General features: G+C 36.6%; 7 protein-coding genes and 2 long non-coding RNA genes across 12 annotated transcripts; 5 read left to right on the forward strand and 4 right to left on the reverse strand.

The window, feature by feature from the left end:
• The first annotated feature begins 11,104 nt into the window (after positions 1 to 11,104).
• Positions 11,105 to 14,201, forward strand: LOC106087773 (putative odorant receptor 85e). The gene is made up of 5 exons (XM_013252939.2): positions 11,105 to 11,683; positions 11,746 to 11,945; positions 13,153 to 13,435; positions 13,509 to 13,769; positions 13,860 to 14,201. The coding sequence occupies exons 1-5, from the start codon at positions 11,105 to 11,107 to the stop codon at positions 13,920 to 13,922; spliced, it is 1,386 nt and encodes a 461-aa protein (XP_013108393.2). The 3' UTR covers positions 13,923 to 14,201.
• A 12,881-nt stretch (positions 14,202 to 27,082) lies between these two features.
• On the reverse strand, positions 27,083 to 148,608 carry LOC106088029 (uncharacterized). Of its 2 annotated transcripts, none has more exons than XM_013253316.2 (8): positions 148,102 to 148,608; positions 101,705 to 102,600; positions 48,089 to 48,321; positions 47,387 to 47,609; positions 46,592 to 46,736; positions 46,062 to 46,529; positions 34,662 to 36,089; positions 27,083 to 30,243 (listed from the first exon to the last, which is right to left on the reverse strand). In XM_013253316.2, exons 2-7 carry the CDS (start codon positions 102,189 to 102,191, stop codon positions 34,826 to 34,828), a joined length of 2,820 nt encoding a protein of 939 aa, XP_013108770.2. In that variant the 5' UTR covers positions 102,192 to 102,600; positions 148,102 to 148,608; the 3' UTR covers positions 27,083 to 30,243; positions 34,662 to 34,825. The 2 variants fall into 2 exon arrangements, with proteins under 2 accessions (XP_013108770.2, XP_059219015.1); XM_059363032.1 differs by lacking the exon at positions 27,083 to 30,243 and adding an exon at positions 30,608 to 30,797.
• Positions 148,609 to 158,027: 9,419 nt separating this feature from the next.
• On the reverse strand, positions 158,028 to 168,982 carry LOC106088043 (uncharacterized). Its single transcript, XM_013253338.2, has 9 exons — positions 168,791 to 168,982; positions 168,132 to 168,666; positions 166,216 to 168,078; positions 166,102 to 166,152; positions 165,363 to 165,906; positions 158,703 to 159,425; positions 158,498 to 158,640; positions 158,344 to 158,434; positions 158,028 to 158,271 (listed from the first exon to the last, which is right to left on the reverse strand). The coding sequence occupies exons 1-9, from the start codon at positions 168,799 to 168,801 to the stop codon at positions 158,207 to 158,209; spliced, it is 4,026 nt and encodes a 1,341-aa protein (XP_013108792.2). The 5' UTR covers positions 168,802 to 168,982; the 3' UTR covers positions 158,028 to 158,206.
• A 20,676-nt stretch (positions 168,983 to 189,658) lies between these two features.
• On the forward strand, positions 189,659 to 208,946 carry LOC106087762 (glucose dehydrogenase [FAD, quinone]). The gene is made up of 4 exons (XM_013252918.2): positions 189,659 to 189,720; positions 200,338 to 201,710; positions 208,319 to 208,471; positions 208,536 to 208,946. The coding sequence occupies exons 2-4, from the start codon at positions 200,361 to 200,363 to the stop codon at positions 208,890 to 208,892; spliced, it is 1,860 nt and encodes a 619-aa protein (XP_013108372.1). The 5' UTR covers positions 189,659 to 189,720; positions 200,338 to 200,360; the 3' UTR covers positions 208,893 to 208,946.
• Positions 192,975 to 202,383, reverse strand: LOC131995128 (uncharacterized). Its single transcript, XR_009397173.1, has 2 exons — positions 201,957 to 202,383; positions 192,975 to 193,164 (listed from the first exon to the last, which is right to left on the reverse strand). It is a non-coding gene; the product is annotated as an uncharacterized LOC131995128 (long non-coding RNA).
• Positions 208,947 to 215,558: 6,612 nt separating the features above from the next.
• On the forward strand, positions 215,559 to 219,799 carry LOC106088065 (arginine/serine-rich protein PNISR). 2 transcript variants are annotated; one of them, XM_059363227.1, is made up of 8 exons: positions 215,559 to 216,225; positions 216,353 to 216,611; positions 216,691 to 216,973; positions 217,039 to 217,141; positions 217,326 to 217,382; positions 218,182 to 218,288; positions 218,350 to 218,653; positions 218,872 to 219,799. In XM_059363227.1, exons 1-8 carry the CDS (start codon positions 215,955 to 215,957, stop codon positions 219,585 to 219,587), a joined length of 2,100 nt encoding a protein of 699 aa, XP_059219210.1. In that variant the 5' UTR covers positions 215,559 to 215,954; the 3' UTR covers positions 219,588 to 219,799. The 2 variants fall into 2 exon arrangements, with proteins under 2 accessions (XP_059219210.1, XP_013108818.2); XM_013253364.2 differs by having other exon boundaries at positions 218,875 to 219,799.
• A 2,320-nt stretch (positions 219,800 to 222,119) lies between these two features.
• LOC106088129 (neugrin) lies at positions 222,120 to 223,424 on the reverse strand. 2 transcript variants are annotated; one of them, XM_013253458.2, is made up of 2 exons: positions 222,381 to 223,424; positions 222,120 to 222,318 (listed from the first exon to the last, which is right to left on the reverse strand). In XM_013253458.2, exons 1-2 carry the CDS (start codon positions 223,322 to 223,324, stop codon positions 222,201 to 222,203), a joined length of 1,062 nt encoding a protein of 353 aa, XP_013108912.2. In that variant the 5' UTR covers positions 223,325 to 223,424; the 3' UTR covers positions 222,120 to 222,200. The 2 variants fall into 2 exon arrangements, with proteins under 2 accessions (XP_013108912.2, XP_013108923.1); XM_013253469.2 differs by having other exon boundaries at positions 222,120 to 222,331.
• Positions 223,425 to 223,472: 48 nt separating this feature from the next.
• On the forward strand, positions 223,473 to 224,603 carry LOC106088133 (uncharacterized). Its single transcript, XR_001221388.2, has 3 exons — positions 223,473 to 223,707; positions 224,013 to 224,105; positions 224,166 to 224,603. It is a non-coding gene; the product is annotated as an uncharacterized LOC106088133 (long non-coding RNA).
• Positions 224,604 to 227,948: 3,345 nt separating this feature from the next.
• Positions 227,949 to 229,842, forward strand: LOC106087736 (uncharacterized). Its single transcript, XM_013252881.2, has one exon. The coding sequence runs from the start codon at positions 228,054 to 228,056 to the stop codon at positions 229,599 to 229,601; it is 1,548 nt and encodes a 515-aa protein (XP_013108335.2). The 5' UTR covers positions 227,949 to 228,053; the 3' UTR covers positions 229,602 to 229,842.
• Positions 229,843 to 236,911: the final 7,069 nt, after the last annotated feature.

Consider the following 236,911-nt stretch of genomic DNA (forward strand, 5'->3'; position numbering starts at 1 on the left):
TACACAAAAAACCATAAACTCAAATGGGAGATCTGGGCCTTGGAATTTAAGAACTCGGGGGATTTTTCCAATTTTTTAATAATATTTTTCAATATTTTTCAATAATGAATAAATTTTTTTTCAATAATCAATAAAAATACTTTTTACACACTTCTCACATTTTTTGACTTCCAAACTGTATTTCTTTTAACTGAACAATCAGATATGGACACTTCTTGTGGCAAAGTCGTTGCAAATTTTTTCACAAATCTAAATCATGCATAAAAATGGAAATCGAACCTCAATTGCTTTCGTAAATTATAAAAAAGGAAGCAGGTTTCGAACAATATTGAAAAAAAAAAAAAAAAATTAAAAGTCGAATATCCGCGAAGCAAGGCGAGGTATTGTAGCCGTAAGTGGATTTTTATGTAGGGATTTTTGAAATCGGACCACAAACGAAGGTAGCCCCAACAAATTTTCGAAGTACAGAGGTGACCAACTTAAGGGGCCTGCCAAATGGTGTCCGGACAACCTATTGAACATAGTTCTCGCTAACACTTCAACTTTAACTATTCAAAGAGATTTCTCTAACCGTTTTCACACAGCACATTTTTACTAGTCATTTTCGATTTTCACAAAAAAGTTAGGTCTTTTGGAGTAGAATATGTATCTAACAAACAAATATACGCGCAAAAATATAAAACTATTGGGACAAAATACTTTTATTACTTTTGCAGCTTCGGTTACGGAAAGAGGACCTTTGTTGTTTTGTAAAACCAAAAACTCCTTAACGATTATTCGTTTACCGGACCAACAATTATTATTCTCTTGTGTCTCTCTTATATTAGAGATTGTTTTGAGCGTACGATGATGGGGAAAAATACTTACACTATAGCACATTACTGTGTTCGTACACAAGAAACAAATGCCACATAACTCGGAAAGTAACAATTTTAAAGTTTCGTATTGGGGACAAAAATGCTGGTATGTCCAATGACAAAAATCATTAGAACAAAAATAAATGGCTGCCAGGTATAAGAATTTTAAAGGTCATATTTGCGCGACAAAGGAATACCCATCCGAAAGTAGGCATTTGAATGTGCGAAAACAACAACTTCCGTAAGTATTTTTTGTTTTATTTTAAACATAACAAATACAACAGATGATAATTCAAAACCATAATAGAATTGTGCGAAAATGGAAGGTTTTAAATATAATTGTGTATCGTATTGAGATCCCATTGCAGGACATTGTCCGGCTTTAGGTCACTGTTTAATGCTTTCTATTCAAAGAATATTATAGTAAAAATATTTAAAAGTCAGCAAAAGTGTGTTATTGCTAGAAGCATCATTATCGACCAAGATGTGTATCATTATATTGAAGTTAATCCAAATAATCTCTGAAAGAGTTTGTATTACTAACTGAGATCTGCTTGGTAAAAATTGGAGTTTGAATTATGTTACAACATTAAATTGAACTTGGCATCCTTTTCAATATGCACAATATCTTTTAAAATGATACTACATAAGCATGATACTAAACTAATTATAAGAGAAGAAAAACTAGTTGAAACCCCGAATAACATATTTTATATATTAAGAATAAATAGAGATGGGTTTCTACCGGCTAAGTACCCAACGCTTGGGTATTTATTGGGTCCAATAAATACCTTTCATGGGTATTTATAATTTTGCATATATCTTGGGTATAAAAACATTTACCAAACAATTTTTGATGGTTTCATATTCTTTGTATATAAACCTGATTTTCTGATATCACAAAATCGGATTTTAGTTATAGCTATATAGACCGATCTCCAGACTTAAAGTTTTGAGGCAATAAATTGGTAATTTTCATCTGATTTCGATGAAATTTGGCACAGTATAAATGTACAAGCTAACCGGGTCGGCTTCTCAAATTGCTGTAAGTTATATGACACCGAAATGTAATGAAAAGTAGATAATTAAGGCTCATAGTAAATTAAATGGAACGGATCGGAGAAGCTTCCATGACTCTGAATATGTTGAACCTCCCGGCATTAGCTTCAAAATATTTAAACCAAAATTTAAGTTCAAATTCCATTTGAGGGTGCAGTTAAACACAAACGAGGATTTCTGGTCGTTATATGGCGTCAATGATTGATGTGAATCTGATATAATTTGCGAATAGTCACCACCCGAGAAGAATAAAAAAACTCAGTGATTTGTGGATTGCTAACTTGGCCAACAAAAATGTTTGCAGGGACTTTGGGTGCAAATGGCAGTATACGAACGCAACAATTTTGCGTGTGTGGGAGAACGAACACGAACATTTCTATTGAACATACTTTTGTGTCTGAATACCACACTATGCACACACGTTTGGCAAACTACAATAATTCAATTATGTAGCCATCGCAATGAATTGGTTTACTTTGTGAGTACTTAACAACAACCCAGCGGGAAAGTTCGGGAGTGAAAGCTGCTTATCCAAATGCAAATTCACCCATGAACATTCCATTAAGGAACAGGGGCAAACTTCTCACATATCAATGAGTGCTGTCCGATTCAAGTTAAAGCTCAATGATAAGAGGCCTCCTTTTTATAGTCGAGTCCAAAAGGCTTGCGCAATGCGACACTCCTTTGAAGAGTAGTTTTTACATGGAGGGGATAACCACTGCTGAAATTATTTCCTGATGTTCTACCCAGGACTCGAACCCAGATGTTCAGCATCATAGGTGGACATGCTAACGTCTCCGCTTATAGAATCCCTTATTTTGGGGACAGAAGACATGACAGAGGGTTTCCATACTTCTTGCTATTTAATAAGGCATGTCCAAAAATATAAGGCCTTTCTTGATCATATCCAAAAGAAGGACTTACAGAAGGCTATGATAAGAGGCCTCCTTTTTATAGCCGAGTTCGAAAGGCTTGCGCAATGCGACACTTCTTTGAATAGTAGTTTTTATATAGAGGGGATAACCACTGCTGAAATTATTTCCTGATGTTCTACCCAGGACTCGAATCCAGATGTTCAGCATCATAGAATAGAATCCCTTATTTTGGGGACAGAAGACATGACAGAGGGTTTCCTTACTCCTTGCTATTTAATAAGGCATGTCCAAAAATATAAGGCCTTTCTTGATCATATCCAAAAGAAGGACTTACAGAAGACTATGCGCAATAACCCTCAATGAAATAACTTCCAATGACATAAGTCCTAAAGAACTATGTCCTAACTTAAAATTAAATAAGTCTCAACTTAAAACATGAAATGAAGCCCAAATAAGTTAAATAATTCCAAAGGCAAATACTAAGTACGTCGCAAGATTTGGGACTTATTTTTTACTTTAAAGTTAAAAACGAAATAAATCCTTGAAATTATGAAAATATTTCGAAAAAATTTTGCACTTTTTTCATTAAGCAATAAGTGTCAAAATCTATATTTTGGGGTTTATTTATCTTTTTCTTTCGGGGTTATTTTATTGGGGTTTCGAATAGCCTTGCGAACCGTATGTTGAAGAAGATGATTTGATTTTGTTGAAATTTATGTGAGAGAGCCAACTTATATTAAATTTTCTCTTTAGACCGGAACTCCGAAAATCTATTTTTAGCATGAGAATTTAATTTTTACATTTCGAAAACTTAATGTGCCTTCGCTTTTTGCTAAGCAGATGTGTTATCTACTGGGATATCGCACCTCAAAACATCACGTCGTCAAAAGCCTAATATGTGTTTGAAATCGGCTTGATTTTTGTTTCCATTTTCTTTTGTTTACATGTGCAAAGGCATGAGGAACTCATAGCTAAGAAATGCTCATATGGAAGGTGCTTCTGAACAAAATCCATTTGTAAAGTGAAAAAGATGCGATACCAAGTTCTTATATAATGGACAAAATTTGGAATGGCGTTTAGAGATTGTTTTACTTTGTTTTGAGTTTGAATTATAGGCACTATGGTAGGTTCCTTAAATGTGCGTCTTTCTCAAATTTCCCGCTGGGAATAGCAGCAATTAATCAAAAATGTGTGCTATTAATGCACACCAGTACACATAGCGCCCATGCACCACAAGTTGAAGAAGTGGAGAAAGTCGCGACTCCAGCCAGTCATTTTACTTGCGGCAATTCTTAGTCTGTAGAAGAGACATAAGTAAAGGCAATAGAAAGGGAAACCAAAAATAATCTCAAGTAAAAATTGGCCGCGGTAAATCGCCACAAAGAAAAGTTAGTTTTTTCAGGGTTCTTTAAGAACATATGGGCAAAAATTTTTCCAGCAATACTTCTTGCTATGATCGCCCTCATAATGTTTAGATGGGATACCGTAAGTGAGTCAATCACCATGTATCTTCCACACCACCAAGACAACACCAAAGCATACATTCGCCAAGCCAAGTTATTTCAACTCCAGAACTAAGGGACGAGGGACGTAAAAAAAAACAATGTGGAAATATGTTGCGTAAAGCCACTTAAGCATCTTAGTTGACAACAATGACCATGTTGTACTTAAACAAGTTAACTTAATTTGGGGCTAAATTGAAAAGTTTTGACAACCCATAGTCTGCGCCACAATAGAAGCTATAAATTTGCCACTATATACGTGCCGTCGACAAAGCGTCTTCCCGCTTATAGCTGCCGGCGCATCGCACAGAGCCGATGAGATAAAACTGTTAAAACTTTTTAAAATAATAAATTGCATGAGAACAAGAGCAGCAATTGTCTCCAACAACTCGTATGTGAACGACTCCAAATGCATTAATGCCTTAAGCCTCTGCTTTCTCCGCATTTGGTGAGGTGGAGTTCGTGCCAAAGGGTCGCAGTACGGACAAAAAGCAACAACAGCAGCATCAGCAATGGAAGACCATTCTGTTGCTTAAGGCCATTTTTGTCGTTGGCTATCAAATACTTGGCAACTTTTTTTTGGCTCACTTTTTGTATTTGGCAATTTTGTGCCATGACAATTGGCCACTTTTGTCATATTAACTGAATTAGAAGCAAAGAAGTGTTGAAACTAGACAAGTGGAGCAATCAAGGCGACCTCCCCCCTCGACCACCACTAGGCTAACAATGGATAATTGTTTGGGCCAGATGGTGTTCCATTCTTGCATGTCTTGCGTGAATGGTCTAAAGTGGCCAATTTGAGAACATATTCCATCTTAAATACATTGTTGAGGATGTCTGGTCCTTTGCCGGGTGGCGGTGGAGTCACTGGGATTCTAAATTTGAAATTAGCCTTGATTCAAAGCCAAAAGGCACTTGGGCTTTAAAAGGGGGTGAATGACATTTTTTATTGTATGTTGAACAAAATTGCGAACAATCGTTTTGGTAGACTTTATGCATTCTGAGTACATCCCAAATGTGTAAGTTTCGCCGATGCGACTATGAAAATCAAAAACATTGTACACTATGTTGTTGATCAACTTTAAAATATGATAAAATATGTAAAAATTTCATAATAGTTTTTTTGACTTATGGTTTGCTGGTTTACCGATAAAAGCCATGCAAATACCGAATTGTGTTAGGAATGCTTCTTTAATTTTTTCCAATAACGTTTTAACCGGAACTTTATGCATATAATAACAAGGAAAACGAGTTCAAAGAATGTTCAAAACAGAATAGCCATTTATCGGCTTTTGAAGGTTGGAGATTTATGTAAATATTCGGCTTAAGTATTGTAATTGACTGATAATAATGGTGGCGAATATTTTTGATACCACATTCCAATCTCCTTAAAAACGGGATTATAGCAGGTTAAAATATTTTGCAAACCGGAAATTTTAAATTTTTTACTGTATGTTACTAGGTCCCCACACTAACTAAAGTTAAGCTAAACTAAAATTTAAGTGGTGAAATATCCCACTTAAAAAAGTTCCCTTTTGTGAAATGTTTTTATACCCACCAGCATAGGATAGGGGGTATATTCATTAAGTCATTCGGACTGCTAGATATCGAAATATCAATTTCCCGCCCAACAAAGTATATACATATATTGCTGACTGTAGTATAATTCTAAGAAGATTTCACGATGTCCTTGTATCTGTCCCTCTTTTGCAATTTCGCTTCAGCCTTTAAAACTTGAGATATTGGGGTGATATTTAGCACCGATCCGATCTGCAGATTTAAGGTCTTCAGTCTATAACAGCCAGATTTATTGTCCAATTTCCTTGAAATTTAGAGCAGTGCGAGGTATTAGATCCATCGATATCACTGCCAATTACGGTAGAGATCGGGCATAGTTGCGTAGACCGATCTTACGATCTTAATTCCAGAAAAAGCGGATTTATTGCCAGGTTTCGCTAAAATTTGTCGATACCTGAATTAAATTTATTCAGATCAGATCCTGTTTGGATAAAACTATGGTATAGTGGAGTTGTAATTAATTAAGATTATAAATTTCCAATGTTTATACCAAGCCATTGCAAATATTTAGAAGAAGATATAAAATCCCTGGTTCCTAAATAAATTGTAAACAATCAACAATACAAACAAAAATGTTCATGGAATTTGCGGTATTGCTTAAGAATCATGTCATAATAATAATTTCAGCCCAGACCGGCAGCAAATCGTTCTTGTTCATCTTTTGTCGTCAAACTGATAGTTAAGGCTAAGTCCGCCAAGAAATAAATTCAACTTATCATTCAAATCCTAAATTGAGTGTTTGTTTTTCTTATTCTTCTTTCTTTCCATTTCTGCCCATCTGAAACACTCTGCTTAATATATTGAGTGCCTGGAGGCTATCCAGAGTTCGGCACGGCCGAACTTATGGCATTTTTGCTTGTTCTTACATGATATTATATATATTTTATGTCCTAAATGGTAATAAAAATAGATTATTAACTTTGGAAAATTTGTGTTATAGTTGAAGTAACAAAAAGCAATACAAATAGGCGCGTCTTTAAATATTTAAATAAAAAACCAGTAAGGAAGGGTGAAAGTCGGACGATGCCGCTGTATTATACCCTACACCTACATTTTAAATACAATGTGGGATCTATATCCAATTCTGAATTCAAATTTTAATGGACCTCGGCGAGCAAATATGTTCAAACTGTAAATACTACGGTTGACAAATGACAACATCATGGCAAATTACCCAAAATCTGACGAACATATATATGGGAGCTATATCTACTTCTGAACCGATTTGGAGAAAAACTTCTCAGATAATGTAGTAGTCGTCGAGGAAAGCGTTTTGTAAAATTTTGCCAAGATGGGCCAATAAATGCGCTTGCTGTGACTCTAGAAGTTTAGGGCGATATATATATATATATATATATATATATATATATATATATGAGAGCTATATCGAAATCTGAACCGATTTCCATGAAATTCACCAGTAGTATTGAGAGTCAAGAGAAAATCTCTCCTGCCGAATTTCGAGAAAATCGGTTTACAAATAACCATTTTATTGTATTATTACTGAAAATCGGACGAACATATATATGGGAGCTATATCTAAATCTGAACCGATTTTGACCACACTCTATGTATATTGTGGTAGTCGTCGAGGAAAGCGTTGTGCCATATTTTGGCAAGATTGGTCAATAAATGTGCTTGCAGTGGCTCTAGGAGTGAAAATCGGGCGATATATATATGAGAGCTATATCCAAATCTGAACCGATTTCCATTTCGACGTGTACTTTGTACACAAATTAACATGGACAGACGGACAGACATACGGACGGACAGACAGACAGACATAGCTAAATCGAATCAGAAAGTGATTCTGAGTCGATCGGTATGCCTATCAATGGGTCTAAAGGAAGAGCCTTTTGGCTGTTACAAACTAATTCACTAAGTTATAATACCCTGTACCACAGTAGTGGTGTAGGGTATAATAAAACATTTGGGAAATTTTTACAAGAAACAAAATATTTTTATCACAAAGTTTTGCTTTTATTGTAACCGTGTAACGTTTCGCTTCAATATATCAAGCTTAGTCATAAACGTAGTACTATCGAATGTAACTAACTTTGTTTATTGTAAACCCTTAAACAGCTTCGTCTACGGTAAAAGAACATTCCTTTTGTTGTAAAACCAAAAATTCTTTAATTGCAAAAGTGCTATGATAGCCGCAAGCAATTAATTCTGTACTGGATCAATATTTATTCTCTTGTGTCTCTCCTACTAGATGTAAAGTGTGAGTATTTAAGCGTATTCACATAATTACACACTACTTTGTACGTATACAAGAAAATATTCCCAAGCAGTCCCATAGGCTTCTAAATAATTGCAATTGTGTGCTCGTCACTAGTATAGACACATTCTCACACACAAATTTTTTTCTTTTTTGTTTTGACTGATCATAGAGCAGTCAGTATAGTGCGCATCACAGACGAGTGCGGAAGGTAAACTCGGAAAGTGACAATTTTTAATGTTTCGCCACAAGTCCAGCAATTCTGGTATGTCCAATGACAAAAAACATTAGAGCAACACATAGATGGCTGCCAAGTAAAAGAAAACATAACAAGAATTTATAAGGCACATACATTATTTGGTAACATTTACGCGATAAAGAAATATCCATCACAAAGTAGGTATTTAAAAGTGCGAAAACAACAACAAAAATTTCTGGTTTTATTTATAGCACAAAGAATTTTAAGATAACAAGCTAAGGCATGCTCTTTGGCTCAAAATCATTACCACAATTCTTCGGTCGAGGAAAAAATCTTTAATATCTAATTCATTATATACATTCCGGTATATGTTTTTCAGCCCATAGAATCCATTTGTTAGCCGATTTGCTTATTTCAAAACGATCCTTATATGAACTAAGCGTTAAAAGTATACATTGTTTGCGTTAAAAGTATACATTGTTTGCAGTCTGTAAGGAATTGTATTTCCATAGATTGAAATAAATAAATCCATTATCGATGGTATCCCACAATTGGCCCGGTGCACTATGGGCGGAAATGGGAAAAAATGGCCAAAATTCGATAAGACCTTCAAAAGTGTTCCTATTTTTATGAAATTTGAAACAGCTGCATTGTATTTTCATATTGTGACATGAAGGGTGTCTTGTATTGCACCCTGTACCACTTGTAAAGGGAGCAATACAAGGTGTCCAAAATATACCATATTGTTTTTTGTTATAGGACATAAAACTTTTGACGTACAAGACCAAATTGCATGATTTTTGTTTTGTTTTGAAAGTATACTCGCATTGAGCATTATATAGAAAAGTACTAGCTTCCATATATATGTCGCCCGATTTGGCCTAAAATTACTTTGTTTTGCGCATCCGTCAACCAACTTCACAAGATTTGGCACAGATTATTTTCTATAGGTACTTAATATTGACGTTGAATTTTACAGAAATCGGTTCAGATTTAGATATATCATACATATATGTATATACACGCCCGATTTTCACTTCAAAAACCATAGCATGCCAATTAATTAACAAATATTCCCGACATTTTGCAGAATGTTTTCTTTTGCATCTACTATTACGCGTGGTAATGGTAGAGATCGGTTCAGATTTGGATGTAGCTACCATATATACGGTAGCTTCTGCTCTTATATGTATGTTCAGAAGTAAGAAATCGGGCTAATCATTGATTTGAGTATGGGTGGGGTATTAACAACGAGCTGTATAAGAACTTTCGCAAGGATACATTGTAGTTTACGATGTGACGTAGCCATCATAAATGATGAAATAGCGGGGTGAGAAAGACGGAAAATGTCCACCTCAGAATGATTCGCAAAGACAAGATAGATCGCGATTTCACCGTAAAGATCAAGTAGAAGAAGGCATTCACATAACTTGGTGTAAGAAATAAGATAATAAATGCTTCGAATCTTCCCGACAAATTTCTTTTCAGATTTCAATTCAGACTACATATTCAACGATGACAATCAGTAACAAAAACGTACCATGGACCTAATCACGGCAATTCCTTTAGATGCTGGCGACGCTGTACAAAATGGTGATCCAAGTATGTTTTCGTATCGACAATTTGTTCCAAGTAAAAACGAATATGTTATCGAATGCGGTGATTAGGTCCCAGATCCCTTGAATTCGATTGTCAACTAGACTGTTACGCCCATGTGGTATTTGAGTGCAATGTTTTTTTTTTTATAAAATAACAACATTTTTGTACCGTCTCCTTACGTAATTTGATTAGAAAAAAATTTTTCCCAGAAAACTTTTTTCAATTCGAAATAGAAGAGCCGAGCCCCTTTTCATGCTGTTTACTAATCCTTCTGAGTGTTGATTGCAGCCGTTGGAGAAATAACATATCGAATCTTTTTGATAGTCTCAATAAACGGCAGTAAGCCACTTTAATGGTCCCCATTTCCTATTTCGACATTAAGAGTATTTAAATCAAGCCTTGAGTAAATTTATTCCTACTCAAGGCTGAAGTGCTGGAGGTGTTGCTATGTGTCCTGATTTTGTCCTGTTAACGAGACTTGTAGTGGCGCATAAATCGTACGCGCTTAAATCCACTCTGTGATGAGTGAGGGCAGAGCGTTGTCTTTGAATTAAAAATGCCCAAAGTGATATTTAATGACATTCGCAGACAAGTTTTGTGAATCTTTTGCAAATTATTCCCTCCGTTAAATTGTTAATGGGCGACTTAGGGCGATAGTTCACCTGGATGATGAGGCACGTAGACCAACGACCACTCTTTCTCTCTCCCTCTCTCATTGTTGCTTTCTTTCTTCTCTTTGTAGTTTTTGAAGTTGTTAATTGGCTTCCTCTAAATTAGAACAGGTTCATAATTACATTGGCTAGGTTTGTTGTTCGATGGGACGTGAGAGGGTGTGTGGAGTCACTGTTGTGGGTGTTGACAAAAAGTTTTCATTCATCAATTAAACTTTTTGGATGGCATCCCACTTCATGGGGAGGAGATTTTCGGATGAACTGCCACAAGTGAAGCGATTGAATGCGAGTGTAGCGTGTAGCAGTATGTGACAATTAAGCAATTATTTGGTTTTTCACATCTCCTGCACAACCTAATGAACCAAACTGCCACCGGGGGAGAGGTGATTTTTTTAATTAAAAATTTACTCAGTTAAGCGAGAGTTTACTAATTGATTGTCCACCAGGGGACATGTGTACGAATGTGTGCTGTGTGGTTGTATTTAAATGGTCCTCGGAGGACGCGCGTACCATCAGTGCAGCGTTTTCAGTCTAACTAATAAAATGTCCTCAGTGGATTTCCATGGCGGCGATTTCGATGTGTTGTACTCGGAGCATGATAGCAAAAGGGTGGACGATGTTTTTCGGCTGCAATTGTTTTTTATGAAATTCATGGGGCAGGTGCCCATAAAATTGGAGAATTACTTCCCCTCGCCATTGAAGGCATTATGTCGCCGCCTTGCCATGTGTTACTGTGTCTTTTGTGTGTTTTCAAATTTGCATCTCTCGCTTTTGTATATGAAAACTACGCTAGATATGCTGGAGAGCGGCGAACTGGAAGAGATCACCGACGCCCTGACCATGGCCATAATTTTCTCATTTTCCACCTTTGCCACCTGCTATTGGTTAATCAGATCGCAGACTCTGCTCAAGTTTATAAGCAAGGTCAACAGAGAGTATCGTCATCATTCCTTGGCAGGTTTAACATTTGTCAGCGCCAAGCAATCCATCCGTTTGGCTCATAAGGTCAGTCTATACTGGTTGATTTCCTGCACCGTGGGAGTGGTGAGTTGGGCCTTGGCTCCCTTGCTATTGGGATCGCATACTTTGCCGCTGAAGTGCTGGTATCCATTTGATCCGTTGGTTTGTAGTCCACATCTGAAGATTCTTTTGTTCTTCGATTCAGTTGAAAGTTCGCTTTTCAGAAACCAGGTCTGTACACATTCATTTATGCAACCCAAGTGTGGTGTCAATTTCTAATGGGCTGCATTTTCGGTAACGGCTCTGCGCTGTTTGTTTCTGTGGTCGTTATTATGTTGGGCCAATTCGATGTCCTTTATTGCAGTCTTAAGAATGTCACCCACCATGCGCAACTTTTAACGGGTGAGGATCTAAACATTTTGAGGTAAGTGGTCAGTGCCGTGGATATTTCGTGGATATTTCCAGTTAACCAATGGACAAAGTTTAAGAGCAGTAAAAGATTGAGATTCAAACTAAAAAAGGAGTAAATGCAAAACAAGTAAAATGGCATTAAGTTTGGCCGGTCCGAACTTTGGATACCCACCCCCTCGGGTGTATATGTAAACCCCCTTTTGCCACAATCTGGTGATAATTGTATAACTTATCGGGTAGTAAATAAAACTTGTATGGGCTTCAGATCCTTTATCGGGTGATCGGTCTATATGGCAGCTATATCTCAATATGGACCGATCTAATCCATATTTAGGTCAAATGTCGGGAGGCTTAAAATAACTCTCTGTTACAAATTTCAGCGAAATCGGGATATAAATAAAGTTTTTATGGTCTTCAGACCCATTATCGGCCGATCGGTCTATTTGGTAGCTATATCTGAGCAAAATCGGATTAAAAATATTATGGGCATTAGACCCTTTATGGGAAAATCGGACTATATAGCAGCTATATCCAAATATGGTCCGATGTGGCCCGTTCATGAACTTAATCAGCGTGCATCAAAAAAATGTATCTGTGCTAAATTTCGGCTCAATATCTCAACTTTTGAAGGCTGTAGAGTGATTACAACAGACGGACGGACAGACGGACAGACACTCGGACATCGTTAAATCGTCTTAGAATTTAGATCCGAAATATATATACTTTGTAGGGTCGTCAATTGATATTTCGATGTATTGCAAACGGAATGACAAAATGAATATACCCCCTATCCTACGGTGGTGGGTATAAAAATGGAGCCATCCATAGGCACATTCAGTCTTAATTATTTACTCGCTGAACTCCCTGGGTTCTTTATCTGGTGATTTTCAGATGACATCTAGCAATTCTCAAGCTAGACCAATTTCCTGCATTAAATTAATGCGAATTTATTAGCTTTTTTTCGAATTTCTTAAAAAAATATTTGAACTGGGGTTTTCTTATTCAAGCAAACCAGTTAAAAATGAAACAAGTCAAAAGTTTAAAATGTCTCCATTTTAATTTTTATGAAATATAGTTTAAGAAAAAAAATAATGAAATTGTTTTTGAATTGTTTATATCTGACGGGAAAACTTACTACTTAGAGAATAGTTTTGTTGAATGCAAAAACATGAGACACAAATAAGAAAGAACGTTTTATCCAATCCATCGTCTCTTAAAAGAAAAATTCAACAGGAGTTACCAAAGTCCCAAGATGATGAATTAAATCAGTATGCCCTTCTGATCGAGCATCCCACAAACCTGAAGGAGCTTTCCGTTTCAAAAATGACCCACAATGCGAATCTGGGGCAAGCTCTTCATGATTCCTTGGTCGAGTGTGTGCACATTCATCAGTTTATACTGCAGAGCTGTGACACTTTGGAGATGCTCTACAACCCATATTGCCTTGTCAAGTCTCTGCAGATTACCCTACAGCTGTGTCTCCTGGCATTTGTTGGGGTGGCGGTAAGCCAAAGTTCCAAGAACCATCGATGTCAAACAAATATTTAATGCAATTTCTACGATGCTACCATTATAGGGTGAACGCTCTGCCATGAGGGCAATCAACTTGGTGCAATATCTTATGCTGACGCTGTCCGAGTTACTGATGTTTACCTACTGTGGCGAGATGCTTAGCAGTCACAGCATTCGAGCTGGTGAAGCCTTTTGGCGTTCTCAGTGGTGGATCAATGGCCATCTTTATAAAAACGACATTTTAATGTTTCTGGTCAACACCAGACGAATGGTGAAACTAACAGCGGGCAAATTCTATCTCATGGATGTGCAACGACTGCGTTCGGTAAGTGCCATTGCTACAAACAAACAAATGCCACTACAGGCAACATTTCAATAAATTTCTCCGTTTCTGTTCTGATTTTTGCATTTCTAGGTCATAACCCAGGCATTTTCATTCCTCACCTTGCTGCAGAAGTTGGCAGAGAAAAATCAGTAACCACTTTCCACGTCGCTTATTTGAGTGTGCTTATTACCACCCCAGCCCCAGATAGCAGCCCTCAGTGTTGCGCTGGCACTGCTGTCTCGTTTCCGTTTGAGTTGCCATTTATGCACCCCGTTCCCGCCGCTGTTCATATTCGCTTTTGATGATTTTATGTAAATCACACCCTCGCTAGCTGCCTGTAGTCACCTTTCGATGCGTTTAATTTTTAATGTTTATTAACATAAAATTGCTTTTCGCTTCAATTTAATTACAACCAAATTCTGCAGATACAAATACCAATAAATTATTGAGGGCGGTTGTCGTGGTGTGCTCGAAGAGTTGGATGGTTGGTTAGTTGTTTGGCGGGCCGACTGATTGATGGCAGGTGTTGAAGTGTCTACTTGGCACTTTTGTTGTTGAACTATGCCTGTTATCTCGGCCACGACCATTGTAGGAATGCCAAGACAAGTTCCAATGTGAGTTTGAAGATTTTCACTAAAGTGAACGCAAAGCTTTGCGACATCGAGTATGAAATTTGGCATTTCTTCATTGAACTACAACTGTAAGAGGAACTGCTTCTTAAAAGTTTGCACAATGCTAATTTTTCGCTGACGAAATCCTATTTTGAACAGGATTTCAAGTACTTCAAGTGGTTTCTTTTTATAAGCAGAATCTAGAAATATATAATTGAAAGCTTGTCCACGTGTTGTATCCTACACCTACTCTGTAAAAGGTATTACAATATAGCGCATTAGTTTGCAATGCTAAGAAGGAGAAGAGCTGCGCCCATTGATAAGTATTTATATCGGTTATGTATCATTCCATGTCCTTCTGTCAACCTGGTTGTCGGTGGATGTATTCTTGTCATCATGGTACAGGTTGCATTTGATATTCTAACGCTACTGATTTTGGCAAAAATCAGTACAAATTTAGATATAGCTTCATATATATTTTTCGCCCGATATACGGTATAGCTTCCTTATATATATCTTTCATCTGATATAAGTGTTGAAATATTCATGAAAACATTTCACACGCATAAAATACAACTTTTGAGACATTTTTACGACAAACAAAAAAATGTTATGATGAAGCTTTTCCTGCATTGTTACTGTGTAACGCAGCACTATTGAACGGAAATCACTTTGATTGTTTTGTGAACCCTTTAGGATCTTCACCAACGGTAAATGTACTTTTCTCTTGTTGTAAAACCAAAAACTCCGAAAGTGACAATTTTTAAAGTTTCACCTAAGGTACAACAAATAAAAAGGTGTTAAGTTCAGCCGGGCCGAACTTTGGATACCCACCACCTCGGGTATATATGTAAACCATCTTTCATCAAAATTCGGTGAACATTTCATACCTTATGTCCCATATCAGTTATATCAAAATAAGTTCCGATTTGAACCATATACTAATAAGTACACTAGCTATATCTAAAAATAAACCGATCTGAACTATATAAGACACGGATGGCGAAAAGCCTAACATAAGTTACTGTGTCAAATTTCAGTGAAATCGGATTATAAATGCGCCTTTAATGGGGCCAAGACTTTAAAACGAGATATCGGTCTACATGGCAGCTATATCCAAATCTGGACCGATTTGGGCCAAGTTGCATAAAAATGTCGAAGAGCCTAACACAAAGCAATGTCCCAAATTTCGGCGAAATCGGACAATAAATGCCTTTTTTATGGTCCCAAAACCTTAAATCGAGAGACCGGTCTATATGGCAGCTATATTCAAATGTGGACCGATCTGTGCGATATTGTAGAAGTATGTCAAGGAGCTTAACTTAACTCGCTGTCCCAAAATTCGGCGACATCGGACAATAAATGAGCATTTTATGGGTCCAAAACCATAAATCAAGAAATCGGTCTATATGACAGCTATATCCAAATCTGAACCGATCTGGACCAAATTGAAGAAAGATGTCGAAGGGCCTAACACAACTCACTGTCCCCAATTTCAACCAATTTCATCAAAACCGGATAATAAATGTGGCTTTTGTGGGCCTAAGACCCTAAACCAGGGGATCGGTCTATATGGCAGCTATATCCAAATCTGGGTCAAATTAACGAAGAAAGTCGAAAGGAATAACACAACTCACAGTCCGAAGTTTCGGCGAAATCGGATAGTAAATGTGGCTTTTATGGGCCTTAGACCCTAAATTGGAGGATCGGTCTATATGGCAGCTATATCCAAATCTGGACCGATCTGGGCAAAACTGACGAAGGATGTCGAAGGATCTAACACAACTCACTGCCCATAATTTCAGCAAAATCGGATAATAAATGTGGCTTTTATTGGCCTAAGACCCTAAATCGGCGGATCGGTCTATATGGGGGCTATATCAAGATATAGTCCGATATAGCCCATCTTCGAACTTAACCTGCTTATGGACAAAAAAAGAATCTGTGCAAAATTTCAGCTCAATATTTGTATTTTTGAAGACTTAAAGTCTTAGATTTTTACGCTGATCAAGAATATATATACTTTATAGGGTCGGAAATGGATATTTCGATGTGTTGCAAACGGAATGACAAAATGAATATACCCCCCATCCTTCGGTGGTGGGTATAAAAATGCTGGTATGTCTAATGACAAAATTAAGTTAAGCAATATACAAATGGCTGTGAGGAACTAGAAAACACAACAACAATTTCCAAGACACATGCATTGCTTATATTTACGCGATAGAGAAATATCCATCGCAAAGTAGGTATTTAAATGTGTGAAAAAACAACAACAACAAAACAACAACAAAACCCTAATTGTGCGAAAATGGAAGGCTATATTAAAGGCGTGTAACATAACATCGAAATAAATACAAATAAACTATGAAAGAATGTAATTGCCAACCGAGGTCTGCTTAAAATTGGTAATGATTTGAGCTTGACATTAAATTAAACTTGGCATTCTTTTCAATATGCACAATCAATTTTAAAACTAACAACTTAAAGCGTGCTAAGTTTGGCCAGGCCGAATCTTATATACCCACCCCATCCACCATGGATCGGATTTGTCAAGATCTTTGCCCAGTATCTCTTTGTAGGCACCCAGGCCGAATCTTATATACCCACCCCATCCACCATGGATCGGATTTGTCAAGATCTTTGCCCAGTATCTCTTTGTAGGCACACAAAGGATAATGGATACAAATTGCCATGCAACCTTATCAGGTTATGGACCGATTAGGACTATCCTTTCAGCCAAATCCGATAAGATTTGCGTACAATTGGGAGGTCGATTTATATGGGAGCTATTATATCAGGTTATGAACCGATTTGGATCATACTTGCCATAGTTGTTGCTAATACACCTATAATTCAAGGTGTTAAACTAAAGCTAAGCTAAACTCGCTTAAACAGTATATGAATGGAAATATGTAGTGATCATGGCCACGGCCTTAGGGTGGTACTCTCATTGTGGAACTCTGCATAATATATCAAACAGCAACAAATTGTGTTAGACAAAGTACGATCGCCTTTTTCAATTATTTTAGAGTACATTTGAAATTCCTTTATTTCCATTGATTACTGTGGACAAAGATGAAATCCATATATTGCATTCTGTAAAAAATCCTCGTCACAAATATAAATATTAATTTTTACTGAAAATTTCCATTGCACTAACATTTTATTAACTTATGCTGTTCGATTCAAAGTTGAATGATGTTTTCCCTGAGTACAAGTAATTCTTGTTGATAGGGAGAAGGGCGCATTTATGAATTGTTTGTTTAGGTCGTATCTATACCTGTTAACAAATGTTTGGTTAAACCAAACAAATTTTATTGTCAATGCCATTTTTTCACATTATTGCCTTTGTTCGCTTGGCTTGAGAAGATGTTATCGATAAAGTTATAAATTCATTGGAAACATTATGGGGAAATATTTCAGAATGGATAAAAAGATAAATAAAAACTCGTTGGTGTTTATTTGAAGATACAATAAATACCAATAGACATGGTCGGACTAGGGTCAAGAGGGGATGAAGTTTTCCAGAGGTAATGACTTTAAATTTAAGTGAATACTACAAATATTGTTGTTACATAAAAATTATTAATATTTACAGAAAATAACCAACTAAATTAATATAATGTGTGCATATAGGGAGCAGCCCTTGTAGGTCTTGGGACTCCGAAGTTCTAGAATAAAATGTCAAACTTCTAGCATATCGAAGTAGTAGGGGTAAACCCTAGTAAAATGGTATTAATGCTCTTTACAAGAGTGTATGTTGAACAAAATTGTAGAAGCAATAGCCACCAAATAACATAAACTGAAACAAACCACTATTCTTCTATTGAAGCATATACCTGTTGGACTACGCTTGAAAATAGAATCAAACATTCATTTTATGATTACTAGAGTTCTAGGTAGCCACTTATGCAAAATCGGTGCGGGGCATGTGGGAAAGATGATGAGATGTTGGAGCATTTCCGGCTTTCGCGGCTTACAGTCACCGGCCTTTAGGAGAGGACATAATACCAGACATGAACCAACTTAGGGGTGTGGCATGAAAAACAATTAAGGATTTTGTCAGTTGCACGGAATTTCTAACTTAGATTTTCTTCTTCGAGGTTACTTTTTTAGTATTTAGAGCATACAACAAGCCGATTGCCGGCTTAGGTGTATGCCCATAGTGGCATGGACCGGATTAAAATCCGCACCCTCTTTTTAAACTAACCTAACCTAACGTTTATTGTGTATAGATACGACAAATGGTACAGTGTCCACTGATGAGATGAAGATAAGAGACCAAGACTGATCTAACGACAGTCCAATCGACTGTTTGTATTGAAGTATGTTGCAACCCATATATTTTTATTGGGAGGAAAATATATACCGATTTTTCGATTCCACTTTAGGAGCCTACAAAGAGTTAATTTTACTTTTACGCTCAATTTTGGATTGAATTGATTTTGTAGGGTGATCAGTAAACCGGCTTTTTCCTAAAACAGGTTTCCGGACTATTCGAAAAATGAATTTATTTCTGAAGTTTCCGAAGCAATATAAACCTAACGAAAAATATTTCGCTACTTTTTTTGCTGAAAAAAAATGTTAATGAATTTTTCTGAGAAGACGAAATTTTTAATGAAATTTGCTCCGTTTGCAGACCGTTCTCTGTTTCTATTCCAAAAAGAAAAACAAATAATCCTATTTTTAAAGTTAGGCAAAGAAAGGCTGAAACTATGCTCTTAAGAAACAGCAAGAAAGAAAACAACTCCACATTAAATTTTTTCTGCCAAATGAAGACATCCAACTATTACAACTAAACACACATGTCCAACTCCTACTCCAACAATCGTCGATTGTCATAAGTGTAGGTTTTCAATGTAAGCATATTGCAGCCTACACTATTTGCGGGGTGCCATTCTGTCCAAACGTAGATTAGCGTTTCAAGCGCCTCTTCTGCGCTCAATTTATAACCTCTGGCCCTAAGTTTCGAGGTGTCTCTTACCACTTGTCCTTCCATCGGGCTTTTGATCGTCCTGGTTTGCGGATACCATCATGGTCGCTCTCAAAAGGCTTCTTCGCTGGAGCTTGGTCATTCATTCTGAACACATGACCTAGCCAACGCAACCGTTGTATTTTGATACGTTCAGCTATGCTAACGTCGTCATACAGCTCATATGGTTAGTTTTATAAAGTCAAATTATAAAAAGAAATTTCCTTTTAATAAAAATTCTGAAGATGAAATATTTATTTAATTTACTTAAATTGTTTTATTCTTATTTTTCAAGGAAAAAATTTGTTGAAATTGTGCATACAATTTTGTTTTAAAAGACAAAATTTTTTCGAATCCTCGGTCAAATTTGTTTAGAACGCTATTAAAATTATTAACAGAATTCGAAAAGTAAATTGGGGCTGGGTTATAAAATAATGCTAATAATTTAATAGGCCAGTTTTTGAGTAGAAATTTCAAACAATGTATAGGGAGATTCATGTGGGTGCCTTATCGAAGTTCAGAGAATAACACCACTTTAACCTGTTCTTATTTTGTGTCGCAGAGGTTAGCATGTCGGTAACACTAAACGCCTATTTTCGAATGTAGGAAAGGGCATCAGAACGTGGTTATCAGAGGTGGTTATTCCTTCCTATTGCTGGCGACATTTGTGAGGTTTTAAGGTGCAAGGCGTCGCCCTGCGGAACGCCGTTCTGGTTCGGTTTGCCCTCCCGTTCCTTGGCATTCAGTTATGATAAGTTACGAAGCTACTTTCTAAGTAGAAAATTCAATTTTTTCATCACCCAAATTAATTCTATGTTCAAAGTAGCAATATATTCAAATGGAAGACTATTTTGATAATAAAATAAAGCAGATTAGAATTCCCCCTATGCCATGAAAACCTTAAGGGTCATCAAGTGAATTTGAGTCCATTCCTGTGCCACTTTTAACCCTTTTAACAACCTCCCACAGTAAATATCGATAACATTTAAAGACGTTTTTGCTCCGCACGACATGCAAAGCGAAGGCCAATAAACTAAACGCCTAGACCCTGCAGCTTGCATGGCGAGTTGGCCATGCTGGTTTGGGTGTCATTAAACTCACGGCTTTTCTAGTCACGTACAACGAAATGGAAACGGTTTTGTTGCTATGCTTGCTTCCGCCATACATTGTAGAGAGCACAACGTAAAGTTTTCCAACTCATTAAGTCTTGGGGCCATATTGTTGTTGCAGTCGGCCACACAGTACAATGTTTTGTCGAAGAGCCCATAATGGAAGCCACTTATAGTTTCATGGGCACATATGGGCCCTTTCCTTGATTATGATTCTATGATTGTGAAAAAAAAATCAGATAATGGTATCTACGTTAACTTTCCAAACTGAAAAGTGCAGAATGTATTGCTCGAAAGCAAACGACTTCCTTCCACATCCTCCAAATTTTATATGGATTCCGTCTGTCCAATCTACATTCGGCGTTGCTACCGTAGCGATTCTCATTAGCAAATTAGTATTATTGCTGATACCTTTACCAAAAGTTATTTTCTGCCGTTGTACTGCTAGTTATCTATGTGTGGTGGTGCGTATTTGTGTTAGTGTGTGTGTTGTGTGTCACCATAAACAGATGACCAAGAGATTCCTTTCTTCATTAACAACAACCAAATCAGAAATGATTTGAGCTTCCTTTGTGTAGGCAGGATGTCTTACTTTTCACATGATTTATTCACCCCACAGTTGATCCTTTATTCAGGTTATAGCGTCCGTACTTATTCTCCATCCACTCTCGCATGTACCACATGGAGATGTACGAGTTCATAAGTATATTAGGTTGTATTGGCTAAGTTTGAAGGTTTGTCAATTGGCTGCGAATTGATTAACTACCGGCGCCAATACAAAGGACTTCAATAAACTGCCATCTCTTCATTATCCACTTAAGCAAATTGGATTTGGGAATTGAGTTCGAGCAAACAAATTAAATACTAATTTAAGTGTAAATTTCATTCGCCATCCCAATGTAGCAGTCACTGGCGCTCACATGGAAACACATAAATTCCTAACAGACACTATGGAGCCACAAGTATCTTATTTCCTTAACAATGCAATTTGGTATTTGCCAAGGAACAGGACGTCATTTCTCCAAGGATAAATAATGCCATAAATTAACATTTCAACTCACTCACCCATTCGAACGTGGGTGCGTGTGTGTGTGTGTCTGTCTATGGCTGTGCCTGGGGCATCTTGGTCATGGGTGACATATGGGACGATGTGACGTATGATTAACGTAGGAGGAGTTTGAATGCTCATACGCAGGGATGTTCGTTGTTAACTAAGAGCCATCTGTGTCCGTATCCACTCTATGTGACTGCAGATAAAACAATCCTCGCTAGCTATGGCATTCACATGAATAAGATTTGGCTCTGTGGAGCTTTTTGGACACATCTTCTGGGAATATCTCTCTTTTGTGGAGCCCTAAATAGACATAAACAATTTGTCTAATTGCAAGTTATTCAACAAAATGAGCCACTCTTGATATGAATTTTTGCTTTTAAACATTTCGATATGCCCTACAGCAAAACGGAGTTGTGCACAAAATTAAAATAAAATATGTTGTCGCTTATAATGCATCCACACATTGGAATACCAAGCAGGTACGCTGGGTGCGATTTTAGAATTAAGGAAAGCCGTTGTTGTATTGCCAATGTGAGAGGGTCAGATGAATATCCCTCACTAGGGTCAAAGTTATGCCAGTGGAAGTGATTGGCAACTCAAAGTGGGCTCACAAAAGTGAGAGACAATTACAATTAAAATTTCGTCGTAAAATAAACATCTTTTGCATTAATGGATGCAACTAAATAGTGATAAATCGTTGACACATATTACCTCGGTTTATTTCTGGACTCCGTTTGAAGAAATCAAATGGGGAAATAATGGACTCTTTTTGGGGCCTCAAGAAGTCAAATCATGGCATCGATTTTCATGGGGGCCATATCTATTAATGGCCCTAAAAGGGCATGCCTCCACATACCAAATTTCAGCTAAATTTCTGGGAACTCAAGTACTCAAATCCCAGAATTGGTTAATAAAAGGGCTATGAATAATTAAAAATCAATATATCCGGGATTTTGTATTTGTGTTGAAATCACAAACGTTTCAAATACCAAATTTCAGCGAATATATGATAACATGATATTATCAAGAATATATGATAATTTTTTCGAAGTCGAAGTGAGAAGATTAGTGTAGTTTAACTTGTTTAACAAACTTTGTGCTTGTGTTGATGGAGTTGCAAGAATTCTTGGCTAATCACGGATGTTCATGAATACCGTCGAATAAATGAGGATTCTTAGGGCTCAAGAAGTCAAATAAATCAAATAGGTAGGGTGGATCGATGTAAAATGGAAATAATGTTGATAGCTAACTACTTCGAAATATTATACTGAGGTGGTGGGCGAAGAAACAAAGTTCCGAAAAAATTTCTTCTTTAACGGTAGCATGATTACAACAAATAGACGGACAATGAACATGGAGGCTACAATCCTTCTTTCGAACAAAGACGAATATTTTCGATTTGTAACAAAAGGAGTGACAAAATGAATAAAATCTCATCCCCAGTTGGTGCATATTAAAATTAGAAATGGTCTAAGGGTCTTTGCCCCAAAAACCGACTATCGGTTTCGTGAAATCAGAGGTGCCCCCTATAAAGTGCAGTTTATTCATACGTGGGTCGCAATCAAAAGAGGAAGCCCAAGTGGAGAAAGAAATCTCGAAACTAGGTCTGATTGTTGACATTCGCTAGTTGGTGGGCTTATTAAAGCGATCTGGGTGATTCAATCCCGCGCTGGGAAAACATTACAAGTCTTCCCATGGTGTTGGAATGGAACACAGTAGTCAAGTTGATACCATGCTCATTTTAGCAGTGTGTGTGTTATTGGTTCCATTCCCACCCGAGGCCTAGTCTGTCGCTACTGTGGTCTCACGATGTACTTACAGTTTTCTAAATGGTGAATACGATTGTCCAAAAAAGTGTAGCAGTTTTTCTCATGTCGCTCTGGTATCGAAATGTAACCCCACCGCTGCGTGTAGTTTTCGTTTGTGTTGCTGTTGTATACAGAGTGTGCAAAAATGTTGCAATTCTCACACCGTGCCAAGTCTACGGTCGACAGTGCAGTACTTCAAAACAGCTGCTATCATTTCATAGGCATCTTCACCTAAATAACGGAGTACGGTGAAAGTGCGTCATTTGCAAAATGTTGTATCGTATAAGTGTAACCTATTTTTCTAGAATCGAAATCACCACAAGTGAGACAATTAAGAAAAAAAGACTGTCTTTCTAACCTAATGTACATTAAATGCAAATATTTAAGAATTAATTTTCGTAATTTTCCCAAATTTGAATAGTCGATAGATTTTAATCCGCCAGCGGGAGTGGTAGTAAACAAATTGACTAAAAAAACTGGGGTTGCCGGCGCAAGTTTTTTTCTTCAAAACTCCAACCGCAAAAACCACTTCAAGCCAGGATTTGTGTTCAACACATTTCGACTTTCAAAGTCCATTCGAGCAAGAGGACGATGGTGCTCCAAGCTGGGAAACATTCAATAGCCCGCCTTATATAAGAATTCAATTTATCGACTAACCGACGACATGACAACGTATCTGAAATCCATGAAAATAAATTGTACGCTTTCATATTTGAATGTTTATGGCTTTAATTAAATTTAACGAATACTGAATGTAAAGTGCCTAATTTTCCATCTCTCCCCTCTGGTCGTCGCACGAAAGACGCCAGCCACGGTTTGCATTTTCCAAGCACAGGCCACCAACTTACGTACACCGTCAGGATGTGGCAGTGGGTTGGATGGATGTCTTTCATATTTGGTAGCGGCTCTTCTTGTATGGGACAAACCACAAAGGCGGTGAAAATTTTAATTTGAAACAATCAATAAAGTGTTGTTTTTCGTTTGAAATATTTAAGGAATTTGATTTACGGCAGCTTGCTTGTGATGGATGTGCGTGCGTCTATGGTGAATCCGACCATAACATTCCGCACCGAGTAGCGGCGCACAGAAATTTTAATTGGCAATGTTGCTGCTACCCTCTGAGCTTTGCCACTGCCACCGATGCAGTGGTTGGAGCGGCATTGGGGCGGGGGCGGTGGTGCAAAACTAGAAACCACTCAAACACGCCATTGCCCAAGAATTCCGACAGGCAGTTCAAATAATGTTGATCTTTACGTTCCAACAGCCGTTACAACAATAAATCCGCAACCATTTAGATATGTAAATGCGTGTGGGCACCGCGAAGTTGTTAAACATTTCCCCGACATTAAATAGCACGAGTTTCACACGCTTCGTTGGTCTATCTTGTAATTCTAACGAAAATCGTAAATTTGTATGCACTTATGTAAGCTGCATAGGGTTATAAAATGGAAACCAATTAATGGAACTTTCAGTAAAATGGGAACCCGCAAAGAAATACTCATGGTGTTTTGGCAAAAATTTATGAAGTGGAGTTTGATTTCTTTATTGCTGCGCTGCAAAAGGAAAATACTCATAAGAGCATAGTTTCAGCTTAGAAGACATACCTTTTTGACAGATCCTACCGATGAGTTTGGTGTGGTGCCAAACGAAATCACGATCTGGGAAACCAGTCAAATGCTATAACAAAGCAAAAACGCATTTTCTGCCTAACTTTAAGAAAGGTTTTTTCGTTTTACTATACATAATGGAAACAGATTACCCTATGCTCTGCAGCCGAAGAATATCCAATGGACAATATAATGTTACAAAGCCTACCTATAGTGTATGTTAGATATAATCTACTATAGCTACCCCAGACTAATAATTAAACTGCACTAAAAATTGCAAATATAAATTATTTTTTTTTTTTAATTTTTTTTTCTTTTTTGATTTTGTTTCTTTGCTTTTTTTAATATTATCATACATTTTTTTGATAGGAAAAAAAATTATTTCAAAATTTTTTGTCTTAAATTTAATATTTAGTACGAAATAATGACATTTGGGGGTATTCATGGTATAGGACCCACCCAATTTAGGGTTGCCATATCATGGCAATGGTTTTAGTTGCAGCACTCTTGTCGAAGGCACCAAGAATCCCTTCCAACATATGTGATGACCATCAATATCGAAATTAATGCGTCAAAAAATTATACAAATCGAATTCTTTCCCTCAAAATTTGTATTTTTCAGCAATAAAAATTCGCGTGTCTTTATAGCGCTGAGGTAGGGAAGTTTTGGAACTTTACTTTGCTAAAAAAGGCCAACATATTGCTTCAATATTGGTTGGATATGTTGTCTGGAAATAGATAGACATATAGATCCAATTCGTATCATATTTGTTTCCAACTCGTATTTTCATTAGCTACTAGTTGTTGAATATGCCTTTTTTTTGTCTATGGTTTGCGAACATCAATTTTTCTAAAAGCTGCTATAGTTGGCAGAGTGTTAACAAAAGCTACTGTATTGCCGTTTGGATTGACTGCAGCTGTAATTTTCACTATTCTTTTAGTAGCTAATTTCATTTCAACAATCATTCTGGTCCCCGTGCCCGAAAGTTTGTCTCCAAGTGGCATTTTTCTTTGTCGAAAAAAAATATTAATATTTCTCCAATTTTATCAAAAAGTAGGTCTAATCTCACAAGTAATCACCGAAAAAATTAGAAATTATTGTCTTTTTAGCTCCCAAAAGTTTAATTTTTACTAATGGACATATAAATATTTTCTATGGAAATTTTAACTTTCACAGAAATTAAGAAAAACTGTATTTTGGACGAAGTTGAAACAGAGAATTGGTTATGGAATGGCAAAGTGTTCAATGTAGTGAACATTTTGTCCTTTAATTGTTTTTTAATTACTGGTCTCATTTAGATGGAAAACAGGAAAATTTTGTTGATGCACCGATGTTGAATATAATCTGAATCGGTATATATATATGGCTGCCATACACACCGATTAGACAGGTTAAACTGATTGCATTGCAATTTTCATCCGATTTCGTTTTTTCGATACATTCACCAAATACGATCCAAGTTAGACATAACACTTATATAAACATTAAAGAACAGGGAATACTGTTATAATATAAATGAGTGCAGTCCGATTAAAGTTTTAGCTTAATGTTGACAGTTATTCAAACCGACATTTCGGTTTGAGCTTATGGAAAACGTTGCGGGAATCAAGCTGAAAATATTTGCGAATAGGGTACAGTAAACATCAAAATTGTATGCCTAGTATTTGTCACATACACATAAAACGATCAGGACAATGCGTTTTTCAAAGGTTCATACGGGGGAGTAGTGCATGAATATGTTATCCATATTCACCGGTCAGTGTTTAGAAGTAGAGAAGCAACTGAGTTTGGCGTCAAGTGTCTGTCTAACCCCAATCCAATGCCCATAAGTCATTTTTTATTTGATTTCTGCTTTGCAGTTTTTTCTTTCACCATTTTTCAATTTCTTTGATAAATTAGTTTCTGCTCTCTGTTCGTCCAATGCCAATGACTTGCCTTCGCTGCTCCACTCTTATTTTTATCATATTTTCTCAAATCTATTTATTCAAATTGAATAACCCTCTGCGCTTTTCTTTTGCGTCACTTTGATGGTGGCATTGCTGGCATGATAGCAGTTGAGCCGTCTTTGAAGCAAATGTTTAGTTTTCTGTTACGTATTTCCTCACTTACCTGGAATCCAAAGTAGACAGGAAGTGAAAAGGCGACAACTGGGTTTGCTATTTGGAGTTGATTCTATATTTCATTGCTATACATACATACATCCAAACATTTATCGTCGTATGGTACAAAGAGAGCTGTTTGATGTTATGTTCTTTTTGTTTTGTTTTTTTTTTTTCTTTTTAGATAGAAAACCCAATAACAATAAGAAACAAAAAACAAAAATAAAAGCTCCTACTTACATAAATACAATAACTTAGTGCACAAACAACCACACACCCATACGAAGCACACATCTGCGTTATCTAGGAACGTAGGTGTGCATGTGTGTATGTAAATACAAATCTATTTCATAAACAAGTAACTTCAAAAGAAATAGAAAAAAAGTATAAAACAAATTCAAAATCCTAAATGTTAAATGGCAAATTGCTAACAACAGGAACCACGAACAGATATTCACACAACGGGACAAAAGTATTCAAACAGATGAAAGTTTCAAACTGGTTAGAGGCTATTGCCACTATTGTTCTTAGATAACACACAGTTTTTTCGGCTCACTTACAGGCTCAGACGTACTTAAAATGCATCAATTGTTACTGCCCTAAAGGCAAAATTATGTAAAATACAAATTGAAGTTTCACTTATTTACAATGTGGAAAAAAATGGAAAAAGTCTTTACGAATAACGGCCGAATGGAAACGAATAGTTCTTAATAGCATCGAAGACTCTAACTAAATATAGAATCCCTCAATGTTTGCAGCAAAAATGTTTACCTGTGAGTCATTGTTAATTCGAAAAAATTAACTATTATTAAAAAGTTAAAAAAAAAACTATTTTACAGGTTATCTTAAAATTCTGCGAAATAGGCTAAAAACAAAATGTCAGTTTGAATCAAGTTAAGGCTAAATAGTAATATTTCTTTAGGTACTGTTGGCTATTGTAATGGAATCATCTTTGCATGAATGGACAGTTGAACTAAAGCAGCGATGCCCAGAATGAAAATGAGACTGCATGTGTGAAATACTTTCTTTGAGTATTTTTGATTCTCTCAATATGTAAACAATCATTTTTTGGACTGTATGATTGGTGTTTTGCAAACATAAACATTAGACAAGAAAACTGAAATCTTTTTTTTCTCCTTTTCAAGCGTTCATTCAATCAATTAAAATCATTGTTTTTGAAATAAAACCATAAAACTTATGGCAATACCTGTACCTATGTTCATTCGTTGCTGTTTCAAGAACGAATGACTTGTAATCAACGCTACAATTACAACGCAAGTTGTAATGCTACTTTATTTTGCACAAAAATGCGCATTATGCTCATTGGTTATGAGGAAATATTAACTTAATAATTAGGCAGTCATTAAAATTGCATTGCACTTTGATTTTCAATGTATAACTTGAACTTAGAAATCAACAACTGCCAAACAAATTGGGAAATCCGTTCTATGACCTGGTATAGCTGTATCACTGTATACTTTATACGGAGTAAAATATGCGGTGGAGTTCCAGCTCTTAAAATTTATCAGGCCTGTTCCGGTTTTCGAATTCGCAAAACGCAAAAAATTCCTTTTGCGTATATTTTCCAAACCTTACACTTTTGAGGCTTGAAATCACTTGAAGATCCTCGTAATGGATAGAACATTGATAATGGTTTGTATTCCAACTTTAATGTGGAAAGGTTTGCACAGAAAACCTTCCGCTTTGCGTTTTTGAAAATCGGAAGAGCCCTGTATAAATTATGCACTAAAATTTGGGTTGAATGGCAAAATTGATACAAATACACAAAGAATGTGACCTAAGGGTTAAATAGGTACCTTGTTTTTCAAGACTTTTTAAGTTTTTAAATAAAATCTCTCCATGTCTTATTGAGGCCGTAAATGTTACTGTGCGAATACTTTTGTCCACTAGTGTAAGTATTTATTTATGCATCGCATCTACTAAAACATTAGGATTGGATTGGTATGGGAAACAAAATGGGAAACGGATTTTCAATTACCCTTTCCACGCTTTCCACACATGAATGTTTACGTAATCACCGCATCCGCTCCCTAATGAAATCGAAAAGTTATCTTTGATCAAATTTTCAAAAGACCACACGAATCAAATTTAACATCTTCCATTATATCTTAAGCTGAAAGCTATTCAAAAGCTGCACCGCTCATCATGCATGTGTGGTAGTCAAGGCCTCTTACCAATAAGGCGGTGTTTAGTACAATTCTAAAATTATGTGGGATGTTTATTGTGGTGATAAGCATACACTGAAAAAAAAAAGTTGTCCCAAAATTTAAAATTTTTCCCTATAACGTAGGATTTTAGCAATGAAAACGAGGCAAACAATCAAAACTTAAAAATAAGCATGAGATTTTTAAATTTAATTTCCTATATACTAACTGACATGACCATCCGTTTTAAATTATGATCGATGATTGGTTCTTATTTTACTTTAATTATTCATTTTTGAAAATGTGTTTTTTAAACTTAGCATCTTTATTAAAAAAAAAAAAAATAACATTTAAAGATGCTAAGGTTATTTTGCGTATTTAAATACGGTTCACTGTCTTGTCGAAAGGCAAATTTCCTAACCATCAACGATATTTTGTCTTTCAGTTTAGATTTTTGCCCTTAATAACAATACCCAAAGTTAGGGATTTATTAACCTACCATTTAAAATAATCTTTTTTTTTTCACCGAAGGGAAAGTTGGAAAATTGATCATCTTTGGCTTGAATCTTTAAAATTAGGACAAACATTTTTTCAGTGTAGGCCGTAATTCCCAGAGGCTTCTTTTTTAATTTCGACAAAGCGTAATTCCGATGCATCACAGAGTTTATTCGAGGAGTTTAAGGTACTACTATTTGTGCAATGGGTTTTGGTACTGGTCCCACTGAAGTGTGTCAGGACCAATGGTCATCCGCACTTCGACGGTTTTCAGGGTCATAGGTAATGGGGAAGTATAAAATAGCTTAACAACAATAAAATCGTACATCTATATTCACATGTTCGCTAATAGTTTTTTTTTTCTCAGATATTTACAGTAGCCCCCAGAGTGCTTAACTTTATCACAATCTACTGCACTGTGGAGACCAGGACCACTGGCCTTTCAGTTAGACATTGGGTTGCCCAGTTCAATAGGCTCCTTTATCAATTATGATGTTTTGTCAGGCATCATCAATTTGTCTGGAACAACAGCAACTACAGCAAGGGGCCGCTGAAATGAAAAGAACACATGAAAACAGTTGCATTATTAAAGACGTTAAAACTTAATATAAGAGAAATTAATGAAAAAATCCCCTCTGAAACCCTGTTCGCGAAATTAAAAATCATATGTAAGAGAGGGGGTAAGCAATTTAAGGAACCACTGTCAATAAATACATCTTCTCAGAGCTCACACTCACTCACACGAAATTTGTAATTCAAAATAGCAAAAAAGTTAACTTAAACAGCAGATTTTTTTACAGCAAATAAATTGCTCTGCTGTAAGAGCGTACATTAATTTTTACATACAAAGAAAAAGAGGTGTACATTGTCTGTTTTTAAATAATGTTATTATTGATTTTTCACTCATTTTCAATAAACACGTTATTAGATTTATTTGTTATTAATATTATTTCGAATCACCAATTCCATAAGGGAGGTTGTAAATGTTGTTACCATATCTTCTTCTTCTTTCTCCTTCAATATGTGTTTGTTTGTTTGTTCCGTATAGACTTAAAAACGGCTGCACCGATTACTTTGAAATTTTCACAGATTGTGTATGTTGGTCTGGAAGGAAACATAAGCTATATAATTTTTCGATATCGGGAGGGGGAGCGGACCCTCCCCCTTACCCCAAAAGTACTACTCAAAAATAAAAGTGGACATATCGAGACAATATGGGATTCAAATGAATGGTATTCAAGAGTAGAGTACGAATTTCATAATAAAAGTTGGGTCCAAGTACCTGGAGGCCGCCCCAAAAATCCCTTAAAATAGGTTTATTTGACGATCATGACAAAAACACCACCCAAAATCTATGCTGGAGTAGATAACGAATCTGGCATACAAATCAATCACGGATATATGAGACTCGGTTTGTTTGTTCCGTATAGGCTGAGAAACGGCAGAACCGATTTTCTCGAAATTTTCGCATATTTTGTAGGTAGGTTTGGAAGGAAACATAGGATATATAATTTTTCTGTATCGGAAAGGGGACGGACCCTCCCCCTTTGCCAAAAACACAACCCAAAATCAAAAGTGGACCGATCGGGACAATATAGGTATCAAATAAAAAGTATTGAAGAGTAGAATACGAATATGGTATTAAAATTTGAGTCTAAGTATATTGGGCCGCCTAACACCCCCTAAACTGAACTTCATTTCCGTTGGGAATAAAGTACGAATTTGATATCTATTTTCAGTGCAAAGTGCCGGTGGCCGCCCCAGCCCCAAAACACCCTCCAAACGGTTCATATTGCATTGAACCTCGCAAATGTCGTCCACATTAAGAGCGATAAACACCGCTTTGCCCAATGTTTTCGCCAGGATTCGATTGCGTTCAGCGTCATAGGCTACAATGGCACGAATTCAATATCCGCATTCAGGGCGAAGATATTAGAGAGTTAAAGAAGGCGCAGCGGAGCGGGCCCGGTTCGGCTAGTTCATTATATTAACATAGATGTTCGGCAAACCATAATAAAAATATTCACAACTTCAGTTATTGAGTTTAAAATTTTCTCTTTTGACACCAAATCCATTATCATCATTATAATAGGATTTACAAAACCAGGCCATTGCCGGTAATTGAAAAATTAATGTCATTATCGGCAATGGGCTGGTTTTGTAAATCCAATTATAATGATAACTAATGGTGCCAAAAAAATTGGCTGATAATTCCCCCAAATTTTTATCAAATCGAAAATTACCTTGAACTCAGTGGCTAAATTTGTTTTCTTTACAAGAAAATGATAGCCAAACATAACGTCCTTAGCTTTCCTTTTTAATATCCCACCCGGGTGGGATTTTCCAAAATTTTTTGTGCCCCAACAAAAGAAAGTACTTTATTGAAAAGAGTGAACATAACATGCATTACTATCCATTAAACAATGTTTCTAATAGTTTAGACAAATTTCATTGTAGAACCAAAAATTCGTTTCGGCAGTTTCGACATGGGATATCGTTAACCGATCGCCATAATATTTCGTATTTTGCCTATTGGGATCAAAAGGAAAAAACATAGAGGGTATGCGTTTGAAAAAGAAAATTCGTTTGGTTTTTTGGGACACTCTAATATACATACTTTACTTGCTAGTCCATATTTTAATTTATCATTATTAGCTTAGTACAAAGGCCTCTATGTTATGGAGAAATTTTTCTACTAACTGGCACTCAGGACTTGTTGAATCGGTGTCCAAATGCGTGAATCACCCACAGCTGGTCATGAGTAAATTTATTTTTGAGTTCATCAGGAAGAGAAGAGGAAGCAATACAGCGATCAATACAAGCATAACAATTAAAGTATAAAATTCGTTTTTTTTTTGTTTTGTTGGGGGCCGGAGAAAAATATCATCATCATTGCTGTGGTTCGGAGCAATAGCTGGTGTACGAGTGTACCTTTGGTGTTTAATGAAAATATTGATTTATTGTTCAAAGATTTATGGGGCTATAAATTATTCGCTTTTGAATTTCCTTTCTGTTCTGTTTTGTTTTTGTTTTTCTTTTTTTCTTGTTATTCGTCGAAGAAACTTAAACAAACTTTTCCTATTACATATTTTCTTGATGTTTCTATGCGGCAGGGATTTTAAGGACAAAGGGAATTGGTCGAAGATTGTGGAGGATGGAGAAAGGGAGGCAGCGAGGGGTATATAAGAGGTGTTTTTGGAAGGTATTGCTGGTGCAGAAGAAAAAAGTTTCATTGTTCATGCCTAATTCCTTGGGCCCTTGTCCACAACACAGCCAATTCTCAAATGGCACACTGGCACACACACCCATGTATGTCAAATCACAGTCCATCCCCTCAGATAATCAAGTCTGCCGCATCGTCTATTCGAGTGGATAGCAAAACTCAATGGCTCAATGAGAGCAGCATCAAATATCAATCAAGCAAGATATGCGATGTATCTTTGGTTTCGTCCGACACTATCTACAATGAAGTGAACCTCTTGCCGTTGACCTCTGAGTAGGATGCTAGCGCAGTACCAAAAACAACAGGACCAACAACAAATGGCTTTCGCATTAAAAAGTTTTTGAGCATGTTTGGCAATAAGTCTACGAAATCTTGTGACCAGGAGTTGAATAGGCATGAAATAGGACGAAAAGTTTAAGCATTTTCGCCTAATGGTCATTCCTTGGTATATTCAAATTATACTGAACATAAAGTGAACGTAATTTCGTAATTTGGATCTACATAATAATAGATGTCTTTTTGTAAACAATAAGAGATTATGCTCGACCTTACGGCAGTTTACTGGAATTTGTAATTGTGGTTCGTCAGTCAAAAGGTATTCAATTTAATGAAATTTTCTTCATTTTCTTGCAAAGTGAAGATAGTTGAGCCAATATGAACATTAGAATGCATGAACCACCAGAAAGAAGGATTTTCTATTGATAACCGAAAAGCAAATGCTATGCAACATTGGATGGATTGGTCGCAGACAGGCGTTCCACAGCATTCAATGCTATTCTTGATTTGGTCAAGCCATAGCATTCTAATTTGGTAGCACTTCAAGTCTGGAAGACCCTGGAACTACGGGTTTCAATCTACTCTAGTTGTTGGTTTTAATATCAAAGTTAAAGATCCATAAAAAACGCCTCTGGAAATATGGCAATAGCATTGTAACTCTATATGACCGCTTTTTTGCAAGGCTTTGCTTTCCCATGGCTGCGTAAAACTGACAGCGTTAAACTTTACTTAACAGCATTTACATATATGAGGCTGTTAATTTGTTGAGCGTTATGCCCATTGAACTGATTCGATTTTGCTCAGTTCAATGGGCTAGCCGTTTTATGTCGATACAGCACTTGGTTATGGCTTTATTTCACTGAGGCTGGGGAGCACAATTACTTGAAATGGTTCATTATCCCTAGCAATGATTAATGTTATGTGTGCGTGAAAATGGTGGGTGAAGCTATAACCGCAGGTAATGATGATTCCGTTTTATTTGAATGTCTCACGTTTTCCAAGCGCATATTTCATAAAAGTGAATTGAATTGTATGTAATGAAGTGTTGGGTCTTTACAAACGAGACCGGTGATGTGCAAGTGAAGACACATGGAGGAACAGATGGAAGGTAAAACATCACACTTTATTGAACATAGCGGTGAACGGTAATAATGCCCAGGTGACATAATGCCCAAAACGTTATGTGGGCGTTATGACCTACCCTTAGGCGATCATAACGCCAATCCATTTTTGGAGTCTGTGACCGCCATAAACACAGTACAAACGCCCAATGGGCTTCATGGTCGTTTCAAGTTTTAAAATTATTAAAACCATGTTCTTTAGACTTCCTACGCGTTGCTGCATCCCATTTTTTGGGCAAGAAAATATTTGAACATTTAGATACTTGAGCGTTATTGGGTTTTTACTTGTTATATAATAAAATATTCACATGCATCGTAAAGATTATATCTGACCACATTTGCACTTACCTGACATCTCATCTGCCGCGACTGTTAAAGCTTTTTGCAAACGAACGCCATCGAAAGTTTTTTGTAAGGATATCTGTCTGACTGGGTTTGCCAGTAGCGGCTGTTGCAAGACTTGCCTCAATGGCCAAGACCTTATTTGAGGTGAGTGTTTGAGGTGGTGTGTGCTACCTGTGCGGTCGCCAACTGGAAGAGGAATTGGAATATCGGCAGAGTAGCACTTTTTTAAAGGCCTGGCGAAAAACTTTGTTGAATATGGTATAAAATATCGGATTGACCATGGAGCTGGCATAACCCAGCCACGTGACCACGTCGAAGACCCAGTGATCGATGTTTTCCTCGCAGTCACCGCACACCGTGGGCAGAAGGTTCAATACGAAAAACGGTGACCAGAGAATGACGAACGTGAAGAAGACCACACCCAAAACCTTGGTCGCCTTCTGCTCCAGTCTGATGATACGCCCATGGCGGGATGAATTTCTCGATATGACACTTGAATTGCGAGAGTGGTGCGAGCGTACAGTCTGATTGCGTTGCAACAAGCAGGGCGAAGAGTGTGGCGATTTGGACTTGATTTTCATGCCACTGGAGGTGGTCGTCATGTCGACTGCAGTGTAGTTCATGTTGTTGTGGCTTCTTAAGGTGGCTGATCTCCTCAAGGGCGTAGCCGAAGTCGAGGTAGTTAGACCACCGGTTTTAGTGGGAGTCAGTAGCAGGGAGGTGCGGGCACCACCAAAACTTGAACCCCTTCGACGATGCCTACCCGAATCCCAAGTGACAATCGAGGCTGTTTTTGATATGCTCAGTTTTCTCTTTGGCGTATGGGGCGCTGCCAAGTAGCAGCCATCATTACTCGACTCAACCGTCAGCGTGCTAGAGGAGTGGTTGCTGTTCAAAATGGACACTGTGTGCGGATTGAGACTGGAGGTTGTGTTGGTGGTAGCCAAAGCTAAATTGGACTCATCAAATGTACTGACGATAACATCACAAGGAGTGCTCGTGGTCAGCTTGAAAGTTGTCGGTATGATCTTCACCTCGGCCGGCTTAATGCAGTTCGACAGAGGTCGATTACCAAAATAGGGACACGTGCAAATTGGCGGCAGTTGCAGATACTCCGAATCACTTTCGTTGGCCGAGCAGATTTTGTGGTCTTCTCTGGATTCCATTTCCGTGTCTGAATGGCACTGCTTAGTGGGTGAGCCATTGGCCTTGGCCGTCAGCTTTTCCTCCGAACAATTGTGATGCAGCGACATTAACGACATCTGCCGTCCGAATAGGGTATCCTGGGGCAAACTATAAAAGCGATTCCTTCGCCACTCTGAGGGTGTCGTTGGCGTATTGGGTGGTTGAACACAGGCTGTCATCGATGCTCTACGCTTTTTCGCATAGCTACACATCAGTCCACGGCCTCCTTGCACTTCGGACAATGAGCTAAAATGGTTGAACAAAAATGTACGTAAAATATTAGTGGGCAACGGACAGACAGATTTTTTTTCTCGCTACGGCGTTGCCTGTATTACAGAAGACACAATAAAGTCCCCAATAAGCTCTGTCCCCCAAGGGAGACACATTTATTGGAATCTGTTCAACAGTCATCCGGCAATAAGACAGTGATATTCCTAATATCATGTAAAACAATATGGCCATGCATTACTTTGCTCTGTGATACAATCACACACTCTAAGAGTAGACGTAGGCGGGCAGGCAGGATCAACACAATCTACAGTATGTAGTTAGTTTGTTTGCATTATGTCTTTGCGTAAACGGATTAAATATACGAGCTAACAGCTTCCCTTTCTTGGACCCTTGCTCTCGGAATATCATATCACACACACACCCACACAACTTCACAATGAAATACTCGTAAAGGTCTTTTCAGTTTGCTGCCGTCGAATGAGTAAAAATGCTTCTCTTTATGAATGTCCCCGGCACGGATATCCCTCTAGCTCGACACGGTACATAAATAACAAACATTTCGAACAAAAAACCCCATTATGAATTTATTCTATTTGCAGCTGCAATGCAAATTTGCCTGCATTCCGGCATACTGTCTAGAAGCACAAACACACTCCTCTATGGTCCACACATGTAAGCACACACAAATGTATGCGTTATTAATGTGAGTACACATGTACACAGAGATTTGTGATAAAGGCCATATTACGGGAAACTTGGTATCGTTAAACTATAGCAGCCCAAACGTTCATGCCCAGGGAGTTGGCTAACACAAGGCTCAAGGTGGGCAAGGCCTTTGTTCGCCTTCCTCTCTAATAGAAGGTGAGATATACAGTAACGGACAAAGAAATTCAAAAAGGTGGTACAAAAGTGTTTATCACTGGAAGAAAGTTTCTATTGAGCGAAATATCTTAAACTGTGTACTCTACAGGATATATACGTACTGTTAATTAGACCGCTTGATTCCGAGTCAGTTGTCAATCTCAATCTCATTAAAATGAAATGTGGTAAATCTGACGTTTGAGGCCTACAGACGAAGCCATTTGAGTGTGACAGATATCGGTTCGGATTAAGGTATAGCACATACGTAAACATATTTACGCCCGATACATATAAGTAATCCCTTATGACTCTTAAACCTGCTGATGAATTATATGGAAATCGGTTGGTATTTAGATATATATTCCCACATGCGTATGTATGTGTACCTATATGTATATTCTGACTTTCACTTACAAGGCCATAGAAAGTCCATTTATCAATTGATCTGATAACATTTTGCCTAGAACATTCCTTAAAGACTACCAAATTGTTTACTTAAATTATTTGAAAGGGGCTCGAATGTAACTAAAGCTTCCATCTACAATACATACATATGTATGCATATCTTTTCGCTAATTTTCACTTGTAGAACCACGACAAGCAACTACAACTTCTACTACTAGTTCGATGAGTCTTCTATTTCTGCAAACTCCTGGCATCTAATTATTATATTCGATTATCTTTTTTTTGTAGAGTTGGTACTACTACCGATATTTTAATTTTTTGGCTGATTATCGATTGGGATTTTTCTATCGATACTATTGGTAAAAATAAAAAAAAAATTATATAATTGGCAAAAAGAAACAAGTAAAGTCGGACAAAGCCGACCTTCTGATACCTTACACCACATTGGGTATGCAGGCTAAGTTGTTAAAAATTGTTTAAATTCACAGAAAAAATATAGACCTAAATTTGACCGATTAAACATGGTATTGACTTATAAAAATCTCTTCAACGAAAGTGTTCATTGCTTTAATTATATATTCCAAAATTGTTAATTAATAATACAAATTGCTTTATAGGTCCAATTTCAGCAAATTTTTAATTGAATGTACACATTTCTTAATTGAACATAGTTTTTATTTTTTTTTTTTTTTTGTTTGAATTTGTAGATGAAAACTAACAGTACAAATTTGTTTCCTTTTAAAATCCAAGTTCTAGGAAACTAGCGATAGTATCGATACTATCGATATTTTTTTTAAACATATCGAAAATATCGAATGTTTCTATTATCGGTAGGTTGCCACCATTATTGTTTTGTTGCGTTATGTTGATACTCATATCCCTTATCCACGAGTATGATGAAAAGATAGGCCGTTTTGCATGTTCGGTTAATTTTTGACAGCTGTTTTGCTTGGACGCGTTTTGTTATCGGTTTTTGATTGTACCAGATCGCAACAATCCGACGGACTATATCTGTCGCTAGCACATAAACAAAAGTTAAACAACAACATGAAAACTAATAAAAATGAGACAAATCATGGTTGGTGTGGTGTATCTCGGATGTCGAAAAGCGCTACATTGGTCACTATGCCAAAGTTTAGCGCAATCGGATAATAAATGCGCTTTTTATGGGCCCAATACCTTAAATCGGGAGATCGGTTTATTTGTCAGCTACATCCAAATAGGACCTATATCCAAATTGGAGGCCACCGTAACGCAGAGGTTGGCATGTCCGACTATGACGCTGAACGCCTGGGCTGGAATCCTGGCGAGACCATCAGAAAAGTAATAATAACAATAATTTCATAAGTGGTTTTCCCCTTCTAATGCTGGCAACATTTGTGAGGTACTATGCCATGTGAAACTTCACTCCAAATAGGTGTCGCACTGCGGCACGCCGTTCGGACTCGGCTATAAAAAGGAGGCTCCTTTTCATAGAGCTTAAAACTTGAATCGGACTGCACTCATTGATATGTGAGAGGCTTGCCCCTGTTCTTTAGTGGAATGTTCATGGGCAAAATTTGCATTTGCATTTGCAGTTTGCTATATGCAAATATAGACCTATGGGGGCCGTATTGAGCGCGGATGTCAAAGGGTCTAACACAGCTTACGGTCCCAAATTTCAGGGACATCGGGAAATAAAACCTATTTTTATGGACCCAAGGGAAAAAATCGGGGGATCAGTGTATACGGTAACTTTATCCAAATATTCCAAAATTTCAGCGACATCGGGAAATAAACACTACGTTTATGGGCCCAAGGGCTAAAATCGGGAGATCGGTATATATGGCAACTTTATCCAAATATAAACCGATTGGAACCATATAAAGCACGGATGTCGAGAAGCCTCACATAGCTCATTGTGACAAATTTCAGCGAAATCGGGTAATAAATGTGGCTTTTATGGACCCAAGACCTAAAATTGAAGATCGGTAGATATGACAGCTATATCCAAATATAGACCGATCTGAACCATAAAGAGCACGAATATCGGTTAATAAATACGCTTTTTACGGGCCGATCGGGAAATCGGTCTGTATGGCTGCTATATCCAAATATAGCCCGATCTTGACCATACTCAGTGGGAATGTCTAGGAGCTTAATGCAACACTTTGTGTCTATTGTCAGCGAAATCGAAGAATAAATTAGGCTTTAATGCGCTTAAGACCTTAGGTTAGGTTCAGTAAGAATGACAGTCTATATCCAAACAGACTCACTTAGACAATCTTAGTCCATTATGATACCATAATAGCGACAGACCAGGCCCTGACGGCAATCGAAACCACGACCCCGCACAGGTATTCCGAGCACGCTACCAACTCAGCTACAGGGGCGACCATGGTCTAAGACCTTAAATCGGCATATTAGTCAATATGGCTATATCAAGATATACTCGTAGTCCTAAACAGCCCACCTTTCAACTAACCTGCCTACGGACAAAGAAAGAATCTGTGGAATATTTTAGCTTATTGTGTCCACTGTGTCTATAGCCTGTGGCGTGATTTCAACAGGCAGACGGACGGAAGGACCGAAGGAAATGGTTAGATCGTCTGCGATTTTACGACGATCAGAATATATTTATTTTAGAATACTTCGATGTGTTGCAAACGGAATGACAAGATCAATATAGCTCCATCCTATTGTGTTGGGTATGGAATGGCAACATAATTGAAACAAAGGTAATTGTGGCCCACCTCGTGAGATATCAATATTAAGGAATAATTATTTAATACGAAATCTATAATGATGATATAATCAGTACTACTTCGCATTATCTTTGCCACTGACTAACATATTCTCGCTTTGATATTGGCTCCATTTTAAAACTGATGATAACATAAAAACCAAAAACCATATGACATGGCAATGGTTATTGCCTGGCAAATTTTATTGGTATTCAAAGCACTAGAAGCTTCTGTTCTTGAGCCAAGAATTTAACCAAACAACATTCCCTAATGTGAGAGTATTTATCATCACTACTCTGCAGTGGATCTCAATAGTTTGGCTTAGTTTCGATGGTAAATCGTCTGCCTAAAGGCAATTTGGGTACGTGGAATAGACCCGAGCAATCCAAGCAACTGTGTGTTGGTGCATTTGGGAGTTCAAGAGCTTTCGGATTTACAGCAGAAAATAAATTGAATTGGGCATTAAATCAATTCCATTACGTTGCTCCGACGACGAATGGTTTATGAACGAGGAACTTTCGTCCGTGTAGCAAATCTCTGCTCTCGCTGGAATTGAATAATGTCACAATGCCACTCGAGGGATGTAGGGTTGAATGGAAAATTTTATTCGGACACAATTCAATGGATTAGAGAAGCTAAGCCATGAATAGTGAATTTGGACGGAAAACATGGCATAGGTTGAATTTCACAGAAAACTATTTTAATCTTTTCAATCTGCTGACTTTGTTTCGCTCTCCATTTGTACTTAATGGTAAATGATAGTGAGGGAATTTTCATATGGCCATGATGATGATGGTGATGATGACGACAACGATAAGAAGTTAATCCTCAGTACTCGAGTATTAACTGCGATGTAGTTTTCAATTTTATGGTATAAAGGGGGGCATATGAACTGGTAGATGAATTATAAAAATTTTGCAAATGATGTGGAATTTTTATTCTAGATTTGTAGAAGATTGAGGGTATGCAATCTTCGTCATTTCGTTTGTAACACATCGAAATATTGGTCTAAGACCACATAAAGTATATATATATATATATGTTCTTGGCAATCATGTCATTTTAAGACGATCTAGCCATGTCCGCCCGTCTGTCAGTCTTTCGAAAGAGTAAAGCTAGGCGCTTGCAATTTTGCACAAATACATCCTATTAGAATAAGTTGGTTGAGATTGTAAATGGGCCACATCGGACCAGCTTTTGATATAGCTCCCATATAAACCGATCTCGGATCTCAAATTCTTGATTCGCGCAATTCTTATCCAATATGGATTACGTTTCCTATGACTTTCAATAGATGTGCCAAGTATGGTTCAAATCGGTCTAAAACACCATATAGCTCCCATATAAACCGATCCCCCGATTTTACTTATTGAGCCCCTATAGGGAGTAACTCTTAGCCGATTTGGCTTAAATTTTGCATAATGACTTCTACAATGGTCTCCGACAACCAAACCAAGAATGCCTCGAATCGTTTTATTTATAACATGATATAGCTCACATTGCATAGCAATTCTTATTCACTATCCTTTGTTTGCTTATAAAGAGATACCGGTCAAAGAACTTGACAAATGTGATCCATGGCGGAGGGTTTACAAGATTCGGCTCGGCCGAAACCAAGGTGTGTACATTAGTATGTAAACAGAAGACATTGTCATGCTTAAACATGTAAAAATTAAGCGGCAGAGCCATGTATAAATGCAACGTGGAGGAATTTCATTGGAAAACCGAATATAAGAGGTAATAATTGTCTATAAGATTTCAAAAAGTGAATCCCTATTTTGAGCGCTTTAGCTCAATTCGTAAAGAAAGTACCATTAAGTTTGTTTTAGTGCCTAAATGTAGGATTTTGAAAAAAAATCTTCTGGTTCCCAACATTTACGGGTGTAGCTGCATCCAAATTTTTAGAGCTTAAGATTACTCTGTAAAGAAAGTACCATTTCGTATGTTTTAGTATCTAGATGCACGAATTAAAAAACAAATGTTCTAACCGCACAATATTTACTGTCAAGGTGTACTTTTGTCCTAATTTAGAGTGATCTAACTCAATTCGTGCAGAGTGTACCATTATGTACGTTGTAGTACCTAAATGTACGATTTTGAATAGTTTTCTGGTCGACCAATATATACTGCCAAGGTGTACATGTATCCCAATTTTGGGAGCTTTAGCTCACTCCATGTAGAAAGTACCAGCTGTTCTCATTGAATTGGAAAACGAATCGAGTGACAAAAAGAAAAAAAATTTAGTGGTCTAGGCAGTTAATTTTATCAGTCTCCGTTCCCTGTAAAAGTGACTAATTTTGTAATTTTGGTACCAAGATGTACGTTTCGTGCAAAAACCATTTAGTACCAACATGCCAAATTGCAGACCTCTAGCTCCATCTGTAAAGGAAGTACCAAATGGTAACAATTGCGGTACTAAACGTACGTTGTTTTGCAGCAGCTGTCTTTTAAGTCAAATTTCAAAATTCTAGCTCTTTCCAACCGCCCCGTACAAAGTTCACCCATTTTGTAAATTTATGGTATTTTTAGTACCTAAATTTACAAATTTCCAAAAAATTTTATAATCACTCAATATAGGTTGCTTTGGTGTACCCAACTTTCAAAATTCATAAAGTACAAATTTGTACCAATTGCGGCACTAAACGTACTTCCACTTACGGTACGATTTTAAACTTTTTTTACAAACCTTTTTTTTTCCAGACGTTCTTTAATTTGAGCCCAAGAACATAATTCTAGCCCTTTCCGGTAGCGCTGGTGAAATGTGTACCATTTCGTACTTTTTGTACTCTTTAATATTTAAAAGTACGAATATCACCAAATCCAGTATTGTCCCGTTCCTATGACCCAAGACCAACATTCGTGCAACACTTCTTTTAAGTCAAATATTTCTTTAAGTCAACATTTCATGATTCTAGCTTTAGCCGTTTGGGCTGGACGATGATCAGTCGGTCAGTCAGACAGCAATCAGTCAGTCACGCAACTCTTTTATATATGTAAATAGAGAAGATAGATATATGTAAATACGTATGCGCATCTATTTAAGTACTTTGTATCTCATAAACTTGCTCTTAAAATTATGGAGAAAAACATTGATTGGTGCAAAGACTTTTATCATCCATTAGCTTCACACAACATTGCGCAATGTAAATCTAAAACAAGTAAGAGCGTGCTAAGTTCGGCCAGGCCGAATCTTATACACGTTCTACCAAGGATAGCATTTATCGAGTTCTTTGCGCGGTATCTCTTTTTAGGCAAACAAAGAGTATTGAATAAGAACTGTTATAATATTGGAGCAATATCAAGTTGTCCGATTCGGACTATAAATAAATTGAATGCTATACATTGTAGAAACCATTGTATAATATTTTAGTCCAAGCTGAAGAATTCAAGACCCGATATCGGTTTATATGGCAGCTTAATCACTTACCACACTATATCACTTAGCACAGTTGTTGGAAGTGATACAAAAACACCACGTGCAAAATCTCAATCAAATCGGACGAAAATTGCACCCTCTAGCGGCTCAAGAAGTCAAGACCCAAGATCGGTTTATATGGCAGCTATATCAAAACATGGATCGATTTGGCCCATTTACAATCAGAACCGATCTACACTAATAAACAGTATTTGTGCAAAATTTCAAGCGTCTAGCTTTACACCTTCGAAAGTTGGCGTGCTTTCGATAGACGGACGGACATGGCTAGATGACGATCAAGAATATATATATTTTATGGGTTCCTAGACGCATATTTCGAGGTGTTACAAACAGAATCACGAAGCAAGTATACTCCCATCCTATGGTGGAAAGTATAAAACAATTCTTGATATGAAGCCAGTCAAATATTGATGGATGAAAAGAAAGCCAGAAACTACAATGAGCAAGTGAAATAAATCACAGAAAATCGAAAGACAGCTTCACATATATCTGGATAATAAAGGGAGATTTTTTAAGAGCTATAAGAAAAATTTTCAAAAATAAAACACATAAAATTCAGAAAAATGCATTAAATCTTTATTTGAATCGATAGTACGGTCAAATAATTTAATGCTTGAAAATTATTTTATGCAAATGTTGATCGTGACTGCGCCTCAAATGGTCCATCTGCTTAGTCCAATATACCCACTCAGCCAAAAATGAGCTTCGTCCATAAAATGGAAGAATCTTGTATTGATAATAAAATTCAATAATTTGCAAGCGTTGTTCGTTTGCAAGACAATTCATGGTTAAATTATAGACCAAACTGAAGATGTTCGACGGTAAAACAAAACATCAAACGTGCGTGAGCTGTTTTAACTAGTATTGCCAAAAAGACAATAGCTTAAAAATTACCCTATATAAGGGCCAATACATTGTAACGACATACATATGTAGCCAAACGCTAATATTGTATATTATGAGGGCCAAGGCTGAATGCTTATGCTAAATGGAAAGATGTAGCGATCCGAAACCGAAAAAAAGTGTTCATTTTGCATCTTAAATAAGAATGTTTTATTAAAATTTTGCGAAATTGTCACTTTGAATGGCGCTCAATGTGGTACACAAGTTTTAAGGTCCATTTTTGGGTCAAATGTCCGTGAGCACTCCTAAGACACAAAACATCTCCAAAAATTTTCGAATATTGGGAGGAGGTGTATTATGGGTCTTTAAAATGCCCTTTCAAAAATGCAAATTTTGAACATTCCATTAAGAGACAGGGCCTCATATTAGTGACTGCTTTCCGATTCAAGTTTTAACTCAATGATAAGGGAACTCCTCTTTAAAGCAAGGTACGAACGACCTGTCGCACGGCAAAATATCTCACAAAAAGTGGCCAGCATTGGGTAGCCGGGCATGGCATAGTAACTCGCAAGTGTCGCCAATATTAGGAGGGATATTCAGTATCATAGGCGGACAGGCTGTGGACTCCTGCCTCACGGAGGCATCCAACCGTAAAGCGAAGTGCACATATGTATGCCTTAAACTTTTTACAGCGTATGAATTTATCCACCACTCTATGGAGTTATTATCTACCAACTTAATGCCAGCAACATTCGGCCGATGCCGTTGCCATTGTGTAAGCAGGCAATTGGATCATGTTTTGAGGTAACATTTCCATTAAGTTAACAGTACCCGTTAGGCCATTGAGCGCGGTTGTACGTTAATAACTCTGCCGTTATAGAGCACTCAGTGGCTGCATGACCTTTGAATTTCTTTCATTGTGATTATTTGTCCATATTTTATGAACTCGAATACTCGCAATGTGAACCTCAATTGAAGTGTTGAGAGCAACATTGACTTAATTCACCGGCAGTTTCACGATTGACGAGAAGGGTACTTTGTGAGCACATTACGCCAAAAGAGTCAACAGAAATAATCAAAAAAGAACGGTATGAAGCCTAACAACGAATTCATGGGAAACAATTGAACAAACAGCAAAACTTGAATCCCCATTGCCCTCACACCATTGAGGGGTTAGGTCAATACTGTTGTCAGGACCACCATAGATGGATGGTGTAGTTAGGCTGACTTTTAACTGAACAATGTGCAGCCCTTTCAATGAAGTGAAGGAACGAAGGACGAACGAAAAGACTAGCAATGCTCTTTGACAAACCAACGTTGCCAAACAGAGACAAAATTAAATTTTAACCGGCCCGAGGCACCGAGGGCAGAGAGGAAGCAGAGGGAAATCATTTAAATAATTTAACGCATTACATAATGGAGTCCACTGGCGGGCGGCCTCTTTTGCCATCTACCGATGCTTCCCACTCCAGGTCGTTGGTTCGGAGTAGAGTTGGGAGCAGTATCTCTAATGAAATTGCCTTGCGGTTGGATTTACTTTTGGGCCAACAGAAATGTTCGGCTCCCTATTTAGTCACTTGGAGCTGCTGTTGTGTTTGCCATGGGTATGGGCATGGGCATGGGTATTGGTTTTGGGGTTTGCTTTGACCTTAGCGTTTCGTTTTTCCCATTTGTTCAAAGTCCCTTTTTAATATGTTTTCAGTGATATTGTGCACTTACCGCTTTCGTACCCTCAAATCCTGTGTTACACTCATGATGGGCAAAAACTGCTGGACATTCGCTAATGATGGCGAGTAGGTCTTAGCATAAAAATGCAGATCGAGTGGCTGTGGGTGGTAGGGATGTAAGGCATGCGAGTGGGCCTGCTGCTGATGGATGGCCGACTTAAGGTGATAGCTGCCGAGTGGTTGTTGCAAATTTACAGTCGCTTGCATGGGCAGCAGATGATGGTGGTGAAAGTTTTGCAGTTGTTGTTGATGGTGATGATGGTGGTGGTGACTTCCGGAGGACTGCAGTGATTGCTGCTTCTGCAGGGGGCTATGCAGAAAACCGGACGATAGCTCGGATTTGGTGGGCGAAGCCGTCGATGATGAGGAGACCACCGATTCCAATCCTCGAGAGAGCTTAAGCATTTCAGCGCCAAACTGATGCAGAGCAGTCATTGTGGTGGGTGTGGGTTCCGGTACGCTTTGTGTGAAGAGAAGACCGCATTGTAACTTCCTGCTAATGGCATGTTCACGAATACTCACCTTGACTCGGGCAACCACAACTCATGATTGTCCAGAGTCGACAACTCCGTGTCGGTGGAGTTGGCGGAGTGGGCATGCAGGGCAGCTGAAGCTGCATTGGAATTGTGGCCGGTCTTCAATAGGCGGCGCCAGGTACACCTACGTTCTGAGTGGACAAAATTATAGAAAGAATGAGCAACAAAACCAAAATGGAAGTGGAGATAGACTAACTTTTATAAAAATACACTCATAATCTTCCGCAAACTTAACCAAGTGGGAAAAGGCATTGTGCCGGAAGTATCTTGGCAATGCAATATGGTCAAGCCCAAAGACGATGAAACAAAAAAGAACAGAAAAAAATGACATGATAATACCCACTATAGATTGCCTTCCGCCTACATGTGGTGGGTGGAATGGCACGAAAAACGATTGAGGCTCTCGTACGGACAACAGCCATCAATACACATGTACGTGAAACATATTTGCAGATTTTTAAACCTGTTGGAAGATCCGACGGAAGTATCATGCCACTGTTTATCTAAGCATCCCAACACACTCTCAGCTATCAACACTACAAAAAACCAAAACGTCCTTCTAGGGCACATAGCCAACTGGTGGCCGTTGTACCTTAACCATATGTCCATGCTTGTTTGCACAATGCCAATATCATCTTTTGACAAGGGACGGACCAATGCAAATGTTTACCTCCCATGTCCATGCCACATTGTCATCCCACCTCCCACTTGCTACTTCCCACTTTCCAAATACCTGACAAGAGGACAATGCGTGTACGAGTTTGTGTAGGCGTAGACTTACCTAGTGCCGGTGTTTGACCCAACCATCCACTGGCCCAGCCCGGCGCTGGTGCTTGATTGTGACCACCGAGATTCTGCCGCTGCTGAGCCAACAACCTTACAGTGAGGCAATAAGTCAACAGCATGACGCCCAGCGGTATGTAGAAGCAGACTATCGATCCGACTAATTTGTACACGGGATCCGGTATCTGACATGTACCATTAACCAACACCGAGGCATGATTCTAGATACCCAAGAAAGAGAAGACATTAGAAAGCAGACAAATGAAACCAAAGCAAACACACTCCTACACAAAAGCACACACACACACACACACGCACACACTTGAACAACAACGCCCACAGTGACATTGTCTAAGACGGCACGCACAGTGGAGAATTGAATTGCATTACACATCCTACGCTCAGATGATGGTCGAGCCACTCAGGAAATATTCAACGAAATTTCCTACACATACGCATAAAAATTGCAGCCCGAAGAAGGAAAGAAGGCAGATTTTTATCAATTCCATAGAGAAATACAACCAAAAAGTGACTGGGGAGTATTATTTTCTTTCAACATGAATTATGAATAAATTTAAAGTCAGAAACACACTGTGAAGAGTATGAAAAGGCTGCGATTCACTAATGGCCTCTCCAGCACTTGCTGCAATTTCCCATTTTCCACTGTGCGTTGGTGGTTCGCTCTTTTAACGTATCTTACCTTGGAATACATCAAACTCAGGGGCAGACTCATGGCAATTGATAGCAGCCAAACAAAGACAATTTTCAGAGTTACACGTCGACGTGTCTTGTTGCGACCAAATCGCATAGGGTAGCGCAGCGATAAATAGCGATCCACCGAAATCGTACATAAATGCATTATGCTCGCCGTACAAAATAGCACATCCAAGCAAATCCAGGTGAGACAATGCTCCGAGCCCAAGGGAAAATAACCTGTAAAGAGAAAAAATGCCAACAACAAACGTAACATGATTTCCAAAAACAAATGAATTTTTAATTAAAACAAAAAAAGGGAAAAACATGCTAAGTTCGGCCGGGCCGAGTCTTGGATAGAGCACGCCACCATGGATTCCACTAATAATTTCCACAAATGAAATTAGTAGAAGTTTTTGCCCAACTAGCAGAAATTGCAGCATCTAGGGGCCGGGAGATCAACTTACATGGGAGCTACAACAGGTAATAGACTGGTTTTGACCATAACCAAATCGGACAACAATTGTGGCTTCCAGGGGCTCGAGAGATCGGTTTATTAGAGAGCTATACCAGATTATGCTGAGCCAAATTGAAGAAGGATGACGAAGAGCCTAACACAACTCACTGTCCCAAATTTTCGCAAAATCGGACAAAAAATGCGCCTTTTATCGGCCCAAGACCTTAAATAGAGAGATCGGTCTATATGGCAGCTATATCCAAATCTGGACAGATCTGGGCCAAATTTTAACAAAATCGGATAATAAATGTGGCTTTTATGGGCTTAAAACCCTAAATCAAGGGATCGGTCTATATGGGGATTATATCAAGATATAGTCCTATGTAGCTCATCTTCGAACTTAACCCGCTTAGGGACAATAAAAGAATCTGTGCAAAGTTTCGGCTCAATATCTCTATTTTTAAAGACTGTATCTTGATTTCAACAGACAGACGGACAGACGGTCGGACATGGCTTCGATTTTTACGGTGATCAAGAATATATATACTTTATAGGGTCGGAAATGGATATTTCGATGTGTTGCAAACGGAATGACAATTGAATATACCCCCATCCTTGGGGGGTGGGTATAAAAAGTGCATTAGCAGAGTTCTGCTCAGAAAAATTCCACAAATTAAGCTGCCATTAGACGATAAGACATGCCATATGGGCTGTCACTTTCTGCATTCATATTACTTATCTTATGTATGTCGAATACGAGTAGAGCGCGCTGTAATCGGCATGTATTCTCATATCTATTTGTATTTGAAATACTTGAAATATTTTTTTTGTAGACATGTATCTGCATGTATGTTTGATCCATTTGTCATATTAAATTTTTCGTACGTTCAGAGTTGCTGTTTTGGAAATTACATATGGCATGTCTTATCGTCTAATGGCAGCTTTAGCTCAGTTTATATGCTGCTTGTTTCGATGAAAATAAATCGGCGAATGAATTATGTTTGCTCAAGTACCCAAAAAGTCAACTCGTGGGATGGTCTTGTATATGGATTATATCAATTTAAAGGTATTTGTAGGTAGGTATTTCATATTCAAATTTTCAGGCTAACACGACCCTTTGGGGCTGAAGAAGTCATATTAGACATTCGCTTTATATGGAGGCCATTTCTATTTAGGAACAACTTTAGACAGTTGTTGTGTAGCAGTGTTTTGTACACTGAGGCGGCAGCCCTTGCCGATGAAGGAATTCATCGTGTCAATCCGGTACGTACAACTGGCTGCCATGGGATTGACTTTAGACAGTATATGGAATGTGTTTGGAAAGGTCTCTGCGAACTCAATTTCAGGCATATCGGATAAAAATTTTATACACATAAGAGCTTATGAAGTCAACAGCTCGATAGGTTGGTATAGGAACTATATCCGAATCTGAACCTTGCTCCATTCCCTAATGTAAGTGTGATTTCGCCGGTCGGACCGTGTAGACAGGGGACAAAGAGTGGTTTGCTCATAACGGTATCGTGTAAATGTTTCGCTTTCTCTCTCCTAAATGCTCTCCTTTGGGGTCTTTATGAAACTTTCAACTTAAAGTTTTTAGTTCTGTTTGAAATATTTTTGAAATTTGAGCTTCAGATAATTTCCTTTAGCGGTGGAATGCATTTCCCTGCACGAACACTAATACCGCCCCACAATAAAACCAACAGCAAACGTGGAAAGTTATTTCCGTTCATGGAATAGGCATGGCAATTTTTATTTCTTGTCGTTGGCGCCGAGCTCGACACTGCGGAAATGAAAATGAAAAATATTCATAAACACGCTTTCCTGTAGCATGAACACATCTGGGCATATGCAGGCGCGAATGGGTTAAGTTGAAAATGTTCACTGCTGTACATCCTTTTTTCTATCATGAGCCATGTCTATGACGTGGCCTACTCTAGGCTGTGGCATTATGAATAAAGAACAAGGCCGCAATTTAACCGCAGGTACTCTGGCCATCAAATAAATTTGGCTTTGGCAGGGGGTGGAAGGGTTTTGGGTTTTGGTAAATAGGTTTTGCCGCAATGTATACCAAATACACGGATGCCCAAACCAAAAGAGCCAACAAGCCTTTTTCTCTTCACTCTAAGCCACTAAATGAAAAGTTCTTTGCATAATATTAAAAAAAAAAAATAAAACCGCAATTGTTTTGCCCTGCCCAAACCGCTACGGAAATCTCAGTCATAATTAGATGAAAAATGAGCCAAGTAGGTCGAAAAGTTGGTCCGTATATAGCTATGTAAAATTTTGGTTCGATCCAGACCATATTTAGCAATGTCGTACTTTTTTGGCATATGTTCCAAAAAATCCCAGTTTGTTTTTTAATATGCATTTTTTTCTTATATACAAATTTATTTGATAGAGGAAAAAAGTTGCTTAAGCAGATACATTTTGGTATTTTGAAATGCATACCCTCCGTTTCCTCCCTTTTTCGTTTATCACTTGTCCGTCTGTCATATTATAGCCAACCTTGATAGCATTTCGCAAAGTTTTCCACATACCACGAAATCGTCTATTTATCGCTTTTTTAGACCGATGACAAACACGGCGAGAAATTCGGTATGGATTTTTGTATTACCCATCTGAAAGCCTCTGCTAAATTTCATCAAAATCGGTTCAGATAGGGATAAAGCTGCCACCACAATTTTCAATGGCCAAATACCTGATATCTAGGTGGTATCTTTATATTGGATTCCATCTAAATCTAAATTTTGATGAAAGGCGGACATGGCGTATATTTTATCACAGCCACAGTAGTGGCGCATGGTAATGTTTATTTTTAACCATAAATGGCGTATTAACTTGTACTTTATTTACAAATTTTATGCTAGGACTTTAAGTGCACAACTCGATCAATATTTGCAACATTGGAATCGCCAGCCTCTATATACTGTTTGAGAACAAATAACGGTAATGGTTATATGGGACTCAAATGAAAGGAATTAGGGAGTGGATTACGAATATGACATTATAATTTGCGTTCAAGTCTAGAAGGCACTTTTCCTCCTAAAGATACGTCAAATGGGTTATTTGACCCATTATGACAATATGGGACTCAAATGAAAGGTATTTGAGAGTAGAAAACGAATTTGATATCCAATTTTGAAGGCAAGTGTTTTGGGGTGCGCCCTAAAGCACCCCCTAAACTGAACTTCATTTCCGTTGCGAATAAAGTACGAATTTGATATCTATTTTCAGTGCAAAGTGACGGTGGCCGTCCCAGCCTCAAAAACACCCTCCAAACGGTTCATATTTACCGGCCATGGCAATATGGGGCTCAAATTAAAGGGATTTGGAAGTGCAGCACGAATATCCATATTTGAGTCGAAATGTCTGAGGGAAAATTTTTTAAATGACCATACATGGCATTGTACCTCGCAAATATCGCCAACATTAAGAGGGGATAAACACCGCTTTGTCCGATGTTCTCGCCAAGATTCAAACGCGTTCAGCGTCATAGGCTACTATGGCCTAAATTCGATATCCGCATTCATGGCGAAGTGTCCCACTCTAAAAAGATATTAGAGAGTAAAGAAGGCGCAGCGGAACGGGCCCGGTTCGGCTAGTAACATATAAAGCCTTTTTTGCTTGTAGAACATTTGGTAGGTTCTGGTCAGATTTGGTAGGATTTTTCTTAAATTATGGTAGAAAATAATTTTCTTGAGTGGCAACACTGAAAAGATCAGAAATGCATTTGAATAGCTTAACTGGCAGCATACTCTTTATTTTTTACTCTTTCGCTGTGGCTTGCCATAGTCAAACATTGGCATTAAAAGTATTTGCCAATGAAAGGTATTTAACTGAAGAGTACGATTTTGATACAAAAGTTACATCACAGAGCCCCCCCCTGCTGGACACTTTTACCGATTACCGCAGTATGGGTAGAAAATGTAAGGTATTTAAAGGGAAACTACGAATTTTTACCGATTGGGTAATATGGGTATTAAATGAAAGTGTATTAAACTGAAGAATAAGATCTTGATATACAACTTTGGTCCCAAGTATCAGTGGGGTCACACCACCCACAAAACAGCGCCAAAAAACACATTTTTTACCGTATGGCAAAATGGGTATCAAAAAAAGGTATTGTGAAGTAGTGTACGAAGGTGATATTAAAATTTAGCGGCAAGTGTCTGGCGGTCACCCTACCCCTAAAAAATCTACGCTTGATAGTTTTACCTACTGGGCAATATGGCTATCATATGAAATGTATTTAGTACGACATTTAAAAGTCAGCAAAAATCTTATATAAAATGTTGCCCCAGGTTGTGTGAGTGGCCGTCCCACACTTTAAATTTCAAAACGAACATATAACCGGATAATATCCTTCAATGGAGTCCAAATAAGATTTTACGAACATTTTTGGTTAACTACACAAATTGGGTCTCAAACCAAACTACGAACCTGGTACAAACATTTAAGACCAAGAGTCTGGGGCGGCCACCCTGTTACTTACTGGTTCCTAATTTTATTACCAGACTCGTACTCTGATACCAAATACCTTTCATGGGAGATCTACATACAAGTTTGGGGGTTTTTGTGAGTGTGGCGACCCCCAGACAACTCAAGTTAAATTTGTGTATGAAACTCCTACACTAATTGATAAAATTTTTTATTTGATACCCATATTACGCTAATCATTAAAAATGTTCTGCTGGGGGTGAATTGCGGGTGGGGCGACCCCCTGACTCTTGTGGCCAAAGTTGAATATCAAAATCGTACTCTTCATTTGATACCCATATTGCCCTTATCGATAAGAATGTATTTTTGGAGGTGGGGCCACGACCTGACTCTTGGAGACAAAGTTGTATATCAAAATCGTACCATTCAGTTAAATTCCTTTCATTTGACACCCATATAGGCCCATGGGTAAAAGTGCCTTTTGGGGTTGATGCGACCCCCAGGCGCTTAAGCTTAAATTTTCTATCACATGCTTACATTACTTTTAAATGCCTTTCATTTGCTCATTCCGCTGCTGTCGCCGCATACTCTCATCTCGCTGTGGTTGTTAATGCTTTCGCTTTGACATGCCATAGTCAATCAGGTCGAACGGAATTAGCAAAATTAAAGCAACAAAAATCAAACAACAACTGAATTCTGCTAGTTAAGCGATTCACATCGGCCTGTAGTACTTCGGCTTGATTTGATTGCTTTACCTGTTAACTTAAGCCGCTATTACACGGCATGTTGTTGCCTTATGACATGTCACCTTTTGTATTCACTTGTAATTTAAAATGTTTGTCAAAATTGCCAATTTACATACGATTCATCATTTTTTGCTATCACACCTCTATGTTATTTTCGCATGACATAACCCAAAAATGTGAGCAAATCTATTTTTTATGCGTAAAAACTTTAAAAGTTGTGAGAAAGGAAATTTGTGAAAACAATTTAATTTGCGGTTGCTACCATTTGACTGACAACAAAAACAGATGAAACGCCATAAACCAAAATATTGCATTGAAAAGTGATTTTCATAAGTTAGTTCCAATCGTATCACACGACATGCACGACACTACATGTGCTCAATTTGACATGTCATAAGACATCTTCATACCGTGTAATAGAGCATTTAGCAAGCCAAGCTCAAGTCATTCTGTTTGTTCTCAGTTCAGCGGCCAGTTTTCTTTTTTCATTTGACTAAAAAAAAAATCAAGCGAAGCAAATTTGTATGTGCTGTTGCTATTTTGAAGTCAGCAACTCGAACCCTGCTTATATCCGTTACAAACTGTATTAAAGTTTTGAATAAAGAAATCGAAAAAATGCAATAAATCACCATGCTTCGGTGTTGGGTATAAGAAGCCTACAGCATGGCTAATGAAGGAACAGGCTTGATTGAGTGAGACCTTCTACTGCTCCCACCTTGGTATCATTAGGTCACTTTAATCTCCGATAATAACAGCTCATTGGCATCAGTGACACCAGCCATTCAGTTGCTGCTAGCTGTAGTGGCATTCTATTGGCGTTACATCCTTATGTCGCCATAAAAATCCTTATGCCTGCCATAAAAAACCAATAAAGCCCCGGCATATCGTTGGAGGTTATACCTGCACAAACAAAGGCCATTCACAAGTTTGTTTCATAATTAAATTACGCCAACTTCTGCAAAAGCACTTGCCTGGAGCACTTGCGGTGTCTAAATGTTCCCCAGAGAAGGAGTGAAGAGCAGGAAGGCCAACCGAAGATGAACATGGTCACTAACATGGTCCCCAGACAAAAGTCATTTGGTGTATGTTCTGCAGGTAATTCCAGCTCACCTTACAAAGGCCACAAATCGAAATTGGCCCTAGAACAGTAAACAAATACCAGTGCACACAAAAAACTTCAACTTATTCTCATTCCGACAAAATTCTATTCATTGCCCCAGAAAGGCGCTGCGTTTGCCGGGAGGACAGATGAACAAACGCTCGGCCATACATCCTAGACAAACAAGGTGCTCAAGGCCACCACCGAGAGGGCGGGCAATGAAATGATGATGGATGCATCCAGCAGCTGCTGCAAAAGAAGTGTGCATCAAAACAAAAGTGGATAATACAATCGTAAAGTTTTCTTTTCATTTTTTCCCATTTAACTTTGTGATTACTTTTGCGAACATTCAATATCTTTTCATGTGGCTACAGGGTCCGGCCAGCCCCTACGAACTGGATGAGACGCCTCTTTAACATTTATCTCTTGTCCGAATGTCGCATGGAGTCGCTGTTGATATCTGCCACCGTGACTGCCTCGAATCTGGCAAAATTAAATAAAATCGGAGGAAAAACAAAATGCAGCAATCGTTGCAATTCATTCCATGGGGCGGTGGCAGGAAAATAAATATCATTTATGCATGCAATTATTGCAACAGCAATTGGAATTGCAACTGCTAGGATGACTTCCTAATGGAATTTGTGTGGTTGTGGTTGATTATCATACGTTTCATTTTTTTTTTGTTCATTATTTGCGAAGAGAAAGTAAATAAAAGGGTCGAAAGCCAAAACACAATCTATGTATCGATATAAAAGTCTGCAATAAAAAACTATCAAATTTGTAACGTCCGTATGGGAAATTCCGCAATAAAATTGAGGGACCGGAGTAACGTTGTTCATCACTTACCCAGCCACCAGAACCTAATCAAATCTTGCAAAAGCTGCGCTCTGTAGGTTATAAAGAAGCCAATTGGAAGATCAATTTGAGTGAAACCTACAGCAGTTTTAATAAAACCATATTTGATGAATTTACATTATAATAAACCAGTTGACCCGATAAGTGTTGCGGACCCCTTTTGGCATGGTTCAAGTTTGATAATTATTTATATCCGTATTTAAATCTCAATTAACTTTCAATTCAATAGAATTGACCCAACATTTTTATATAATTGTCGTATTCTACTCTCAAATACCTTTCGTTTTAATCCCATCTTGTCCCGTTCGGTGTACATATCCATTTGGTGCATAATTTTGGAATGGGGCGAACCGCCTGGGAATACATGCCAATATTTTATAAGTTTCGTATGCTACTCTCAAGTAAAGGGTGATTTTTTTGAGGTTAGGATTTTCATGCATTAGTATTTGACAGATCACGTGGGATTTCAGACATGGTGTCAAAGAGAAAGATGCTCAGTATGCTTTGACATTTCATCATGAATAGACTTACTAACGAGCAACGCTTGCAAATCATTGAATTTTATTACCAAAATCAGTGTTCGGTTCGAAATGTGTTCATTCACCGTAACGTTGCGTCCAACAGCATCTTTGAAAAAATACGGTCCAATGATTCCACCAGCGTACAAACCACACCAAACAGTGCATTTTTCGGGATGCATGGGCAGTTCTTGAACGGCTTCTGGTTGCTCTTCACTCCAAATGCGGCAATTTTGCTTATTTACGTAGCCATTCAACCAGAAATGAGCCTCATCGCTGAACAAAATTTGTCAAAATTTGAACACATTTCGAACCGAACACTGATTTTGGTAATAAAATTCAATGATTTGCAAGCGTTGCTCGTTAGTAAGTCTATTCATGATGAAATGTGAAAGCATACTGAGCATCTTTCTCTTTGACACTATGTCTGAAATCCCACGTGATCTGTCAAATACTAATGCATGAAAATCCTAACCTCAAAAAAATCACCCTTTACCTCTCGTCCTAATCCCACATTCCTACATTACCATTTGGTAGTAGTTTTTGGGATGGGGCGGCCCTCCTGACACGTGAGGTCGAATTGTTATATCAAGTTCGTACTCGACTCTTCAATGCCTTTCATTTGACATCCACATTGTCCCAATTGTAAACATGTCCGTTTGGGGTCTATTTTAAGGTAGGGCGTTCCCTACGGTTATTTTCCTAGAGTTTTATACTAATTTTGTGTTTATGGATTACCATAAGGTGACATAAAAAATATCACTTAAATCCGAGATCCATCGTTTTTGAAAATTGTGGTTAGGGGCAGGGTCCGGCCCCTAGCAGTGTCACAAAATGAAGTACCTGTGAAATTTTGATGAAAGAAGAAAAACATAGCATCAAACGAAAATCTCCTACAGTTTAAAAACTCACCGAAAAATACACATCAAGCTAACTGTACACGATAACATTGCCATGTAAGCATACACCCAGAGAGATTAGTCTGCTTCTGCCAGCAAATACTGTTGCTGACGTTAAATTAAATTTTATGAACCCAACTTCTCAACAACAATTGATGCTTATTAAAATATATGTTTCCCAATTTCAGGCGTACGTTTTTAGTTTTAAAGCCTAAATATGATTTTAGTAGTTATTTTGTCTGCTGTTAACCGTTGTAACCGTTAAAAAATTATCAAATTGTAGAAAATTAGAAAAATATTCACGCGGAGCATTAGATGATTTTATACTCCATGAGCCAAGACGTATACACCGTATTCTTGGCTAAGTTTTGGCAAGGCGGGGTTATCTGTCTGGGGGTACCGAATCTCGAAGCAAACCTTGCTTACGCGCAAAATACCATTTCGGACAATTGTTAGAAATGTGGCTCTAGCTCCTAACGGATAGTCGTAAGCAGTATTGCCACTCAAGAAAATTTCTTGCAATGAAAATGTAAGAAAAATCCTACCAAACCTGACCAAAACGTACCGAATGTTCTAATGCCAAAAATATGGTATATCTTTTTATACCCACCACAGAATAGTTCGCAATATTTACATAGTTGCTCGCCATAATATTAATATGCGATCTAGCCACGTCTCTCCGCCTGTCTGTTGATATTACTCTACGGCCTATAAAATGAACGGGCAAAGTTCAATGATGGTCTATGATATAGCACCCGTTTGCACCGATCTCCGGTTAAGAACGCTTGAGTTTATAAAAGTCGTATTTTTGCCCCGATCGCAACAATTTCGAACAAAAATGTGGAGTTTGAATAAAGCGATCTCTTGATTTAAGGTCTGGAGCCCGCTAATGCGCATTTTTTTTGCCGTTTTCACAGATACAGTGAATTGCATTGTAATCCTCACCATCCGAGAATGGACCAGATCTAACCATATTTCTAATCATATTTCTTGATCTTCCGATGGAATGCGTTGAACGCACAAAACCTGCATATTTCATCCAGAATTTACGAAATATGACACTCGTGCGAGTTATAGTCAATATGAGAATTGATACAGCGTTTGTCTTAAATTTGAAATCTGTATCATTAATAGAACCATCGACGTGCATGCCGAGTATGATTCAGATTGGTAAATATTTAAATTAAGCTGTCATCGTCACCCGATGTAATATTATGGGCTCATAAAAGGCGCATATTTTATTCATTTTTGCTGAACGGAGAGTTTTATTTGATCCCCGGCATACGTAAGAAATACAGTCTAGATAGAATATAATAATTATATAATCATTTTATGTTGCGACATAAGAACGATCTGAATTTTAGGACTCATTCAAGGCTTATAAATTATACCAGATGTTTATGATTGAAACGTCAAGCTAAAGGTGGTAACTTGATAAAAAAAAATGTTTTAATTTCCACTCTTACAGAATACATAATAAAAAAGATTAACCATAATGAAATTATCAAACGGATATCAAACGGAAACTCGTTCAGAGCTGCCTTTCTTGCACATACAAATAATACAAAAGGGAAAAACGTTAACCACAAACCAACTATAATCCTACGCAACCATACAACATGAAAATCAACACGGCCAAGAGCTTCATCCATAAAGTTTTATTATTATTAAGCGAAGAGCGATTCAAACCCAAGAAGGTTAATAAAATTTAATATATTTTGAAACAAAACAATTACTCGAGGACGATAATAAATAACTTGATATACAACGTCGCAAAATCGAAAAAAATTTCCAATGTACCATATATTCCAAAACTTACTGATCGTGAATCATTGAGAAATATTGTTAATGACGAAAACTTCACAACAGCATACAAATCAAACAGAACTCTCAACAGAATATTCATAAAGAGAACAACAACAACAACCAAAATAGACAAACTCAAACTAAACAACGTTGTATACGAAAGCACATGTGATGGGAATCAGCAACAAAAATGCAAAACGCGCTTCAGGCACGAGACTAGCAGAGCACGAAGCAGATGTAAGAAAAGGAAAAGACTCAATAGCAGCCTTGCCGTTCTGGGCCTTTTCTAACAAATTTGGTAGGATTTACTTTCAATTTTAAGGATTTGGTCGGATGGACGGCCCATTTCGATTTTGGTAGATTTTTTGTGAAATTGTATTTTTACACCCACTTCCATAGGATAGGGGGTATACTCATTAAATCATTTTGTTTGCAACACACCCTCATGAATATAGATGAAATAGTTAAAAACTCAGGTGGTGTTAGTAATTTTACTTAATTTTTTTTCTTTGGAATGAGCAAGCATACATGGGTAAAAGCATATTATCGCCAATCTCCAATCGGATGCTCCGAAGAGTTTGGAAATAGCTAATTTTTTAATTATTTTACCTTTCAGTTTCAATGCTCGTTAGTTCATCTTTTACCAGTGGGAAGTAAACAGTGAAGTAATAAAATGTAAAAATAATTTCGTAGCTGTTATGAAATTATTAATCTTTTAGCGTCATAGGAAATTCAATATTTCCCAAATTTAGTTCAATCTAACTAGTGTTGAGGTTAACTGCCTTAACAGCCTTCAAAAACTGAGATATTGAGGTAAATTTTGGGACAAATCCATATTTTTTCCACGTTTAGTTCTTAAATGGGCCCAATCAGACAATTTTTGGAAATAGCTTCCACATAGACCGATATGCCGCTTACTGTCCATAACAGCCGCATTTATTATCCGATTTTGCTGAAATGTGGATCAATGAGTTGGAATATGCCCTTCGATAGCTGTGCCGAGTATGGTCAATGTGGTATTAGACCCCAACTGTGTTGTATAAAAAGAATTGACAAAATTAAGAATAGTGAGTATATTTGATCCCCTTAAAAACCCTTAGAGACCTATATCTCGGAAAACAACTTCTTTTGTTCACAAATGTTAACAAAAAATGGGAGTATCCAACCTCGGCACAGAACTTAATGCATTTTTATATATATAATAGCTGTTACAAGAAGATTGCGTTTATTTTTATTTAGTTTAAAATTTAGATTGGCTGTGAGGAAACTTGGTAGGTTATTTGAAAAATGTTGGTCGGAATTTTTTTTTGTAGTGGCAACGCTGTTTGCCTCAAAGCTTAATATGGAGATATGTGAGAGTGACATTGAAAACATATACAAAATAAAAGGAAAAAAATACCAAAGTAATCGTTAAGTTTTGTTCTGTACAAAAAAAGAGAGATGTGATGGAGAAAACAAACAGGCACCGAATTAAAGCAGCGGCAATTACTGAAAATGTAATTGATGAAAGTAACAAATATCTGTATATTTACGATCAGCTGGCAACATACATGCGTCGTTTGTTATGGTTAGCAAAAAAAGGGCAAAAGATGTAAATTAGAAATTCGTCTGACCATGGGATAAAAAAAAAAAAAATCCCGAAATTGACAAAATTAAGAAAAGTGATTATATATGATCCCTCAAAATTCTTGCCCGATAGTGTTTTGATGAAAATGTAAAACAAATCGCCAGTCTAAATGAAAACACAGAAGAAAACAAAATACATACACACAAAAAACAGATTGGTTGCCTCACCCAATTTTTTTGCCAACCGAATGTTGATGGTTCCACATACTACGATGGTTCATAAACAGTTCGGTATCAACAACCAATGTTGAAATTGAGGTTCTTGCCCTATATTTGTTATTGGTACTAAATAGTACTGTATGGAAAAATTAAAAGAGCAGATTTTGGCATATTTTTTATTTAAGTTTCTTTATTTGAAGAATCCCAATATGTTAATATGCAACTGCTTTTCTGCAATAAACAAAAAATATGTTTTGAACTGTTATAACCAAATGGAATACGCCAACATTATGAAAAAGCTGCATCACGGTGAATACCATACAGCTGAACTATGCAGGCTTATCCAATAAACTCAGTAAGCTCCTCATAAATATGATGTGCGCGATTTGAAATACAAACTTCTAAAACTTTTATGTAGCATAGATATACTGGACATTTACTTTTGCACTAATAAATTGTACCATACTTAACACAGAGAAGAAACAACTTTATTGCCTTTCCCTATGTAAATGACAATAACACATTCAGTTAAAGTAACTGATTGGTTTCAGTACTAACTAAAACAGAAATTACATGCATATGATTGACATCGTAGTTGAGTTTACTCTTTGTGCTCCGTTAGGAATTTTCGAATAATAAGTGCAACAACTAGAGGCAAAACATATTTATCTTTTACGCTAATGATTGGCACAACCAATAGATTGATTTTGAACATCTTCATTTAAGCTTTCAATAGTATCGTAATCAAGTTTACTACTGAACTAAGAAAATGACTGATCTTTGGTGCTTACAATTAAAAATAATTTACCATTATCATCAATTCATACCTATAATCGAATTCCAACCAATGACTTCTCTGGGTGTACTTAACATATAAAATACTTTAAAACAGGTAATTCTGTTCTGATGAAGTTGGAAAAAATAACCAACGAAACGTCGAAATAAACAAAAGGAAACGACTTGTTTTATTTAAAAAAATTCTCATCCTGACCAAAAATAGCCCGTCAAAAAAACACAACGAAAAGTCCATTATGTCACAATTCATACCAATCCGCAAAATCCCAAGTTACCAAATATGAGTTTTTAAGTGTCTGCGTCAATAAAAGTTCACTGGTTCCCTCACCATAAAATACCGAGAATATCTTTTGAAATCACAACGAAATCAATCCAGCCGCATGAACAAATCCTTCAATTCCCCCAATACGCATCACATTAACACCCATCGGGAATGCGCCCTCGGGTATTATCAACCAAATCACATTTTTTCATTGCATCACCAGTGCTCCCCACCATCGATTAGCCGGCAAACACGCCCTTTTACGACACCATGTCGTGTGGCTAAGTGTCGGAGTTATGGTGTGGCGACTATGTGTGCGCCTATTTTTTGGATTTGAAAAGTGAAAGTGATTTGAATGGCTCGCAACATGTGGCTGCTTTAATGATGATTTTGTGGCACACCGGGAGCATGTGTAAACACTACATATGTTTGTGTAATTGTGACGTAAATTAGTCGAATTTACTCTCTCACACACAAAAAAACACAGTTGGCTATGCAACACTAGCGACATTTGTGTTTTTAGCTCAATGTACACAGAAAAAAATAAAAAATATATATTTAATTGGCAAAATTGTACATTCGATTAAAAAAAATCGCTGAAATCGGAACTAAAAAGAATTTGTATTATTGATTAACAGTTTAGCAATTTGAATTTATGATAAGCTCAAAACAAACAAATAATTAATATTTTTCACGAAACGGTAGGCTGCAATATGATTTGATTGAAATCTTGCTCCTTTAACAATCGACGATTGTTTCAGGAGAAGTTGGGAAAGTGTGTTTTGTTGTAATAATTGCATACCTTTTTTTGGCAGAAATAAAACAAAAAGTGGAGTTAGTTTTCCTTCTTGCTGCGCTCCAAAAGAAAAAACTTAAAAAAAAAAAAAAAAAAAAAAAATATATATATATATATATATATATATATATATATATATATATATATATATATATATATATATATATATATATATATATATATATATATACTGGACATTTACTTTTGCATTAATAAGATTAGATTAGATTAGATTATTTTCCTTATGTAGCGCAGCAAGAAGGAAAACTAACTCCACTTTTTGTTTTATTTATATATATATATATATATATATATATATATATATATATATATATATATATATATATATATATATATATATATATATATATATATATATATATATATATATATATATATAAATGGTTCCAGGCAAGCAAAGTACAAAAGTTTTTTATAAGGCAATACCATGTTTAATCGGTCTATATTTTTTTCGGTGTATTCGTAAGCGGAGCCACATAAACATTTGCGAACTTACATAAAGTGTGGCATGTATTAGCAACAATTACACAAGTGCCATTGAAAACAGCATTGTAACAAAACAAATCCCATAAAAGAATAATCGCTGGAATTGCAGTTTCTTGTATGCCTGCGTCAGACCTACTTGGCGGGACTGTCTAGAGGAGAAATGTACTTCGCATTTCAATGATTATAAAAGAAATTATAAGGGGGATATTCACAAATTGTGTTCAAGACATTCTGTACGGCCATAACGGCGGTTACCAAATTTGTCTTACCATTAATGGCTGTGAAATATAATTCCATCCTCCTCCCCTACTACCCCCACTCGTTAATATTTTATTAGGCTGAACAAATATGAAAAAGTTTGCTTAATGAAAAGTTCGTTTTTTGTGACACTTAATAGACGCTTGTCCAAAACATTTAATAATGAACCTTTGCAAACTAGAATATCTACAAAGGAACTTGTGTGTATTTTTTCGCAAAAGTAATAATAAGATAATTTTAAAACATGTACTTTACAACATATAGGCTATAAATTAAAAGAAAAATATTATAATGTACCACATAAGGCAAAATGCTAAAAATTTGCGCTTCAAACACGAATTTTCACCGATTTCAATTTAAGGTCAAAGCCATACGTAAAGAATCGACCCTAATCGGAGCAAGGAATTGTTTTTAGCCATCATCCAAACAAAATGTTATCCTTATAATCCCATAATTGGATATAGCTGCCTTATAGGCGGATCTCCAGATTAAAAATCTTAAGTCTATGAAGTGCAAAGTTTTTATCCGACTTTGTTAAGATTATAAATAGGGAGATCTTAGAGATGTATATATAAAACCAAAATAGAATTCGGTCGAAATTAGGTACAGGTTCCATAATAACGTAACCTTGATTTTAGATTTTACAGCTCAGAAGCCTATAGTTTTACTGATTTTACCATTCACTTGGAATTTATAGTAGATAGAGGAATGTGTTATACATTGGTGAAAAAGTATTTTAAAAATGGGGGTTAATTGCAAATTTACCACAAACATAACATTAAGAAACAGTGGAGAAACTTCTGTCCGATGTCCGTGTTATCCGATTGAAGTTTAAGCTTAATAATAAGCGCTATAAAAAGAAGACCCCTTATCATTGAGCTTAAACTTGAATCGGACAACACTTGTTGATATGTGAGAAGTTTGCTTATGTTCCTTAATGGATTGTTCATGGGAGAATTTGCATTTTATAAGGGACCTCCTTTTTATAGCCGAATCCGAACAGCGTGCAACAGTGCGACACATCTTTGGGGAAAGTTTTCACCCATTTTTATATGGGCAATATTGGTTTATATTTAGAAGTAGCTCCAATATAAAGATTTTCTTCGATTTGACTTCTTGTTCAATTTTGCACGGTGTGCTTTATTATAGCTTCCAACATTCGTAATCAGTAAGACTGAAATCGCTGTGTAACGTTATATGGCTTCAATATAAACCGATCTCCCGGTTTGATATCTTGAGCCCTGAAAATGGCAATTGTTATTCGATTTGGCTACAATTTTACACGTGGCGTTCTTACGACTTCCAACAACCGTGCTAAATACGATCCAAATCAGTTTATAAGCGTGGGTGATTGTGTGAACACGCGTTGTTGTTTCACATAGAACACAAATTTTTTGCATTTTTTGGCAAATCTGTGCACTGAACGTGGAAACAAGTGCTACCGATTTGGACCGTACTTAGCACAGTTGTTGAAAGCCATACCAAATCACTATGAGCTAAATTTTAGCCATATCAGGCAAAAATTGCGGCTTCCAGGGGCTCAAGAAGTCAAAACTGGAGATCGAATTATATGGGAGCTTTATCCAAATCTGAACCTATATGGCCCATTTGCAATCCCCAATGACAAAATTCTGTGCAAAATTTCAAGCTAGCTAGCTTTACGCGTTCGACCGCTATCGTGATTTCGACAGACGGAAGGACATGGCTAGATCGGCTCGGGATATCGAGATGATCAAGAATATATATACTTTATGGATTAATATTTCGAGGTGTTACAAACAGAATGACTAGGTTAGTATATCCCCATCCTATGGTGGTAGGTATAAAAATTGTTGGTGGTTTATCAAAATTTGTGATTGAATCTGGCAAGGTACCTCACAAATGTTGACTGCATTAGGAGGGGATAACCACTAAAGTTGGATTGTTCCAAATTGCAAAATTTCAGCCAATATTTCGATTAGTTACAAACAGAATGACGAAATTATTGTACCCCCATCCTATGGTGGACGGTATAAAAATAAAATACAATTTTAAATGTGTACCTCAGTGAATGTGTTTATAATCACCACTTAAAATATACTTCTAATAATCTTTTTTTTTTAATTTAGCAACAAAAGGACATGCCTGTCATGTATACATTAGTAGAGCAATAACAAAAATGGGAGCAAGCTCAGCCACATTTCGAAATGTATACCAGTTAGACGCAATTCTATTTTTTTTTTTACCAAAATATGCATATTAATGTTATAACGGCTTCTTTATCATTGGCCTAAATATAACATATTCTAGATAAATGTTTTCCTGTTCGGTTTATCCGTTGAATTTTTGGAGAAAACCCCGGAGGTGTTTTGTTTCTAAGGAGTGATCATGGACCCAAACATAAAACTCAAATTCGTGTTCCAATTCGGAATCAAGGATGCCCCCTATAGTGCGTTTTTTGCAAAAATTTTAATATAAAATTTGCATATTTTCAATAAAATGTTTAATGATTCAATTTAAAAAAAAAATGGGTATTTCGGAAATTTAAATCATTTCTTTAGTGAGATCAATTAAAAATGTAATTGGAAATTTCAAAAACTTTCAATCATTTTTTTAATTGAATATGCAATTTTTTTTAATGGAAATTTGTTTTAATCGCCTTTTTCAAAAACTTTGATTGATATTATCATTTTCGTGATTGAAGCAGTTTCAATTTAACAATCAATTGGATCAATTAATTTCGTGATTGAAACCGTTTTGTTTTTTTTTTTCTGTGTACATGTAAAGTTGCAAAGTAACAAGAAGGGATAGTTGTCTAAAATGGGTTAACTACGACGATAAACACAGAAAATTTGAAAATCCTTTGGCAAAATTCATTTCAATGGGAATTTTGAATGGTTTGAAATGAGTAAGTCAACAACTAATTTTCATTTAAATGTCCACAATAATTAAATTTTAATTTCTTTCGGAAAGTTGATTTAACATCGTTTTTCGTATAAGCACTTTAAGCATCCTATTTTGCCAGCCTAAGTCACAATTTATGGAGGTTTCTACTACAGCACATGCTCGTACAAACACTTTTAATTGCGCCATCAAAATATACTCGTGTTTTTATTGACATCCTGTGACGATCAAAAGAACTTGCCCCCAAGCTTGAGTCAATTAAATTTAATTGGTTGCTTTTAATAATTTGAAATTATGTTTCGTTGTTGTGTCGTCCTCATTTGTTTCTCTGCGTATGCCAAATTTAAACAATGAAGGAATGACGGGGATCGCAGATCGAAAGGAGTTATTCCATAGAGGAATTTATTGGCACGTAGTTCGTACAACAGGACTATGACGAGCCCGTAGATGGGGTATAACATTCATGTAGTGTGCTCACCTTATGCTCATGTCACTCTGAGCTATACTCATGCCCCAATGCGTGTCACCATTCTCAATGCGGAATGAATGCCATTGCCGGGATTGTACATGATGGCACCCAGTAGATTAAAGGACGCTCAACTTTGCTTGTTTGCACGGCATTCTGTATTCGCTCAACGACGACCCTGTGTATGTGTTGCTGCTGCTGCAACACGTTGAATGGATACCGAGCAAATGAATTGCGAATTACTCTCGGCAAATGGAACCAGAAGAGCCCGCAGAACAAAGGACAGAATGCGTAGTGGAACAACGGTATTCACAGGGACACGTCCGCTCACATCGGCAGGGCATGCGGGCGAGTACGCATTCGGCTCCACCGCGTGTGTGTGAACCATTGCACGTGCAGCCCAGCCCTCACATATTGTGTTTGTCCCAAATGAGTGTTTGCTTTTCGTTTTGACAAAATTAACTTACACACACATGTGGTCCGAGACATGAGTACTCACGCCAAGGAGCGCTTATGGGCAGTTTTAGGTCATGCAGTTAAAACGTAATTTCTTATTCTTATTATTCTTAAAGCGTAACTTGTGGAATATCCTACTAAGAGGAAACCATTCATCTTTAAATGTTTAAAGAAACAATTATTAATATCCTCCTTGTGGGGGCGCTGCAGGGAATGGCTGCAGGGTTATTTCGTCACTTGGACCAACCATCGGCGGGAAGTACCATGTGCTCCATTATAATGCATTACTCGCATACTGTTTCAATGGATATGTAAGTGTACGAAGAAGGAAAATGCTTTCAAATGAAATGGATGGAACGCCTGAATATCCTCATGCGGTTCAGAAGACCGAAACGAAAGCAAAAGCCTTCCATGCAACTGCCAATCTGGAACATTTTGTGGGTGTACCACCCACACATCCTTGTACTATACACATGCGTGTGTCTTATTGGTCGCACAATAAGAACAGTAGAGTGCTTCAAACAGAAATTCTGGTTGCTGTATGTGAATCTTCTTCCATGTCCTTTGAATATAATCTCCGCCGTAATGTTTTGCTATGTGCTGCACAGCCCAAATACCATGGCAACTTTGTGCAAGGATGAAGACGAATTTTTTCGTTTCAAACAAGGAGCACATTTTAATGAGCAGCCTTTTTTCTTTTAAATCAACACCGACAGCTTGGGCTCTTTAATGAAGTGACTTTTGTGTGAACGAGGCCAGTCATACATACAGCTGGATTTTCATTCAAAGCTTTCCATTGTTAAGGGGACTTTTAAGTGACATTTTCAAAAGTGAATGGCTTCTGAAATTTAGATTACTTCCACACAGTTTTATCATTTGAGTCATTAAAAAATATTTTCACACAAAAATTGATAACACTTTGTTTTAGCTACCACGTATGTTAGTTGCAGATATCGAAAGGGCCCATATAACTCAATGCTCCCAAATTAAAGAAATGTCCTTATACTCGCAAAAAGTAAAATCAGACTATACTTGACACAGATGGGGCTATCTATACAACTAACTATTTCTATTTGTAGGGGAGGAAGAAGATTAACGCAATTGTATTTGAATGGACACAACACACACCACTACAACACCAAAACATTCATTGGAAATGAGACAGCAAGTGTGACAAATGGAGTCGATCTTGGTTGAAGCCTTCACACCTAAGGTGATTTATAAGCCTCCACCAAGGGCGAAACGATTTTTACCAAGGTTGGTGTGTGTGTGTGTGTGTGTTTTTTGGCGACCTGCGGCTTTTCTTTTCTATTGAAAAAAACTTCTTTCATTGAACTTGTCTCGAAAGAGAAACAAACAAAAGCATGAAAAAACTAAATTCGCCCTTACAGGCGGAAACACTTAAAATGAACATGGCTTTTTTTTAGTTTCGTAAGTTTCTAGAGAAATTATTTTTAAAGTCTTCGCTTTATAGAATGGAAAGCTTTCCTACCCGAGTAAAAGTCCAATCTGATAGTGACACCTCTGTATAGAGCAGTTTCCCCTCACTCAATTGGTAATTTTCTCATTTTTTCGTCAGGGTTTGAACCCTGGCATGCAGCGTCGCAACCCATTTCGAACGAAGTCTGTGCATGTATATGAAACCTTCCTGTGCTCGGTTTCCCATGATGGTGGATAGAAAAGTGAAACACTAGGCCTTAAGTCTTGATGCAGCCTAATGTTGCGTTTAACGTTCATTTATCTTTAATCCTTTCGAATGAAGCAATGCTAGATCCATTTCAACACGTCGCATTCAAAGTTGGCTAAACTACGACTCCACACAAGGAATGCACTCGTCTCCCATTAAAATGGAATGTTTGGGTTTTCATTATACACATGCACACACACACACACACACACACACACACACTCTCTCTCTCTCTCTCTCTCTCTTTCTGGCAAACACACATGTGTATACACTTGTTGTCGTCCTGTAGGCAGATTTTAAAAATGTCGAAGGACTACATGATATTTTGAAAAAGTGTTTGTTTGGATAAATAAAACACTTTGAGATGGGTTGTGGCAATACGACAGCCCTGCTTGGATGGATGGGCTCCAGTGCCAGCACCAAGCAGTTGAACACACTTAACACCCTTCTGACGTCCTGCCATGCTGGTCGTTGGTAATTCCATTTGCAGACATACTGTAAACACCAACGCCTTTTTGTGATTGTAGGAATGTCTGTGTGTGTGTGTGTGTGTGTCTAGGTGTTGTTGTTGTGTTCGTGTATAATTGTTATTGACGCTATAACAATGTCCTTACCGTTTACAAGATAATCGCTTACCTTTCTCGCACATACAACGTGTTTAATGGAAAATAATGAAATTGATAAGGGACAAATCGACCAACTGACATACCAACCTACTGGCCATGATGAACTCGATTTGTGCCTGTGCACATTACCATGGGTGGGTGTGTGTGCGTATGGATGTGCAGAGATGTACGGTTGTGTGCGCTGTGTAAAGATGAGGAGAAACAGTGTTAGATACACTTGGCCATCGATAGGACTACTTTATATCCATAATGGGAAACAATGATGGACAATTTTATGCTAAATTGAAAGCACACACACACACGCACACTTATATATTAGCCAAGCGGATGGGAAAATGGGTATTTTCTATGTATCGATCAAATTCTGTGGGTGTTCCAGCAGTTGAATGGGGTGGGCCAAATATAATTCATAATGGGTTGTCATTCGTGAAATTTCCTTTAAATTATTGCCTTAAAAGAAAATGTCATGAATTTGAAGAAAAAAAATCATAAAATTTTGTGTTTGGAAAAATATCATGGGAACTTGTCTTTAAAGTGATTTCATTGAAAGAAACTGCATTGAAAACCACTTTCATCCTCTACTAAAGCTTAATTTCTTAATCCATACAATCGGATATGGTCCGGGTTTTCTATATCTATTACAAATAGAAGAAAACGTATTTTTAAAGTTAAGCTGCCATTAGACGATAAGGCATGGCATATGTGATTTCCATAATCAGCAACTCTGAAAATTGTACACATCGTGTGATACTAACGAAAAATTTCATATGATAAATGGATTTTGGAATACATATGAGAATACATGCCGATTAAAGCGCGCTCTATTCGTATTCGACGTACAAAAGAAAAGTATTTTCGTTTGGCACCACGCCAAACTCATCGGTATGATCGGTCAAAAAGGTATGTCTTCTAGGTTGAAACTATGCTCTTAAGAGTATTTTTATACTACAAATCGGTCTATAATCTGACATAGTTCCCATATAAACCGATTAACGATTTAACATCTTGAGCCTCCAGGAGTACAATTTCTTTTCCGATTGGGCTGACATTTTGCACAATTACTTCTGCTATGACTCTCAAGAACTCTGCCCTGGATGATATGATGATATGCTCCCATATAAACCAATCTCTTGATTTGAGTTTTATAACCATATAGATGGCGTTTACTTTAACTTTATGTTTTCGTTTCGTTCATTTCCGGCGTTTATGCTAAGTTTTGGGTTTCGGTGTATTCAGGGGACTTTAGAATTTTGTGTAGAATATTTTGATATTCTAAAATCACATTTGAAAGGAGTTTTTAAGCTTCTTTCTAAAAACGGCCGAAAAAAGACGTTTTTCAATATAACACGCAATACACAAATGGGGCAAATATGGGATGATGACATTTTGCTTTTGTTAATTTGGGACACTTCACTGAAGAATACTGAGAATTAGGGCGGCCCAAGTCGACTCTGCTGAAAATTTAAATTTTGGCAGTTGTTGCTTTATTTTTGCATCTTATTAAAAACTCTGGTACCTTTCGCTGACAAATGTACTTTTGGTTAAGTCCTTTTTAAAATCTTATTCTATTTTGATACCCCAGTCAAAAAAAATCCATTTTGCTTACATAAACCAAAACTTAAATTTTTGGAAAAATATGTAGCATTATATGCAGCATACAAGACTAATATATTGTATAATTGCATAATAATTTTCATTTTTATTTTTTGCATTTTTGTCCACCGGGGCAACACTGTGCTGCGATCCGTTCCGTTTATCCAAACGTTTTTTTTATTCGGTCTTGAAATAAATCATGCAATCGGATATTATCTGGCTGCAGACCGTAGAGGCAACTATGCTATTAAGAGCATAGTTTCAACCTAGAATTTGCGATTTCGAAAATCAGTCAAGTCCTTTGTTTTTTTTATACCCTACACCACCACTGTGGTACAGGGTTTTATAAGTTTGTGCATTTGTTTGCAACGCAAAGAAGGAGAAAAGCTAGACCCATTGATAAGTATACCGATCGGCTTAAAACAACTTCCTAATTCGTTTTAGCTTTGTCCGTCTGTCTGTTCATGTATTCTTGTGTGCCATGAAGTTTTGCTTATATTAATTTTTTGGCCCAAGGACGAACGCTATTGATTTTGAAAAAAATCGGTACAGATTTAGATATAGCTCCCATATATATCTTTCATCCGATATGGAATTTTCAGGCCGTAGCAGTCACAATTTTGGTCCGATATTTACAAAATTTAGCATGAGACATTTTTTGGCGTGCCAACATTCGCGCAAAATTTCATTAAAATCGGTCCTGATTTATACATACCTCCCGCATATATCTTTCATCAGATATGGACTTTCAAAAGAAATAGAAGAAACAATTTAAGTCCGATTTTAAAAAGATTTAGCACGATGTGTTTAATTTAAAGTCCCAATAAATTTGCAAAATTTCATGAAATTCGGTTTCTATTTAAATTTACTATTCCCATATATATATTTTTTATCCGATATGTCAATATTTCAATAGGTATGCAATATTAAATTCTGACTAGATTTGGAAAAGTTTTATACATTAAAAGAAGAAGCACGTATACTAGGGGTTGTAGGGGATTTTATAGTCGGCCCCGCCCGACTTTTGCCTTTCCTTGCTGTTTCAATGGTAAAATGGTTTCGTTGAATATTTTAAGAACTTAGTTAAAACCAGTACTCAAGTGTCAGCTAAGAAGCCAATTCTTTATTATCTCCTCTAAGCAAAACTTAAATGTAGACAATTTGTTATTCCATCGGTTATAGAAAAGGCAACAAATATTTTTGCTATATATTTGCTACTAAATGAAATTTTTTATTTAAAATAACAAAAAAAAATTGTGAAAAACCAACAGTTATTATCTGTGGAAATTGGAAAAGCAGCCATGACTGCTGTTTAAGCAAACTGAAAAGATAAACTACGGAGAATATAGGCGACGTATGAACCTCGAGCTGTATGAGCTGTATGACGACGATAGCATAGTTACACGCATCAAAATACAACGGCTGCGTTGGCTAGGTCATGTTGTCAGAATGGATGAAGAAGCTCCAGCAAAGAAGTCTTTTGAAGGCAAACACGGTGGTACACGCAAACCGGGAAGACCAAAAGCCCGAGGGAAAAATCAAGTTGTGGGAGACACCTTGAAACTTGCTCAGAGATTTTAGAATGAGCGTAGAAGATCGGGACGCTTGGAACGCTATTCTACGTTCGGCTAGTGGAACAAATATTCTGTCATAGCCATTAAAAAAAAAAAAAAAACTAAAGTCACCACAATGGCAAATTGTTCTGCTATGAAAGCAAGCGTACATTGTTTGTTGTTTCAACATGTTAATTGATTCATATCTTCGCTTAATGACAAAGCACACCACTCGCGGGCGCGTTTCAATGAGTGGTTATGTCATGTTCGTCATGCACCAACGTAATACATATTCGTCCGTTCGGCAGGCATACAATTTCACAGTCTGTTGTTCGTAGTAGTTATGCAGCAGTAGTTCTGCTTTCAAAGCAAAATGTTCGCAATTTCAGACTAGCAAGCTGACTGCTAAAAACGTTGTTGTTTGCTGAAATTCTCTGTTGTTCCATTTATAAAAGGGTTGTTAGGGGGAGAAAATTACAATTAATTGAAATAAACATTTTCGTTCCTTTGTTTTTCGTTGATCTGTGTTTTCTCACAGTTCTTTCTGTAGACTATGCGTTCAATATCACTTATTTTTGGCTGGCATTTACCACGGGGGTAACTGCCAAACCAATGGTTGTTCTACTTATCTTTTATTTAGTTGACAACCGTGGGTGATTATATTAATTTTAAATCAAAAATAATAGTATTACATGATCAATATTTTAACAGATTTTGTAGTTGAAACAGAAATATTTGCTTAAACAGCAGCCGTTTGCTTGCTGAACAGCAGTCATATCTGCTTTTCCATTTTCTGAGGGGCAAAAAACTGATGTTTCACCAAACATTTTTGCTATTTTGCGTTGAGTGTAGTCTAGTGGTAGAAATCGCCGAGAGTGAATGAATAGTTAAGTCGCAAATGCAAATAAAAATTCTAAATAAGTTGTCCCACAAATATTTTTAAACGTTGTGAACATACCCTCGCCCATCTCTCTATTTACATCTCGCAGCACAACAAGTTATTTTGTTGACATTACCCTTCACCGATATCGTCAATTGACAAATTTCTGCTGCCGGCTTAGCCATGTTTACAGAGAATTCAACTGTTTTTGTTTTTACTTTTTACGAACTTTACGTAGGAACGCCTACAATTATTTGATTTAAGGATAATTTCAATTTCCCTGCTCTGTTTGCATCAGTCTCTAACCAAATCATACTTAATCTCAGCCGCCGTGTAAACAAAACAGAATCATCATTTTCTGTGACTCATAGCGAGCTTCCTCGAAATCAAATCAAACTTTGACACACGACGACGGGCAGTTAAGAGCCGAACGCACAACCCATTACCAATTCGTCTCGAGTGAGCTGAATGTTCTCTGGAAGTACTCCATTCATTTTGACGGAATGGTAGACCCTCAAGCAAAGCGAAAGAACAACAAAATCCCATCCCTCCTCATTCCGCAAAAAAAAAAAAAAAAAAAAAAAAAAACACCAGCACATACATCACTCCGAGTTGTCTAAGAGATATTGTGCAGAGGAAAAACAAAAAAGAAAACATCAAACAATTGAAACCGGCTCTAGTAAAAGGACTTATGGAATTTCTCGAATGGTTTATGGATAGCACCAAGTTTATATTAAAATATAGAAGATGCTTCATTTGTTGTTCAAAAGTTCAAAAAATTTAGAATTATTTCCTTACAAAGTTGAAACATTTTCATTTAAATTAAGCAGACAGTGTTTGCTTCAACAAGCTCATTTCCCTGGATGTACTCGAAGTTCTAAATAAAATTAGCCAAACGTCCTTCTGTCTGCCAAAAGAACGATAACTTACGCAAAGAACTAATGCTGACTCTCAAAAATTTGTACATACGGTGGCTCAGAGGTTAACATGTCCACCAATGAAGCTGAACGCCTGGTTTCGAAGCAATTCGAGAACATCAGAGAAAGGTGTTTGTTTATCTCCTTCCAATGCTGGCCGCGTTTGTGAGGTAGTATTCTAATGATAAGAAGGTCCCTTATCGTTGGGCTTTAACTGAATCGGACAGCTCTCATTGATATGTAAGAGGTTTGCCCTCTGTTTCTTAACTGAATCCTCGCAGGCAAATTCGCACTTCTCATTAATGTAGGTTAGTTGGGATTGTAAATGAGCAACATCGCTCCATGCTTTTATATAGCTACCATTTAAATCGATCCCCCCGATATGATATCTTAATCAAATCAACGGTGGTTATATCTCCTAATGCTGGCAACATTTGTGAGGTACTATGACCCAAAGAGGTGTCTACGGCACGCCGTTCGGACTCGTCTATAAAGAGAAGACCCCTTATCATTGAGCTTAAACTTTAATCGGATAGCACTCATTGATACGCGAGAAGTTTGCCACGGCTCCTTAATAGAATGTGCATGAGCAAATTTGCAAGTACCCACGCATTAATCTCTAACCATGTAGGTTCATATTTGGATATAGCTCTTCGACTATACTTCTGAAAGCTTCCACGAAGTGTTCCGTTACGACTTCCAATAATCGTGCAGGTAATTGCCCAAATAAGTGTATAATTTGATATTGCTCCCATATAAACCGATCTGCCGATTTGACATCTTGAGCCCCTGGAAGCCAAAATTGTTATCCAATTCGACAGAAATTTTGAAAGTAGTGTACCTTTATGACTTCCAATAACTGAAATAATAACTGAAAGTATTGTAGCAATCAGTCTATAACCTGATATATATAGCTCCCATATAAACCGATCTGCCGATAAGGCTAACACTAGTTTCGATTCTACTCTTCAAATATTCAAATAAGTGTAAATTTTTGGCAGAATCCATGGTAGTCGGTTTCCAAGATTTGACACGGATGAACTGAACACGTTTTTACTTGTTCTTCGAATTTTCTTCATTCCCAATAATCGTTCACAATTATCTACGCTTGCCAAACTGCAGCCATATCGCAGGGAAAAGTGTAACAATGGTGTCAAAACTTTTATCGACCCAGCAATTGCTTGTGCTTCCTTCTCGCTTCAGTTGTTGGGTGTCATTGGCACTGCGTTTGAAAACTCCAAATTTATCCAAATCGTCAACAACACATTGGTGATAAAGAATAAAAAAAGAAACTACTTCCGCAAATGATGACTGGCTGCGATATCCTGCAAACTTTTCTCTCCCTACTTTTTTCACTCCGTCCAAGTGGTTTGTAGGAATTTTGCTAACTCGTAAGATGGGAGCCACAAACAAAGTTATAGGCCATGTCACCTGCCTGGCAATTGCTTTACGTTGAGCGCGTACATGACAATGAATTGCATGGACTCACGTCATAGCCCCCATGAAAAATTCCTTTGTGACACTCTCATAGCTCAATGAAGAATGTCCTCGTAATTCTATGCTTTTATTTTAATTTGTCGAAATTCAAAAATAAAAATGAAAGCAATTGCGTGACTTCCATCTGGAATTTCAACGTGTTGATGGGAGGAAAACGTTTCATCCCAGCTGGCCTGTTGTGACATCGAGCATTTGCAGGGGCGGGCAACCGCCTGACCGTAATAGAGATGGGCTGTTCAGTCAACATGGTCGCTAGCTAGCTGGCTCATTCCTTACTCTCAAGAGCAAACACTGCCCATTATAGATCGGGTATGGGGTGTCCGGTGTTTCGGGCAAACATCAGGCAGGAAATCGCCTGCCCAACCCCAGTCGCCTTTACACGTTCTTTGCACTTGTTTCCATTGGAGTGCCACCATCTAATGCTTTAGCATGCTGAATATTTACTGAGAATCCATTATCTACCCCAACCATGTCATCGAAAATGGAAATATGCAACTGCGGCATGCTGTCGGTTATTTAATGCGAACAAATGAATATCTAACGAAATCCTTTGCTGGGACAGCCACAGTCACTAGAGCCAAGTCACGGTGATGACCCGAAGTGATGTGTCTCAATGCCTTCCGCCCAGCCCCATCTCCTGGGCCTACGAACAATACAAAAGGCCATCGAGAATGGGCACACAGTTAGTGTGCGAGTGTGCAAGTGGTCCGGCATTAATTTAAAGTGCTGCTACTAAGCAACATCATAACTCACGTTCACAGCTGTCGGATGGATGACATGGCACTTGCCACCCGGCACTCGGAACACTATTGTTGCTGCTGTCTGCGTCTGTCCCAATGTGCGCATCCTATTGCAAATTGTCCAAAGCAATACATCTTTGAAATACAACGGCGGGCTAATCTTGTTTCGTTTATTTGAGTTGCTAAACTTTTATTTTAATTACACGCATGTATGTGTGTGCGAATATAAACATACACCCACATATGGATATGGAAGTGCGTGTGCCAGCATGTAGGAACATTTGAATACGTATTTGCTCTCATAATGAGTCTAAATCGTCCTTTGACAATGAAGTCTTTCCAGCACACCGGACTAATGTCTTCTCTGCCAAGAGTCTCCGCCACCCGTAGCCATGTTCGAATATTAAAAAAATAGGAGAGCAGACAGACGCAATGGCGCAATGAATGAAAATACCCAAACGTTTAAAATTTGATGTGTCATCAAAAGTATTGTAGATACCTACACTACATGCAGAAGTAAAATTGCGTTAGTGTGTGTGCCGCTCCATGAATTAAAGGTGATATATGGGAATAGGTACCAGTTATTTTGTCATTGCGTGTCGCCTCGTACACACGTGACGTATGATTAATTCCTTTCCAAATATTAATCATACGCAGTATGATGTCGTTCGTCAGAGAGTGATGTCGCATGAGTTTTTTGAGTGTGTAGCTATGTGGGATATATGTATGTATATGACAATTCTTATTTTGACAAGTCAATTCACTCGTGACTGACCGATTACAGGCATTCGGCCAGTCAACGCAAGAACGCCGAACATGGGATTAAAGAAATGCTAACAATAAAAACAATGTTGAAAAGAGCTTAATCAATATTTTTTTCAAGTTTGTGCAAAGCTTAAATTTAATACAGAGATTTCAGACAACATGAACGTTTTGTATGCGCATTACCATATAAAATGTTTCAAAACATCTGAATATTCGCCAAATTATTTTGTCTTACAACAGGAAGAAATATCAAAATTCGTCTTTTTCAAGTGAAGAGGATTAGGATACTAAACTATGGACCATTGGAAATTTTAAACATCCACTTTTCTGCAATATGACGCTATAGTGAATAGGACTTTTCATCGGGCTTTTGGTCGTCCCGGTTTGCGCGTACCACCAAGTTTGTCTTAAAAAGACTTCTTTGGGAGAGCTTCTTCAAACATTCTGCTAACGTGACCTAGCCAACGCAGCCGTTGTATTTTGATATATGTAAACTACGCCATCGTCGTCATACATCCCATACAGCTTGTGGTTCATACGACGCCTATATTCTCGCCTATATATTTTAAGAAGAATCTCTCTCTCAAACATTCCAAGCACTGCCTTGTCTGCTTTCACAAGTACCCATGCCTCAGAACAATATAATAACACGGGTAGTATCATTGTCTTGCATAGCGTAATCTTCGTTTGTCGAGCGATGGCCAAAGTTGCTTCTGTTTGCCAGTATTATTCTTCGCTTTATTTCAAAACTGGTGTCATTCGTTTCGGTTACGGCGGTGCCGAGGTAGATAACGTTACTGACTGCCTCAAAGTTGTGGGGCCTTACTCTCTCCATTTTCTTTATTTGCTCGGTTATGCAAGGCTTTTTGGGAGTTGAAAACATCCATTTCGTCTTATCTCCATTAACTGCCAGACCCATTTCCACTGACTCTCTTTCGATTCTTTCAAAGGCTGCAGTTTACTACTTCCGGTGATCGACCTATGATGTCGATGTCGTCGCCATAGGCGAGTAGCATGTGTTCTCTTGTGATTAGTGTGCCATATCTATTCACATCTTCATCTCGTATAACCTTCTCCAGAAGCATATTAAAGAGTTCACACGATAAGCTGTCTCCTTGAATGGTCCGTGGAGATTCTTTCCTATTATTACTGAGGAACGTGTATCAGCAATTGTCATCCTGCAGAGTATCATTAATTTTGCAGGGACACCAAATTCAGACATGACTTGAAAAACCGTTGAACGTATAGGGCTGTCGATTACTGACATATTAATATCTGCACCCTCTTTTCTAACCTTACCTATATGGCTGTCGAACGCGGTTTTGTAGTCAATAGAGATGGTAGGTGTTGATTTTTCCTTCTCAGGTCTTTTCTAGGATTTGCCACAGGTTGAATATTTAGTCTATCTTGGATTTACCAGTTCTAAAACCGCATTGATAGTGCCCAATTATCTCATTGACTTTAGGATTTAATCTTTCACACAGTACGCTCGAGAGTATCTTGTATGCGATGGGTAGGAGACTTATTCCTCTGTAGTTGGCACATTCCGTCTTGTATCCTTTCTTGTGTACGGGACATAGTATGCTAAGGTTCCAATCATCGGATATGGGTTCCTCTAGCCAGATTGCGCAGACAAGCTGATGCATACGCCTTATCAGTGTGTCGCCTGCGGTCTTAAATAGTTCAGCGGGCAAACCGTCGGCTCCTATTGCCTTGTTGTTCTTCTTCCTGACTAGAAGGTAAACATTCTATACCATTATCATGGATTGGTTCTTCGGTATCCTCTTCGCCGCCATCGTTGGACACTAGCAGCTTGGTAAAATGTTATTTCCATATCCTCAGCACATTATCTGTATCAGTTACCAGATTTCTTTCTTTGTCTCTGCAGGAGGATGTGCCTGTACCAAAGCCATCGGTTTGATGTTTGATTCTTTGGTAGAAATTCCGGACTACATTCTGGGACCTGTAAGTCTCAATTCGCTCACACTCACGTCTTTTCATTTCCGTTTCTTTCTGCAGAATACACGTTTCTCCTCTTTCCTTTGCCCCATAAAACTATATGTATGGCTTAAAACTTAAATTGTTAGCATAAAATTGCCAACAATGCATATTATCATATTGTAATTGCTTCAATAGTCATTTAGACATCAAAAAATAGTGTAATTTTCTTGGAAGATAAAAAATGCAATTTAAAATCAGCACACAGTGTTTGCTTAGCAGCAGCAATTTATTTTTCTGGGTGTTGATTAGTTACGATACAACTACCATATAAACCGATCTGCCGATTCAAGTTTTGCAGTAATGTTTTCAACCTTTTCATCCATCATCTAATAATTGATTTAACAATACTATTGTAGTTCAAAAACTACACTCTAACACCGGTAATCAAAAAATCTTAATGTAGATTTCAAATAGGTTTATTTGACAGATTTCCTTTGTAGAACTGTCAAATAAACCTGTTTTAAAGAGCTACATCAGGTTAAAGACTAATTTAGACCATACATGGCAAGGTTGTTAGGAGTCGTAGCGGAACACCAAGTGCAAAATATCAGCTAAATCGGGAGATCGGATTATATGGGAGTTATATCCAAATTTGAATTGAAATTGCCTATTTGCAACCCCCAACGATGTACATCAATAAGTAACTGTGCAAAATTTCAAGCGGATATCTTTATTCGTTCGACCGGTATAGGGATTCGATACGATCTTGATCAATAGAATTAAGAATATTTATAATTTATAGGGCCGCATATTAATATTTTCAGGTATTACAAAGGAGATGACTATGAATGAATGGGTGAAATATGAAAACGTTTAAAGAGAAAAATCTGAAAAAACGTACCGCAACCGTACCAAACTGAAAAACATGTGCAAAATACTGCCAGAAAAAATAATGTGTACTCGATTTTCAAATATATATCTTTGATTTTTATAATAAGAATTCATTTATAAATATGAATTGGGTAGTAGACTTGTAATTTATTCTCTGGTTTTACGTTATATGATTAACTTTTAATCATAATGAACCAGCATTTGCTAGGAACTTTCCTCTTATCTTCGGCGGGAGGCTAAGACATTCTAAGACAAACTTCGGTTGAACTCTCATGACAGACATTAGGGTATCATTTTGCTTCAGAGTTCATTAAAATGTTGATTTTAATCCATACAATTAGAGGCTAAAGCGCTTTCCGCATTGAAAATCTAATTTTTTCCCGATTTCTTAGTTAATAAAAAATTAGGGAACAAAAAAATGGTGATTTCATTCAGTGGGACATTTCCTTATCACTTACAATAAAGTTTTAATACGTGTATTATGCTTTCATTCAAATTTGTATAGTGTATCAAAAAGTCATCGCGAAGAATTAAGAGTTTCGAGTAATTACAAACGAAGGTTTCATTCCTACACCGCCGGCCCGCAGAGAAATTACGAAACTCTCCATCAAGCAACGGAGTAGATGGCAAAAACAGCTTTTTAATTCGCCCCTAATGTTTGGCCAGCATACACATGTCTACATATGTTACAAATGATGTTATGTGAACATTTCGCGTGAACTCGACATGTAGCTAATTAATCAAATGTGGTATGAGAAGCAATGTCCTATTTCATGCCAATGTGTATGAGCTTACGGCTGAATGGAAGCACGCCGTCTATTCAAATCATGACTAAAAATAAACCAAAACTCATATCGGCATAGACTGCTTCTCATGGCAACCGTCTTTAGCGTCACCACGGCAAGGCGCATTGGAATCGATTTAAATTAAAAGGAAATAAAGTGGATTTTCTTCTAAGCCACTGGCGGGAGATGTGGTGTCTGGATGAAAGTGGAGTTGAAAGAAAAAATATTTAAAATGAATGTTCTACACGCAGAAAAATAATTCATTAGCCATAAATGACAATTTCGACAAGTAAATATATTTTGTAAAAAACGTTGAGACTTTGTTTACAATCAAAATGCAAGACAGTATTTCGGGCAAATCCATGTAAAATTGCAATAACTACAGATCAATAAGTGTAAAATTTTGAGTAGATCGGTTGATAAATGCGCAAACAACGTCTCTAAAAGTGAAAATCGGTTGATACACTTATATAACTGAAATATAAATAAATCTGAACCGACTTCTCCCAGTTACAATTGGTTCCAGATAATCGGATGAAAATTGCGATCTATGCAAATAAACATAAATTATTATGGACGGACAGACAGTGCGTATACTATCTCTCTCAACGAATGGTCTAGGGCAAATGGCTTACTTTCGAATCCACCCAAATCGAAATTTTAAATCACATATAGAAATGGAATTGTTTCACAGCAAGACATCGATATACTTGTTAACAACCAGAAAGTAGAGCTCGTCTCCATCGCCAAGAATCTAGGTGTAATTTTTTTTTAATTTCTCTTAGCTGGACAAATCACCTTAACGCTGTCGTTGGACGAAACTTCGTGCCTTATGGCTAACGCATTCATTTGATGTCCGCTGGCAAAAACTTTGTTTGTGCCTGGTTTATTTTATGATTGCGAACTGTTTGCTAATTGCGATTCGTTGAGTAGCCGTAAAATGAACGTAGTATTTAACAGAATAACACATTATGGTTATGGTTTAAGGAGAAGACAGAACGTAGTTCTCCAAATACATTTAGGCTGACAGTTTAAAATAAGAGTCTTACAATTTCTTGAAAAGACTAATATCCAAGGGGAACCGAAATATCCTATTTGGCAATCTTATGTTCACGAGATCCAATAGAGGAAGTGGAATTTAAACTTTTGGGAGGAGGTGTTTGGTTTCTGAGAGACAATTTTTTAGGTACATTGTATTCATTGAAACGCCCTACCATTTGATTTGCAATGCATCAACAATGTATATACATTTAAAAAAAAAAAAAACTTGAAGACTATTTTTCATACCTGGGTGTAATTTTTGATATTATGAAATAATGAAATTATTAAATGATCATAGTTTTTTTTCCTCTTTACTGATCTTTACTTTTATTTCATTTTTTCTTTAATTATAAACCCTTTAGTGAAATTTGGAGTTTATTAAAATGTTTCTATTCTTATTGATTTATACTATATTGTTTTTTAGCTTTTATTTTTAATTTTTTAAATAATATTAATGTCTTTATTACAACAAATCATTTATATAATTTTTTTTTTATTTTTTGTTATTGTTATATGAGATAATCCCACATTTGTATGTCAATCACATATTTGCTCCTTATATTCAACCGGATATGTAATTGTATTTATCATCCTGCACTGTCATTTATAAGACTACCAACTGGACGGGGCCCGCTCCGCTGCGCCTTCTTTTACTTTATATGAAACAAAATTTTCATTGGAATATTTATTTTTGACAATTAAAGACCTTTTAGTGAAATACCATGCTACGAAAATAGTATATCGCTTGACTAAAAGTTTAACAATATAAATGCCTTTATCTGAATCCCATATGATATGTATTGGTCTACGAATTTATGTTTGGATGTAAGGTGTACTCCATTCCTAAAATACTTTATTTCAGCCCTATATTCTCATGATGTCTGATTTAGGGGTGTTTTCGGGGGTGAGATGGTCCCCCAGACACTTGGGCCTGAAAAAAAATCAACATCGTGCTCTTCTCTCAAATACCATTTTTTAAACCGCATATTGCAATTGGTTTAAGGGGAGTTTACAGGATGAAGCGTCCCCCAAAAACATGGCCTCAAGATTGGTTATCAAATTCGTTTACTGATCTAAGCCCTAAAAATATATCAGCAAAGTGCTCTATTCCCATATATTTGAACCCCATTTTACCATTGGCCTCAAAATTGGATATCAAACTCGTTTTCTAATCTCAAATACCATATATGACCGGTTTGCGTCTGTGCGGGGGGTTTTGGGGGATGGGACGGCCACTCAGTGACTTGACTTTGAAAATATATATCAAATGCGTGTTCTACTCTTATTTGAGCCTCTTATTCCAATGGTCAGCAAATACTTCCTATTCGGGTGGTGTTATGGGGTGGGGTGGCCCCATAGACACTTTTCCGAACACTGATATTAGATTCGTGCTTTACTTCCAAAGACCTCTCTTTTGAGTCCCACATGGGTATGTTCTTCCAAACACTTGCCCCCACATCTGGATATCAGACTCGTATTCTACACTCAAATACCTTTTATTTAAGCCCCATATTGCCATGGTCAGTAAATAAGTTCTGTTTGAGGGGTGTTTTGTGAAAGGGGTGGACCTCCAGAAACTTTGTCACAAATTTGGATATCAGATTCGTATTTTACTCGCAAATAGCTTTCATTTGAGTCTCATATTACCATGGTCACTAAATATGTCCTATTTAGAGGTGTTTTGGGGGTTGGGGGGTTCCTTAAACTCTTAGTCCGACAATTGGATATCAGATACGTTTTCTTATCTTAAATACCCTTCATTTGAGTCCCATATTGTCGTGATTGGTGAATATACATATTTGGTAGGTTTTGGGTTAGGGCGGTTAGGGCGGTTAGGGTGGGTTACTATAAGAGAGCACACAAAATTTCGCTTAAATCGCAACACTCATATCCGAGATCTGGCGTTTCTGAAAATTAGGGTAAGGGGGAGGGTCCGCTCCCCCTTCAGATATCAAAAAATGTGGTACCCTATTTTCACCACGGCGTCATTATGCATCATCAGTGAAGAGTTCAAGAAAATCGGTTCAGCCGTTTCTGAGTCTATAACAAACAACACACTCACACACACAAACAAACAAACCTTCAAACAAACACAAATTGATTTTTATATATAAAAAGAAGATTGCTATGTTGTGCAGGAGAGACAAAAAATAAAAATTTACTATGTTATAAAAACCATAAATTGTGAGGAGACACAATGGGTAAACAAATCAAACGAATCATCTTTTCGTGTAACAAAACCTGCTGTAAGAAACATCTTTGGCTTAAAATAATTTTAGAATTTTCGCGTAATAGAGTCATTCCTTACCAAGAGCAAAGATCCTAAAAGTTTTAGCATAACCAAAGTAATTTTTACATCAGAAAGTGGCAAATTCACGACTAATGGCTGGTACTATGTTCGTTTTCACCGTTGAGAACCCATGTTTTTCGCTATTTCTTTGAAACACCACACAAAGATCAATGATAAAATAATAATTTTATTAAAATTTGAACATTATTAATGAGGTGATGTCAGCGAGTGTTTTCGATTAAAAATCCATTATTTAAAAAAAGTTATCGGGCAAAAATATCGTGAAAAGCGAATGTAGTATCGACCTTAACGCTTAATAGTGTAGGGAAATATTACACAGTTACACTTAAATAGAGTAAAAATTGCAAATTTTGACCATGAACATTCCACTAAGGAACTGGGGCAAACTTCTCACATATCAATGAGTGCAGTCCGATCCAAGTTTTTAGCTCAATGATAAGGGGCCTCCTTTTTATAGCCGAGTCCGAACGGCGTGCCGATGTGCAAAACCTCTTTGGAGAGAAGTTTTACATGGCATAGTACTTCACAAATGTTGCCAGCATTAGGAGGGGAAAAACACCGTTGAAAGTTTTTTCTGATGGTCTCGCCAGGATTCGAACCCAGGCGTTCAGCGTCATAGGCGGACATGCTAACCTCTGCGCTACGGTGGCCTCCACTTAAATAGAGTACAACCACAATAAAACAGATTTGATAATCGCAAAGATATTCAAAACGTTATATATTTTTGCGTGTACTTAAGATCGTTATCAATAGCCGCAACTCATGGACTTGTTATTGTATGCAAAAATTACATTAGACTCGAAATGAAATTATTTACAAAATTCATAGAAAGCTGTAGAAATGAGTGCGGGTGGACAAAAGAGAAAGTAGTCGTCGAAATTGTAATAAACTCGCTGTAGTAAGCACGAGAAGGCCATAGGAATAAGAAGGGGACGGATTAAAGGGTGGGCAAAATAATAAAGACGAAGCAACGACATCAGAAGAACGAATATTTCGCGAATGTACATGAAGAGTGAGATAACTTTAAAAAAAAATTGATTTTTTCCAGAAAACATATTATAACTCCTAACTTCAATTAACTCTTGTGTTGCTCTTCTAGTACGCGTTTAGGCATATTCGGCACAGCATACAAATACAACTTGAGTTGTCAAGAAATTTGGCCCTTGTGTCGCCAGGAGGCAAAACTTTGCTCTGTGTCGCATACTCGTACCCTCATCATTGAATAATTCTTTGTTTATTGGCAGGCTGGAATGAAACGACTCTAGACCCATTATAAATTAATCATGCATACACAAACGTTGTACATATGTGCTGAATGTTGGATGTTTGCAGAATCCTTACAAATTCAAAACATGGCCAAAAAAGCCAAAGTGGTTCAATACATGCCATGAATATCATGCGCCATAACTCGTTATTCGAACATATGAATGGAATCTCTACCCGAAACATCTCAAGTGGCAGGCAACGTTGCACAACAGCCAGACGGACATGTAATTGTCTATTTTTAAAGTGATGTCACTCACAAAGCCATGGAATAATTGTGACAAATGCCAGGGCCATGGCTAAATATATATCGGAACAAATACGAAAAAACCGAGGGTAGATCAAAAAATAAACCGACTGAACTCTTTACCATTAACATACCTGCTGGCCTCTGCTAACGTTTTTCTGATTGCCACCGTTTAAATGTTGCCCTTTCAGCTCGACTTTAACAGCAGGTGCAACTGTTGCCATGCCCTGCATGTCCTGCATGTATCAAATTAAATCAACGAAAATGTTCGACAATTACCTTTAGCTCATGCCAAAAGCCACCTGCTTGGGCTCGTTTTGATAGAAAAAAGTTTAGCATTTTTGTTACGGGGATGCTCCACCGCCAAAAGTTTATGTAAATTTTCCCTTCGTCAGGCATATCTTCCGACGAGGGGGAGTTCGGTTGCAACAATAACTCATCGTGGGCTCTTAGGCTCTGCAGTAGATGGAATCACTTTAGCAGGCACAAAATGGATGCCAACAACAGGCTGGAATGGGCGATGATGTCCTGCGTTATTCCATCTTCGTCGTTATCATTTAATATCCTGTCACTTAAGCATTTTTTAAGGGTGAAATTCTTTCAACAACATAAAGAAGCCCCAAGAGTAGTACATCGAGGAGTGGTGCCCTAAAACGACCATATGCTGACGCTGTCGCAATCGCCCTCTCCTCTGGTATGGACAATGGGGGGAGACAATGGCAGCGCCCTTGCCATACTTGGTAGGGACTGACGAGTGGATGGCATTCCCAGTGGGGAGTTAAGATCGTAATTTTTGCTATTTGCAACCAAGCATGTACTCTTGTCTTTTTTCACCGTTCTGGTATATTTATTCTGGTTTATGAATGCCCACCCACAACCCAGCGCTTAGTTTCGGCCTAAAAACAAATACCAGACATTATTCAAATTTCATAGGAGAGCAGCGGCTTTATCCAGCATCCTATTTTATTCAACATTTACATGTATTTCGTCTCCTCTCCGTCAGGCTCTTTCAATTGAAGCAATGCGTCAGTATTTAATTCACTGTGTTCCGCTCCCAAACCACTCCCCCCACACCCATGTCTGCTTGGTAATGTGCTTTAACCAACCAGGGAACGAGCGAGTATCACATTAAATTGCTCCGACTCTATTTTCACGCTGTCGCGGATAAAGTGCTACTAACAACAGTTAAAAAATAATTTGTGTTCCCCCCAACACACGTCCTCATTATTTCCATAGTAGCTCATAGTGATGATGATGCTGGCAATGATGGCCAACGGGGAGAGCTTGAATACCATCCAACAGGTGGCCGTTTCATTCTTTTAAGAGGCAATACACGCCCAGACCAACATTTTTATGCTGTGTGAATCTCCTTTGGCATTGAATCTGATTGATAGCCAGTGGTGGTGTGTCAGAGCAGAGTAAAACAAGTTGTATTAGACTACACGGCAATTGGGGAGGCCCGTGTATTTGCGATAGATAGGTCATTGTCAATAGTAATCGTGAATTCGACACGTTACGGATGTCGGCCTACCGATTTCAGCCATTATCAGTTGTGAAACGCGTCACAGAATTTTACCAGCTGTTTGGTGTAACGAAAATAGCGGAGACTCCAACGCCACCTTTTCCACCAATATTGAAATATTGCCCTAATTTGAACAAATTGTAAAATATACAGTGGCGAACAGAACGTGGCGCAGTCAACACATTTATCTTCTATCTGATACTTGTACAAATAATATTGACTTTTCACTTCATTCCTTCGTAAACATATAATAACGAAAAGCAGATGGAAAGAAAATCTGCCATGAAGTATTGTTACCTGTACACAGCTTTGCACTTTTGCTTTTTAAGAAATTTAAGTAATATTAAGTCCCATTACCACAGGAAAGGAATATACCCCCATGTTAACTTTGAATCCGTTCACAACATATCGAAAAATCCATAAAGTCATTGAATTTAGAGAAAATGTACACATATCCGTCCGCCTATCTGTCTGTCCGTTCGTCCTACTAACCATCCGTCTCACAATTCCACTTAAACTAAACACTTTCTGCCTCGGTATAGCTGCAGTAGAAAGCAATATCCCGGATTGACTTCTGGGACTTATAAATTACGGGCCTTTTCTCTCTCTATTTAGCTTAAATGGGAGAAAGTGGTGCAACTCGATATACTATTATATAAATCTAGATAAGTGGTGGATAAAAAAGATAGAGATATTGATAGATATATATATATATATGTAAATATCAAATATCATAGATAAATGGATCGATTTAATTTTCGAACTTTATAGCAAAGTTCGATTAGGTTGAAGTGTGAAAAAAAATCTACATTTATGCCTTTGATAGGTCTCTGATAGGTCTATGACTTAGAAAGCCGCAGAGGCCTAGAAACCACGTAAACTAAATATTCATGTATAAATATGTCATAGTTTCAACAGGGTATCCAGAGTTCGTACCGGCTGAACTTATGCTAAAACGTTTAATTTCATATAACACTTCTATGGCGAAGTGTATTATAATCTACACTATTTTCAAGTGTCATTCAGAAAATATCAATAGAAATGATATATCTAAATCTGGACCGATTTTTTCAAAATCAATAGCGTTTGTTCCCTGGACCAAAAGAGACACTTATGCAAAATTTTGTGAAAATCTGACAACAAATGCGACCTGTACCTTGATTACAAGAATACATGGACAGACAGACAGACGGACAGTCGGACAGACGGACATAGCTAAATCGAATCAGGAGGTAATTCTTCCGATCCGTAAACTTATTGATGGGTCTAGCTCTTCTCCTTCTTAGCGTTGCAAACAAATGTACAAATCCGGAGGCCACCGTAGCGCAGAGGTTAGCATGTCCGCCTATGACGCAGAACGCCTGGCTTCGAATCTTGGCGAGACCATCAGAAACAATTGTCAGCGGTGGTTTTCCCCTCCTAATGCTGGCAACATTTGTGAGGTACTATGCCATGTAAAACTTCTCTCCAAAGAGGTTTTGCACTGCGGCACGCCGTTCGGACTCTGCAATAAAAAGGAGGACCCTTATCATTGAGCTTAAACTTGAATCGGACTGCACTCATGATATGTGAGAAGTTTGCCCCTGTACCTTAGTGGAATGTTCATGGGCAAAATTTGCATTTTTGTTTAGTTTGGTTTGGTTTGGATCGTTATGTTCTTCTGATGAAAAGAATTCGTCACAAGCAGCTCCAAATATTGGGTTGCCCAAAACGTAATTGCGGATTTTTCATATGGTCGGCGTTGACAAATTTTTTCACAGCTTGTGACTCTGTAATTACATTCTTTCTTCTGGCAGTTATCAGCTGTTACTTTTACACTTTTAAAAAAGTGTAAAAAAGTATATTTGATTAAAGTTCATTCTAAGTTTTATTAAAATGCATTTACTTTCTTTTAAAAAATCCGCAATTACTTTTTGGGCAACCCAATATATACGAATACTTTAAGAAGGCAGTTACCAAAACGACGCTGAAACGACTTAAATTATATAACAGCCAACATATTCGCCATCGGTCGGAAGGCCACCGTAGCGCAATGTCCGCCTATGACGCTGAACGCCAGGCTTCGAAATTTCATAATGGAATATTTTTTATCCGATTTTGGTAAAATTTAGAATCATGTCATATCTTTGCCATATAAACCGATCTTCCTGATGAGCTTTTACCCGAATTCTTTTTCATCCGAATCTGCTGATATTTGGATATGACTGCCTCCTTTGCAAGAATTTGACCACTATTTATTTATGTAAAACATGAACAAAGGCGTGCATTTTGTTATTTTCAAAGCAATGGGGTCAGCGGTACCATCTCAAGTCAACTTCTTACTTCAGTTTATGGTTTGTAGTATTCACCATGCTCTTTTTACAACCCGGTGTAATGGAAATTCCGATCCATTGATTTCGCCAAATTTAAAAGTCGAATTTGACTAACGTTACATTCAAAATGTAACCATAAAATCCTTTGTAAAAGTGACGACTACGCCTTTGACAACCTTGACTAAGGGCGAGTGTCTTTCTACTTGTTTAATATTCACGTGCATGTTTCAGTTTAACGCAGTATTGACCCAAAATCAATAAATTTATGTCAATAAAATTATTGAAAGATATTCGCTCCAATCGACAAGTCTATGCCAAAGTAAATATTTAGGTGAATTAAATAGGCTGTAAAAATTTCGAATCACAAACAATACTGAACTCTTCTGAGTGGCAATTAGTGTTTGGTAAGCGGATTCTTTTGATCTGATGATGTAAATTTCAAAGGTGTTAAGAGGCGCCTTCTTTGTCCGAGGTATTGCAATACTTGGCAAGCTTGAAATCTTAATTACAAAAATGTTTAGAGGCATATTGGAGACATGTGGTCACGCAACTACTCGTAGAGGTCTCTTACCAATACTTGTTGGGAGGCTTTCAAATACGTCATGCATACATATATACCACATGAAGGCCAAACGATTCAAGCGCGTGAAGAGCATAAATACATGACCTATCGCTCAATCTTAAACGCCAGTTATACTTGAATGGAAGTGCACAAGTCCATTATCAAGTTCATAAAGGATTAACGAAGAACGTCCTTGCCCATGGCGTCTGTGTGTGCACACAGTAAGGGCCAACCGCCTATCGGACAGTGGCCACAACACAGCATTTGCTGTGCAATCGATATTCAAATAATTGCAATGGCCTTGATTTTGTACTTGCATGCTTCGTCCTCCATCGAGTGTGCGAATACAAAGAACTTGTAATTTCACCCACAAGTAAGCGTTCAGCACTCATATCATCGTGCCAAGGAAATGACCATAGGAACTACGAAGCCACCCGCACTTTCAACTACGCTCACATCCAGGCTGATGGTGGCGCTAAACAATCAAACACTGTAGAGTCGCCTTCACCTTGGAATAGCAACCAACAAGCGATGGTAAATTACACCTTACAACACTGGAACATTTCGAACTGTACTGCCAACAACTTATCTACCTATCAGACGCCCACCTACGCCTGCCGCCAGCCCCCAACCAGGCATGGATGAAAGCAAAGGATAATAGCCTTACTCACATTGCTGCGTTTCACAACGATTTTGTTATTGTCGCTGGGCACATGCATACATTCATACGAAGACATAAGACATTTGTGTAAGTCGTACGTAAACATTTTCAAAAATAATAAACCATGGGGTCCTTTGTGACGGGGGAGGGGGAGAACCTTGGCATGCTTTCCCATTGAGGAGGCGAATGGGCGAAAACACTTTCAATTGTCGTCGACATTAGCATTGTATAGTCACCTGTATTTCTAGGCTCTGCCAAGTCACAGGCAGCTGTCGGTTGTTGTTGCTGTTTTCCCAATGTCTAATTCCGATCTCCATTAATCACACGCTTCCTAGATAAAGTCTATCACGATTAATTTTTAATATGGACAAAGGGAAAATTGACTATTTTATGCAAGAGCAAAAACTGTGAATAGCTCCAGACAAAACAACCATTCGAGGTGTAGCAGGACGCGTGTGTTTGTATAGCCGGTGGCATAACCTGGCAATACCTTCACACCTTATGGGTGGTATTTAAGCAACGCAGCGATAAACAATGGCATAAAAATAATGTTGTTGATGTATTTGTATGCCACGGTGACTAGTGAATGGATACATTTTAAAAACTTGATATTTGAGAGGTAAAACAAAAAAACAACAACAGAAAGTACATTAACCGCAATTTATTCTACCAAGCAAACTACACAATATGTCCTAACTATGGAATGGTATTTCGAAACTCAGGTTATTCTCACAGAAAGGCAGGTTGTGCCGCAACATTAGGTGTATGGAACAAAACAAGTACAAGCGTGCTTAGTTTGGCCGGGCCGAATCTTTTGTGCCCTCCACAATGGATGTCATTTGTAAGGGCCTTTGCCCGATATCTCTTTAAGGACAAACAAAGGATAACAAGTAAAAAGTCGTTAAGTTCGGCCGGACAAAAAAAGAACCTTAGCAAAATTTCAGCTCAATATCTCTATTTTGAAAGACTGTAGCGTGATTTCAACAGACAGACGGACAGACGGACGGACATGTCTGATCAAGAATATATATACTTTATAGGGTCGGAAATGGATATTTCGATGTGTTGCAAACGGAATGACAAAATGAATATTCCCCCATCCTTCAGTGGTTGGTATAAAAATAAGAATTGCTATGCTATTGGAGCTTTATCAGGTTATGAACCGATTCGGGCCATACTTTGTTTGGATAATGAAGACGATAGCGGAAGTCGTTATGCACAATTTCAGCACAATTGAATAAGAAGCTCAAGAAGTAAACTCGGGAGGTCGCTTTATATGGGAGCTGTATCAGGTTATGGACCGATTCAGATCATATTTGACACGTATGTTGAAGGTCCTAGAAGGAGTCGTTGTGCAAAATTTCGGACTAGTACACAGAGGGCTCTGTGGGCTTAAGAAGTGCAATAGGGCGATCGGTTTTTAAAGGAGACTAGCCGTACCAGGGCCGGTCAGCAGCGCCTTCTTTAACGCTCTTGTACCTTTTATTTGTTGCAATGGTCGATATATAAGTCCTGTTTTGGTATAGTTTTAAGATGGGGCATTTCGCCCCGAATGTGAATATCGAATTCGTGTCATTGAAGCGCATTGAAGTCCGCCAATGATGCTAAACGCTTGGGTTCAAATCCTGGCGAGAACATTGTAAAAAAGTTAAGTGGTGGTTATCCCCTTCTAATGTTGACTACATTTGTGAGGTACTATGCCATGCACAGAAGTCATTTAAAAACATCTCCCCATAGAGATGTCGCACTGCGGGACGCCGTTGGGACTCTATATCTGCTATAAAAAGAGGTCCTGTATCATTGAGCTTACACTTGAATCGGACAGCACTCATTGATATGTGAAAAGTTTGCCCCTGTTCTTCAATAAAGTGTGGGAATGTCAAATTTTTGCTCTACTCCCCTATACCTTACATCGGACGGTCATGGCTAAATCGACTTGGAATTTCAAGACGACCAAGATTTTATATACTTTATGTGGTCTCAGATCAATATTTCGATGTATTACAAACGGAATGACGATGTAAGCATACACCCATCCTATGTCGGAGAGAACAATATAATCAATGAGTGCCACCCTATTCAAGATTTAGATCAGTAACAAAATATCTCTTCTGTCCTTAAAGAGTTTTTGCATAGTTGAAAAAGAGCTAGCATTAGTAAAGAATAACCACCTCAAAAAAGAGGATTTTCTGTGTTTTCACCAGGATATAACCCAATCGTTCGATGCGATATACAAGCGTGCTTACCTGGGCGCACCCAGTTTACCTTCACTAGATGGAAAATTGTAAAATAGTATTTATAATTTGTGTTGTTTAAAAGGACGAAACAATTTAGTCAATTTAATATCTTTGTATACCCTCCACCATAGGACGGGTAAAGGGTTTACATTCCGTTTGTTACTCATCGAAATATTGATCTAAGAATCAATAAAGTACATATATTCTTTATCGTCTTGGAATTCTAAGTCGATTTAGCCATGACAGTCTGTTGGATTTAGCCGTGTCCGTCCGTCTGTCTATCTATCGAAACCCGCTAACTTTCGAACAAATGAAGCTAGGAATTTGCACAAATACTGAGATTGTAAGTGGGCAAAATCGGTCCATGTTTTGATATAGCTCCCATCATTTTAGTAACTAGACATTTTGTCTTGGGCGGGCGGCTACAACCCAATATAATTTTTTTTTTTTGGTTTTTATAAAAATGCAATAGTTCGTATACTTAGGGCCTGTTTCACTAAGCTGAGTGACAAGCTGTGAGAAAGAATGGTAGTCACTCACTCTCCGAATCGGACATAGCTGCCCCAGCAAAGAGTATTCAAGTTTTTTTTGGAACTGAATGGCGACAAGTAAGTGATTTTAAACCAGTAAGGAAGGGCAAAAGTCGGGCGGTGCCGACTGTATAATACACTACACCTAGCCCACAAGTACAATGTGGGAGCTATATCCAATTCTGAACTGGCGAGCAAACATGTTCAAACTGTAATAACTACGGTTGACAAATGACAACATTATTGGAAATTGCCAAAAATCAGACAAACATATATATATAGAAGCTATATCTAATTCTGAACTGAGCAAGGCGTTGTACAAAGTTTTAGGAAGATTGGTTAATAAATGCGATTGCAATGGTTTTAGGAATGAAAATCGGGCGATATATATAAATGAGAGCTATATCTAAATCTGGACCGATTTCAATGAAATTGACCAGTAATTTCGAGAGTCATAAGAAAATCCGACCCGCCAAATTTCAAGAGAATGGATTATGATAATGCATTATTACTGCAAATCGGACGAACATATATATGGGAGCTGTATCTAAATATGAACCGATTTCAAGCAAACTTCTCATATATTGTGGTAGTCTTTGAGGAAGGCGTTGTACAACATTTTGGAAAGATTGATCAATAAATGCGCTTTCAATGGCTCTTGGAGTGAAAATCGGGCTATATATATATATGAGAGCTATATCTAAATCTGAACCGATTTCTTTGAAATTCACCAGTAATGTTGAGAGTCATAAAAAATTTCGAGAGAATCGGTTAACAAATGACCATTTTATTGCATTATTTCTGCAAATCAGAGGAGCATATATATATCCAAATCTGAACCGATTTCAAGCAAACTTCTCAGAGCTATATCGAAATCTGAATCGATTTCTATGAAATTCACCAGTAATGTCGATAGTCATAAAAAATCCTTCTTACCAAATTTCTAGGGAATCGGTTAACAAATGCATTATTACTGAAAATTGGACGAACATATATATGGGAGCTATATCCAAATCTGATCCGATTTTTACAATTTCAACAGGCTTCGTGTCTAGGCCGAAAAGGGAGCGCGCCTTATGTAAGCTAATCTGTTTCATATTTGTAATAAATTGTTGTTGTTAAGATTTGTGCCCACCAGCCGTAGAAGTGCAAATATTGGTCCCGTTAATGTACCATTAATTTTAAGTTCGTTTTCCTTGCTTTTATTTGCCTGCCACGCTTGCACTTTTAGACGATTTTTCAAAATTTTCCATTTTTGTTAGTAAACAAGAATTTTTAAAGCCCTGTCCAGCTAGTTGTTTGTAAGCCTTCACTTTACATACTTGAAATTTACTCTCTAAAACCTTTCGTTTAGGTATCATAATGCAAATGAATTAAAGATTTCAGCCATTTTTCAATATACTTTTCAATATACAATATACTTCAATATACAATATACTTTCTATCAAGCCAGCTGTTTAACCGAAATCTTGCTACCTTTCCCACGACCATCCACTTAGACACAGGGGGCCAAACTGCTCACATTTAAGTTTAAGTCAACGATAGGAGGCCACCGTAACGCAGAGGATACCGCGTTCGCTTATGACGCTGAATGACTGAGTTCGAATCCCGTCGAGAACATCAGAAAAAATATTCTGCAGTGCGGCAATATGTCATGTTGACATGGCATAGCATACAAAACCATACAAATACAAAACCAAAACAAATACCATACAAAAACTTCTTCCCCAAAGAGCAGTCGCCCAGAGGGTCGGCGTTCGGGCTCGGACTATGAAAGAAGAGGTTCCTTTAGTTTGGCCGAATCATTGAGTTTAACCGAAATATAACAACCAAAAGTTGGAAGTGTACATTTTTCTTTCTCTACGTAATACGTAACTCCCTAATATCAGTATCATAATCCTTTTCTGACCTACAACATATTCCACATTGTTCCAATTGATCTATATCAAACACGTTTGAGCGGCTTATGTAAACGTAGCTTAAGTTTGCAAACTCTTGCCCTAGGGGTTGAGGTGATTGCAGCCTGCTGGGATATTACAATTCGATAACGATACCTGAACCACACTTTATCTGTCCATTTATCTTCATCTACTGTTACTGGCAGAAATGATTGACTATGGCCAATTCCAATTGACGTTTTTATTCACTGTAAAACGAACGACAACTCCAATGAATCGTTTCCTTGAGGAAGTCGTCGAAGGGGTGGACATTATGGATGAGACGACAATCACGCACTGGAAAGCGGCGGGGGAGTTCAGTTTGATGGCAGAGTGTTATTGAGGAATCGACTTAAGCAGCATAATTGATGACTTAGCCAAGATGAATGCGTTGTAGCGTTTCGCCCATGGAGACACTTAACCAAGCACATCGCTTCTTTTTGTCAATCGCACCAACTTGCGGCAGAGTGAAATGGGACCACAGCGTAAATCTCAATTTTTAACAAAAGGGTTTTTTATGCTGGCTTCCCTTTCAGCAGACGAAAAAACCGAGGAAAACAGAGGAATGCAAAGAATGGATATGTCTGCCACAACAATCGTCTCAATGATTTATGGAACTGTGAATGGAAGCGGCACAAAAAGGTACCTGCCTTGCCATTCATTCAAGCCATTCGTACACGAAAAGAGCCAAACATGTTAACAATTGAAGGCTTTTGAAGGACTTTTTTGGAAATTAAAGTGACGTATGAGTGATATTTGTATTGCTTATGTGTCTCTGAAGCGACACGTTGCCAAGCGCGTGCCCATGGCCTGTTCCATAGAAGATGCTTCTGAGCTCGCATGTTCCTTTGTTAATATTTGATGTATGGTTTGCTTTTGTTCGTTACCCACAACCGCAACGCACATCCATAGAATTCTTGTCTCCCATATCTGTGTCTTGCGCTTTTCATTTCAAACATCCCACAATCGAAGGAAGGAAGGAACTACACCAAAACGAACTTCAAACCTGTCAAATCTGCTGTGTATGCATGTGCCTTCACACACGTACATGTACTCACTCATTCACATTGATAATCCTTTCATTTAGCCAACAAATCCTTCTACAATGACCATTGTACTCGTCTCCCCTCGCAGGCAAGGGGGGCGTGCAGAGTGTTGTTGTAACAAATTGAGCCATGTCCAAATATTGACTTGCTTGTCTTAACTCGACTTGGCCCATTGAAGTCATTATTATTTGTCCTTTCAGTTGTAATTACTGCAAAGCAAACAAATTACAAAGCTACCCCCAAAAAAGAGAATGAGCCCAACAAGCTGCCCTGAGTATTCTTACCCTCACTCTCCCTCTCCGCCTCGTGGTTGCTCTTTTCGGGATCTTAAATGTGATGGCATCTTTGGCCCCAATCAGCGAAAGAGCAAGCAGAAATGGCAACAGAAACAGAAACAGCCACAACAACTTATGGTCCCTACATTGTCCATCTTTAACAGAGGATGAAAGAAAACACAACTAAAATGGCATGTGGAGTAGGCGAAAGCGAAAGCGAAGATGCTGCAAGAGTAAGGGCAAAACGATTATTTTTTGATACAATTCCACTATTGTTTCCTAGAAAGCAATTCGAGTTGTCCGACCATTTTTTTGTTTGTGCAAAGGGAAAACTCCATTTGTGTTGAGGAAATCAATTTAAAAAACCATTCACTAAAAGGAACCATTAAAAAATGGAAGTAACTATCTTAATGAGATATCTGAGACTGACGAAATGAAAATAATGGAGACCAATGATAGGTATGCCGATTTACAAATATGACTATCTTTCACAAATCTGATAACATTGCCTTTGGCCATGTAATTGTCACGAAGAACATAATCCTACCACCAACGACATACGAATCAGATTTGTTTTATGCTCAAAGATGCACATGATTATGATTACTATTCAAAATTCCACTCAAATCTGACCAATACCAAACAATGTTTCACATATGGTCGCATCTGGACTTAGTAACAATTCCAAATTTGAGCAAACCCGGAGAACAAATGCGCCTTTAATGGGGCCAATATCTCAAATCGGAAGATTTCCAAATATGGTCTGGTCTCGACCGTATTCGGCGCGGATGGCGAGATCTCTAAGTGGGTAGTTAGAAACTACTACCACAACTCGAAAGAAAATTTCACCATAGAACCTGATACCACCTGTGCTGTTATATGCTTCTGAAGAATGGGTTCTTCTCATAGTCATTCCGTTTGTAACACCTCGAAATATCTGGGAATGTATTCTTTACCGTCTAGACATTCTAAGTCGATCTAGAATTTCAAGATCGACATTCTAGATCTTCCCCCTGCTCGTTCATCTGTGGAAATTTCGATAGAGATCGTACGCGTAAAACTTAACCACATTTTTCATATTCATGTAGATCGTTGATATTTGCAAATACGCCATATCAGCTCGGACTTGCATCGCATATAAAGTGGTTCATCAAGGTGACGTCTTGAGCTCAAAGCATGAAGTATTCTGTTAGAACTTCCAAAAATCGCGCCAATTATGGACCAAATCGGTCTGTCATCTGATATAGCTCCCATATATACCGATTGGTCGTCTACGTAAATCTTCTGTGTAAATTTTTGAGTACGCGAACACTGATTGTTGCGTAATGTTGCCATATATTCCAAATTACCTTTAAAGTGCACGAGAAATCTAAATTTGTTAATAGCAGGTTGATTCCCACGATAAATTAATGTTCCTTAACGGAACATTAAACAAGCCCACCCACGCACAATCTGCTGTGTCCTTCTGCACAATACACAGAACAAACGTTTCTTTATTTTTCTAGTCTTACCTTCTAGGTTTGGTAGTTGCACATTGACTTCAATGGTTTCTGTACAATATTGCAACTAAATTACACTCAGAGAAATTTTTTAGTAAAAGTCTCATAGAAATTGGAAGGCAGTAATTTAAAACAAGTTAAAGTGTGTTGATTTCGGCCGGGCCGAATCTTATATACCCTGCACCATGGATTGCATTTTCCAAGTTCTTTGCCCAGTATCTCTTTGTAGGCAATCAACAGATGATGGATAAGAATTGCTATGTTATTGGAACTATGTCAGGTTAGAAAACTCGGCGGGCCTTACTTGGTTTGTATGTTAAAGACAATAGTAGATTTGATTGTGCAAAATTTCAACCAAATCGTATAAGAATTGCGCCCTAGAGAGACTATCATGTAAAATGGGGAGATAGGTTTGCATAGGAGCTATTTCAGGTTAAGGACCGATTCGGGCCATATTTGGCACGTTTATTAGAGGGCATAGAAGAAGTCGTTGTGCAAAATGGAATAAGAATTACGTCCCCTAGAAGCTCAAGAAGTCAACTCGGGAGATTGGTTTATATGGGAGCTATATCAGATTTAAGATCGATTCAAACCATACTTGGTACATCCTTTAAATGTTATAGAAGACGTCATAGAACAAAATGTCAGCCAAATCCGATAGGAATTGCCATATCAGGGTTTTAGCCGATTTCAACCACACTTGGCACATAAGTTGCAGATTGTTAGAGAAGTCATTGTGTAAAATTTCACCAAAATCGGAAACGAATTGCGCCCTTTAGACGTTCAAGAGTATAATTTAAAGATCGGTTTATATGGGTGCTATATCTAAATATGGACCAATATGGCCTGTTTACAATCCCAACCGACCTACACTAATAGGAAGTGTTTGTGTAAAATTTACTCTTTCGAAAGTTTCTACAGACAGATGGACGGACGGACATGGCTAGGTCGATCTTAAAATGTTAAGACGATTAAGAATATATATACTTTATAGGGTCCAAGGTCAATATTTCGAGGTGATACACACGGAATAGCGAAGGTAGTATGCCCCTATGGTGGAGAGTATAAAAAACGGCAATATTTTCGTGGCTTCATGAGTTCTTCTGGGCCTACATTCTTTCACCGTTCTATGACTTATCGTTTAATCACTGAATTCGTATTGCGTAACGTTATACTTCTATGTAAAGTTCGTAATCCACTCTTAATTATGTTTCATTTCATAAGGCTATACGTTATCCTGTAGCCGCATGTTTTTTTTTTTTTTTTTTTTTTGTTTTTTCTTGTTTTGTTTGAGCCGAACTGATACTTGGCCTAACAGGTTTATGTCCTCTCTTCTAAATGACTTTCATTTAAGACCAGTAAAGTTATGATAGGATTAAAGGTCCTTTTAAAAGAGAAATGGGCGCTCAGATAATTGTTGACCTTATATGGATAATGCCAGTTCGTTCTCTACTCTTAAAATCCTTTTATTTGATACACAGATTGGCGGCCAAATACTTGACCCAAAATATGGATATCAAATTCGTGCTCTACTCTCAAATATCTCGAATTTAAACCCAAAATTGTCATCATTAAGTTAGATGTCCGTTAAGGCGTTTTGGGGTCAAGACCCTCTGAAACTTGATTCCAAATTTTAATGCTAGGTTCGTACTCTACTTCTAAAACCCTAAGGCTTCCATCCGTATATCCCCTTTTTTCAACATAGAATCATTCTTCACTATAAACATTTCAAGACAATCGTTTATGTTGTTGGGTATATATGGACATAAAAACAAAGTGATATTTGTTTTAACATGATAGAGATATGAACCCAACATATAATGCAAAATACTGCTTTCCCTGCCTTACTTCTTCAAAGTGTCCACCAACGATTTCGTTCATTGACTTTTTCCTAGATAATAGGGCGCAAATAAAAGTTATATCTTAAATTTAGATGTACGTATTGGGTATATACATATGTGAATCATAAGAATGTGAAATCAACATTTACTTGTACTTGGTGGCGTAAGTTTGCTGATATTTTGTACCCATTAATGTTACTTATACGGGCACCGTAAGCTTAGGCTGACGAAAATATTCATGAAATGCCATTTAGGCTGTGTGTCGAATGGTAGCAAAGTTGTAGTAAAATAGTACAAATATGACGTTAAGTGTAATGAATAATTTTTGAGTAGCCCAGGGGCTAGTAAGATTTTTGACAGCACAGCATATTTTGACGTTTCATTGAGCAAAGACCGATGTCAGTAATTGTAAATTCATTTGCGTTTTGGTAACCAACTTGCGTGCGGCATAACTTAGCCGCCTACATTGTTTATTATCATTGGCAACGGGATTCCAAAAGGTTGTTACAAAACTTTCTAAAATTGGGAAATAATTAATACAGATGCCTTTAAAATAACATTACTTGTCCTACTCGCCGTGTTTTGGTCTTTGCCAAAGCAAGACCTACAATATCTCCATATTGCAAAGTTCGCATTTGCAATATAACTGCTAGCAGTAATGGAAAATATTAATATAATTATTATTTTCCAGCTTTTTCCTCCATTATAATATAGCGCGCAAATCTTTTTTACTTTCGGTTTTTGACAAATGTAAAAATTTGTCAGTGTTAGAAAAAATGGTCGATTGGCACAGCCAAATTAATTTTTTTTCTCACCAATGTAAAAAAACAACCCCCTACGTCGTTTTTACATCTCACCATAGCAGATTGCTATCATTCGACACACGCTCTTTGCATGAAAAAAAAATCAAATTTTTTTAAATCATTAAACAATAATATTAGAAATTATCCAAACATTTCTCTGTTTGTTTGCATTGAGTTATGAGTTACATAAATATTTTACTACATAAATAATTAGAAATGGCCATAATCGCCTCAAGTTCTCCATCTTCTGTGGAATCCCAAATCTTTTGGCATCAAAAGAAACTTTGAGAAGTACACACATAGTTCGCCTGAACTTGACATGGAAGAAGAAAATTCCAAATTGTTTTGAATACTCATTTGTATTCAGGAAAGGCATATTAACGTAAACAGATATCGAAACAACTTATCCATTGTGCTGCTGTTGGCAGCGAATTTCTACGAAATCCAATACCTTAGCAAATACTTATGCGTGACCGTTTAAGAGTTAATAGATGCCACATACTCATCCATACAGGGCACGAAATGAAAATGAGAAATATTTATGTAAGTGGTATAGAAAGAGCCGTGCATGAATGTACCTTTTCCATCGTTTCGGTTTACCATTGCAGAGATTGCATCATTTCAGGGAAATCTTACCTTTGACCAGGGTCAATATGCCTAGGGGCATTACCAGCACGGCCACCATGAGATCTGTTATGGCCAGTGACATGAGGAAGTAGTTGGTGACATTCTGCAGACGACGTTCCCAGGCAATGGCCAAACACACCAGAATATTTCCCGCCGCAGTTCCAATTACAAGTATCAGCGCCAAAAGAGCCCAATAATTATTCAGGTGGCTATTGACCGGCACATCACTGGTTGGACTTGCAGTTTCTACGCCTTCGCCAAAATCCGTCGTTGGGGGCTTGGAGGTGAGGAAGGCTCGAATTGGGTCGGTCTCCTTGTAGTAGGAGTCGTAGTCTAAATCAAAATAGGTGGAATTATTAGCATTTGGACTAAACAGATTGTCATCTGGCGTTGCTTCTTTGGAACCCACAGCCGTACTCGGTAGCCATAGGTTATTGGTAGTGTTGTAGATGAAAAAGACTTCTTGGCTTGCTTGGTATTTGAAGTGGTCTGCCATGTTACTTCTGGCCGCCAAGAGAGGACTCACAAAAGCAAATTTATATGTAGTTAGCAGCCCTCCCAAAGTGTGGTACGTGCATGAATAGCTCTTTCTCTACTGCTGCTGTTGGTGATTGTATCGTCATCATCGCCACCAATCGCCGCGGGGAGCTGCTTAAAGTCGTGAGCTCATGTTCCGGCTGTTGACTTGTAATTGCTCTGGCAATTTCGCCGTAATTAACCTTTTTGATTTCCTCTAACGGCATGAGCTCTGCGTCAGCAATAGTTTTTCTAGAGCTCTTATAATTCTCATTCAACAACATTTCATAGCCTGCATTGTGCGGGTTTGTGCGGTTGTGGCCACTCTTCAAACTTCAATCCAAGCAATGTTACCATCTCATTTAACCCCCACTTCAGCCGCATTCAACCTGAAATGGAAAAAGGGGAAAAAAGTTAAATGAAATTAAACATTTCCCGCAGCAGCAGCAACAGCAGGAAACACAAAAACACAAACTCTCAAAGCCACACACACACACACACACACAAACACCACCAGCAATGTAATCATTCATCGGTGTAAACAAAGAAAAAATCATATAAATTCAGCAGTGTTTAGAGAGTTTCTTTTGACCTTTTCCCCCTGAAAAAAACCAATTTCAAAGGAAATTAAAGCAAGAACGAAAAGAGTTGCCACCGACATGGCGGCTAGGTGCATTTTTTTTAATCCTAATGGATTGGTGATGAAAACCATGACACCGCGTGGCGAAATACTCCCCCGCTACTGCTCAACATTGGCCCGTGAACTAGCAAATATGCGCGACCTGGCGTTCTTCAGCCATGGCGAGTAAGGATTTTTATCTGCAAATAAACATTAAGATGAAGGAAAGCAATAACAATTCATTCATTGCCGATTATACACTCGTAAATGTGTACTTTGATTTTAATTTTTCATTAGCACACGGGTGTTTGCACTTCAGAGTTGCCTTGCCTTGCCATGCCGTCCCCGCCACCCATTGCCCATGTATCTCCGCCTCCGTTTAATGATGTTGACTTTCACCCGTTTATCTCGTTTGGCTGCAAAGACTCGGGGTTTTCCTTACGCTTTTAGGCCCGCCCAGGCACAGACCCTATCTGTCGGGATACATTGAGTGCTGCTGAGTTCATAGACATGGCAAAGGTTGATTTAACTTTGCTCCTGCTGCTGGCTGACTGGCTCTACCTTTGCCGATACCGTTGCATCGCCCGTACCGTTACCGTTACCGTTGCCGTTGCCTTTGTCTCCACCTTTATTCATATTTGTTATTTTACGACTTAATGACTCTGCTGGGATTAATATGACTAATGGCTTTTGTGAAGAATACAACATTTGGATTTGTTTCCATCATTACCTTTTCCATTCGGACTTTTCTTTCGTTATTCTTGAAGTTGAGCATTGCTCGAACAACCAAAGCCATTCTGGGGCATCCCTTACGTATGGCTCCATGCTGCTGCCCCTTTGAAGGCCTCACAAAGCATTAAACTAAAAACGATTCGTGATTTATGTAGGCACACAAGTTATAGTTACAAAGGCTCATTCATTCGTTCCTTCCTTCATTCATTCACATGCAAAGAAACACTTTGTGAGGCTGCAAGAAACATGAAGCAACAGGAGCAGTCGTCCTTTTGCATAAAGCTCGAGATCAAATATCATTACTGGCAAGTCCAGGCAAAGAAGTAAGGAAGTCCAGCTGGTATAGGTATACAAAGCGTTGAGCTTTCAGCCCATCTTTTTGTTATTATTCTAGTTAGATTGAATTTTAGATAATGAGTTGTTTTTCAATTTTCTAACAATCCAAAATATTTATATTTCCACAATGTTTGATGTTTATGTTCGACATATACCAGTAAGGTGAAAGTTTTCTAGAATTAGATCCATTCACTGCACCAATGGGATACCATTTAGACAAAAGTAAAAATTAATTATGCATGGTAAAGTTTTTTTTGTGGTTCACATGGGCTACAAGACTTTGCCACAGGCAAAAATAACCAACCTATTACATAATGACAACACCAAAAATAGCCACACCTTTTTGTCCCTTTGGTCAGTGATTTTCATCCATTTTGTGAGGTATGTGCTCAACCGGATTTTTGTTTATTCTCGAGCCATAAAACGTATCAGCCGATTTTCGCTCTTAAGGGAGCAATGAGGTATTTTTGACGCAATCTCAAATGAATTAGGAACAGGGTGACTGGGTCCTATGTGACGTGTCTTTTCATCAGATATCGTTGACTACTAGGAATATTAGAAGCAAACGGAATGCTTGAGGAGTTAAAGAACATGTATATTAATAATTTTCAATGCAGGCAATCTATCAAATACAGAATCCGGCTAAATCGTTGAAAGCTGTCGGATACCAGTTCGTTTTTGTTGGAAACGGCAGAAAAATTGCAACACGGAATGAGCAATCCAAGTTGGTTAAATACTATGGAAGCGATTGATGAATTGCTACGAAAATGCGTTGACTTTCCATAATCTTCTGACTTTCCATAATCTTTTTTCTTTAAATTTAGATACAAAATGCCATGCCAGTCATGTACACATTAGAAGAGCAAAAACAACAAATGCAACGAGCTCAGCCACATTTCCAAATGTATACCAATGGATGGATCAGGTAGTTTCCTTACAGTAATATTCCTCAAATTGCAATCATCTCTTCTAACAAAATTTCTAAAATAAATTTAAAAAAATTGCCTACAGTAATTGAAAGCAGTAAGGAAAGGCAAAAGTCGGGCAGTGCCGACTTTATAATACCCTACACCTACACTATAGGTACAAAGTGGGAGCTATATTTAATTCTGAACCTATTTTGATGAATCTCGGAGGATGTTTTCAGATGGGTTATTAAACAATCCCTATCAAATTTCGAGCAAATATGTTCAAACAGTAATAAATACGGTGGACAAATGACAACATTATTGCACTAGCCAAAACCTGACGAATATATATACGTGGGAGCTACATCTAAATCTGAACCGATTTTGACCAAACTTCTTAGATATTGTGCTATGCATCAAGGAAAGAGTTGTGGACAATTTTGGCAATATTGGCCAATAATGCGATTGCAGTGGCCCTAGAAGTGAAAATAGGGCGAAATACATATATGACAGCTATACATTAATCTGAACCGATTTCTATGAAATTTACCAGTTATATTTAAAGACAAGAAAATCCTTCCTGCCAAATTTGTAGAGAATCGGTTAACAAATGAGCACTTTATTGCAATATTATTCAAAATCTGACGAACATATATATGGGCAAACTTTTTAGATGTTATGGTAGTCGTCGGGGAAAGCGCTGTACAAAATTTTGGCAAGATTGATCAAAAATGCGCTTGCAGTGACCATAGAAGTGAAAATCGGGCGATATATATATATATGGCAGCTATATCTAAATCTGAGAATAATGAAATTCATCAGTAATCGGTTAACAAATGAGCACTTTATTGCAATAATTCTCAAAATCGAACGAACATGTACATGGAAGCTATATCTACATCTGATTGGTCAGTAATGCGCTTGCAGTGTCTCTAGGAATGAAAATCGGGTGATATATGTATATGAGAGGTATATCTAAATCTGAACCGATTAATTAAGTCGAGAGTCCTAAGAAAATCCTTCCTTCCAAATTTTGAGAGAATCGGTTAACAAATGATCATTTTATTGCATTATTACTGCAAATCGGACAAACTTATATATGGAAGCTATATCTAAATCTGAACCGTTTTTTTCCAATTTCAATAGGCTTCGTCTCTAGGCCAAAAAGCATGCCTGTAACAAATTTGAAGACGATCGAATGAAAACTGCGACTTGTAGCTTGCAAACAAATTTGCATGTACAGACGGACATAGCTAAATCGAAACAGAAAGAGATTCTGAGTCGATCAGTATACTTATCAATGGGTCTATCTCTCTTCCTTTTGGGTGTTACAAACAAATGCACTAAGTTATCATACCCTGTACCGCGGTAGTGGTGTAGGATATAACAAGTAACAGACAAACATAAAAAATAGTATAACATTTTTTTCACCAGATTTTTGTTCTAAAAACAACAGATTTTGTTCGCTGATTTTGCTGACCGTATGTTTGCTAATGCAGCAGTCATATGTTTGCTGAAACAGCAGTAATGTCTGCTTTCTCATTTTTAGCAGACAAAATCTGCTGTTTTAGCAAACATTTTTGCTGTTTTTAATAACAAATTTGTTGAGTGTAAGTGTCCATGTGATCTGGCTTGATGAGAAAAATTGAAATTTGTATTTTAAACCGGGATACAATGTTGCAGGGATGACAATTTTGAAGGAACATCCTCTTATGTTATTCCGTTTATGTTATTATATAAAAGAATTAAAGCTTTCTTGGACGTTGCTATGGTTTCGTTGGCATATTTTAAAATAAATAGGTCACATTGTCGAGTACCAACGTATTTCTAGCCACGAGGTCATCTATTCTGCCTTGCATTGTTTGTCTACTTATCAATGTTAATGACATACCGTCCGTTTATACTGTTCGCAATGATCGAACAGACCATAATATGGTGTTTTGTAATTTGGAAACTATTTTTAAATAAAGTAAAGATAGATTATAAGAAATTTGGAAAGCTTTTGGACGACAATTTGAACTTTTTAAGACGAATCTTCCAGTTTGTCGGAATTATGTGAACATTTTTTGAACGCACTTTTTGTAACAGCGGCACATAGCTCTTCTACAAATACAATTGTCGGAAATATAAAGTAGTCCATTAGTCCGTGGATATCTAACTCTTAAGATTGCACTTATTGAGCGCAAAAAGTGAATGTTAAGGTTAAGAAAAAAGAACTCAAGCATTGAAGATTTGGCTGAACGTTTAATAGGGATCAGTTAAGTCATTCAGGTGAGTAGTTTTTTTCTATCTCGAGGAAATGTAGAAAAATGGTCTTTTCTGTTAAAGCATCATGATAAAAAGACGGGGTAAAAATATGGATATTTCGACGGAGAACAGTGGCTGCACACTTAAACATAAACTTTTTCGATAATGTGACGAGATTTCGATCCGAAATGCTTCATTTTAGTAATGATGACATTAATTTTTATCGTACGATTCCTGGAACGAATTTTAGATTTGATACATTTGATATCGAAATCATTTAGAAAGTTTGGATGTGAATAATTCATTAGGATATGTTAGAATTACTGCTATAATTTTATTCACGATGAAGTGTGCAATGAGCTTAGATACTAACCAAGATTTTTAATAGAATGTTACTGGAGTCAAGGTACTCAGATATATTTGAGGTGGAAAGAGTTGTACCAGTCCAAAGTCTTAGGGTTTTGTCGGAATTAAGCACTTTAGACTGATTTCAATATCATCTGTGATTGATAAGATCTTAAGAAGATTAATTTTTAGCAACTTTCTGAATAAGTAGATGCTAATAATTCGCTGTTTAGCTGTTAATTTAGGGTCAGAAGAGGACAGGGACAGGGGAAACTGTAAAAAACGTTTGCAGTAGTTTAGAAACTGGGTACAACGGAATAGATGCTGTATTTTTGATCCGGCAAAGGCTTTCGACATGGTTGACCAAGCAATTATTTGAGAAAGTTCAAGTTACTTGGGAACTTCCCTTTGAAGTTGACATTTTTTTGCGGCGTAGAAGACATTTTGTGGAAATTGGAAAGGGTACAAGTGAGCTTCTTCCTGTGACATCGGGAGTTTCTCAAGGTAGCGGTCTTGTCTCGTTGTTATTTCATTAATACATAAATGATTTGGCTAATACAGGTTTTAAAGGGAAATTGTTTATATCTACATTGTCTATAATTATGCGGGAGGTTCAAACGACGATAGAATATGACGCAGCTATTTCGTGGGAGTTCTTGAAGATTGAATCGCTTTAAGCTCAAACCTAAAAAGACAACATTCTTTAGGTTCAGACGATCCGTACCCAAAGACAACTAAGTCATGAGCGTGCATATCGATGGTGAGGAGATTAAAGAGTCATAAAATGTTTACTTCCTCGGTGTGGAGTTGACATGCCATCACATTAATTTGTTCAAATCTAAGATTTCTTCTGGCAAAGGAATACTACTCATGCTCAAACGTTTGTTTGATACTTGCACAAACTTAATTTTATATACTTTGTTGATTCACTCTCACATTTACAACCTACTAAGGCTTTACGCTTTAAAATCAAGACTACCTTTAAAATCCTTACATTCCAAAATAAATCATTGAAAGTTAATTTTAGTCTATCTCAACGATAAACATATTCTACCGATAAAGGGTTTATATAGACAGCAACCTAACGTGCATGCATTTAAATTTTTAATAGATGTACGTTCGCGCGGGATACAGTTTTGCCGAATGATAGTGTATACTCGGTGATTTACACGACAAGCAATGCATTTCAATTCCGTCGGGTGTACGCTTGAAATGACGAAGCGACTGCCTTCAAGAATGAATTGAAAAAGTATTTATTAGCTGGTGTGAAACTTCTTCTAACAAACGGATTTTTATACCCTTCACCACCACTGTGCTACATGGTATTATAAGTTTGTTCTTTTGTTTGCAACGCTAAGAAGGAGAAGAGCTAGACCTTTTAATAGGTATACCGACCGACTCAGAATCACTTTCTGATTCGATTTAGCCATGTCCGTCTGTGCGTCTGTGAGTCCATGTATTCTTGTAATCAATGTGCAGGTCGTATTTGTTGTCCAATCATCACAAAAATTTGCCCATATCACTTTTTTGGCCCAACGACAAACGCTATTGATTTTGGTAAAAAAATCGGTTCAGATTTAGATATAGCTCCCATATATATGTATCGCCTGATTTGCACTTATACGGCCGTAGTAACAACAATTTCCAAAGTCGGTTCAGATTTAGATATGTATTGACCGAATTTATAATTGTAGGGTAGGTGTATAGTTGGCTCCACCCGACTTTTGCCTTTCCTTACTGGTTTTATATTGCAGACATTCAACATTTAAATATGTTCTCCATATAAATAACAGTTAATATAAATTAAGCCTTGTTTAAAACGCATTATTATTTATTAATCTCAATAAACCTATTACCGCGCTGAGGCATTTATTTCAGTATAATGAATTGTACGTTGTGAATGTTGTTATTATTAAAATAATTCAACTTTTTTTTGCAAAAGATCAATAATGGAGAATAAACTTGACACAGTTTTTCCTTTTTTTTAGTTAGGGGAACAAATACCGACACTATGACATGGATTTCACTATTTTATTCTATCTGTGTTTAACTTCACTTACTATTTAAGTTAACATGTTGTAAACGAATCTGAGGCTTTTATGTGGCGAGACGAACGAGACTATAGGTCAGAAATCTATAAATTCGATTCCAGAAGGTAATTTCATCAGTTCAACAAAAGCTGACCAAAATTTTCTGAAATTGGATCAATAGTTCCTCCTTACGTATGTTATAGCTTATTCCTTAAAAAACAGAATGCAAATACGTAACTAAATACGGAAGAATTAAACGTAATACCAAAGAAGATTTTATTCAAAAAGGATGTCAAACGAAATCAAACAGAAAACAATAAACTATAAAAAATACAACACATTATTTAAAAAAAAAAAAAATCATGAATTGAAATAATTTTAATAAGATTTTAATTTGATTAACATGATTTTTTTAATAAAGTTTTAAGAGATTAGTATACAATATTATAAACATTTATTGGCATAATGGGCTCATATATGAGCCCGACAGGTTTTTTTAAAGCGGTTTTTCCCTCCCTTGCCCCATTCGATTATTTTTGCATTGCCCATATTCTACACTTGCAAGTATTAACGCAATTGTTAAGCAATTTTACATCTTCAGTATCTCCCCAGTGAAAGAGCACTGCTGGCTTACCGCAAAGTCGTAAAAGCTATTCCCAAATCGAACATTAATGAAGACCGTAGTGGAAGGAACAAGACTATATTCAGTATATTTGCCAAGTTACCCAGCATGCCATGTCAACACTGGGTGTCCCAACAAACACTTAGGGGTTCACGACGTCCAGTTTAAAGTTTTTGTATGCCTTCCTATTTGGGTAGTTAATTCAATTGATTTATGAAAAAATGACAAAATTCAATTTGAAAGAGTGTAATTACCATTAAAGTGTACATATCCTCATGAGTGGAATTTCGCTCATATATATTATTGCATGTGACAAATGTGCACTAAATAGAGAAAATCAAATTTTATACAAACACCACTCCCTCTGAAACCGACTGGGAATATGAATCCGAAGTTTTTAAGGATCAAAAATTAACATTCTAGAGGTTCAAGATGTCAAATCACAACATGGATTTATATCGATATTATGAAATGTTAGATATCAGTGGTGGTAATATAAATTCCACAATCTTCACAAAAGGTACCACATCTATATTCTGAGCCGTTTCACATTTCCTGTAACAAACTCAAATTCATCCCAGTCAGTTGGCTGGGACAATAGAGATGATCATCAACGAAACTTTTCCCTTTGGAATCAGTATGACTTTGTGTTGCATAGGTCTCGACTTATGTTAACACTTGCAACCAATACGAGTATGTGTGTTGCATGGGTCTCGACTAATGTTAACCTATACAAGGCAAGTCATTGTCACTTGCCTTGTTGGCGAAGGTTCAGTAGGACGAAGGCAGACACAATCTGATGTTGATTGGCAGCTTTATTTGAAGGAATGCATGGTCCGTCCCATTCACCATGTCTCCGTATGTGTGCAGACTGAGGTTTCAACTGAGACATTATGAACACAATTGACCGCATGTTCATGAATGCCTTGCCACGACCAGGGCATTGTTCAAGAGACGGATGATGAACACTATTGGGATTGCATTTGAAAAAACAAAAACTTGGTAGACCGAAGACAGTCATAAATGCAAATAAACATGAACAACACCAAATTAATGTTTTGGTATTCTATTTCCTGATTGAACAGAGAACGAAATATTTTGGGAAACTTTAGAAAGGTTGTGTCCGTTATGGCTTTATGGCCTAAATGACATTATTGGGCTAAAAACCAGTATACCAAAAGATATTGCAATTTTATCGTAAACAAAATCCCAATTTTTTTTTTCCGAAAATTCTCATTACTAAATGACCTGGTTGGTAAGGTTATACAAAATCTAATAACTAATTATTCCTAGGCGTCATTCTTAAATACTTTTACATGTCGATGTCCCAGGAGAAAAGTACTTATGCCAAAGCATACAATTTGTCAAAAGTAGTACAATGTAGCTTATAAGACAAAAACTTAGACTCAAACAGTTTCGCGCCTTTTGCCACCACTACGCTCTCAATCGCTTAGCTGCTGTGAGGAAGACAAATTTTATATGAACTATTTCAATTATAAATTAAAATAAAACTTTTTTTTTCGTCGCAGTCGATAGTTGCACCAAAAACCTGCTGGTCTACAATTTCATCCACATTACTATTCTTTGAATGCGACACTATTTTCTCCTCTCAATATTTGCCAATAACACAAAACAAACGCTAATTCATTTTCATCCAAGAAGGCCGTGCGTTTGTTTTTGGGTTGGACATATTCTATTCATAGACACAATATTCTAACACATGGGAGTGATTAACACAAAGATCCTGAGTTTGAATCCGTACCAGTAAAGTGATTTTTAAATCGTTATTACAATGAGCGGATTTGTGGGGAGGCAAAAGAAATTAAAAGTATTTTTCAATCGGAGATTTTTTGCACTGGAAAAGGAAAGCCAGAGATCATAACACACCAACCAATATGGGGCGCGTTTAGTCATGGGTTAGAAGACTTTTCAACCATATTAGGTGTGGAGGCTTCAAGCGCCATACACATTGTGGTAGGTTGTACTTATATCGAATACACCGTGAAAACGTGTCTACGATGTAAGCTCAACACTAGCACAAGTTTGACAGCTATCACACTAGCGGTTCTCTTCCACCGCATGTGTTTCTTATAGTGATAGAATTATTTTCTATACGACTACCTTGCTTCCACGGCATACGATCCCTGTTGTGATTTCCGGCTTTCCTTAGCCATTGCAAAAATTCTTTGTTCATTAGTTCGTCTCGAAAGAGACACAAACAAAAAAATGTTGAAGTAAAAATGACCATCGTCCTAAAAGGCCAAAAAATACTTCAAAATAAATTTTAAACCAATAAGGAAAGGCAAAAGTCGGGCGGTGCCGACTATATAATACCCTACACCACCTATACTTTCTATATGTAGAACTCATCTCGAAATATAGTCAGACTTTAATTTGGATACCAATTGAAATAGCAATTTAGAAACTTGTAAGATTTTCCTGCCATAGGACAAAAGATTTGGATTTCCACATCTTTAAAAGGCCATATCGGATAAAACATTATATGGGAGTTATATCGAAACCTGAGCCAATATAAATGACACATACTGGGACATGAAATAGAACATCTCACGCCCTATATTGTAGAGATGTGACCAAAAATTGTGGATTTGACTGCCTTTAAAGTCCATATGGGATGAAATATACACATTAAAGCTATATCTAAATTAGAACTGACTTTAATGAAATTTTGCGCACGCATTCGAACATCAATTTAAACGTCTCATGCAAAATCGGACGAAAATTGTGGATTCTACAGTCTTAAAAGGCCACATCGGATGAACGATATATATGGGAGCTATATCTAAACTCGAACTCGATTTTTATGAAATCTTGCACACATATGAAGACATCAAATATACCACCTCGTGCAAAATTTTGTAAAGATCGGACCAAAATTGTGGCTTCCACAGCCTTAAAAGTCTATATCGGATGAAAGATATAAATGGGAGCTATATCTAAATCTGAACCGATTTTTATGAAATTTTGCTTTCATATGTAGACCTCAAATAAAATACCCAATGCCAAATTTTGTAAAGATCGGACGAAAATTGTGGCTTCTCCAGCCTTAAAAATCCATATCGGATGAAAGATATATATGGGAGCTATATCTAAATATCAACCGATTTTTTTTTCAAAATCAATAGCGTTTGTCCTTGGGCCAAAAAAGTGACATGTGCAAAATTTCGTGACAATGGACAACAAAAATGACCTGCACTTTGATTACAAGAATACATGGACTCACAGACGGACAGACAGACATGGCTAAATCGAATTAGAAAGTGATTCTGAGTCGATCGGTATACTTATCAATGGATCTAGCTCTTGTCCTTCTTAGCGTTGCAAAAAATGCATAAATCTATAATACCCTGTACCTAGTAGTGGTGTAGGGTATTAAAAGGTGTAGTCAAAGACAAATTAAATTTGTTCACATTAAGAAAATTGCTTCCAAATTGCCAAATTAAGGGACCACCGTAGCACAGAGGTTACCATGTCCGCCTTTGACGCTGAACGCCCGGGTCGAAGTCCCAATGTGAACATCAGAAAAAGTGGTGGTTATTCCCTCCTAGTGCTTCTTGTAGCAAGAATAAAATGGAGGTCCCTTATCATAGAGCTTAACTTTGTATTTGACAGCAATCTTTGATATAAGATCAGTTTCCCCGCTGTTCCTTAATAGAATGTTCATGTGTACACTTGAAATTTGCAAATAAATTGCTTTGTCGTTAAAGTAAAATTGCTCTCTATTTCATATAAGTTAGAAAGTTTTACTTTTATAAAGTAAATTTATTAACCCGTTGTGGATCTTTCATTATGTCATTAATTAATATTTATGAACTGCTGTTTCTGAGAGTAATACATTTTACGCCCGAATACCAAAGGTATGGTCATGCCGTTTTTCTATTGTTACCAACAATTGGTTATTCTTGAGCTTCATCGAAGGTTGGGTGTAATGACATTTGTATTGCCGGTTACGCGTGACATTCCTGTTGATAACTCGTTTAGGAATAATGAATTATTTCTATGGGCTGGTATACTTTCCCGCTTTCGGAATAGTTGTTGAAGACATAAACACAAATATCATTATTTGTTTAACTCATACAATCGGGTATTGTTTGGAAAATATCTTTCACCAAAAGGAATGTTTCCTTGGAAAATTTATCATCTTTAAATTAAGTTTCCTTATCTTTGGCTCAAATCTTTCAAATTAGGGCAAAAACTTTTCCAGTGTATGTATTGTTGTAATAGTTGGATGTCTTCTTTGTGGCGCAAAACATGTGAATTATTTGTTGCGCTTAATATATTTAGAGAAATTTGTTTGCACCAACACAATTCGGCATTCATATTGCACAAGGATTAAATGTTTTTTGTTCAAAATCCTCAGCATAAAAAGAGCTCATTAATATTTTACGCACTTTTCATTTGCCATGTTTATACCCTAATGTGTTACAGGGTATTAAAACTTAGTGTATTTGTTTGTAACACTAAAATGGAGAAGAGATTGCGCATTGATACACATACCGATCAAATCACAATCATTTGCTGATTTAACAATGTTAATCTGTTTGCAAAGTCAAATTTGGCATAGATGACATTCGGACTCTAAAAACTGAAGCCTACTCAAAGGGGGAGAAATCGGTTCAGATAAAGGTATAGCTCCCATGTGTTCATAAACGTTATCGGTGAAGTTTGCAACAGGGAATTATAACAGACCGCCAATAACCGTGGCGAGTTTGGATAGAACGATCTACCGATTTAAAGCAGTGAGTTGCATTGGACCTTCAACATTCGTACGTAGCTAGGAAATAGGCCGGTCTCCCGATAAAAGACTAATTTCAGAAATTTGGAACAGTAAATTTCTATGAGATCCATTGACACTCATACCAATTACAGTCGATATCGAAATTTATAAAATTTTGTAAAATTGTATTATACAAAAATTTAAAATTAAAATATAAGATATTTTTAAAGCATTTTCGACATTTTGAGGCTTCAAGCAACGTTTTACCATCTGAAAACATAAGAAAAAGTTTGCTGTTTTAACAAAAAATTACTGTTGTCCTATTTTCTGTAGACTTTTTGTTGTTTTAGCAAAAATCTTTGCTGTTTCCACTAACAATTTTCTCTGAGTGTAGAATATTATATTATAACTTTTTGTATTTTTAGTTTAGCAAGAATAATTTCGTAAATTTTTCGCACAATTTCCATTTTTAGCCCAACCTGGCAAAGGCGGCAGTCCTAATCTGACAACGCTCAAGGAGAAGTTTTCATGCAATGGGATGGGAAAATTTACATGAATTTCTTTCAGCGATGTCAATTAAAACCATTTGTGATTAATCATCAATTTCCCATAAAACTTTGTTACTTTAACATTCAATCAAAAGGGAACGATAAAGCGTATTGTTGTGGACAAACCCACGCATTTGCGGATTGTCTTGTTGCATTGAGGACTTGGGAAATTTCTTGTTGCTCCACTACAAACTCAATTCAAGTTATGATCATTCGGTTATATGTAAAATGGATACAGACCCATAAGCGCAAGGGGCAGGGAACGCTATTTTGCAAGTGGCCATCAACAGTTCGCGTGTCCCCTAAACCATTTTGGGGGAGGCTCAACCAACAACATGCAAACATTGCATTTGATCCATACGGAGGCGCCACATGCCAGTCTAAAAACAAACACTTTGCTTTGCAGCCCCGAGGCTATTCTGCTGCTGCCCATAGTGACACCATTAATTGAGATGCGGATCAAGGCATTTTAACATTTTTAATTTAATTAAAAATGACATGAAAACATAGTGTCCTGGAATAGGAATAGTGTCCATGGTGTCATTGAAAATGTTAACATTCAACAACGCCTCCGCACTCAGCAAGGCTACCCACTACGCCACAGCGAGGGGGAAGGGTTAATCTCCTTAAGCTGTGTGTTATGCCCCTGAAGCGGCATTGGTAATGAGACAGCAGAGAAATTTATGGTTCAACACAGCAAAGCTAATGAATTCATAATGGAACTAAGAATAAATTTCGCCTACCAGTGAACCAATTCCACTAGGGAACAGTGATTTTATTTTAGACACAATTAAATTTGTCTGGTAAATACGGCTAATATTTTATAAGAAATTTCCTCCCATCGCGCCAACGTCTATATTTGAATTGAGGAAAGAACATTTTTAGGAATTTTCAGCAACAGTTATTACCAAAATAATGTGGGTGTCATTTTGAAGAATTTTAGCTTCGTAAAACATTAGCACACCACCAGTGTCAATTATTAGGCAAAAAAAAAATATCTTAACCCTATGATTTTTCAAATTCGTTAATACGTACCCATAGAAAACTGCCTCACCAAAAATAATTCATAATTTTGTTAAGTACAAAACAATTAGGTATTGACAAATGTCGGTCGCAGCCAACCTTTATAGGCACTTAACGAAATTTTTTATTCCAAATAGCAAGAAAGTTTCCTAAAACACATGGTTAATTTAGAAATTTTTGGATCCGCTATATTTGCTACCAGAATCTCCTGTTTCAAATAAAAAATCTTCTACAATATTAAAAGCATTTTACTGTTGAACCAACAAACTAACATAGCAAACAAATTTGTGTACTGTTCGATCATATATCGTTTGGAGTCTCACCAAATAAAATTTTGACTTGAAAAGAGTAGTGCTTTGTACGTAAATTCTTTGTTTCAGTGTTTAATTCAACCATGAATATGTACATAACAAAAATGGAAATCAAAATGCTAGTATTTGCTGATATCAGGGCACAGAAAAATACTGACTTCCCATTTCTAGCAGATTTTCAGATTTTGTTACAATGAAAACATTTGGTATTTTTACTAAAAAATTTCTCTCGTTGTATGTGTACATGAATGTAAAGAATTCCGTTTGGTTAACCAGTCTCTTTCATTGCATATACAGAACATTGTACGTTTCGACATCCCAGAAATATCATAGACCTTCATAAGGTCATTAAATATATTTTGCTACCTTTTACAAAAGTCGGCTTATGAAAGACTCAAGAAAAATAACACTCATCGTGTGTTCATAAAAGAGAATGTCGGTGCTGTGTCAGCAGCAATCCCCATCCATTCCACTATGGACATACACCTAAGCCAGTAATCGGCTTGTTGTGAGCTATAAACAATAACAAGTAACCTCGAAAGAGAAAATCTTAGTCAGGAATTCCGTGCTACTTACAAAATCCCTAAATCACGCCCCCAAATTGGGTCATGTCTGGTATTGTGTCCCCACCTAAGTGACGGTGTTTGTTAGCAGGAATGCATTGACATAGGAATGCTCTAAGATCTCATCAACCTCCCTACATGCCATCACTAGCCGCCCCGATTTGTTATGATACCGAAAGCTATGCTGACCTCCTTCTTACTTTCTTTTAATAATAGCCTCGTCTTTTCACTATCTGGATCGTCCCATACGATTTTCGTCGTCCTACCGACCGTTTCGCTTTTTCGTTACACACGCCCTTAACTCGGATTGCGTCGCCCCCAAAGTCTGTCATTCAAAATGCGCATAAGTATGCTAGACTATTTTCATATTGCTTCCAAGGCAGGAACAATATTTAGCTGGACACTTATGTTAGGCTTTTTGACATCCGTGTCGTATATGGTTCATATCGGTCTAATCTGGATATGGCTACCAAAAATGACAATTTTTTATTCTCCAAAATTGAACAATGACTTGTACATATTAGACCACTCAATATCCGTGTCGAATTTGGTCCAAATCGGACCATATTTCCATATAGCTGCTATGAGGGCACAAACTAGGCATTTTTCACCGAATTATGACAAAAGGTGCTTTATGGGCCGAACTTAACGCCTTTTTACTTGTTTCCAATGCTTCAACACATATCTGAGGCCACCGTAGCGCGGCTACAAAAAGGAGGTCCTTTATTATTGAGCTTAAACTTTGATCAGACAGCACTCATTGATATGTGACTTTGACCCTGTTCCTTAATGGAATGTTCATGGGCAAATTTGCATTTGTTTCAACGCATTATGCATTTGCATATGTTTCCGATGTCTAGTAATGAGGCAATGTTTTATCAGCAATTTTTTGCTTCAAAATCTATTATCTTAAAAAAATAGTACCACCCTTTATATATTTATCTGTTCCCTACCACGATGACGCAAGCTGACCCTACGAGTACAATATAATTTTACTGAGAACAAATCATTTTTGCACTAAGGCATATCTACGTCCATGGTATTTAATACTGATTACACTTGCAATTTTAAGGCCACATTCATGATGAACAGAACAACAGCCAAAATAAAAAAACACAAACGGGCAATAAAACATTCGTTGCGCGCACTAATTCATAACCGGAAACATTGAACTGCCGCACTTCCGCCTATGACGTACGGACGTGATATGGTCACGCACACACACCCACCCACTTCAGATACACTTCATTCATAACGTCGTTGGGTTTGTACTAATGACGGAATCAGAGAAAAAACCCACCAAACACAATAAACTGCTTACCACAGGAAAAATTAAAACAATGCACCATAAAGATACTATGATACTCAATGGCAAAATAACCGCCAACCGGTTCATAGTTACATTGGGCAATCTGATTGTTGCGCACAAACTACACACTTACAGAAATGTTTTGGGATTGAATTGCTCGGTATCAGTATATGTAACTAGAGCTAGCAAACTATCGGTAAAATGTAATACCTTTACGAAATGTTCCCTTTTTTGTGAAAAAATTGCCCGTAATTCAAAATAAAAACAGTTGGAAATTCCCAAAACAAAATGCTTTAAAAAATTAATTTCAATTGTACTGTACAAATGTCACTTGACGTAAAAGTAATTAATTTACACTACATCACTACTGTAGTACAAAAGGAAGAGAGCTAGACCCATTGATAAGTTACCGATCGACTCAGAATCACTTTCTGATTCTATTTAGCTATGTCCGTCTGCCTGTCCGTCCGTTCGTCTGTCTGTCCATGTTAATTTGGCACGACATAGAGACGATGAATATTGCAATTATATTGTCATTTGTGAACCAATTCTCACGCAATTTGGCACAAAGGAGTCTCTTATAAGTCTCGATATTACTGTTGAATTAGATAGAAAACGGTTCAGTTTCAAATATAGCTCCCATATATATCAATCGCCCCATTTTCACTTCTACGGCCCTTGCCACCACATATATTAAACGGTCTTCTCAAATCATTGCTCTACCATTTCCTCTATGACTACCACAAAAGTTCGGATTTGGGTTGAAATCGGTTCATATATGGATATAGCTACCATATATATGTTAGTCCGATGTAGACTAATATTGAAATAATGTGGTCATTTGTTATCCGATTCACTTGAAATTCGGCACAAGGGATTCCCTTATGATTCCTGGCAATGCTATTGAATTTCACAGATATCGGTTCATATTCAGATATAGCTCCCATTTATATGTATCAACCGATTTTCACTTTTAGAGCCTTTGTCAGCGCATTTCTTAACTGATAAGATTTAAATATAACTCCCGTATATATTTTCGTTTGACTTTGACTAATAATTTGGTCATTTGTTAACCAATGCTCACAAAATTAGTCACTAAGTCACTTTCTCTTATGACTCTTCTGACCACGTTATTCACTTTAAAGGCCTTTGCTAATGCATTTATCCAAAATTGTACACAACGATTTCTTCTATGACTCACATATACACAACATATACGGATTTTGGTCGAAATGCTACATTTCGTATTTAATCAAATTTTATTTTCGACGACTTAGCCTCCATACCCAAAGTGGTGTAGGGTATCAAAAGGTCGGCATCGCCCGACTTTAGCCCGTCGTTACTTGTCTCATATAACATAGTTATGGAAAAGAACAAGGTCCCCTTTACCCAGATAATTCAGAATGCTGAGCTTATTTGTTTTTCTTCAAAAGGCGAAAATTTCTCTGTGTAAAAGCGAAGGAGTGCGACAACAATAAATAAAAAGCAAATCCTAATAAGCATGCCCTAATCGCTATTGGAGGGACAGGCGGACACTTAAATCACAACCCTGCTCATGATGTTGATGTGTGAATGAGGTGCCCGGACACTGGCATGTAGTCATTCTTAATTTGATATTGTAATCCCAGGGGTATAAGGACATTACAATGATGCCATGACACAGACGTACAACAGTGTCTGCAATGCTTGAAGGTGCCAGCATAAGAGCCAGTTTGGGTCGGTTTTTTCTTTTCGGGTAAAATACCTTATTGATTTATTTCACATTATGGCAAGAGCCGGTCTGCCATTTACATACAAGTTGGGAAATATTCTCAATATGTGCCCTTATTTATGATTATCATAATCATAATCTATAAAATGTTATTGTATGCCAGCCCATAAAATAAATAACACAAGTATTGCGGCACAGCGACATCTACACATTGAGAAAAAAATTGCTTTAAAAAATCGCTGTGTGTGAACTGATAAGGCTATCAAATTTATAAACAAAAGCGGAGTTAGGCACGGTAACATTGAAGTTTTTCGATCTCAAGCACATATCGCAAAAATTTCAAATAAAAGCAAATTTTCTCTGTGTATTCACCAAGGGCAAGGACGAAAGCCGAATTTTATTGTCACCATGCCCCAAGTGGGCCACCATCAATCACAATTCCTTTCAATGTCAGCAAAGGGGACTACCACGATTAGTTAATATTACAACCAAATTCCATTGTGTCCTTATTGGGGTTCCAATGAGTCAGCCCAGTGTTATGTGGCCCTTACTAGCAGCAAGAATAACAACAACGATACACACATATGCTAGCCAATTGCCGTGGCATAGGGTAAAGACTACGCAAGATACACTAGGATTGCCATAAAGCCGCTATTCGATTATCCTCAATACACTTATCATATGTCATGCTTTTTACAACAGGGTATTAAAGTAGATATGATACTTAGCCTACTTAGTCTACCTTTGGAATAAAGTGTTTTCCTTTTTTTCTGATTTGAACCAAAGAAAATTAGGAAACACATGGCAAATTTATTCCATCTGTATACACACGGCCATGGGATGGGTAATACTCTAATCTTGTCTATTCATTTTTGGCACGAAAATCCTATTAACGATCAGATGGATAACTTGTTTTTTTATCAAAGACTGCTGAAAACGTTCCATACCTCCTATTTATTTAAGAACGCAATGGTCGCAAAAGTCGCCCAAACTTGTGAGGGCGCAGGTTAGGTCTGGTAATAGTAGCAGTCCATTACAGACTAACTTAGACAATTTGTATTCCATTGACGAAAGACCAAAATTTTTGGTGAAAATCGATCCCACGACCGCCGCGCAGTTTGTCCGAGCACGCTACTAACAAGTCTTAAGGGGCACACTAGTGAGGGGCACACCGAGAATAAATTTGCAAATTTCAAAATTATGGCTACACTGATGGAAAAAGGACGGTACTTTCCCAATACCGGCTGGTGTTATTTTGTTCGCGGTATTAGAAAATATTTTTAATACCATTTGGTGTCAATTTAATAACAGACGAAAGAGGCTAAAAGGAATTGGCGGCGTCATACTTGTATTCTTGTCATAGCAGCAAATGTGTTGTTTAGCTTTGTAGCAATCGGCAACAAATCTAACCTGGACCTAAATCACAACAATGCATTGACAGACAGGCCGACGGCGGACGTTGCTATCGTTGCAAACAAACGAACAAAGTTAAAATACCCTGTACCACAGTTGCGGTGTAGGGTACAAATACCTGCCTAAATTAGATTTTTGTTATAGGCTAATGTTTCATATCTCCCAACAGAAGTTAGCACCTTAACTTTACAAAATGACTTTGGACGATCCACCAACTCATTGAATACCGTCAAAATAATAATGACAGTTTGTAATGACAGGACTGAAAGATTCCCCTAAACAATGTCCTAAACAAATAATATGTCCTTGAGATATTTCGGATAAGCCACTCATATGCAAATGGAATATTCTTTCTACTATCAACAACTTCCTCGCCATATTGTTTTCAGTCATACTCTATTCACTCATCGGAAAAAGAAAAATGACAAATATTCGGTGTCTTTGATGTCACTAAAACATGGATAAGACATTGTATTAAAGCAAGTTAGGAAAAGTATATGTCGAAAAATGTGCAACGGATATACCTGGGAACTTGGCTGTCAGTTGAAAAGGCATATTTCCATAGGAAATGTAAACACAATTATATCGATAAACAAGAGAACGTTCACACACACACACACACACCGAAAGAAAATGTCCGTAACTTTATTCAATCAAAAATATGTTGTAAAGAAACGCTTGTATCTAAAAATTTGTTGTTTTCTTCATTGACAATTCCATTTATCCATTGATGTTTAATATTGAAGTAAACTATTTGAAAACAAGTAAAAGCGCGCTAAGTTCGACCGGGCCGAATCTTATATACCCTCCTCCACGGATCGCATTTGTATTTCTCTGTAGGCAAACAAAGGATAATAGATGAGAATTGCTATCCTATTGGAGCTATATCAGGTTATGGACCGATTCGGATCATTCTGGGTTTGTATATTGGAGACCATAGTTAAGGTCTTTGTGATAAATTTCAGCCAAATCGAATAAGAATTGCGCCTTATAGGGGCAAAAGAAGTTAAATCATGATATCGGTTTCTTTGGGAGCTATATCAGGTTATAGACTGATTCAGACCATATTTGGCACGTATGTTGATGGTTGCAGGAAAAATCGTTGTACTTCAACCAAATCGGATAAGAATTGCGCCCTCTAGACGATCATGAAGAATAATCGGAAGGTCGGTTTATATGGGAGCTATAACAGGTTGTGAACCGATTTAGACCATACATAGCACAGTTGTTGGAAGCCGAAACAAAACACTTCATACAAAATTTCAGCCAATTCAGTTAAGAATTGCGCCGTCTAGAGGCTCAAGAAGTCAAAATCAAAGATCGGTTTGTAAGGCAGCCATATCAAAATATCGAACAGATGTGGCCCATTTACAATCCCAACCGACCTGTACTAATAAAAAGTATTTGTGCAAAATTTCAAGCATCTAGCTTTTTTCGTAGTACTTTCGACAGACGAAAATGGATAAATCGACTTAGACTGCTAGGACGATCAAGAATATATATACTTTGTTAGGTCTTAGGGCAATATATCGATGTGTTACAAACGGAGTGACGATCTTATGGTGGAGGGTGTAATTATGAAATATTGCTGAGAACTTGACTTTGTTTTTTTGAGCATAAATCGTATACGGATCATGGATCAAATTTTCTCCCTCATATTCACCGTTCCGTGATTTGCTTTGTTGTGTCTCTTGAAGAATCAACTTTCCCCATTTACAAACCACCTCATTTTTTGAGTTCCTAATTTACTTCCCAATTCGTTTTCTTTGAATAGACAGAGTTGCTCATTTGTGTAAAGAAATTTTTATAAATTTTATGGAGGCGCCCCTAGTTAGTGCTATTTTTCTTGTAGCTCTGGTCACTGGTTGTGGCCGCAATAGAAAATTTTCGTGAAATTCATCAAAAGCTACAATTTTTGTCTTCTGTCCAAAGAAATGAGAGGAAACTGGCAGTACGTGCGGCTAAATGTATTATTAGTTGATTCTCAAGCGTGACACATACATACATACATACATATACATGTACTTAACTATTACTCCATTTTTTTATTTTTCTTTTGGTATTGCAATCAAATGCACAAACTTATTTTACCCTTAACCTACCCCTAGGAAATAAGTTTGAAATTTGTATTTCACATCCTGTATTGCTGTCCTTGAATTGTTGACTTTGGTTCAATAGCCCAATTAAGTCGCAATTGCCTCGTACCTCGTTGTGATACTCATTTAGCTTATTAGAACTTTGTTGATAAGTTATTATAAGTTTGGACATTTGTATGATACGCCCAGGGCGTTTTCATCGTTTATATCAATCAAATCACTTTTGCATTGCCTCTCCCCCTCTCACTCTCCGTCTACTGCCTCGCCAAATAATCGCAGTGGGCAGCAAACCCCAATGTATTTATACTACGTAAATGAGAGCTTTAGACGAAATACTAATCAAATCTAAATTGGCCATAAAAGCAACTGAATTGTGCCCACTCTTTTGTATCAGTGTGTGCATAATAAAAATGGCTTATTTTGTATTCAAAGAATATGGGACAACATACATACAAACTCACATGTGGGTAAGGTGCAATGCAAGAGTAAAACTAGTACCAGCGCAATGTCAAACAAAGAACACTGAAATAAGATGCGGACGGAGAAATTGGCCTTGCGACAAAACAACATCGTTCAATGCAACGTGTATTCCGCCCTGAAGTAGCTCAAGGAGTGCCTTCTCAAGTGCTTTCGAGGCGCCCACCCGGTGAAATGATTCTGTTTCTCAACCACCACTCACAAATGATGCATTGGGCACATTTTTATTGTGCCCATTGCATTTGTCCACAAAGGATAACGCTGTTCTTTACACCTGAGTAAAGAACCAGTTAAGCAGTTCTTAGCATTTTGCTCTCCATTTACATTAAAATGTCGAAAACGAGTAAAGCACCGATGACATGAGGTGGTTAAAATTCAATTTAGCAGTAGATGCGGCAGTGGCGATTGCAAAGGAAACCAAAATCTAATAAAGCAATTTCGACGTAGCTATCTAATGATGGCCAAAGGGAACTACAACTTTGAGATAGTCAAAAAATTTATCCACCTCGGCACCGAAGTAACCGAAACAAATAATACCAGTTTTGAAATAAAACCAAGGATAATAGTGGCGAACAGATGCTACTTTAAATTAAACAAGCAGATGAAAAGCAAAGCCACCTCTTGACAGACGAAAATTACACTATAGCAGACGCTGATACTACCCGTGCTATTGTATGGATCCGAAGCATGGGTACTTGGAGTGTTTAGAGAAAAATCCTTCGTAAAATATATGGACCAGTGTCAGAGATTAGAAAAGAAGCGCAGAAGATCGAGGCGCTTAAAATCAATTTTATGTTCGGCAAGAGGAATAAATTTATGTAAAGTAACTAATGATGCCTTGTTGAGCAGCAGCAATTTTTTGCCTTTCCATATGGGTTTTAAGCTGGACAATGTCCTGTAGAAATCACAAAAATATTTTGAGACTACATAAAACGTAGCGCAACACCTCAAAAAAACCAATATGAGTATGAGGTTATATCCATTTTGTCCTCGTTGTATCGTTGCAGACCAAGTGAATATGTAACGATCTGCCACTAAAAAGTGGAAATTGTACGAAATGGGGCATCAAACATTTTTTGCCGTCGCAGCATAAATATTGGAAACCCCAAATATAAAGGTGCTCTTGGTACTATTGGCTTTTTTTTAAAGCCCTGAAGTTTTGCTTACTGATACACTATAGTCGCCCCAGTAGCCAAGTTGGTAGCATGCTCGAATTACCAGTGCAGAGAAAATGGATTGGATTCCTACCCGAGGACTAATATGTCGCTGGAAAAAAGACTGCCACTCTAACTTATGTGAAATTATAAATTTGATGACGGAATCAACGGAATTGGAACTATTAGAACTCTATCTTGGTTTTTACGACTTTATGATTTTATAAAATTTGGAGACTACATGATTTTGAGAACAGAGAGATCCAGTATATGCTGACAGCAAAAAAAGAAAGGCGAAGAAATTCGTCATGATGGATTAGGAATTTATAGCCATGTTCGTATAGTAAAGAACAGAGAGGGAAGAAGGAATATTTAGTTTCATATCCGATACTTTCTACACAAATTGAGTCAAAGACCACAAATTTAATAAATACCTGCTGTAGAAGAACAATAGATATTAAGTAACCAAACGTCGTTTAAAAAAAAACGAACATTTACATTTTAAAGTGCAACATTTTACAAAATACTGAACTCATTCACTATTACGAATGTGGTCTTCAGATATGCCAACCAACATCTATACCGAGTATGGTCTAAAGAGAAACTATCTTGGATTTCTATCGATACCAAAACTTCTACCATAAAATTTGGCAAACGCAATACATGTTATGCGTTCGACAAAGTAGGGTATGTAAAAGTTTGCCTCCGAATTTAAGGCATATTTTAATAAAAAAATTAAGGCATATTCTAATAAAAAATGTAATGCATATTCTAATAAAAAATCATGCACCAGTCGTTATTATTGTGTGGGTTCTTGTGAACGAGCCTTGTTAATATTGTGGTAACCGATCTTTTCAACATCATCACTACAAAATGTGTATGTATACCAATCTTAAGTTTGAATGACTTTTAAAACATTGTAAGTGCATTATTAGTGCAGTGCAATATGGTAAAGCGTTTGTTAGTACTAGGATGGATGGAAACAATCAGGTCCGTTTCGCCTATGTGCACACAATGTTTTATGAGTTATATAGACTTTAGGTTGGTATACACCAGAGATCCGGAGCGTGTACCTAAATTGACTGTTTTTCACAGCTTAATTTTGCTGCTATTATAGCAGTAGTTCTGATATTATAGCAGTAGTTCTGCTATTACAGCAATAGTTCTGCTATTACAGCAATAGTTCTGCTATTACAGCAGTAGTTGTGGCTGAGTGTATTCATATCGTAAAATATTTGCCCTTACGATTGCAACATCATGTATAATTCAACTCCTATTATATATATTCTTGATCGCCATCTATATCGGACTATATCTTTATAAAACCCCTATAAGCAATGATCTCCCGAATTGACTTCTTCAGCCTCTAGAGGGTGCGATTCTCATCTGATTTGATTAAAATTTTTTCGACTCTATTTTTGTTATGACATCCAATATTCTTGTTAAATATAGTCCCAATCGGCCTATTAACCGATCTACCGATTGCAGTTCTTGAGCCTCTTGAGGGCGCAATTCTCATCCAATTTGGCTGAGAATTTGCATAATTTCTCCTACGATCTTCAACATTTTTCCAAAGTATGGTCAGAACCAGTCTTTAACCTGATAAACTCACATATAATCCGACCTCCCGATTTTATTTCCAAAGCCCCTAAAGGACGGAATTTTAATTCGATTTGGCTGAAATTGCATCAAATCATGCATCATGATTTCTCCTATAACACCCAACATACATACCAAGTATAATCTGAATCCGTCTCTGACTTGATATTGCTCCCATATAAAAACGGATCATCAGGTTTCACTTCTTAAGCAATTCCAACCAAATTAAAAAAAAATCAACTAAGTTTGTTAGTTTCTCCCTATAAAGAGAAACAAAGAACTTGGCAAATGTGATGAAGATTCAGCCGACCCAACCGCCGTTTTTACTTGTTTTGACTTTTTTAACAAGTAGAAACGTATTAATTTCGGACGTGCCGAACTTTGAATGGCACAATCGTGGATAAATTTTATTATCCTATTTTATTTTAACTCCACTTTATCTAAATATGGACCGATTTGGACAATGTTCGGTTTAGATGCCAAGAGACTTTATACATATCCCAGTTTGAAATTTGAGCGAAATTGGGTTTTAATTGCGCCTGTTATGAGCTAAAGGCCCTAAATTAGTAGACCGGTCCAGATGGCAGCTACCATGTTCGGTTTGTCGGAAGGCTTTGTACAACTCACTGTTTCCAAGTTCAAAGAAATCGGATAATAAATGCGCCTGCTATGGCTATAAGACCAAATATCGAGACCATATTTGACGTGGATGTCAAAGATCTCTCGGTCCCAAGATTCAGTCAAATTTGCGATTGTTTACGATTGTGCTTTTTATGACCTAAAGACCCTAAATCGACAGTTCGACCTATATGGCAACTATGTAAAAATACCAATCTGTGCCAAATTGCAGGTCAAAGTCAAAGTTTTTGAACGCTGCAGCATGACTACAATAGATGCTTTATAATTTTACGACCAAGATCAAGAATATTTGAACTTTGAAAGTTCGGAAATTGATATTTCAATGTGTTTCAAACGGAATGTCTAAATTAATATATGTACCACCTAACCTATGATGTTGGGTATAAAGATGTGAATTTAAAAAAAATGATTTTGTCAAAGCGGATTTTGAGATTGGAAACCGCTCCGCTCCGGGTTAAAAAAATTTCACTCCCGCTCCGGCGAAAATAACTCTGCTCCGTTCCGCTCAACTCCGAATCCCTGGTATAAACACACACATATTGTTGGGATTATATTCGTAAAGGTCGATACATAAAATTGGCCAAATCATCCCACCACTTTGTCAATATTTTCGAGAAGGCCTGTTTATGATATTGGAGTTTGCAACGTTTTTTTTTCTTCCAGCGTATATATATGCAAAATCTTGTTGTACAATTTTAATAACATTCTAAATTATTTTTTTTCAAGATACTAGTAACATCGTTCTTCTTATATTTGTTTTTGATTTAGCGTAATTTGTCATTGAAAACTACTTTAATGTTAATGGTAGTTTCCGTGTCCATTTCCCGATCTTACTTCAACCCTCCGCACCAAAAATAAACGTGGCGAAAAAATGCAAGGTTCAATTTTGTACCCTTTTTTCGTACCTAAAAATTAATATTTCATTTGTGCAGAAATGTAAACCTTTGCGTTCGCCTAATACAAGTCGAACGGCATGAAGTACCTCTTAATTCACACTTCGTTTTTCCAAAACTCTACTAATTTCACACATTCACACTAGTAGTAACTTCCACGATTCTAGCTGCAACCGTTTGATCTGGACGATCGAAATTGAACGTTTTATTTTGATTTCAAATCCAAGAGGGTTTCTTTGGCATAACTTTCTGGAAATTACCATTTTGGTAATCATTTGGTAGAGAAAAGAATTACCCGTTCTAATCCTTAAACTTATCCCAAACAAATAAGCTTAGTTATAATACTTTGGGCCACAGTGGTGGTATATTGCGTCCTATCCCATTTTACATTGTTGGGTTTGCTTATTTAGTTGAGTTAAATTATTTCTTGTTTCGCGAATCCAATTGTCATGTGGCAGAGTCCTGCCTTTTAGTTGGTAATTAATGATTTGCCACTTTGAGAGGAGAGATTATTTTCACATTGCTTTTTTGGGTGAGGTAAATCTTTGGTTTGGATGATTCTATCCATAATGGGCCTAAGCACTCACACACACGCACTTCAAAGCTCGATTATAACAGCAAAAAGAGACCAATCAGAAAAACATTAACAGAGTTAATTTACTCAAATGACACAACAGTATTTCGAGACGATTACAATCGAAGATATGCCAGAGAATACACACACACACACATTCATTTATGTATGTATGTATGCCATAGTACGTGCAAAGGAAAAAAAAATAATCGTAAATCCTGCGGATGAACAAAAAGCAGGTTTATTCCAACACAGTCCCTTCGCAGCACACATTCCACGGATTCGACGATACAAACTCGCCCACAAATACGTAATACAAACGAATCGACATTTTTAGGATTTAAAATGGACAAACGATTTGTACCCTCGAAAAGAAACTAAATATCATCCATCGACAATTTAACGTAACAATTGTGTTATTCCTACTTTTTGATACTTTCACATGTACGCGCACACAGCAAAACAGCAACACAACTATTTACTCAATTGGTGGTACATTATTGGTAATTGACATTGGCATTGGAGAATTTATTTGAGTTTTCTCTCTAATGAATGGTTGAAGAAATCCAATTTCAACAACAATAGCAGAAACGATTTGAGATTGATGGGATCATTGAACTCACGTAAGCTCGACAGAAAATATATAGGATATCATGTTAAAGCGTGCTAAGTCTAGCCGGCCGAATTTTATGCATCGCGTGTGACAAGTTCCTTGAACGATATCAAGATATGGTCCGGTTTAAACCACAATTAAATTATATATTGGAGACCTGCGCAAAATGTCAGCCAATTCGAATATGAATTCCGCCCTTTGGGGACCCAAGAATTAAAATAGAGAGATCGATTTATATGGGAACTGTATCGGGCTCTAGACCGATTCAGACCATAATAAACACGTTTGTTGATGGTCATGAGAGAATACGTCGTACAAAATTTCAGGCAAATCGGATAATAATTGCGACCTCTACAGGCTCACTAAGTCAAGATCCCAGATAGGTTTATATGATAGCTATATCAGGTTATGAACCGATTTGAACCTTACTTGACACAGTAGTTGAATGTAAGAATAAAATACGTCATGAAAAATTTCAGCCAAATCGGATAGGAATTGTGCCCTCTAGAAGCTCAAGAAGTCAAGTCCCCATATCTGTTTATATGACAGCTATATCAGGTTATGAACCGATTTCAACCATACTTGGCACAGTTGTTAAGTATCATAACAAAATACTACGTGCCAAAATTCATTCAAATCGGATTAGAATTGTGTCCTCTCGAGGGCCAAGAAGTCAAGACGGTTTATATGACAGCTATATCAGGTTATGGACCGATTTCAACCATACTTGGCACAGTTGTTAAGTATCATAACAAAACACGTCGTGCAAAATTTCATCCCAATCGGATAAGAATTGCGCACTCTAGAGGCTCAAGAAGTCAAGACCCAAGATCGGTTTATATGGCAGCTATATCAAAACATGGACCGATATGGCCCATGTACAATACCAACCAACCTACACTAATAAGAAGTATTTATGCAAAATTTCAAGCGGCTAGCTTTACTCCTTCGGAAGTTAGCATGCTTTCGACAGACAGACGGACGGACATGGCTAGATCGACATAATATGTCACGACGATCAAGAATATATATACTTTATGGGGCCTCAGACGAATATTTCGAGTAGTTACAAACAGAATGACGAAATTACTATACCCCCCATCCTATGGTGGAGGGTATAAAAAAAACTCCAACGACACGCCCGGATATATGCGATAATATATATACCTTACCAGGATATAACATATTTAGAGCCGATAGGCAAAGTCATGGTGGCGGTGTTGCTATATTTTTGAAATCTGGACTACATGCGACTGTTAAATGTATGTCATCACAAGGTGACAGCATTGAATTCCTATTTCTAGAAATAAACTGTAATTCAAATGAGAAGATGCTGATTGGCTGTGTTTACAGGCCCCACAACAATATACCATATGACATGCTCCTATCTTGTATCGAAACAATCTCGTTTTCTTACAACAATATAGCTATAGCTGGTGACTTTAATAGCAATATATTGTCTGAATCTCATTTTTCCAGTTCGATGGAGCTGTTGGGCTTAGTACCAACTAACACTTCTGTGCCCACCCATTTTACGAGTCATTCATCCAGCCTTCTGGATATATTTTTTGTTAACAATGTTGCAAATGTTTTGTTTTATGACCAACTTGCTGCACCTGGTTTTTCTAAACATGACCTACTGTTTCTAACATATAACTACGTCATGACCTATCAAGACAACAGAATTACCTACCGCGATTTTAAGAAAATAAACTACAATTTACTGAATCACCTTACTGATGAAGTACCGTGGGACTCAATTTATCATTTTGACTCTGTGGATGAACAAATATCATTTGTTCAAAATCATATCTGTTCAATATACAATCGATGTGTTCCAGAGAAAACAATAACAATTAAATATTCACAACCACCTTGGTTTAACCAGCGAATAAAAACTTTGATTGATGAAAGAAACTTTTCATATAGACGTTGGAAACGTTTTAGAACCTCACAACTACATGAACATTTTAAAAATGCTAGAAGAGCTGTTGGAAAGTGTATAACTGAGGCAAAGACATTGTATTTTCATAATAAATTTCAGAATGCTGTTAATAGTCGCTCTAAATGGAATGAGATACGAAAAATTGGCGTTGGAGAAAAACGCAATACTCAGCTGGAACCCAACATGAACATAAATGAACTAAATGAGAATTTTGTTTCAATAAACACTGTCTATCCTACTGAAAATATATATGAAAATATGTGCATGGTAGCTGTTGAAAATCCTTTTTCCTTTCGCTGTGTAAATGAAACTGAGGTTCTACACAGCATTCTGTCCATTAAATCTAATGCGATCGGAACTGATGAAATAAATCCACGATTTATTAAAATAATTGTGCCAAAGATTCTGCCATATTTAACATATATATTTAACACTGTTCTAACTAAATCCACTTTTCCGCTTGAATGGAAACATGCAAAAATTGTACCTATTCGCAAATCAAAAAATGAGTACCGTCCCATCGCCATTTTACCATACCTGTCTAAAGCACTGGAACGCATAATGGCTAACCAAATTGAGCATTTTCTGAAATCTGAAAATTTGTTATCTAACTGGCAATCTGGATTTAGAAAGAAAAGAAGTTGTACCACTGTTCTGATTGATGTAATTGAAAACCTTCGTCAAAGTATGGATAACGGAATGATATCCTTTCTCCTTCTTTTGGATCACAGTAAGGCCTTTGACACTGTAAACCATAATATTCTTGTCCTAAAACTTATGAAATTATTTAATTTCTCCGAGACGTCTTGCAAGCTGATATCATCATATTTGACGCAAAGATCGCAGTCTGTTTTTTATAACAATAGTTGGTCTAACTCTCTGAATGTACTTAAAGGAGTACCTCAAGGTTCTATCCTAGGCCCTCTTTTATTTTCCGTGTATATAAATGATCTGCCTGATGTGCCTGCAACATCTAAAATCCAAATGTATGCTGACGATGTCCAACTTTACACATACTGCAAACTGAAAGATATCCAAACCTGTGTGTCTAACATAAATATTGATTTAGACTTAATACATTGTTGGGCTGTTAATAATGCATTATGTTTAAATCCATCCAAAACCAAACTGATTCTGATAAGTAAAAGAAATGTGACAATAACTGATGATCTCGTTGTGAAAATTGGTAACTCTGTAGTGAATCTTGTACAAGTAGCCACAAATTTAGGATTGACTTTTAATTCAACCCTAACGTGGACAAATCACATTAATGCAACAGTTGGCAAAGTACGTGGGATGCTGCGAAATTTATGGACTGTTCGCTTGTCAACTCCTTTTCACATCCGAATGTTACTTGCAAAAAGTTATTTAATTCCCACACTGTTATATGGATGCGAGATATTTGCGAATTGTGATGCAGACACCAGTAGAAAGCTTAATGTTGCTTACAATGATATTGCAAGATATGTGTTTAACAAAAGTCGACAAGCTCGTATATCACAATTTACATACCAAATATTTAACTTAACTTTTTCAAACTTACTGAATGTCAGATGTCTACTTCTTCTGCACAAGGTAATCTACACAAAAGAACCTGAATACCTACACAAACATCTGAAATTCGCCAGATCCAACCGTGGCCTAAAACTCATTCAACCACGATTTGCCACACAAACCTCTGAACGACAGTACATTGTACATAGTACGCGTCTCTGGAACAACCTACCTCCCAACATACAGAGCATAAGCAATGCAACTTCATTCAAAAATGAGCTATTTAAATTTTTTAAATGAACTACGAATTATTTTTCTTTAAATGTCCTTAATATTTACTACTATAATTTAAAATGTTAAGATTAGTTAATATCCTTTTAAAAAGAATAATCATTATTTTATATACTCTATTGCGAATCAGCACATTAACATATAAGATATAATCTTGTTGTGCTGGTGTTACACTCAATAAACAAACAAACAAACAAAACGTCCAGAAATCGTTCAGAACTGTCAAAAATCCCTCAGAAAACCAAGCAGAATTCGGAAAGATTTCGGTAATATCTTGTCGAAAAAGTTCAGAATTTGTACAGAAATGTCTGACATATAAAATTTGTTTCACTGGGTTTCGAATTAACACAATGGATTGCTCAAAAGAAAATTCTTAGTATTTTTACTACCAATTCGTTCATTATTTGTGTTAACTGAAAAAGTCGGTATTTTCTCATATTTTTTTCGAATAGTAGGGAGTCGGGATAGCCTAAGAAAGTGGGGAGACCACTTTCTTAGACTATTCCGACCAATACCGACCACCTGTTATGAACTGATTTTGATCATACTTAGCACAGTTGTTGATATTCAAAACTAAACACCTCAACTGAATTGGACAAGAATTGCACCATCAGGAGGCTCAAGAAGTTAAGAATCAAGATCGTTTAGTGGGGCTGCTATATCAAAATCAACACTAATAAGAGCTGGCAAAATATCGATGGCACTATCGGTATTTTATTGCTTGTCTGAATATCGATTGATATTTTTCCTATCGACACTATCGACAAAGTTCAATTTTTACAAAATTGAACGATCCAACACTGAATGTATCGTATAATACACATTGCGCCTATAGAGGGCGCAATTGGGCTAAAATTTTGTACAATTATTTCTTTCATTTTTTCTGACTTTATTAAATTCGGTTATATTCCGTCTGTGCATTGATATCGCTTCTATATGAATCGTCGATCTCTTGATTTTTACTTCTCCTTTTCGTTTGAAATATAGGTGATGGGAAATTAACGATAGTATCGATACTATCGATATTTATTATTAAAAATATAGAAAATATCGAATGTTGCGATTATCGATAGTTTGCCAGCTGTTACACTAACAGGAAGTATCTGGGCAAAATTTCAAACGCCTAATTTTGATCCCTCGAAAGTTACCGTGTTTCCCACAGATTGACAGACAGGCGGGCGGATATGGTTAAATCGACAAAGAATGTCAAGACAATAATGATTATATGTACTTTTTTGGGTCTCAGATCAACATTTCGATGCATTACAAACGAAAGGACGAAATTTGAAGGGTATAAAAATGGAACAAAGGATCCACACAGAGAAATTCTTTGTACAAACACCAAAAATGTTGGCTCCAACCACATAAAATCAGCCGAAACTTTAAAAACTTGTATATTATACATCATATTTTTATACCCTCCACCATAGAATGGGGGGTATACTAATTTCGTCATTCTGTTTGTAACTACTCGAAATATTCGTCTGAGACCCCATAAAGTATATATATTCTTGATCGTCATGCCATTTTACGTCGATCTAGCCGTGTCCGTCCGTCCGTCTGTCTGTCGAAAGCACGCTAACTTCCGAAGGAGTAAAGCTAGCCGCTTGAAATTTTGCATAAATACTTCTTGTTAGTGTAGGTCGGTTGGTATTGTACATGGGCCATATCGGTCCATGTTTTGATATAGCTGCCATATAAACCGATCTTGGGTCTTGACTTCTTGAGCCTCTAGAGTGCGCAATTCTTATCCGATTGGGATGAAATTTTGCACGACGTGTTTTGTTATGATACTTAACAACTGTGCCAAGTATGGTTGAAATCGGTCCATAACCTGATATAGCTGTCATATAAACCGTCTTGACTTCTTGGCCCTCGAGAGGACACAATTCTAATCCGATTTGAATGAATTTTGGCACGTAGTATTTTGTTATGATACTTAACAACTGTGCCAAGTATGGTTCAAATCGGTTCATAACCTGATATAGCTGTCATATAAACAGATATGGGGACTTGACTTCTTGAGCTTCTACAGGGCACAACTCCTATCCGATTTGGCTGGGATCTTGACTTCTTGAGCCTGTAGAGGTCGCAATTATTATCCGATTTGCCTGAAATTTTGTACGACGTATTCTCTCATGACCATCAACAAACGTGTTTATTATGGTCTGAATCGGTCTAGAGCCCGATACAGTTCCCATATAAATCGATCTCTCTATTTTAATTCTTGGGTCCCCAAAGGGCGGAATTCATATTCGAATTGGCTGACATTTTACACAGGTCTTCTATATATAATTTAATTGTGGTTTAAACCGGACCATATCTTGATATCGTTCTAATAGCATAGCAAATCTTTTCTTATATGCCTTTTTGCCTAAGAAGAGATGCCGAGAAAAGAACTCGACACATGCGATCCACGGTGGAGGGTATATAAGATTCGGCCAGGCCGAACTTAGCACGCTTTTACTTGTTTATTTTTAAGGGGGTATAGCGTAATTTTTTTTTTAAATTTTACAATAACGGCAGACAGAATACCTATACTAGGCGACATCAGACAAAAATGGTCAGCGTTGCTGGTGACATTTGTGAGCTATAAAGCCATAAAGATGTGTCGCCCTACGGCACGCCTTTCGAATTTGGCTTTAAGAAGGTCTCTTATATTTGAGTTTAAACTTGAATCGATCAGCCCTCATTGTTAAATGTGTGCCCTCTAATCCTAAGTGTTATTTGAATATATAGAAATTTATTAGACTTTTTAAAGGTTTCCTTCAAAAATTAAAAAAATTGTAGTAGAAATTAAATTTTATTTTGTACTTACTTTTAATTTTAGAGCCACTTGCATCTATTTGCAGAAACCATTTCCTTAGGTGAATGATTTGACCTTAATGTTTAATGATTTTTTTCTGAATTTGAAGTTTAATACATCCTTAGCTGTGCGTCTTGTTTTTAAAGCAAACATCTTTTAGTAAAGTTAAAAATGTGGTTGAATGTTTGAAAACTGACTCGGGGAAAAGGACAACATTGTGTTTAAGTTAAAGATACAAAAATCTTACAATATCGCTCCCACATAAAAAGTCATTCAATGTGAGTTCTGGTACGTAAAGTACACTTATGACGTTGATAAGACTCCATATAAATATATGCTCTGATTTGATATCTTGAATCCCTAGTAAATGATTCGTTCTATCCTGTTCTGATGAACTTTGGTACACTCAAAAAAAGTGAATTAACGAAAAATTAACTAAAAAATATTCCTTTCTCTTTTTCCCGTTTAGATTACTCAAACCATTATTTTAAGTATGTGCAAATGGACTCAAATCTAGTTAAATTTTTCAACAAGTTGGAAAATCTATACTTTAGGGAGGTAAAAGGATATTCAAATCCAGTAAGAATTTGTATACTTTATTGGTTCTTAGACAAATATTTCGATGTGTTACAAACGGAATGACAAAGTTAGTATACCCCATTAGTTAGACCGTGGAGGGTATGCGTTTAAAAAAAATGTTTTTTTTGGGACACTGTAACCCCCACCCTATGGTGGAGGATATAAAAAACTTTTCCATCAACGATTTTGGTCTTTAAATCACAATTTTATAATGGGTGCCGAATTACTTGGATTGAAACAATATCATTTCGAATTAGGCCAACAACAATAAAACTAATGAGGATGGAAATGGAGGGAGGAGGAATGTTATTTTCATAAATAAACACCTTCCCCCTATAAATTAATTTCAATTATTTTATAATAAAACTGTTAATGTCGACGTAACCCTTTTTGTGGTATTTCACTTCCATGTGCCACGTCCTCGGCCAAGTTAATTGATTGTCGTAAAGCCCATTCTACCTTAAGTTATGTATGAAACTCCATACCCTTTCTAATGCACGTTTTACGATCTACGTGCGCAATAGGAAATGTCGAAATTTTAAATTGTTGTTTTCGACATCTCAAGTAAAGGGTGATTTTTTTGAGGTTAGGATTTTCATGCATTAGTATTTGACAGATCACGTGGGATTTCAGACATGGTGTCAAAGAGAAAGATGCTCAGTATGCTTTGACATTTCATCATGAATAGACTTACTAACGAGCAACGCTTGCAAATCATTGAATTTTATTACCAAAATCAGTGTTCGGTTCGAAATGTGTTCATTCACCGTAACGTTGCGTCCAACAGCATCTTTGAAAAAATACGGTCCAATGATTCCACCAGCGTACAAACCACACCAAACAGTGCATTTTTCGGGATGCATGGGCAGTTCTTGAACGGCTTCTGGTTGCTCTTCACTCCAAATGCGGCAATTTTGCTTATTTACGTAGCCATTCAACCAGAAATGAGCCTCATCGCTGAACGGTGAATGAACACATTTCGAACCGAACACTGATTTTGGTAATAAAATTCAATGATTTGCAAGCGTTGCTCGTTAGTAAGTCTATTCATGATGAAATGTCAAAGCATACTGAGCATCTTTCTCTTTGACACCATGTCTGAAATCCCACGTGATCTGTCAAATACTAATGCATGAAAATCCTAACCTCAAAAAAATCACCCTTTATTAGAACATTCTGGAAATATTTTCTCTAATGATGATTTCGATTGTGCAAAAAAGTGTGACATTTTGCACTAAAATCGAAATTTCGTGTTCGTTTGTCCAAAAAAATTTAACCCCACTATCGGGTGTAGTGTTCGTTTGTAATGTTGTTACCTATAGAGAGTGGAAAAATTTTGAATTTCGTACACCGTGCCAAGTCTACGGTGGAAAATGTTGCTCTTTTAATAAGCGGCTCTCATTCAAGCAAATTTTGTTTGAACAGTAGAAGACAAAATTTGTTGGATGTTTGGAAAAATCCAAATGAAATTAACTCTTACCGGCGTCTCCATTTGCAGTCCATAGTCTGTAAGGAAACGATCGAAAAACTTTTCTTTTGAATATTAACTATTGTCGGCTATCCATTAGATAATAAGAAAATGTTAGTTTTGAATTTTGCTTTCACCCTATTACACATTTTAATGATTAAATGAAGAATTTCAGTTAGTTGAAGAAGTAGATTCCATCTTGCGTTGACCGCTCTTGGCAAGTGACGAATGTTACAAGTCATCAAATATAAAAGCAAAAACATCCTTAATTCGGATGGCACGTAGCAAGGGTTAGGATGCTACCAAATATACAATTAGGCCCATGAAATCGCCAAATCTCCCTCAATCTCTATCGTTAAATAAAACAATGCAAAGATGACGAGAGCATTAACAAGAAGCAACGCTCAAATGAATTATGGAGATACAGTAGGCACCTAGTAACGAAGAAACGACAACTTAGATAAAACATATAAAAACTGAGTTAAACCAAGCCCAACCGTATAAACACCAATTTGGCGTCGATATTTTTAGCTACATCGGTTACGCCAGTAAGAACTATATGCAACAAAACTTTATTCGGATAAGTTTGTTTCCTTAGAGACAATATCCTCATTTTGATAGACAACCGGATGAAAATTGGCCAATTTATTACCTCAAGTCTTTAAGTCTGGACATCGGTCTATATAGCGGCTATATATAACTAAAATCCGATTTTATGAGATCAGAAGATCCGGTTTATATAAAGAATACAAAGAATACGAAATCATCAAAAATTGTTTGGAAAAAGTTTTAAACCCAAGATATCTGCAAAATTATATGTACCCAGCATTTGGGTATAAATGGGTAAATACCCGGATATTTACCCAATTTAACCAATTTACCGGGTAAATACCTTTTGGTTATTTACCCATCTCCAAAAATTGTCTATGTGAGTCTGTAAAGGACTGCCACTCTTGCCTAACCCAACCTACGTATAAATCTGGACCGATTTTGATGAAATTTTGCACACATACTGGGACGTCAAATGAAACACCTCATGCTAAATTTTGTAAAGATTGGACCAAAATTGTGCCTTCTACAGCCACAGCAATAGGCCATATCGGATGAAAGATATATATGGGAGCTATATCTAAATCTGACGCGATTTTGATGAAAGTTTTCACAAGTATCATTAAAGATCGGACATATATGGGAGCTATATCCAAATCTGAACCGATTTTAATGAAAATTGTGGCTTCTACAGCTTTAAAAGGACATATCGGATGAAATATATATATGGGATATATATATATCAATAGCGTTCGTCCTTGGACCAAAAAAAATGACTTGTGCAAAATTTTATGACAGTCGGACAACAAATGCGACCTGTACCTTGATTACTAGAATACATTGGCAGACAGACAGACGGACATAACTAAATCGATTCAGAAAGTGATTCTTAGCCGATCGGTGGATCGAGCTCTTTTCCTTCTTAACGTTGCAAACAAATGCACATAGTTATAATACCCTGTACCACAGTGGTGGTGGTACAGGGTATTTAGATATTTCTTAGCTCCTAGAAATAGCTATTTCTATCCGGCGTTTTGCTTTGGCCTAGGAGGCTCGAAATATATATGTTGCCAAAGTTGAGCGCTTTCGGTCTGCTAAGCATTAAAGTTCACATAACTTCCGATAACTTGTTATTTTTTCCAATTAACTTTTTATTTCCTTTATAGTACTGTCGAATAAACCTACTTTAAAGCTGCGTTTTGGTAATACAGGCGCTAATTTAGGCCCGGGATGACAAAAAAGTTTGGCAAATTGTTAAATTGGCAAAGAAGTTAAAAATTTACTTGTTGTAGGCAAAAAGGTAAAATATTTTACTCAATACAGTCAAATAAAAAACACAAAAAAATAGCATAAACGGTTTTTCAAATCAAGTTGATTTGGACTGCATTTCTTTAAACAATTTTTTTTAGAAAAGGTAAAAAAATTAAATTTTGAACAAAACTTTGATCTAAAACCGCACTTATTGTTAAATGTAGAAGGCTTATCTCCATGAAAGTTTTATTTTTTAACATAGAAACCATCAAATGTAACATAACGCTTAAACGGTTTTAAGAATTATCACTCCCAAGAGTTTTCAGAAAATATTTGTTTGAATTTTCGTGGTATATGAAATTGCTGAATTTCTGCAGTCAATTTTCCCCTAAAGCATGACCTATTATGACGGGAACATTTTTATTTATCTAGTTTCATGCCGTGGATTGGCATCCAAACTGCATTGGGATACCTCTTACCTAACTCAAACTGAAATTTTTCTAAGACAGCTCTATTTTTGGGTATTTTTCTATTCACTCGGCGAAAAGAATTAAAAAACGCAGGGAATATTTCTCTCTTACCTATAAGTGCAGTCTGATTCAAGTTTGTAGTTCATTGAGATGGGATATCCTTGTCACAGCCGAATATTAATTCGGATTTTGCATCAGATAGGTCTTCAACTAGGAATAATATATCTCTTGGCACTTCCAAACATGGTCCCCATAGATCCACATTTCGACCACAGTACTAATATTAAAGAAATACTTTAGAACTCAATTAGAGAGTTCAAAATCTTTTGAGTCTTCAATATATAAATACATACATATATAATGAAAAATGGTTTTTCTCGAAAAAGTGCCAAATGACTCGCGGGGGTACCATGGTACTGTTGATATTTAAAAAGTATCAAACAAAGTATCAAAATATTCGCTATCTGCAGCCAACACCATTACGAACGAAAACTACACCCTGTGGTGGGTTTACATGTTTTGAACAAACGAACACAAAATTTCGATTTCATAGTGCCATATCGAAAAAAAAATGCTACAATTTCTTGGATAATCGAAATAACCATTAATTTGAGTCCCATATTGTTCCGATAGGGCTTCTTGTTCGTAAAAGGGGTTTTGTGGCGGCCCCATATATTTGTTCCCAAATTCGAATATCAAATTCGTATTTCACTCCCAAATTAATTTTATTCAAGTTCTACTTTGTCCCGGTCGTTCCGCATGAGAGTTTTGGGGATATGTGAAGGATCTCAGACACTTGTTATCTAATATTCGTACTCTACTTTCAAAGACATTTTATTTAAGTCCCATATTGTCCATATTGTTGACCTTCATTTCAGACACTTGGTGTCTAAATTAATATCAGGTTCGTATTCCACTGCCAATGACATTTCATATGAATCCCATATTGTCTGGATCGGCCCAAATGTTCTTTTAAGAGTTATTTAGCGGCTCACAAGCTTACCTCCGAATTTGGAATCCAAATATTTAGTATACACTTTAATAACTTCCAATTGAGTTCAATATGACCCCAATTATTTTCTTTTGACAGGCTTTAAGGAGAGGGAAGATTTTTGAGCAGTGATGGTCCCCTATGTTTTGGTCCAAATTTTGTATTAAAATTTTATAATTAAATCAGATTCGTAATCTTGTATCAAAGAATTTTCATTCCATTTTGTTTTTTTGGATTCATACGGTATTCGTCGTTTACTCTCAAGCCCTTTTGTTTGGAATTCATTTAATATCATTCGATATAGATACAGACATACCCGTTTTTGTAGTGAAACGCCGCGGCGCGCCGTCAGACACTTCAGGTAAAATTTTTTGTACCAGATTTGTATTGTACTTCCCCAATTGCTCCAATCCTTAAGCATGTCTTGGTTTGGGGTTGTTGGTGGATGGTGCGGCAAAAGGGGTGTTTTTAATTTATTGAAATCTTAAATTTGTTCACTCAACCTCAATCCTTCGTACCAAGAGTTTCCTTTATGCAATATTTTAAGTTTGTAGGTTCAACCATTTTTTTTTTTGTATGGTTCCATTCAAAAGTTGAACACTTTTATTTTAATATCCGCAAATAGTGTTTGCTGATATCAGCAGAATAATTTCTCTGGGTGTAGTTTCACGTGAGTTTTCTTCTGTACTCAGCGCCGTTTTTCACTTCAATATAATTTCCATACAGATAATAAATTATTAACGTAAGATATTATTTATAAATATCAAGTTTACGTTCTACAATGATACAAAAAAAAAGTGTTTCTATGACAAAATAATTTAAGGAATAACACCTTGATGGAAAAGTTTTTTATAAGCCCAGCCCATATTTAAACGGTAAAATTTTGGTCTATATTTTTTCTGCGTGCTTGAATATGTTTTTGAGATCATATATCAGTATGATCTCATAGACTCATCCACATGAAAAATTATCCACGTCAATACATGCTTGTAAGGACTCACTCTTTATACCAGAATTATTTACCCCATCTGTTATGAAGACAAAGTGTTTTGGTTGTGGCATAATTAAATCGCAGTGTGTATGACTCAGCCTCTTAGGCACTTCAACAACCGCAATGCATCGACCCAAATACCAGAGCTAGCCAGGGATGGATATGATGTCTTGTCAAGCCTTAGTAAAGTTCCTTTTAGCACACCCAAGGCATCTGCATCTGCTATTCCAAACCATTTTCTTCCACCAAATATCGTTGGCAAATAGGACCTCTCTTGCGATGAGATTTCTTACCATGCTAAAATTGGGCACTCCAGCTCCGCCTCTGCCTGTATTTTAGTGCTGCATGCATAACTACACCTGCAATATTCTTCATAAACCAAAAATCCTTTGTGGTTTTAAATGTGCCATAGTAAAATGTTTTCAAATTTTCAGCTTTTCCTTGGTTTGCGAAAACCAAAGAAAAACTTTTCTCTTTTCAATTTGTTGCTGGGATATATGAAGGTTGGTAGATACAAATGTGGGTAACTCCAATATGCGAACTATAAAGTCTATACCACTTCTTTTAGTTTGGGCACAATGTTTGCCTTAACGTACAATACAACACAATTCAAATGAACAGAAGGGGGGCAGGTTCGAATTGGCCAATAGTGCCAAAATTGTGCACAACTCTTTTCTCGATGCCTAGCACATTATCTAAGAAGTTTGGTCAAAATCAGTTCAGATTTAGCTCCCATATATATGTTCGTCAGGTTTTAGCTTATTTCAATAATGTTGTCGTTTGTCCAACGTATTTATTACAGTTTGAACATATTTGATCGAAATTTGATACGGATTATTTAATAACCCATCTGCAAAACATTCGCCAAAACCCTTAAAAATAGGTTCAGAATTAGATATAGCTCCCACTTCGCACTGCACTGCCCGACTTTCGCCTTTCCTTACAGATTTTTTTGTTTTTAGCCAACACGCATGGGTTGTCCCCTATAGATGCAGTGCATTACGTTGGCAGGAGGAAAGTTATGAATCGGAGGGGAATTAATGATATTTGCTTGCGTTTGCCGGAAGTCGATTCCACATACGAGTTTAGTGCATGGTCCGGTCAGATGGCCAATCAATTACAAAAGGGTATGAGTTCCTGGAAAGTCTTGTTTTTCTGGCGAGCACCCTTGCATTAGGAATGAGAAGAAGGATATCGGTGGAACACACAAACACCATGGAAGGATCTGTAGAACAACGTCACGCAGCCCACAATCCGACGATGCCCAACGGAAACAATAGAGTTAGATACACTACTGTCGCCAACTAACGCCATCGCTCTCCTTAAACTTGAATCGGAGAGCACTCGCTTATATTGCTAGTAGTTTGCCCCAGCTCCTTAAGGGAATGTTCATGAACAAATTTGCATTTTTGACGATTGACTTGTAACATGGGGCATTGGTGTCATTCTGCTCAATTGTAGGCAAACGCAGCATCCATTTTTAAGATAGCTTTATCATAGTCAAATGCTCGCGCATTATAAAACTTATACCTTCATTTGATATCTTTAGAGTGTTAGCTTACTCCTTCAACTTCACTTTTACGTTTTGCGAAACGATTTTAAGCACTTTTTTATGCTTTCCGGTGTGACCACATTTTTGGACAAACAGAGCGTGGTGTACAGTCTGTGTTCGTGCGGTTTTAAGTTCGTCCACAAGTGAACTTTTCCACAAAACGTTGTTTCACTTATATTTGAAATTCAGTATAGTCAACTTCCATATCTGGATTTTATCTCAAGAAAGTGCTGTTACAAACAAAAGGCATATTAGCCCTATCATTTGTTTAACCAGCAGCATTTATGTTGGAAAATTAAGTGGTTTGCAGAGCTAAATTAATAAGAAAAATAAAAACTCAAGAGCTTTATTTGCTGACAATTGTTTTCTAGTGAAAAACAGTGAACGAAAATAAGGCATAAACTTATTTTGAAAATGTTTTCACAGATTTTTCTATATGCAGGTTTTCTGCAAAATCTGAACTTCCTACCTTAACGTGTGAAGTAATGAACAGCTAACAAAATTTTACATGTACATATATGTGTACAGGCCACCGTAGCGCAGAGGTTATCATGTCCGCCTATAACGCTGAACGCCTTGGTACGAATCCTGGCGAGGCCATCAGAAAGAAAAATTCGGCAGTGGTTTCCCCTCCTAATGCTGGCAACATGAGGTACTATGCCATGTAAAACTTCTCTCCAAAGATGCCCCTTACCATTGAGCTTAAACTTGAAACGGACATCACTCATTGATATGAGAGAAGTTTGCCCCTGTTCTTTAATGGAATATTCATCGGCAAATTTGCAACTACTTTGTCCAGACCGAAACTGTTTTGAGCAAACGACTCGTTTTTCCTTTGCCTTTTTATGAGGACAAAACGACTCGTTTGCCACAAAACGAGTCGTTCAAAGCGTGTGAGCCCAAATAAATGCCTAATTGTGCTAAATAAACACAGCCCTGAATTTTGTAATTTAATATAAGTTGGAGTGTGAAAAATGACAATTTCCAAAACATCTCAACTAGTGTAAAAGGTTGAAATAAGCAAAACGAGTCAATGTAGACATAGCATTAATTAAATTCACAATTTTATTGTTGAAAGAAGTAATAACAAAGTTTGGATCCTATTTCCAAATATCAAAAACGTATTACTTTTACTTTACTTTAATTGTCTGTTACAGAACAGTGGGTTGTTTTAAGCCACCCAACATCCAATCCAAATATGGTTAAAATCGAACTATATTTAGATATAGCTGCCATATAGACCGATCTGTCTGTTAAGGGTCTAAGACCCATAAAAGCTTTTTGTATTACCCGATTTTCGTTGAGTTGTTTAAAGCCTCCCGACATCCGATCCAAATATGATCTATATCAGTCTATATAGGTATACCTGTCTTATAGACCGATGTTGCAATTCATAGTCTTAATCCCATAAAAAGCAGATTTATTTCTTGACTTCGCTGAAACTGTTTCTTGTATAAGAGTGCTCGGGACCTGAAAAAAATATGATCCAGACCAGCCCCTATTTAGATATAACTATGGGTATGGTAGTGGAGTTATAATTAAATAGAATGATTAATATATCCATGGTGGTTGGTATACAAAGATCGGCACGGCCGAACTTAACATGTTTTTACTAATTAATTTTCATTGATTATTATGAAAACGCGATAACTTAAAGGGCCTTAAACTAGTAAAAAGTTATTGAGTTATTTGGTCTATTTTTGGTTTATAATATTCGAAAGAAATGAAGAGAGTTAAACATACCCTCGGTTTTGCTTTCCACTTAAAATGGGAGCTATGTCTAAATCTGACCCAACTTAAATGGTCTTATATATATATATATATATATATATATATATATATATATATATATATATATATATATATATATATATATATATATATATATATATATATATATATATATATATATATATATATATATATATATATATATATATATATATATATATATGGAGCTAAGTCTACATCTGACCCAACTTCAATGCTCTTATATATATATATATGTATATATATATATATATATATCTTTTATCTATGTTTCGAGTTTAATCAAATTCGGCACAGGAAGGAAGACAGTTAAAATGATGATTTTTGGGGTTTTCAAAAAAAAATCTGTTCAGATTTGGATATATATGTTTTGACATTTTTTTTGCTATAACATCTACAAAGAATAACCGATTCGTATGAAATCAGATGTTGCCGATACCTGGAAAAACATTTACTGTGAGTTTCAAGAAAATCGGTTCAAATTTGCTTATTTTTCCGATATATATAGTTTTTTGGATATTCCTTTAAAGTGAAACAACATTAATATTTAACAATCGATTGGGCCAATATTTACTGAAAACGTTGTCGACGCATATGAGGAAATGTATGGAGAGTTTTACAAAAATCGTTTCAGATATATATAGTTTTAAAGATTTTCTTTGTAAATGCTTTTGTTTCACATTTATCAACCGATTGGACGTAAATATACAACAGATGTTGGTAAATGTGGCAAATATGTTATAAATTTTAAGTAGATCGGATCAGATTTCGATATAATAAATATGCATACCAAACTAGTAAAAATTAAATAACAACTCTATTCCCTTACACAGATCGTTGCACTTTTATGGTTGTCATCAGTATGTAACTTTGTTTCATTGATTTTATACAAATCGGAGATGACATGACCTACATTTTAAAAACCCTAGAATAACAAAGATTTTCGAAAAAATTTCAATCAAAATGTCCAGCATTTTATAGAGTGTTTAAAGATATTGCTGAATATGGATTTACATATATATCAACTAAGATTAAGAAAATACATCTGCAAAAAAAAATTCAGATCACTTATTCAAACTTTAATGATCTTAACATACAAGCAATACAAACAGCATAATTCACAAAATATGAGCCTTTTTTGATATCGGCTTATTTTAAAAAAGCTCCAAATATCCAAATGGGGCAAAAACGGGCAAAATTTATTTTTGAAGATATGTATAGTCGTGGATCCTCTGAACTAGAAACACTAAGATTCGAAGCTTGATGCGTTTGAATAGTCTACTATATCTGCATGTTTTTCTTAAAAAAATATAAAGTCGTCAGAAATTTATTATTTTACCATATGGAAATTTGTAGCAAAATTTGTAAAACTAGTTCAATGCCTAAAACAAATGGGTTTAAAGTTTCAAGTTCATATGACTTATAGTTTTTCCGAAAAAATTCGCACTAAAATTGTACGAAATCATGTTAAATTAAAAAATCAAAAAAAGTGCATGTTCATGAACCTACTACAACCAGGATAGATGGTCTAAGACCATATTTTCCGGAATATGAAACATAATTTTATACCCTTTCGAATGATTTTATTATAGCTTGAAATTTCAAGTTTGAATTAAACGACACTTTTGAGGTCGAATTCCCTATAGAGCGGCGTACCGCAGAGCAGCACCACGTCGATAAGTCAAATTTCGTTGATACCAGTGAATTTTTTTCTAGTGTTCTCACCAGGCGTTCAGCGTTATTTGCGGAAAAACTAATCTCAGCGCCACAGTTGCCACTGTCTACATCAACTGACCTACATCAACATGTAGTATTTGGGAGAAATTTCGAAACTCAAGCATTTTTCGTTTGAAAGTTAGCGTGACTTCGACATATAGTTAGACGGACGGACATAGCTAGACGACTTTAAATGTCACGGCTATCAGCAATGTAGTTAAAGGTTTCACAGACAAAATGACGAAATTAAAGGAATTGGAGGGTATAAAAAATGCACCACTTTTTGATGTATTTGATATGAAAGACGAATCTCTACTAAAAATCGAATCTCGAGTCCGATTTAAAATCGAATTTGTTTCGATCATTTTTGTTGTTCGAACCATGAACCAGCTTAATGTTTGTTTTATTTTTGCTTAATATTAAGAAGCAAGATGTTATACATGTTTAGGAAAATAAAGTAAATCCTTGTGGTTTTCAAAAATAATTCCTAATTCTACCCGATTTTCTTTGCACTTACCAATGCACACAACTTCAAAGTCCGTATAAATTCTATTTCTTAGTATGCAAGTGAATCCTCGTAAATCCTTTCCTCTGAGGCAAGAGCTGCGAATGTCACAACCGATCTATCGAGTTTATTCGTAAATTAATCCGTTTACCCCAGCGCAGACACACGTAGCAATTCACATCAAATATTCATTCAGAAATACAAAATAGTAGAAATTCACTGTCATGTGTGACGATGCGTTTTCTATGCAAAGCGTAGCACGAAAGGTTGCAAAACAAAATTGTAACTATTTAACCAACATTTTAGCAACCGCATCCAGATGGTTGATCCGACATAAACAAGAGTATGCACAGCACCTAACTTCCCGTCTCGCCGTACCGTTCGCCCGGGTTCAACTTTACGAGCTATTTTTTTTTTTGTTTTTTTTTTGTTTTTTTTGATATGGGGGCTTATTGTGTTGAGAATATCTGTCAGTGCGTATTTCAACAAGGGCGCGTGCTTGATTTTTTGAACCGTCTGCTTTCAATGTCAAAGAGGAACTGAATGCTTGGATGAAGTCCGGAAGAAGAATCAGTTCGTTTGTTGGCCCATAAGCACAGCTGGAATTTCCAGTCAAGTTCAGAGGTGATGCATTTGGACAATTGCTCCATGAGAAGGTGGTGGTAAGGATTGGGCGCCAATACGGCTGATAAGAGCTTACAACCACAAACAACCGTGCTCGTCGGTTAACATATGTTTTCTTTGCCCAGTTGCGGGGTTGTTCTCAATGAATTGCCATGGGGTGGCCAGGTTGCATCATCGTACAATACTCAGGCGACGGTCCAACATAGCACACTGTTAATTCACAACTTCATCGTATTTTCATTGAGTCTCAATTCATATGTCTTCGGCGATTATGCGCAGGTCCGTTGCAGAGAGCCAACTCATCTGGAAGGTTTCCAGTACAAACGAACTGTTGCTTTCAGTTGGCCAAAACAAAAATACCACAACAAGGCCTAATGCAAGCACCACTCGCTTCGGTACCGCCAACCTAAGTGCAAGGTGGTCAAAAATATTTAACTCTTAATTCAACATATGCGACACTGTGTCAGCGTCGTATAATCCCACTTGCCAGGTTTGACATAATTTCATGCGAAACCAGTAATGAAAGGCAAAATTCGGGCGGTGCCGACTGTATATTACCCTACAACTACCCTATAAGTACGAAGAGGGAGCTATATCTAATTCTGATGGACGTCGGCGAATGTTTTCCGATGGGTTGTTAAACAATCCGTATGAAATTTCAAGTAAATATGTTCAAACTGTAATAACTACGGTTGACTAATGACATTTTCGAATTCGACTAAACTTCTTAGATATTGTGGTAATCACCGTAGAAAACTTTGTACAAAATGTTGGCTAAATTGGTCAATAAATGCGCTTGCAGGGCTCCAGAAGTAAAAATATGGCGATGTACATATATGGCAGCAATATCTCAGAATCATAAGAATCTGACCTGCCAGACTTCGAGAGAACGAATCGAACGAACATATCAATGGGAGCTATATCTAAATCTGAACCTATTTCGATCAAACTCTATAGAAAATTGTAGTAGTCGTCGAGGAAATCGTTGTACAAAATTTTGGGATGATTGGTCAATAAATGCGCTTTCAGTGGCTCTAGAAGTGGAAATCGGGCGATATACATATATGACAGCTATATCTAAGTCTGAACCGATTTCTATGAAATTCACCAGCAATGTCGAGAGTCAAAAACAAATCCTCCCTGCCAAATTTCAAATTAACAAATGAGCACTTTATTGCAATATTTCTCAAAATCGGACGAACATATATATATGCAAAATGCTAATTTTGCCCATGAACATTCCATTAAGGAACAGGGGCAAACTCCTCACATATCAATGAGTGCAGTCCGATTCAAGTTTTTAAGCTCAATGAAAAGGAGGCCACTGTAGCGCAGAGGTTAGCATGTCCGCCTATGACGCTGAACACCTGGTTTCGAATCCTGGCGAGACCATCAGAAAAATTTTCAGCGGCGGTTTTCCCTTTCTAATGCTGACAACATTTGTGGGGTACTATGCCATGTAAAACTTCTCTCCAAAGAGGTGTCGCACTGAGGATTCGAATCCTGGCGAGATCATCAGAAAAATTTTCAGCGGCGGTTTCCCCCTCCTAATGCTGGCAACATTTGTGGGGTACTATGCCATGTAAAACTTCTCTCCAAAGAGGTGTCGCACTGAGGGTCGCCGTTCGGACTCGGCTGTAAAAAGGAAAATATATATGGGAAGTATAAATAAATCTAAACCGATTTCGAGCAAACTTCTTAGATGTTGTGGTAGTCGTCGTGGAAAGTGTTGTACAAAGTTCTGGGAAGATAGGTCAATAAATGCGCTTGCAGTAGCTCTAGGAGTGAAAATCGGGCGATATATATTTATATATGAGAACTACATCTAAAACTAAACCGATTTCTTCGAAATTCACTAGTAAAACTAAGAGTCATTAGAAAATCCTCACTGCCAAATTTCGATAGAATGGGTTAACAAATGACCGCATTATTGCAATATAAGTCCAAATCGGACGAACATATATATGGGAGCTATATCCAAATCTGAACCATTTCCAATTTCAATTGCTTCGTCTCTAGGCCAAAAAATATGCCCTACCAAATTTTAAGGCGATATGACGAAATTTGCGACCTGTACCTTGTGCACAAATCAAAAATGATAGACGGACATAGCTAAATCGAATTAGAAAATGATTCTGGGTCAATCGGTATACCTATCAATCGGTCTATCTCTCTTCCTTCTGGGTGTTACAAACAAATGTACTAAGTTATAACACCCTGGACCACAGTGGTAGGTAGGGTATAAAAATAAGACCAATGATCTAACTTCTGTTATAAATCCAATAAACTGGAAATATTTTAACTTCAAACCAAACTACAACTATTAGAGCCCTGGGAAGCCTTCCGTGCACTCAAGGAAATTTGTTCTTAAAATCAACATAACTATGTGTTACAACAGAAAATTAGCTAAAAAAATAACTTTATTTGTTTAAGTTTAAGTGGCAGTAGTGACTGCAGACTTAAGTTTAAGTGGCAGTCTGCAATTAGGCTCACTTAGATTTGTTTCGTCAACTTATTACTCGTTAGAATACCTAAGATGAATAAATAATGAGTTGCTTATAATGAGTTAATTAATTACTCGTTGGTAATAAAAGTTAATGAATGTCCTTAAATTAAGCAATAACAAACAAAAATTGAATACGAAAAATTCTGTTAAATCTTACAGTAATTACAAAACTCTCAGGAAGTCAATAATTATACCCTACACCACTACCGTGGTACAGGTTATTATAACTTAGTACATTTGTTTGTAACACCCAAAATGGAGAGAGATAGGCCCATTGATAAGTATACCGATCGACTCAGAATCACTTTCTGATTCGATTTAGCTATGTCCGTCTGTCTGGCCATGTTAATTTGTGTACAAACAACAGGTCGCAATTTTCATCCGATCGTCTTCAAATTTAGTTCAGGCATGTTTTTCGGCCTAGAGACAAAGCCTATTGAAATTGGAAAAATTGGTTCAGATTTGGACATAGCTCCCATATATATGTTCGTTCGATTTAACCAATTCTCTCGAAATTTGGCAGGAACTTTTTTTTTGTACCACTCTTAGCATTACTGGTGAATATTATAGAAATCGGTTCAGATTTAGATATACCAGTCATATATGTATATCAGCCGATTTTCACTTCTATAGTCACAGCAAGAAAAGTTTGCTAGAAATCAGTTCAGATTTAGATGTAGCTCCCATATATATGTTTGTTCGATTTTGAGAAATATTGCAATAAAGTGCTCATTTGGTACGACGTTTTCCTCGACGAGTACCACAACATGTAAGACTTTCCTTTCGAAGACATTTGGTTTTGATAAGAAACAATTCCAAGTTGTGTTAATGATATTCGTTAATTGATTTCTCTCTTGTATCTGCTTTCGGAGTGATGGTTTAGGTGTAAATGTCAATTCCAGATAAGAATATTCCAATGTAATTGGGATCACTGTACCATTATAAATTATTTTTTGAAAGAAAACCTCTAAAAACCAATATATTCGACCGGGACGTGCTTTGAGTGTTCACTACATGCATCGCCACCTGTACAAAGCCAATCAGTAATATTCGAAAGATTGATTGACCTGTCTTCGATCAAGTATATATTAAAAGCGACCTACAAATGTTTGGTCCGAGAACTGTAAACTCCTTGTAGGCTTTACCCTACTGAACTCAAAGTTGGAGTTTCGGCCGTAGCGTTATTTTGTCCAAAACGACCAAATGAATGTCGCAAAACCCAAATTTTGGATTAAAATATTTTGACATTTTAACATTCCAACGTGGCATAACACCAAAAGTAACTGTGTTAGAAAGCAACTGTTCTATAAATCCTCGTTCCCATATTATTTTATGTTTAAAGTTATTTCTTAATGTATTTTCGAATTATACCCAACTTCCTTATTGCATTTTGACAAAAAATATTTGCTCAAATTACATGTACACTTTTAAACAAAAAATTTATTTTTGGCTTTGGGCAATCAAAAACTTCAAAAAAAAGTTCAAAACTTTTATTTTCATATCAGCAAACAGCGAACTTATTTCTCTGGATGCAGCGCGAATTACGTCTGTATTGGTAACTTAAGGATAAAACATAAGCCGACACCACATATAAAAAGGCAGAATTTGCCAAACGTATCGAACTCCTGGTTCAAATCACTGGAAAAATTTTTCTGAAACTTTTTTTATTACACTTACATATGTCTTTTTCTGTTTTTGTGTTGCAGTAAACAGGTTAAAAAATATATACGATCTTCTCTTCTAAAATCCGAATACGGGGTTCTAATTTCTTGTAGTTTTCATCGTTAACACAGCAAACTTATTTTTGATCGAGTTTTTTCTTTTTATATCCTCCACCATACGATGGGGGTATACTAATTTCGTCATTCTGTTTGTAACACCTCGAAATATGCGTCTGAGACCCCATAAAGTTTATATATTCTTGGTCGGCATGTCATTTCAATTCGATCTAGCCATGTCCGTCCGTGTGTCCGTCTGTCTGTCGAAAGCACGCCACCTTTCGAAGGAGTAAAGCTAAGCGCTTGAAATTTTGCACAAATACTTTTTAGTTGTGTAGGTCGGTTGGGATTGTAAATGGGCCAAATCGATCCATGTTTTGATATAGCTGTCATATAAAATGACGAATGAATGGTCCGAACGGGACTATAACTTGATATAGCTCCAATAGCATAACAGTTCTTAATCAATATTCTTTGTTTGCCTAAAAAGAGATACCGCACATAGAACTCGACAAATGCGATCCATGGTGGAGAGTATATAAGATTCGACCCGACCGAACTTAGCACGCTCTTACTTGTTTTGAACTACTTTTGCTAAATTGAAGTTTGGCAAAATCATCCGCAGTCAAAGAGACGTCTGTTTTGCTCCCTCTATTAATGTGTAGTTTTGAGAAAATTTTGCACACAATTAAAAAAAACATTCACAATGGAATAATATTGTTTAAATAAGCATAGAATGTGGTTCCCTTAAATGGTGTTAAAAAAGGGTTGGTCCAAATTATAAAAATGGGATTCAAGGCATTGACTATGATTTGCCACAAAACAAAAATAAAAACCTTGATTTAATGAAAAAATTGTACATTCAATTAAAAATTTTGCTGAAATCTGTCCTATAAACAAGTTTGTATTATTAAGAAACAATTTGGCAATTTGCATTTGTGACAAGCTCAATAATTCAACTAAACCGGTTCTCAACTCAATAATTCAATTTATTGGAAAATTGTTCATTCTTTCAAAATCTCGCTTAACTGACCTTAAATAAACTATTTATACTTCTGTCGATTAATTGCAGATACAAAATTAAATTAAATTATATATATATATATATCAATTCATTTTTGAAGTCGCCTTATAAAAATATAAACTTTAAAATAAACATTTTATAAATAGATTTTTGTATTTGCTGCTGTTATGCTTCTTAAACTTAGGTTATTTTATCGTAGGCGTCTAACAACCTCAATCGCTATCAGCTTCACTCGGGGACCTGGGTTCATTGTGTCGCCTCCGAAAGAGATTCAAAAAGCGCTGAAGAACACAGACAAAAGAATGAAGAAAATAAGGAGCCAACATGCATAACAATAATTGGGGCCAGGCGGGCTGAAGAAGTTCCCTACAATCTGCCATTTCAAGTCCCTATTGTAGTCAAGAAGGGCGAAAGGACTATGTGCCTGAAAATAATTAAGACGGGAATAACGATGTTCGTTTAGCCATAATCCTGCACCTACACCCGCAATTTAAGGCAGCGCCACAATAGTTGCTCAACCGTCTATAGCGTAAATCCGCCATGAGTCCAACGCGACGTCAAGGTCCTGACAATGCAATGGCTTGCTAGAACCCCTTTCAGTAGTGTAAGCGGTAGCTCCACTCCATCTAGTAAAGATCCCCGGAACACACCAAATTACCTCAAATTGGTGAATAACACTAACTTTACCTTTCGGGGTTTACGTCAAACCCATTAACAAAACTTGGCAGCATACTATCTGCTCTGAACGGCCACACAACAGGATGAAAAAGTCAAAAGAACCTAAAAACCTAGTCACAATATTCCTATTTGAGCCCTTTGCTAGTGCAACGCTAATTATCCTGCCAATCAAAATCGTATGAACTCGATCCAGGAAGAATCCTCATGTTCACCAGAGAGTCATGCATTTGACACATGCGATGTGTGGTCCCTGGTTATAATCCCAGCCTAATTGGAATTAAGCCAGAATTGCCCTGGTCTACCGTGTAAGGTTAAAGGCATTCACTTGGTAGCTATTTTACCGCAACATTAACCTAGTCAAAACTATTTAAACATTAAGAATAAGGTGTATTTATAGCCTTATTCTCTTTGTTTCAGTCGTTATTGAGACACTACCCAGCAGTCTACTCGCCTATACCACAGATATGGCATTTTTGCGACGTGTCTTGCATGATATCTGTTATAAAATTTTATAGTCGACAAATTCACTAACCGTGTCCACAAAAAAGTCAGCAAAGCTTTTTTTCATTCCCTACAATTTTCATTCGTACAAAATTTGAACAATTTACTCTGTAGGGGACATCTAGGCAGACCGTGTCGCATAAACCGTCATCTGAGAAAAAACTTTGTTTTGTAGATTAAGAAAAAGATATCTAACTGTACCAAGTAGCAAAACAAAGAAGAATGTGATGGAACGTGACCAAGTCATTTGAGTATTAACTTCTGATGAGACCAGAACTTTTATTATATTATTTTACAAAATTGAAAACGAATCTTAAAACAAAAAAGTTTAAAAACACATGGCCATATTTAAATGATTGGTAAGTATCCTTTTATAGTAGGTATACTTTTATAGTAAGAGTAAATAAATGTTCATAAATGTAAATTTGTTTATTAGAAGCCATAAAAGACGATGCGTTGGATGTTGGAGTATGTGCGAAAACTGCATTTAATTATTCGGAAAACTAACACTAGCCATAAACAAAATTCCCGGAGAACCAAAATTAAATAATATCTTATAAAAATTTAATTTTTTGTGTACAATAAATGAATTCATCACTAACAACTTTGTAGATCCTTTTCTATTTTTTAATAACGAAGACAAATTTGCAGAAATATTGGAATAGATGAGGGATTCTGTCATCTATATATTCATTGATGACATGCTCGTTCACGCATAATTTTCGCGGCTGTCGACTATATGTCTTCAACGATTTAACAAGGTCATGGCCCCTTCTTTTAAGTCGTCTTGCTGGGTAACAAATGAACATGCGCGGGGGTATACGCATGTTTGTTCTGTTTTTGTTTTAGAAACACTGATTTTCATTGATCAAACGTTTGGAAGATATGTTTATTTTTGCAAAACACCAATCATTCAGTCCAAAAAAGAATTCTCTGCATATTGAGAGAAATAAAAATACTTAAAGAGAGTATTTCACACATACAGTCACATTTTCATTTTGGGCATCGCTGATTTAATTTCAAGGCTTCAAAATAACATGCTATGAACTGTTGGCCCGACAGATAGGAGGGAGGTTAGAGAGCAGCACTATTGTTGTCTAGCAATTTCTTTTCAGTAATCAATAAAAAAAAAAGTTCTTCATGTCTTCTGTTCATTTCGCTGGTCAATTAAGTTCGACTCTTTCCAAATTCATTGTTCCGCTATAACAGGCACACACAATAAATAAAAAAATTTGCCATATTTATGAAATTAGAAAGTAGATTTTTTTAGTATTTTCTTAATACCCCTGGAAGGGTAGTTCTCAACTTTATGGCAATTAGATTATCACATAAAATCAAAAAATAGATCGCATTTTAATCCGATTTGGCACATACAGAGAATGGTTGAAATCAATTCAGATTCAAATATGAGTCCCATCTATGTTTGTTTGATTTGGATCAATATTGCAATTTTATTGAAATCGTTCAGATTTAGATATAGCTCTCATATATATAAATGTTTCGGCCGATTTTCTCTTTTAGAGCTTTTGCATTTTCATGTCGTATTCTATGACATTTATTATGTGCAGGTAATTTGGTCGATTATGTGGCTTTACAACTTGGAGCTGTCTGCTACAAATACTTTGAATTTTCTGGTCAAACCGTATTTCAAATGAGGAATTGCAAATAAGAACAACCACTTCCCATGTCGATGTAGAAATCTGGAAGAGAAAATGGACTTGTTGGGATCATATCCTACGCCGACCGTGCGATGTATAACGAGAAATGTCCTAGACTGGAACCCGCTAGGACAGTGAAGGAGGGGACGCCTGTACGAAAAGAGAGTTGAAATTAACCCATGTATCGTGGAATCAGACCAAGGCTTTGGCCAACGATAGAGCTAGAAGGAGAGAGAGAGAGAGCTTACTGATGTCCTATGTTCATACTGAACGGTTTGGTAATATTTTATTGTATCATATTTAATATACTCCAATTGTAAATCAAGGACCTACATGTATATAAATTGGTAGAAATCAGTTAACATTTAAATATAGCCGCCATATATGCATATGTTTGTCCGATTTTAACTCATATGGCAATAATACGGTGATTTGTCCACCGACCCCACGAAATTAGCATTCTATGACTCTGTTATGAATTTAAATTTCTGCTGAATTTCATAGAAATCGGTTCGGATTTATGCATAGCATCCGAACATTGATCTTCACTAATTTATTTTTTATTCTAGTTTCGCAAAAAAACTTCTTTAAAGAGCTATTTATTTAAGGTGTATACTCCTAATATTCATCTAAAGGTATATTTCTGTTACTGTTTTGATCATCTGTGGATGTAAAAGGAGACAATCAGTAAAAGGAGATGCTGCACCAGCCATCCGACATGAAAATAATCTCATTAAGCAACATCAACGCGGACTGTTCAAACGTCAATCGCAGAAAACAAGAGCGTTGTTGTGAAATTCTTTGGAGCATAGACAGTGGACTGTGACAAACGAACGGTGGCAAATAATCGCAGCGGCAAAGCGGAAATTGATAATTGAAAACATCAAGGCAATTATAACTCTACACCGCAAGGTAGGAGGGGACATTAGTAAATTGTTTGCTAATCTAGTTGTAAATTATCATCTGAAGGAGAATTTCATCAGAAGCATTTAATGGAATTTGAATCAAACTGTATTGTGAGCTGTTTTCTCTTTTTATCATTCTAAAGAAGCGTTTCCTTTCGAATATGACGTTAGTTTCAGGACTCCTGATTTGTGCCAACATGAGTGGATACTTAAACAAAGATATTTGATACCAGAAATAGAAATACATGTGTACCCGTATCAAGACCAACTACTCTTGATCCAAACAAAACACACTTCTAATAATCAATGTACATATACATCGTATCAAGTTAAGGAGTTTATTCATCATCGATACATTCTTGAGAGACAATACATTTGGCGAAACATGTAATTTTACCATAAACACATACATATATATATAATTTGTTCAAAAAGAAAGAATAATAAAAAATAAATGAACATATTTTACACAAAACATCTACAAACATTTGCAAGCAAGCGTACTACTTTTTAACAACCATAAGAATACCGACATCATCGCATAAATTTTCAATGTCGTAGTAAACAGCTGAAATGGAAAGATTTTAATATGAACAAAATTGATCTCGAAAGTGAAACATTCATGGATAGATTTTCTTACATTTTTCTATGGCTACCATGTCTCCAGGACCAACCTGCCTCTCCTTGTCGTTGGCGGTTATTCGGAAATTACCCACCAACGTTATGAAATGCTAAAAGAAAAGAAGTTTGGTGCTTACAAAGGGGCTTTCGAATTAGATGCCGAGCGTACTTACTAAATGGTATTTCTTTGCCCTTTTCCTGGGTTTTATTTGCTTCGGCTTGAATCTTAAATAACCCAAACTGGCCTTTTCGTCTGTATCGTAGAAGGCATACTCGATGCCTTGCAACTCGCAAAAGCAAAGACTCGAAGCACTGGCTAAAATTGTGGTGAACATTAGATTTATACGCCCATTGACACCAATAAACACGTCTACTTACATATTCTCATTTCTTTGAAGATTTCATCCTTTCGTGGAACGCTTTCTGTTTCGGTTATATTCTTGAGCCATGATAATAGTTCGAAATTCGAGGTATTAGTGTCGGCACTTGATGAAACTGAGCTCGAAGCCATTGGTGTTTGGCTAATGTTACTCATGGCTGGCGACTTAGGCTCTGTCCTTTGCGAAGTCAACGGTGTTAGACCAGGTTTCAGATTTCTATTGTCGGCTACTTTTTGCTTTACGCGGGCCACGCGGATTTTTAATTTTTTCATCTTTGTTTGGTCTTTGTTGTCTTGTTTATTTTCCTTGTCGGACGGCAACTCAATGCTGGTATTTCGTAGATGATCGAAAATATTGTTGAAATGATCAAGTGGTGGAGGGTTTGGTAGCTTAATACGGCTGCATTCCAAAGACTCCTCATCTTGAGTTGTTCGCTTGTCCGAACTTTCTTGAGAGCCTTTATTTTTGTTTTTTTCTCTAGTTTTCTTTTTAGATGCTTTCGCAATATGGCCAAGATCCTTATCTTCCGAAATAGCTTCCAACGGCTTCTTTTTCCTCCCTCTAGATGTTGATTTGCCACCATTGACAGCAGAACTATTTTTCGATTTTGTGATCCTTGCCTCACTTGCTCTAAGGCTTTTGGTAAGCAATTGCTGGAACATGACCTGAAACATGGGTACTGGCGTCTTTTTTGGCTCACGCTTCGATCTACGAAGTGTATCTATATGCAAAAAAAAAGTAAAATAATGTTTTGGATATTAAAAAATATTTTGAGCAAGACCCCAGTAGCAGGTAGTCTGCAAACAGAGCCCAAATCAAGTGAAATCTACCAACTCCGAAATAAGAATGGGCAGAATGATATATTGAATTAATTGATGTAAGGATTTTTTTTGAATTGGGCCAACTCAGATTGTATCTGGATTACTTTAAAAAAAATCAAATCGCTTCTAGCACCTCATATAGTTAAAACGGTCGGATATTTTTTCGTGTTTTTCTTTTTTTTTTTTTTGGAATGTAACCCCAATCCTATGTGAGATATGGGTGAAAATGACATCTTAATGACAACGGGAACTCCAAGTTAAAAATTAAAATTGAAGACATTTAGCTGTTTTTTAAACACAAACTGATATATAATCGCTATATGTATTGCAAACAAGCATCGACTTTAAATTCTAAGTTTTCTAATGGATTTTTTTTTTAATTTCTTCATTTATTAGAAAGCTTCGCAATCTAAAGCTAGTAATGCCTATACAATGTGATTTCAATATTAAAACGGTTTAAAATAGAGTAACAAAGATGCTTTCAACATCTTTTATTTTTAATGCTGTGTTTTCTTGCATTCCCCCATCCTCAAATAATATTCAACAACAGAAAATTCAATTTATTTTCAATTGACGTAAGAGTCATTCGAAGCACTCAGAATTTTTGAACAAAGATCTAACAGGGGTAGTTTTAACATCCAAATCGGCTCTGTTTCACTACGCTTAACTTTCACTTTTCCTTTCGCATTAAGCATTGATGATCTTTATTTCATAAATATCGCAAGGATAGCCAACAAAATGCAACAGTTCTTCAGACCTCCCAATTGAACCACTTGCTTGGTTACATACCGTTTCCTGCAAATTGATCATTTAATTAGAATCAGACCGCCCATCCACAACGGTAGCGAGAGATAGATGGAATATCTTGCCGCTAGTATAAGTGCAACAATCTTAAATACATAGTATATTCGCAACCAAATCGTCCAACACATGTTTATCTACATGGTCGGCAAAAGTACTCCAGCAGTTAAATATGAGAGTTTATGGCGTAACGATTGCGACCACTAACTATGCGAAAAAATATGTGTCACGTTGGACAACCTTTACACATGCCCTTCATTAAGGCCCTCCAACCACTTGCCGGCTGCCAAAGAAACCTTGTTAACTAAAAAAAAGACAATTGGCCGGTCAATGGTATTATTTATACCTTGATTTTGTCCTATTTTGATTATAGTATGTTTTGGGTTTTGTATGTATTCTTTAAATATACTGTTCCATTTTATTGTCAGTCTGTTCGAGCAATTAAATCTTTCTTTTGTTATTACTTGCTTTATTTTATCGAAATTTTGATAGTTGGATATTCCGTTTGGACACCGTTTTGAATGAACATGAAATATTGGCTGTAATCTAGAAGGATGTTGATGACTTTGTATCTCAAGAAACAAGCGATACCAAAAAGAAAGAATCAAAGAAGAAAGACGAGAAAGCGAAATCTATTACCATCAGAAGAATTGCCAATTCGCATTTGGAATACTTGTCGAGTGTTTTTGCAAAGAAAAGTTTATCAAACCAAATATTTCTGAGAAAGAATTTGCTTACCATGAAATGTGATGAGACAGAAAATTTGAATAAATTCTTTCATCAGTTTGTAGTAAGGCAGTTGAAATCTTCAGGAGCAGGAAAAATTAGTCCCGCTTCTTTTTATGTTATACGTTAATGACATCCATAAATGGATTCAGAACTCAATGCTGAGTATATATGCCGATGATATTCAGCTATTTGCATCTAGCCACACCGAACCCATTGAGGTATGCCTTAACCAATTGAATGAGGACATTGGTCGAGTCAGTGAGTGGGCAACTTTAAATGGAATCTTCATGAATATCGAGAAAACTGAATGTTTGGTATTTTCTAATGACCGCAATATTCCTTTATATAAGCTGACAGTACAGAGTTCTGCTATTGACACAAACGATTCGGTTTCACTTCTTGATTTTGGTTTGGACTCATAGTTGAAATTCACATCACATATTTCACATGTTATTTTTAAAATAAATTTTATTCTAAGAAGATTGGATAATTTAAATTTAATTCTTCCAGTGCATATTAAACATTTCTTAGCGCATTCTCTTATAAGTCCACACCTTTTTTTATATGGCTTAGAAATTTATTCAGGAGCAAATTCCTGTTATCATAGAATTTTACGTTACGTGGTATGGTAATCACTGCCGCAGCGATTACCAACGTTTTACCATTGAATTTCTCGGATGCTCATTCGAGCATTACATAAACGTTAGGTGTCTATATTATCTCTTTTGCATTATTAAAAATGGACAGCCCTGTTATTTGTTTAACACTATCAACTTTCTAACTTGTAGCAGAAACTCCCACATACTTATTGAACGTTACAATAGTACTATTCTTGAAAGATCTTACCATAATCGGGTTCCGCGCCTGTGGAATTCTAACTGTTGCTGTATTTTATTGCCATAGATTTTATTGAGTCATATTGACAATTTGCTTTTTATAATTAATTTTTAGACCATAAAAGCCACATTTATTATCCGATTTTGCTGAAATTTGGGGCAGTGAGTTGTGTTAGGCCTCTCGGCATACTTCTGCAATATGGCACAGATCGGTCCAGATTTGGATATAGCAACCATATAGACCGGTCTCTCGATTTAAGGTTTTGGCGTATTTATTGTCCGATTTCTCCGAAATTTGGGACGGTGACTTGTGTTAGGGTCTTCTACATTTTTTTGCAACTTGGCACAAATCGGTCCAGATTTTAATATAGTTGCACATAGAACGATATCTCGTTTTAAAGTCTTGCGCCCATAAAAGGCGCATTTATAATCCGATTTCGCTGAAATTTGACACAGTGACTTCCGTGTCGTATATGGTTCAGATCGGTTTATTTTTAGATATAGCTATACAGAAGAGAAAACGGCCGTGCATAGAAAATGACTTTACTTCGGAAGAAAATATTGCAATGAAAACCACATTAAAAATTAAATGTCATTATTGCGGAAAAATTGGTCATAAAAACAATTCTTTTAAACTCGAGATGGACAAATTAAAAGGAAAGAACGATGACAAAAAGATGGACATTCAAAAAATGGTAATTTTGCAGGCCCAAATTTGTTTTGTGGCAAACGCTGGAAATTGTCATAAATCTTGTATTTCCATGAATTGGATTATAGACTCTGGAACAAGTGACCATATGGCTAACAATGATACCTGTTTTTATGAAATTCGAAGACTAAGGACTCCTGTTAAAATTGGTATAGCAGTTAAAAGCATTGACTTCATTGGTGTATTTAAAAGAAAGAAAAAAGAAAAGTATTTCCGAACACAGAGAAATATTAAAGCATGATATATTCTATTTTAAATATATGTATGTAAAATAAAGTCAGATGTTCCATATTTGAGTTCGACAACACCATTATTTATTTATCGCATATAAAATGGTACTTTTGAAATTATTAAACTGACAATTCTTTAGCCACTGTTACATCTAACATCATGAAGATTGAATCATACTTAACTACTGGACAAAGGTTTTCATCTATATCTATAGCACACTGCTCGGTCACACCTCTTCCTATCAATCCAGCTTTGTAACGGTCAATATAATTATCTGAAATTGACTTTACTGGGCGCAAATTTTCTTTGGGCGTTGATCCATTGCAATTGCACTCTTATATTAAATTATTTGCGAAAATGTTCAAACCAAATTGTACTCTGTGGACCTGTTTCTGTTAATATCTTCCACGTTTTCCATACTTTAAACTGCTTGGTGTGTTCCTAATTTTGATAAGACTGACTCTCTGGACTCTGTGCTTATAAAATGTCAACGTGTTTTCTTACATTAGAGCTGCATCCCTGCTCTTGCGAAATTTCGACATGGCTTCTGCATTTTTGTGTGTGTTTCAAAAGTTATTGTCAACTCATCAACAAGCTCTTTGGTTCTTTCTTATGCCACCAATAAACAATCCGCATAAATAACTTCTCCAGTAATATTAGAGTTGAATGCAAAATTGGTGCATTTATTCCGTACTACCTTGACATTTAACTCAAATAGATTACGCCTGCGATAAGCCAATGCCTCTATGCGGCTATCCCTAATAAATTTGCATACTTTGTTTGATCCTATTTTTTATCCTTTATCCATGGCTCTTGTCAGAGTTTTTGTCAAATTTTCTTTAAGGTTTGAACTTTCTCACCAATAACATTTCAAGTGGTTCTATCTCCAGTGCTCAGATGCACTAGAATCCACTATCCATTTTACATCAGAATTGATGAATTGATAGCGCGTTTTCCATCACTCATAAAAGCATTTGGTTTCATCATTCGGTCTGGCTTTCTCTTTTCAGATTTCTTCCACAATGGACAATCTTTTTTCCAACTATCTTCTAGATTTGAAACACTTGCCCGTAGCGCAGAGGTTAGCATGTCCGCCTATGACGCTGAACGCCTGGGTTCGAATCCTGGCAAGACCATCAGAAAAAATTTTCAGCGGTGGTTTTCCCCTCCTAATGCTGGCGACATTTGTGAGGTACTATGACATGTAAAACTTCTCTCCACAGAGGTGTCGCACTGCGGCTCGCCGTTCGAACTCGGCTATAAAAAGGAGGCCCCTTATCATTGAGCTTAAACTTGAATCGCACTGCACTCATTGATATGTGAGAAGTTTGCCCCTGTTCCTTAGTGGAATGTTCAATTTTGGAATTTGCAATTTTGCCCGTTTTTTGTCTTTTGGTTTGCCTTGTCATGTGTAGGGCATGTAGCGAAGATGATGAAACGTTGGAGTATTTCCAATGGCATTGCCCGGCTTTCGCGGCTAACAAACACTGATACTTAGGTGGGGACGCAATGGCAGACATGAACCAACTTAGGGGCGTGGTGTAGAAAACAATTTCATTTCATTTCATTTCATTTATTAACCAAATATGTAATATAAAGCCAATAAGGCCCATAAAATACAAACATTTCAGTAACCTGAGTATAACAGATAATTAAATTCATTTCTTAACATAATGAGGTACTTTATTATATTTACCTAATATTTGGCTCCCCAGCCATTAAAAATAAAGAATATAAAAGAAATCCAAATGGAAGAGAGCGATAAATAGAAAGGATTTGTAGATAGCAGGGAATTTCTAACTTAGATTTTCTCTTTCGAGGTCACTTTTTAGTAGTTAGAGCGCATAACAAGCCTACTACTGGCTTAAGTGTATGTCCATAGTGGCATGAGGAGGATTAATATCCGCACCCTCTTTTAAACCTAACCTTACCTAACTTACTGAGAACACTGCCTGATAGCATCTGAATATCGAGCGGAGAGTCTCAGTGAGAAGCTGGGAGGCACCAGCTCTTGCACAAAATTGAGTGCCTATGATGATCGATATGACAATGCGGGTTATTGGCTTCTTTAAATAACCAATGGCCACCCCGTTCCCGCGGCGATCGGTCCTTTGGACCGGAACGAGCTTGCTCACCTAACTGGGATCTTGACGAGAACCGCAATCTTCACACGAAAATGTGGCTACAACAAAAACGACATATGAATAAGTTAACCTCCCATCGGAAACCAGAGGATTTTCATCTCAACTACAACAATAGGAAGTGACGCTACCTTTTCATTGCGCTAAAATTGAGGGCCAGTCCTACTAGACTTACAATCAGATCACTCTGGACTCACCTCCACTAATTGCTGAGTTTCTAGATCTGGAAACTTATAATACAATAACTTTTTTGATTAAAAAGTTTTTCCATTAGCACTTGCAACAAATATTATTTGAGATTTTTAGGTCTCGAATTAAATTCAATCAAATAGAATTTTTAATCATATTTTTTGGGATGGAAACCGATATTACCAACTTGTATGTACTTACCACTGCTGTTTGCACCATCTGTTGTTTCTGATGATTCAGCATTAGATCCCTCTTCGCTTCTTGAAGCCACATTCGACTTAGTTGCATCATTTCTTTTTCGCCCTCTATTTTTTGGTGCTGGTTGCAAAGGCTTCTTAAATCCATCGTCTATAGTTACGCCAGATTCACTGGGTACAGCATTGGCAACTGAAGCATTAATTCCCCCATTAATAGCATTTGTATCAATTCCTGAATCGGAATCGACTTCGGAGTTTCTGAGCTGTTGGCCGACACTTTGACTTGCCACAAAAGGAGAGGGGGGTGGAACTATTTCAGGTGACATAAAACTAGTCGACTTCGGAGGAGAGGGCACATAAGGTATAGGTAAATGTGATTTATCTGATTTGTCCGACCTTCCCTGAGTGTTGTCAAATGCATTGTCCTCTGTATCAGATAGACCGCGAGAATATAGTGGACGTGGTTTTGATTTCTTTCCCGAAAGACTATCCGTTTTCTTCTGTCTGTATTTTTGCGATACCTCCAGATAATGTTGTAATGTTTCTGGCTGTAAATAGTGGAAAGAATTTTATATGCATTAAATGGCCAACAAACATTTTTTCCGCCCTTCAGTTTTGATGATTAATGACGAATCAAAACATCAATTGTCCAATTTGTTTAAATTAACATAAAGAAGAGGTAATAGCTAATTACAGTAGTTCGAAAATAGTGGTTTAATATTTTTTGACTTCACTTGACTTACTATTTGTTTCGTACTCCTATCTTTTTTCTTTTGTCCTGATTTCCTAGTTCTCTGCAATATAAAAATTTTTTATTTCCCACTTTTCTGCTGTTTTATTCAACAAAAACTACTTACAAATGATACTCGATCGCTGGACTTTTCATGGGCTAAAGAATCGGACAGGTTTCCCATAGGTATTGGTAAGGCGTCTCGAAATTCATCTGGCACGGGGGGGTACAACTCAATACCGACATTGTTAGTAGCATCCGATGTTTGCATGTCATCGTCGCTCCGTGTGGGCTCGGTGTTTCTTCTTAACAACTCTTGTTCAATTTCGTCACTTAGCTGCATCTGTTTCTTGATGGCTTGCTCCTTGGACCGCAAGGACTTACGACCATTTACAGCGAAGACACGACCCATGGAGTTGCGTTTTCGCAAATCTATGATTTCATAGTTGCTCATACGAGCCAATTCGAGGGCAAACTTCTCGCCATTCAAGGGAATACCTGGTGGCTTGTTCAAAGGTAATTGATTTTTTCTTAAAACGCGTTTTCGTTTCGCCGTTTGGTCATTCAAAGCTAGAGGAGCCATCTCCTCTATTTCCGTCTCGGTAGTCAAGGCTTGTGAGCGGTCCATGTCCAACCGACGTCGGGACAGAGACCTTTTTCGAAGACGTTTGGTGCGCCCCCTGTGGGAGTAAGCGGCAAGATTTAAGGGAGATTGGGTGTTATTTCCCGTGGATCTAATGGTGGCTGCGCTGGCCGAGGGCTCCTCATCGTCTGTTAGTATGTCAGTAAGTTTGAGATTATCCGCTTCATCAGAATAGCCTTTACTCGGTTGAACGTTTCCTGCTCCCCCACTTACCGCCACTGCCGGCCTGGAAGCAGTGCAAATTTCTTTAGTGTTATTTGTTAGCTTAGAACTGTTATTCGCCTCAGCAGACGAAGCGTTGTGAAACGTTTGATTGACTGGTATAACTACAACACTTTTCCCCCCCTGTATGGAGATGATTTTATCTGAGGTGGCATTAACATCTTGGGTTTCTGGAACAAATATTTCATCATCATATTGTGTGACGGGAATTTCTCCACACAACATAGTTGGAGGTTCGGACCGCCTGGAATTATTCAAAGTACGACAGGTCTCAATCGTAAGATTTCCGGATACATTATGTGCCAGGGTTTTATTGGTTTCTGTATTTTGCATTTGCGGATTTTCCAGCCGTATTGTAATCTGGGACTGATTCCTTGAGGGCAGTTTTTCATTTTGAAATGAAACGCTACGAACATGATCTGGACTTAAAGCATTATTGGCCCCAAGAGTAATGTTCATTACACTGGTGTTTGTCTGACGTTTTGCTTGTGCCCAATTCCTGTGGGGCGACAATGACTGGCTCCTGATTTCGGCACTATGGTTGTTGGTTCCTGTCAAAGTGATGTCCATTGCACTGTCATTTTCATTTTGTAAGTCATAAAAAACAGAATTTTGTCGAGTCGAATGCAGTCTGCTGCATTTGCTTATATCCATTGACACATTACCAAGTTTTGATAAAATTGCCGGTCTTCTTAAAGCCCGTGAAGATCCAGCAGCTAAACTAATGCCATCCAACGACTTGTCTCGAGTAAGTCTTTTTCTATTTGATACACCCAAGGACTCTGGTGTTAAAATGACTTGGCCCGGTTTATCACCTTTCTCTATAGTATATGTTCTTCTTGCTGAAGAAGTCTTTGACCTTGCGGGACTACATGGTAAATTGTCCTTTGACATTTGCTGTGTAGCCTCCAACATTTTTTGTGTAGCCTCCAGCATCTCTCTCAAGTTTTCATCTTTGCTGTGGACGCATTTATCGAATGTTTCAATCCGACTGCAACACGTTTTTTCATTTTGTGTGGAATTTTCTTTGTCTGGAGTTGGGCTAGCAACAATATTTTCATCTCCATTCGTCTCTCCTGTAACCTTAGCTTCCTGCGACAATGGGGTGCTGCAAACATTGGGGTTCTGAAAAGAAGATATGATTAGAACCAAATCAGTACAGGTTTACGGTAACTTACGAACGCCGAGTCCGAAACAGTACTGTCAAACTCATGCAACAAAGTCCTACGGTGGCCGGCACTAAGTCTCGATGCACATTTGAAACTGTACCGTCGCAGTCTATCTCCTGGAGAAATTCCTCCGCTTCTGCGTACCACGCCCAATCTTCGGGGGCTTATCTTCTTAAGTTGATTTAATGGCGACGAAGGACTCGCACGATCTGCGCTATCCCCTTCCCTCGCGTTTGCCGTGGGAGAATGCCTCTGTCGAGCATCGATTTCTGCACTGCAATTAGTAGGGCCCAAATTTTCATTTTGTTCATCTTGTAATGGTGCCGGAGTTTTTCCGCTCTCTGCTGTATTTATATTTTGCTTCTGAGGAGCCTTCTCAAACTGTACGTCCAAACTTAATCGAAGGGGCTCACAGTTCATAAAAAGATAATTTTGACGCGGTACACGCCCACGCCGTTTCTGTAGAAATTCAGCCAAGCGGTACCCATCGCTGTCTTCATTATCGAAAAACTCTGACAGTTCCAATTTATCACTCACTCTAGACCTAAACCGTTTCATAGAATTCATAAATTAAGATGATGCATTAAACTGACGCCGCCAAATTGAGGGACGGACATACTATGTCACAATGCTAATTGTCTTATTGTAAACAGACTAAAGCCACTTACTTGACGGCCATGCATTAGCTTTTCCTCAATTTCGGTTCCCCAGAATATTAAGTCCACTTACGGTAGTAATTATTTAAGTATTAACATAAAATGAAGTCTTTTGAAGTTTGTTTATATGCTACTACAGAGCAGGGAAAAATAAACAATTAAGAATTAATATTATCAAAGACGATAATGATGATGCGAAGGGGTATGAGCAACAGGGACAACAAGACTCAAATACTCTCTCTCACTCCCCCTAACGACGTCGTCGACTGCATTCATTTGACATTGATAACTTGGTCTGAGTTTCGATTTAGGTTATCAATTCATGTGAATGAATATCAAACCCGCATATAAGAGCAGTATGCACCTTTGGCGAAGTTTCCGTCGCCATAAGATATGCATTGACTTATCCCAAACTAAATTTTCGCTATACCATTAGGGTTGGTATTCCATTCGGCTTTTCACTGTCAAACTCCTTATAAAAAACCATATAAGCTAAAAACATGTGAAATAAATATATGCATTTTTTACGCTAATGGTTCAAAAACAATTAATCCTAGTGTAATATGAATGTAAAATTGAGTTATTACAAAAACTTTTATGTAATTATACTTAAAAAAACTATGATATTTTGTTTAAGTTTTTCGCAACAATTTCGAAAGCTGAACAGAATACTCTACTTTACGATAACATCGTTTTGAGATACGCAGCACAAATGAAAATTTCTCTGGATTACCAGTGCAGGGGTCGTGGGTTCGATTCCCACCAGAAGCCTTGGTCTGTCGCTACTGTGGTATCACAATGAACTTAAAATTGTCGAAGTGAGGCTGTAAAGGACACTCTTACCTAACCTAACCTAACAATTACGAACAAATATGTTTGTTTTAAGCGCTTTATGCTAAATGAAGTACATACATATGTGCTTTATTAGCCAAAAATTATTAAAAATAGGCCAAAATCATAAATTGATGCTCGTCGCTAACTTGTGATCTACACATCTATTTTCCAGTGGAGACATAAATGTCTTGGCTGCAACCATGATATAATTACCAGGGAGTGTACCGTAAACAGCTGAATAGAATTTTTTCTCGCGAAGTGCACTATCTGTCAACGAGTTTTGGTTGTGTGTGTGTGTATATAGTTAAGAACCATGCCATACACAAACAAAGAAAAATGGCGCGAACTAGTAATATACAAAAAATCAGAGTTGCATTAATCACTGATTTTGCACTCAATATTTTGTTGTGGGACTCATGCCACCACCTGTAAATGAATATGTCTTGACTGCAACCAAGATTGATTGGCATTTTATTTGTTTTTAAACTTTAAATTAGTTTTAAGAAACACTTTTCTTCTCTCTTAGGTGACTCATAAAAATGAAAAAGAAGAAAAGGTCAAATTTCTAATCGTTGTTCGTGGTTGCCATTTTTTGAGAGGGGGAAATTCTTCTATAGGTATTAACTGTCTGTGGTTGCAGCCAAGACATTTGTGTCAAAATAGTTGTGTAGACAACTAGATGGCGGAAAACATACATGTTTAATATTGTCCGATTTTTAATAATTTTTGGCTAATAAAGTGCATATGTACTAAATTAATTTTTTATTAAATATTTTGTTTGAAATTTCAGTCGTGTCAGCGTTTTACAAAGTCAAACCGCCCGCGTCAACCGGATTCATTCACTGGAATCAGTATGCTCGGAGTGGTGTAGCCTGGTATCAATCCCGAATGGATGATGGAAATATTAAGCAGAGTATTTTGTTCGATTTCAGAGAGCGGAATGCAGTCAAACTCCATATAAAAAAGGCGTCGGCCAAACGTTGTCGGAAAAGTAGTACTTTGCTTTTAGTGGCCACAAATCCGGATTTAGTGGCCAATGTAAACGTGTTTTTAAAATCAAACACGACTTGTCTGATGAGCGGAGTTTACACGATACATCTTTAAATGTTTATACTAGCATGTGCGTGTTCTTATTTTCTTCGGTTTTCTTTGCCATTCTTTTCTCATTTAAGGCCGATACGCACCTCAATTATGCAAATGCAAAGTTCTTTGCACTGTCTCTTTTGATTTCTTTGGATAGGCAGAAGTTAAAAAGAATCAACCAACAAATTCCATGGAATTTTATACCCATCACCATAGGATTGGGGGCATACTAATCTAGTCGTTCTGCTTGTAAAACCTCGAAATATTGATCTGCGATCCCATGACATATAGATATTCTTGATAGTCTTGACATTTTAAATCAATCAAGTCCGTCCGTGTGTCCGTTAGTTCTAACGACGCTGGAGTCGTTAAAAATTGAAATTTAAAACAGCGATTGAAAAGTGGCGGCACTTTACCAATACCGCCTGGTATTGGCAAAGTACCGAAGATTTGGCGAAGATTTTTAATACCACTTGGTATGAATTCAATACAAGACAAAGAAGGCTATTAAGTTGACGGCGTCACAATAATATTCTTGCCATCGCACCAGAAGTGTTGTTGAGCTTTGTACTTCAAATATTCTCGCCATTATAAAATATTATTTAAAGAAATGTTTGAATTTGAGTTCAAATACTCGAAAGCGCTGGAAATCGAAATTGTACAAATTCTAAGGACATTCTGCATCAAAAACATGATATTTCATTGTGTGGAAAACGATGCTGTGTTGGTGTATTCGTATGAAAACCACTACTGGGAATCGATGGATATGAAATAAATTGCTAAATACAAAGAATTGAGGTTAGTCAGGGTGTTAAATTCCTTTTTGTTATTATTAACATAAATAATCGAAATAAAGTTAGATTAAAATTATTATCAAGTTTTTTTTTGGTTCATTGGGGGTGGAATAATAAATAACGGTTTGGTACTGAAACCATAACGGTCTGGTGCTAAAACCAATAACAGATTGGTATTAAAACCAATACCAGATTGGTAATAAGGCTAGTACCAAATGGTACTAATCATTTTATGGCTCATCCATACCATCCGGCATTTTTTTGTACCATACGGTGTTGCTTTACTATCAATACTGTATCAACTTTTCTCTGGGTGTACTTTACATCCAAAAATTTTTGCCAAATCAGCAACAAATTAAAACTTCTTGCATATGTAGAAGACTAATAGGAAGATCTGTTTATAGGGGAACCATAGGAGTAGCTATGGAGTCCTGAAAGCGCCTAAGCCCCCACCGAAATGCCTCCACTTTGAAATGTTGATTCCAAAAATAAACAATAGTAAAGAAAGTCCAGTACTCACAAAGAGCGAAAAAATTGTAAAAGTTTGGCAAATAGAGCTGCAAAAGTCAAATTAAGGAAATTGTTTTTGAAAATGAGGACCAATTTTAAAATCATTTTTATTTGACTTCCTTAGGCCTCTGAAGACGCAATTTTTTCCCATTTAGCGAAAATTTAGCAGAAAGATATTTGTTGACTTGTCAAAAACCTGGGATGTTCAATTTTCATCTGATGTGAATAAAATTTTAGTTTAAGCTTATAAATATATGAAGTCCAAAGAACATTACATCAGATAATCTAGGAATCCGAGTTTGAAATTAAATGTTGGCATCAAAACTTGATCGTTTAGAATCGACTAAAGCTTTCGACTTGGCGAATATTTTTCATTTTAAGTCGTTTGACACAAACCTCTGATCTTCATACAATCAAAAAAGGTGCATGGGCAAAATTGCTTAAAGCCGGCGTTTTTTACTTAAAAAGCAATAATGCTTATATTGAAATAGTATTTTCTGTTGTACGAATTATTTAAATTAAATTAAAAAAAAAATTTTTTTATTTTTTTGAAGACTTTATTTTGGAAAACCCTGCTTGATTTGAGGGTGTTTTAAGACAGATGATTCGAAATTTGGGGACAAGATGCAAAAAGTCAACAATAGTTCAAAATTTCATGAAAAATGTACTTGAAAAGTACACAGAAAAATATAGAACTATATTTGACCGATTAAATATGGTATTGACTTAAAAATAACGTTTCAAACAAGGTTTTAATTACTTAAACAATTTTTGACATAGAAATTCGATTTTTTTTTGTATCACGGCAAGTGATTGGTAAACAAAGCATACATTGAACTTGTTTTTAATTGTACGAATTAAAGTGTTATTTAATAGCATAAATTGTGCATTGATCCAGATTATATTGTGTTCCCTTTTACTCATATCCATTGCGAAAAGAAGTGAGAATGGGCAAATATATGCCTCGCTTCTATCATATACAGCCACAAAGTGACGTTGGTAAATAAAAAATAGAAAGTGTAGTTTCTTTATCTCTCCACAAAATTTATTAAATTATAATATATAAATATCATTAATATTGTCTTATTTTAATTATTTATTATCTATATAGGGATTATATTGACTTGGAAAAGAACTCTGAGGATGGAAGATAACAAATGTGGATCGAGATTTCGTGGTACTGTACGAAAAATGCTAAGATTGGTATTTTTTAGTATTCATTTTAATTAATATGTTTATAATACTCTTTACAGACCATGTCCCCGTCTTTTCATTAAAATCGAGGTATTGGGAAAAATATTCGTGTAAGAAATATTCTTCGAAATATTCTTCGAAATATTCTTCGAAATATTCGTCTCAGACCCCATAAAGTATATATATCCTTGATCGCCATGACATTTTAAGTCGATCTAGCCATGTCCGTCCGTCTGTCTGTCGAAAGCACGCTAATTTTCGAAGGAGTAAAGCTATCCGCTTGAAATTTTGCAATAATACTTCTTATTAGTGTAGGTCGGTTGAGATTGAAAATGGGCCATATCGGTCCATGTTTTGATATAGCTGCTATATAAACCGATCTGGGATCTTGACTTCTTGAGCCACTAGAGGATGCAATTCTTATCCGATTTGGCTGAAATTTAGTGTGAGGTATTTTGTTATGATTTCCAACAACTGTGTTGAGTATAGTTCAAATCGGTCCATAACCTGATATAGCTGTCATATAAACCGATCTAGGGTCTTGACTTCTTGAGCCTCAAGAGGGCGCAATTCCTTTCCGATTTGGCTGAAATTTTGCATGACGTGTTTCGTTATGACTTCCAAATAAGGTTCAAATCGGTCTATAACCTGTCTTGATCCTCAAGAAGGCCTTATTATTATCCGATTTTGAAATTTTGTACAACGGCCTCTTCCATGACCTTTAACATACGTGTCAAATATGATCTGAATCGTTCTTTAGTCTGATACAGCTCCCCTATGCTCCCTTGAGCCCCTAAAAGGCCCAATTCTTATTCGATTTGGCTGAAATTGTACACATATACTTCTACTGTGGCCTCTAACATTCAATTCAATTAGCAAAGCAATTCTTTTCATTTATCCTTTGTTTATCTAAAAAGAGATACCTGGAGAGAACTCGACAAATGCGATCCATGGTGGAGGATATATAAGATTCGGCCCGGCCGAACTTAGCACGCTTTTACTAGTTATACCCTCCACCATAGGATGGGGGTATACTAATTTCGTCATTCTGTTTGTAACACCTTGATATATGCGTCAGAGACCCCATAAAGGATATGTATTCTTGATCGCAATGTCATTTTAAGTCCGTCCATCTGTCTGTCGAAAGCACGCTAACTTTCGAAGAAGTGAAGCTAGGCACTTCAAATTTTGCACAAATACTTTTTATTAGTGGAGGTCGGTTGGGATCGTAAATGGGCCAAATCGATCCATGTTTCGATATAGCTGCCATATAAACCAATCTTGGGTCTTGACTTCTTGAGCCTCTGGAGGGCGTAATTCTAATCCGATTTGGCTGAAATTTTGCACGACGTGTTTTGGTATTACTTCCAACAACTTCTTGACTTCTTGAGCCTCTAGAGGGCGCAATTCTCATCCGATTTAACTACAATTTTGCACGGAGTGTAAGTATGGCGCAAATCCGTTCATAACCTGATACAGCTGCCATATTAACCGATCTGGGATATTGATTTCTTGAGCCTCTAGAGGGCACAATTCTCATCCGATTTGGCAGAAAATTTGTAAAGCGGCTTCTCTCATGATGGTCTGCCTAATATGGTCTGAATCGACCAATAGCTTGATACTGCTCCCATATAAACCTATCTCCCGATTTTCTTTCTTAAGCCCCTACAAGGCGCAATTCTTATCCGAATGAACTGAAATATTACACAATGACTTCTACAATGTTCAGCATTCATTTATGGTCCGAATCGGACTATAACTTGATATAGCAATATTAGCATAACAGTTCTTATTCATTATTCTTTGTTTGCCTAAAAAGAGATACCGCACAAAGAACTCGACAAATTCGATACATGGTGGAGGGTATATAAGATTCGATCCGGCCGAACTTACTTGTTTTAATTTAGTTTTCTTTTTTTAATTTACCTGCCATGATTTTTTAGACGTTTTTTTTATATTTTCCATTTTCTTACTTAAATAAATTGTAGAATATCTGTATATTATGATATGTTCTAACTTTCTTTTTGTATAGTTTTACAAAATATTCATATAAATGAACCCGAATCGTAAGAAACAAAAACGACCGGTAAAAGGAACTCTATGCGCTAATGGGTTAAGCCGATAAACCGCGTTTATTGCCTGATTTCGCTGAAAACTTGAACAGTAAGTTAGACTAGGTCTCCCGCTATCCGGAACGTATATGGCCTAGATCGGTCCATAAGCCCATAAAGGTAGTTTTTACTAACATTTTATTGGGTTGCCTAAAAAGTAATTGCGGATTTTTTAAAAGAAAGTAAATGCATTTTTAATAAAACTTAGAATGAACTTTAATCAAATATATATTATTGCCATTTTGTTCGATAACCTTTTGCCTGGCAAATTTAGTATTCCACGCTCATAGAACTTCTGGCCTTTATCTGCAAAAAACTGAACTAAGTGCGATTTTATAGCCTCATCATTGCCGAAAGTTTTACCATTTAAGGAGTTCTGCAAAGATCGAAATAAATGGTAGTCTGATGATGCAAGGTCAGGGCTATATGGTGGATGCATCATAAGTTCCCAGCCAAGCTCACTCAGTTTTTGGCGAGTGACCAAAGATGTGTGCGGTCTTGCGTTGTCCTGGTGGAATATGACACCTTTACGATTGACCAATTCTGGTCGCTTCTCCTTGATGGCTGTATTCAATTTGTCCAATTGTTGACAGTAAACATCCGAATTAATCGTTTGGGTCCTTGCAAGCAGCTCAAAATATACCACACCCTTCCAATCCCACCAAACAGACAGCATAACCTTCTTTTGGTGGATATCAGCCTTTGAAGTGGTTTGAGCTGGTTCACCATGCTTGGACCATGACCGTTTTCGACTAACGTTGTTGTAAACAATCCATTTTTCATCTCCAGTTATGATTCGTTTTAAAAACGGATCAAATTCATTGCGTTTAAGGTGCATATGTATCACAAGCGTTGTTTCGGTTTGTTAAATGAATTTCTTTCAACACATGTGGTACCCATATTATATATAGTATCACACTTGTATGACATAACCTACAAATGTGGGCAAATCTGATTTTTGTATGGGTAAAAATTGTTAAATTTGTGAGAAAGCTAGTTAAATCATAAATTTGTGAAAACAATTTAATTTGGGTTTGCTTTCATTTGACTGACAACAAAAACAGATGATTTCTTTATGCTTTTGTCAGAAGGAATAGAGCACACTCTAAACCAAAAAGTTCATTTGTGTCACACGACATATACAACTCTACATGTGCTAAATTTGACATGTCACCTACATACCGTAAAAAGAAGTGAAATCGAATGATCGTTTTATATGAAAGCAATATCAGGTTAGAGATGGATTCGGACCATACTTGATATGAATGTTAGAGTTTATATGGGAAATTATTATGCAAAATTTCAGCCAGATCGGATCAGAATTGGGCCTCCTAGATAGTTAGGAACTAAAATCTGGAGGTCGGATTATATGGGAGCTATATAAGGTTATAGACCGATTCAGACCATATTTGACAAGAATGCTGGTTACTTTACTGGTTATAAAAGAAACCGTAAGGCAAAATTTCAGCCAAATGGGATAAGAATTGAGCCCTCTAGGCGCTAAAGAAATACAATCGGAAAATTGCTTAATGTGGGAGCTTTACAAAGATATAGACCGATATAGTAAATAAACAGTAAATTGCTGCTTTCTACTTCGATTTAGCCATATATTGTTTGCCCATTTATTGTTATAACCAAAGTACAAATCGCATTTTTAAACCTTGTTCACGAAATTTTTTCACATGATTTTTCCATCCTAAGATTTGATTTTGGTGAAAATTGATAAACTTTTAGATAAAGTTTCTATATGTATATGTAGTATATAAGGCCTGTTTTGTAACCGTTGTATCTCATCTTGGTACTAAATTTCTCATGAACATTTCACTAAGTGCAGTCCGATTAAAGTTTAAGCTCAATCAAAAGGGGTCCCATTTTATGCCGATTTCGAACGGCGTGCCGCATAGCGACAAACACCACTTGCTAGAGAAGTTTTAACATGGCAGGATACCTCACAAATGTAGCCAGCTTTAGTAAGGGGCTAACCACCGCTGAAAATTTTTCTGATGTTCACGCCGGGATTTGAACCCAGTTCCCAATGGGGTGTATACTTTTCTTTATTGGTCATATGTATTTTCAAAGATAGCAGCTCTGAAAGTTGTACACATCGTGTTATACATACGAAAAATTTAGTGTGGATAATGGATGTGCGAATAAATATGCAATTCTTTATATTAAAGCAAGTTCTTATTTCATCGAACAGGCATGTAGACACTAGGGTGATGAGTTTTTGGGTTATTTTCTCAAAAATTATGGGTTTTTTTTATCGAATCAGCTTTTATTGATGATTTTCTCTAAACTTCAATAAAAACTAAATGAAATATGTGACAGGGAAACTAAGTTGTATAAAGTCATCACTCAAATAAGTGTTCAACAAGTCAAGCAAGCCAATTTAGGACCTTGTTCTTTAGGGTGATGACTTTTTGATTTTTTTTTTTTCTCAAAAACTATTTTCTGTTGCGCAAATGAACAATTTTTTGTCTATTTAACACTAAATTAACACTAATTCCATTAAAATATTTTAAATTAAATTTTTGTTAAATTTCTTAAATCATTTTGTACGCAAGGTTTTTTACGAATCTCCTTACATGTTTATCTTATCTTAAATAAAAACTCATATCCTGAGGTTGTAAAAATGTCACCACCCTAGTAGACACATGTCTGTAAAAAAATACAATACATATGAGAATACATGCCGCTCTGTTTGTATTTGACGTACATAAGCAAAGTCTTATGAATACAGAAAGTGACAGCGCAAATGTAACGCACATATCGTGTGATAGCAGCTTAAGCCCAGCAACAAAAATGATAATGTTGATGATGATGATGTTTATTTGATTGCAATTTCATCATTAACAATGAGGGAAAATCCTAGCGCAGCTCACGACGTGTGTAAGCTATCTAAAACCGAAGGATTATCCCCTCGAATACTGCAAGAACATTTTCATCTGCTTTTGGAAGAACTCTCAAAAATTACAAATTAGAGGCTTCAGTGTTCTTTGTAGATGCTCGACTGTCCGAAATATAAACTGGCCAAACTTCAAAATATGCTAAAAACTATCAATCATTTGTTCAAGGTGGCATTTTGGTATTATTTAATTTGAGACAGGCAATATATAATTTATTTTGCAATATGTTCAATGGGTTTTGCAAGTCATGTCATAGATTGAAAGCACGCTATAAATATTGTACATTCCTCATTGATGTAAATAACGAATATACATAGATATTTGTACTGACGTCACGGTCGCCTGAGAGAGACTGGCTCTGCAATCGAATTTATTTATTTTTGGGTAGTGTACTAAGTATTTGCGTTTATTTATTTATATTAAGTTCAACTGTTCTTGATCAAATATACACCCAGAAAAATAGTTTGCTGTTTTTCGCAAACTATGACTGTTGAAATAAATTTAAAAAATTTAAGCTTTTTAACGTTTTAGAGCTGTTAAATGTATTAAATATGGATTTTAAATTGTTTGTGCATTTTTCCACACACATGGTTTTAATTAATTAAAGAAAATATTTATAAACAAGTAAGAGCGTGCTATGTTCGGCCGGGCCGAATCTTATATACCCTCCACCATGGATCTCATTTGTCAATTTCTTTGCGCGTTATCTCTATTTAGGCAAACAAAGAACAACATACAAGAATTGAATGCTGAACATTGTAGAAGTCATTGTGTAATATTTCAGTTCATTCGGATAAGAATTGAGCCTTGTAGGGGCTTAAGAAGCTAAATCGGGAGATCGGTTTATATGGGAACTGTATCAAGCTATAGATGGATTCAGACCATATTGCACACGTATGTTAAAGGTCATTGGAGAAGCCGTTGTAAAAAATGTCTACCAAATTGGATAAGAATTGCGCCCTCTAGACGCTCTGTATCGATTTGCGCCATACTTAGCACAGTTATTTGAAGTCATAACAAAACACCTCATGCAAAATTTAAGCCAAATCGGATGAGAATTGCGCCCTCAAGCGGCACAAGAAATCAATATCCAAGATCGGTTTATATGGCAGTTATACCAGGTTATAAACCGCTTTGAATCATACTAAGCACAGTCGTTGGAAGTGATACCAAAACACCACGTGCCAATTATAGCCAAATCACAAATCAGAAATTAATTTCTATACACATTTAAAATGAAATACCAAAAATACCAATCCTAACATTTTGCGTACAATATCACGAAATCTAGATCCACATATGTTATCTTCCGTCCTCAGCGCCGTTTTCCAAATAAATGTAATCTCTATATGGACAATGAACAATTAAAATAAGATAAATCTAATAATATAATTAATAATAAATTTTTTCCACTTTTCACTTTTCACCGTATGCTTTGTCTACCTATCACTTACTGTGATAGAAAAAAATCTAATTCTATTTCATTCTAATATTCATATTCTAATGTCTACGTCAAAAATAATTAAAACAATTAAGACCTTGTTTGAAAGTTGTTTATAAATTACCATACTTAAACGCCAGCCCACGTTGAAATGATTGGAAATGTGGGCACAACTTAGCCGCTAAATTTGCATGTAGAGCACCCCTTATTGCAAATGCTCTAATCGAAAAAATTTACCTAAAATTGCACATCACTGCTAAACTATATTCCCTTATTCTGAGAAATAAACAAAATTTGTACCATCCTCATTATAGCAATGTTAATCCAGATTACAAGGTACCATTATATCCTACCAATATTGACAAGACAAAAATTCGAATCTTTTCCCGTTTACGTATAGGCCAATTCAATGTGGAACATATTCTCCAATCCTGCAGTTACTTGTCTCACCGTAGAATGATCAACATGGAATTACTTAAATCACCAAATTAAGATAATATCAACACAATATATAGCTATACTTCTCTAATTTACCTGGCTGTATAAACATTAGTTTACTTTCTATTACTAGTTGATGGCCTTAGTAGCCAATGCTATTTTCATGCTATATTATGTTTTTATTTACTTTAAGTTTAGAAAATAAATAATACTTTACGGAGAGATATAAAAAACTACACTATCTACTTTTCTTGATAGTTTTTTGTCTAGCCACGCTACTTTGTGTCTGTTTATGATGGAAGCGAGACATATATTTGACTCACTCTCACTTCTTTTCGCATTATATATATGTGAAAGGGAACGCAATATAACCTAACCTAACCTAAATAACAATTCAATGCGTACAATTAAAAATATGTTAAACGCATGCCATGTTTCCCAATCACTTGGCGTGATACCAAAGAAAATCGAATTTCACGTATGTTTTATATTGTTTTTATATGGACAAATAACAATTATTTACTTGAATTAAATCTGTTATACATTTTTTGTAAAGAATAATCAATTTCCAAAAAATTGGTTTATTGCGTTGAGTTTAATTAAATTATTCAGCTTTTCATATGTAAATGCAAATTATAAAATTGTCTATTAACAATACTAACTTCTTTATAGGGCCGATTTCAGCATAATTATTAATAGAGTATACAAATTTCTAACCAATTAATTTTTTCTTTGTACATATGTTTGTCTCGTTGGCTCTATTATTCGGATTACTTGTGTGTGAAAGAGAAAATTGATCAAAACAGTTAATCACTTAGTTAAAAAGGTGTTTATTAATTAATACCAAGTTTAATTGATCAAATTTGGGGATTGCCTTTCATATTTCGGGATTGGACAATCTGCCAACTGACAGCTCTATCGTAAAGATTGATATTTTTGAGGTTATACGTACTCAGAACGTTTTGATATACGAGCGCTTTTTGTATTGTTTATAGTAACTTTCCATCTCGTCCAAAAAAATGTCGAAAAGCCTAACATAAGCCACTGTGTCAAATTTCATTTAAAACGGAATGCGCCTTTTATGGGGCTTTAAATCGGGATATCGGTCAATATGATTGCCATATCCAGATCTGGACCGTTTTTGGGCCAAGTTGCAGAAAAATATCGAAGAGCCTAACACAACTCACTGTACCAAATTAAATGCGCCTTTTGTGGGCTCAAAACCTTAAATCGAGATATCGGTCTATATGGCAGCTTTATCCAAATCTGAACCGATCTGAGTCAAATTAAAGAAGCATGTCAATGGGCCTAATACAACTCACTGTCCCAAATTTCGGCGACATCGCCAATAAATGTGGCTTTTATGGGCCCAAGACCTTAAATCGAGAGATCGGTCTATATGGCAACTATATCCAAATCTCAACCGATCTGGGCCGAATTACAAAAGTATGCCAAGGGGCCTAATGCAACTCACCGTCCTAAATTTTAGCAAAATCGGACAATAAGTGCGCTTTTTTGGGCCCAAAACCTTAAATCGAGGGATCGGTCTATATTGCAGCTATATCCAAATCTGAACTGATTTGAACCAAATTGAAGAACGATCTCGATGGGCCAAACACAACTCACTGTCCCAAATTTTGTCAAATGTCGCTTTTATGGGCTTAAGACCCTAAATCTGCTGATCGGTCTATATGGCAGCTATATTCAATTCTGGACCGATCTGGGCCAAATTAAAGGAGGATGTCGGAGGGCACAACACAACTCAAAATCGGACAATAAATGCGCCTTCTATGGGCGCAAGACCTTAAATCGAGAGATCGGTCTATATGGCAGCTATATCCAAATCTGGATCGATCTGGTCCAAATTGAAAAACGGTGTCGACGGGCCTAACACAACTCACTGTCCCAAATTTCAGCAAAATCTCTATTAAAGACTGTAGCGTGATTTCAACGGACAGACGGACGGACATCGCTAGATCGTCTTAGATTTTTACGCTGATCAAGAATATATATACCTTACGGGGTCGGAAATGAATATTTCGATGTGTTGCGGAATGAAAAAATTAATATAACCCCATCCTTCGGTGGTGGGTATAAAAATTTGTTCGCGTTGGATCCCACACAATTTGCCAATCGCTCAAAAAAGACTCGTGTCGATTGGTCAAAAGAAATGCTCTAAAAATACGAGACAACTGCATTTTCGAGCACTCAAAACATAGAATTGATGAGTCATCCGCCGTATAGTCCTGACTTGGCACCGAATGACTTCTTTTTATACTCGTGGTGTTTTTCGACAATCGCTTCTTCAGCGGTTGATGCGTTCAAAATGCATGTTTTGGAGATACCTCAATCAATTGACTTCGACAATTGGCTCAAACGCATGCAAAAGTGTATAGATCTTAATGGGGAATAGTTTGAAAAACAATAAAGCGATTTTCGATGATTAATATTGGTTTTTGTTTACTCTAATTCCTAAATACAAAAGGCAACCTTCGTATACATAATATTGGTGATTACAGTTTCACATAGTAAAAAAAAAGCGAACATCCCTTTATGGAGTGGCGAGAAATGTCTCATTTCAATTGCCTTATTCAACTTTTAGATCAATGGCAAGGATTCGAACCTAGATGTTCAAAGACATAGGCGGTCATTTAACCCATTCGCCACGGTGGTCCCATATAGGCATTCCAGATTTTTTTGGTTTTGAATAGCTTCGGCCTTGATCAACCCTGAAATAAGTAATTGTTTGCAGTTTTTGTTTTTTTTAATACCATGTGTCTCAAAATATTTTCCGGAATTCTAACAAGAAAAAAATCACACTTACGTGGTAATTACAATTCAAAATATTTTTTATTTCATTTGACTTATCACAGTTCTCACAAAAAAATATATATTATAGAAAAAAGCAATTGCTGTTAATAGAATTGTTCTGCGGAACTTTATGCTAAAGTAAAATGCCTTAGCAAAAAATACCATGTTCTTTACTGTTAATTAGTAATACTGACATACCATATCGTACGCGCTGACATACTGACATACCATATCGTACGCGCTCTCATACAAATTGCGAAATTTTAAAAATGTACATTTATAGCTTGCAAATATATAAATAGATTAGAATTCAGATCACATGATTGGACGATTTAATAGTTAATTTGAAAATGCTACTTCTACCATTTGGGTATGACTTCTTTGATACGGAACTCCCTAATTGATGGGAAAAGCCGAATTTCTAATACCCACCATGGCGAAGAGGTTAGCATATCCGTCTATGACTCTAAACTCCTGGGATCGAATTCATGCGAGAAAATCAGAAAAAAATTTCAGCGGTGGTTGGCGCCTCCTAATGCTGGCGAGTTATAAAGCCATGCGAAAACTTTTTCGTAAAGATGCCGTTAGGCATCGGCTATAAAACGGATGAGAAGTTTACACCCTGTTCCTTAATGGAATGTTAATGGGCATATTTGCATTGACACCACCGAAAATTTAAGTCCAAAGAAGCTTTAACAAGTAACTACACTGATAGAAAAAGGACGGTACTTTGCCAATACAGCTTGGTGTTTGTTTATTCGTGTTATTGGCAAATATTTTTAATACCATTTGGTATCAATTTAAAAAAAGACGGCGACACATTTGTTCAAATATTGAAGCGATTATAAAACATTTGTTTTAATTTAATAAAATGTTTTAACTATAAAATTTAAAAGTCGTGCGCAAATACTTGATATCGATGCAAATGGAATAGTACAAACTCTTAGGACGTTATCTACATACACAAGCAAAAGCGTGCTAAGTTCAGCCGGGCCGAATCTTATATACCCTCTACCATGGATCACATTTGTCGAGTTCTTTTCCCGGTATCTCTTTTTAGGCAAACAAAGGATAAAGGAAAATATTGGGTTGCCCAAAAAGTAATTGCGGATTTTTTAAAAGAAAGTAAATGCATTTTTAATAAAATTTAGAGTGAACTTTAATCAAATATACTTTTTTACACTTTTTTTCTAAAGCAAGCTAAAAGTAACAGCTGATAACTGACAGAAGAAAGAATACAATTACAGAGTCACAAGCTGTGAAAAAATTTGTCAACGCCGACTATATGAAAAATCCGCAATTACTTTTTGGGCAACCCAATAATTACTATGCTATTGGAGCTCTATCAAGTTAGGGCCCAGTTCGGACCATAATTGAATTGAATGATGGAGACCATAGTAGAAGTCATTATATAAAATTTCGGTCAAATCGAATAATAATTGCGCTCTTTAGGGGCTGAAGTAGTAAATAGGAAGATCGGTTGAAAGGAGAGCTGTATCAGGCTATAGATCGATTCAGAACATATTTGACGCGTATGTTGGAGATCATGGAGGAAGCCGTTGTAGAAAATTTCAGCCAAATCGGATAATAATTGCGCCCTCTAGCGGTTCAAGAAGTCAAGATCCAAGATCGGTTTATATGACAGCGATATCAGGTTACGGACCGATTTGACCCAAATTTGGCACAGTTGTTGGAAATGGTAACAAAACACCTCGTGCTAAATTTTAGAATTGTGCACTCTAGTGGCCCAAGAAGTCAAGATCCAAGATCGGTTTATATGGCAGCTATATCAAAACATGGACCGATTTGGCCCATTTACAATCCCAATTTATGCAAAATTTCAAGCGACTAGCTTTACTCCTTGGAAAGTTAGCGTGCTTTCGACAGACAAACGGACGGACAGACATGACTAGATCGACTTAAAATGTCATGACTATCAAGAATATATATACTTTACAGGGTCTTAGATGAATACTTTGAGGAGTTACAAACAGAATGACGAAATTAGTAAACGCCCATCATATGATGGAGGGAATAAACACATGCCGAAGTCTCTTGTGTGGCAAACGATTCTGTGTTGGTATATTCATATGAAAACCACTTCTGGGAATCAATAGATTTGAAATCAATTGCTGAATACAAATGATCGAGGTTGGTCACTGTATAACATTTTTTTTGTAGTTATTAAACTGCAATTACTAGCATAAATAATCGAAATAAAATATAATTAAAGTTATTTTCAATGGTTTCTTTTTTTGGTTCATTAGGGGCTGGAATATTCAAAAACGATTTGTTACTAAAACTAGTAACTGGTTGGTATTAAAACCACTACCAGTTCAATAATAAGACCAAACAGTAATTTTGTATTGCTTTGTTACCATATGCTTTACTTTCAATACAGTATGGTACTGTTCGGTTCGGTTTTAACTTTTCTCTGGGTGTATGGGTTTAGTTGCCATAACATTGATGTGTGATGTCATTATAAAAGTTATTGTATAAAATTGCAGCTAAATCGGATAAGCTTTGCGATACTACTTCTATTGGCTCAAGAGATAAAATCTCGAGATCGGTTTATATAGAAGCTATGTATATCTTAAGATGAACCAATTTGGCCATCTCTGATATATCGTAAAATATGTTTGACCTGAGAACCACAAACTTTACAATTATATAGAATTTCCCACCCGACACATTGCCAGTTTTACAGTGTTATTATTCCCACATGATATGCGCTTATTTTGACCGCTGGGTTGCTCTAACGTTGGCATTGTTTTCATTCGACGCAGCAAATGGTAGAACCATGGTGGGATCCATTTTTTTAGATTTTGCCCAATTATGTTTCGTTGTGTTTGTACATGTCAGGGGGAGATCAGGGAGAGAGATTTGAAGACAATGACATCGTTTACATGTGTTTTGTGTTTGTAATCGCATGAAAAGACGGGTATCTTATCGAGCATTCATTTTATTTTTGCCAAATTCATTATTCATGTCTGTTCATTAACTCTCGCAGCAGTCGAACAGATCTCCAGCTTTTCGATATGCTAATCCAATGCTCTATTGCTACGATGTGTTATAATAACTCATTAATTTATTTCTCTTAATGTGAAACAAAAGAAACATATGATACATATGAGTTGGGCCGTGGACGAAACAAGGCTTAAAATGTATCATATTAGTATGATTTGCCAAAATGTTGATCATGACCTGAACTTGAAGCTTTCTGGAATTTGGCCTTATTTCAGCGGAAAGTCACACAATATCTATTATGTACGTAAATCAGTCGCTGAAAAAAAAAACCAAAAATGTTGGGCTTACGTATTTTGGTTGGTATCTACTATAGGTGATAGGTCTAAACAGTCTTGCCCGATGATGAACTCACAAAGATTTTGACAAGGCCTATGATCTAATAACTAGGATTGCAAAAATTATAAAATATTCTTCGTCTGATCCACCCATTTGGCCTTAACGGCTTAACAGACTCAAATGATATTTAGGAGTGGAGTACGAAATAAATAGTTTTAAATTTTGCAGAAAAGCGTTTCAAACTTTCGAAAAAATTATTTTTTCCTTTAGTCGCATGTACATTTGATTAGTTGCGACCTCTTCCGAGGTTGGCAAATCTGTTTATACACTCTTGAGTTACATGAGTGTCCTTCTGTTGTAATCACGCCACACCCTTAAAAAACTGAAAGCCATAAAAGACGCATTTTTTATCCGATTTCGTTGAAATTGGTGGTAAAATGGTAAGTTTTACGAGACCCATCGATGTCGTTGCCAAATATGGTCCCGATCGGACAGCATTTAGGTGTAGGTGCTACTAAGACCAATCTGCCGATTTAGGGTCTTAAGCCAATACAGTCGCATTTATTACCCCAATTAGGGGTAAGTATATACTATATATACTTGTTATTGAGTGCATAGTTAAGGCTGGCGAGCCAATTGAATTTTCATAAATGAATTTGATTATGTATAAAGTCTGTATATACACATAGGTATAAGTTTTTCTATTTGGAAATGTATTCTTAGTGTTTCGTTTTTGGCCGTGAAGGCATTTGTATTACAATCATAAGTAAATACGCCAGTTTTGAAGGCCGTTGCACTTTCAATACTGGCAAAATCGATGACATTAATTGATGGTTCATTAAAGAGAAAAAATTGCACAAAAATTGCAAAAGTTCATATCAAGAAGCTTTAAAATAAATTTTATTAGTAAAAACGTAACACTCGTTACAATGGAAATCCCAACATACCAAACTAATCTAAACTAGAAAGTAAACAACAACTTTGTGAAATGGCAGTCTGATAACATAAGATAATTTTTGGGGTCTTTTCGTGGGACCGACTTATTATAAACAAGTAAGAGCATTCTAAGTTCGGCAGTGGCAAATCTCATATTCCCTCCACGGTATCTCTTTTTAGGCAAACAAAGAATAATGGATAAGAATTGTTATGCTATTGGAGATATATCAAAATATAGTCCAATTCGGACCATAAGTGAATTGAATGTTGAAGACCATAGTAGAAGTCATTGGGTAATATTTCAGTCCACTCGGATAAGAATTGCGCCTTGTATGGGCTCAAGAAGCATAATCGGGAGATCGGTTTATATGGGAGCTGTATCAGACTACAGATCAGATTAAGATTAAGACCATATTGTATGTTGAAGGTCATGGGAGAAGCCGTTGTACGAAATTTCAGCAAAATCGGATGAGAATTGCGCCCTCTAGTGGCTCAAAAAGTCAAGCCCCATGATCGGTTTTAATGGCAACTATATCAGGTTATGGACCGTTTTGGCCCATTTACAATCCCAACCGACCTACACTAATAAGATATATTTGTGCAAAATTTCAAGCGTCTAACTTTACTCCTTCGAAAGTAAGAGTGCTTTCGAAAGAAGGACGTACAGACGGACAGAAGGACGAAATTGGAATACCCCATTCTATGATTAAGGGTATAAAAAGAGTTCAATAAATTCAAATGGGACACAAATGGGGGAAACCTTGATCTTTTTAAAATACATATAGTGATCCCTTGATATAGCGAAAAAGTTCCGAAGTTTATTTAGTTTTATTTACTGTATCTCCATGGTTTTCTAAAAAACACAAACATTTTTAGCTCGTCAGTAATCAATTTTGATATAGTTCCTGCTGTAACAAAATTTATAAAATTAGTTCGACGCCTGAAATAGATAAGGCAAAAGTTTTAAGTCATATGGCTTAAGGCTTTTCCAAAATAATTCATACAAAAAGTTCTGGAGCTTACAACAACTGTGTAATATGTCCTAAAGGTCGATACTATGTTCGCTTTTCACGATAAAAATCAATATTTTTCGCGATTGATTTGATTATATATTTTAAAGCTAAAAATCTTACTGATTTTGGTGGCCGTTTATAACGCCCAACGGACATAATGGCCAATTTTTTTTGCCTTTTCGGAATAGAAGTATGAGAGTATGAAGCCTAACGGTTCCCTGGTCGTTATAAACGTTCACCGCTGACTCCATTCAGTAGGACATCCCTCCAACTAAAATATTAAAGTATAATGTTGTCATTGTATTTGTAGTATTTCAAAAAAGTAATAGGGAAAAACATGTGTTTTCCACTGTGAATCAGTAACATAGTACCCTGGCTTAAGGCCTTATTTTTTCGAACTAAGAAAGTCAATTTTTTAATCTTTCGGATGATATATAAGATTTTCGGAAAATGTTGCTACTATGGGTTAATGAGAGTAACTCAGCCTATTTCAACCACATTCCAAATACAATTTTGAAAACATCGGTAAATAAATGCACATACAAAGGCTCTTCATAGAAGTACAAATCAGTCGATATTAGTCAAAATTGGGCAAGTGGATATGCATATGCTATAACTAAATCTAAAAATGTGTACACAAAAAACGTGGGCAGACATGTAGACGGACATGACTAAATCTAATCATGAAATGGTTGTAAGTCGTATACCTAACAAAGGGTATTTCTCTTCTCTTTTAGGTGTTACAAACTAATTCACTAACTTATACTACCCTATATGCACCACAATAGTGGGGGGGTTTGGAAGGTTTTGAAGTGCCATTGCACAGGGAAAAAATCGATCCGAAATAACAAGATCAGGAAGAGCGCGAAATCACAAACAGCGGCACTCCCACAGCTTGCTGTTGCACGGCCAGGTCTTAATAGAAATGGCAAAACTGGTAATATTATGCGCTACTCCAGATAGCAGCGCTTTCGTTTACATTTTCGAACACTCGCTCGTCGGCACTCAATAGTCTTCGAATAGTCTCGGAAAACACACGCACGCATGCGCTTAACTTTTCTGCTATAAGTTTTTATTTTGGTTTCGCGGTAAATTGATTAAAAGCCAATAAAAACGAAAGCAAATACGAAGAACAAAACCAAGCATTAAAAAGTACGCCAGACCGTTTTTGGCATAAGAAATAGATTGCAGCCACTGCAAATTATATTAATACAAAATATAAGTGGAAAAAGTATTCTCGAACTCCATACGAGTTTCAAGTTCAATGATAATTTCGAAACATAAATTCGATTGCTTGATCGGTGCAGTACAAATTTTCAAGTGATGCCTCTTCAGATCTTGCAATTAGTCTTGATTTACTGTTAGATTGGAATAAGCTGAAAATGTCCAAACAAATATTTGGAAGAAAAAATCGGTGACAATCAAAACACATTTACAGCCGTGGTCATAAAGGATTAAAAGAGCTATATTAAATAAACGAGCGAGGAAAAGCATAGGTCGGCGCAAACGGCTATTTAATACCCTTCCTACCATACGCAGTGAACCTCTTATAATTTCCAGTTCGACAGGTAATAAAACCAACTCTAACATTTTTTTAATGTGAAAATCTTCGGGTATTTTGACCTCAATGTGAAGAGACACTGATGAATTATAGAACACCTATTCAGATAGAAATATAATTATCCGTGCACTCAAAAAAAGTTTAGGTTAGATTTAAGTGGCAGTCTAGTAGGCTTAAGTGGCAGACGTTTTCGTCCACTGTGATACCACAGGAACAGGAGAAGGAAGATGCCTTCTAGTTCCTACCGTTAAACCACCCAGATCGCTTTAAAAAGACCAACAACTTGCAAATGTTCACATCCGCTAAATCAGATAGGTTCTCGAAGAAATGAGATCCTAGGAAGGCGTTCTATAGTCTCTTCTTCTTCGATGTCCTCACAGCCTCGGCAAAAGTCGTTACTGGCAACCTTCAGTCTGTCAGCATATTTGACCTGTCATGAGGGACACAATGACTGAGACGTCTGTAGCCAGTGACAGCAAAACGGTAGACCTCTTCAAGTCTAGATTAGGCCATATAGTTTTGAAATGCTCACAGCCCCCTCCTTGTGACCAAAGCCGTCCGAAGGACAGGGAATGTCCTGGTCCTGAAAACTTAGCTTTCAAAACTCAAACTTAAAGATTTTGTCCTTAATTTTAGGATTTTGGTAATAATTTCGAGTCAAAGATATGCAACTTATAAAAAAGAATAGCGCCTTTGCATAAAACACGTACTGTGGATATAAACTAAGTACACGGGGTCTTAAAATAAAAAATTAATGAATCCTTAATACAATGAAATGAATGCTGCAATCAAGTTTTTCTCATGTGAAGTCCAAGGATATACAGAAAAGAAAAGGATACAGTATTTTTAAAGAATGTAAATCCATATCCATTTTGCCCTTGAACATTCCACTAAAGAACAGTGGCAAACTTCTCACATATCAATGAGTGCAGTCCGATTCAAGTAAAAGCTCAATGATAAGGGGCCTTCTTTTTATAGCCGAGTCCGAACGGCGTGCCACAGTGCGACACCTCTTTGCAGAGTAGTTTTCCATGGCATAATACCTCACAAATGTTTCCAGCATTGGGAGGAGAAAACCGCCGCTGAACATTTTTTCTAATAGTCTCGCCAGGATTCGACGTTATAGGTGGACATATTAACCTCTGCGCTACGGTGGCCTCCAATTACGATTATTACGAGTAATACCTACAAAATCAAACAAACAAAAATAATTATTTATGAAATAAAAAATATATAAAATTGAAAGAACTCATTCCAGTTTTGGGATGGATCTTTCCAAAAATGCCGTTGTTGGTTTTTAAGCCTGAAACATGCTTGATGTTTGTCGATAAAACGCGTTAGGAATAAAAGAAATAACATCCCGTCGATAATCCGGATAGTTCGGGGTTGAGGCATTAAGCCGATAATTAACTATGGTAGAATGTTTTATTATATTGTATTTAAGAATACACACGCAATGTTTTTTGTTTCATTTATTTTGTTGACTTTTTTCATTGTATGTTTGTTCAACTCGGAAGTATAAGAAATTTTTGTACACTCAAAAAAAAAAGTTTACTGAAACTTAAAGATTTTGTCCTTAATTTTAGGATTTTGGTAATAATTTCGAGCCAAAGATATGCAACTTATAAAAAAGAATAGCGCCTTTGCATAAAACACGTAGTGTGGATATAAACTAAGTACACGGGGTCTTAAAATAAAAAATTAATGAATCATTAATACAATGAAATGAATGCTGCAATCAAGTTTTTCTCATGTGAAGTCCAAGGATATACAGAAAAGAAAAGGATACAGTATTTTTAAAGAATGTAAATCCATATCCATTTTGCCCTTGAACATTCCACTAAAGAACAGTGACAAACTTCTCACATATCAATGAGTGCAGTCCGATTCAAGTAAAAGCTCAATGATAAGGGGCCTTCTTTTTATAGCCGAGTCCGAACGGCGTGCCACAGTGCGACACCTCTTTGCAGAGTAGTTTTCCATGGCATAATACCTCACAAATGTTTCCAGCATTGGGAGGAGAAAACCGCCGCTGAACATTTTTTCTAATAGTCTCGCCAGGATTCGACGTTATAGGTGGACATATTAACCTCTGCGCTACGGTGGCCTTCAATTACGATTATTACGAGTAATACCTACAAAATCAAACAAACAAAAATAATTATTTATGAAATAAAAAATATATAAAATTGAAAGAACTCATTCCAGTTTTGGGATGGATCTTTCCAAAAATGCCGTTGTTGGTTTTTAAGCCTGAAACATGCTTGATGTTTGTCGATAAAACGCGTTAGGAATAAAAGAAATAACATCCCGTCGATAATCCGGATAGTTCGGGGTTGAGGCATTAAGCCGATAATTAACTATGGTAGAATGTTTTATTCTATTGTATTTAAGAATACACACGCAATTTTTTGTTTCATTTATTTTGTTGACTTTTTTCATTGTATGTTTGTTTTATTATATTGTATTTAAGAATACACACGCAATGTTTTTTGTTTCATTTATTTTGTTGACTTTTTTCATTGTATGTTTGTTCAACTCGGAAGTATAAGAAATTTTTGTACACTCAAAAAAAAAAGTTTACTGAAACTTAAAGATTTTGTCCTTAATTTTAGGATTTTGGTAATAATTTCGAGCCAAAGATATGCAACATATAAACAAGGATTGCATCCTAGCATAAAATAAGTAGTGTGTATGGAAGCCAAGTACACGACGTTTTAAAATAAAAAAAGGTATGAATCCTTAAAAAAAAAAAATAAATATTAAAATCAAGGTTTTTAGCAATTGAAAACCAAGGACATGCACACTTAAATTAACGTTGTTAGTCCCTTAATTTAATACAAAAATAAAAATGGATGCAACTTAATAAAAGGATATTGTATTTTTAAAGAAAAGAAATCCACATCCATAAAAGAATAAAAGAAAACCACTCGGTTTGAAAATAAGGCTGCTAAGATTTCTAGGTAAAATTACTTAACCTCAACATTTAATGTGCCCTTTTCTGCTTCGATGAATGAGCTAATTTTATTTTATTAGACAGTTGTATATAATTTAAAAAAATATTAAACACAGCATATCTGTAGTCAAACTAAGAGAACAATGCTGTGCTTGCAATTCACTTTTTAACAGTATTAATACATTTATGTACTTATTTACATAAACATCTTGCTGTATGAAACTCATTTTAGCTAGTGAAATGAAAAGTTTTCACTTTGAGTTGTTCCGTGGCCCTTTTCTCCCTTGAAAAAAGTTAAGTTAGTATTTAGGGTGGGTTTTAAACAGCTGGTAATTACTTTAATTTATTTTTTTTATTATTTGAAAAAATGTCCACTGCTGCCATAAACATCAATTTTTTACATTTCAGTCTGCAAACCATATGACTTTGCCGAAAATATTTTGATTTTTTATGATTTTAAAAATCCATTGTTATTTCCGAGTCGAATTTCGTCACCTAGAATGATAACAAAAAAACAATTTTTGACATAACACTAGAGAGAGCAAATCTTTTTTTGTAAAAAAATTAATAGATAAAATAAAAATGTTATAAAATATAAAAGCTCTGATCAGTTTTTTTTTGTCTAATTTGGGTTTTCAAGTGCTAAATTATCACAACAAAATGGAACTCTATAAAATTCCATTTTCTTAGTTTGAAGCCTGAAAAAAGTTTGATGTTTCCCGATAACACGCGTTATGAATAATAGAAAAAACATCCATTTACATTTAAACACAGTTGAGAAACGACAATCCGGATAGTTCGAGAAGCGTTTAGGTTAATGTAAAATGTTTTACTCGTATTTACTGTACATGTCGTACATACGTATGTCGTTTAAGCTCAATGTTAAGGGACATCCTTTTTTATGCCGAATCGGAACGACGTGCCACTTCGTAAAGAAGTTTTAACATGTCAGGATATCTCATAAATGTTGCCAGCATTAGTAAGGGAATAACTACCGCTGAAAATTTTTGTGATGTTCACAAAAACCCCAGCTTGAACCGTCTGCGCCACGGTGGCCTCCATTAGGCAATACAAATGTTCGGACTCGACAATAAAAATTAGGTCTCTTATCATTGAGCTTAAACTTGTATCGGACAGAACTCTTTGATTTGTTTTTGTAAATAGCAAATTTTTCTTATAAACATCTCATAAGAGAACAAGAGATTTTTCTTGTTTCAGCAAATGCTCTCCAATTCCAGTTTCATACTCAACGGTAAGCGACCTCGTGTTTGTAATTTAGTCAGAATAGTGTGCCGCTGAGCGAAACCGAAATCAAAACCAAATCTCACGAATGTCGCCAGTATTAATGAGAACGTAAAAGCTAAAATTTTTTTTTTGGTTGAATCCCATGCTGTCAATTGCCTGCAAATACCAATTTTGTTTATTATTCGATTGAAACCATTTGAGTGAAATGAAAACAATTCAAAAATCCTTCCCTATCAAAGGCCTACAAATACCAATTTTGTTTATTATGCGATTAAAGCCATTTGTATATGAACATCTGCAATTGTAAAGGGTGATTTTTTTGAGGTTAGGATTTTCATGCATTAGTATTTGACAGATCACGTGGGATTTCAGACATGGTGTCAAAGAGAAAGATGCTCAGTATGCTTTGACATTTCATCATGAATAGACTTACTAACGAGCAACGCTTGCAAATCATTGAATTTTATTACCAAAATCAGTGTTCGGTTCGAAATGTGTTCATTCACCGTAACGTTGCGTCCAACAGCATCTTTGAAAAAATACGGTCCAATGATTCCACCAGCGTACAAACCACACCAAACAGTGCATTTTTCGGGATGCATGGGCAGTTCTTGAACGGCTTCTGGTTGCTCTTCACTCCAAATGCGGCAATTTTGCTTATTTACGTAGCCATTCAACCAGAAATGAGCCTCATCGCTGAACAAAATTTGTCAAAATTTGAACACATTTCGAACCGAACACTGATTTTGGTAATAAAATTCAATGATTTGCAAGCGTTGCTCGTTAGTAAGTCTATTCATGATGAAATGTCAAAGCATACTGAGCATCTTTCTCTTTGACACCATGTCTGAAATCCCACGTGATCTGTCAAATACTAATGCATGAAAATCCTAACCTCAAAAAAATCACCCTTTATATGAACATTTGAGGAAAATAAAAGAAAAAAAAGCCATAGGTGTCATAAAAATGCGGGTGCATCTTTAAAATTTTTGTACTCGTAAAACTTACATCACTTTTCCTTTAAATTTTTAGTTGTAAGAAAAATTATTTCTTTTTGAAATTGTTAATTCAGTTTTTAAATTTCATTTTTAAATTTCATTCGAGAAGAATAAAAGTAAAAAAATGCTTAAATAAATTTGTATAGAATAAAACTTTCGCAAAAAGTTAAATTTAAAACCTCGAAATATGCGTCTTCTTATCCGATTTGGCTGAAATTTTACACGTGGTATTTTGGTATCAGTTTCAACAACTGTGCCAAGTATAGTCTTAATCAGCTGATAACCTGATATAGCTGCCATATAAACCGATCTTAGGTCTTGACTTCTAGAGCTTATAGAGGGCGCAATTCTTATCCGATTTGGCTGACATTTTGCCGTGTTCTGGTATGACTCTCAACAACTGTGCCAAGTATATTCTAAATCAGTCCATAACCTGATATAGCCGCCAAAACCAATCTCCCGAGTAGACTTCTTGAGCCTCGATACGTGTTTAGTTATGACTTACAATAACTGTGCTAAGAATGGTTCAAATCGGCCCATAACTTGATGTAGCTGCCGATCTTGGATCTTAACTTCTTGAGATTCTGGAGGGAACAATTCTTATCCGATGTGGCCGAAACTTTGCATGAAGTGTTTTATTTTGACTTCCAAAAACTGTGTCAAGTGTGGTCTAAATCAGTCCATATCCTGATATAGCCGCCATGTAAACCCATCTCCCGATTAGACTTCTTGGGCGTCAAGAGGGGGCGAAATTAAAACACAAGACTTTATGCTTTCATACATTTCTCAGTGACTTCCGGATGTTACCAATTTGTCTTTTTTGATTCACCACATTCGACGATTGGACATCAATCAATGTATTTTTGGGCATCATGCGCAGTTTAGCGACATGACAGATGTAATGTGTTACACAATGCACATCTTATTACTATCGGTTCGAGATTTTATCGGTTAGATTTGGATAACGTCCACAAATCGTTCTACATTTTCAACTTCTTAAACTCACAGAAACCTAAGTTTTTATGCAATTAGATTGAAAATTGGCACTTAAGGTGGTACTAAAGGATCCATCGATTTACGTTTTTAGATCATATTTAAATATAAACATTCGCATGAAATCAGAAAAAATCGGCTGTAAAATTCTCCGCAACTAACAGTTTTCATGTCAGGTCATGCATTTTATTCCCATTTTTAATGTCATCACATGGCAAAGAAAATTGAATAATTCTCCTCGGATATAAACCAAATAGAAAAAATGTTTGATATAGAAGTTATGGAAACATATCTCAACATATAAATTCTTCACACAAAAAAAAATTCTTTTGAGTCAAATATCTTAAATTTAATAAAAACTTGCTTTTTGTTTAAGTGTTTTTTGATCTTGAAAATAGTTGCACAAAATTTCCTACTAATATTAATGCTCTTTTTGACTTTTGTTCAAATTTGTGTGGTCTACTTCAATTATAGGTAATTTCTTTGTCTTAAAACTAATATACTGCAATATAACGCACCACAAATTAAGCATAAAGATATGCATCCTTATGTCAAGGACGAGATTTGAAGGATTAAAAGTACTAATTTTAAGGTCAATGAATCTTTGTGTTTAAGGCGTAATTTTTAAACCAAGCATAAAATCGTGAACATTAGGAGCATTTACATTTCGTTTAGGACAAAATCGCTTCCTTAATATTATGAAAAAAATCTGTGGTCTACTTCAATTATAGGTAATTTCTTTGTCTTAAAACTAATATACTGCAATATAACGCACCACAAATTAAGCATAAAGATATGCATCCTTATGTCAAGGACGAGATTTGAAGGATTAAAAATACTAATTTTAAGGTCAATGAATCTTTGTGTTTAAGGCGTAATTTTTAAACCAAGCATAAAATCGTGAACATTAGGAGCATTTACATTTCGTTTAGGACAAAATCGCTTCCTTAATATTACGAAAAAAATCTTTTATATTAGGACACATTTTTTTTCGGTGTATATAAACTGTTGTTCCAGCATTGTAGGGCACAATTCTGATCCGAAATAGCTACATTGAAAAATTTCAAGTGTCAAACCTAATTTAAAGAGGCTCAATTCTCCACTTTATAACCAAAAATTTTCTTAGCTTCGTTTCTTATAATTAAAAAAAACAACCTTAGAATCAAGTGAAAAAAGCCGTTGAAGCATCTGAAATTGTGGGAGTTTGCGCCACCTTTCCCACAGGGTTGTATCGTTAATTTCATTGTTGTTGGGCTTATGACTTTATCTTCTAATTGTACCAAGATACATCACATGAGCTAGGGTACCATAAAGTCTTCCTGTGCCACATTTACCATTACTTACTTGCGTTCCATTTAAGCTTACTGGAAATGTACATACGAGTATGTTAGCGCACGTTCATACATATCAATAAGGCAGATTAAATGAATCCAATATTCTCCACCGTCAACATTAAATAATGTTAAAATGTAAATGTAAACAAGTCTTCGAGACATCCGCAAAGCAACGCGCTTGCAGCAACAGGTAATTAACTGGAAGCCAATGCGACCGAAAAGTGGTTGAACTTCAATTTGACCTTGATCGCAAATGAATTTCAGTTATTCTTTGTTTGTAATTGTATCAATAGTTAGTTTACCTGAAGCATAAGGAAGGATTTAAATGTAAAACGTTAAAATGGGACGCCTTGAAGGAAACTAAATATCTCGACTGATACCTTTGGTCTAATGGGTCCATATTACCGAGTTCACATCTTGATATTATTTTGCTTAAGAACGATAGTGGAAAGCCACTTATTTTCTGCTAAAACAGCAGAAGGAGGACTCATGGGCCCCTACGAATGTTGAACTTCCACTTCTGTTAAAGCGGGGTCGCTTAAGCTGAATCTTAAATACCTTCCACCATGGATGGCACTTATAAGCAAAAACTAAAAACTTTATCACATTGAGCAAAATTGCTCGTTCCATACAAGTCAAATCGAGAGGTCGATGCATACAGCTGCTATATTACACCCAGAAAAATTAGTCTGCTGATATCAAAATTTTCAACTTTTGAATAATCTATTTAAAATTTTTCGATCTTCTAAACAATAATTGAGGCAGTTCGCCCGGGCTGAATCTTATATACTCTCCACCATGGATCGCATTTGTCGAGTTCTTTGCGCGGTATCTCTTTTTTAGGCAAACAAGGAATAATGGATAAGAATTGTTATGCTATTAGAGTTACATCAATTTATAGTACAATTCGAACCATAAATGAATTCAATGTTGAAGGCCATAGTAGAAGTCATTGGGTAATATTTCAGTCCATTTGCATAAGAATTGCCCCTTGTAGGGCCTCAAGAACCATAATGGAGAGATCGGTTTATATGAGAGCTGTATCAGGCTATAGATCAACTCAGACCATATTGGACACGTATGTTGATGGTCATGGGAGAAGCCGTTGTACAAAATTTCAAATCGGATGAGAATTTCGTCCTCTAGTGGCTGAAGAAGTCAAGATCCAGATATATCAGGTTATGGACCGATTTAAACCATACTTAGCACATGTGTTGGAAGTCAACACACTTCATGCACAATTTCAGCCAAATCGGATGCGAATTGCGCCCTCTAGTGGCTCAAGAAGTCAATATCTTTATCAGGTTATGCACCGATGTGAACCATACTTATCACAATTCTTAGAAGTCATAACAAAACACTTCATGCAAAATTTCAGCCAAATTGGATAAGAATTGCGCCCTCTAGAGGCCTAGAAATCAAGACCCCAGATCGGTTTATATGTTGGAAGTCATAAAAAAACACCTCATGCAAAATTTTATCCAAATCAGATGAGAATTGCGCCCTCTAGTGGATCAAGAAATCAAGATCCAAGATCGATTTACATGGCAGCTATATTAGGTTTTAAACCGATTTGAACCATACTTAGCACATTTGTTGGATGTCATAACAAAACACCTTATGCCAAATTGTAGCCACATCGGATAAGAATTGCGCCCTCTAGGGGCTCAAGAATACAAGATCAGTTTATATGGCAGCTATATCAAAACATGGACGGATATGGCCCATTTACAATCCCAACCGACATACATTGATAAGAAGTACTTGTGCAAAATTTCAAGCACCTACCTTTACTCCTTCGAAAGTTAGCGTGCTTTCAGCAGACGGTCGGGCGAACATGGCTAGATCGACTTAAAATATCATGGCGATCAAGAATATGGGGTCTTAGACGAATATTTCGAGGTGTTACAAACGGAATGACGAAATTAGTATACCCCCATCCTATGGTGGACGGTATAAAAATTTGCCAATTTTTGGCGTAAATTTTTTGTTTTAAAGCATAAATATAAAAGTTGTAGTTTTTCTTCTGTTGCAAATTGTAAAATGCTTTTAAAAGTTATATGCTTGCAAAATTGAAAAAAAAATATTAAGTATACAAACTTTGTAAATATTTACGACATTTTTAGGCTTTTTTTCAATTTGGAAACAGCAGAAAATGTTTGTTGTTTTGGCAACAAATTACTGCTGTCCTATTTTCAGCAGACTTTCTGCTGTTTCGGCAAATATCTTTGCTGTTTTTACTACCAAATTTCTATGAGTATATGTATGGTTCATTGATGTTTGAAGTCCTATTAAAACATTTCAGTAACATCGCATAGGATTTGTGCCTTAAATCAATGGTTTTGTGTTTTTTAGTACTTCTCGTATACAGGGCAAATCACTATAAATGGGTTATTATTATCTATTATTGCATGATATCGATAACTATTTACGAAAACTTTGCATTGCAATTCTATCGAGAATGTCTGACTAAAATATACACAGCGGGTATTTGTGTAAAATTTCGAGCGGCAGGCCTAACTCATTCGAAAGTGCTTTCGACCGACTGACATACGTGCGTCGCACAGTGGGAGAAAATCGAAAAAAAAAACTATTCACAAATATGCCCTGTGAGAATGGCTAGAGATATCACTTTGAAATTTGGTATGGTTAGAACTGAGGTGTTAGCAATATCGTGTGCAAAATTTCAACAAATAAAAATTAAAACTCGTATCTCCCTGAAACCAGTGTAAAGTTGTATACCTCAAGCGGACTTCTTTGTAGGGATTTTTGAGCACTATCCAGCAAAAAAAATCGAAACACAAATGATGATTTGGCAGTCAAAACAAATTTTCAATATACCGAGGTGACCAACTTTAGAGGCCTGCCAAAAGTCGCCCGGACAAACTAGGGCCGTTAAATTTTGCAGACGATCTCGCTAACATCTCAGCTCAGCTCTAACCAGAGCGATATCTCTACCCGTTCACACACGGCATATTTTTTAGTAGTTTTTTTTTCGATTTCTCCCACTGCGCGTCGCTAGATCGACTTCAGCGATTTCCTTGATTTCCTTTGTGCTTTTTCAAATGATTGCTTATAAAAACTACAAATATTTTCAGGTTGCCGATGGAAGCGTATCAGTATGCTCCAGCTCCAGTGGTTACAATTGACTTTGGCAGTAGCGTTGGGGACGATTATCAATGCTCAAGGAATTGTTGATTTGGTGCGTGATATCGAAACATCATTACTGAATACTAGATTGCCGGATACAACGAACTTTTTGCCGGAATATGACTTTATTATTGTTGGCGCAGGTTCTGCAGGCTGTGTTTTAGCAAATCGTCTCAGTGAGATACGTAATGCCACCGTTTTGCTGTTGGAAGCGGGGGACCAGGAAACTCTTTTAAGTGATGTTCCCTTGACCGCCGCCCTAACGCAAGTTACACGTTACAACTGGGGCTACAAAAGTGAGCCCACGCCAAATGCTTGCCAAGGTCTTGAAGGTGGCGTGTGCAATTGGCCAAAGGGTAAGGGTGTTGGTGGCACAAGTCTAATTAATTTCATGTTGTACTCACGTGGACATCGCAAGGACTACGATCACTGGTCAGATTTAGGAAATTCAGGATGGAGTTACGAAGAAGTGTTGCCATATTTCAAGAAATCCGAAAATATGCAAATTGATCATTTGCGTCACTCTAAATTCCATGGCACCAAGGGGCCTCTCAACGTTGGCTACTCTGACTACAAATCGAAATTGCTGAAGGCCTTTCTAAAATCAAGCTACGATATTGGCTACAACATTACAGACCCCAATGGAAAAGATATGCTGGGATTCAGTAGATCACAGGCAACTATCCAACATGGCCGGCGTTGTAGTACCAGCAAAGCCTTTATCAAGCCTATAATGCATAGGAGGAACCTCAATATATCAATGAAAACCTGGGTGACCAAAATTGTTATTAACGATGCCACAGCCCCTAATGTCAGACCAACGGCTGTCGGAGTAGAATTTATGAAAAATCGAAGGCGGCACTTTGTCCGGGCCACAAAAGAAATAATCTTGTCTGCCGGTGCTATTGCCTCCCCCCAGTTACTTATGCTCTCAGGCATAGGCCCCAAGGAAAATCTGGAACAATTTAACATCACTGTATTGAAGGATCTCAAAGTTGGATTCAATCTTCAGGATCATATCACAATGAATGGCTTAGTTTTTTCTGTAAATGAGACTACGATCAACGACCTCAGACTATTGAATCCCACGGATATATTGCATTATTTACTGCAAGGAAGAGGTCCATACACCGTGCCAGGAGGGGCAGAAGCATTGGCATTTCTAAGAACACCGGGATCTTCCTTTGACTCCGATTACTCCGATATGGAAATTGTGCTGGGCGCTGGATCCCTAAGTGGAGACTACATGGGAACAATGAGAAATCTTATAGGAATACCTGAACCTTTTTATCGGCATGTATTTGAAGGTTTGCAGAACAAGGTATAGTATCGATGTATGAAAACAATTTATTTGTCTGCCTTGATGGTGGCGCTCACAGATAAAGTGACTGTCAATCACTACCGTATTGTACGCTTCTTTTTTAATTTATGAAACCATTATATATTAACTTAACTTAACCATTATATCACTGAAAATGTCTCCAGCACTATAGATAATGAGATTGTTAGGAGGTATATTTAAAAAGTATGCGATGCAAGATAATGATGTTAATAAAAATTCACTCACAATTCCCTCAACTGAAGCAGCTTACTACTATAATCTACTAGCAGAATCTTTTGGTGCTATCGTTGCAAATGTGATTGGTCTGGTCAGCGGTAATATTCTTTCAATATTCCAGCAGTTAAAACAGCAAAGCGAAAAGTTTAACGCAAATGTCATATCTATGTAGAGGTGCGAATTTTACTTCAGTTTAGTAATCGATCGTTTTAGTTCCAATGGAACTAGTTAATTTCTTAGTTCCTTTTTCATTTTTGATCCCCTTTCTGTTTCCGCATACAAACCAGATATTTTTGAAAAAGCGTTAGATTCTGTTTTGAACTTTCAAATGAGAATTTTTTAAATTTTTATTTGTACACAAAAAAAACAAATCTTATTAATTTTTTGGTACTTTATTAAAAACAAGAAGTTTATCTTTCGGACATTTGAACCTATATTTTCTTTTGTTAAAAAAATTGCTTTGTAAACTATATATGTACAATATAAACTCATTTTTATTTGTTGACTATAAAAAATATGGTATGTCTACAAATTAACCAAAGGCAGAAAAAGTTGAATATACTCAAGAAAGGTGTGCTTGAAATAAAAAGAAACTATGGGAAAGAAAGAAATGGAACCAGTCCCAGCAGTTCCCTAATGTGATTCGTTCCAATGAATTAGTTCCTTCCGGAACTACCCAACTCTAGATCTTTGGTGAATTTACCAGTTGAATTGATAAAGCGTCCAAAAATCGGGTTCACTTTATATTAGAAAATGTGTCACCTTCCGACTTCAGTAGTTAAGCTGACAACCTATCAGCTCCTGCTGCCTTGTTGTTTTTCAGCCGGGTTTATTCTAAGCTGACCTCATTTTCACTAGACGGTATGGTTCTGGAGCCACCAAATGAGTACTAGTTAACTTTTTATTACACTCTTGTGTTAAGAGCTTCCTATAGACAAAGTTATGTATAGTCATCTGCCCCTGTAAATTGATCCGTCCCTGCAATTATATACAATTAAATTAATTATTCTTGTACTCAACGAAATTTGTTACCGAACAGAAAAATGTTTGCTGGAAAAGGGAAAGCTAGCATGACTGCTGTTTCAACAAACATTTCGTACTGATTTTTCAGCTAACAAAAAAAAAATCTGATGAAATTATTTTTTTTTTGCTTTTTATTTAATTCTATAATTTATGTTTGCTTTTACGGCATGTCATGTGTTTTGATTATTTTTCGGATTTTTGGTAAAAGGAAATTATCTGATAACAGATCCTTGCACACATAGCCATTGCGGCCATTGGTAAGAAGGCGGCGAAGTATATCGTCAATTTTATTGCTCTGCTAATGCCCACACTGTCTTGGCTATACTTATAGAAAAAATTCTGCTTATAGTAGCAAACACTGTTTGCTGGCTGTTAGTAGTTAATTTTTCTGGTATTACAGCAGTAGTTCTGCTGTTATTGCCAAATGTTTGCAATTTCAGAAGAGCGATATAACTGCTGAAAAGTCTGTCGTTTGCTGAAATGACTGCTGCTTAATTTATGACGGAGTTGTTGAAAGGAGAGTAAAAAAAAAAGAAAAAAAAGATTCTAATTTTATTGTGATAGCCACCAGAAAAAATACCTAAAATAATTAAAACTCATGATCAATAGTAACAGGAAACATTAATAAAAATCACGTGTGGTGTGCGAAACAAAATGACATTCAAGTGATGAAAAATAGCAACAAAATGGGGTTTTCAAATAAAAAGCAACAACACCCAACAATGGAAAATAGCAATAAAAAAAGGGTTTTCAAATAACAAACACATTAAAAAGGGGTTTCAAATAACAAACAACAACATCCAACAGTGGGGGCTAGAAAGAATGGGGGACACAAGTTCTGTAGCTGTACTTATTATTAACAGGAACAGTAAGGAACAAATGGTTATATGGTAGGTAGCCCAAATGGAAAGAATTTTTGCACAGGCAATATAAGGAAGTTTCAAGAACGAGATATTTACCAGAAAGCAAACGGAGGAATGTATGTTAATGCAGCGATGCAGTATAGTCCAATAAATGAGGGTTTGATTTAAGGAAGTTTTAGGACTGAGATGCTGACCTGTAGGCCAATGGAAATGTGTGTCTCAGTGGTTGTTGCAAATGAAAATTTGCCCATGAACATTCCATAAAGGAGGAACAGGGGCAATTTACATTCCATTTTAATTTTTCTTATGAAATAACCATAAGTAGCATCGAAAGTTATGAGTACATTAACAGAGCAATAAAATCGGCGAGCAACTTTAGCCACCCACCAATGAATATAATTAAGCAATTAAAACACGTGACCGGCCTAATAGGGAGACATACATAAAAGCATGAAATAAAACAAAAGCTAATTTTTTTCTGTCAGTTCAGCACTAATACGCCTTCAATATTTTAGAATTTTTTTTGTATTTAAAACAGCAGATTTTGTTAGTTGAAATAGCTGTCAAAAATTTTGGAAAAACAGCTGCCCAATGTTTGTTGAAACATCAGTAATGTCTGCTTTCCCATTTTCAGACAAATACTGTTGTTTTAGCAAATATTTTTGCTTTATACCTCATTATTGCTTATATCATTATTATACGAAAAAGGCATATATAGTGTAAAAGCCGCTGAGATACTCCATTTGTCAACTAGCCAATTTAACATTAAAAAAACTTGCTTAAGTTTGGCTGTGGCAATTTTGTTTTTGTCTACCTTTGAGAGACACACATGACCATTTGCCTACTGGTCAATATCTCATTCAGGAAACTACCTTAAATTTGCCTGTGCCATAATTTTTTTGCGCTCAAAATTCTTTTACATACAGCGCGTGCAAAAAACAACAAGAGCAAAAGGTTATCATTTAATGTGCAGACTGGTTGTGTGACCGCAACTTTTTTTCCTCATTATCTTACCAAAAATATTCCCTTTCATTTTATTTTTTCTAACAAACTCTTCATAAGTTAAGCATCAGTCATTTTTAGCAAACAACAGACTTATCAGCAGTAAGTCTGCTGTTCTGAAAGCAGCAAAATTAACTACTAGCAATCAGCAGACAGTGTTTGCTATTTTCAGCAGACTTTTTTCTATGAGGATGTCCTTAGTTAGTTCTGTTTCAAAATGTCAGTTGCGTTTTCGAATGTGGATAATGGCGTGGTTACACCTATGTTACATCTCTATCTATTTATACTGTATTTATGTAACGTTTTCTAGAGCATTGAAACTCAAATGTTAAAAAAAGTTTATCAAAAGTTGTACACAAGGCGTATTTAATAAGGTGGCCGCATCGGCGAATTGCTACAACAAAGCATCTTTTTTCGGAATTTGATTTGTCAAAATTTGTAAACAGGGCGAAGAAAATTCAATTCGCCATGACATTTAAAATTTCCGGCAACTTTATTTCGACCAATCAGAGCAAGAAGAAAGAAGTTTATAAATTTTTGGGTGTCAAGAAAACATATTAAAAAAAAATTAAAAATACCAATTAGCTCCAGAGGCTTTACCCACAAAACTGGCTGGAACATTGAGGTCCGCTCTGTGTGGTGTTCATTGCTGTCACGAGAAGCTGAGCCTGGAGCTACCGGGCGCGTCCACTGGTTGCGAATAGTGGAATGCTCCATACAGAATTGCTGCAACGGCAGTCGCGGACAATCAGCGGTATCGAACGGAGAGTCTCAGTGAGAAGCCGGGCGACACCGACTCTTGCATAAATACTGAATGCCTATGATGCTCGATATGACAAGGCGGGTTATTGGCGCCTTTAAATAACTAAAGGCCAACCTGTTCCCGCGGCGATCGGTCCTTTGGACAGGAGCCTGACAAAGATCGCCACCTCCACGTGAAAATGTGGCTACAACAACCCACAAAACCACCAAAATGCCAGGTTTAAATAGTTTTCATAAGGTTATTGTAGGCGACCAAGTAGGAAGATTGTAATTAGAGCTCAATCGCCACAAGCAGGGGATATCTGTCGGATTTTCAGGTCATTTGAAAAGGACAGTTAAAATTGTTGGCTATGAGGATGACGTTGTCATCATGGTGTGTGGCCGTTCAGAGTGTATATAGTATGCTGCCAAAATACTAGGTACCTTGCTATGTTCAGGGGACCTCTGCTAGTTGTGATGGAGTGCCGCTCTCACCACTGAATGTCCTGAAAAGCCATTGCAATGTCAAGACTTTAACCTTGAGCTGGTCACATGGCGGACTTAAGCTCGATTTGTGGGGATGAGCAGTCATAGACGGTTGAGCACCTATTGTGAGACTGCCTTGAAATTGCGAGTTTAGGTGCAGGATTATGGCTACACAAAATCTATTTTCCTGCACATCTTGATGCAAAAGTCCTTTCGCCATTCTTGACTACTATAACTTTAAATTTCATATTGGAGGGAGCTTCTCCAGACCTCCTGACAGTTTTGTAATGCATGTTGGCTCCTAATCTTCATCATTTTAATGTCTGGCATTGTACAATACTTCTGCTCTTTTTGAATCTTTCGGGGCGACACAATAGACCTAAGTTCCCTGTGTGAAACTGATAGTGAAAGAGGATGCTAGACGCGTGCCATTAATTTCTATTGGAGGGAGTTTCTCTTGACCGTTTTGTAATGCATGTTGGCTCCAAATCTTCATCGTTTTAATGTCTGACATTGTACTTCCACGCTTTTTGAATCTTACGGGGGCGACACAATAGACCTAATTTCCCTGAGTGAAACTGATTGTGAATGAGGTTGCTAGACGCGTGCCATTAAGTTTAAAAACCATAATAGCAGCAAACACAATTTATAAATTATTGGGTTGCCCAAAAAGTAATTGCGGATTTTTCATATAGTCGGCGTTGACAAATTTTTTCACAGCTTGTGACTCTGTAATTGCATTCTTTCTTCTGTCAGTTATCAGCTGTTACTTTTAGCTTGCTTTAGAAAAAAAGTGTAAAAAAAGTATATTTGATTAAAGTTCATTCTAAATTTTATTAAAAATGCATTTACTTTCTTTTAAAAAATCCGCAATTACTTTTTGGGCAACCCAATATTTATTTTGAAGTTTATATTTTTGTATGGCGAATTCGAGATATCAAATTCTCTCAGCTGGGTTAATGCAACCACCTGATAAATACGCTTTGGTTGTGCATTTACATATGAACGTCTGAAAATTTGATTTGATTTGAACCGAACACTGATTTTCGTAATAAAATTCAATGATTTGCAAGCGTTGCTCGTTAGTAAGTCTATTCATGATGAAATGTCAAAGCATACTGAGCATCTTTCTCTTTGACACCATGTCTGAAATCCCACGTGATCTGTCAAATACTAATGCATGAAAATCCTAACCTCAAAAAAATCACCCTTTAGTTTATGGCACCCGCTGTTTGTAAAAAGAGTTTTGCCACAGGTGCATGTACGAAGCGATTTATGTAAAAACGGCCATAAGCACCAAGTTGCATTTCACTATCGACTTCTTTAGCTTCTAGAGAGTTTAATTAAATATTATCCGATTTGGCTAAAACTTTGCATGACGTCTTTTGCTTTGACTTCCAAAAACCTCATATAGCTCCCATATAAAATGATCTCCCGATTAAATTTCTTGGGCTCCTATAGGGCAACAAGCTTATCCGATCTGGCTCAAATTTTGCACAATGATATCTACTATTAACTCCAACACCCGAACCAAGTAGTATGGTCCGAATCGGTCCATATTTTTATCCTTTGTTTGTTATAAGGAGATACTGGGCAAAGAACTTGACAAATGTGATACATGATGGAGGATATATAAGATTTGGCGCAGCTTAACCTAGCACACTTTAGCTTGTTTCATATAATATCTATATAAGTAGAAATGAGCTACAAAGTTAGTAGCCTTGATAGTGTGAGCATTAGCAGACAAAAAAAAATTGACGAGAGATTTTTCGCCACCTTTCGAAATGAAAACCTCCGACTGCAATGTCTATGTATGCAAGGATCTGTTGAACAGGTAATTTCCTTTAAGTAATACTCCGCAAATTAAAATGTATTCTTCCAACATCATTTGTCATGGTCATTAGCTCGACTGCCTTTGCAAAATAAAAATGAAACAATTATTTTCATTTCAGCTGAATTTTTCAATATTTTAGCGGATTTTGTTAGCTGAAACAGCAGCACAAAACGTTTGCTAAAACAGCAGCACTATGTTTGCTAAAACAGCAATCAAGTCTCCTTTCCCTTTTTCAGCAAACAAAAACTTTTGTTTTAGCAAACATTTGTTTAACAAACTTCGTTGAGTGCAGTCCTTTAGGGGGCGTAATCGCTATTACCATAATAATGTCCCATATATTAAACCTATTTTAAGCACTCTTTGAGGCGTCTTTACATGTATTTGATTTTTTTGCTTTAACATATCGAATTTGTCAATTTCAGGAAACATTTGGATTGGTGCCTGTACTGTTGAGACCAAAAAGTAGGGGTCGAATTTCTCTACGAAGCTCTAATCCATTTCATTGGCCAAAAATGGAGCCTAACTTTATGGCAGATCCAGACGATATTCGTGCAATGATAGAGGGAATAAAAATGGTCTGATTATTGTTACATATTGTAGCCCACAGTTTAATGTCTGATTATGGTTTTGTCTTTACAGGCTTTACAACTGACTAGAACAAAGGCAATGCGAAAAATCGGTACTGAGTTCAATACAAAGCCATTTTTAGGTTGTGAAGAATATCTGTTTGCCTCAGATGATTATTGGAAATGCAGCCTGCGCCTCTATGGCACTAGCCTACAACACCAATCGGGCACTTGCAAAATGGGCCCCATCGCAGATGCTGAAGCCGTTGTAGACCCGCAGTTGAGAGTGCATGGCGTTAAAAACTTGAGGGTGGTAGACGCATCCATTATGCCAACAATTCCAGCTGGTCATACCAATGCCATTGTCATTATGATTGCTGAAAAAGCTTCAGACATGATCAAAACCCGTTGGAGGGCCAAAGCCACTTAGCTACAAAACTACCAAAATGAGCTACATATGCCTTTGTAGTGTCTACATTTTAAGAATTGCCCTTTTAGGTTTTCTACCTTCATAAAGATCTTTCATAAAGTATTTATTTCCTATATCTAAATAATTGGAAAAAGCGCATGCAGTTAATAATGCTTTTTTTAAGTCTAAGCTTATAATTAAAAGCCAATGTGATATATTATTTAATCTCTTTATCTATAATCGAAAAAAATTTCAATTGTTTGTATGTATATGTATAAATATATGTTTTCGCCAATATGTATGTCCAAATGAACTATATTCTGTCTTTTGAGATTATTTCATTGAAATTTTGTCTCTAGAAAATATTGCATTACATTTTCATACTTTATCACCAAGAAACTGTGGCAGATTGGGACCTTGAGGGGACCTTTACGAGGTCCCTGGCGTCGTCAAAATTAAAATTTTTAAAGACAAAATACAAAATTTTAACATAATTTGTTTCTGTTCTATTAAGTATTAAATCTCCCATGAACATTCCATTAAGAAACAGGGGATACTTCTCTCATATCAATCAGTGCTGTCCGATTAAAGTTTAAGCTCAATGATAAGGGGCCTCCTTTTTATGCCAAGTCCGAACGGCGTGCCGCATAGCGACACCACTTTTCTGTTCACAAAATTTAAATAAAATTAAAATTTTTCTATATATCAATGGAATTTTTCCAAAATGTAACACCGATGTTTACAAAACTTAAAACAGTTTTATAGTAGGTTTATTTGACAGTTCTATAAAGGAATTCTGTCAAATAAGACTTCTTTAAAGCTACCTTAAGTTTTGTGCATTTGGGCATAAAACTTTTCTTCGGCTCGGCCCACTCGAAAATACTTTTCCTTAGGCCAACTTTTGGAGGCCACCTTAGCGTATAAGTTAGCATGCCCTCCTATGACGCTGGACACATTGGTTCGAATCCTGACGAGACTATCGGAAAACATTTTTTAGCGGTGGTTTTGTTGTTGTTTTTATTGTAGCAGTGTTTTTCCCTCCTAATGCTGGCGACATTTGCGAGGTTCCATGCCATAAAAGCCATGTAAAAACATCTTCCCCAAGAAGTGTCGCACTGCGGCATACCGTTTTGTTCGACTATATAAGTAGTCCCTTATCATTGAGCTTAAACATGAATCTGATACCACGGTGAAGTGTGCCTCTGTTCCTTAATGTAATGTTCATGGGCAAATTTGCAAAGGTAACTTTTCAAAGAAATGTTCTTTAACACTAGAAAGACCAACATTTCTTATATACCTAGTTAGACCAAACCGGTCAAAATGAAACCCCGAAAAATTTAAGATTGAAAAAAATTTTTAAAAAAAGCTGTGTTCTTTAAAAATCTCTATATATTCATAGAAATATATATAGATCTTTCAATGTAGAAAAACTAGCATCCCGGTGGTTCGCTTCGCTATCCCCGTTTTTTATTCCCCTTTTATGTGTAGGACTTCCGAAAATCTAGGTAGTCACTCAGCTTATAAGATTATAAAGTTTGATAATAATTGCGTATGAAATTTCAGAAATCCGTCCCCCTTTGTAAAGAAAGTACAAAGAATAACAATACATCGGAAAATAAAGTCGCCCAATATATATATATTGTCAAGGTGAAAATGAATCCCAACTTTGATCGCTTTAGCAAATTCGTAAGGAAAGTACAATTTTGTATGTTTTGGATCCTAAATATCCGATTTTGAAAAAATAAAGCTTCTGGTCGCCCAAAATGTATAGTCAAGGTGTAGCTGTACCCCAATTTTGAGAACTTCAGATCACTCTGTCAAGAAAGTACCATTTTGAATGTCATAGTACCCAAAATGCACGAATTAAAAAAAATCTATTCTATTCGCCCAATATACACTGCACAGGTGTAACTTTATCGCAATTTTGAGATCTTTTGTACGTTTTAGTACCAAATGCTACACGTACGTTTTCTCTCGCTTCCAGTACTATTTTTCTATATACCCCCTTATTTCGCAACAACAAACATTTATGCTATGACATAATTACCAGGTAATATACCGTAAACAGCTGAGTACAATTTTTTCTCGCGAAGTTCACTATCTGTCAACAGGTTTTGGTTGTGTGTGTGTATTTTATTTAAGAACCATGAAACACACATACAAGGAAAAATGGCACGAACTAGTAACATACACATTATCAGTGTAACTCTGATCGCTGATTTTGACAGATAGTGCACTCAACATTTTGTTGTTGGGCAACTGCCACAATAAACATAGTTCTTGCTCTAACTGTTCTTCTAGTGCAAAGTTCAAACTTTTCGTACCTTTGAGATACTTTTTTGATACCTTAATGTAATAATTCCAAAAACTCATATAGTCCGTACTAGTTCGCCAAAAGTGAGAAAATTCAGAGCTCTAGCTCAATCCCTAAAGAAGATACCAAATAGTACCAATTGCGGCACTAAACGTACTATTTCGGGAAAAATGTTCACCAAATCTTATTTTTTCGAGACGCCCTTTAATTTTTGCCCTATTAAATCCTTTTAGCCATGACATAATTACCAGGTAGTGTACCGTAAACAGCTGAGTACAATTTTTTCTCACGAAGTGCACTATCTGTCAACGAGTTTTGGTTCTATGTGCGTATTATAATTACCCGCTGGTGCAGGGAACTAGTTTTATGCTAGAATTGCTACAATCTTGAAGTAAACAATACTATTGGGTTGCCCAAAAAGTAATTGCGGATTTTTCATATAGTCGGCGTTGACAAATTTTTTCACAGCTTGTGACTCTGTAATTGCATTCTTTCTTCTGTCAGTTATCAGCTGTTACTTTTAGCTTGCTTTAGAAAAAAAGTGTAAAAAAAGGATTTTTCATATAGTCGGCGTTGACAAATTTTTTCACAGCTTGTGACTCTGTAATTGCATTCTTTCTTCTGTCAGTTATCAGCTGTTACTTTTAGCTTGCTTTAGAAAAAAAAGTGTAAAAAAAGTATATTTGATTAAAGTTCACAGCTTTTGACTCTGTAATTGCATTCTTTCTTCTGTCAGTTATCAGCTGTTACTTTTAGCTTGCTTTAGAAAAAAAGTGTAAAAAAAGGATTTTTCATATAGTCGGCGTTGACAAATTTTTTCACAGCTTGTGACTCTGTAATTGCATTCTTTCTTCTGTCAGTTATCAGCTGTTACTTTTAGCTTGCTTTAGAAAAAAAGTGTAAAAAAAGGATTTTTCATATAGTCGGCGTTGACAAATTTTTTCACAGCTTGTGACTCTGTAATTGCATTCTTTCTTCTGTCAGTTATCAGCTGTTACTTTTAGCTTGCTTTAGAAAAAAAAGTGTAAAAAAAGTATATTTGATTAAAGTTCACAGCTTGTGACTCTGTAATTGCATTCTTTCTTCTGTCAGTTATCAGCTGTTACTTTTAGCTTGCTTTAGAAAAAAAGTGTAAAATAAGGATTTTTCATATAGTCGGCGTTGACAAATTTTTCACAGCTTGTGACTCTGTAATTGCATTCTTTCTTCTGTCAGTTATCAGCTGTTACTTTTAGCTTGCTTTAGAAAAAAAGTGTAAAAAAAGTATATTTGATTAAAGTTCATTCTAAGTTTTATTAAAAATGCATTTACTTTCTTTTAAAAAATCCGCAATTACTTTTTAGGCAACCCAATATTTGCAACCGAACAATACTAGTTGTTTGGGTATTTGACCTATTCTGCCACCAATCGAACTATGCTAACCCTAGTTTTATCGTTAGCGATTCCTGACAGATTACTGTGTAATAAGCGGAGATCATATTGCTAAAATAAACCCAATACAAAATACATAGAAATTTTTTTGTTAAAATTGGTTTTATTTCTATTTTAATATTATAATGACAAAACAAAAAGAATTCAATTATATAGGTATGCATAAGGCAATTATTCGGAAAACTAAAAAAATCATTAATATTATCAATTTTCACCAAAAATCCTTACTTTTTGAAATTGTTTCATTATCCCAAAAAACAGGTAGACCAAATGTTTCGCAGCAGGCCGATTCAACCCTTATACTACTTGACTTCGAGGCAAACCAATGTGATTTTTGTTTTTTTTTCACCACATTCTGTATCGAAAAGAAAAGTCGCTGCATCAAAATAAATTTCGCACAATTTTTTATAGCAAATGTAATTAAATGCTCACAAAATGGACCGAATCAACTCAGCTTCCATACTGTAGTATTTGTTGTTTGACTCTTGTCTGTGTTCTGACAAAGAAAAGAGTCCGCCGGATTTCGCAATAATTTAATAGGCATTTTCGCTGTGAATGAAGTCAGTACTAGGCTTAAACGTACGAATATCACCAAACCCAGCTTATCTCGCGCCTACGACCAACATTCGTGCAAAATTGCATTGTTCTAGCTTAGCCGTTTGAGCTGGGCAGTGGTCAGTCAGTCAGTCAGCCAATCATGCGTCTCTTTTATATATAGAAGAAGATTAATTGGTATTTTTAAATTTGTTTGTCCCGTATGGACTCAAGAACGACTAAACAGATTTTCTTAACATTGTCACAAATTGTGTTGGTTGGTGTGGAAGGAGAAATAAGCTATAAAATTTTTAATACTGGAAGGAGGGCAGACCCTCTCCCATAAGCCTAGTGCAATATTATATTATAACAAAATCCAACGGACTGTATTCTTTGCCAAAACATAAACAAAAGTCAAACAACGACACACAACAAAGATTGAAACAGAGTTGATTGGTGCCCATTTCTTGAGCATTTAATTACATTGGCAACTAATTGAACCGAAATTTGTATTGGTGCAGCAGCATGTCGCTACTATTTTGCTTAAAGAACTCAGTACCACTTCCACGGAATGTGTTCGAATTTTCTTTGTCGGCATATTTTTATAATGCGTTTTTACGAAGGCGAAGTCCGTACTAGGCTTTACCATCAAAAAAAGGAGTTGAATACGAATATGATGTTTAAAATGGGGTCCAAGTATCTAGGGGGCCGCCTGACCCTAAAACTCTCCAAATAGGCACATACGGCGATCAAGTTAAAACAGGACTCAAATGAAAAGAATTCGGGAGTAGATCACGAATATTAAATATGATGGCCACATGGTACGGACTAGGACCGGATTTTGTTTTCCCTTTATAAAATCAGCTGACGAAGGCCTTTAAACCGGGTTTAATGATCAGTGTAAACGGCGTTTTATCTTTTACAAATTTGTTTTATATTTGTATTTTCATCATTATAACAATGTTTATTTGCTTAAGGCTGGTACTCGGTTCCTTTCTGCGGAAAAATTTCCGAAAATCGTTCTTTCGGTGGTTCAACATTTGATTTTTTAGGGTTTCTTTGGCCAAAACGTTGCCATTTATATATAAAAAATAATATGGCATCAAAATAAAAAAAATTTACGCAGCTGTAAGTGATCAGCAATCAGCAAGTTTTTTTGCTTCAAAATCTATTATCTAAAAAAAGTAATCACAAAAAAATGAACATAGTGCCAGGCATTATAAAAAAAATGGTGACGAAGAAAATGCGAACATATTCCGTAGAAAAGTGAAAATACTACATTCTAAGTTCTATGAGTAAAAAAAAAAAGAAACATGTCGATGGGCTAACACACATTTCGCTTCAATTAATTACAAAAGTAATTAGTTGCTCACGAAACGAGCAGTAATCAACTCTGCTTCAATAATGTTATGTTTGTTGTGTGTTGTTGTATAACTTTTGTTGGTATTTTGGCAAGGAATGGAATCTGTTGGATTTCGCAATAATTTAATTGGTATTTTCGCTGCGAATGAAGTCTGTACTAGGCTTAAGCTGAGTATGCACCTCCAGCGAAATTTTCGGTTGCAGCCAAGACATTTATGTCGCAACTGAAAAATATTGGCTTGCCCAAAAAGTAATTGCGGATTTTTTAAAAGAAAGTAAATGCATTTTTAATAAAACTTAGAATGAACTTTAATCAAATATACTTTTTTTACACTTTTTATCTAAATCAAGCTAAAAGTAACAGCTGATAACTGACAGAAGAAAGAATGCAATTACAGAGTCACAAGCTGTGAAAAAATTTGTCAACGCCGACTATATGAAAAATCCGCAATTACTTCTTGGGCAACCCAATAGTTGTGTAGAATACAGGATGGCGACAAACATTGATTTATAATTTTGGCCAAATTTTGTACAGAATTATACGGGTTTATTTGCAAATAACTATTTTTCATGTTGCATGGAGCTATTAAAGCAAACATCTTCATTCGTAGTTGCAAAAAAAAAATTCCAATGCCTATTATGTCACCTTGTTACGCAAGGAAAATTTCATTTAAGATGCGTACCCGTAAACGAAATATTCGTTAACAGTACCGGTAAAGAAAACATCGTTTAGGCTATGTGAATGCATTTCTTACGGTAACGAAAATTTCACCAGAGGTACATACTGCGCTTTAAGCTGAGTATTCTGTTTAGCTTTTCAGGCGGAGTGCTGCCAAACTCCATATAAAAAAACGTTAGCTGAAAATAGGGCGGAAAGTGGTACTCTGCTTATAGCGAGAAAAATGGCAAAAGACTACTCAGTGGCAACACTTAAAACTATTGCCGGCATCATTTTTGTTTGTTTATTGGTCTCAGTGGTTCGTTTTCCTTTATTTATTTGAGAAAATGTTTATAAAAAAAAGAGAAAACAATATGTGCAGGTAATGAAACGCGTTTTGTTATGGAAACAAAAACATTTGATTGCTGTCAAATTTCGCTCGCAAAATAATTTAAAATTTCAGCGGCTATTCAGAAAGCAGAGTAGAATACCAACCCTAAAACGAGAAAATCCACTTATGGATAAATGAAACACGGAAAAAACCACTACAGTAACCACGAATAATGATGTGCCATGTAAACTCCTCATTACGAAGAAAATTTTTGGTACTGAAATGGTCGCAATAATGTGCGGGTTGAAAAAGAACTGAAAATAGTACTATAGTATTGACTTTTCCATTCCTGATCCCTATTATTAGGTATTTATTGAATAGAGTTTGGTTTGCGACAAGTTTCGGTGTGTTATTGTTAAAGAATATATAAGAGATAGAACATATTTAGCCGATATGAGTGGCTACCAATTTATAAACCAGGCTGCCGTAGCGAATGCTATGGCATCTGGCCATAACATTGATTGGGCACAACTGGCTCAGCAATGGATACAAATGAGGGACAGTGCTAAAAGTGAAACATCCAGTGCTAAGTATGACGAAAAGGGTGAAGCCGACATGGACATCGAGGAGCAAGTAGAGAAGGACAACAACGATAGAAGTCTTAAGGCAATGCCACACTCGAGCGATGACTCAAACATAAATTGGTCAAGTAGGCCTGAAACAGGTATGAGAAGAATAATTTAAGGGATGGCTTTAGTTATTGGTGATAAACCCAGATCTGTCTTTGCTTTGCCTTTCCACAATGCTGTTTTCTATATTTACACTAAGTAAAATTTATACACTTTTTTAAGGTGGTGCAGAAGGGAGCTTTATTCTCCAAAGATCAACTAATCAGTGGAATAAATGGGGTAGCAACCACAGCAAAACACATTACGATTCTAGCTTACCGAAACGTCCTACCAACCCAACATCGCACATTCCATCCTTACTGAAGATAAATGTTCCCCACCCCAACGAAATTCGTTCTCTACCGGATGGACCAAGTGACCCACAAAATTCGTCAAACACAATGGATGCTTCCAAACGAAAAGTTTTACCAGCGTGGATTAGGTACAAATGCGACTTTTTTAACATGTGCCTATACATGTCTTATATCCTTTCCTCTCTCTCTCTCTCTCTCTCTCTCTAGGGAAGGACTAGAAAAAATGGAAAGAGAAAAGCAAAAGCAACAGGAAAAGAAATCATTTCGCATTTCTGACGATGAAAGCGCCAAGTTCCCTTTATTTGAAGAGGCAAACTCAGACCGATTAAATTTAAACAATGATATCGACTCCAGCCCAGAGACCGAAGAAACGGAGGCTGTTGAAAAGTGTCCAAGACAAGGTCTTCCAAATGAAGACGTTTCAAGTGAAGATCTAGAAGTTATTGTTGAGCAATCCCGTGAAACTTATGAGCAAAGGCTTTCAAATTTAGTAAGTGTTTTCACCCGACGCAAGTCTTATGAGCTACGCACGCAACCCAATAATTTCATTTCCAGATGGTCGTTGTTCGTCAAACACTGACTGAGCTACTGTTGGAAGTTACAAATGAAGAAATAGCTAAGATAGCAAACGAAACCGTAAAAAACTACAAACTGAAAGGTACTTTATATCAATATCTTGTTTTTTTATATTTATCTCTTACCCCTGAAGATGACCTCCTTTCGTAGGATGCGTAAGTTATTTTGTTGAACCAGAAATATTCAATTTTATGCACTTGTTTTCTATCAAAGTTCTACCATAATTTATAACTAAAAATTATACATTTTACACAACAAACTTAAAGCGTCTTCGGCACAAGTTATCCAACAAAGCGCTTTATCTTCCATAACTGGCAAACTCGGTAAGTTAATTCTCAAGTCTTGTCGTATTATATAACACCCTTCTGATAGAATGCGAAAGATCGATTTGTCTGAATTCTAGGAGGTTTAGTTAACTGTTCAATTGAAACCCTCCCTTTTGTAATACATATGAATAATATAGTGGGGCAGAAAAGTCTATCGGATATTTTCCTCGTCTGTTATGAAATATAATCTTTGTTTGTTTTTTTCCTCGTCACAGGCGAAAAGTTTCCACATTTAAATGTTTACGTAACTACTCATTTGTTAGGTCTGTTGAATCAGGGCAAAATAAAGTGAACGTGAGAGTAGCTAAAAAACTGAAGTAAACAAAAAAAAAAAAATTACAAAAAACAGTTTTTCCACAAATATTTTGCGGTAAAATTTGTAGAATAGTAGACAAATTTTCCTTTTTCAAACTGGCCAGCACTATCTGTTTCAGACAAAAATAACATCCAATGATTTTTGGCATCTTCTTAATTATCAAATTGTAAACTTTTTTTGGCTCGCTCTCTTTTGCTGGCAAATAAGACACACTAGGACTTGCACAACACAACGGATCAGGTCAGAACTTTAATGCTTAATCTATAGCGATGAAACTGTCCAAAAGAAGGGAAATATTCAATATTTATAATTTCTGCCATAATTTTCTTGTACACATAGATATTTCAAAATCATACATAACCATGTATGTATATGAATGGATTTTAATTTCAATCTAATATTCTTATAACAAATAATAAAGTTAAATAAATAAAGTTAAAACAACCCCTGAACTAGCTCAAATTAACTAATAACTTGTAGGATTAGCAGTTTATGGTGATAGTTCCAGTAGCGAAGAGGATGACAATGAAACCAACATCCAGAGTAAAACTTTCCCTTCGGAGAGCGATTCGGAAGAAGACATAAAGGTAATTTAATTGAGACAAGTTCTCAAATTTCTTCTATTCTACATTTGCTATTTATTTTAAGGTATCGTTGCGTTTGAAGAAAAGGTCGTTTTTAAAAATTGCTAACGAAATCGAAGATAAAGTAGCAGCAGCTGCTGCGAGAGAAGGGGAGAAACTTAAAAATATGTCGTGCGCCGTCGAAAATGACAGTGCTACAAATAAAAGCAAAACCTGCGAGAGCGCCACTGGTATGGAAAAGACCAACATGGTAACAAGTGAATCAGTTTCAGCACATTCGTCTAGTGGAGGCAGAGAAAAAATGTTTGGTAAAATAAATGAAAGAGATTCTGGTGAGACAACTGATACAAAGTTACAAATATTAAACGGTGCGTCTGTTTATAATCAGTGTATATATTTCCACATTTTCGATTTCAATCATAGTCAAAGTTCCTTAGTTTTCACTAAATGCTAATTTGCATTGTTGAAAAGAGAAGAATTCTATAATAAGCTTATGGTATAATGCATATCAAAAGCGAATATTACGAATAATTAAAAATGTTGACCAAGCTCAAGATGTGAGGCTTAACTACTTTTTCTTTATTAGCAGGTAAACGGCACAAAGATCGCGGTACTCTCAAAGAACGTACGACACGTTTTAGCGATAATAGAGATGCCAATTATATAACAATGACAGCCACAGCCACAAGTATTGTCGAACAAAGCAAGGGAAACATTTTTACAAGTGGCATTTCCCAGACTGTTACAAGCCAGAGCCAAGCTGTGTGCACCAAAAATAATGTACTTCCATCATACAATTACCCGGCCATTGCTGCTAATTTTAAAGCTCTTGATGACACCCTTCCAACATTAAGGCAAAAAAAATCATCAGATCCTGAGAAGGACCCCGAGCATGAGGGGCGGCGCAAATACGAAAAAAGAAAAAGACATGGTGACGACTCGTCATCTAGCTCTTCTTTTTCAAGTTCAACTTCCTCGTCCTCGGAAACGTCATCGACAGGTTCGTCATCTTCTGAATCATCGGATGTCTCAAAATATGATCGAAGGCGCTCCGGTACAAAAAAACACTCATCGCATAGCCGTAGCAGTCGAGACAATTATGATAAATATGACAAATCATCTTACAGTCGAAATCGATATAAGCACGACAGTGACTCTGACGACACGTATAGAAGCAGAAGAAAACGAAGTTCCCGATCACGTTACTCTTCCCATTCTCGCAGTCGTTCCAGAAGTCACCGCGATAATTCTCGGTCCCATTCTAGGTCTTCTTATTCATATTCTGGTAAACGCAGACACTAACTTCTTCATTTCAAAATTTTTTACCACATTTTTGGATGTATATTTTTATGTTAATTTGTTAAACATAGCTTTTAATTTTAAGCAGCTATGGCGGCGTTGCTTCGGATTTAGTTTAGATTTAGTATCTCCTGAACGTGGTAAACGTAGAGAAAAACGCTGACTTGCGACTCACAACATTTTTGAAAATAAATAAATTATATTATACAAGTAAATCTTTTTTGTAATTCGCAAAAACTAGCATTACAATTTAGCTTTGGAAGAACAAACCGAATTCAGCACTTTTTCGTTAACATCAAGCAATCTTATTGTTGTTGTTTAATTTGCTCAGACCAAAATTTGTACAACTTGGTTTCCTTCACAGGCAAGCGATATTTTATAAATGAATAGTGCACTATGGGCCCAATGACCGGTTTTAGAGGCAACAAATCTCGGAAAACATCTAAGACTCTATTTTTTTTCTGTAAAATAGATTTTTTTTAATTTCTCGGCCGAGCTGATATAACTAACGACACCTACACAGAAAAAATTAGAAATCGGTTTCAATCACCAAATTAATTGATCCAATAAGTTTTTTAATTGAAACTGCTTCAATTACGAAAAGTGGTAATATCAGTCAACGTTTTTGAAAACAAAAAAATTTTTAATTAAAAAAATGTAATGTTCAATTAAAAAGTTATTGAAATTTTTAATTGAATCAATTAAAAAAATTATTGAAATTTTCAATTAATTTCTATATATGACACATAGAAAAGTAAAAACGATTTCAATCACGAAATTAATTGATCCAATTCATTTTTTTTAATTGAAAATACCTCAATCACAGTTATGAAAAAGGTGATTGAAAATCTTTCAAACAAAAAAATTGCAATTCCATTAAAAAATTATTGAAAATTTTTGAAATTTCCAATTAATTTTTTAATTGATCGTTATGCCATTAATATGCATACTTTGATCATTAATATGATTAGAATTGCGATTAGAAATATATATGTCAATTATGGATTGGAACCCAACTTCAGTTGAGTTGCCAACGGGCAAATTTTTATAGAAATGTCCATTTCTGCATTGAATTGCATACTTTTTTCCAATTTATTTAGTAGTTAAACGTTCAAAATACTGATATCGAATGAAACTGACAAAAATTTTCAAATTTATACTAATTTTTATTTCTTGGCAATGCAACTATAGTTGAGTTGCCATCCGTAAACGACCTCTAAAAAAAGTGGTCGAAAAACTGTTTTATCTTATATACGATTGTATAGAAAGTATTTATCAAAATTTTTAGGAGCTAGCCTTCAAAAGTTTCCGCTCCATTGAAAAATGATTGAAAGGACCACTAAAATTTTTTTCTTTTTATCACCCGATTCATTCGCCAATTCAATGAATATAGCTATTTCCCACCATGAAATCAGCGGTTTTTCAATAAATTAGTGACAAAAAGTAAAAGAAAACTAGTGGTCTAGACCGTTATTTTATCACCCGATTCATTCGCCAATTCAATGAAAATAGCTATTTCCCTTCATGAAATCATTGGTTTTTCAATAAATTTGTGACAAAAAGTAAAAGAAACCTAGTGGTCTAGACCGTTATTTTATTGAAAAAATTAATTTTAAATCACAATTTATATATAAAATTTTTACAATTCAATTAAAAAATGGTTTGAATCGATTAATTTTTTGATTCAATTAGAATCGTAATTGAAAAAAGTTCAGATTCAATAAAAAAATGATTGAATCTGGAATCTGGAAATTGTCTAAATTTCAATCACGATCGTAAGTGGAAAAAATTGTTATACAATTAAAAATTAATTAATTTTTTAATTGAAAACTTTTTTTCAATTAAATTTTTATTTGAAAAAATGTTCGTGACATTTTTTTTGTGTACCTGGAACCTCCGGCACGTAAAACCAGCTGTCATGTTATTACTATAGATCTGCCGAAATATGGGTCATTGTCCTTAACTTTATATTGTAGGAGACAAAATAGCCTTTAATTAAATTCATTAAGCACCATACTTGAAAGTTGTTTGGGATTCGATTAAAAAATGATTAAACCAATTAAGTTTTTAATTAAAAATTATAAAATTTTCAACCACGACAGTGATTAAGTTGTTTAGTGATTTTAAGGTGTGTTATCACAGTTGTTTTGTGATTATAAGGTGTTATTTCAGTAAAAGGAGGAATTCACATTGCTTTCACCATAAACTTTTTAGTGAAATTGTTTCAGTTATTTTTTGTGAAATCTATCATACGGGTCAACTCATTTCACATTAGCCTGCGAAACGAAACCAACGTCAAACCAGGTCATACCCGCATATACAATTTAAAAATGGTTGAATAAATTAATTTATGCTCTCAATTGTGTCTTCTTTTAGGACTTCAGAAGCAAACATTCTAAAGGGCTTTCTATATTAGGCCATTGTTAAGGACTTGTGTTGCAAAACATCGCGAACTTATCTAAATAGAAATGGGAGGAAAAATGAAGTCGCTTTTCATTTAGCTTAAACTTGAATCGATGTGAATAATAGTGGCAATTACTTTCAATAACAGACTTTTATTTGAATTAATTAACACATATGTCTAAAATGTTGAAAATATATGAACAATTCCTTTCCTTAAATTTTGGTCATACCAGGTACACGATAAAGAAACTCTCCATCATCATCATAATACGAGTCATCAACACGATAAATAGACCCTTTCCTAAATATTTTCCGTGGAATATGAATACGGCTGAAATGGTTGACTGTTATTCGAAACATAGCTTTTCCTTATATTATAAACGTGATACTTACTCCTTCACTCGTGAAACCTCAAACCGTTTCCGGTCTTCGTTGCTGATTTCAATTTCATTTAAAAATGATTCCGACAATCGGAGAGAAAAATTGTCAGCTGTAACAGTTGGATTTGGTAAGCTGCTACTACTTGTCTGTTCAACGCCATTCATTCCAATAACATCAGTACCTTCTGTTTCTGATCTATTTTTCTTCAAATCTGTGAAACGCATATATTTTTTATCTAGTACTTTGCCAAGTAATACCGTGTCTTCATCATTTCCACTACACAGTGGTAAGACCTTTGGCCCATCACTCCTTTTACTTTGCGAACTTATTTTAACAATGGAAGAGAATTCTGTGGATGATGGTGCATTAACATGCTTTTCAAAACTAGCTACGTTGGGTGAATGTTGTACATTTCTATGGCAAAACTTTTTTAAATGAACCTCCAAATCTGCTGGAACTTTTATACTGCCCTTTTTAAAAAGTTCCCAATTTCTAAAAACAGAAGCATCGTGAGACTTTATTGAGAACGGTTTCCACCTGGATTTTATAATTTTTTTTATTATTTCACAATTTGCGGGAAAACTTTCCGACAATGCCTCTACTGTCCATTGTTCAGAATCACTTTCGTGCAGGTGTTTTATTTGCTGCTTTTCCGCGTATGTTAAAAAATTTGGTAATTTTGCGTCCCGAAAATATTTCGATTTCACAACGAATTTCCTTATTCTGTCTTTGTGATCCTCAAGTTCTTGCTCAAAGCGCTTGTGCGTTTTATGAACATTAAGCAAGTCCGATTCTAAATCACCAAATCCTTCGGGATTTCGTTCAATTTCATCAACCACATCCACTTCGTCATGTACAGATATCTGGCGCTGTAACCCAGGAAGAGATTTTCGGCCATAACCACTTCTTTTCTGAAGGTTAATTGAAGTTATGAAAGTTCTACGAAACACAATCATTTTTCCATATATTCTACCAAGTGATTAAGTGTGTGTTTATTTAAGTCTTCTTCTTTTTCGATTACATTTGTATGTACTACTTATCGATAACAATAAAAAAAAATTATATTCGGAACTATTATTGTCTCGTTCCAATACACGATGATATGGATACTTGGCTACGTGCTTTACAATGAATTGAATAGATATGAATATGGATATCAAAACAAAGTGAAAAATCAAAAAGGCTTGCTCTCGGCCTTTACAGTTGCTTACAGAGCAAAGAGTGTCTGTTAATACAAAAATTTACTTATAACTAGACAACAACTATAACGAGATAACAATATTCTGTTAATAACAATAGCTTACAGAGCGACATGGATAACCAGTTTATAAATGTAAATGTAAATATCACAGGCTTGTATATATATATTTAAAAGAGATGTTCATATGCAATGGACAGAACATTTGAACATGTTATATACTATTTGGTTTTTGGAGTTAAGTACGTAAAACGAATTGAGCTAAGCTCATTATGAGTATTTAGAATACATATAAAAATATTATAAATTATATGTTATTATATACTATTATATACTATCGTATAGTATTATATACTATTATATATTATTATTATATTATATTATTATATATAAGCTGAATCAGCCCATGTTGAATTTTTCTCTAATTCATAAATTTCCTTCATTAGGTCATTTTCATGCGTGGCTAGCTTTTCAATGAAAGTTTTTTGGAGCCTTAACCTATAGGAGCATAGAGGTTCAATACCTGAGGAATTGTAGATGTAAGTATTTGCATATCTTTTTGTGCGATTTTGATAATGTTTGTTCACACATTTTCTCAGGACTTTTCTTTCACAGATTTCCAATTCTTTGGCCGCAGTGGGGGAGATGGTGAACCAAATTGGAAAGCCGTAGATTAGCACCGGTCTAATAGCCACCTTATAGAGCAGTAGTTTAGTGGACTGCGGCAAGTATTTACTATTTAGTATATATGAAAATGACCCCAAAATTCTTCTCGTCTTTTGCAGTACTTATATTCTAACAATCTATCCACAGATGTTCAATTTATCGTTTGCGAATTTACCTTGGATCTTTATCGACTTTTTTTTGCAGAAAAGTCAAAGTCGACTTAAGTGTCTAAAAAATCCTTATGCATAATCATGGCTGAGTTATTAAAAGGTTGTTTCATTTGTACAAAAACAGGGGTGTTTTATTTGCCCATTAAAGGCCTGTACTATTGGGTTGCCCAAAAAGTAATTGCGGATTTTTCATATAGTCGGCGTTGACAAATTTTTTCAACGGCTTGTGACTCTGTAATTACATTCTTTCATCTGTCAGTTATCAGCTGTAACTTTTAGCTTGCTTTAGAAAAAAGTGTGTTTGATTAAAGTTCATTCTAAGTTTTATTAAAAATGAATTTACTTTCTTTTAAAAAATTCGCAATTACTTTTTGGGCAACCCAATATATTCGTTTTTCGAGTTGAAACTCCATATAAAAAAAAAACAAACGGAAAAATTTGCCCAAATGTGTTCGTTTCGTCATAACTTGTTTTTTCATTTAAGGAAAATTTACATTTCGCGACGCCCACTTCATCATCTCATATTCTTACGCAAAATAAACGTGATCGTCAAACTTCTAATTGTAACTGAGTGCTTGTTAGTGTTACTCATATTGCTCACATATATTTACTCTGGTTGAAAAAAAAATAAAATAAAGTGTTTGTGGATGCATAAATAAGAAAGTATTTTTTATTTATGAGTAAATTATATATGAGTAAGATATACCCGAAAAAAGTACATATTTCTTTCACTAAATGAGATCAAAAAGATTTTTGCGTCAAAATCTATTATCTAAAAAATTTATCACGAAAAATGTTGCAAAAAACGAACGTAGTACCAGCCATAACAGTGAAATACTACAAAATCTAATTATTTTTACAAATAAATTCTGCATTTGTCTTGTTTTCTTTTTCATTATATATTAATTACAAAGGGGTGGGCTTGGTTGAAATGTATTTCGGTACAACCCACACACTCACATTTTTGTTTATACATACTCATAAGCAACTGATAAATTCTTGGGTGTCATGTTATTTTTTATATGTAAATGGCAAGAAACCCAAAAAAAAAATCAAATGTGGTAACCTTGTCAAACCACCGAAAGAACGATTTTCGGAAATTTCGCGATTACTTTCTTGAAAAACTACACAAATAACAATGATAAAATAACAGTTTTATTACAATTTTACCATAAGTAATGAGGGAATGTCCTATTGAATGAAATCGGCAAGTTGTTCTGCTTTTAAATCTATTATCTAAAAAAGTAATCGGTGAAAAATATCGCGAAAAGCGAATATATTGGGTTGCCCAAAAAGTAATTCCGGATTTTTCATATAGTCGTCGTTGACAAATTTTTTCACAGCTTGTGACTCTGTAATTGCATTCTTTATTCTGTCAGTTATCTGCTGTTACTTTTAGCTTGCTTTAGAAAAAAAGAGTAAAAAAAGTATATTTGATTAAAGTTCATTCTAAGTTTTATTAAAAATGCATTTACTTTCTTTTAAAAATCCGCAATTACTTTTTGGGCAACCCAATAGTAACAGCCTTTAGTTTGTATGGGAAAATATGCTATCCCCGTTTAGCTAAGCGGCTAATCTTATCGCCATTTATTAAAAGATATATTGTCATCATTCAATTTGAGTGATAAAACTAAACGACCTATTTGATTATAATTTCGTAGATAGTTCGGCTTGAGGCCATGTAAAAATTGCAAATTTTGCCCATGAATATTCTCACATATCAATGAGTGCAGTCCGATTCAAGTTTTAAGCTCAATGATAAGGGGCCTCCTTTTTATAGCCGAGTCCGAACGGCGTGCCGCAGTGCGACACGTCTTTGGAGAGAAGTTTTACATGGCATAGTACCTCAAAAATGTTGCCAGCATTAGGAGGGAAAAACCACAACTGAAAACTTTTTCTAATGGTCTCCCAGGATTCGAATCCAGCCGTTCAGCATCATAGGTGGACATGCTAACCTCTGTGCCACGGTGGCCTCCTTGAGGCCAGGTACAATTATAAAAAACAGATGTCGGTGTTTTTTATTAATTATTGTACGACGAACGACCAAGAGTTTAAAGACTAGTCTCGTTAGATGTTGTATTCTTGTTCACCAGTGTTCCTGTCAATCTGGCAATAAAGACAGTAAAGGAGAAATGGACAATTATTCAGGAATATACAAAAATTTCTTATAGGGATGGTAAACTAATGTACAAAGGATTCCAGATATTTTACGTATGACGACAGGTTTTATGAACAGAAAAAGGGGATGCCAATGGGGTCTCCATTATCGCCGATTGTACCAGACATAATCATGAAGGAACTACCAGACAATTGTATTGATAAACTGACGAGCAAACCGCGATTTTTGACCAAATATGTAGATGACATATTTTGCATAATCGACAAGAATGAAGTAGAAAACACACTCCGAATATTGAATTGATTCAATAAACAGATTCAATTTACAATGGAATGGGAAACAAACCGCATGTTACCCCACCTTGACACACCAGTTCACAGGAAAGGCAACAGATTGAAGCTCGATTGGTACCAAAAAGACACAGCATTGGGAAGGTTCGTCAACTTCTATTCAAAGCATCCAAGGAGGATAAAAATAAACACCGCCACAAATTTTATCGATAGGGTGTTCAAAATAAGGATTTTTTCCTTCCACATAAAAAATGAGAAGAGAATTCGAAACATATTAGAGCAAAATGATGATCCCCGCAAGGAAAAAAAAGATAAGAATACGAAGGAACTTGCTACAAGCATTTATAAAAGAACAACATATATTACAGGCTTTTCGGAGATTTGGTAACTCCAACATTTACAACAAGGACTCATACCAACTGGCACTAAAAGGCGGTAATACCGTCAACAGCCTATTTAGAAAGACTATAACCAAGATAAGGGAAGAGGAAAAATCGAACACACACAAGTCGAACACGATAAGTTCAATGTATGCCCAATGGCATATATTGGCACTACAAAAACTAAAGACAAGTGTTTCCGCTCATAAATCGGATTAATAGGCAAAGGAAAAGCCTTTAAAACAGAAGGTTGCACTCATATCCCACTGTGGAACTCGAGGATATTTCAAGTACCAAATTTCAAGGACGTCAAAATATTAGCCCAAGACCCAAACTGCAAAAGCAAATACACATTAAAAGTGCTGCACATAATTAACACCCCAACTGACGAACGTAGGAACTACAAAACGGATACAGACCACTGTGCACCAATATATAGAAACTTAATACAGAAATATAAGCAATAGACAAAATTTAAGTAATAAACAATAAGCTTCAGTCATTCTTGTGCGGTGCAAGAAATAAGTTCACTTGTTTTAAAATGTAATTTATGTTTCAAAAAGACGAACGAAAAATGGAGCGAACTAGTAACATAGACAAAATCAGAGTGCACTAATCACCGATTTTGACAGATAGTGCACTCAATATTTTGTTGTTGAGCAACTGCCACTACCTGAATGAATATATCTTGGTTTATGGTACACTACCTGGTAATTATGTCATGGAACATAATAACAGTATGAGGAGAACTTCCCAATGCTGCCAACACTGATGATAGATAAGAAATGGTCAGCTGAAATGGTATTATTTAATTATTTAAGAAAATAATATATGCAGGTATTTCAATGAAGAATCATTTATAATGAGAACTACGAAGTATAAAAACATATTTCGAGAGTACAATATACCAATCGATAAGCCTAGAAATCGAAAGAAGAAACAAGTAGCGAATAAAAAGTATGCCAAAACTAATTATACACATGAGGAGGACACAATAGAACATTTCAGCGAGGATGAAAATATTTCAAACACTTATCCATTTATTCAATTGAGAAGGTCATTTGAGATACCTTTAAAACTTGTTCGCGTTGAAAGACAAAATAACTCCATAGGATGTTCTGTGAAGAGGAATACAACAGCACAAAAAGGAAACAGACCTACGGTGGAAGATAGTGATGATGACCCAATGCCTTTGCCAATAGTAATAAAGGAGATTTTGCCTCAACTAAATGAGGAAATTCAGTTACCCATCTCACAATCAACCCCATCTAATATATCTAGAGGCAATACCAGAACCCTTCTGAGATCTAACGTATCTTCGGACGAATCTTCAATGACGTCGAAATATAGCAGCAGAAAAACATGGGTGAAGAAAAAGAGCACTACTTTTGGCTTAACAAACTCCTTCAAAAAGAGAAAAATACCCTCAGTGGTTGATAGTGATGATGACTTCATGCCATTGCCAATCATAATAAAGGAGGAAATATTATCACAACAAAATGAGGAACTGCAAATACCTATCTCCCCATCCATTACTTCAAGTGACCATAGTTTACCACTCCTGAGAGCCAAAGTATCTTCTGATGAATCTTCGGTGACATCAGAAGATTATAGTAAAAAATCGTTGGTGAAGAAAAATACCAGCTCTTCTAAAATTTCAAACTCGTGCAAACAATGCAGAAAGAAAGTCATTGCTCGGTATAGACCTCTGGATATAACTATTGTTGATAAAATAACAACACCAGCGAGCACAAGTGAAATGAGTCGTGGGCGTAAAGGCCAAACAACAAAACTAGGAGGAGATTTTAATTCACTCACCCAAACAAATATGAACTTTTCTTGGAGTTCACCAGACGCACAGCCTTTTCAAAATACAAATGCGAATAAGTCTTTTCTATGCAGTTCGCCAAAACCTTCACAAATTATAGCAACACCTTCCAGAACACCGTCTCCACGAAAAAAGCCATCGGAATTAGATTTAATGATAGAGCTAATAGAGCAACAGAACTCCGTAGCTAAAAGAATTCTAAGAAAGTCTCCGAGGAAGTTATCTAAACGATGTTTGCAAGGTGGACATGTAGAGCAGTACCAACGTTTGCTCGATAAAGCAAAAACTGATTCAAAATTTTTGAAGCATGACAAAAAGTTTGGTCTGAAGAGGGGTGTTACATTAATGGTACTTGGTGTGATACATGAACATGGTATTCAGATTGCAAAAGTACAGCTGGACGATTGCGGAATAAACAACAACATATTCGCTATTGTTATACCTAGTCATATGGCAAATATAGTTAAAACGAGTTCCAAAATTGAGGCTTTTTTTGATGAATCTACTAGACCTTATACCATAGAATTCAATGGAGAAAGTCTAGACGTATTTATAGAACCATACAAGCTGTTGCTGCTCTAATCCACCAAGATTTCTTATTTAGAAAAACAAGTTTGTTATAAGAATTATTTAATTTAATTTTATTTTTTTCCCAATGAATTGTTATTTTTATTTGCTGATTTAAACTAAAATGAATTTAAATTTGAAAATGTAGGAGACACGTGATGTTCATTGAAAATGAATTTGTTTTAATACTATAATGCCATAAATACAAAAACAAAATACAGCCTAGTCTATTGTCCATGGATTTGGAGAAAGCATTTGACGGTGGATTATTCAACTCTTCTCCGAAAGCTGTATGACTTTTGTGGTTTTGGCCATCAGTGTGTTTTTGTCCGCGGAGAAAACTGAAACTACTTTACTGGAGTGGCAATAATTTTTACTTTCTATTGGTATCAATGATCTCAATTCTTGTATTGGTGACAATTGTTTCCAATATGTATTTGCTGTTGATCTGCAAACTTTATGGGTCGATTATGGATTGCAACTCGACTACAGTTGCCTTGCCAGGAGACAAAACCACGAACTAAAAATTAGTATAAAGTTTACATTTTCGTCAATTTTATTAATAATCAGTATTTTTTAAGTCCAACTTCTAAGAAATTCGAAGAAACGTGCGAATATTGTACTTCTTAATCTGCCACTTGTTGTTGTTGTCGCCACATTTTTATGTGGAGGTGCAAGCTCGTTCCGGTCCAAAGGACCGGTTATTTAAAGTCGCCATTAACTCGCCTTATCATAGCGAGCACCATATGCGCTCAGTATTTGTGCAAGAGCCGGTCTGTGTGGTGCTTACAGCTATCCCGTGCCGGAATCTGCCACTAAATAAATAAAAAATGTGATAAACATTTGTAAATGAGAACATAGGCCTTCAGGAACATGTGTAATCGGCCCATATATTAAATCACCCTAATTCTGATTTTCGAAGGCGAAAATCAGCACAAGTCATAGTCGAAGGTAAAATTCACATTTCGTCGTATCATTTTGTAACTTATTTACTTTTAATATTTTGTGAAAGAAATATATTGGGTTGCCCAAAAAGTAATTGCGGATTTTTTAAATGAAAGTAAATGCATTTTTATAAAAAATTAGAATGAACTTTAATCAAATATACTTTTTTACACTTATTTTCTAAAGCAAGCTAAAAGTAACAGCTGATAACTGACAGAAGAAAAAATGCAATTACAGAGTCACAAGCTGTGAAAAAATTTGTCAACGCCGACTATATGAAAAATCCGCAATTACTTTTTGGGCAACCCAATATAACAGTAAATAATATTAAAGTCGGTATTCTTCATAAAGGGTGATTTTTAAAAATCTATAGGAAAGTTAAAAAAACACATAAAATTCAGAAAAATGCATACAATTTTTATTTGAATCGATAGTACGGTCCATACAATTTTATGTTTGAACTATATTTCGTGCAAATATTGACCGTGACTGCGTCTCAAACGGTCCATCCGCTTAGTCCAATTTTGGCATACACTTTCCAACATTTCGGCCGGTATCTCACGAATAAATGCTTCAATGTTGTCTTTCAATGCGTAAATTGAAGCGGGCTTGTACGTATAGTCATGAGCTTTAACATAGCCCAACAAAAAATTGTCTAAAAGCTTAAATGGCACGATCTAGGCGGCCAATTGACCGGTCCCGGGCGTGAAATAAGTCCATTTTTACGCGTGCTGTGTGGCATGTGGCGCCGTATAGTTGAAACCATATGTCATGCAAGTCAAGCTCTTGCATTTTGGGCAAAAAAATTGGATAACATCTCACTATAGCGCTCATCATTCACAGTTACGTTACGATTCGCATCATCTTTGAAGAAGTAGGGCCCAATGATGCCACCAACCCATAAACCGCACCAAACTGAGACTTTTTCTGGATGCATTGGTAGCTCTTGCAATGCTTCTGGCTAATCTTCACTCCAAATTCGACAATTCTGCTTATTTACGTACCCATTGAGCCAAAAATAAGCTTCGTCGCTGAATGCAATTTTGAATGAATGAGTTTCTAAACGGCGCGCATTTTGATAAAAAAAATTCAATAATTTGAAGAGTTGTTCGGTTGTAAGACTATTCATTGTTAAATTATAGACCAAACGTAAGATGTTTGACAATGAAACAAAGCACGAAACGTGCGTAAGCTGTTTAAACCAGTGTTGCCAATAAGATAAAAACTAAGAAATTACCCTTTAATCACAATGACAATGAAACAAAGCGCGAAACGTGCGTAAGCTGTTTAAAACAGTTTTAAACAGCCAATAAGATAAAAACTAAGAAATTACCCTTTAATCACTTAAAAAATCCTATACATAGTCTGAACAAAAAGTATCGCAATTTTGTATTTTTTAAGAAGGTATTTATTTTGTACTTGTTGTAGCCATTGTATGTGGAGGTGGTGATTTTCGTCAAGCTCTTATAGGCGAGCAATGAAATGGAAAAAAAGAATTTAATATTTTAACGGGAAAACAAATGATAGCTTCGAAAATTCTAGATGGACTGAAGAAAATTTTTCTATAACAGTTTTTCATCAACTTGAATAAATACTATCCGATTACTTGATTTTAATTTAAAGTAGAATAGCTTGCTCTTCAACACCCCTTCAATCGGATATGCCAATAAGTTCTGTTAGTGTGTTCAATCGTTTTTGCTCTGTTGCCTTAGTAAATCTATCAACCAGTTGGTCCTTAGTACTTATTGATTTCAGTTCTACTCTACCAGCAGCAATATTATCTCTTATTTTGATATGTTTGTCTCGCTTACTTTCTTTATTCGATGCCATACCAATACTACTACGGATGTCTTCGAATATTGTAACTGGTTGATAATTTCTAATAGCATCAAGATCAAAACCTTTCAATCATATAGCTTCTGAGGTTGCCATGCTTAATACAATGTACTCCGCTCCGCTGGATGATATTGCAACTGTCTGCAGCTTTTTACTACACCACGACATTGTGCAGCCAAAAACTTTAAAGATGTAACCGCTCACAGTTTTTCTAAGAGTTGCATCTGAAGCCCAGTCAGCATCCACGAATCCAGTTAATGTTTCAAGATTAGGTTTAAATTGCAGTTTATATGTTATTATGATATGTTATTATACGTATTATATGTTTGATTTTAGTTTGAACCGCTGAGTGGAGCGGATGCTTTATTATTTCGCTTCGCAAGAATTTTTCTGTAACTCGCAAAAAGGTTAATATTTTCGAAAAAAAATTCAAGTCACTCAAGGAGAGCTACGATAGCGTTTTCCATCAGGCTGTTCATGATCTGCGTCTGTTTCCAGTAAAGCGGCAAATCTAGAGCCCGAGAGTAGGCTTAGAATGGACTCCGAAGACCCAATAGCTGCGGTGGTGGTATCATGCCGTAGCATGTTGTCTGCTCCTGACACCTCGACTGGGCTCCGCTAGCCAACAGACGACTGGACAGCAGGGGATTTTGACGAAGACACCTGGTTCTTCGCAAGTCTATAATTTGCCTAGGCCATCGGCCTTTCCCGGTAAACCAACACGCTCTTTAAGAAGTTGGAATAAAAGAAGGCGCATCGCTCTCATGTTTATTGAGAGGCTTGGTGCAAATGATCCACAGACTCTCACTCATAGGGAGAGAGACCCCCTAAATTGGGCTCGGGGATTCGCTGCACATGCTAACCCAAAGACTAAACGTCTAGATTCGGAAACTGCACCGAAGTCAGCCAAAAGGATATGGTCACCTAGAGGGCATCCCATGCCTAAAAGAACTAGGGCGAACAATAGTAAGATAGGTCCAAAAACCTTTGCTGATGTCGCTAGTGAAAGGTTTGGTAATGTCAGTTTTCCACGAAGGAGAAGAACAGGGCTGCATACCTAGGAATTATTGAAGTGAAAAAGTCAATGGACTGTCATCAGTATACTCCGATGTTCTTGCGGAATTTCCTGGATCTCCTCCAGTTTGTGACGATGTAGGCTGGTATCGGGGCCGGAGATTTGGTCAGGCGCAGATATTCCTTCTCGACCAATGGCGCATGCTTGGATGCCAAGGATTCCCTCAGATCCTGAATCCATACTTGGAAGACTAAGCGAATTTAATCCAAATCTTTCAACCACCGACTGGAAGATTGGAAGAATGGATGAGGCTGATGGTGCAAAGAGATATATTCAGTATTCGTACTAAACTCCGGCTGTCGCAGACCTCAACAAGTCTGAAGGAGTTGTATCCTACGGATTCAATAAGTTGAAACTAAAGCTCTACAGAAGCCGTGGTGTTGGGGAATAAGGAGACGACTCAGCAGTTATTGCTGAATACTTGCCTGAGGAACTATGGACCACTTCGGATTGCAGGAGACTGAATATTTCCCTGCCATGATCGAGACAGAAAGGAAAGACATCGAAACGGGACCCGACGAGCCCTGTGTGGGTGGATCATCCGGTTGGACTGGACTCACGATTCAACCCTTAACTTGTTGGTGGAAGCCACTTCCTACAGTGAAGATGAGCCTCACTGTAGGAAGTGATGCTAATGCACATCGCCAGATATGGGCAATCCCATTGCAGCCGGTTATATGTACCGGATGGTTCGTGGACTAAGAATTCTGGGATTCGAACCATTCAAGGACTGGAGATTCAGCAGCATTCAGCCTTCAAATAAATAAGTCATTACTGGCTGGCTTCCCTATATATGGCACACGATTCAACCCTTAACTTGTTGGTTGAAGCCACTTCCTACAGTGAAGATGAGCCTCACTGTAGGAAGTGATGCTAATGCACATCGCCAGATATGGGCAATCCCATTGCAGCCGGTTGTATGTACCGGATTGACCCGATGGAGTTCTTAATCGGCAAGGGCTGCCGCCTCAGTGTATAACACACTGCTACAACAACAACCAGGTGCGGGGAAGTCCGGATGCCAACGAAAGGGGTGAAAGGGGCAATCCCATGGCAGCCGGTTGTACGTACCGGATTGACCCGATGGAGTTCTTCATCGGCAAGTGCTGCCACCTCACTGTACAACAACAACCAGATATGGGGAAGTCAAAGGAAGGGGTGAGCTGCTTATTGAATACATTATAAGTTTCAATCTTGGGATTTTTAATAAAGGGGATAACCCGACCTTTATTACCAGGAACAGTCAGGAGTTACCAGATATTACCTTTGTATCGGAGGATATAAGCGCAGATTTCTGATCATCGTTATATTAGCTTCAGCCTTGGAGAAAATACTGCAGAAGTGGTCCCTCGGCTAAACGGAAGAAAAGTGGATTGGGATAAATTTCCGGACAAATTCTGCACGTCTATCCCTTCTAGACGAGAAAAGGAAGTGAAAACTGTGGAGGATATAGACATAATGGGCGAGCGGAATACGAAGGCCCCAACTGACTCGCTTGTGTCCGTATTTCCCAGTCCTAAGCCAAGGGGCAAACAGCAACCGCCATTGGTGGAACCCAGCGCTGGTTGTCCTCTTCAACAGGGCGAAAGCCACAAGGGCACCACACGATTGGGACATCTAGAGGCTGAGCTAAGAAAAATGTGTGGACATGTCTACTGATCGGAAGTTATTAGGGAAATTGTGTCTGAGCCGAAAATCCTTTGGGGGATAATAAGTTGCGACTCCTTTAAGTCGCCAGGCCCAGATGATGTATCACCGGTTGAATTACAAGCTGTGTCTGGTAGACTGGTTCCCTGGCTAAGGGAGATATACTCTGCTTGTATCAGAATGTCATATATACCTGTGGGATGGAGGGACACGAAGGTCATTTTCAATTCGAAAGCAGGAAAACCCTACCACACGAAGGTGAAAGATTTTCGTCCTATTAGTCTGGGTCCCTGGAGATCGTGTGTCGTGCCAGCAGCAAATCCACTGAAACAGCTGGATCTAAAAAGATGGGTGGACAGAGGAATGTAGTCATTTGGCACATAGCGATTAACAATATATTATTGTCTCTGGAAGAAAAAGGCCTAAAAGTAGTCGCGTATGCTGATAACGTGGCAATTGTGGTTAGGGGAAAGATTCAGGAAGCTCTACGTGCAATAGCGAAGTGGGCTACCGAAAGTGGTCTAGGCGTAAATCCGTGCAAGACAGAAGTAGTTCTTTTCAGCAGGAGATACAAGTTACCTACGGTGGCACCTGTCTCCTTGGGAGGAGAGAATGTTCCATTTACTGAAAGCGCAAAATACATGGGTGTTTTGTTGGACAGGAAATTGAACTTGAATTGAAATTGAAATCCAACATTTTGGAAAGAGCAAAAAAGCCAACTCTTGCCCTATACACCTGCAAGAAAGCCATTGGCAAAAGTTGGGGGTTTAGACCGCGCGTCAGGCGCTGGGTATATACTGCAGTTGTCAGACCTATAATGATATATGGTGTTGTGGTCTGGTGGACGGCGCTTCAAAAGTCCACCTACTGTTCAATAGATACCGAGTCCAAAGGATGGCTTGTTTTTGCATCACAGCCGCACTGAGGACGACAGTATCTGATGCACTAAATTTAATGCTACATCTTATGCCTATGGAAATTGTATCTAGACAAATTGTCGCGACCACTGTCGTGAGGCTAAGGGAGCCTTCTCTTTGTCCATGTAGCGGCTACGGACACTGTGTTATCCTTGATACAATGTCCGATGTTCCAGGCAGCATGGATTACACGCTACCAGCCGCTCTTGATAAAAAAGTACTGTACCACTATTCCTGATAGAACCGATTGGAATTACGATATCCCTGATAACAGAAGTTACATAGACTTCTATATGGATGGTTCCAAACTAGACGACCAGAATGCCTTTGGGTGGTACTCTAAATATATAGAACTGGTCATATCAAAAAGGTAACCCGACCACTGCAGTGTGTATCAAGCGGAGATCCTTGCAACTAAGGAAGTGGTGGAATGGCTAAGATATAATGTCATAACGACGATTGGCATAAATATCGTTAAGTATTTCTGAGCACATATATCACCCTCGACTGTCGCAGATCTCTCAACGAGATGGCTGAACAGTTCAAAATGCACCTGTTCTGGATGCCGGACCACAGAGATATCCCAGGGAATTGTTAAGCGGACGAGCTTGGGAGACTAGAAACTAACTTACACATTCCAGGGAAACTGGCATCTGTTTATGCCTGACAACATGTAAACTAAGTTTTCAGGACCAAGCCCGAAGAACAACGAATGATAGATGGTCAGAAAGAGGGGGCTATGAGCATTCCAAAACCATGTCGCCTAATCTAGACTTGAAGAGCTCTACCGCTTTGCTGTCACTAGCAAGTACAGATGTCTCAATCATTGTGTCCGTCATGACAGGTCACTGTCTAATAGGAAAACATGCTGATAGACTGAAGATTGCCAGTAAGAGACTACAGAA

The sequence above is a fragment of the Stomoxys calcitrans genome, chromosome 2, assembly GCF_963082655.1.
Source record: "Stomoxys calcitrans chromosome 2, idStoCalc2.1, whole genome shotgun sequence".
Classification (NCBI taxonomy): domain Eukaryota; kingdom Metazoa; phylum Arthropoda; class Insecta; order Diptera; family Muscidae; genus Stomoxys; species Stomoxys calcitrans.

Bases quoted from the DNA above. Each gene is read 5' to 3' on its own strand.
- LOC106087773 (XM_013252939.2), top strand. From the start codon at position 11,105: ATGTCCTCAGTGGATTTCCATGGCGGCGATTTCGATGTGTTGTACTCG. The intron at 11,684-11,745 runs GTTTGTAGTCCA...TTCGCTTTTCAG, and splicing joins GGTATCCATTTGATCCGTTG to AAACCAGGTCTGTACACATT. The intron at 13,770-13,859 runs GTAAGTGCCATT...TTGCATTTCTAG, and splicing joins ATGTGCAACGACTGCGTTCG to GTCATAACCCAGGCATTTTC.
- LOC106088029 (XM_013253316.2), bottom strand. From the start codon at position 102,191: ATGGCAGACCACTTCAAATACCAAGCAAGCCAAGAAGTCTTTTTCATC. The intron at 47,610-48,088 runs GTAAGATACGTT...TTGGGTATCTAG, and splicing joins TGAGTTTGATGTATTCCAAG to AATCATGCCTCGGTGTTGGT. The intron at 46,530-46,591 runs GTGAGTATTCGT...CTTCACACAAAG, and splicing joins TTGTGGTTGCCCGAGTCAAG to CGTACCGGAACCCACACCCA.
- LOC106088043 (XM_013253338.2), bottom strand. The intron at 166,153-166,215 runs GTAAGTAGTTTT...TTTATATTGCAG, and splicing joins CCAGCGATCGAGTATCATTT to AGAACTAGGAAATCAGGACA. The intron at 159,426-165,362 runs GTAAGTACATAC...TTTTGCATATAG, and splicing joins AGATGGTGCAAACAGCAGTG to ATACACTTCGTAGATCGAAG.
- LOC106087762 (XM_013252918.2), top strand. From the start codon at position 200,361: ATGCTCCAGCTCCAGTGGTTACAATTGACTTTGGCAGTAGCGTTGGGG. The intron at 201,711-208,318 runs GTATAGTATCGA...TGTCAATTTCAG, and splicing joins TTGAAGGTTTGCAGAACAAG to GAAACATTTGGATTGGTGCC. The intron at 208,472-208,535 runs GTCTGATTATTG...TTGTCTTTACAG, and splicing joins TGATAGAGGGAATAAAAATG to GCTTTACAACTGACTAGAAC.
- LOC106088065 (XM_059363227.1), top strand. From the start codon at position 215,955: ATGAGTGGCTACCAATTTATAAACCAGGCTGCCGTAGCGAATGCTATG. The intron at 216,226-216,352 runs GTATGAGAAGAA...CACTTTTTTAAG, and splicing joins GTCAAGTAGGCCTGAAACAG to GTGGTGCAGAAGGGAGCTTT. The intron at 217,383-218,181 runs GTAAGTTAATTC...AATAACTTGTAG, and splicing joins TTCCATAACTGGCAAACTCG to GATTAGCAGTTTATGGTGAT.
- LOC106088129 (XM_013253458.2), bottom strand. From the start codon at position 223,324: ATGATTGTGTTTCGTAGAACTTTCATAACTTCAATTAACCTTCAGAAA. The intron at 222,319-222,380 runs GTAAGTATCACG...CAACCATTTCAG, and splicing joins GAGGTTTCACGAGTGAAGGA to CCGTATTCATATTCCACGGA.
- LOC106087736 (XM_013252881.2), top strand. From the start codon at position 228,054: ATGAGAACTACGAAGTATAAAAACATATTTCGAGAGTACAATATACCA.